Below are 284,730 nucleotides of genomic sequence, written 5' to 3'. Positions count from 1 at the left end.
TTAGTAACGACCGGTAAAGTGTAAAGTAATGATACTGCGGTGCCAAACGGCTAATACTCGCGCCCGGTAATCTTGCTCTGAGACATCTTGCTTTAAGGAGTTCATTTTCTGTACATCCATCAGTTTGTTATGAAGCAGCTTTATCGATGAGTACACAACGCGTTACATTATTTGAAATTTCTTGCTCATACTAGGATGATGTGCCTCAGAAAACATGAATGTAGAATCCTTACTTTTGATTTTGATGAAAATTGTTGAAAGTATGGACTTTTTTACGACTTGAAATATGGACTCTAGTGACTTGCTAAAAAAAGAGACTGTTTAGTGACTTACACGAAAAAAAGTGCCAAATCACTAATACGTGACTCGCTGCTAGGCCTGAAGTGACTGTTATGCCAAATGACCTTATGCCAAATGGCGTTATTCCAAATGATTTCATACCAAATGACCCAGACCGTTTGGAAAACGGCCGTTCGTTCGGACAGTTTCGTCTGAATGCCTATTCGTGCTAAACGACCATTTCGGTCAAACATCATCTTCAGCCAAATGACATTTTCGGTAAATTGACTTTCGGCAAGATGGGTTTCGGTTTAATGGTTTGTTCGGCAAAATAATTTTCGGCCAAATGGGCCAAACAACCCTTACAAATACATGAGAACTAAGATACGCCAAAAACAAAATTTCGCTGGTAATCACTAGCCTCATCAAATCGGGAAATATTTTCGTCGGTTCTTGATCCCTATATGTTATAAATCGGGCGAGATTTTTGCCGTGGACAAGATTTCCGAGGTGTGCGGCTACCTTAGTGCGTATAGCAAGATCTATTTAATAGAAAGAAACATATTGTGAGTCTCTCTTATTTTTAAGAAATCAGCATAAGAAGTTAATGAAGTTTTTTTTTTTTGTTCAGGATGAACCACTGCGTCCATTTCATTGAACTTCTGTAGTATACCCGTGTTATTTGTTTACATGTCTTTCTGCTCCATATCTATTGAGAAGAAATGAAGTAGTCATTTTTATTCAGATATTTTCTCGCTTAATGTAAGGCCTCTTTAGATTAAGGTACCGCTATTTATACCCTTCGAGAAACGGCTTATACCAACTCTCAAAGGCGCGCCCTCAATCAGTTTCGGCTCAACAATAAGTGGGATAATACTGATTTTGACCATGCATCGGTACTGCAGTTCAAACATATTTTTGCGTATTCTTATGAGTTCCGGATTCGTTTTTGTACAGAGATCTGATTTCATTGCGTTTGGCATTTCTGAATCTCACCTTTACACAGAGCACTAATCAGTCAGAGGGTTCAGCAGATCCACCAAATTCGTATTCGCTTCTTTCCTAATTAATAAGCTTTGAGATTCATGTCATCGGCTTTAAAACCAGCCTAATATTGAGTTACGTTTTTATAATTTACTCCATTGACTCCATCCAAAAGTGGCAAAAGGTGGGTCATCTAAAAGCAGATTATAGTCGTTACATACTCTTCCGACCATCACTCATAAGTATTAACAAGAATAGTAAGAACTAGAGCACAGTGTGGTAGATCTTTCTCCGTAATGCACCACGAAAAAAGGTGTCTACCCAGCATTACAGGCTCCGTTAACTGCCTGGCTAATTGTTTCACCCCCCAGGCCATTCATCCCCTCGGCACGGGTCGCCTGACACCTTGGGATTCGGGGTTAGGGACGTCATATAGTCAGTTTCAGTCTTTAACCGAGCCTGGCGATATGACTGGATTTACATACCCGTTACGCACTACTTCAGAGTATCCATATCTCAGCGTAACGGGACTATATGTGAAGTTAATTTGCTTAGATTCATGTGACACGTCGCAACGTTCTTTAATTTGATGAAGCGATATAGGAAATTTGATTTAACATACAGAGAAGAATCTATATTTGCTAATCAACTTGTTTCAGATTAAATACAGTAATTAACAAAATTTACTGAATTTAGCAGATTTAGGCAAAGTACTTGACTCAAAAGAAAACCGGACGAAGCAATTGACCTTTCTCGTCATAAATTGTATCTCGTTTTATTGTCTCAGTCGCTTCTTTGGCTTCTTTAAGGTCAACTTTTCCAAAGAACCCATGATTTTTGTAGCCTCTAACTTTTTTAAAATCAAAAAAGTGCTGTTATTTTAAAGATTGGCCCGATTTTGAACGATCATCGGGTGAATTTTTCAGGCCGGCTCACGCGTGCAGCACTTTTTCAGTTTTTGTTTTTAATTTTAAAAATAGTTAGAGGCTTCAAAAAATATGGGTTATTTGGCAAAGTTGACCTTAAATAAGCCAAAGAATCAATTACCTGAACTGTGGTATATTGAGAATGGTCAACACAAGTGTTAGAAAATTCGTACAAAAATACAGGAAAATGCATTTTGAAAATTTCTAAAATTGCAAATAATGGTGACTCTTTTATCGAAACCATGTGAGAGTTTGTAGTAATTTATTGACAGTATCGTTTGGTGCATATTATCCTCAAAATGTAAGTAATTGTAAATTACATTCTTTTGAATTAAAATAATGATAATAAACGATATAATAACTGTTACACAACGCTTATCTAAAGACTTGCTAACTTATGTGTACCGTAATAGATTATGTAAATTTGTCTTCTGAATCTAATCATTGCCACACTAATACGTGTTAAGTTGAAATAAAATGCAGTGACTGTACCTAAGGCATAGTGTTACATTATTGAATTACTTTGCAACAAATACAGAACCACAAAATCAGATAGATGTTCGCGCAATATTGACACACAACTTATATCTACCAAGAAAAAGTCTGTTAAATGTAAAAAGTTGTAATAAAACAGTTGTAAATAACAATCCAAACGCGTCTAGCCTCTATCGACCCGAATTTTGGCCGATTCCTTAACGTTGAAATTCGGCACGCGATCCTTCTTGCCCAGAATTTTAGTCGTCGGTTCCACGTAGTTGACGTTGCTAATGATGTTGGCCACGCGGCGTTCGATGATTCCGAGAAACAGCTTTGCGTTGTTAAGCGTCACCTTGCTCTCGTTATTCAGCAAGTTCAGGATAGGTGCTTCGTCGCAGTGGAGTAGTCTTAAACATTTGGAATTTTGATAAATAGCTTATTATGGATTGAATTATCGAAAATACTCACTTGTAAATTCTTTCCGCAGTTCGTAGCAGCTCGTCTAGCTTCACATCCCAGACTTGCTTGATCTCAAAGGCGGCATCGGCCTCTTCCTTACTGGTGACCTCAGCTAAGCGCAGAGCATCTATATTATCATCCTGAGAGTGCTCCTTTGACTCATTGATAGCAATTTGTTCAGCTGTTTCATAAATGATATGTTAGCGATTTGTAAACTATTATTGCTCGAACTGAACAACATCAGACTCATACTCACTGATTTTATCCTGCAGCAGTTGCACACTTTCCGTCAACGTTTCCACTTCGTGGCTTAACTCGTTCACGTAGTTGAACAGCGCAAAGTTTTCCTCCTCCTTCTTAATGAACTTAGCCACCAAACGGTCGATATCGTCCTCCCCGGAAAACGTCATGATTCGTGACATTATCTGCTCATATTCAGCATATTGCTTTTCCAAGTTCTCCAGCATTTTCTGCTTCTTCAGCGCTTCTCTTTCCTCCAGCTCTGCGTTCGATCGTCGCTGTCCTTTGATGCTGAGGAACTCCTGTAGCTTTGCATCATGATCCAACTTCCTCTGCAGTTCTCTCATCTCCTGTATGTGTGTTACTTTCTCACTTTGACCCTTGTCCTTCAATATTTGCAACTTAGTGCACAGCTCCTCTCGCGTGTCGTACGCCGAAGTTGCCTGATCAATTAGGTCCATCATGTAGCGTTTTCCTTCGTTCAGTTTCGCCACCAGTTTCTCCCACATGATATTGAACGTTGCTCTCTCCGTCAGCATGTGGTCGATCGTCTGCCGCAGTTGCGAATTTTCTGCCATTGCCACTCCTGCCTTTTTGTTCACCACATCCAACCTATTCTCAAGCTTCCTTACGGATCGTTGCGCTCTCGCAATCGTTTCATTGTACCTAATATCTGTCACCTCATTCTTCCTTATCTCCGCAATTTCGCGATGTATCTTCCTGATGTGACTCTCCAGCTCCCGCAGCCCTTCTTTCTTCGCTTTCAGATTATGGTTGGCCTTCTCCTGTCTCTCGTACGTTAGGTCCAGCTCCGATTCCATCTCGGTTTCCCGCTTCGAGTGAACGCCATGCTCCTCGCAGTCCAACTGCAGCTGCAGTTGCTGTTTCTCCTTCTCCAGGGTTCGCATGTTCGCTCGAAACTTGCGCATAGATTTGTTCTTCGAGTCCAGAAACGTGATTCGTTCGATCTCCAAAGTGCGGAGCAGTTTGTGCAACCGTTGGGTTTCCGCTTCGGCGAGCTGCTCCATCTCGTACTGCTCGGCCGCTCCCATCTCGGAGGACATCTTCGGCTGGCTGGACATGGCGGCTGAAAGGTTCGGAATCAAGTAAGTTATTATAAACGGTAAGATGTTTGAATATTATTTAATATTGTTATTAATCAACGACTGTGGTTATTGTTGGTTCATGAATGTGTGGCCCTAAATGGCCGGTACGAAGTTATGACGGCGACTCCCCGTGGATGCATGTGCACGCCGCTATTATAACTATGCCTTCAATGGCATTTTACTCAAACCCCATATTTCCCTTCTTTTCTCTTCTAGCATAGGATGCAATGCTTGTTTTCTCCTGAGTTATTTGAATGAGACGGAAGTGAACATCGGTGCAATTGAGCAACCGGTTAACTCCATTGAAAACTGCACACCAAATAAACTTGACTCAACATCATGGTTTTAATACCAGAACAATGAATTAGAGTGTGGGTTCCCAAACTGTGGGCCGCGAAAGCTAAAACGTGATTCATACTTTCGATGGGTGATTAGAGAACAACAAATTTACGAAGCCTTATTTTGTTTGTCAAATACAATGACAATTTCTTCCAAAAAACATTCCAAATCTTACCCAAATGCAATCCAAAACTAAGCGGTGTTGAACTTCATTACTAATAAGATTTAAAAACAACCTAATAAAGATAAGAAAACTCATGCAAATCCAAATTCAATCCAAATCAAATCCAATGCTAATTCAATCCAAATCAAATCCAATGCTAATCCAATCCAAATATAATTTAAATCCAAACTCGATCCAAATCCAATCCAAATCCAATCCGAATCCAATCCGAATCCAATCCGAACCAACTGAACCAACCAAACCAATCCAATTCCAATCCAAACCAACCAAACCAATCCAAACCAATCCAAACCAATCCAAACCAATCCAAACCAATCCAAATCAAACCAAACCAATCCAAATCCAATCCAAACCAATCCAAACCAATCCAAACCAATCCAAATCCAATCCAAACCAATCCAAACCAATCCAAACCAATCCAAACCAATCCAAACCAATCCAAACCAATCCAAACCAACCAAACCAATCCAAACCAATCCAAACCAATCCAACCAATCCAAACCAATCCAAACCAATCCAAACCAATCCAAACCAATCCAAACCAATCCAAACCAACCAAACCAATCCAAACCAATCCAAACCAATCCAAACCAACCAAATCCAATCCAAACCAATCCAAACCAATCCAAACCAATCCAAACCAATCCAAACCAATCCAAACCAATCCAAACCAATCCAAACCAACCAAACCAATCCAAACCAATCCAAACCAATCCAAACCAATCCAAACCAACCAAACCAATCCAAACCAATCCAAACCAATCCAAACCAACCAAACCAATCCAAACCAATCCAAACCAATCCAAACCAATCCAAACCAACCAAACCAATCCAAATCCAATCCAAACCAACCAAACCAATCCAAACCAATCCAAACCAATCCAAACCAATCCAAACCAATCCAAACCAATCCAAATCCAATCCAATCCAAACCAATCCAAACCAATCCAAACCAATCCAAACCAATCCAAACCAACCAAACCAATCCAAACCAATCCAAACCAATCCAAACCAATCCAAACCAATCCAAACCAACCAAATCCAATCCAAACCAATCCAAACCAATCCAAACCAATCCAAACCAATCCAAACCAATCCAAACCAATCCAAACCAATCCAAACCAATCCAAACCAATCCAAACCAATCCAAACCAATCCAAACCAATCCAAATCCAATCCAAATCCAATCCAAACCAATCCAAACCAATCCAAACCAATCCAAACCAACCAAACCAACCAAACCAACCAAACCAATCCAAACCAATCCAAACCAATCCAAACCAATCCAAACCAACCAAACCAATCCAAACCAATCCAAACCAACCAAACCAATCCAAACCAATCCAAACCAATCCAAACCAATCCAAACCAACCAAACCAATCCAAACCAATCCAAACCAATCCAAACCAATCCAAACCAATCCAAACCAATCCAACCAATCCAAACCAACCAACCAATCCAAACCAATCCAAACCAATCCAAACCAATCCAAACCAATCCAAACCAATCCAAACCAATCCAAACCAATCCAAACCAATCCAAACCAACCAAACCAACCAAACCAATCCAAACCAATCCAAACCAATCCAAACCAACCAAACCAATCCAAACCAATCCAAACCAATCCAAACCAATCCAAACCAATCCAAACCAATCCAAACCAATCCAAACCAACCAAACCAATCCAAACCAATCCAAACCAATCCAAACCAACCAAACCAACCAAACCAATCCAAACCAATCCAAACCAATCCAAACCAATCCAAACCAATCCAAACCAATCCAAACCAATCCAAACCAACCAAACCAATCCAAACCAATCCAAACCAATCCAAACCAATCCAAACCAATCCAAACCAATCCAAACCAATCCAAACCAATCCAAACCAATCCAAACCAACCAAACCAATCCAAACCAATCCAAACCAATCCAAACCAATCCAAACCAATCCAACCAATCCAAACCAATCCAAACCAATCCAAACCAATCCAAACCAATCCAAACCAATCCCAACCAATCCAAACCAATCCAAACCAATCCAAACCAACCAAACCAATCCAAACCAATCCAAACCAATCCAAACCAATCCAAATCCAATCCCAAACCAATCCAAACCAATCCAAACCAATCCAAACCAATCCAAACCAATCCAAACCAATCCAAACCAATCCAAACCAATCCCAAACCAATCCAAATCCAATCCAAACCAATCCAAACCAATCCAAACCAATCCAAACCAATCCAAACCAATCCAAACCAATCCAAACCAATCCAAACCAATCCAAACCAATCCAAACCAATCCAAACCAATCCAAACCAATCCAAACCAACCAACCAAACCAATCCAAACCAATCCAAACCAATCCAAACCAATCCAAACCAACCAAACCAATCCAAACCAATCCAAACCAATCCAAACCAATCCAAACCAATCCAAACCAATCCAAACCAATCCAAACCAATCCAAACCAATCCAAACCAATCCAAACCAATCCAAACCAATCCAAACCAACCAAACCAATCCAAACCAATCCAACCAATCCAAACCAATCCAAACCAATCCAAACCAATCCAAACCAATCCAAACCAATCCAAACCAATCCAAACCAACCAAACCAATCCAAATCCAATCCAAACCAATCCAAACCAATCCAAACCAATCCAAACCAATCCAAACCAATCCAAACCAATCCAAACCAATCCAAACCAATCCAAACCAACCAAACCAATCCAAACCAATCCAAACCAATCCAAACCAATCCAAACCAATCCAAACCAATCCAAACCAATCCAAACCAATCCAAACCAATCCAAACCAATCCAAACCAATCCAAACCAATCCAAACCAATCCAAACCAACCAAACCAATCCAAACCAATCCAAACCAATCCAAACCAATCCAACCAACCAATCCAAACCAATCCAAACCAATCCAAATCCAAATCCAACCAACCAAACCAATCCAAACCAACCAAACCAATCCAAATCCAACCAATCCAACCAAACCAATCCAAACCAATCCAAACCAATCCAAACCAATCCAAACCAATCCAAACCAACCAAACCAATCCAAACCAACCAAACCAATCCAAACCAATCCAAACCAATCCAAACCAATCCAAACCAATCCAAACCAATCCAAACCAATCCAAACCAATCCAAACCAATCCAAACCAATCCAAACCAACCAAACCAATCCAAACCAATCCAAATCCAATCCAAACCAATCCAAACCAATCCAAACCAATCCAAACCAATCCAAACCAATCCAAACCAACCAAACCAATCCAAACCAATCCAAACCAATCCAAACCAATCCAAACCAATCCAAACCAATCCAAACCAATCCAAACCAATCCAAACCAATCCAAACCAATCCAAACCAATCCAAACCAATCCAAACCAATCCAAACCAATCCAAACCAACCAAACCAACCAAACCAATCCAAACCAATCCAAACCAATCCAAACCAATCCAAACCAATCCAAACCAATCCAAACCAATCCAAACCAATCCAAACCAATCCAAACCAATCCAAACCAACCAAACCAATCCAAACCAATCCAAACCAATCCAAACCAATCCAAACCAATCCAAACCAATCCAAACCAATCCAAACCAACCAAACCAATCCAAACCAATCCAAATCCAATCCAAACCAATCCAAACCAATCCAAACCAATCCAAACCAATCCAAACCAATCCAAACCAATCCAAACCAATCCAAACCAATCCAAACCAATCCAAACCAATCCAAACCAATCCAAACCAATCCAAACCAATCCAAACCAATCCAAACCAATCCAAACCAATCCAAACCAATCCAAACCAATCCAAACCAATCCAAATCCAATCCAAACCAATCCAAACCAATCCAAACCAATCCAAATCCAAACCAATCCAAACCAATCCAAACCAACCAAACCAATCCAAACCAATCCAAACCAATCCAAACCAATCCAAACCAATCCAAACCAATCCAAACCAACCAAACCAATCCAAACCAATCCAAACCAATCCAAACCAATCCAACCAACCAATCCAAATCCAATCCAAACCAATCCAAACCAATCCCAAACCAATCCAAACCAATCCAAACCAATCCAAACCAATCCAAATCCAATCCAAACCAATCCAAACCAATCCAAACCAATCCAAACCAATCCAAACCAATCCAAACCAATCCAAACCAATCCAAACCAATCCAAACCAATCCAAACCAATCCAAACCAACCAAACCAATCCAAACCAATCCAAACCAATCCAAACCAATCCAAACCAATCCAAACCAATCCAAACCAATCCAAACCAATCCAAACCAATCCAAACCAATCCAAACCAATCCAAACCAATCCAAACCAATCCAAACCAATCCAAACCAACCAAACCAATCCAAACCAATCCAAACCAATCCAAACCAATCCAAACCAACCAAACCAATCCAAACCAACCAATCCAAACCAATCCAAACCAATCCAAACCAATCCAAACCAATCCAAACCAATCCAAACCAATCCAAACCAATCCAACCAACCAACCAACCCAATCCAAACCAATCCAAATCCAATCCAAACCAATCCAACCAATCCAAACCAATCCAAATCCAATCCAATTCCAACCCAATCCAACCAAACCAATCCAAATCCAATCCAAACCAATCCAAATCCAACCAAACCAATCCAAACCAATCCAAACCAACCAAACCAATCCAAACCAATCCAAACCAATCCAAACCAATCCAAACCAACCAAACCAATCCAAACCAATCCAAATCCAATCCAAACCAATCCAAACCAATCCAAACCAATCCAAACCAATCCAAACCAACCAAACCAATCCAAACCAATCCAAACCAATCCAAACCAATCCAAACCAACCAAACCAATCCAAACCAACCAAACCAATCCAAACCAATCCAAACCAATCCAAACCAATCCAAACCAATCCAAACCAATCCAAACCAATCCAAACCAACCAAACCAATCCAAACCAATCCAAACCAACCAAACCAATCCAAACCAATCCAAACCAATCCAAACCAATCCAAACCAACCAAACCAATCCAAACCAATCCAAACCAATCCAAACCAATCCAAACCAATCCAAACCAATCCAAACCAACCAAACCAATCCAAACCAATCCAAACCAATCCAAACCAATCCAAACCAATCCAAATCCAATCCAAACCAACCAAACCAATCCAAACCAATCCAAACCAATCCAAATCCAATCCAAACCAATCCAAACCAATCCAAACCAATCCCAAACCAATCCAAACCAATCCAAACCAATCCAAACCAATCCAAATCCAATCCAAACCAATCCAAACCAACCAAACCAATCCAAACCAATCCAAACCAATCCAAACCAATCCAAACCAATCCCAAACCAATCCAAACCAATCCAAACCAATCCAAACCAATCCAAACCAATCCAAACCAATCCAAACCAATCCAAACCAACCAAACCAATCCAAACCAATCCAAACCAACCAAACCAATCCAAACCAACCAAACCAATCCAAACCAATCCAACCAATCCAAACCAATCCAAACCAATCCAAACCAATCCAAACCAATCCAAACCAACCAAACCAATCCAAACCAATCCAAACCAATCCAACCAATCCAAACCAATCCAACCAATCCAAACCAACCAAACCAATCCAAACCAATCCAAACCAATCCAAACCAATCCAAACCAATCCAAACCAATCCAAACCAATCCAAACCAATCCAAACCAATCCAAACCAATCCAAACCAATCCAAACCAATCCAAACCAATCCAAATCCAATCCAAACCAATCCAAACCAACCAAACCAATCCAAATCCAATCCAAACCAATCCAAACCAATCCAAATCCAATCCAAACCAATCCCAAACCAATCCAAACCAATCCAAACCAATCCAAACCAATCCAAACCAATCCAAACCAACCAAACCAAACCAATCCAAACCAACCAAACCAATCCAAACCAATCCAAACCAATCCAAACCAACCAAACCAATCCAACCAACCAAACCAATCCAAACCAATCCAAACCAATCCAACCAATCCAAACCAATCCAAACCAATCCAAACCAATCCAAACCAATCCAAACCAATCCAAACCAATCCAAACCAACCAAACCAATCCAAACCAATCCAAACCAATCCAAACCAACCAAACCAATCCAAACCAATCCAAACCAATCCAAACCAATCCAAACCAATCCAAATCCAATCCAAACCAATCCAACCAATCCAAACCAATCCAAACCAATCCAAACCAATCCAAACCAATCCAAACCAACCAAACCAATCCAAACCAACCAAACCAATCCAAACCAATCCAAACCAATCCAAACCAATCCAAACCAATCCAAATCCAATCCAAATCCAATCCAAATCCAATCCAAATCCAAATCCAATCCAAATCCAATCCAAATCCAATCCAAATCCAATCCAAATCCAATCCAAATCCAATACAAATCCAATACAAATCCAATACAAATCCAATCCAAATCCAATCCAAATCCAATCCAAATCCATCCAGCATTAAATATTTATCCGTTTCTCTCAGATTTCGTTATATAATAGCTCGACTGGTAGTCTCATGTACGTTGCCAAGTGGCTTCATGTAATCTAAATGTGTTCTAATCAAAATCAATGCTCGCAGGATGAAGTTTTCTAGATCGTAAACCATTTTTCCAATGCATGCTTGTACGAAACACTATAATGAATTATTAGTAATGGCTGGTTTCCAACCGCCGCTGAATGCTAGTATTTATTCAGAACATCAACCAATCGATTGTATGATCTGCCATTGAGTATATTGCATATGTTCAATGATTTGATTTGATTTTATTGAATAATAATTTTGAATTTTTTTCCCCGCAAAATTTGCCCAAAGTTCGGTTTATCCTAATGATTATTGAGATCGAGCTCGACGCAACAATTGGTGATGCGGTGAGACGCCCCCAAGACGATCACTGCTCTTTACCACAGCATATGGTTTTATGCGTCCCATGCTGGATCTATTGAGGTGCCAAAGACAATTGAAATTATTTACTTTTCTAATTGTTTGCGGCATGGTCTTACTGCCAAAGAGATCTCTATTATTTACCTGTGTGAAATTAACTTCGCGAGGCTACAATCCGAGTCGACTTGTCGTTTTATAGTGCAGGTTAATTGGTTCCAAGGGTAGCACCACCAGCTCTGATGGGAGATTTCACTTGCACTTTTCTTTGGAATGAACTACATACAACATTCAACGAAAAATTCAGTGCTCTGCAGAAAGGGGAGAACAAAATATATTGAACGCGAGCACACTTTGATTCGAATAATAATTACTTTGGTAATGGCAGCAAATCAATGGCGACGCGATGGGTCGAACAAATTATTCCTCGAAAAACGATGCAGCCCAGGTGTTGTTTTCCGAAGTTGTTCAAGGTGTCGATTGATCAATAACTTTAACGGTCGCAAGGAGCACAGTAGGCTTCTGGGTTAGGCGCCTGTGCGGACGATTGGTTGCCAATAGTGATGCCATATTTGGCTGTTTATCGATTGCGATTATTACCTATCATTTGTTTCAGATGATATGGAACGATAACAACGAAAATGATTATCCTGAAAGTTGTGTAAAAAATGAAAAAGTTGTGTAAATTGTTTTAATCCTAGAAAATAATGTCTGACAACTGTAGATATTGGATATTGTATAAAAGGCAAGCCAATATCTTTAAAATTTGGCATATCTACCTATATAGTCATGGAGCTGCATACGAGAGCTGGAGAGCTGCGTAGATGGCTTCAAAGCTGGCGCAGTATCACCTCAGCAATCAGCATGCTTCTGTTGGAAGCCTTCTTGACACTCTCGTGTTTTGTCCGAATTTTATCCACTGTTGATGCTTTTACAAAATCAGGTGGAAACGAATCTACCCTTCTTTTCTTCCACACAAAATTCATTTTGTCATTATATTTTTCTTTTGCTTCATTTTGTTCGGCACAGTCCCATCCGTCTGGCAGTGGCTTCCATTCAGTGGCATGCTCATATTAGTCACGCTTGAAACATTGCTCAACATTTATTTGGGAGCAAGAAATGATCGTGTTGATTCAACCTGAAGGTCGTAGATGCAGGTTTTCCAAACAGTGATATTTGTTTTATTAATTGCTTCAGAAATCTACACGCCATGACTGTGCCGAGAGGACAACCTGAGATAAATATAGCGTCCGATCGTTAAATCTAGCACGGAACGCAGAAACCAAAACGATGCCACATTACTTTAATGGGTTTGTAAATTGATGACTGTGCAGTGCGAGCAGGACAAAGCTAATTGAGGTGGCCCTAATGAGGGTTTCCACTGGATAATTTTCAGTTTCCTATAGCAGAAGTGTTGATCTCATGGTACAACATCCTACATATATGCATACTTCCTTACTCAGATACCAAGAGTTACCGAAGTCCATATGGCACAGAAGTTCATTCAACTCATGATTTGGGATAAATTTGATGAGTGTTCATAAACTTAATTTGTTAATTACTTGTACAAATTCTAATACAAAAATAAAACAATATATCACCTCGCCATAGGCGTTACAAGAGTCTCTGTCTGGCCCCAGCTGGTGGGATGTATTTTTCCGAGACGTTGTAAGGCACTGCGGGCATGGGTTGCAATAGAAATCGTTTAACAAAGTTTATAGATCATTTATGTCTCCTTAATAAAGACAAAAAAAAAAAATTATCTTGGAACTAACATTACGAAATTCGCGAAAATTACAACTGATTTCCAATGATGCGGTCTTCTCCATATAACTAAATGTAGACAAATGTGTAATCTAAGATTGTAGTATCCTTTTCGTATTGTATATATAATTAGAATTCGATATGAATGTATTTCTGAAAATTTTCAAGCATTTCCATGATTACTTAATGCATAAAGTTTTTGAATTCAGCTTGAAAATTTTTGAAACTCTTCAGATGTGAAACTTCGTCATAATCAATGCATTTCCAAAATGTAAGGGAATCCTGAGAATAACATTCGAAAATGTTTTGAGATATTTAAGAAGCGATGAACAAAAAAAATATGATTCTTTAAAAAATATTGGAATAACATGGGCTTTCTGTTGTTGCTCACATTAGGAAGCGGTTCAAAATCCGCTGTTATAAAATGTTATAAAATAAAATTGCCTAGATTTTGAAAATTATGGTTTTCTGAATAGGCAATAGACCTCTCTGCAAAAATCAAAGAGACTATCAGACTCGTGAAGCAAAAAGATTTGTGGACTTTGTGAGGATTATGAAAATATTTCTTTACTGCAATCTTCATTGTGAGTGAGATTTCAGATTTTTACGAACACTTTAAGGCGCTGCAAAAGTGCCTGGACGAAGGCAATTTTCCAGAAATGTGGAAGATCCAGAAGCTGGTGTTGCTGCCTAAGCCAGGAAAGTCACCCGGCAATCCGGCCGCGTACAGGCCTATATGCCTATTAGACACGCTCGGGAAGCTCCTTGAGAGAATCATCCTCAATAGGCTGACGAAATGTACAGAGGGAGAACGCGGGTTGTCGAATATGCAGTTCGGATTCCGTAGAGCAGTATCGACGGTGGATGCAATTCGAACAGTGCTCGAGAGTGCTGAGAAGGCGTCCAAGCAGAAGAGACGAGGAGATCGATACTGCGCAGTGGTCACGATAGACGTGAAGAACGCGTTCAACAGCGCCAGCTTTGAAGCCATCGCGACGGCGCTGCACAGAATGTGGGTCCCCAACTATCTGTGCAATATCCTGAAAAGTTATTTTCAGGGTAGAGTTCTGACGTACGATACGAACGAAGGACATAAATCGATGCGCGTTACAGCGGGTGTTCCCCAGGGCTCAATACTTGGTCCAACTCTTTGGAACGGGATGTACGACGGAGTGTTGACTTTGCAGCTACCCAGGAAAGTGAAAATCGTGGGTTTTGCGGACGACGTGTCACTAGCGGTGATGGGCGAGACTCTAGAAGGAAGACATCGAGTGTTATCGGCGAAGAGACACCAGAAACGTAAGGAAGGAGGTGAGAATCCCTTCGATGGAAAGATGGCAACAAAAGTGGGACAGTACGGAGAAAGGGAGGTGTGGATGAACAGAAAGCATGGTGAAGTGAACTTTCACCTGACGCAGTTTCTGTCGGGTCACGGATGCTTCCGGAAGTACTTACATCGGTTTGGACATACTAATTCACCGTTATGTCCAGAGTGTGAGAATGTCGAAGAGACTCCAGAACACGTGGTATTCGATTGCCCATGGTTTACGGAAGTACGTAGAGGAATGCCTGCCCTAAGGGCGGACAACATCGCAGAGCGAATGTGTCACGAAGAAGGCACGTGGAATGTGGTCAGAAGAGTCGTGCGTGACGCAAATACTGTCAGAACTGCAGCGTAGATGGAGAAGTGACCAGCGAATAAGCGTAGTCTCGGGGGGAAATCCAGTGTGAGTCCAGTGAGCAGTAAACACGGCCTCGGGTCGTCGGGGCGCCAGCGAACCGGAAGTCTTCTGCCAACCGGAATTGTTGGACCGACCTCGGCACTCGAATTGCCAACCTGCTGAAGGAAGAAGAAGGAAGTGCTTCGGGTATGTAGGGCACCGCCAGTGGGGACGTCATTCACCACCGGAACTGTCGGACCACCTCTGCAACCCGAAGACGGAGACGGCGCAATGCGCGAAAGCGTCCCCTTCGATAGTCGCCGGTAGTCGAGGCACCATCAGTGCGGAAGTTTCCTTCACCGGAACTGGTGGACCACCCTCGACGCCGGGGAAGTCAGGAGGATTCGAGTGAGGAAGTTTGCGGCACGACCGCCGAGGGATCCCCCAAGTAGTCGCAGCATCCCGTGGTCCAGCGCAAGGAGGATAAGGGACCAGGTTTATCCGGGAGGCACATTTTTAGCAGGTCGGGAGGAGCCCATCCCTGTTCGCCTTCGAGTATAGTGTGGATGCTCGAGGTGTCTGTCGCGCAGATTTTTGATGGCCTTTAACCCTTGTAAAAAAACACACACACACACACGGGCAGTAGGGACTTTGTCCAAGGCCTTGACGACCCCTCCCCATGGCCACTGCGAGTTAGGGGGCGTATCTAGGATGTGGTGGGGTTTGACAGTGGGCTGTGTTGATCCTCTATAAAAAGCTGCATGTGTCTGCAAGCAGGCCCTATCAAAGCGACCGTGCGCCGCTCAAAGCACACAAGCCCAAGAGGAGTGCCAACCGGCACATCAGGATTCACACCAGTAAGATCCTGATTATGGTATACTGGTCACGGCAAACGACATTGGACGATTCTCGGTTATGGATATGACTAGGCGTATATGGGCTGACAGTCGAGCTATTCTGTTTCCTGAGTAAAAAAGAGTGACATCTTTTTGAAATGGCAAGCAGGCTAATGGTTCGTCTACCTCCGTCCCGATAAACAACCTGGCAGGCCTCCGGTAACGCTCAAAACCTGTCACCTATACCGGTGGGTAGTATGTTCAGATGCACCATTCCTGATTTGCGCCTATCCGGCTCTGAACACGGTGTTTATTAAGCACCAGAGTCAACCCTTGCATGGACCTCACTGTTTACAAAGGCACCCATGGGATCACAAAAGGCGACTATATCTACAACAGGTAGAGATAACGGCCCGGAGGGGGGACCCTTTTAACATGGAAACGAATACAAAAAACAACGAAGGAGCAGGCGGAGCGAATGTTTTCGCAAAAAGTGGGAAGTTGCAGCGATCTCCAGTGATGTCGCAGGCAGCAGTAGCGAGTACCAGTAGTACGGCCAAGACTGCTGAGAACCAGGCAGGCCAATAGGAGCTAGGATCCGGAAATAGGGTGTCCACCCAAAAATCGGAAAGTGGTGCTATTCAGGAGGAGCTGCAACTTGAGAGGACCAACCTGATGGAGGTGCGGAAGCGAGTCAACGAGCTTTATGACTTCGTGAAGGACAAGCACAATGTTCACACGAAGATCAATCTTCTAGTGACGAGCATCAATTCCGCCGTAAAAGCAGCCGAACACGAACAGATCGCGCTAAAACAGAGAGAGCCAAAGCAGCTGAAAAGGTGCTAAAAGAAGGGGCGGATCATACAGCAGTTGAGACACAGCAGGCACCTAAAAGTCCCCGAATCACTCGCACGGAAAAGCGAGGAAGGGATTCGCCTGGAGAGCTGGAGTCACCAAAAAGCAACGGAACGTGCAAGACTTTGCCAGCGTGCTGAAGCAACGCGTCAAGGAAAGTGAATGGCAGACCGTGGAAAGCCAGCGGGAGAAGAGAAAGTAAGCAGAAGGAGAATGTGGAAAAGAGGAAGGAACAGAAGAAAAAAGAAAAGCGTCGTTCTCCTCGGGAGAGAGTGAAAGTTGATACTCCAGGGCACCGACATCCAATTTTTCGCTATGGATTTTGTTCGTTCTGTTCGTTCTTTTTTGGGGGATAAATTTAGCCCCCAGTGTCAAATTACCCCAATACGATTTATTTTGCAATAGTATGTGCGCGAATTTTGAATGTTTTCGTTTTTACAGGAGAATATGATGCAAAACGCCCATACCACTCAATAATGCAACATGATAAAATCATGATTTAATAGAGAAAAAAAGAAACAAACTATAAATTAAAATGATTTATACTCGATTCCTTGCTTTAAACTTAAGAATGTTCAACTTATCTGCTCATTTCTTCCGAATGCTACTTGCACAAGGTACTGTCTATGCCTTTGTTCGTTTTATATCATGTTCACCCTCATAATTGTTTATGTAGCATTCGCAGTGCACTCGTATTTGTGACTTAGAAAAGATGTGACAAACATGGCGTAGCTTGTCATCCCCGTGTGATACCCTAATCGTAGAAGCGAACGATAAAACGCCATACGCATCGATCCTAAAGAAGGTGAGAGAGGACCTGGAGCTAATAGACTTGGGTGAAAAAGTGGTGAGAACTAGGCGTACCCAGAAGGGGGAGTTGCTGTTCGAGCTGAAGAAGGATCCCACGATCAAGAGTTCGGCCTTCTGGGATAGTGTTGGGAAATGTACATTAAAACACTCTGATTATGCGAAAAATTACATTTTATCCAGTCAAATATCATGCACCTAACAGGCCGAAACAGTTTTCCGACATCATGACATTTTTTTGCCGATGAGGCAAACTTTTTGTTTGCTGCTACGTTAGAGTCGTACCGGCGTGCGGTCAACATTTGCAAGAGATTTTTTTGTTTCGGATCGTACGCAGCGCAAATAGCACAGAATCGAGTTTAATTACATGTGGCGCAAAGCCTAGAAGATGTGCTATCCGTAGGCACTTATTTATCCCTCTTACCTCTAAAATGAGCAAGGAGTAATGAAATGAATATTTCCCACCAAAAACGGATATACGTTGTGAAATTATTGTACCAAAACATTAATTGTGGGGAGAGAAAAAAAAAAAAAACATGAGCTGACTATCGTCTGCTTGGCGTGGCTGCTGCGGCTGCCGTGGTTTTGTTTTTCTGTTATTGCATGGAAGAAAGAATGGTAAAAAGAAATGTCAACCATTCCCGTCCCCCGGGAGCTCATTGCCAATTCATTGGGCAATGACGGTAACGTAAGAGCTCTAACCCAGGAGGCAGTGGTCGAGTGCAGAGACCTGGATGAGATCACGACGGAAGATTAACTGAGGGATGCACTGGCCTCACAATGCAAGCTGGGGAAGTGCAAATGACAATTCGACTGAGAAGAGCGTACGGTGGCACACAAGTAGCAGCGATACGACTACCAGCAGAGGCTGCCAACAAAATGGTGGAGGCGGGCAAGGTGAAAGTAGGATGGTCGGTGTGCCCGTTGAGATTCGCTCGACGAGTCACCAAATAGATGGAGCGATGCTTCAAATGCATGGCGTTTGGCCACCAGGCGTGAAACTGCAGTGGCCCAGACAGATCCGGTCTATGTAGAAAATGTGGCGAAGAAGGACACGTTGCTAGGGACTGCACGAAGCAACCAAGATGCCTGCTCTGCAAACCGGAGGATGGAAACGACCATATGACGGGTGGCTTCAAATGCCCTGCCTTCAAGAAGGCGATGGTGGGCCGGGATTAATGGAGATCATCCAGTTGAATCTCAATCATTGCAACACCGCACAGCAGCTTTTGTGGCCGTCGACAACAGAAGCAATGTGCGACGTGACAATTATTGCTGAGCCGTACCGGATTCCTTTTGACAACGGCAACTGGGTGGCGGATGCTACGGGGATTGCAGCTATCCAAGTGATGGGCAGATTCCCCTTGGATAGGGTGGTAGACAGTTCAAGCTAGAGTTTCGTAATCGCCAAAATTAACGGGATCTTTGTGTGTAGCTGCTACGCACCCCCAAGGTGGACTTTGGAGCAGTATAACCGGATGCTGGACTCACTCACGGAGAAGCTGATCGGCCGAAAACCGGTGATCATCGGAGGCGATTTCAATGCTTGGGCAGTGGATTGGGGACTGACTAACGCCAGAGGTTACAGTTTGCTGGAGGCGGAGTTAGGAGGAGTTAGTACATTTCGCAGAGATGGCAGGGAGTCCATCATCGATGTCACGTTCTGCAGTCCGTCGATAGCGTGGAACATGAACTGGAGAGTTTGTGAAGACTATACCCATAGCGATCATCAGGCGATCCGATATATAACACGAACGCTGACGGTACGACGGAAGACGAAGGACTTCGATAAGGATCTTTTTATCGAAGCACTTCGAGCGGACAGCGACGCTACAAGCCTTGACGCAGCCCATGACGGAAACGCTAGCGAGGGCTTGCGATGCGACGATGCCGAGGAAATTGGAGCCAACGAATAGCCGGCGGCCAAGTTACTGGTGGAACAAAAATCTTGCTAACCTTCGCGCTGCCTGCCTCAGAGCTAGGAAACACTTTCAGAGGGCACGGTCTGAAATGGTCAGAGAGGAGCGAAAGATAGTTTTCCGTGAAGCTAGAGCGGGCGAAACGGGCGATCCAAATCAGCAAGTCCAACTGCTTCAAGGAGTTGTGCCGGGAAGCTGACGCTGATCCTTGGGGTATTGAGTTGTGACAAAGAAGATCAGGGGTCCAGCGACGCCAGCCGAAATGTATCCGGACAAGCTGAAGATCATGGAATTCAAATGTGGCTCTAAAATCCGCGATTTTGGCGTTTCCGGACCTGTTCAGGATGGTGCTGCAGAAGTGTTTAGTAGATGGTAATTTTCCGGACACGTGGAAGATCCAGAAACTGGTGCTGCTGCCGAATGGCCCATATGTCTGCTGGATACACTGGGGAAGCTTCTGGAAAGGGTTATCCTTAATCGGCTTACAAAGTTCACGGAGGGTGAGACTGGCTGGAAAAACAGGACAGTCATTGAAAATGCAGAGAGGGCGTCCAAGAAGATGAGAAGTGGCAATCGGTTCTGCGCGGTAGTGACGATTGACGTCAAAAACGCGTTCAATAGTGCCAGCTGGGAGGCCATCGCCGCAGCGCTGCATGGAATGCGAATCCCCGACTTCCTGTGTAAGATCCTTAGGAGCTACTTCCTGAACCGGATTCTGGTTTACGACACGAACTCGGGGCAGAAATGGATTAGGGTTACGCCGGGCGTTCCACAAGGGTCCATACTAGGCCCAACGTTATGGAATGTGATGTACAACGGGGTGCTGATGCTGAAGTTGCCCAAAGGTGTAAAGATTTATGGATTCGTGGATGATGTCGTCCTAACGATAATCGGTGAGTCACTGGAGGTGGTGGAAATGCTGGTGGCGGAAGCGACTGACGCAGTAGAAACCTGGATGAATGGAGTCAAGCTGCAGCTGGCTCATCACAAGGGCATCGGAGGGCACGACATCCCGTCGGTGCGGACTCTGAGACATCTAGGTGTGATGATTGATGACCGGTTGAACTTCAACACCCACGTGGACTATTCTTGTGAAAAGGCGGCTAAAATGATCAGTGCGTTAGCAAGGATCATGCCGAACGTCGGCGGTCCGAAAGGCAGCAGTAGGCGTCTTCTTGCGACAGTATCATCCTCGATACTATGGTACGGAGTTCCAGCCTGGGGAGCTGCGCTCAAGGCGAAACGTAATCGGAGGAAGCTGAATAGCGTGTTTCGTTTAATGGTCATTCGAGTCGCGAGTGCGTACCGAACTATTTCGTTGGAGGCAGTTTGCGTTATCGCAGGGATGATTCCAGTCTGCATAACCCTAGCAGAGGATATCGAGTCCAGAGCACGTGCTCCGTGCCCGAGGTTTGCGGAGGCACGTAGAAGAATGCCTGCCATAAGGGCGGACAACATCGCAGAGAGAATGTGTCGCGATGAAGGTACGTGGAATGCGGTAACCAGAGTCGTGACGCAAATACTGTCAGAGCTACAGCGTCGATGGAGAAGGGACCAGCAAGTAAGCGTCAACCTGCTGAAGAAAGCAGAAGGAAGTGCTTCGGGTATATAGAACACCACCAGTGCGGACATCATCCACCACCGGAACTGTCGGACCACCTCTGCAAACCGGAGACGAAGTCGGCGCAATGCGCAAAAGCGTCCCCTGCGATAGCCGCCGGTAGTCGGGGCACCATCAGTGCGGAAGTTTCCTTCACCGGAACTGGTGGACCACCCTCGACGCCGGGGGAAGTCAGGAGGATTCGAGTGAGGAAGTTTGTGGCACGACTGCCGACGGATGTAGACAACGTAGCAGTGGATCTCAGCAAGCCAGTCAGCAAACTAGCCTAAGCTAGGGGCCGGAATTTTAGAAGAAGTGCATGAGCACAGCAACACCCCCCCCCCCCCCCCCAGGTAGTCACAGCATCCCGTGGTCCCGGGGAGATCGAGGAGAGGAGGATAAGGGACCCGGTTTATCCGAGAGGCACATTTTTAGCAGGTCGGGAGGAGCCCATCCCTGTTCGCCTTCGAGCATAGTGTGGGTGCTCAGGAGTCTGTCGCGCAGGTTTTTGATGGCCTTCAACTCTTGTAAAAAGAAAAACATACACACATACACAGATACACAGAGCACAAACAGCAGCAGGGGCAGCAGGGACTTTGTCCAAGGGCTTGACGACCCCTCCCCATGGCCACTGCGAGTTAGACCGGGACCATCGTCCCTAACCCCTAATCCCAAGGCGTCAAGCGACCCGTGCCGAGGGGATGCATGGCCAGGGGGTGAAATAATAAGCTAGGCCTTTAACGGAGCCTGTGGGGTACCTGGGCACCCTCCACAGTAATTGTCCCTTACCGCGTTATGCTGGGCTCTGGCGTGGTGGACCTCTTTTCCCGAGCAACTCGTGGGACCAAAATGGAAAACCAAGTCAATTCTTCAATTAGTGGTAGTAGTGTAGGCGACAACCCTTTCGCAAGAGGTGGGTTGTTCAGGTCTCCGCCTAGGAGGCCAGAGGCAATAGTCGGCAGCTCAGTGCGCAGCGCCAGCGTGGGTCACTCAACCTTCCTCTCGGCTATAAAAACGCCGGAAGGGGTTATTGACGGCCCATGGCTTGTGAGGGCGATGAACCGCAAACGCGATGGGCTTTTGGCCTTCGAGGTGGCGACGAAACAGCTGGACGGCATCATCGACTTTGCGTCATCGAAGCATAATATCAGTAAGGGCCTCAAGAGGAGCTTGCTGAAACTTCGAAAGTCGATGTTGGACGCCAAGCTGGAGAGGGTGGTCGGGACGGCCAAGTGTAAACCCGTGAGATCCGTGGAGTCGAGGTCTACCCAGACTGAGGCCCAAGGATTCGTGGACTCGGGCAAGGTCGAATCGACCCAGCTAACATTTTGATATGTATAACTTTTGATATAAGTTGTCATATACAAGCAAGCAAACTTGTATGTAATGCACTGAACCGCTATATACCTACTAAAGTGGAGGCCATATACGCATTAAACAACGGCTTTCTTGAGTTTTCGTAAGCATTATTACGATCTAGTAAACACAAAAAAAAATTGTAAACAATCATGCCTCGAACATTTGACCTTTGGATCTAAAGGCTAATGCTCTACCGATATGCTAAACAGCAACTGTTGAAAAGCAGCAACTTTTTGACAATCATAATCTAGATGAAATTCTAATGTTGACTACGATATTACAGTATACGATGTCTATTACATTTATACGATTCAAGTACTATATTGTTGTACGTAAAAATTGTAGCTTGAGTCTTATATGGAAACTGTTTGTAATTGTTCCGATTATGTTCATACATAAAACGATTACGCAGCATTCCAAACGATTCTGACCACATATAAACGATGATGAAATGTCAACATCGACCTTTCGCCGTGTTTACCACTAGTAGTGAGTTATTTTCATTTGTTTAAAGTTTAGTTTTTTTTTCAATGTTTGGTAGTGGTTCGGAGCACAAATCGGCAGGATTTATAGAACGGAATTAGATAACAGCATCAATGCAATGGAAATAAATCACATAGGTTAGATTGAAGTAAGTAGAAATGAAATTTATTTTAGCGCTGAAATACAGTGGGCTTTGGTTAACGCGCAGAAGTAAAAACTATTAACGTACAACGCGCATCCGTATACGATTTTTATGACACGCATCAGGATATACGATATTTGCGATTCAATAGGATGAACCGGATATAAAAATTTTAAGATTTTTTTTAACACATTCGTAAATATTTCATATGCAGGTATTACATACGATACTAATCATTTTTGGGCTTTTTTTATAAGTAATAATTTACGAGTGCGATAAAAAATTGCAATAAATGCGATCAAATATATACTTTCATATACGATCTGTGGTTGACTGGGTGATGCTGATTAGCAACTGCCGAGAGATCCAGCGGATCCAGATTACCGTAGGAGGGCACAACATACCGTCCATGCGGGCTTTGAGGCATCTAGGAGTGATGATCGACGACCGGTTGAATTTCAACTCCCATGTGGACTATTCCTGCGAAAAGGCGGCAAAAATGGTCAGTGCGCTAGCAAGGATCGTGCCGAACGTGGGTGGTCATAAAAGCAGCAGTAGACGTCTTCTGGCAGCAGTATCATCCTCGATACTGAGGTACGGAGCTCCAGCCTGGGGAGCTGAGCTCAATGGGAAACGTAACCGCAGAAAGTTGAACAGCGTGTTTCGCCTAATGGTCGTTCGAGTCACGAGTGCGTACCGAACCATTCAGTCGGAGACAGTTTGCGTTATCGCAGGGATGATTCCAATCTGAATAACCCTAGCAGAGGATATCGAGTGTTACCAACGGAGAGATACCAGAAATGTGAGGAAGGCAGTGAGACTGGGCTCTATGGTGAAGTGGCAGCAGGAGTGGGACAATGCGGATAATGGAGGGTGGACCTACCGGCTCATCCCCAATTTGTCGTCGTGGGTGAATAGGGAGCATGGAGAGGTGAACTTTTTCCTCACACAGTTACTGTCAGGACATGGATTTTTCCGCCACTATCTGCATCGGTGTGGCTATGCGTCATCGCCATTCTGCCCGGCGTGTATCAACATAAAGGAGACTCCAAAACACGTGGTATTCGATTGCCCAAGGTTTGCGGAAGTACGTTGAGGAATGCCTGCCTTACGGGCGGACAACATCGCAGAGCGAATGAAGTGTCGCGATGAAGGTACGTGGAATGCAGTAAGCGGAGTCGTGGCGCAAATACTGTCAGAGCTGCAACGTCGATGGAGAAGGGACCAGCAAATAAGCGTCGGTTTGGAGGGAAATCCAGCACAGTGAGCAGTGTTGGGTCTCGAGTCGTCGGGGCGCCAGCGAACCGGAAGTCTTTTGCCAACCGGAATCGTCGGATCGACCTCGGCACTCGAGCCGCCAACCTGCTGAAGAAAGCAGAAGGAAGTGCTTCGGGTATGTAGGACACCGCCAGTGCGGACGTCATCCACCACCGGAACTGTCGGACCACCTCTGCAACCCGAAAACGAAGTCGGCGCAATGCGCGAAAGCGTCCCCTGCGATAGCCGCCGGTAGTCGGGGCACCATCAGCACCATCGGAGCACCATCACCTTCGAGTTGTATGTCGCGCAGATTTTTGATGGCCTTTAACCCAAGGTTGTAAAAAATACACACACACACGCTGAATCGATTGTTATATATCACCACAGACAACGTCTGTTTGTCTGTGATATCACTATGGATCATTTTCAGAGTAAATGATAGCCTTTCGGTACAACTTTGTTCTGGGAGACTGGCAAAAAATGATGTATCGAATCAACACTTAGTGTGTTGGCTAATTACGAGAAAGGTATTCACTTCAAGGTGAATTAAATTGGATTTTCGACTTCTCTTTTTGGTAAAAACAGTAAATGCGATAGTTTTGTTCAATAGTTTTATTCAATTTTGTAGGTGTTTCGGCTCCTCGATTGTTACACCAATAATGGTTAAGGAGCTGGAAAATTCCGAGTGCATCCGAGTAAATAACAAAAAGAAAACGAAACGTCATAAACATTTACATTCATAGCCTTCTAATTTCTGACAAATTGGTGAGCCGAACGCGAGCTTTTTAATTGTATACACGCTGGTCAAACGCACTGCTATGGTCTACGGCAGCACTTCGCATTCGGCCTTCTGCCAATATGCCGGCAACGGATCACAACACACTTGTCCGCATTTAGTAAGTGCCGTAGAAGTGCTACTATCGGTAAAAGCCACTAACGTTCGAACTGGTGGTAACCGGCGAACGCACTGCAGCTTGCCAACTCGGTAACGTTCTTTGCAGTCAGTCAGTGTGTTAAACAGTTGGCAACATGCAACGAGCGCCATGCGCGGCGCGAGAATAGATTAATGTACTTTTGGAGTTGCATTCGCTAATTGTTGCAATGGTAATTTTATTTAACCATGTCTAAACTGTAGACAGTTGGAGGTTTTCATTGAGGCACAGCTGATCAGCGGTTCTCTCTACAATGTTGAAGACATCAAAATGTTGAGCGTAAAGGTTAATGGGGTTTAAAGGTCAATCCATTTAAACTAAGAAAACTTGAAACATTATTTTTAAACTGCACAATTCAATTTATATTGTTGTGAAAAATGATTTCACATAACATTTGTGAAATTACCTTAAAACACTAATTATTTCTTGGTCATGTTAACAAGATGTATAATATTTGTATTTCGAATAACACATTAAACGAAATATTAGTCTTGTTACTTGAATTTTTTCATGTTGACGCAAATGTATGCCAATATTTTCAGTATTTCATAGTTTAAAACAGAAAAACAGCAAAAAAACAAAAAAGGGGATAAAATGTTCTTGAATATGAAGTATTTTTGGATTTTAATATCACTTACGTCTAACCTCTTTTTTTTATTATCCCTCATTTGGGATTCGAATTTCTTATCCAATTTTCGTTTCTCACTTGCCGTACTAAATGCTATTTCGCTAATGGAATTCTATACACTGCATAGAATGTGTGTTCTGGACCTTCACTGTTAATTCAATAATTGTGTTAACAAGCTCAGACTTACTCTCCATCTATTCCATCATACGATCTACCATATCATATAGCATATAGCTCGCGAACTGAATCATCTAATAATGCATGGTGTCAAACAACAAGTTCGATTGAGTATTTAATACTTTCTTACCATTTACATGACTATTATGAGGTATTTCTGTTTCCCAATGCCAACCAACGATCCCCGTATTTCGCTGACTTCAATGAGTGTTTTTTTTTGCACGCACCCAATGTTGCGCTCTTCAGCAAGATGATATAATCAGCGCAACCGAATAATGGGTGCAAACACAAACAACAATAATTAGTGGAAACAAACGATTACCGAGCCAGGCAGGCTACCGGTCAGCCACCAAACATCACGCGTTTGCCTACAATAAGTGGAAACCTCAAAGATAAGCGTTATCGAATCGGATGTAATGATGGCATTGACTCCTTGTCGCACTCGGAAAACGCGATCCAGTTAGGACATGACGCGCATACAAGCATCGGGAAATCATGCGTCAGGTGTGTTGTGATTATTCGTGTCATGTTTGAGCTTTGCAACTTCTAACCTTAACTAAGTCCTCAGTATTGAAATATTTGAACAACTCAACGAAGGCCGAATACGGTGTAACAAAGCCTGTAAACATAGACTCTAGCGGTTGATCATTTGATCCACAGGAAAATGCGAAGTTTTTCGTAGTAACTAACGCTTTGCGCACGCAAAGGTTTGCTCGTTACATGTCTATAAAACACGAACAGCCTTCCGGTTCAAAATAGGTTTAAACCATATGTCACCTAAATTTCTCTTTCATCACTGAGCGTTGCGAACCGTCGAGGAGAAGACCTCCCAAGCGTCTCTCAAGTACCGTACCCCATAACTGTCCTATTAAATGTCATTACGCACATGAACCGTTTCACACGCGGCGGTACGTTGCGCGTTGCGGTGGCTATGATGACACACTGACTGACTTGCTCTTTTACACGAAGGTGACACATCAGGGGATGGCACTGCATCAGGCCCACAAAACGTGCCTATTGGCCGAAACATGGTATCATGGGAAGATATATTACTTTTTGGAAACAACATGTAAAATAGTAATTAAACCACGGCATTGCGGTGGTTATGCAAATATGATACACTTTGCTATGTGCAATATTTACACTGTTTTTCAAATAAAAATTTTAAAGCCCTCTTAAAATGATTTTTTTATGGTCATTATTGCTCGTGTTTATATAGGGGGAATCAGCACCAACCAGAATAAACCAAAATTTATTCCTTCCAATTCTTTGTCTATTATGTAAGCTATGTATGTAGACGAGGAATGAGAAAGAATATATTTAGGTTGTAAAGCCCTTTTCAAATGTTGATGTCGAAATACGTATATGTAAATAATACGATGTAAATAATATAACTCATCTTAAATATGTCGATTATGTAAACAACCAAAATCACTTCCTCTGCTTTCCGAGTTAATTTTTTTATGAACATATTTTAACCTTCGATTTTAGAGATCTCCCAGCATACGATCTTCTTCGGTGCACCAAGTGTTAATAACAAGCCGCATGCGCCGCAGCCACCACCCACTATCGCTGTCTTTATCGCGTTGAATTTCATTAGCCCATCAAGCCACCTACCCGTCATTCAAACTATGATCATAGTCGCCTAGCAATGAGTCGCGTGGCTTGCTACGATAAGGGAACAATGCGGTGAAAATGGGCTTTCAAAGGCACCGCACCGACGTGCAAAATTTCCCACTGGTGGCACACGTTTGGCATCCGTCACCTTTCCATGTATTTATTTTTACATGAAGAGGGAAAATCGAGCTCGGATCTGGCACGGCAACATGTTTTTTCATTCGATCTGCACAGAATCTGTCCAATTCCCATCGCGCTTTCGCGAACGCGGACGTGCATTGTTTTTGTTTGTGCCTATTGTTTTGTTAGTTAGCTCAGTCATTGGCTTGTATGCAAGGACTATAAACGAAGTGATAATTGGAGAAACAATACTTCGTGAGCCCCAATTAAAAACATTAACTGATTAGTTTGCACCTTAGAAAGATGGGAAATCTAACGCATTTCCTACCACAACTTCTTCTGCTTTGTTGATACATATTACCTGCCCCACTGGGACATTGTCGCCTTACAACTGAGTGTTTATCATGCACTATTAGCGTTCATTATAGCAGGCCCAATTACCATTTCTGCTTTCGTATTTATTTTAGTTTTTAACTGGGCCAAACAGCTCATTCATTTCATTTATTTAGTCTACATCTTAACAGATAACACTGAATCAACAATTTGACGCTACAATACATGGTTCGAGGCCGCATCTCTCCATCCTCGAATACGCCCCACGCTCGTTTTGCACCTGGTCCGCCCATCTCGCTCGCTGTGCTCCACGCCGTCTCGTACCTGCCGGATTGGAAGCGAACACATGTCCTGCCCATCGTACCCTTCCGGCTTTAACTACCTTCTGGATACTGGGTTCGCTGTAAAGCTCGAGCTCGAGCATTCTTCGCCGCAACACACACCGTCTTCTTGCACACCGCCAAAGATGGTCCTAAGCATCCGTCTCTCGAATACTCCGAGAGCTAGCAAGTCCTCCTCGAGCATTGTCCATGTTCCATGTCCGTAGAGGACAACAGGTCTTATTAGCGTCTTGTACGTGACACATTTGGTGCGGTGGCGAATCTTTTTCGACCGCAGTTTCTTCTGGAGCCCGTAGTAGGCCTGACTTCCACACATGATGCGCCTTCGTATTTCACGACTAACGTTGTTGTCAGCCGTTAGCAAGGATCCGAGGTAGACGAATTCCTCGACCACCTCGAAGGTATCCCCGTCTATCGTAACACTGCTTCCCAGGCGGGCCCTGTCGCGCTCGGTTCCGCCCACAAGCATGTACTTTGTCTTTGACGCATTCACCACCAGTCCAACTTTTGTTGCTTCACGTTTCAGGCGGGTGTACAGTTCTGCCACCTTTGCAAATGTAGAGATGTCGTAAAATCCCGATTAATCGAATAGTTACTAATCGATTACTCTTGATTCTTGTCGATTATTGAATCGATTTATCATTGTATAGTAATCGATTCAAAATTAATCGATTATCACAACGATGAATCTATTAATCGAAATAATCAATTAATTTTCGACATCCTTATGATGTCGTAAAATTCTGATTAATCGATTAGTAACTAATCGATTACTCACGATTCATCTCGATTATTGAATCGATTAATCGTTGGGTAATAATCGATTCAAAATTAATCGATTATCACAACGATGAATCGATTAATCGAAGTAATCGATTAATTTGCGACATCTCTATGCAAATGTTCGACCGACAATGTCCATGTCATCCGCGAAACAAATAATTTGACTGGATCTAATGAAAATCGTACCCCGGCTGTTACACCCGGCTCTCCGCATGACACCTTCTAGCGCAATGTTGAACAACAGGCACGAAAGTCCATCACCTTGTCTTAGTCCCCGGCGCGATTCGAACGAACTGGAGTGTTCGCCCGAAATCTTCACACAGTTTTGCACACCATCCACCGTTGCGTTGCTTTGATCAGTCTGGTAAGCTTCCCAGGGAAGCTGTTCTCGTCCATAATTTTCCATAGCTCTACGCGGTCTATACTGTCGTATGCCGCCTTGAAATCAACGAACAGATGGTGCGTTGGGACCTGGTATTCACGGCATTTTTGAAGGATTTGCCGTACAGTAAAAATATGGTCCGTTGTCAAGCGGCCGTCAACGAAGCCGACTTGATAACTTCCCACGAACTCTTTCACTAATGGTGACAGACGACGGAAGATGATCTGGGATATCACTTTGTAGGCGGCATTAAGGATGGTGATCGCTCGAAAGTTCTCACACTCCAGTTTCCCAGATTCTGACTATCAATTTGTGCAGGCAAGTGGCTAGCTTTTCCGGGCCCATCTTGATGAGCTCTGCTCCGATACCATCCTTACCAGCTGCTTTATTGGTCTTTAGCTGTTGGATGGCATCCTTGACTTCCCTCAAGGTGGGGTCCGCTGAACTGACGTAGTCAGTCATCTCCTCCGCTGCCTTGACTTTCACTGCCTGTACTCTCAGCGCCATTCAAATGTTCCTCGTAGTGCAGCGGGTACCTTGCTGCAGCGCGACCGCCCGCGCTGCGTCCTTCTCCTCCAGAATGTGTCTGCACTCTTCGTCGAACAAATCGTTCCGTCGACTTCGTCCCATATACCCGACGTTGTTCTCCGCTCCGCGTGAATGGCTGCTTTGATTGTATTCCAGCAGTCCTCAAGACGGACCCCATAGAGCTCACCTTCTTTCGGCAACGCTGCCTCGAAATGCTGCGCGTATGCGGTGGCGACATCAGGTTGCTTCATTCGCTCTAGGTCGTACCGTGGCGGTCGTCGGTACCGAACATTGTTGATGACGGATAGCGAATGGCCATATTCTTGGAGGCAGCGAAATCAATTAGTCGTAGGCCGTTTTCGTTTGTCAGCCGGTGAGCGCTGAACTTTTCAATAGTCGGTCTAAACTCCTCCTCTTGGCTGTCGTACTCACGTTCCAGCCTCTCGTAGAATGCGTCCTTATCATCATGAGTGCTTCAGGAGTGTGTGCTATGGACGTTGATTATGCTTAAGTTGAAGAACCGGCCTTTGATCCTCAACCCACCCACCCGATCACGCGCCTTTGCATATCACCCATCACTATGAAAGCTGTTCCCAGCTCGTGTGTGTTGCCGCAGCTCTGGTAGATGGTATGATTACCTCTGAACGTTCGCACCATTTATCACTTCCAAAAAACCTCCTGCAGCGCAGTGCTGAATCCACGGTCCTTGACCACACCGGCGAGTATGCGTGTGCTCCAGATGAAGTTGAGAGATTTGCAGTTCCACGAACCGAATTTCCAATCGCTAGTCCCTTTTCGTCGCAATGGTCTTCGCCGATATGATGGTTCCGGTCGGTACTCTCTTGTTGATTGTTCGTACTGTACTGTACTGTTCTGTACTCTAATACGTAATTCTCCGTTGATTTTGCGGCCGTGTCTCTGATACAACCTTCTTGGGGTAGAATTACGTATACTGCCGTGAATCGCATATTTGTCTGTTAAAGTGCAATTTAAACATTGACTGGCGAAAATAAATTATTGAATAGTTAAATGCAATAAATCAATTGTTTACAATAGTTGTATAAAATTTTAGAGAGTTTACTGATCGATTCATACCAAAATCTCCGGAATCCGTTGAAAAACGGCTAAGTTATTGGCTCGTACTTCCTGACCTCTTTCCGTGACGGTTCCATATTTGAAGCTTTGGAATGATATCTTACCGAAAGACGTAATTCTACGTCAAAAAAGCCCTGGTTATGTACGAAAGCGCTGGCAACAAATGAACGAAAGGCGCAGCAAGCAAGCCGATGCTAATGATACGGCTTCCAAAGGGGTGGGGCCTCGGACTCAATGCAAACGTATTTTGACTAGCCGAAGTCTGGTTTTCTCGAAAAATCGGCAGGACAATTGCATCGCAGCGCCAATCAGAAAACCCCGGCGGTGGAAAGGCTGCGGAGTAGTCCACAGCGGTGATGGTTGCTACGGGTGGTGGCAGCGACGATAATTGCTACGAGCGGCGGCATCAAGGCTCAGAGAAAAATCATCAAGAGCATCTCATCGAAGGCGTCGAGCATTATAAACAGCCTCGTAGACGACATCTTCGTGCGTGTCGAGCTGGCCAAGCCCGCCGTCTCGGAGGGTTGCAAAGTTGTCACCAAGTAAGTCAGCTCCGAGGACGTAGCTCTACTTAAAACGGCCCTTTTCAGGGCCATAGTCTTACTCAAAGAGAAGAGGCATTTTCGTACTGCGCACGCCGGAAATCAAAATTTTGAAATGAATTTCCACTACTGATGCCACTGTCAGCCAATTTATGACTTGCCGCTGGAACACGATAGACGTCATCCATTTCAATACATTGTTTTGCAACGTCTCCCTGCGAGAAGCGCATGGGCTGCAACCGTCAAAGCATTTTGCCAGTCATCAAGTGATTGATTTTCATTTTTTGCAAATTTTTGTCTCGGCTCAACCTTCTCTCGTGTAGAATGATGATTTTGTTTCCAATGACGCGCCTTTTCAATAATAAACAGCAAGAATACCGAAATCAGAATCTTGGGAAAATCTCATTTGACTGCTAATGCAACTCAATGATGTGACTTCCCGCACTTTTACTGCTACCTATTCAAACGTTCAACCGTCGCCAAGCGGTTATGATTTGCACTTTGAAGGAAACGTTTTGGCTCTACCTTCTCTTGGTAGATTTGACAAGAATCGATTTTGATTCACAATGCGCTTTCTAATCATTCATAGCAAACAAACAATAGTCCGTACCTTGCGTAAAAATTTCACTTTTCTGCTAAGTAGCCACTGTTAAGAAAGCATTTTCAGTGGCGCCACTGGCATTCGGGGACCGCAATCAACGCCATTTTTGCAATCAACACTTTCTTCTCATGAAAAGTTGGTCCTAAAAAGAACCGATTTTCTTTACATAATGCGCCACTAACAGTAACTAAACGATAGTCCGAAGATTGTTGCTTTTGGCGATGACCTCTCAATGTTCCACTTTCTGCTGAGACTGCTGCTACGGGCGTCATCGTTGTGCCCGCTCTCCGAGAAAATTTAGTTGAACTGAGGATTGGAGTCGAGCCCGTAGGTTGCACGAATTTGATGTCTGTGCTTGCGATGCACATACGCGATTGGTTGGTTTTCCGATTTTTCAGTGTCTAGTAAAATTCAATTTTTCAATAGTTTAGCACATTGAATGCATTTTTTTTTCGATAGTTGAGCAAAATCTTAAAGAATTCGTCGAACGATTAACACCAAAATCTTTAAAATCGGTTCAAAGACGGCTGAAATATTAGCCCATACTTCCTGACCACTTTTCGTGACGGTCTCAGATTTGAAACTGTAGAATGACCCCCCTATGTTCCGGAAAGACGTAATCCTACGTCAAAAGTTTTCAGTTCAAAATTTTAAATTCTGTGTTGAAAAGTAAAGCAACTTTGCAAACATTTTGTATGGGATTTTTTCTACACGGCCGTGTAAAAAAATCCGTGTAAAAACAGAATCGGGTGTAGTGGATCGAAAAAAGCTCGTTGCTATGAGAAACGCCGTCAAACCAAATCGAATGTCCCCCCTTATTTTTTTTGTGTTTGTTAATGCCTAAAAATCAATTAAGAGCAATAAAACAATATGAAAATTTCCATAGAGAAACATAAAAAAGCAATAATACAGAGCATTTTTTCCATAGATGATCGCTTCTTGAAAAACTGCTTTTCAAATTTTTTTGCTTTTTATTGATCATTTTGTGGAAAGTTTTCAATTTTGCATGGAAAAAAAATATATTGTGGACTTCCTGGTCAACAAGGAAGATAACAAGACGTCTTTTGTTATTTTAATCTCCTTTATTGCGAGAGTTAGAATTATCCTACGAATACAGAGGATCAGTTGAGTGTCATAATCTTCAAAAAAAATACTCAGATTTAGTCTTTCTCGTCACTCTTCGTTTACAATATGGACCGCTTATCCGTGGAATTATTTGAATTTGTCGCTATCAATCAATGCATATATATAAATTATAACTAGATAATTTAGGTTAATTGTTTCAACTTACAATTAGGTTTTACTAAGATTGTTTACAATCCGCTCGACAATTGATTCCGTAGAATACTGCCCTATTGTATTATCTATACGTAGCTAGACAAAATTTAAATTCAATTATATGTACTCCAATTAATTCCAAGCTGTATAATTTACCTCTAGCGACGGTAATAACGAATTTAAATAATATTTGTAGGTATACATATAATTAGAAAATATCAAATTTCATAATTCTCTCTTAACTTTTCAAAAGGTCCTAAGTAACATTTTTTTTCATGATTTAATTTGAATACTGCAATCAAAACCTTTCATATTGGTCTGTTGATTGCACTATTCAAATTAATTCATGAAAAAAATGTTACTGAGGTCCTTTTGAAAAGTTAAGCGAGAATTATGAAATTTGATATTGTTGTAAACGGCATCTTATATAATCACCTGAAATAATAAATAGAATTACTTTGAATTGTTAACAAAACCTGCAAAAACAAATTGTAACTTACCTTGTTCACCTATAAACCTTACCTCCAAAGTCATGCTAGACAAACACACACATGAAGACACGAATTACACAATCTGAGTTGAATACAAACCATCGAACAGTAAAGTAAGCGCTCGTTCTTTAACGCGGTCCGAAAACTACTTCTAATCGTCGGGAATCCACCGTAAAGTCGTCGGTCGTAGTCGCTGCCGCACTGCAAGTATCCTGTTCAGAACAGAGACCAATTCGGCGAAATTCTAGCAAATTTACTCCCGTAACATTGGTGCCGAAACCCGGGAGGAGGTTGCAGTCTGTTGGGCTAACCTCAACACCACGTGTGGAGAAAGCTATCACGTCGTCTACATCGTTTTCGATACCCCAGCGGTACGAAACTGGTCCTATCGTCGGTTGCAGCAGCACCATCAATTTATTGCCGCCTATCTGCATCAGAGAGTCGATATCGCATCGTCGCCGGTTAGTGCTAAACACGTGCTCCCGTCGATTCATCGTCATCGTCGTCAACAAGTGCACACTAGAATCATATCGTCGTCGTCATCATCACTGAACGGACAATAGCAACGGACAGTATCCAGTCGTCGCCGTTGTTGCAGTCTTACCTGTCGGTCGCAAAAAATCATCATCGTCATCTGCTATTTGTGCCTTCTCGTCGAATCATCATCATCGCCCGCAAGTGCAATAGGGTAAGCGCACTCATAGTGGAGCACTGTCATCATCATCGTCGTAACGTCGTCATCCATCGGAGCAGTAGCAGTTGTTTGGATCGTATTTCTTCGTCTGGCGCCGTAGAACGGAAGGTACTCAGACCCTAAGGAGAAGTTGGGGTAAGGTTGTAGCAGGTAGCAGCAAACACAGGTACTTGACTTCTTTTTTCGGTGAAGGGTTTGGCCAAAATGACGCCCCCAAAGAAGGCGACTAAGCAAACAAAATTGAAAATTCTGTATCGTCGGCGGACAAATATTTTGGGTTCCGCAAATTTAATAAAATCGTTTGCTGACACGTTCGATGCCACAAAAAATGATGCGTTGTGGCAAGAATTTGAGGAAACACAAGATGAAATTGAGATTCTTGAAGATGCGGAAGAAGAGTTTTTGCAAGAAAGGGAAGAATTTCAAACCCTTTACTTTGAATTGAAGGCTTCGTTACAGGGTAAACTTCCCGTACAAGCACCCGTACCTCCGCCACCCCCTCCTGCTCAACCATTATTGGCTTCCGTCCCCATTACGTCGAGCGTTCGTTTGCCTGAAATAAAATTGAAGGAGTTCTCTGGGAATCTCGATGATTGGGTGTCATTCCGCGATTTTCGTCTCGCTAATTCATTCGAGCGTACAACTAACGGCTGTACAAAAAATGCATTATTTACGAGCTGCACTTTCTGGCGAAGCAGCTCGCCTCATATCATCGTTCGAGATTTGCCAACAATTATCTCGTAGCGTGGAACTTGTTGAAAGATCGCTCCGAAAATTTAAATTGCTGGTGAAGCGGCACATGTCTGCACTACTTACGATTCTTACTCTGAGAAAAGAGTTTACACAGGGACTTGTAGATCCTGCTGATGAGTTCCATCGTCACGTACAGTTGCTGGATAAACTCGAAGGTGCTGAGAATCATTGGAATTCCTTTCCAGTCGATAAATTGAGCCAATGTCTTGATGCTGTTACACTCCGTGAGTGGGAGACACTTGTTTCCGATGAAGAAGACTACCAGAAGTACAAAGACCTGCTCGAGTTTATCCACAGAAGATCGCGGATAATCCAAACGCTTAAGCTCTCCCAATCGGCAAATACCCAATCCGAGATAAGGCAAACCAAATCACGTTCCGTCGTCTCACATGTTGTTTCTGACAATGTGCCCAAGTGTGCTAGCTGCAAGCAGGCACATTTCCTGTTCCAGTGTGAACAGTTTCGAATGCTCTCTCCCCAACAAAGGTTTGAAGTCACGAAGAAGCACGGGCTGTGTATTAATTGCTTGAAAGGGACGCATCAAGCAAAGAATTGCTCCAGTGGTTCCTGCAAGAGTTGCCGCAAGAAGCATCACTCGATGTTACATTTGCCACCTCTCTCGTCGGCTTCTGGTTCACAACCAGTGGCAACTACAAGGCAGCTAGTAGCTGCGAACAAACCCGCTGAAGCAAACACTTTGGCGCCTCGTCAATTGTCGCATTTCGTTCCGAATCATATCGAAAGCTCTCCGTCGGAAAGGCCCGCGGTCGCCTCACCAGCTGTCACGTCGTCGTTTCGTTCGCAGTTGTCGCGCGGTCATCCTTTTCTAAATTCGTCGTTTACGTCGGTTGATTTCGTTTCTCCATCCACCTCTTGTCAAAGTGCAGAAGTGAACACCCAATTCTGGCAGTCAACGGTTATTCTGTCAACAGCAGTGATAAAGGTGAAAGATGCAGACAACCAGTACGTTCACGCCAGAGCCCTGTTAGACAGCGGTTCACAGCCAAGTTTTATTTCCGAAGCATTATGCCAAAAGCTTCGTTTGAAGCGGACCAAGTTGAATTCGCCAGTTAGTGGCATCGGACAATCCGTCGTCAACGTCCGCTACGCTGTGAAACTATCGATCACTTCCCGTTTTGAATCCTTCAACGCTGGACTGCCTTGTGCTGCCGAAGCTTACCGTCTCGCTGCCGGGACACCACATTGACATCTCTCGCTGGAGGATCCCAAGGCATCTCCCACTCGCTGATCCACAATTCAACATCAGTCAAGGTGTGGATATCATTATTGGAGCTGCTCTGTTCTTCGATCTTCTCCAACACGAGCAGATATTTATCACTCCTGGTTATCCTAAGCTACAAAAAACGATTCTGGGATATATCGTCTGTGGAAAACTAGAACAGCCAATGAATGAAACCACAAAAACGCAGACTTGCCACATTGTTGTCGAAGACAGACTCGATACGCAGCTTCAGCGGTTTTGGGAGATTGAAAATTTTGATGATGGTAAGGCTTTAACTCCAGATGAACAACTTTGCGAAGATCACTTCCAAAATACCATCGCTCGTGATGAGACGGGCCGATACGTGGTACGACTTCCGCTCAAGGAAGAAAAGGTGTCGATGCTTGGAGATTCGTATACCTCGGCGCTCCGGAGATTCCAACACATGGAGAAAAGATTTGTCGCAGATGAAGATCTCCGTCGCAGTTATACAGAGTTCCTGGAGGAGTATGAGAGGTTGGGTCACATGGAGCCGGTTTCCGTCGCGCCGCGTAGCTCACAGTTTTTCTTACCCCACCATGCCATCCAGCGCCCAGACAGTACTACCACCAAAACACGGGTGGTATTCGACGGTTCCTGTCGTGGAGCAGCCTCGCTATCGCTGAATGAAGCACTCTACGTCGGACCAACGGTTCAGCCAACCCTCTTTTCTATCGTCGTTAATTTCCGTCTGCCACGATTTGTCATAACAGCTGATGCAGAAAAAATGTTCCGGCAGATATGGATCCACCCCGATGGCAATTTCAGCAAATTCTCTGGCGTGGAAAGCAATCGGAACCTATCCGTACTTTCCAATTGAAAACTGTCACGTATGGTCTTGCAAGTTCGCCATTCCATGCTGCACGCGTGTTAAAACAACTGGCCATCGACGAAGTATTGCACTTTCCACTGGCGGTACCAGCGATACTGATAGATACCTAAGTAGACGACGTCGTCTTCGGACATGACGACCACGATACAATGGTCGAGACTTGCAAGCAGCTGACGAAAATTATGAAGTCCGCCGGTTTTCTACTTCGACGTTCCCGAAGAGTTATGGGAGACTTCCGCAGAATTAGAGATCGATCGTTCGCAGGCAGTTAAAACCTTAGGGTTGTTGTGGTTCCCCCAGCGGGACGTATTCAAATTCAAAGCTCCTGCTCTCCCAGAACTGGATGTCGTGACTAAACGGATTGTGGTTTCCGAGATGTCTCAACTTTTCGATCCACTCTTGTTCCTGTGACCAGTGGTAGTGAATGCCAAGATTCACGTTCAATCTCTCTGGGCTGCTGACCTTTCGCAAAAGGGACAGCAATGTGGTGGAAAAAGTAACGTATTGACATTACAGAGCTTCAATGGTTGGAAGTTCCCCGAAGAGTTCTTTGGAACACCAATAACAACTACTCGATTCATTGTTTCTGTGACGCCTCGCAGAAGGGATACGGATGATGCGTCTACATCGTATCAACGAACGAGCTAGGTCGGCTCCATTCACATCTACTCACGTCAAAATCTCGCGTTGCACCGCTCCGTGGACAGTCGATTCCACGCTTGGAGCTCTGTGCAGCTCTCCTCGGAAGTCAACTGGTTCACAATCTTTTGACTAATACTAACTTGACCGCTTCAGTTACGTTTTGGACAGACTCAACAGTCGCACTTCACTGGATCAAATCCAGATCGAATACCTGGAAAGTTTTTGTATCAAATCGGGTTGCGGAGATCCAACGCCTGACGAACGGTTCCAAATGGATGCATGTACCGACCGATCTGAACTCTGCCGACCGCATCTCCCGAGGAATGCTTGCAAGCCAGCTCCTTAACGACAAGCTGTGGTGGCATGGTCCAGAATTTCTCACCTCCCCCGTCGAGCAGTGGCCAAAGCGCGTGATTTCGGATCCTTCCAAATCGGATCTGGAGGAAGAGATGCGCTCACTGGTATCCGTCCATACAATGCAAAAAACACTACGATCTTCAACGAATTTCCCGAATTAGCCAAGCTAACACGATTCGTCGCTTATACCTTCAGATTTCGAAACAACTGCAAGCTTCCAAAAAATCTACGTGTCCTGTCATCTCTGTCGCATGTAGAAATTGACTATGCACTGAAGTCGATGATACGGCTTGCTCAACGCCTAGAATTTCCAACGGAAGTTCGTCTGTACAGCCGAAGCAACTTGGAGAATGCTGTCAGAATCGCACCGAAATCACTACTCAAGAATTTGAATATTTTCATGGACGAATTCGGACTTCTTCGGATTGACGGGCGTTTGAAGAACTTAAATGCATCGTTCGACACTCGTCATCCGATTTTACTGCCATCAAACCACAAACTGAGCTGCTTGATAGGTAGGTCCATACATCTATAAACACTTCACGGTGGACCTTCGCTGCTACTCGCCACAGTTCGTCAACGATTTTGGCTACTCCGGGGTTGACTCTTGGCTCGTAGGGTTGTTCGCCAGTGCGTCACCTGTTTCCGATGGAATCCTACACTAGCAAATCAGATCATGGCACCTCTTCCATCAGTTCGCCTCAAGCCAGCCCGAGCCTTTACATACTCTGGGATGGATTACTGTGGGCCGTTTCTCGTACGTCCGCTGATTGGGAAAGGTTCGTCGGTAAAAGTTTACGTATCGTTGTTCGTTTGTTTGGTGGTGAAGGCCGTACACCTCGAGGTCGTGCCGGACTTGTCGACCGCCGCGTGCATCAACGCCGTCAAACGTTTCATCGCGTATCGCGGCCGTGTCCTCGAATTGCATTGCGACAACGCGACCACATTCGTCGGAGCGGATCGCGAGCTGCGCAAGCTACGAAAGGAGTTTCAACAACAATTCAAGTCCAAAGAATGGGGCGAGTACTGCACAGGGAATGGCATCACGTTTCGCTTCATCCCTGCCCGCTCTCCACACTTCGGAGGCATCTGGGAAAGCGGAGTGAAATCCTTTAAGTACCATTTTCGTCGCATCATGGGACAGAAGGCCTTCTCCATGGACCAACTCCTTTCTGTCGTAGCCCAGATTCAGTCCGTCCTGAACTCTCGTCCCCTCGTTTCCATGTCCGACTCCCCTGATGACCTGTCCGCTCTGACTCCAGGGCATTTCTTGATTGGGGAGCCTCCTGTCTCCATTGCTGAGCCGGACCTACTTAACCTGTCCCCTAATCGCGTCACCCGTTTGCAGGACATGCAACGCTCCGTTCAGGACCTGTGGCGCTGCTGGTCACGAGACTACGTTAGCCAACTACAACAGCGCAGCAAATGGAGGCGCCCATCCGTAGACATTCTTAAGGGTCAATTAGTACTGCTGAAGCTCGACAACTACCCGCCTCTACAATGGCCCCTCGGGCGCATCATCGAAACTTTCACCGGTTCGGACGGACGAGTCCGAGTTGTTGTGGTTAGGACAGCTTCTGGCCAATACAAGAGGGCAATCACGGAGGTCGCTATTCTCCCGATCGAGTCGGGAGATGAACCAGTGGACACATCGACGTCAACATCAACTAAAGACGTGGTAATAAGTTGAAACGGACGGTTTCAACGGCGGGCGGCATGTTGTGAACGGCATCTTATATAATCACCTGAAATAATAAATTGAATTACTTTGAATTGTTAACAAATACCTGCAAAAACAAATTGTAACTTACCTTGTTCACCTATATACCTTACCTCCAAAGTCATGCTAGACACACACACACACATGAAGACACGAATTACACAATCTGAGTTGAATACAAACCATCGAACAGTAAAGTAAGCGCTCGTTCTTTAACGCGGTCCGAAAACTACTTCTAATCGTCGGGAATCCACCGTAAAGTCGTCGGTCGTAGTCGCTGCCGCACTGCAAGTGTCCTGTTCAGAACAGAGACCAATTCGGCGAAATTCTAGCAAATTTACTCCCGTAACAGATATTTTCTAATTATATGTATACCTACAAATATTATTTAAATAATTTAAATAATTCACTGCTTTTCACATGTGTTTAATTTGTTTTCTTTTTACCCGTCTTCCCCCTAACGTAACTGTCATCTCTTTCGCCTGTCTTTATGACATACACGATCATAGTGGTAATCGCCTTGGTGAGAAGCGCCGACCAAGGAGTCGTGACATATATATTTTCTGGATTTTTTTTAAATTGTTCATAGCTAATATTGATTTATTTACCGAAATTTTGTGTTTTTTTTTATAAAAGGAAAGTTCTGATTTAGTTATGTAAAATTCTTCGATTATAATTGTAATTTTTGCTTCTAAAAATGTCAATTTATTTTTGTGGAAAATTCTTAATTGTTTATGGAAGTTTAGGAAATATGGTATTCATTAATTGCTTATATCGGGACCGCTTTGCGATTTGGGCGTAACTTATTTTGTAAACAAACATTGTTTCATGGATTCAGCAGAATGCAAGCGATTTTCCCCAAAACTAGTTCCCCTATCTGAGAGAGGAAAGCCTACTCTGTCGAATACATACCGTGGCTTTCTCGGGAAATGCCTCCTGAAGTAGGAATTCGCCTTCCAATGTTTGTTTACAAAATAAGTTACGCCCAAATCGCAAAGCGGTCCCGAATATGATCTATTTATTGGCAATTTCCTGATTTGTTATGTAAAATTTCTAATTCTTTATGGAAATTATGTCGACATAGGTAAATGAGTCCTAAACAAAATATGACCAGAACACATCGAGATAGAGAAATTTCTAGATATGGAGGATATGTATTTCCCTAGCAGCACACATGTCCCACATAGGTTACTGCAGCTTTTATGTTACCAGATTTAGTCACAACCAAGTTGCTGCAACCATTTTTGTCAGACTTGTGTTGCTCGGGTTGTGTTGAACTGTCCGAGAAAATCATAGACATATGGGGAGAGTTGTTGAGCAGCAGGGACTATGTCCAATGACTTGGCGATTCCTCCCCAGGCCAACTGTACTGCTTTTAAAAACAACCATTACGAACAACATACATAGAAGATAATACGACTAGATACAATCGGCAACGACCTAGGCGACGAATAAAGGATCACGATTGGAAGCTTGGGCACGGCAATCGCGGTCTCATCTCGCGGTCCTTAGCCTCTTACCCAGCAACTCCTATCCCTACCTCCCCGCGGTGCTGGCCGGGATACGAGCAACCTAAGGGAAGATCGGGTAACCAACCCCGGTGGGAACTATGGTCGTATGCTGACAGGGAAAGGGGGATTTGCTCCTATCCGGAGGTGCAAATCTTACTGAGCGTCTGTTTTCCATGTTAGGAGCGGCTCGCAACAGCATCTGTTCTCCATGTTAGGGGCGGCTGATCATCGTTCGAGTGCCAGCGAGGGACTCTAAGTGAAACTGTGCACCATGGTCCACCGGGAATAAGGAGGAATGGTCCTCCGGAAATATAGGGGGTTTGGGGTCAGGCCCTGCAAGCCAGCCTTTATAAAAACATACACAACGAATAATCAACAAGAGAGTACGGACCGGAACCATCGGCGAAGACCACTGCAACGAAAAGGGACTAGCGATTGGAAACTCGGTTCGTGGAACTGCAAATCTCTCAACTTCATCGGGAGCACACGCACACTCGCCGATGTGCTTAAGGACCGTGGATTCGGCATCGTAGCGCTGCAGGAGGTTTGTTGGAAGGGATCAATGATGCGAACGTTTAGAGGTAATCATACCATCTACCAGAGCTGCGGCAACACACATGAGCTGGAAACAGCTTTCATAGTGATGGGCGATATGCAAAGGCGCGTTATCGGGTGGTGGCCGATCAATGAAAGAATGTGCAGGTTGAGGATCAAAGGCCGGTTCTTCAACTTCAGCATAATCAACGACCATAGCCCACACTCCGGAAGCACTGATGATGATAAGGACGCATTCTACGCGCAACTGGAACGTGAGTACGACAGCTGCCCAAGCCACGACGTCAAAATCATCATAGGAGATTTGAACGCTCAGGTTGGCCAAGAGGAGGAGTTTAGACCGACTATTGGAAAGTTCAGCGCTCACCGGCTGACGAACGGAAACGGCCTACGACTAATTGATTTCGCCGCCTCCAAGAATACGGCCATTCGCAGCACCTACTTCCAACACAGCCTCCCGTATCGGTACACCTGGAGATTGTGGACAGAATCACAAATCGACCACGTTCTGATTGATGGACGGCACTTCTCCGACATTATCGACGTCAGGACACATCGTGGCGCTAACATCGACTCTGACCACTATCTGGTGATGGATAAACTGCGCCCAAAACTATCCGTCATCAACAATGTTCGGTATCGACGACCGCCGCGGTACGACCTAGAGCGACTGAAGCAACCTGATGTCGCCACTGCATACGCGCGACATCTCGAGGCAGCGTTGCCGGAAGAGGGTGAGCTCGATGGAGCCCCTCTTGAGGACTGCTGGAATACAGTCAAAGCAGTCATTAACGACGCAGCGGAGAACAACGTCGGGTATATGGGTCGAAGTCGACGGAACGATTGGTTCGACGAAGAGTGCAGACAAATTCTGGAGGAGAAGGACGCAGCGCGGGCGGTCGCGCTGCAGCAAGGTACCCGGCAGAACGTGGAACGTTATAGACGGAAGCGGAGACAGCAGACCCGCCTTTTTCAGGAGAAGAAACGCCGCCTGGAAGAAGCGGAGTGCGAGGAGATGGAACAGCTGAGCCGTTCTCAAGATACACGCAATTTCTATCAGAAGCTCAACGCATCCCGCAAAGGCTTCGTGCCGCGAGCCAAAATGTGCCGGGATAAGGATGGGAGCATCTTGACGGACGAACGTGTGGTGATCGAAAGGTGGAAGCAGCACTACGAGGAACATCTGAATCGCGCTGAGAGTACAGGCAGTGAAAGTCAAGGCAGCGGAGGAGATGACTACGTCAGTTCAGCGGATGATGGAAGCCAACCAGACCCACCTTGAGGGAAGTCAAGGATACCATTCAACAGCTAAAGACCAGTAAATCAGCTGGTAAGGATGATATCGGAGGTGAGCTCATTAAGATGGGCCCGGAAAAGCTGGCAACTTGCCTGCACAAACTGATAGTCAGAATCTGGGAAACCGAACAGCTACCGGAGGAGTGGAAGGAAGGGGTTATATGCCCCAACTACAAGAAAGGCGACAAACTGGAGTGTGAGAACTTTCGAGCGATCACCATCCTTAATGCCGCCTACAAAGTGATATCCCAGATCACCTTCCGTCGTCTGTCACCATTAGTGAACGAGTTCGTGGGAAGTTATCAAGCCGGCTTCGTTGACGGCCGCTCGACAACGGACCAGATCTTCACTGTACGGCAAATCCTTCAAAAATGCCGTGAATACCAGGTCCCAACGCACCATCTGTTCGTTGATTTCAAGGCGGCATACGACAGTATAGACCGCGTTGAGCTATGGAAAATTATGGACGAGAACAGCTTCCCTGGGAAGCTTACCAGACTGATCAAAGCAACGGTTGATGGTGTGCAAAACTGTGTGAAGATTTCGGGCGAACACTCCAGTTCGTTCGAATCGCACCGGGGACTAAGACTAGGTGATGGACTTTCGTGCCTGTTGTTCAACATTGCGCTAGAAGGTGTCATGCGGAGAGCCGGGTGTAACAGCCGGGGTACGATTTTCAACAGATCCAGTCAATTTATTTGCTTCGCGGATGACATGGACATTGTCGGCCGAACATTTGCAAAGGTGGCAGAACTGTACACCCGCCTGAAACGTGAAGCAACAAAAGGTGGACTGGTGGTGAATGCGTCAAAGACAAAGTACATGCTTGTGGGCGGAACCGAGCGCGACAGGGCCCGCCTGGGAAGCAGTGTTACGATAGACGGGGATACCTTCGAGGTGGTCGAGGAATGTGTCTACCTAGGATCCTTGCTAACGGCTGACAACAACGTTAGTCGTGAAATACGAAGGCGCATCATCTGTGGAAGTCGGGCCTACTACGGGTTCCAGAAGAAACTGCGGTCGAAAAAGATTCGCCACCGCACCAAATGTGTCATGTACAAGACGCTTATAAGACCGGTTGTCCTCTACGGACATGAAACAGTGACAATGCTCGAGGAGGACTTGCAAGCACTCGGAGTATTCGAGAGACGGGTGCTTAGGACCATCTTTGGCGGTGTGCAAGAAGACGGTGTGTGGCGGCGAAGAATGAACCATGAGCTCGCCCAACTCTACGGCGAACCCAGTATCCAGAAGGTAGCTAAAGCCGGAAGGGTACGATGGGCAGGACATGTTGCAAGAATGTCGGACAGCAACCCTGCAAAGATGGTGTTCGCTTCCGATCCGGCAGGTACGAGACGACGTGGAGCGCAGCGAGCGAGATGGGCAGACCAGGTGCAGAACGACTTGGCGAGCATGGGGCGTATTCGAGGATGGAGAGATGCGGCCTCGAACCGTGCATTGTGGCGTCAAATTGTTGATTCAGTGTTATCTGTTTAGATGTTAACTAAATAAATGAAATGAGCTTAAGGTGTCGGTTTTACCCACTTTTCCCCTAAAACCACTCTAGTGTGCATTACTTTTCATTTGAAAAAAAAAATCCAATAACACGAAACCGGAATGAACTGCTAAATGAATAAATCAACATAGAGAAGGATAATAAATTCGTGTTCCGTGTATACATATCGCAAGTAAAATGTGTATTCTATGTACAAAAACATACACAAATCATTTATCTTCTCATTGAACGTGAACTGTCGAATAGATTTTGACAGGTAAATGAACATGTCAGACTCGTAATTTCACCCTTACTAATAAGTACTAATATTATCAGTTGGCGAAGGCCTTTATGCAACACAAATTACACTTGTAATTTTTTGACTTGTAATTTGTAGATAATATTATTAGTCTGGTTAAGTTACATGGCGCAGAAATGCAATAAACCTTTGATTGAACTAGATAACAGGACTTCAAAGGATCCAGAAGCAAGCCATTCAGTCCATATCTCGTTCCTCCAAACGGAATAGTTGGGAAACAGTTTTTTGCATTATACCCATAACTATTTCCAATGATAAACTTTGTTGCAGTAACTCGGAAATTATAGGGGAACGGTTCGCCACTCTCATAGCTCCTATTTTCATCCCATCATAAAACAAAGCAATGGGAAGGAATTTGGTTTGTTTATTATTTTTGTGATTTTTTTTCAGCAGTGAGCACGCATGTTGACAAAAAGAAGCGACGAATTTGGCGCCGTATTTCTTTGTTTAGCGATGAGATGGATTTCCCCTATGATCTGATCGTAGATACGTATATCTTAGAAACTCATCAATAGCAAACCAAGTGAATATAAGCTATTAAGCGCAAATACTGTTGAAGCGTTTGAATTATTGTCATTATACAGTTCTATTTGGCTAACTTAGGAGCTAAGGTTTCTCAGTGTATCGTTATTAAATGAGTTGGAAATAGTCGAGAAATGGTATGCAATGCATGCCATGATCATCACCAACAGGTTCACAGGCGCACATATTTTTTTTAACATATTGACCTACAGTAAGCAAGTAATTGTTGTCTCGGCCAGCAAGTTTCCACCATCGTAAGTCGATGAACGAAATAGAAAGCGCGCGCATACCACCCACTGGGGGCGTGAGAGATCAAAAGTTCAATAGTTCAGCGCGTAGCCGTTGCGATGTGAATCGTTATTTTCCACCTCGATTTAAGCAAAAGTGTTTCCGAAAAAAAAAGAACCGCCAACGATGATGACGATGACTCACCAGAGTTGTTCGCCATTCGGCAGACGGACAGACGCAACAAAGTGAGATCGCTTTGTTTTACTGTCGATGAGCCGTCGTCACCCCCACGATCGACGGGCATAGGCCGCTCAAAGACCGCGCACGCAGATGGTCGGTCACTCGGGGGAAGAAAAGAGAGTTGGATCAGCCAACGGAGACGAACCCCGTTTGCTGTTTAGATTTAATGAATTTCAGTAAAATATAGCTGAGTCGAAAGAGGAAGCTCCACGCCAACAGCACGTTTCACGGTCAGTGATTTTGAAAGGTTTTGGGCTGCACGCCTGTTTGGTTCGAAGGCTCGGGGAGAGTGAAGTAATGCGCTAAAAGGAAGTGTGCATTCTATCAGACAATATCTAAAGCCTTTTCTACCACGCAAATCTTCTATGAAACGTTAGAATAAATATTTTCTAGTGGTGATAAATGGTTCCTTAATATAGTATTTCCTTTTTCCTTACAAAATATCAACAGATACGAATATTTTGAGTTTCACTGTAATATCACCTTGTACATTACCGACGTAGTTTATATCATCGTCTCACTAGTAGTAGAAGTTTACTCAAATTTTCCTTCGGGTAAGGTGTAAGACGCCAGAAAAAAAGAAAAGGCACTGTTTTCGTTGCGTAGCAGAACTAAAGGAAGGGCTTCCAAACGATTCAAGCGTAATACGTAGGGGCGGGTTGTCGGTGAATTATTGTAAATTTGAAGCAATATAACATTTGCCAAATTGTTGTGAATCAGTGCGCGGTAAACGGGTAGTTAGCTAAACAATGAAAGTGTTTCGTGAGGAAAGCCACTTATTTGTTTATTAAAATGATGAAAAATTCAAAACTGAATTATTTCACACGCTGCCTTGCCTTTCTCGTACGTTAAGAGTACGTGAAGTCTATATTTTCCATGCTTACAAATGTCTACCATTGTCTCATCTTTTTCGCAAATTTGCAAGAGTGTAAATTGCCGTTCTAAGCGATTTGAAAGCTGTCCAACACACTTCTTTCTATATTAACACAGTCGTGATATATCCGTAGGAAAACTTACCCACCTGTTTGTTCATTTTGTTTATATGACATGGCATAACAAAATAATTAGCACGGCATGCCTTGATAATGCCGTAATCTGATCAGCCAGACAATCTATTCTCACCTTTTCAGCAGATAAATCTGAATGAACTCTCATAAATTTCCAAGAATTTAAACACCAGATCAAGATGTGCTCGTAGCACACTTTTTTCTGTCGTTATGCAAAAAATGTCCGATTACCATAGCGCCTCGGATAAACAAAGCCCAATATTTTGCTAGTCAACTGTCATAACGATAGCACTTCAACCGTGATCGCTTGAGCGGTAAATCATAAATTAATGCTTCACGTTTACAACATCTTCCTTTTCGCTGATGGAGTAGCGGGTGGCATTCGCCCGGCGGCGTCGACATCATTGAGCATGAGAAAAGCGCAGCGTGTGCGCGGGAAAAGCGTGAATCATCTGCCTGGTTGTTTACGGAGAAACGATGAGCGCTCTGTCTGCTGCATCGCAACTAATGTAAGGCCATTAAGATTTAATACGGCCATGAATAATAGAGACTTAGACGATGGCTGAGACGATGAACATATCCATGTGCGGTTGTAAACTCATCGTTTCAAATAAGTAATCAGTAGTATTCAGTAGAAAAATTCAGTGTTGTGCTGAATCATTATCAGACGATAATGATTGCAATTTTCATGTGAAAACTTTTCAAATTTTGTACTCAAACGGAAATAAACACAGAATTTTCATTCAAACATTAATCTTCACTAATATCAGCTAATTGTCAACAGTCCCGTTATATCTTCTGTTTGGCTTTATGGTTTCATGGTAGTAAGGAAAAAGAGTTCAAAATGTAACAGTAAATGCTTGAAATCAAGATACGATTTTCGAACGATTCTTAATCGCTGGCCAGTATTTAACACTAATTTAAAAGCAAGATCGCAGGTGAGTTTTGATCATACTCGATTTTTTGAAAATTTGGTTTTTCCCATCCCTGGAAAAAATACTTCTTAGCATTAGCATTGAGCAATTCGCACAAATTCGTAGGTGGTACAAGCCTGGACTATTGTATGAGAGTAGCATCACTTTCATCCGTTACCACAGATATTGATTTGGGACTAATCACTATCTCTTAGATGGAAGCAATGCACTCTCCAATAGTGCAGATTTGTCCTGGCCACGTCCTTGCGAATGCTGGGGAAGGGGAAGGATGGTTAGTCGGGCACCTACTTACGAAAGATGCAGAGAACTCTACGACCTCTCATAGGTGCCACGGGAGGTTTTGGAATTGTTAGTGTGGAAGGTTATAACAGTAGGAATCGTGTTGGTAGAACGTGAAACACAGAAAGAACTATGATAGAAATACAAAGTAGGAGAGGGACGAGCCTGGAATTGAACCCACGACCTCCTGCTTATAAGGCAGAAGCGGTAGCCACTAGACCACCGAGCTCGTCTATCCCTGGAAAAAATACTTCTTAGCTAATATCAGAATTGAGGACAATCACATACTAAAGCTAAAATTTAATTCGCGTGATCACAAACGATCTTTTTCTTGATATTTTCTGTTAGCATTCTTTGAATAGAAGAAAAACCTGCTGGTTCTAAAAAGCTATTATTTTATTCCATTCCAGAAAACAATATTTTATAATAGGAGGTATCACAAACTTTTGTATGTTAGCAGTGCTATTGGGAATTACTTACTTTACTTATGGATCCTATACACCTCCGGTGGTGCAAAGGGCCAACTTGAAAGATCTCTATCCTGAGCGTTGCCCGGCTATCGCTTTAACCTGTTGCCAGGTTAGTTTTCGGTCGTCTTCTTTTATTTATTTATTGAGGCTTCGCCGCCATGAGCCTCTGGGTCTGCCTCTGCTGCGATGTCCCGCTGGGTTCCAGTCTAATGCTTGTTTACAGATTTCGTTTCCGCCCCTACGTAGAGTCTGACTGACCCAGCCTCACTTCCGATCCCGAATTTCTGTTGCTATCGGCCTATGGTGACAACGACGATGGAGCTCAGTGTTTGAGATCCAGTTGTGAGGCCACCAGGCCCAGGCTATTGGGGATTAGCACGCGATATGTTAATCAACCTTATCATAAAAAACTTTTTTAAACGAAAAAAAAAAAAAAACATCGAAAACGACCCAAGCAACAAAAAGTTCTGATAAGAGGGGATGTTTTGGTTGAGCCAGCTCGCATATGTAAGCTAAAGCTAAGCTAAAGCCAGCTAAGCTAAAAAACTAAGCTAAGAAAGCTAAACTGAAAACTAAGCTAAAGCTAAAGCTAAAAGCTGGGGCCAACTAAGCTAAAAGCTAAGCTAACATTAAGCTAAAGCTAGTGAACTAAATAAAGCTAAAGCTAAAGCTAAAGCTAAAGTGAACTGGGCTGGGAACAGGCTAGGGGTGGGAATATAAAGGCTAGGAACTAAGGCTGGGAGTGAGGACTGGGGAGGCTGAGGGCTGGTGGGGCTAAGCTGAACAGGGTGGGTGGAACAGGTGAGCTGAGGTGAGATGGTAAGCTCTGAGGCTGTGGAACAGGTGAGGGCTCAGGCTGAGGAACATGGGGGCTGGTGAGGGCTGAGCTGGCTGAGACAGGGGTGGGAGGTGAAGGAACTCAGACAGTGGGGTGCAGGGCGGGTCAGGGGTGAGGAACTGGAATTTCAGGGAACAGGGGAACAGGAACAGGGGAGACAGGAGAGTGGAGACAGGTGAGGCTGGGGCTGGGAGCTGGTGGGTGCAGGGAGCTGGGGAACAGGTTGAACACGGGCTGGGGTGGAACAGGAACAGGTGGTGGTTGGAGTGAACAGGGGTGGGGCTGGAGACAGACAGGAGACTGGAACAGGAGACTGGTGGGAACAGGTGGTGGTGGAACAGTTTGAACAGACAGGGCTTTGGGGAACAGATTTGGAACAGGGCTGGAACTGGAACAGGCACTGGAACAGGTGGAACAGAACAGGTGGGAACTGAAGGGCTGGAATTTCAGATGGGAACAGGGCTGGTGCTGGAGGCTGAGTGGTGGAACAGGGCTGAGGCAGGCTGGGAGGCTGGGGAACAGGGGCTGAGGTGAATTTGAGGCACAGAGGCTGAGGGCTGAGCTGGGTGGGGCTGGGGAGCTGAGTGCACTGAGGTGAACAGGTGGGGTGGGGGCTGGGCTGGGGAACAGGTGCAGAGCTGGGCTGGAGCTGAGGCTGGGGCTGGGGCTGAGTGGGGCTGTTCAGGGAATTTCAGGAACAGGGGCTGGGGAGACTGGTGAGGCTGGAAGGCTGGGAGTGGGGCTGAGCTGAGGGAACAGAGGCTGGGAGCTGGGCAGGTGGGAGCTGGAGGTGGGAGTGAGCTGGGAACTGAGGGTGGAACAGGGAACTGAGATTCTGGGGAGCTGAAGGAGGCTGGAGCTGGAGACAGTGACAGGGGCTGGATGGTGGGAGGAACAGAGTTTTGGGAATTTTCAGGGTGGGTGAGGTGGGAACAGGGCGGGTTGGGGTGGGGCTGAGGTGGGAACAGGGGTGAATTTCAGGTGGGAGGTGGGAACAGGAGTGGGGCTACCAGGGGTGGGAACAGGAACAGAGTGACAGGTGGGAACAGGGCAGGTGGGGTGGGGCTGGAGAACAGGGCTGGGGTGGGGGGCTGGTGGGTGGGGAACAGGGGAGCTGGGAACAGGAACAGTGGAGTGCAGGGTGGAGTGGGGCTGAGACAGGGGTGCAGAACTGGGCTGAACAGGAACCTGAGGTGAGGCTGAGAGCTGGAACTGGGCTGGGTGAGGCTGAGGCCTGGGCTGGGCACAGGTGAGGCAGGGCTGAACAGGCTGGGAGCTGAGGCTGGGGTGGGAGGCTGGGGTCAGGAGGCTGGCGTGGAGTGGGAGTGGGAGGCTGGGAGCTGGAGGTGGGAGACTGGGGCTGAACTGGTGGGAACAGGGAGTTTGAGCCTGGGAACAGGGGTGCAGAACCAGCTGGGCTTGGGAACAGGTGGTGGGGAACTGGGTGGGGCTGAGGAACAGGGCTGGGAGGCTGGGAGCCTCAGAACAGGGGCTGGGAGTGGGGCTGGAACAGGAACAGACAGGAACTGAGACAGGAGTGGGCTGGAGACAGTGACAGGGAGCTGAGGTGGGTGGAACAGAACTGGGGTGGTGGGGTGTGGGAACAGGAACTGGTGGGAATTTCAGGGCGTGGGGACAGTGGGAAGGCTGGAGAACAGGCTGGGAACAGGAACTGGGCTGGTGGAGTGGAGTTTGAACAGGTGGAACTGGGGGTGGGAACAGGGACAGGAACAGGGCTGGAACAGGTGGAGTGGGAGCTGGGGATGGGGTGGGCTGGAGTGAACAGGTGGGCAGGGCTGGAACAGAACAGGGGCTGAACAGGGGTGGAACAGACAGTGGAACTGGGGCTGGAGGGCAGACAGGTGAACAGCCAACTGAACAAGGGGTGGGGTGGGGCTAGACAGAGCTGACTTCAGCTAAAAAGCTAAGCTAAAGCAAAACTTAAACTTTAAAACTTACTGAAACAAAGCTAAAGCTAAAAGCTAAAGCACTGCTTAAGCTGAAACTAAAAAGCTGAAACAAGCTAGCTTCTTCAAAGCAAAAACTTCCTTCTTAAAGCTAGAAATGGCCTTCAGCCCACCCTTCACTTATCGTATCGCAGCTTAAAAGCTAAACTAAAAGCTTCAAGCTGAAACTAACTAAGCTAAGCTAAACTATTTAAAACTAAGCTAAAAGCTACAACTAAACTAGCTAAGCTAAAGCTAAGCTTAAAACTAAGCTAAAAGCTAAGCTAAACTAAAGCTAAGCTGGCTAAGCTAAAGCTAGCTATTCGTAAAACTAGCTAGTAAAAAGCTAGCTAAAGCTAAAGCTAAACAAAACTAAGCTAAAAGCTAAAGCTAATGGCTTCATTAAAATATGGCTGGTAAGCTAAAGCTAAGCTAAAGCTAAGCTAAAGCATATGAATCGCATATCTGTTCCATCTTTGTTGGGTTTCCTATTCATATAGGACAAATGTGCGATTCACGGCAGTACATTAGTTATTTCATAAATTATAATCATGCAACCATTTATCCAAATTGTCGGAGCTCAATAGAACGAAATATATTCAATAACCCTTTGCAATATTTTCAAGTTTCCATGGAAAACATTTTCATCGCATATGGTCGCAACAGGCGAACATCATTGCAGCAAATATCTAAGAAGCATTAATCCGGTCATGAAAAGCCACAGCAGAAAATGGTAGGTTTGGCCAGATGTGTGCGAATGATAAATGAACTAGTGCTGAGTGCACGTTATTGAACAATCAACCAATAAATTAAGACGCATTGAATTGCACTGCTGCTGGTCGGACATTTGCGCGCGAGATGTGCAAGGGAACGTTTTGGACCGCATTAAGCTGTATGTAAGCTACCGTGCAATTCACTTTTAGGAACAAACAGAGGAAATCGTGATCGCTGTACCAAATTCCGCTGACACCGCCGTGGCCCATGGGTATCTTTTGCGGACGAGAGCCCTCAGTTTCCTAACTCGGTGGATCATGATTGAAATTTTGTTGGTTTTCCTTTGGATACCGCCGCGAGGCGCACGCCGTTTTCGTTTCATTGGCTAATGATAATCGAGTAGTTTAGATATGCGGTTACGAAATCGCGCGGAAAACATCAGTTTTAGCTGGGCAATAGGTGCAATATGATCGATTGAGGGCTCTGGTATGCTGCGCACACAGTAAAGTCAATTTGTAGAGGGGAGTACATTGTCTTTGGAGACGATGGCGATGGCCATTCATTGAAGGCATCACAATTCGCTGCTGGGACAATATGGCGGCGCTACGATTGATTGAAATGACAACTGCGAGGCACGATCTGTGATTTCATAACAGCTAATTATATGTAAGTGCGTTAAGACCTACATAGTGACAAGTTTTTTTATATGTAGGGGAGGTGGTATATATGGTTGTGGGCACCCCTATGTACATATCTTTTGACAGATAAGAGACGCTATCATTCTGACAACCGTCATTTGTTTACTATAATAGCATGATGTTTTGTGCTCAATATCAAACCGGAAGGGCATCTCTGCTTTGAACTAGAAACAAATAAATTTTGTTATACAAGAAAAACAGCACGAAAGTTTATTTTTGCCATTTTTAAAGTGTTATAAATTGAAGTGATTTAATTCAAAAAGTGAGTTCTAATGCGTATTTACACAGTAAATTTAATCTATTTTGAGGCCCAATGTCGATTGCCATCAAAATTTTAGCGCGAAATTTTTTTTCTTCACATTCCAAAAAGGCTGCGAAATTCGGTTGTGGGCACCCTTATTGGTTCGGTTATGGGCACCCTCATTTTATTGATAAATCATTCAATACCGTTTTAGTTGTCCCTCGACTTATTTTTAATAACGTTTTTATGCTGTTTTTATAATTATTTTGACATAGTTGTACGAAATAATGAGTATATTTAATATTTTTGTTCTTTGGGCATGTCTAGTTATTATACACACACTTTTTGAAACAAAGTATTGACCGATTTGCTTGCAACAAGTTGCATTCGAATGGGGAATGCTTTCCCATTGTTGTCTATTGAAAATTGGTCAGATCGGACTTTTGGATCAAAAGTTATGGCCAAAATATTATTTTTTTGTAATGAACGGGAAAGACACTATTGCCACTAGGGTGATTAATCGGGATTTTTTAGACCTTTCTCATGTGATTTTTTCAACATCCTCCTTAATGCACCGAGGGAGGCATCATCTCTGCTAGAAGAAGTGATTTGAGTTTTTTAGTGTCTCCTGGCTTTTAGAATGAATAAACTATTCCTTGTATTCAAATCTGGGTGGATTTTATTCATGCTTCTTTATTTTTAGCTAAGTTTTCAAGGGTGCCCACAACCGAACCACAAAATGAAAATGTCCAAAAATGTAAAATTTTCTAAATTGTCAATATTTTTTTTCCAAATCGATGAAATCATACTAATTTCTTTGCTAGTAGTAAGGTTATACGTTTAGCTTTCCATTTCTATGCAAATGTCGGCATAAGATCAACCAGGGCCAAAGTTATGGACCAATCAAAAAAGAGTGCCCACAACCGAACCTCCTCCCCTACATTGTAAAAAATACCCTTCCGGAATTGAGTTCAACCAATTTTCTGAAAATTATTTTAATCTATAGGTATATAAAAAAAGCCTGATTAATCCACCTAGCGGTGTTGGTGCCTTTCTCGTGCAAAAACATAAGAGTGAGTGTTTTTTAGCGTGTTTTGCGCATAGAAAATAGTATTTTGGTTATAACTTCCGATCCCATAGTCCAATCTGGTTAATTTTCAATAGCAAACAATGGGACAGGATCAGAGCTGAATTAATCACCTTCACGAAGCAACTTCGGACCGAATATTGACAAACGTCGCATGACTATTCAAAACATAGAATGACTTACTCAGTTTTCTTCTTCACATATTCATTCATTTGATTGGTACTGAAAATGGTCACTGTGTTTAAAGAAAACATAATTGGCCTTGATTATGTTGACTTTTGGCACTAAAATTATCCCTCAGCTTAACGTCGGGGTCAGATTTATGTGAGTAATTGTTGAAATCATCATTTAGGTGTTTAGTTTTACAGTAATATATTAGTTTACTAAATCCAAATAAATACTCACTGACTTATATTCGATCGGAAATTATCAATATTCAGCCGAATATGAATATGTACGAAATGAGGGTGATAAAGAAGGCCGATGGGCTTCACCAAAAATATTCGATTATTTAAAGCTCTGGACAGGATTCTCAGTAAACCCCCCCCCTCCCCCAATTTTGAAAAATAATTCCAAATAAGTCAATATTAATTTCATTTACATATTTCCGTCTTCTTCTTATTGGCATTACATCCCCCACTGCGACATTTCCGACTCGCTGCTTAGTGTTCATTCAGTATTTCAAAACATTTTTGAATGTTGTAAACAATGTTCCCATACATTTTGGAAAAGCATGAATACTTATATTGATTATGACAAAATTTCATGCAATTGACCTTCCCCGTCTAAATTTTTATTTGCTCTATCCATTCTTTATTTTATTTAAGGTCAAATTCCCCACAGAATCCATAATTTTTTACGCCTACAAATATTTTTTAAATTTGAAACAAAAAATCAAAAAAGTGCTGTTTTTCAAAATTGGCCTAACATTTGCTCGATTTTGAATGAACATCGGGTGAATTTTTCCATTTTTTGCGCCACTTTTTCGGCTTTTGTTTTGGATTTTTGAAATAGTTAGAAGCTTAAAAAAATATGTGTTCCTTGGGAAAGTCAACCTTAAATAAACCAAAGAAGCGATTGAGACAATAAAACGAGTTGCAATTTTTGACGGGAAAGGTCAATTGATTTTAAGAAATACACTCATATACAACTTTAACTATAGATAATGCGAAAACGATTCTTCAATCTTAGATTTTAAATTTATTTACATTTATGAGAAGGCAAGTTGACACAGAAACAGCGTTTTAAAGAAATCACAGCATCATTGGAAATTAGTTGTATTTTTCGCGAATTTTGAAACGTTAGTTCTAGGACGAATAAGCGATAAACCTAGTCAAAAAATTTATATTGCACCATTGCAACCCATGCGCGCAGTGCTCTTAATCGCCCCCCTAGATCGATCTAGCCCCCTAGGCCTATGTCTATTGCCACTGTTCTCTTCAAGATTAAATGGACCAAAAGTTTATAGAAATTTGTTTGCAATTTGCAAAGACAATTAACTGATTGATAATAAGTTTTGTTATCTGGTTATCAGAAATTTGATAATTGAATCTGTTACCATTTTGATTGAGTTATGCAAAATTGAATAAAACAAAATTAATTATGGGCAGCTGGGACTATGTCCAAAGACTTGACGATCCATCCCCAGGTCACCTGAGAGTTGTGGGGCCTGCCTAGGATGTGGTGGAATTTGACAGTGGGCCCTGTTAAATTCCTATTAAAAGCTGCATGTATCCGCAAGTAGGCCCCACCAAAGCGACCGTGTGCCGCTCAAAGCGCACAAGCCCAAGTCCTGGTGTCAGGTGGGACACAAGACAGACCTGAACAGACCTGAAACAAAACAGACGACAGGTTTGCGCAGGCCCAATAAGCCGCCTAATAATTACGAGCAATATAAGAGATAATACGACTCGATACAATCGGTAACGACCTAGGTGATGAATAAAGTATCACGATTGGAAGCTTGAAACATGAAACTGCAAGTCGCTAGGCTTCGCAGGTTGCGACAGGATAATCTACGATGAATTACATCCCCGCAACTTCGACGTCGTGGCGCTGCAGGAGATTTGCTGGACAGGACAGAAAGTGTGGAGAAGCGGGCATCGAGCGGCTACCTTCTACCAAAGCTGTGGCACCACCAACGAGCTGGGAACTAGCTTCATAGCGCTGGGTAAGATGTGCCAACGGCGACATGAACGCACAGGTAGGAATGATAACGGCCGTATGCACACCGTATCGAATGATAACGGCCAACGGTGCATAAACATCGCAGCCTCCCGCGGAATGGTAGTAAGAAGCACCTTCTTTCCCCGCAAAAATATCAATAAGGCCACATGGAGATCACCTAACCAAGAAACGGAAAACCAAATCGACCACGTTCTAATCGACGGTAAATTCTTCTCCGACATCACGACCATCCGCACTTACCGCAGTGCGAATATTGAATCCAACCACTACCTCGTTGCAGTATGCCTGCGCTCAAAACTCTCGACGGTGTACAACACGCGTCGAAGTCGGAAGCCGCGATTTAACATTGGGCGGCTACAAGACGGTAGACTAGCCCAAGACTACGCGCAGCAGCTGGAAGTGGCACTCCCAACGGAAGAGTAGCTAGGCGCAGCGTCTCTTGAAGATGGCTGGAGAGAGAGCTGAATAACAACAAAGCCCCTGGGGTTGATCAACTACCAGGAGAGCTATTTAAGCACGGTGGTGCCCACACATCATCTATTCATCGACTTCAAAGCCGCATATGATACAATCGATCGGGACCAGCTATGGCAGCAAATGCACGAACACGGATTTCCGGATAAACTGACACGGTTGATCAAAGCGACGATGGATCGGGTGATGTGCGTAGTTCGAGTTTCAGGGGCATTCTCGAGTCCCTTCGAAACGCGCAGAGGGTTACGACGACATAGATATTATGACACGTAACTTTGAGATAATGGAGGAAGGCTACATCAGACTGAAGAGGGAAGCTAAGCGGATCGGACTAGTCATCAACACGTCGAAGACGAAGTACATGATAGTATAGCGCGCAAATGCGTAGTTCTCTATGGACACCAAACCTGGACGTTGCTCGTGGAGGACCAAGCGCACTTGGAGTTTTCGAAAGGAAAGTGCTGCGTACCATCTATGGTAAGGTGCAGATTGCGGACGGTACGTGGACGAGGCGAATGAACCACGACTTGCATGAGCTGCTGGGAGAACCATCATTCGTTCACACCGCGAAAATCGGACGACTGCGGTGGAAAAAGCCAGAATGTCGGACAGTAACCCGATTGAAATCGTTCGTTACAACGATCCGACGGGCATAAGAAGCTGTGGTGCGCAGGCAAGGTGGATCAATCAGGTGGAAGATGACTTGCGGACCCTCCGTAGACTGCGTGGTTGGCGACGTGTAGCCATGGACCGAGCCGAATGGAGAAGATTCTTATATACTGCACAGGCCACTTCGGCCTTAGTCTGAATAAAAAATAAATAATATAACGAAAATGATAATATAATTTTGTTTCTTGGATATCTAAATTATATTTATTTAAGTTATCAGTGATATCATTTTAATAACACATTTCTTTTGGAAAACAGGAATGCATGAATATCAACCATCGGATCGCATCGGTATTCGTTGCACAAGTTTTGACATTTGACGCAAGTTGTTCACCTAGCAGTGTGCAATTTGTCAAAAACATGTTTTGCGTTTTGGCGTTTTGCGAGCGAGCTCCCGAGAGACGTAAAAACTGTAATAAAGGATCATTACGTGGACGACCTTCTTTTCAGCGTGAAAACGGAAGAAGAAGCGCTGGAGCTGATTCAGCAGATTCGATTCATACACAAGCTGGATTCAAATTCAAAAGACCTCGCTACGATCTTCAAGGACTTGGCCCTTTGACAAAAACCTCAACACCGATTCGGATCTAGCAACCGAGAAGGAATGCCTTTACATTCCGACTATCAACTAAACACAGTCGAGAACTGCTTTCAGGGTGTCAAATGGTCAGGGTTCAGCCAAAACGCACCAAGCGGCTTTTCTACTGACTTGTGATATTTTGTTCGTACAAGGACAACGGAAATCGTTTCATATCAATTCAAGCGTACATTTGCAATAGGATATCCTCATTTATTGGATTGAGGGATATCCGATACGATTTGCGATCAATTAAATCTGCTAAACGCAAGTTTGGTCAGAAAAATGGGAAATTTTTTGTTGGCGCTTGGTGCGTTTTGGCTGAACCCCGACCAAATTCCCACTAGAAGAGAAATCTTGAGAACCCTAATGACTGTTTTTGATCCTTTGGGATTTATTTACAACTTTATGATGTTCTTGGAAGTTTTTTTTACAATATATATGGCACTCAGCGGGATCAACCAATTGGCTTTGCACAGTTTGACAAATACCGTCTCTGGCTGAAGGAGCTTCCAAAGGTTGCAGCTGTGCTTGTGCATATTCCGAGATGCTATCAACATCTGACATCGGATATTACCACCAATAATATTCAACTATGTAGGGGAAACTGGACACACATGATCCCCACTTTTTGTTTAGGATATTTCTCGATGTAACATGCACAGATTTGCACGCTTCGTGATGGACTTGATAAAGAATTTATTTAGCTATTCAAAAACGTCATTGGAAGCAATTATTTGTTCATGAAAGTTACCAAAAAATCGTTTTTGCCGAAAGATAGAAAATTTGGCATTTTCAAAACTTGCGGGAGACTTGATCCCCATATAGGGGGAAATTGATCCCTTTATAAGCTGAACATGTTTAGGTTCTTCCAAGTCTAATGAAAGGTCGAATTGATCTAGCCTCAAATCCTAACAATTCTACATAGTCTGTCGTAATGGCAGTCGTGCGAAAATTAAATATTGTTGGTATTAAGCAAGGCAAGTATTTTGGTTCTCGAATAGAGTAATAGTGACAGGAATGTCTGCTATAGCAACAAAATTGGCATGGTGATGATGATTTATCTGCAAACCATTCACTCCACTAAAAGACAGTGGTCATATCACGATGTTCCCAAGAGGATCTCGCATAAATGATTGATCGATACATAAATATATCTTTGTAATTTTAGAATCTAATTTTTCTATTAAATCTCTGAAAATTCTCCACACTGCACGTGCCATGGCCAATGGCTAATATCCCTGAGTACCGTCAACTGGGGGGAAGATGATCATTGAGGTGAAGATGATCATTTGATGTGTCAGTCAAAAGTGCCAAATTTTTTTATGAAACGGTAGTCAACAATATTCTCCGTTCAAGTAATTAAAAATCCGCTAGTTAAAAATCCGAGTTTTTCGATTATAATCATGAAAATGTATTTTTTGGAAGAAAGAGAGAGATAGTCATAAATGGTGCTATTTTCGTTTCAAATATTGACTTCGTAGACTTCTTTACGTAGTAAATTCAACATTCATACAAATAACCTAGTATATTTTGACTACTAGGTCATAATGATTTTAGTAGAGCTGTCTTGATCAACTTCACCCCAAACCAGATTACTCAAAAAATGTGTGATAATTTAATTTATATTAATAAATGCGAACGCATTTCAGAAAACTAAAGTTGTTGATTATCGCAACGTATAGCAGTACATGTTTTGAAAATATTTGTTTCGATTTAAAATGTAAACACACATTGTTATTGCATGTTTTGTCTTAAAAATGATCATCTTCCCCCCAGTTGACGGTACCTGTTTTGGGACCAATGAAAAAAGACTATGATACATCAAGATCGCCAGACTACTATCAATACCACAACCGTGAGCCTATTATTAAAAAAATCTTTAAGAAGATTTACAAATAAATGGTGATTGTAAGCAAACTTCTCCTAGCTCAAACGGAAAAAAAATAATACCAGATCGAGCAATACTAATTTCAAGCCCTTTGATTTGTTTAGTATTTTCAAAGCTTTATTTATACTCTTTTTCATTGAAAATAATGTTAAAATGCATTTAATAAAACTAATCAAAACTAAGTATGTTCAACTACACTTTGTTCTGGTTAATGAAATATGGCTATTGAGAAATTCAAATTGCGCGTCTATCGTCTGATTGGCAAAATTAAAGAGAACTTAAATTTATTTATACTTTTTAACTAGAAAAGAATCTAATTTTAACTAGAAAAGAATATAACTGGTATAAAAATGTGATAGGTTTTCGAGAAGACAGGGGGGGATCATGTGTCCCCGGGGATCATGTGTGTCCAGTTTCCCCTACATACATCTATTCTGCGTCGAATCGTCCTCATCCAAAGGTTTCCAGCAAACATACGGAAAGCGCGAAATGGTCTTTTGGTCCTATGCAAGTAGTTGTTGAAAAAAGATGGGGTGTTTTACTTACTTGGTGTTGGTTAACAGTGCGAGCAATCCAAATAGAGATAGTACTTACTCTTAATTCTAGATCCTGCATAATGGCCTTAAGAAATTTCATATTGATGCTAGGAATCTATAGCGATAGAGGCACACATCTTGTAGGAGCCTGCAGGGAACTGAAAGATGCGATTAAAGGCATCGATCAAGGAAAACTAGGAGAAACGTTTGTTGCCAGCTATGTTAGATGGTCGTTCTATCCTCCTTATTCATCTCATATGGGCCGATACTGAAAGAGGCTGATTCAATCGGTGAAGAAAGTACTAGGGCAAATGAAACTTCTTCGTAATCGAACAGATGAAGTGCTGCGATCAACGTTGATTGAAATGGAAAACATCATAAACTCTAGACCACTCACTTATCTTCCTATTGATCATGAGTCGGCACTGGCGGAGACAGAGGTAGGGCACCACACGATGCAATCACACCATTGTTCTCAACGGCTATCATTCTTGAACCAAGCGGTGCCCCATCAAATAACAATAGCTGGCTCCACCAGGTTGAGTCGGAGCCTGCCCTAACACCGAACCATTTTTTAGTCGGATCATCTAGCGGAGCTAAACCGTTAATTCCCTTCAACGACTATCCAACAACGCACACAAACAGCTGGAGAACTTCCGATAAATACTATCTGTCGACGGACGAAATGGCACCAACCCCTAAAACCGATATGAGTAGGGGACATCGTGGTTACTGCGGACAGCGATCTTCCACGGAATAGTTGGCCCAAGAATCGTGTCATTGGTGTGAATGAGAGCGGTGGACAAGTGCGTAATGCAACCGTCCAAACAGCGGCTCGATTGTACCAAAGGCCGGCAGTGAAGCTGGCTGTTTTAGATTTGGGGAGTAAGCAAGACCAAGGGCCTATCGTACTGGGGGTGAATGTTACTTCTCTCGGCAATAGCCTCTCTAGTTATATCGACACATAAAACCCTAAAAAAGTGACAGGCACGTTTGACAGCTATGGTAAGAACGATACGCTATAAGAACTTGCAAATCATTATCAAAAGCTGTTCAGCGAGAATTTTATAGAAGTTTCTAGAAATTTGGTTATTTACTTAATTGTTACCTAAAAATAGTATAGAAAAGTGTGCTAAACTAGCATATGAATTTATGAAATGAACAGATTTGTATTACAGATACTAGCCAATTATTACATGTAGCTTAGGGCACGTGTTACAACAATGAGTTTATTAAATATGTATAACAGGTGAAATAATTGAATTGGAATTATGTTCTCGTAAATAATTCATAATCAATTTGATTAGATTTGGTCCACTGATCAATGAGTCCTGTAGCTTGTGAGACGGTACGATATATTTCGCAAATACTAAACGTAAGAAACCCTATTTTTTATGAAATCAGCCATCTAACTCATCTCATATTTTAGGGAAAATTTAACTCGCTCTTTATTTACATCGACGCAGAATAAACGAATTGTTAAATTTCCGGAATAACTAATAGTCGGTTACTAATAGTCGTAACAATGTCGCTGATAATCGAACTTGGATCACTGAATGCCAGCCTGTGCCTATAAGCCACACGACTAACTTGATCACTAGAAGAGAAAGTTTGATTGGACTACGCTTTCTTAGCTTTTGCTTTATTACATTTTGGTCACGCCGTATTTCGAAAACTTCTAAATAAAGATCAGCTGTTGGCGCAGTAAATATTTTTACTTGTCATAAGACGAGTTCGTACTAGTTTGTTCAGTTGTATGCTTTGGTCGGATGTAATTATTCTATTCTGTTCCGTGGTTGAGCCGCGTTTGCCAAACAGTTATGGGCCATATCTTGTGTGACAATTACAATAGATACACTATGCCCAGGGAATGTTCCAACCCGAAAACATCCTTTAGACCGGACCGAGAATCGACCTTGCCATATCCGGATTTTCAATCCTACGCCTTTGCTCGCAAGGCTACTGGAGACTTCCACACACAATTCACAATTTACAGACTGTCACGGTGAAGTTAAACTTGATGTTTCTCAGCGAGTCTATCCAAAAGTAGCGTCAATTTATTGTTATTGTTGGCTTTGATATATCGGAAATGTAAAAAGAAGATCAAATCTTCTCAGTCTTGCTTACACTGTAACTATGCTATGCATGGGTTACATGGATTTCCTCGAAGAAACTTCCCATTCTTTATCTTGCAATGTATTTAGACCAAGCAGCTGTAACTTACTAAGTGCCAATTACGCTGAACGAAAAAAAGAGGAAGCAAACCATCAATTTTCCCACTAACTCTTCTGAATTGCACGTTTCGACTTTCGGGAAGCTGCGCAACTACCTACATATGTACGTACTAACTACATATGAAAATCTTCATTGTGCTATCGAAATCGAAAGTGATTAACATAACCCACCCAGCGTCTATGAAATCCCGCCGCACACGCTTCACCAGAGAACGCAACCTGATGTCGGCAGTTGATGGATCGACAAGCGAAACGCGATTTTGCATCTTGGCGTTCGAAAACCGAAATTACGCGATCGACTGCCTCCTCTGCATCCCGACGTTCGTGTGCGCTTATCTACCGTAATCATTAAATCGATGAATGCGCAACATGGAGATATGCGCGCACACGAACGCAAAGCAAAGATCATCATCATCATCATCTGATGAGGAAATTGACGCTGTTTTGCGGCTCAGTTTGGTGTTTCACTTTCTGGGAAATTGTGATCGATGTTGCTCCACCTTCGCGGATGCGAGTGAAGTTTGTGGGCCTAATCTCTCGATATCCATCGGTCTGTTGCATCTTCCTGCGGACTACGAGTTTCTCAACAACTGCAATATCCACATCGCCGCCAACAACAGCCCCTGGTGCGAGTTTTGTTTGAATGCATACGTGACGCACTTGGCGTGCATAATTTGCATACTTGGTGAGTGCGTTGCAATGCAATCCAGTCAGTGGTATGAACTAAACAGACATGTACGAATATTTTTCGATGAACTGCAGTATATGTAAGTGCTATGTTATTTGTTGATTTTTTTTGCTTCTATGCTGATTCGGCTACAAGATATTAGTTAACTGAATTCATTAATTAGAAAATTTCTAGAAAAACAGAAAATTCATATTAATTAAAAAATTGGGTAAACGTAATGGAAAAACACTTACTAAATTTCCATGAGCATTGAAGTTGCTATACCACTCCTTTATAGAACATTAATCTGCTAAGGGAACGTGACTTGACAAAAATTTCAATTCGTATTTGTCGGTGGCACTTGTTATTCTATCGAGAATTTATGGTCAACGGTTTCCCAGCTCGTTGGTGGTGCCACAGCTTTGGTAGGAGGTAGCCGCTCGATGCCCGCTTTACCACACTTTCTGTCCTGTCCAGCAGATTTCCTGCAGCGCTACGACATCGAAGTCGCGGGGATGTAATTCTTGGTAGATTATCCTGTCTCAAGCTGCGAAGCCTAGCGACTTGCAGTTCCATGTTCCAAGCTTCCAATCGTGATCCTTTATTCGTCGCCTAGGTCGTTGCCGATTGTATCGAGACGTATTATCTTCTATGTCGTTCGTAATGGTTGTTTTTAAAAGCGGCTTATTGGGCCTGCGCAAACCTCCTGTCTCGTCGGAGAGCCGTCGTGTCAGGTTTGTTCAGCGTCCCACCTAACACCAGGACTTGGGCTTGTACGCTTTGAACGGCACACGGTCGCTTTGGCGGAGCCTACTTGCAGATACATGCAGCTTTTTATAAAGGTTTAGAAGAGCCCACTGTCAAACCCCACCACATCCTAGGCAGGCACCACAACTCGCAGATGGCCTGGGGAGGGATCGTCAAGCCCTTGGACATAGTCCCAGCTGCCCACAGTTGATACTATAAAGATGGAAATTTTGGTCAACCATATACTCTTGAAAGTTCTAAACTATCTTTTTTTTGATCACGGAATCAACACGTGTATCAATGTGTATCAACAGTTTCCGTTTTTCAATACAACTTTCAAAGCACAATAGATATTATTATTTATCTCATACTATTTAAACAACATTTTATATCGGATACAATTAAAATTCTTAACAAAAATGTTTTCAATTTTCAATTGAATTGAAGAACAATTTCTTCTGATTTCCTCCGTTATGATCTGGTTAATGTGGTAGACAAATTTATTCAAACTTTAGAACAGTCTGGAGGACCTAGAACAAATGGTTAGGCTATATCTGAGCTGCAAATCATACGCATGGGCCTTACGGACTTTTATTGACATGACTTGTCGATTTCAGATAGCTATCGAGTTCAGTTGACATGGTACACCATTTGATCCAAACTCCAGAACACATTGCAAACATCTGGTTTGGGTATGTCAGTGTTGCAAATCATACGCGTGGACACTACGGACTTGTACGGACATTTCTAGTCGATTTCAGATAGCTATCGAGTGCAGTTGGTAGACCATTTGATCCAAACTCCAGAACAGTTTGGAGAACCGAGAGCATCCGGTTTAGGCAAAACTTAGTGAAGTATCGTTCATATGGCCTCTACGAATTGGCATGGACATGACGGGTTTCCATTGGCACGGGTTTTCGTAGTTTTCTTCGGCAAAATTTGCACATCATCTTTCATCAGTTATAGAAGTCGTTTTGGAGTCGCTAGAGATGTCCAGAAAAAACATATTGTTCACACATAGTATAGTCAATGGTAGAATAGTGTTATGAAACATTTTTGGAATCTGTAGGTGTTGTTCACACTGAGATATGTCATGTAAAGTAAATTTTACTATATTTTAGAAAAAGCATCCTTACTCACGCTCCCCTCTAGGGAAAAAATGAGCATCTCTAGAAACATAACTCACCAGTATGGTTAAACTAGATGAGATGGAAAGACGGCTGAGAGCCAGCTGTTTAAAAATTTAGTTCCCATGATTTTCTGATCACGGTATTCGTGTTAAGCAATTCCACAGTTATTAACTGCGAGGTTTCTAAGCCAAGTTACCATTTTTGCATTCGTATATCATGAGGCAAACACGATGATACTTGTGTGCCCAGGGGAGTCGAGACAATTTCCAATCCGAAAACTGCCTAGACCGGCACCGGGAATCGAACCCCGCCACCCTCAGCATGGTCTTGCTTTGTAGCCGCGCGTCTTACCGCACAGCTTGATCGCTAACTCTCCCATACCCTCCCCTTTTTAAATGACTTATCCATATCCACTAAAATCGCTTCCTTAGGACAGGAAATATTTGATACAAATTTGATTTAAATCGGTCATGAGGCTCTCCCTTTCCAAAGAGCATCCCTCCTTAAGATAAAGAATTTGTGTTCCAAATTTGGTTGAAATCGGCCAAGGGGTTCATAATTTACACTGAGTTGATCGATAACTAAGCAATACCCTCCCCACAACCTCCCCTTTTCCAAAGAGCATCCTTAACCCCCTATCGTCTCCTCTGTAAGATAGGCCAGATCAGACTATGGGCTCAGAAGTTATGGCCAAAATACATTTTTATATCAATAATGGGCAAGTAAAAATTTCTCACTCATTTTTTTGGAATTTTTTTTTGTTTCCTATTGAAAATCGGCCATATTGGACTATGGGCTCAAAAGCCTTAGGGCCAAAATACTATTTTTATAACATACGAGAAAGGCTCCATCACCGTTAGGAGGATTAATCTGTTTTTGTCTTTCTCGTATACAAAGTATTCGTAAAGGCTATATGTTCGCTCCAAAAAGGAACTTTTTATAGGAGTCTCGGAGACCCATAGTGTTATATACCGATCGACTTAGCTCGACGAATTGAGGTGATGTCTTTGTGTTTTTTTTTTTCTTCCTAGACAATGGAGGGGGAATCCGCTCAACAGGCATCCTGGGTTGACCAGGAAGTGCTGGGTTAGGGGCCACCTCCAATGAGGGAGGCTGGACTGCATCCCCGACCAGCTAAACCGTTTCCATTGCCGCCAAGTCCATCGTCCCTTCGGTACAACCAGAAAGTAATGCTTCAAAGGGGGGCCAGTGCATGACGCACCCTCGAGGTTAGCTGCGTGTCCTTGCAGCATCGAACATCGTGACTCGCTTTTTTAGAAGAACACCATGGTATCGTGCCAGCGCATTGCCGGCTTTCCAGGTGGCCTTACTTCGCCCTATGTCCTCGGAAGGTGGGCAGGGTCGAATTCGCGCCTGCTTCCCTCTGCACGACTGGTATCAAGAATGATAATGCCGCGTGCACCCCAAATTGACCTTTCTGCGATAGGGCCTATTCGCCAGCACACAGAGGGACTTGCCGACGCGAGGCCTACGCCTGCCCCAGCCTTGACGAGGACCCTTTCCGTCCTCGGGCTCGGAACCCGCTTGGTTGACCGACGCCGCGAAAGCGACGATACCATGTTGTTCTTCGCGCGGCCACTTGTTCGATAAAAGGATCGAGTTCGACCACAGAGCATGACCACCGGTATGACCCATGAAGCCGACTCCGATCCCTTGACCACCTCTTATTTGCGCCTGAACTAGCCATCCTTGAGTCCACGCGCCACCTTCTGTGTAGCTCCGAGACGATTTGGGCGATAGCCGATAAAACGGCGTTCCAGCCAACTTCGTCTTTACACATCCTCCGAACTAGGTTGTCCGGGTAGTGTCCAGACCACATGTGGCAAGCATGTGGTCACGCATTGCGCGAAAACGTGAGCACACGAACAACACGTGTTCCGCCGGTTCCTCTAAGCCTGCGGAGACCAAACACTCGGGCGAAGCCGAGCAAGCCGGATGCTTTACCTGCACTGTGATTTTGCAGCACGCTTAAACGCCGGGCACAGCGAGCCCCCATGGGGTGCCTGCTGTTCACAGCTTTGCTGGAACAAATCAAACCATTGGGAAGGTTCGTGCAGCATTGTGCCTTATGTCCCTCCACTCCGCAGCGTCGGCAGAGATTGCTTCTGTCAGGGCCTTTGCAGTCCCATTGCTTGTGCCCCGGTTCCAGGCACTTGAAGCAAACTTCAGGTTGCTCGTATATGCGCACAGGGCATACCGACCATCCCACCTTGACGCTCCCTAACTTGACTACCTTGAGGCGTCCGCTGCAGATAGCCGAACCAATGCTACCTGCGTCCCTGCCGGACCTTTCCGTAGCCGAACGGCTGCGGTGGGCGTCTCCACTTCACACTGTCGCCGCAGTGCCGTGACGAGCTCTTCGACTTCAGTGATCTCGTCCAGGTCTTTAACCCTTAGATTCACCTCCGTCGTGAGTGCCCTCACCTTGACCGTCTCGCCTAGGACCTCCTCCGCCAACTTCTTGTAGGCGGCGCCCCTTTGCGAGACGCCCCGCTTCAGCTCGAGTATCATCTCGCCCATCCGGGTACGTCTTATTCGACGTACGTCGGCGCCGAGTTCACCGAGCTTGACGTCACTCCTCATCGCCTTCAAAACATCCGAGTACTTAGCCTCGTCCGCCGTGATGACTAGGGCATCGCCCCTGGAGCGATTGGCGCCTACCCTAGACTTCTTGCTACCCTCATTCGCCTGGGCCTTCTTCTCGGCCCTTGACGTCTTCGGTTTCCTCTTGTTCTTGACCAGGGTCCAGGAGGCGTCATTCCCCTCTATTTCCCTGGTCTGGTGCGGCTGAGAACTTTCAGCCTGCCGTAACCCCTTACCACCGTCTTGCCTGAGTGGACGGACCTTTCCAGGTCCTCCCTCACCCGGATTTGGAGGTACCTGGCCGAGGTTCAGCTTACCAGCCCCACTACTCTTGCTCGGGTAGTAACCCTCCGCGTTTTGGAGCGGAGGGAGATCATCCCCTGGAAACTGTCTCCCCCGTTTTTGTGTCTGCTCCGTTGGAGCAGTCACCCCCGACGTGCCCGCGAATACTTGAGCCTCAGTCTGGGTAGACTTTGGCACCACCGTCTTAGCTGGCACGCCTTCGGTCGACTCGACCTTGCCCGAGTCCGCGAATCCTTGGGCCTCAGTCTGGGTAGACCTCGACTCCACCGATTTCACGGGTTTATACTTGGCCGTCCCGACCGCCCTCTCCAGCTTGGCGTCCAGCATCGACTTTCGAAGTTTCTGCAAGCTCCTCTTGAGGTCCTTGCTGATATTATGCTTCGATGACGCAAAGTCGATGATGGCGTCCAGCTGTTCCGTCGCCACCTCGAAGGCCGAAAGCCCATCGCGTTTGCGGTTCATCGCCTTCACAAGCCATGGGCCGTCAATAACCCCTTCCGGCGTTTTTATATCCGAGAGGAAGGTTGAGTGACCCACGCTGGCGCTGCGCACTGAGCTGCCGACTATTGCCTCTGGCCTCCTAAGCGGAGACCTGAACAACCCACCTCTTGCGAAGGGGGTTGTCGCCTACACTACTACCACTAATTGAAGAATTGACTTGGTTTTCCATTTTGGTCCCACGAGTTGCTCGGGAAAAGAGGTCCACCACGCCAGAGCCCAGCATAACGCGGTAAGGGACAATTACTGTGGAGGGTGCCCAGGTACCCCACAGGCTCCGTTAAAGGCCTAGCTTATTATTTCACCCCCTGGCCATGCATCCCCTCGGCACGGGTCGCTTGACGCCTTGGGATTAGGGGTTAGGGACGATGGTCCCGGTCTAACTCGCAGTGGCCATGGGAGGGGTCGTCAAGCCCTTGGACAAAGTCCCTGCTGCCCCCCTGCTGTCTCTGTGTGTGTGTGTGTGTAGGTGTGTGCGCAAAATAATCTCAATCATTTTTCAGGCACTTATCCTTAACCGATTTGCTCGCCACACGTTGCATTCGACGCGGAATCCCATTGTTTCGTATTGAAAATTGGTAGAATCGGACTATGGGATTCGGAGTTATGACCAAAATAAATTTTCAAAATCTCACTCATTTTAGGCACTTACCCTCAGCCGATTTGCTCGCAACAAGTTGCATTTGACGGAGAATCTTGTCCCATTGTTTCTTATTGAATATTGGCCGGACTATGGGCTCAGAGTTATGGCCAAAATTTTTTTCATACCAAAAGTGCGCAAAAATAACTCACTCGAAAAAAAACGAGAGAGGCACCATCACCGCTAGGTAGATTAATCTGGGTTTTTTTTATTTATATTGGATTTACTTTTGGAGCCCTCTCCCATATTAAAAGGTTAAATGCAGAAAAAGAAACTCGATATGCAGGAAAACGTGCGAAAAATGGTGTTCACGATTTAAATAATGATTGTTTACAGCACAGCCAACAGCCCCTGTGGGAATCATACCGTCCTAAGTAGGCTTTGAAACAGTTAACGAGAAATGCAAGAATCACATACGAATTGCGATTTGTTTCACTCTGTCGCTGTTGTTCCATGGCTGTCTCGGTGCAGGAAAACTCTGTATTATTGCTGTCAGGGTTGAATTTAAGGATTTTTTGGGATCGGAAACTTTATAATATTTATTGTTATTGTTCGAAAAATACTTTAACATTTGCCGCTTGCTAATGAATTCACATATGAATGGTTTCGGTAACAATGCTATTAAGAAATTCCACTTAAATAACGACGCTAATTCACAGGGGCAATATTTTATTTTATATGGTGAGCAAAGAAGTTGAGTTTACTAAAGTCACAAATGGAAGTTTAATCGGTCTCGAAATCTTTAGAACTTTGTCTAAAGTCTAAAGAACAACTTTTTTGATAGCTTATTTATGGTTAATGGCAGTTTTGGGCACTCAAGTCACAACTGCGGCCCTGTACCTGCACTAAATACATAGGCTGCAGTGATGAACGTACGAGGAAATTAAGTCACACCGTTGTTCGTTGGACGGATTACTTTATTTCATAAATGGAACATTAAATTCGCACTGAGTCACCGTCGTTGAGCAGCTGTCACAAGTCAAAGCTGAGGCCACGCGCCTACCGAAAAGGAGGTCGGAAAACTTAAGTCTTTTCGCAGTGCCTCTGATTGCTATGCTGGTGCACTCTGCACACGGTGAATATGTTGTTTGCCGCTGATGATGGCGCGAGGGTTAAAGATTAACAAACCAGAAACGAGTGGGACCTCACGTGAAGATGGTATCGCGATCGTGCCGTGTGATATGGCGTATGGATGGATGCGATGATGCAACAAGAGGTGCAACGTTCGGGTTCGAAGACGCCTCTAATCATCTCCACGTATCGATGCCGGCAATATTCAACGTCACGTCAATAATGAAGATGCTACTGGTTTCTGTTTTTCGCTCAGCTCATTTAGGACGTGATATCAACAATAAGAGTGGTGCTCCATCAAGAGATGTCTGTGTTCTTCAGAGTGTTTTTGTGCTTTCTTGGCAGATTGTAATCATATACAGCACTTAGCGTTATTCGATACGATGCTTTGCTCACCAGCATAACTGAATCTTTTTTTTTTTTACGCTTTATTTGGGGGATTTTATCTTTCTCTGATCATCTGATTGTTTTTGAGGTCATAATCGCAGAATATAAGCTACGCTCAAATGGATACGCTTGCGAGTCCACTTACCACTAGATTTTAATCCACAATGCTTTTGAATTGTGCATTGCACAGATGACAGGAAGATATTCGGGTTGAGATAATAAAACTTAAATCGATTGTGGCATAAGGAAGATCATCGATGCGATCTGGTACTTGAGATCTTTGTTAACCAACCGAGTCTTTTAAGGTTTGAATCCATAACTGCAACAAATTTTTACATTTGCGGAGAACAAGATCCAGTGAGCTCAAGGAACTTAAACACCTGTACCTAACTCAATGCACACAATGCATATGCATTTGGTTTCATGTCGGATTATTCGCAATGTTTAATTCCTTTTCACATGAATCAGCATCCTATATGTTAAACTGTAAAACACGAATCCAAAGGCGTGCGTGATGCCATTCCTACGTCGTTTTAACTTAAGTCGAGGCAGCACAAGCGCGCTTGTACGTCTACCTTATCTAGTGATTGTTAATTAGATAAAACACGCCCAAAACCACCTATCAAAAAACGCATTTTAAATGGTGCATTGTTTGCCTTGCCGCGTCCGCATTGCCCATTTGTCGAATATCCGTTAGCATTTTTGTTGCTTGGTCGGCACCTGAAATTGCTTTGAATAGTCATGATAGTAAAAAGATCACAGATTCGCAAAATTTATTCAAAATTTCTAGTTTTAACATTCCTTAGAACCTGCTTCTAAACAACAAGCGGTTCTTGGTTTGTTTCATTCAAGAAACGTTGAATGCTAGGCTCACGGTGGGTTCTTGCACAAATGTCTACGGTTCACCTTGAGATCGATAGGCAACCAATCAGTCGGGCACTTGGAACGGATACTAATGGTGCCTGCGGTTTTCGCCGACGCGTTTCACTTCGATCTATATTTATTTATTTGCGGTTCCCTCCCACTTTTCGTGGATATTCGTTCACCGGCACACAGACTGGAGCCAAAGTGGACACTGGAAAATGTTGTTTTGCTTTGAAATAGAAGCTATCTGTGTTGAGGCAGATCTACAGCGAGACTTGACCATAGGAGCATTTGAGCTTTGCCATTAAAATGCTAATTTGCACGTCTACAATGTCGAAGAGTTGCAGTTTCGAAATATTGACAGCAAAAGCCACACGGTGGATCAGCATTTCACAGCGCGGATCCTGATCCGCTCATTGCAAACTCACTTTGTTTTACCCACCAACTGATGCAACCGGGCAATTATTTTCGTACAGTTGGGGGAGATGTTCATTGTGCGAACCAATTTTCCAACCTTGAACAAAATTTTCAGCTCAAACATTACTCTAACAATGCCTAATCATGGCAGCTCTACAAATGCTTCAAATTTATTTTTTGATGTCTTATTTGCATGTACCGCTTGAGCTTTGCATACGACCTTAGGGTAAATCTTTGGTAATTGCAGCCATCTGTTAGCTGAATAGAACGGTACCTAAGGCCTGGCTGTGACGATAGTTGTTACGAAAAACAATGACTTGTGAAAACTGAATGCAATTGTTACTGCTCTATAGCAGCTTATCAAAGTTAATAAATAACGAAATTTTTAACATGATCGTCTGCAAGTGGGATGACATATTGCACATGAAATAATTAATATTGAGCGTCTTAGGGGAACAACCAGCAACAGGAACAACCAACTTAAAACATTACTTGGAACCACAAAAGACCCCGTGGACGCCTTGGGAAAATCTGGAGTTTATAAAATATCATGCCCTCACTGTGACAAAATCTACATAGAACAGATAAAACGAACATTAGACACGAGGTTCAAAGAACATTTGACAGAAGTCACAAAGGCAACCAAAGACATAGAAAAAGGTTTACATTATCATTTCATCAAAAGTATCAGAACATATATTTATCGAAGATCACCATTTAACTAAAGACAACATATCAATTCTCAGACACATCCAAAATCCTTGGAAACTTGACGTAGCAGAAAGCTTAGAAATTTACAAACAAAAACAATTAAACTTACTAAACAAAGATCAAGGAAACGGATTCACCTGGCTCTTTAAATTACTACCCACAACACGACGACGAACCGATCCAAGTGACATGCCCTAATTGTACCCACGTAATTCATACCTTTTGTACCTGTACTCCATATTTAAAGTTAGAAATCAATGTTTTTCTTCAGTCGATAACAAAACACTGAAGAAGTTTTCAAGTAGAAAGACGCGCAGCTACAAAGCAAGACCATGCTGAGGGTGGCTGGGTTCGATTCCTGGTGCCGGTCTAGGCAATTTTCGGATTGGAAATTATCTCGACTTCCCTGGGCATACAAGTTTCATCGTGTTAGCCTCATGATATACGAATGCAGAAATGGTAAGCTGCGAGGCGGCTTTGTCCCCAGTGTGGGGATGTAATGGCCAATAAGAAGAAGAATAATCTGATGATACATTAGTGATTATAGTCGAAGTAAATAGAAGTTTGAAATTTTTTAATATTGCACATATTTTCGGCATAGGATACTAACCATTTTCCACCAATAGAAAAAGTCGACTCTTGAGAAATTTATGAAGAGGTCATAGGGTTAAGGCAGGCATTTTCGTTTTTTCGTCATAGTCTTGAAAAACAATAAAAGAATCACTTTTTGGCCAAACTCATCCGCACCAAATCGTAAGACCAAGATCATTTAGAAATGGGGCAGTTTCAAATGCGTGTATTCTTAGTTTGATAGAAAAACTTTCTTTGAATGTAACAAAAAATATATTATTTTATTTGCATCATGCATCGTTGTTTAAAAAAAAACTTTCACAGTTTCTTGTTGATGCCGCTTGTCAGTCGGCGCACACCTTCTCCAGTCATTATTTTGGCTAGCTGGTTTAACCAATTCTGCATACGGGCAATGCACTATTGTCTAGGATACAGATTTACGCGAAAAGATGCATTTTACGCCAAAACTATATTTTTTAGAAAAAAATGTTGTTCTACAAAATCGAGTTATATCAATTTACTTGAAAAAACAAGATTTCAGTAAAATTGATAAAACTTGAGATACAAAAATAACATTTTTCAATTTTTTTTTCCATTTTATTTTCATTTATTTAGTCTACATCTAAACAGATAACACTGAATCAACAATTTGACGCCACAATACACGGTTCGAGTCCGCATCTCTCCATCCTCGAATATGCCCCTCGCAGCGCTCCACGCCGTCTCGTACCTGCCGGATCAGAAGCGAGCACTATCTTTGCAGGGTTGCTGTCCGGCATTCTTGCAACATGTCCTGCCCATAATACCCTTCCGGCTTTAGCTACCCTCGGGATACTGGGTTCGCCGTAGAGCTGGGCGAGCTCGTTGTTCATTCTTCGCCACACACCGTCTTCTTGCACACCGCCAAAGATGGTCCTAAGCACCCGTGTCTCGAATACTCCGAGTGCTTGCAAGTCCTCCTCGAGCATTGTCCATGTTCCATGTCCATAGAGGACAACCGGTCTTATTAGCGTCTTGTACATGACACATTTGGTGCGGTGGCGAATCTTTTTTGACCGTAGTTTCTTCTGGAGCCCGTAGTAGGCCCGACTTCCACAGATGATGCGCCTTCATATTGCACGACTAACTTCCCATCTATCGTAACACTGCTTCCCAGGCGGGCCCTGTCGCGCTCGGTGTCGCCCACAAGCATGTACTTTGTCTTTGACGCTTTCACCACCAGTCCAACTTTTGTTGCTTCACGATTCAGGCGGGTGTACAGTTCTGCCACCTTTGCAAATGTTCGGCCGACAATGTCCATGTCATCCGCGAAGAAATAAATTGACTGGATCTGTTGAAAATCGTACCCCGGCTGTTACACCCGGCTCTCCGCATGACACCTTCTAGCGCAATGTGGAACAACAGGCACGAAAGTCCATCACCTTGTCTTAGTCCCCGGCGCGATTCGAACGAACCGGAGTGTTTGTCCGAGATCTTCATACAGTTTTGCACACCATCCACCGTTACTTTGATCAGTCTGGTAAGCTGGCCGGGATACGAGCAACCTTAGCAACCAAAACTGCGAATCTCTCAACTTCATCGGGAGCACACGCATCCTCGCCGATGTGCTCAAGGACCGTGGATTCGGCATCGTAGCGTTGCAGAAGGGTTGCTGGAAGGGATCAATGGTACGAACGTTCAGAGGTAATCATACCATCTACCAGAGCTGCGGCAACACAAACGAGCTGGGAACAGCTTTCATAGTGATGGGCGAAATGTAAAGGCGCGTGATCGGGTGGTGGCCGATCAATGAAAGAATGTGCAGGTTGAGGATCAAAGGCCAGTTCAACTTCAGCATAATCAACGTCCATAGTTCATAGGAAGCACTGATGATGATAAGGACGCATTCTACGCGCAGCTGGAACATGAGTACGACGGCTGCCCAAGCCACGACGTCAAAATGATCATAGGAGATTTGAACGTTCAGGTTGGCCAAGAGGAGGAGCTTAGACCGACTATTGGGAAGTTCAGCGCTGACCGGCTGACGAACGAAAACGGCCTAAGACTAAGGGGCCATCCAGAAACCACGTGGTCATATTTTTTAGATTTTCAACCCCCCCTCCCCCCATGTGGTTTATCGTGGTCATCGCACCGTAGCTCTGGTTTATCGCACCGTAGCTCTGGAGGTATTGGAAATTCTTAAGATATATTAACCTCAGCGAAGCATCTGAACTGAACTGAAGATTTTTCTAAGGGCATACAAGTTTTATTCAGAATCTCAAAACTCTCTTCATTATGCCAAGATTCTACTAATTAGAACCGTTACACAATGTCCTTTATATTCCTTTGCCTGATTATACAGTTTTGGCTTAAAATGCAAGTTTCCATTTTAAATCTACAGTCTTTAATATATTTGTTTTTTTTTTGGTATTCTAGAATTTATTGTTATATTTTGGTATTTAACCCTCTCAGGACGATTTTTTTACATGGATTTAACGTACATATTTAGGGTTTCCCACTCGATCTTGCCAAAACTAGTATAGAAAGAACTAAAAAGTCGTACTTTTGTCGGGTGTCATAGGCCAAACTGCTCTGAAGTACATATCCTCGAAAGTATCAAAAATCATGTCAATAAACAAAGGCATGATATTACGGAGCTTTAAAACGACCCGACCAACCAAGTCCTGAACGATGTATTCGTGCATCGCCAAGCATCCAAGCAGGTCCATTGAGCCCATGCGATTTCATTTCAAGCTCTATCTGGAATAAGGACGAATGTCGCAAGAGAGGATTCTCTTCGTCGACTTCCCCTCTTTTAAATAAAAGTAACAAGCAGCAGATTTCTATGTGGTTTAACACTTCAGAACAATAGAACACAATCCGAACTTGCATTCCGAGGTGATAAACTAAAAAGAAATCCTCTGCTTGTCACTTTTATTAAAAAGAGGGGAAGTCAACGAAGAGTACTCTCTCTTGTGACATTCGCCCTTTTACCAGATAGAGCTTGATTTATTACTTTCACAAGCTACAATAGACCTTCTATGAGTCGATATTCTAAGATACGATATCGACTGAAATGAAAACTCAGCCTTTTCCATAACACCTCATTTTCCATAACAATTTAGAAATTTCCAATAAAGAAATCATGGTATTATAAAAAAATATTAAATTTTCTACAAATAATGCAAAATTTCCATTAACAATTAAGAATTTTCCACAAAACAAAAATAAATTAACACTTTTAGAACCATAAATTGCAAACATAAAAGAAGAATTTTCCAGAGTCTATTATATAGAGTTGCGCAAAGAGGATCTTCTTACACTTATTTTGAATGATCTGTTTGCAACTTTCATTTTTGTTCAACCCTTAAAGTGACTTTACGGGAGTGTTTATTTCTAAAGCTTTTTAATTCGATAACCAAGTCACCCACAGTGGTTTCTTATTGCTACTTTATTGGGGGGTGTATTGAAGTTTTTTGAAGCTGTTTCTAGAACAAATCACATTTCAATTCATGCATTTTAATTCGCCATAATAATCATTAGGCGATAACAATACTTCCGCCTTACCAACAAGCATTTGTTTACTTTGCTCGATAGGTAGACGGTTTGACAGTTCAATAAGTAGATTTGGCTTCACTCTTTGCGTAACTCTATATATAATAGACTCTGGAATTTTCCATAAAGAAATCTAAATATTGCACGGAAAAAATACAAACATTCCATAAATAAATCAATATTAGAAATAAATAATTACAAAATTTTCAACAAAATAAATATTTTTTTTAACCAAAAATAAAACCTTTCCACGAAAAAATCAATAAAGAGCAGTGAAAAAAAGGAAATTTTCCATTAAAGAATACATATAAAAAAGCAACAAAATTGAGCATTTTTCCATAGATTACCCCTTCTTTAAAAGCGTTTGAAGTTCATGGAAAATTTTATCAATTTGATTGCTTTTCTTTCTTATTTCCTTATATTTTATTGCTCTTTATTGATGTGAAAGAAACCCAGCATTGTCCAGGTGTTGCAAATCTCACAATGAACTATTTGCAGCACCGCACTCTAGATCAATTTCCGTGCGTTTGTTTTGTTTTCCACAACAGCTGACCCAAAATTGTATTTTAATGACTTTTTACATTTCCCCGTTAAGGTCACTCCTGATGGAATCCAAGTTCCAAAGTGCTCGCGTTTTCGGGGGCACATCACTCGATTCAGAGGCGGCGCACAACTGTCATTTTTGTTTATTTAGCTTTGCTGCGTCGCAGCATGCGTGAAATAATAAAAATGACAGTTGTGCGTTGCTTCCGTATCGAGTAGTGTGCCCCCGAAAACGCTAGCACTTTTAATCTTGGATTCCGCCAGGAGTGACCTTAAATTCACCAAGTTTTTGTATATACAAACCTTGCGGATCCCAAAACGAATCGATTTGGGAAAAATCTTGCAAATCTGTCAACCCGTTCGCGAGTTAAATCGTCAGGAAGGAAATCTCAACTCATTTTTATTATATAAAGAAGATTATGTGGAGAAAAAAATATTTATTTTGTGAAAATTTTTGTAAGTGTTTATTGCTAATATTAATATATTCATGAAAATTATGTATTTTTTCCGTAGAACATTTTGATTTCTTTATGGAAAATTCTTATTTCACAATTGCAATTTTTGCTTTTACAAGTGCTAATTCATTCATTTCATTTATTTAGTTTACATCTAAACAGATAACACTGAATCAACAATTTGACGCCACAATACACTGTTCGAGGCCGCATCTCTCCATTCTCGCACAGAAAGAAATAATGAAAACTAATCAGCGCGTAAAAAATACAGATGCGGAAAATTACAGTATTCTGAGCATACATGAATCTTTTCCATCAATTTCACCCTGAATGTATGCAATTTGTATAGCATTATACCACTTAATTGAATGAATAGTGGCATACTGCAATATAAATTGCACAAATCCAAGCAAAAATATCGTTTAAAATTACGCTATTTTTGGCATTACTTTTATGTGCATTACTTTCGTGTAAATTTCAACAACTTTTTCTATCTGTGCGGATACGCCCCACGCTCGCCAAGTCGTTTTGCACCTGGTCTGCCCATCTCGTTCGCTGCGCTCCACGCCGTCTCGTCTCGTACCTGCCGGATCGGAAGCGAACACCATCTTTGCAGGGTTGCTGTCCGGCATTCTTGCAACATGTCCTGCCCATCGTACCCTTCCGGCTTTAGCTACCTTCTGGATACTGGGTTCGCCGTAGAGTTGGGCGAGCTCATGGTTCATTCTTCGCCGCCACACACCGTCTTCTTGCACACCGCCAAAGATGGTCCTAAGCACCCGTCTCTCGAATACGAATACGAGTGCTTGAAAGTCCTCCTCGTGCATTGTCCATGTTTCATGTCCGTAGAGGACTACCGGTCTTATTAACGTCTTGTACATGACACATTTGGTGCGGTGGCGAATCTTTTTGACGTAGGACTACGTCTGTGTTTTCTATATTGGGGTACACTTTACGATTGCGAAAATCGGGGACCATCACCAAAATATGATAGACTTTAAACTTTAATATCTAAGCCGTTTCTCGATGGATTTTCAATTTGTTTGGACCATTCGATCAAGGATGAGTCAACGCTTCTTTGTATTTATATGATGATACTGAATTTTAACTATTTATTATCGAAAAATGATAAAAAAAAAATTAGAAATAGGTCAACCAACCAATCACGTACATGCATCACTAGCACAGATATCAAAAATCATGGGTTTGGATCTAATCCTCAGTTTGAACAAGATTTTACGCAGAACAGACGCATCAAAACGATCGTAGCGGAGCGGATACAGCATCACGGAGGCGCTAATAACATTTTCAAAGAAAATCCATCGCATTGGTGGTGGTGCTCGACGTGTTGCTGCAGATCATTCAACCTCAACGAACCAGAATTTCATATGAAGAAAAGGTTTACCATAAAAATAGCACTGTGGCGATCCCGCACCGCCAGTGCGATGCTGAAAATTTATTACAAATTGTGGTGTCAGTTAGTTAGAAAGGAACATTGGGAAAAGAAAATTGGATCTTCTCAGGACCAACATTTTACGAAAAGAAAGAGTTAATTGTGAAAATGGACTATTTCGGTGGCATTTGGCGTGGTAGTTTGGTTGCTGTTAGTGATTCCATTCATTGAAATTCACTGCATCATCTCCCTCCGACGCGCTATCAAATTCGCTATTTACGATTGAGTTTTGCACTTTGAAGAAAGTTTATTTCGGATAGTCGGATCAACTTTCTTTTGTATAAAATCAATGAAGACGCCACCTCAGTGGAAACTATCTACAGCAACCACCCATCGGTGAACGTCGCTCGGACAGACAGATGCCGAAAGCTAATGTTTTGCAATATGAAGAAACTTCGGGTCAAATTTCCGAGTAGCACACTTGTCACATATCAGTCACTGTGACTCATATGCGACCAAATTCAGTCACATTGGAGTTGCTGCAACCAAATCTATCTGAACTGTGTTACTAGGGTCTGTAGTCGTTCCTCGCAACAATACGCATCTAAGATAAACATCTCATAACCAAATTCAGAATCGAGAAAATTTTATAGGATTCTTGGAATTTGCCATTCTTCGAAAGGTCCGTTGTCTGCGGAATCTCGATCGAAATGGCTCGCGCGCGCCAAAAAGCAGCTTTCTTAAATCTAATGAAGTGATTCCATTAGCCCCGCCCCTTCATTAATCGTTATGAGTGCACATTATATTTACACCCATATCAGATCACAAAGGGGCGGGGCTAACGAGCTTAATTTATTAAATACAAGAAAGCTGCTTTCCGACGCGCGCGAGCCATTTTGATCGGGATTCCACAGAGAGCGGTTCGACATTCGATGCAGCGGAGCGGACACAGCAGCACGAAGGAGTGGGTGGCAATGCTGAAAATTTATTTCTACTTTTGGAGGCTTAGCGAAAAATCATCAAGTGGCGGTCGAACAGTTGCAAACCTTGCGTAGACAAGCGATTGGATGCAGTTAGTTATTGGATAGAAGGCGCATTGGGAACAGAAAATTGGTTCCTTCTTTTGAATAGAATCAATGAAGACGCCACCTCAGTGGAAACTATCTACAGCAGCCACCCATCGGTGAACGTTGCTCGGACAGACAGATGCCAAGAGATAATGTTTGGTAATATGAAGAAACTTTGTCTTGACTCAAATTTCTGTTGCTACTCTTCGCAACAATACGCATCTTAGATAACCAACAGCTCATAACCAAATTCAGAATCTTGCGAGAAAATTTCATAAGATCCTTAGAATTTGTCATTCTCTAAAAGGTCCGTTGTCTGCTGCGGAATCCCGATCAAAATGGCTCGCGTGCGTCATAAAGCAGCTTTCTTATATCTAATGAAGTAATTCTATTAGCCCCGCCCCTTCATTAATCGTTATGAGTGCACATTTTATTTACACCCATATCAGATCACAAAGGGGTGGGGCTAACGGGCTTAATTTATTAAATACAAGAAAGCTGCTATACGGCGCGCGCGAGCCATTTTGATCGGGATTCCACAAAGAGCGGTTCGACATTCGATGCGGCGGAGCGGACACAGCAGCATGAAGGCGGTCGGCGGTCGGACAATTTCAACGCAAGGTGCTGTCAAGCGTTTGGATGCAGTTAGTTATTGGAAAGACGCATTGGGAAAATAAAATTGGTTCTTCTCAGGACCAGCATTTTATGGAAAGAAAGAATTTGTTGTGAAAATGGATTGTTTCGGCGGCATCGGGTTTGCGTGGTAGCTTGGTTGCTGTTAGTGATTCCACCCGTTCAAATTAATTGCATCATCTCCCTCCACCGCGCTATCAAATTTGCTTTTTTACGATTGAGTTTTGCACTTTAAAGGAAGTTCATATCGGATTGTCAGATCAACCTTCTTTTGTATGCATAAAGACCTTTTAAAGCCTCATAAAGTCAAAATAAAGGAGAAATAAGCAGAATCAGAAATGGTGTGAAACCAGACGCAAATATATTTATATGCAGCGTTTGGTTTTCGCCCGCGATGTAAGCGTTCGTGGCAAAGTAAAGATTCTGATGTTCCCGACTGAAAGCCAGTCGAGTGGCTTCAGCGGCCAATGAGTCATAATTCCTCGGTTAGAGACTCAAAGTCCATCCAACTGAGAACAACTATTCGACGTTTTGATTCGGTTGGCCTCCGAGCAGTTTGCTCAATGTTAATAAAACGACACAAATTATTATGGCAAATACTATCAATTTCGAATAGCTACGTAGTCCTACGTCACCTTTGCGTACAACCCGATTGGGCTGCACCTTTGAGTTTTTGACCGTCGTTTCTTCTGGAGCCCGTAGTAGGCCCGACTTCCACAGATGATGCGCCTTCGTATTTCACGACTAACTTTGTTGTCAGCCGTTAGCAAGGATCCGAGTTAGACGAATTTCTCGACTACCTCGAAGGTATCCCCGTCTATCGTAACACTGCTTCCCAGGCGGGCCCTGTCGCGCTCGGTTCCGCCCACAAGCATGTACTTTGTCTTTGACGCATTCACCACCAGTCCAACTTTTGTTGCTTCACGTTTCAGGCGGGTGTACAGTTCTGCCACCTTTGCAAATGTTCGGCCGACAATGTCCATGTCATCCGCGAAGCAAATAAATTGACTGGATCTGTTGAAAATCGTACCCCGGCTGTTACACCCGGTTCTCCGCATGACACCTTCTAGCGCAATGTTGAACAACAGGCACGAAAGTCCATCACCTTGTCTTAGTCCCCGGCGCGATTCGAACGAACTGGAGTGTTCGCCCGAAATCTTCACACAGTTTTGCACCACCGTTGCTTTGATCAGTCTGGTAAGCTTCCCAGGGAAGCTGTTCTCGTCCATAATTTTCCATAGCTCTATGCGGTCTATACTGTCGTATGCCGCCTTGAAATCAATGAACAGATGGTGCGTTGGGACCTGGTATTCACGGCATTTTTGAAGGATTTGCCGTACAGTAAAGATCTGGTCCGTTGACGAGCGGCCGTCAACGAAGCCGGCTTGATAACTTCCCACGAACTCATTCACTAATGGTGACAGACGACGGAAGATGATCTGGGATATCACTTTGTAGGCGGCATTAAGGATGGTGATCGCTCGAAGGTTCTCACACTCCAGTTTGTCGCCTTTCTTGTAGATGGGGCGTTTAACCCCTTCCTTCCACTCCTCCGGTAGCTGTTCGGTTTCCCAGATTCTGACTATCAGTTTGTGCAGGCAAGTGGCCAGCTTTTCCGGGGCCATCTTGATGAGCTCAGCTCCGATACCATCCTTACCAGCTGCTTAATTGGTCTTTAGCTGTTGAATGGCATCCTTAACTTCCCTCAACGTGGGGGCTGGTTAACTTCCATCGTCCGCTGAACTGACGTAGTCATCTCCTCCGCTGCTTTGACTTTCACCGCCTGTACTCTAAGTGCCATTCAGATGTTCCTCTCCTCGTCCGTCAAGATGCTCCCATCCTTATCCCGGCACAAGTTCTAATATATTATTGTTGAAATTTTTTACGGAATTTACGCTGGAGACGTTTTGTTTTTTTTTCATTAACAATTTGTAGCAAAATTTTTCAGAGAGAATTGTTCAAATATCATTCGGAATGCCAGCACTTTATCAAGATTGTATGAAGTAATGTCAAAGTTTTTACAGGAAATTTCTTTACTGGATTTTTCCTGAATGTCCACAAGAAATTCTTTTGAAGTTTTTTTTCTTGGATTATTGTAAAAATATGAACATTTTTCAAAATTATAGCTGCAGTCCGCTAATGCAAAAGTGTCGGCGGCGTGATGCCAAAAACCATCTGCGGCGGTGGCGTGGCGTGGCGGATTTTTATAAAATATTTTCCCATTTTTCCTTTTTGTGGAAATTGAGTCTGAATCGTAACCTGTTTTTTCGTTTATTTATTTATGGAAATAGGCTAAGGCTGAAATGTTCAAATAACGCAGATATGCATCGGCGTTGCGACCGACTCTGCGTTACCGGTTATTTTCGATGCACACCTACGCCTTTTCAACGCTGATTTGAAAAGACGCTACGTGGGCATCGGTCCTAAGATGCGCTTTGCTTTTAATGATTTGTATTTTAAAACCACTATTGTTATTCACCAAAAGCTTTTCGTATAAAAAAGACCACGTGGGTCGAGAGCAACAACCTCCCCCCCTCCCCCTATGTGGCTTATCGTGGTCATATTCATTTTCGGCTCTGCACCGTCAATTATCTGAAAGAATATGGGTGAGTGAGTATTTATTTGAATAGCACAAATTATTAAATAATCGATAAACTGAACACATGTTTGAAGATTTAAATAAATACCGTAATCCGGGGGAACATTGATCACCTGGTTAAAATATTTTTTCCTGTTATCACAATTACTGATTGTGAGTAAGGTATCTTAATCTTGACTAAATTTGCTGCTGAATAATATAAACTTCGGATGAATTTGCATTTATTTTTCGCCAAAATTTGAACAATAAAATTAACATTAATTTTTGAATGCATAGCATGCTGCCAAAATAGTACTCAAAACAAGTATAATAATAAAAAAATTAAGCTCGTACCTATAGTTATATGATAAGCAATCTCATTTTCTTGGTTAATCCGTAGTTTTTTTTCCGAAATTTTGTTATTTATTTTTGAAAAACCAGATAATTCCACTAGCGGTGATGATGGTTTTCTCGAAGCAATCGATGCACATTTTCAAAATAAGTTTGAAATTATCAAATGATCAAGAACAACAGTCTTATACGTTCTATAAGTACCAGTAAAAATCTATGATTTCACTTACGGGGGAAATATTTACAAAACAATTAAAAAAAATGGTCAATGTTCCCCCGGATTACGGTACACGCATAGATCTAATCCCTAAATTTAATTGAAGCAGAGGAGCGCGTGTAATCCAAATTTAAGCCGAAAAACTATCAGAATTCTCACACATTTTTCAGTCAAAATCCTTAATAGAAAATGAGAAAATCGGAATTTTCCAGACTGCACCACACAATTACATAAAAATGCTGATGGGTGTGAAACTACTACCGATATGAACAAAATAAGAAATAAATTTTCAATATATTACGAATCGATGCTACAATCTAGTGAATCGTTGTTGGAGATTTTCCATCATTGAATTACACATCGAAAGATCTATGTAATAAGAAAAACAGAACTTAACAAAGCCAAGCATCCAAAAGAAGTCACCAGGATGTGATGGATTATCCTATAAGTGTTATTTGAAATACATACTTTGAAATTCTTAAAGTTGATCTTCTTAATTTGTTCAATACATACTTTATAAACAGAGTTGTTGCACCATCAATTTTTTAAGAAAAAAGTCTAAACATTCATTACGAAATTCAACATACCGTCTGTTGGTGATTTCAGACCGATATAGTTATTAAATATTGATTACAAACTATTCGCTAAAATTTTGTCAAATCGTATTCAATCCGTATTGCCGCATTTAGTGGGACCATGAAATAATTTATTTTAGTAATTTAAATTCGGGCCCTCCTTAGACGTGCGGTAAGACGCGCGGCTACAAAACAAGACCATGTTGAGGGTGGCTGGGTTCGATTCCCGGTGCCGGTCTAGGCAATTTTCGGATTGGAAATTTTCTCGACTTCCCTGGGCATAAAAGTATCTTCGTGTTAGCCTCAGGATATACGAATGCAAAAATGGTAACTTGGCTTAGAAACCTCGCGGTTAATAACTGTGGAAGTGCCTAATGAACACTAAGCTACGAGGCGGCTCGGTCCCAGTGTAGGGATGTAATGCCAATGAAAAAGAAGAAAAAAATTGATCATGTAATTTTATTATATGATTTTGTGATATTATCAATTTAATGCAATAAAGGGAAAAAATATTTGTTTTGTGCTTCTACGGACAGTTGCTATCGGCTTGCAACGCTGCTCTTCAGTTACCGTCAATTGATGTTGATTTGATCACCATCAACAGTTACCTCCCCCGCGTACCTTTCTACACTTGGCTCGGACTATTTCTCACTGCTGCCAATCAACAACACGCGGGCGAATGCTAAAACCGCGCGGAACTCGTTCGCTAGTTTGTTGTTTTATTGTAGGGCCTATTCCGCCAACACACAGTCCGGCACCAGCACAAACGACTTCGCGTTTGTTCGCGGATTGGTTCGCAGTTGCTGCTGTTTTTAACCGTGCCGTGTGTCATGCCAGTAGTGGTAGTCGTGGAAACGACAACCGCCGACGACGGCCGAGACGGCGAGCCTTCGTATGTTGTCAATCCAGGTGTGCTTTTTACACCTTGTGGCCACGGTCTTCGGCAGCGCACATTTAGTGCGGTTTTGGTTGCTGTGGTGTACGGAGAGTGTGGTTAGGGATAGTTTTTTTTTTCTCTATTCGGTGTCCGTTGTGTGAACGTTCGCGAAAGTTCTGCTATTCCGAACCGCGGGTTGTTTTTATTACTGTGAGTGTTTTTAGTGCATCGCGTGCTAGCCTTTGAGGCGCGTGGCCTACCGCTTGTGGGGTTCTTTGTTGTCCTGTAACTGTTTCATACCTTGGTTGCTAAGAGTCGTGATATGGTGGTTTTTAAGATTCTAAGAATTTCTTGAAAATTATCCACGTGAGTGACCTTAGCACCCAAGGCTCATGTAGTCAAAATTTGTGTGTTGAAAAAACTCATCAACTCTCATCGCTTGGAGAAAATCGAACAGTGTGGCGCGTTATGGATTTTGTCGCTCTCATTTTTCGGTCTGCTCGTTCGCTGTGTCGCCGTGCGTGATCGATTTCACCTAGTTTCGAGCACGGAGTGATGACCTCGGTGCGCCTACTGCGGGCGAGGACCGCTTTTTGACCACAAACAGAAACGAATCAGTCGAAGAAAACTTGATGCAATATTTTATGACCGATTGAGTGGATTAAGAGGAAAATCCTATCGAGGGTGTATCAGCGGCGTACCTAGTGACTAAGCAACGCAAAAGAAGTGATGATTGTGGAAAAGGAAAACAAAAACAACACCACTAACAACTAGTGGGAAATCGATCGATGGAACGTAAATTGAATCCAAGGAAGAAAATTTGATCGATAGAGCTTGTAGGTCGTTTGCTCATAAACTTAGGTATGTGATTCAGAAGATTGAAAATTTGTAAGCTTGAAGAAAAAAAACACATGGAATCGCATTTGCGTATTTTCCTATAGCTGCAGCTGAAGCTTTGTTGGATAAGTTTAAATTGAAAACTGTGAAGCAATAAATAAATGTGCTGCAGCTAGAAAGAGGAATGTGAGTGCTTGTGAAGCCCCGTGTTCAATGTGTTTTCATCATCCATACCTCCACCTGCCGACATGGATTCGTGCTAATGTTATTTGTTTGTTATTTGTTACAAAGGAGCTCTGCTGCGCCAGCCGTACAAATATAACAAGACTGGCTAATTTAGGTTTTATTTTCATTATATGTTTATTGACGCTCCTCCCCACGCGGTCAAATGGATGGTGGCATGAAGCAGCGGAGCATTGCTGCCAATAATTATCAGTTCAAGCTAATGAAGCGTAGCACAAGTCGAACGTGATGCCACCGTGCGGGCAAAAATGATAACAATCAGTCAGCAGTTATGCAAACAGTGTCAATATAGGTGACTAGTTAATGACCGTTGCAAAATTGTAATCTCTTGAAGCGGAATGGTGGTGGAGTTAGAGTGGACCTAAAACTTCGGACAAGATGCAAAGGGATGCGGATTGTTGTGACTAAACGACTAAAGGATTGACATGAAGGACTGTATGAAGCTGATTTCGGTTTGACATGTCATGTTTTGCGTGTTGTGCTTGTATCGCAGTGTGAATCACAGATGCGATAATTTAAATGGTTTATCATCCATTTTCAACACTGTTAAAGATTCAAATACAATGACATATATAATCGCAACGATTTCACTGAGAGGCAGAGATATATCCATCTGAGCAATGATTTTGTGAGTATTTTTCTTAGTTTATCCCATCGGGACTGGGAATAATGCAGACATAATACGGACTGCAGCGTGGAGGTGCATCTGTCTGAATGAGCTTCCAAATTGGAAGTTTCAATTAATTCCATGGCTTAATTTTAACTTTATAGATTTCGACCTTAACAGTATGGTCCGACCTCACGTACTTGAGTCGATTCAATGCAAAACACTGAAAATAACCTACTACTAGGCAAGAATGTTATCGATTATGTAGTAATTTTGCGTTCAATATTTTAGTAGTTTGTCAAAAGCCTTCTAGTGCGAAGGTTTTTCTACAACTCTGCCTAATGGTTTGTTGTTGAAATTCCACTAGGGGAAAATCCATGAAGTACATCACGCAAAAAAAAATCTTCGCACTAGAAATCCGCCATACAACACATGTTGAAATTCAGCTTCTGGAATGAGTTATTGACAAACTACTAAATGGTCGAAGGCAATTTACTAAATGATCTATAACATTCATGCTACTAGGCTAATTGAAATAAAATTAACTCGTCCTTTAGACAGGGTGAGACATTCCACGAAAAAGCCCTAAAAGAATTGTCTTCTTGTTGGAGATACATAGCTAAAATCAAAGCCAAGAATACAGTACTTATTATTTCTATTTAGTATGTTTGAATTATTGTTTGATTTACTAAACTATCGTCTAACTTTTAACATATCTATCTAAGATGAAAACAACTGCATAATGCAACGCGTTGAGTATCTACAACCATGTACACACAAACTGACAACCCTCCAGAACGGTGAGCTGAGTTGATTTACGAGATAACATTTTTATCTACATCAATATCAGGCATACATATCGATTTAATAGGTTTTCAAAAACTTCAATCAATTTATCTGGTGGATTTGTTGTTAGGATTGGGAAAGAAATATTAGTCCGACACTCTTTACTACATTCCAACAAACAATTTAAGCTGTATAAGCTAGTTTTTTTTAGCCAAATAAGGCTATTTTTTGGCTGTAAAAGCACTTCTCCCCCCATTAGCACAATCCAGTCCGATTTGCAGCATCTCATATGTGACTTAATTCAGTTGCATATGGGTTACAGAAACTTTTGTGCAACGTGTGTGCTGTTCAGGCCAATGTTTGTATGGGTAAAATATGAGGGATCCCCTGCTTTCCCTAATTTCTCGGGTTTTCTCTATTTGCATTGTTTTTTTTGTGTGTAAAATTAATCAACTATTTCTATCTGTGTACTCTGAAAGCCTAATCTTTAGTAATTTGCCTTTGTGAACGACTAAATTATTTTTTCAACACTGAATCATGTTCGAGCACAGAAATAAAAACCGTTGAAACACAAACATCAATTCAATCCGTGCACTCAACGCGATTCGCTACTTCACTAGCCAAACGATAGCACGATTAATCGCGCACCAAATACATTGACTGCGACTGGAAACAATTTTTTTTACTCTCCGCGATCTTACTGAAAAACTTGCCATATAACGCGATAACACGATCAAACACGTTTTTACTATTTCTCGGGTAATCAAAGCAGAAGTTGCTCAGAACTTTTCTTTTTTTTCTCGCGATCCTCCGAAACAAGCTGACAAAAACTTCAGAACTACACAAAACTACGATAGGGGAAATGTTCCGATCTCCAGCTCACTGTACATATATCCATCTCATCGCTAAACAAAGAAATACGGCACCAAATTCATCGCTTCTTTTTGTCAACATGCGTGCAGTGTTGCCACATATAAAGATTTATCTTATTCATAAAGATTTTTTAATATTTTTTGATAAAGATATCTTTATATAAAGATTAAAGATTTTTTTGAAGAAATAAGATTTTTCAAGATTTTTGTGCATTTTGGCCGATACTTTAATCCGATATCATGACCGATAAGGCAGTTTTCACTCAGTAAAATCCGTCAGCTACCAGATGGCTATCGCTTGACTCAGTAGTCAAACGGAATGTTGATCGTTTTTCAAAGCTTATCATGTACTTTACGTTCTATTCGAACTGTGACAATTATTAAACTGCCCAGCGCCACCGTCGTCACCTCTACAATCCCATACCTGGTAGAAGTCATGAACAGAATAAAAAAAACATGATATAGACTTGATTGATATAAGAGATAAAAGAACAGGCAACAATATCAAAAATTTGCACCGAAATATCATTTAAATATCAAGATATGCTATGGATAAGAACAAACTAATGGCACCTGATACTGATTTCTTATTATAAATAGCATAAATTGATCTCTTCATGATATTTTCATGCAAATATTGATATTGTCCGTTTGATCTTTTATCTCTTATATCAATCATGTTCATATCTCATTTTACTATCTTATCAACATTTGATATTATTCAGCTATTTTCTTCTACTCGGGATGACCTACTGCTTGTTAATACAGTCAATCGTATTTTCCAATCGGAAAGCCCTGAGTATACGAACATGTACAGTGAAATTAAATCGCTTTATCTGATTATCCTTTCCTTACTTACAAAACTTTGAACAACATCTTCACGAGAAAATGAAGACCTACGTAGGGCTAGCGGCAGATAATCTGGCAGGACCTCTTGATTAACCGCTGAAGGTAACTTTCTATTCTCTCGCATGTAATTTCTATGTGGAGCTGGTGAAGCAAACAATCAAACTCTTGAATGATTCCGTTCTTAAGACAGCTTGACTCATCGATCCAAAGAATTTGGAGAACATTACTAGTCTCAGTTCGATCCTGAAGAAGATCCCAAACTTTTGCGGGAGCTCAGGGGTGCAAATCTTTGCAAAACTAATCAGATCGAAGAGCAAGCCGATACGACGAAAAGTTGCGAGACATCGCTGGGCGGTAAACGGCGAGAAGGAAAGCTGGTATTTCCATTATTAAGAAAGTTCATCAACATTTCTATCTCATCCCTCATTCGGCAGCAGCTGTCAAAAGGCTGTTTTGGCCGAATAACTTTATTAAAACTTTGGTTAGTAACCGACTGAATATATATACGGTATACCAGCACGATTAATGCTATTTTGCGTTAAAAAATGTTATGTTAAAAAGAAAGGAGTTGCCAAGATGGCTTTAACGTTGCAATTCAATTCAAAATGCAAAAAGTCAAAATATTCACACTACAGACCTGAAAGGTTTATAACTTTTGATCACCTTGATTTGCAATAAATGGGATGATACAAAAATACCTCGAAACTCGTTTCAAAATATACTCTCATTACAAATATCTACCTGCTTCTAAAAAACCCAACAGATTTAAAAACATTTGTATATTTTTGAAAAAGTGAACATTTCAGCTATTAAGCACCTGTTCAAGTTTAAGCCTGGAGCACGAAGACAAGTTCGCCAATCAACTCGTCGAATTTGACGGGCGAAATGACGAACGATGTTATGCGCTTCAGCCTTAAGTACATAAAGATTTTTTTCAAGATTTTTTGCTCACAAATAAAGGTGAAAAAGATTTTTACGCCTGAAAATGAAGGTGAGGTTCGAAAAATAAGTGGCAACACTGCATGCGTGCTCACTGCTGAAAAAAATCACAAAATTTATAAACAAACCAAATTCCTTTCCATTACTTTGTTTTTAATGGGATTGAAATAGGAGCTATGAGATGAAGTGGCAAACCGTTCCTCTATATCGAATGATGAATACTCCAGTTTCGTCCAAAATAATGTTTGACGAATGCACACGAAATACGCTGGTTGAGATTTTAATACATGAGTCAAAGGTCTCTGCCTGTTGGGCCGTGGTTCAAACGAACAGCAATCATACGGCAAAATATATGATATCTGCACAGATAGAAAAAGTTGTTGAAATTTACACGAAAGGAATGCACATAAAGGGAATGCCAAAAGAGCGTAAACTAAACGATATTAACACCTGAATGTATGCAATTTGTATTGCATTATGTCACTTTTTATACGATTAAGTGTCATAATCCTACGTGAATTGTACACATTTAGGGCGAACTTGTTGGAAGATCCATGTACGCCCAGCATAGTGTAATTTTTCACGTCTTTTTTTACGCGATGATTTCTTTTCATTATTTGTTTCTGTGTAAGCTTAAATACACATCTTCAAATGGCTGTCAGTTGAACCGACTGAATAAAAAAAAAGAATTCGTTAGTTAGGTCGGGGTGTAGCCCAACTAGCGAATTATGACTGTGAAAATATAAAAGTATTAATAAGATTGCACAAATTCGTATGAGTTTAAAATGAAGCGTCCTGCGTCATGCCAGTCAACTGTCGAAAACTTAAAATTGGTATAAAGCTCAGTTCTATATTCTACAGATTTGGACCACGAATGAATCACGAGCTTCAAATATTTTGCAATTGATTTGGTGTATGAATGCGTCATTTTATCTACGGATCAATCCACTTTGCAATTACGGCGCCTTTCTTGGCAGTAGCATAAATATTTCATTTAATTAGTAATTTGTAACTAAAATATCTTTTGACATAGCACTTAGTATTAAAAATGTGTTCTGCCTGGATTCCAACTTAGGCTTGTCTAGACTCAGTCTCGAGACTCTTTTTTTTTTTTTTTTTTTTTTTTTTTTTTTTTTTTTACAAGGGAGAATGCATTTACACACTAACCCAGTACCCGTGCATTGTAGTTGCCAAACTACCCCACGGAAGGGTACTGGGGGGTCGGACCCGACCCCCCCGGTAAAACCGACTAAACCCCCTTGGGCTCCACCATCGTTTCCCCCAGGAACTACCTCGCAGTACTACTTCTGGGGGGACGGCAGTACTAAGCGTACTCACTCATTATCGCTCACACAGGCACTCGTCCCACGCGAGACTGACTTGGGTGCTCGCACCCCATTCACTCCATTTGAGTCTTACTTGGATGCTCTCCCGGACGCTCCGCTGCCATGCCTCGAGGTGTCAATAGCGGTAACTGCCTGGGCCTACAGATATTGCGCTACGACACTCTGCCTCAGCACGAGCAGATCAATCACACCACTGCCGAAGCAGACCATACGCTACCCTGCCGAAGCAGGGACACTCCCCATGCACCACATGTGCACAACTGTAGGTGTGTGGGTACAACCCACTGCTACCCTGCCGCCGAAGCAGCTTCTCCAAAGACCATTCGCTCCATGTGACCCTTTTTCGGGTGCTCACTCTAACACTCCACTGCAATGCCTCGAGGTGTCGATGGGATACCTCGACTCCTGCCTCAGCATGTGCAGTCCATACTCAGACTTCTGCTGCGCTTTGAGGTGACAATAGCGGCGGAGACACGCTATGACACTCCTGCCTCAGCACAACCAGATCACTCACTCCCTGCCGAAGCAGCTCACGCGCTACCCTACCGAAGTAGGTACACTCCACAACTTATTCTAACACTCCACTGCCATGCCTCGAGGTGTCGATAGCGGTATGTGGGGACTAATCAACGATACTACGCTACGACACTCTTACCTTAGCATGTGCAGTCCATACTCAGACTTCTGCTGCGCTTCGAGGTGGCCATAGCGGCGGCGACTCGCTATGACACTCCTGCCTCAGCACAAACAGATCACTCACTCCCTGCCGAAGCAGCTCACGCACTACCCTACCGAAGTAGGGACACTCCACATGCCAGTTGGCACCAGTCGCTTTGATAGAGTCCGCTTACGGGCACTTGTGGTTTTTTGGGAGGGATTTTAGCAGAGCCCACTGCTAAATCCCACCACGCCCTAGGCAGTTCTCCCTGACTCGCAGACAGCTGGGGAGGGGTCGTCAAGCCCTTGGACATCATGCTGTTCCTGCTGTCCCTGCTGCCCCCAGTCTCGAGTCTCGAGACTCTTGCAACATTGCATCTGTGCACTGGCCACTAAAACAAATGTAGATAAGTATGGTAGGATCTTTCTGACGCTAATCAGTTCGTGATGCATAAGATTCTCTGTCGAGCGTTACCGGATTATTGTGAGTGGCCCATTTAAACGCGTGATGAATTTTTGTCATTTGCTGGCTGAATGTGTACTTTTTACAGTGGTGAATTTCATATTCGTGGCGCTCTGGATGATGTGAGTTCGGATGTTTACTCCTCTCCCTCTTCCGGAATATGAGATCGATTTCAAAAAAGGAAGAAAATGAAAACAAAAACCACACCTTCACCCTTAGAGGTACATAGGGCCAACGGAAAAGATCTCCATCCTGGGTGGATGCTCGCTTCAGCCTTGACCTGAGCCCAGGTTAGATTCCTGTCGACCTCCTTTATTGCTACGTCGCCGCGAGCCGCTAGGTCTGCCTCTGCTGCGATGTCCTGCCAGATTCCAGATTTGCAGATTTCGTCTCCACTCTTTTGTAATGTGTGGCCGGGATTTCGTGCGTTGACTAATCTGATTGAATCCTAGCCTTCTTGAACCGAGCTTTTGTGTCGATCTTGGTTCCACCGTCCGATGCTAACTGGCTGCCAGGATATTGAAAGTTTTCGACCTTCTCCACTGCTTTCCAGACTACCGTAAATTTAAAAGGGTTGAAATCCAACGATTTGGTCTTGTTGACCAAATGACAATGGTCCACACATGTTCTTCATGAGCGGAATCTTGCCTGGTGCCATCGAAGAGTCCTGTCCATTTTCTTGTGTATCCGATTTAATATCCGATAAATTTGCACAGGACTTTGAGAACATTGCTCAGTAACCTGATGTCCCACCAATTGTCGCACACAATCAAATCCCCTTTATTTTGAACCCTTACTACGGCTGCATCTAGTTGGCCCTAAAAGTCGTGGTTTCCCAGATATTACAGAATAGTTGCAACATTTGCGCAGATAGCATGGGCTCTGCTTTAAGCATCCCTGCTAAAATGCGATCGACCACGGGAGCCTTGTTGGCTGTCATGCTTAAGATGGTTGCTTCAACCTCCTGCAATGATGGTGCTTCGTAGTGGACGTGGGTAATGCGTCACACCATTGGTAACTCATGCCGAGATGTTGATGGTTGGTCGGGCGTCGAAAAAGTGTTCGAACCAACGTTTCAGCTGATCATTTGGGTCGGTGTGTAACTGACCTATCGCATCTTTTACCGTCATTCTCGGATTCATCCTTGCTCCTCTAAGGCGTCGTGAAATATCATAGAGGAGACGAATATCGCCAGTTGTTGCAGCTTTTTCCCCTTCGTCGGCCAGGCAGTCCACCAACTCTCTCTTGTCCCTTTTGTAGCAGCGTTTAAATTCCTTCTCTAGAGCCGACTACAGTTGACGGAACTTGTATATGGCTGCTCTGGTTCTTGTTCGCTCTACACAGATAAAAATTGTGATTTAATAGTATTTTCATGCACATATTTGGAGCATGCAAATAAACGTATCATTCAATCGATCTCCCTATTCTTTGAAACCGAAATAAATTTAAACGGTGCTTGCTTGAAAAATTCAATCAAATTTAATTGAATATCGCATGATAAATTGTTTGATGGGATAAGCTGCAATTTTACACGTCGTTGAATTTTCAAAACTAATTGCTGTGTATCGCGGCCTTTGCTTGTCTCCGCACCTCAATTTTCCGCCAGGTTGCTTCTGTAATCTACTCCTTTCGGTGAGTGCGCAGCCTACTCAGGTTGTTCTCGCTTGTTTCGATAAAGACATACTTGATGACCATCCACTGCTCTTCTACGCTGCCACCTTCCGAAATATGCGCTGCCCGAGTTATCTCTTCACAGCTGGATCTTCTTGTCGGCTTGTATTGAATCTCCATCCGAGTTTCTCCTCCCGCCGCTGAATCCTATCAATGCGTAATCGGATTTCGCCAATTAGAAGCTGATGGTCAGCGCTGTGTTTATTCCGGACGTAGACCTCGAAGTAGACCCGACAAACTTCGTTTCGCCTGAAATTGATTTGTTTTCTGATTAGTTCTCGAGTTATCGAGAAATTGTTGATTCATTTGCATGGAAGCATCCCTTTCCAGAAGAGGGAGGAGTTTCGATTCACTTCAAAAATATATCTTCTCTTCCAAAACCTCCACATGCCAGATTTGATTATATTTTCTTCATTAATTCTCGAGTTATGAAGAAATTGGTATTTCATTTGTATGGGAGCGCCCCTTTCCAAAGGGGGGATGGGTCTCGAACCATTTTAAGAACCTTTCTTGGCCCCAAAAACCTCTGCATGAAAAATTTCGATCAGCTCAAATCAGAAGAATGTCTCGTTGAAATATAATTTTTGAACGGAGAAGTGTCGTGTGATAGAAAACCATTTGGCCGAAAGCCAAATGTTTCGTCAAACATGACATTTGACCGAACAAATCATTGCCGCCCAAGCTCATCTAAGCTAAAGTTATTTCTCCGAAAATGTCATTTGGTCGAAAGGTACATACGGTCGAAAATGTCGTTAGGCCGAACAGTTCCTTTGGCTAAAAAATCCGAATAGCTCAATTGGCCGAAATGGTCCAAATGGCTCTTTCTGCAAAACGACCTAACGGCATTTTCAGCTAAATGATGTGTTCGGCAAAACAACATTTTCAACCAAACGGCAGTTCCAGCCTAAAAGGTTGCTAGGGCAAACAACTTTGTTGGCCAAATTACGAGCTCGGCCGAATATCACTTTGGGCTGTATGTCGCTTTTGGCCAAATTACATTTTCGGTCAAACCATTTTCGACTCAACAATTGTTTCAGACAAACGTTCAATTCTACAAAATGTAATTCGGCTTACCGTGTTATTAGGCCAAGTGGCATTCGAACAAATGGCTTTTCGCCAAATGACTTTAGACCAAACGACAGGAAGGGTAATTTGGCCGAAAGGTGTTTTACCGAATAAATCATTAGACCCATCTGGCCGAAAATGTCATTTAGCCGAAATGGATATAATAATATCGTTCGGTCATTCGGCCGAAAAAGTCATTTGGCCAAATAGGTCATTTGACCGAAGATACCGAAAAGGTCATTTGGCCTAAATGCCCGTCCGGCTGAAGGGTCATTTGAGCATTCTTTCAAACGACCATAACGACGACTGAAAGGTCATTTGGCCTTTTTGTCGAAAGACCATTACGACCGAACAGCATTTTCGGCCTGTCGACCATTTCGGCCAAACAACCTGTTAGAGACAACGGCTTTTCTGGCCGATTGTCGCTTTGGCCAAATGAAATTTTTGGTCAAACCGTTCGTCATTTCTAACCTTGTCGCTCGAAATGTCTTTCCGTCGAATGATTTTGAGCCAAACGACTTTTTCCTATTTTTTAGTAATTTTCCGAAGAATTTTCGATGAATTTCCTATGAGCAAAACAAAGAATTTCCCGTCGAAATCCAAAGAAATTCGTTCACAATTCCGAAAAATAAAACCACTTTTGGGTAAAATTTTAAAATTGAATGTTTGAATGTTTTTCTTCGTGGAAATTTCGAAGAGTTTTCCATACACGCAGAAGAATCGTGTACGATTGAAATTACTGTTTCGTTTATTTCATCAAACAACAAGGACATTGTTGTTTCAATCTTCTAATTTGTTATTTCAACACTGATTAACTGCTTTATTCAAACGAACTTTATTGTTGTTTCAATCCTGAAACAATAATAATATCGTTCTTATTTTAAGGTGAGCCAGCCTAGGACTGAAAGCCTCTTCAATAAAGACAAAAAAAATCCTTCTTATGACATCCATTTTATAATACGATAAAATGGTATAAACTGATTAACATAAATCATTCTGTCAACACGACGTAAGCATGAAGCAGAGATAAGGTGGATGACTGTTACTCGCCATGTAGCTAGTTCGATTCTGTTGAAGTCACTTTTTACTTTTTTGTTGATGTCATCATATTGTCGATAAAGTAATTCCGCAGAAATTTCGTAAGTAAAAACAACCATGAATATTGTTGTTCTGATGTATTATTTGCAGGGTTCGTACTTTTCGTTTCGGTGAGACGAAAAAAAAGCAATTTTTGGGCCGAAGGAGAATCTTTTTTTTTGCAGTCCGTGGCGAGAAACATCTTTTACTCGCTGCTGCACCCGAAAAACAAATCTGACAATTATTGTATACAATCTTGGCATGTACAATTCTGCGAGCTTTTTATACAGATATTGTATTAAAACAATACAAATCTGTAAGAAGGTGTATATTTTAAATTATTATACAGTTTCTTACGCAGAACTGTATTAAATTCTGCCATCCGCTGGTTGGGTGTGTTTTCTCTAGAGCAGGCCCAAAAAATAAACGAAAATCGTGCCTACTTGATGAAATTCTTTTTTCGTTTCATCATTCTTAGGTCCTTTTTGGAAAAATTTTCACTGTGCGTTTATAAAAAAAAAATTGAGGCCACAACGGTTTTCGAACCCAGAACAGCAGCGAAATGGTCCTGGGTTGCGCTCACTCTAGCCATACCTCCACGTTGACTGCTTGTTGGTATAGGTTATTTGTTTCATAAAGGCAAGCATAAAGGCTACTCTTGTGGCACGAAAAAGATAAAAGAAGTGAGAAACCGAGCAAATCAACTTTTCGCGGCTCTGACAGTTAGGGACAAATAGCTATCTCTCATCAGGCCTTTTTTCATTCGCGCAAAATGCTCGTGAGACTTAGTGAGCATTACGATCCCTGATTTTTTGACAGTAATAGCTGGAAAGCATGGTTAAAACAAATATATAAATACGAGAGTTGAATCAACACAGTCTAGTTGATTAAACTCTCGTATTCAAGAAATTAACCAGTGAACCATCGCGTATGGCTGATTCAACCCTATTTGTGGTTGTATCTAAAGTCCTATAAGAAGAGTACCGCCATATGCCACGTTTGACAGGTCTCCTGTTCGTTTGAAACGCGCATTTGTATGGAACTGATAGATGATTTTGTTCCAATTCTGACAATTGACAACGCTGTTATTATAGTCACTGTAGTTGTATTACCAATGTAAATTGTTATTGTTGTAGAATTTGGTTGATTCTTACACTTTTTTCTGCCTGAAAAATATGCAAATTCTATTATATTTCCTATGGAACTTCGGAGTAGTTTTCTAAGGAAACTCTGGAGAATTTTTAGTGAAAAATCCGAGGCATCTTTTGAAAATTACAGAAATTCTTCCGTGGAAACTTCTTAAAGTTTCGCACGCATATTGCGCAGAATTTCCTGTGTATATTTTGAAAATTATTAAACAGAAAATCCGAAAAAAAAACTTTTCGTGGACTTTCTGAACATTCTTCTGTGGAAATTTGTATCAATTGTACTTACGGATCCCAAGACTAATCGATTAGGGACATAATTTTGAAAATCGGTTAACCCATTCGTGAGTTAAATAGTCATTAAGGGAACCTACACTAATTTTCAATAAATTCTCTCGCGTTTTCAAGGACACACCACTAAATACGGAGGCAGCGAACAACTTTTGGTTTCTTATATTTCAGCTTTGCTGCGTCGCAGCATGCGTGGAATAATAAAAATGACAGTTGTGCTATGCTTTTATATTGAGTGGTGTGAAAACGCGAGTGAATTTTGTATTGCATTCTGTGATGTTCGTCCTTAAAAAGATTAGCAATATAGCAATTTATTGAAATAGGCTAAAGTGTTTGACATTGTCAGTTTGATATAGGAAAACTTATGAGTGACTTAATCTAAATGTTTTGATCAAAAAAGACCTCAATAACAATTTATCGAGGCCTTCTTTGATCAAACATGTAAATATTTCCTACCTCTTGAATGTCAAAAAGGCGCTCATATTAAGATTAAGAAATATGAGTGATGTAAAGCCTAAATATCTATCTCTATCTAAGATTATCAAAATTTTGATATCTCAGACCAACATGCTTTGGACTAGACAATAGCTTCTGTTTCAAAGACAATGGAAATTTAATTTCGCTTAGAATTTCCCTTACCTCTTCTTCTTTTTCTTATTGGCATTACATCCCCCACTGGGAAACTGCCGTCTCACAGCTTAGTGTTCCACCTAGCCTAGCGGTAAGATGGGTGGCTATGAATCAAGACCATGCTGAGGGTGGCTAGGTTCGATTCCCGGTGTCGGTCTAGGTTTAAAATAGCGTGACAGCGGCTCACTGTGTATGCCTGTACATACCATGAAGATCTGACAAGAAGACGCCGAGTGAGGATGGATTGGTGCTCACCGATTGACACGCTGAGGGGTAAATCTATAAACACACACTGAAGATTACTTACTCAAACACCACATTCCCCTTCTCACAATAAAAAAGGGGAAAATCACTAGCACAAGCTGCAATGCTTGATTTTCCTGCTTGTTCGAAAAAAACGAGGATTAGCAATGATAAACCAGATCCATTACTTTAACTAAACTTGCCTCATTAAATTTTGAACTTATTTTTTTACAGTTCATTCAAAGTTAATTTACTGGTTAATAATTACTATGTCTGAAACACGATTTTTGCATATGCACAACATGTGACAGATTTAGCCCGAAAAATGTAATGGAGGGTAACCACTTCCTTCGGTGGGGTTTGAACCCATGAAACCAGTACGCTAGACAGGTGCTTTCCCTACTAAGCGGCTAAGGACCTCCTTAGTGCTCCGCAGCTTAGCGGGTACTGATGAAACCGAATTCCCAGCACCAGGCACATAGCCCGAAGTAGCAAATTCATAAAATTTGCAAAAAACTACTCCTTTTTATAATAGTTAGAGTAAGAGAGTAAAATCACCATCGATGGTCACCAAGAAATTTGTTAATCCAGGGACAAGTTGACGTACGGATTCCCGTAACACGGTAGATCACTTTGACGTAGTGTGTTACGGTGTAAGATCTGCCAAACAGAGCCCTTGCTTAATTCATTTTTCCAGCTAGGGCAATAAGTTGTGGTAATTAAGGATTCATCGTATTTAGTCTCCGCTACCAACAGCAGTTTCAGAAATAAAACATAATTAATGATACCTTGCAGACAGTTGGAAGACTCGAATTCCTCTTGTTTGAGGATAAACTGTATACAGCGGAAGCAACTTTTTAAGCAATTAGCTAAAAAAACCTCTGTACCCGGTCCTAGGCTGAACTGACTGCTGGAAAAATCGAGTAAGGGGTTTAAATACGTACTAACTCTTCATGAACTGGTGAACAATGGTAGTGCGAGGAATACAAGGAAGTTCTTATTACTGAACAAATTGTCTAGTTTGAAATGGTCTTGTAGACGGAGATAAATTCCGGGTTTACAAGTAAGCGTTTTACTGGTGATATTCTAGAAACAATACAAGGATGTGGCTAGGGCTCCGATGCATGGCCAAAAACAGTATTACTGTTCTGTTTTCTCAAGAAAGGATTGAAATAGCGGGACCTTGTCTTGGTGTTCTTGAGAAAACAAAACAACAATTGAATCGAAACCGATACTGCATTGCTTCTCAGTAGTAATGGAGTAATTCGACATGCACTTAAACACTGAGGATGCGGGTAACGCTACAATAGATCTAATAACTGGTCGCAATGGCACACCCGAACAGGAAAAAAATGCGTTCGGATATTTTTGAACATCTGATTTTATCCAGATATTTTGGAATATTGATATTTACTAAATTGTTTGTAAGAGCAAAACCAGTTTAGTAATAAATCGTTAATCCTAAGCAGATATTTTGGGTCTTCGTTATGCTCGTGAACATCAAGAAAAAATACTAATTCTGATATTTAAGCTCAGATATTTTCTGCTTTTTGTAGGATTCTATGCTCTGTAATTCTGGGCTCATTAGATAAAATCTTGTGTAAATTTATTATAAGAAATTGTTTTTTTGTCTAGTTCGAAGGCAATATACTGGGATTGCCCCATGGAATAAGAAAACTTCTTTCTCAAGCTCAATCTAATGAGCACTGTTATCGTTTTACCGAAGTTGAGAGCACAACTCATTAGAGATAAATCTTTTTTAAGTGGACATTCTAGAGATTTTTATCTTTTACATGCTGTGTATCACATAACACACTATGAAGCAACTCATTTTATCTTGAAGCACCAGAAAGCTGGGAGCTCAATACTTTGTGATACAAATAGAAACACCCCATGGAAAATAAAATATTTTTCAAAGAAAATAAGGAAATTGTCAATAAATAAATTAAATTCTATTCCGTAGCCATTTTTTATAGCTTTATTAAAAAGTTTTTTGGCCCGAGGCTGGTTCATCTCTAAACAAAATCTAAAATTATTTTAGATAAAAATTGCTTTTTATTATATTGCTAATGGGTTTTTTTCGATGCAATTTTTATTTTATTTTAGCCGCTCTGGATTTATTTATGAAAAATTTGGAAAATATTTTGGTTTAATTGTAATTTTGACATTGAATAAAACTTATTTTATGTTTATTTTTAATTTGTTTAGGAAAAATTTCTATTTCTTCGTGGCAATTTAATTTTCCTGCCATATTCTTTGCCTTATTCAGTCTCCATCCATCGAAGAATGCTTCTTCCGCCTTCAGCCACTTATTAAAGATGGTCTCTCTTTACTCTCCCACCGTTTATTCGCGCAATGGCCAAGATAAGGTCACTGCTTTAATGACTAAACGATAGAGTGTATGGAAATTATAATTTCCTCCCAAGTGCCTATTTTGTTTCTTTTACTTGGTCATGCTCGAATGCCAACGATAGGCTCTCATAACGGAACACTTCATCGGAGGAACACAACGTTTGTCTATACTAAATGATCTAATCGTTTACCATCTCGTACTCGGATGTTCTTTGTTTCGGGTGCCAATGCCATTCATTAGTAGTAATATGAAATTACTGCATTTGGGCTAACAGGTACGAGGTATACCTACATTGAACGACCGGTGATGAATCATCACCTTTTGAACGATGTCCATCGTATGGCTGTTCACCACGCTATTAGGATGCTGATCTTCCGCGATTCATGACCACCGCCTTCTTCCGCAAAAGTTTACCTCCTTGTCGTCGTCACGAATAAAACCATATAGAGAAGCATCAATTTGTTCGTCGTAAATTTCACAATCTCAATGTCGTTGAGGGTTTGTACGAACATTTCGAAAGATATTGATCGCAAATTTAATGAAGTATAATAAAATTCCCAACATCCATATGTAAGTAAACAAACACAAATGCAAATTCGAAATAAATGATCATAGCCTTGAGATCGCGTGATGACTAAGTTTCACTAACCTGTTCGCTATTTTTAAAATTATTTAACGTTATTTAAACCGAATTATTTAAAATTACAACTCACCCTAGCGGAAGTATTAAATGTCTGCGATTGCGATTGTAATCGAAAGCGCTTCGATACGTGATTTTTCGGTTTTCTCTGCATTATCGCAATTAAATCGAATCATCTTCATCACAATCGAGTCCAAAAAGAAACACACGTGAACCATATGCGTCTTATGCAATTTATGTATTCAGTGCAGTACAATGCAACGCGTACGCTACAAATCGGGCAATACCCACTGTAACGGTTTCCTGCAGCGCCGTCCATTTGACTGTGACGCGTGTTTGTGTGGCTCGGCGCGGCACTGCGATGTACTTCCTCGATGTTAGATCATAAATGCGCGCACTCCGATGCACGCCGTGTGACGTCGGTGCTGCTGGTCAGCTTTCTCGAACTCAGATCGCCAATCCACCCAAACGTGTCCCACCAGCAGATGAGTTGTTCAATCAAGAGACTCTTTCAAGTATGGAGTAGCATAGGTCGTGCAAGCATGTTCTTTGTTCGTTGGAGGTCTCGGGCTTGGGGTTGTCGTCACCGTCATTCGGCCGTGTGGTGAGTCACTCTGCTGGTCTCGCGTGTTCTTGAGATTCGCGAGATCATGACACAAGCACGAAGACCCTGCAAATACAAACTGAGCGCAGAAACAGGATTCCTGTCGATTCGCCACGCTGTTGCAAAGTATGCTCGATCTTCAGTCTTTACGGTCCAACAAGCAGCTGGGCTGAATAAGCGTATGTAAATAGAAGCGTGTAATAGTTTTTTTTTCGAGGAGACACACCGAGGTTGATGACATGCTCTCAAGTTCAGACTCCGAGGCTATAGATCGAAAATGGTAGTAAAAATGATCGTTCCACTTCGGTTGAAATAATTTTCGCAATCTAATTTGTGCGATGTGCTTCTGTTGGGCGTTCCCTGAGCAGAACGAAGAGCGGCGGCACAATATTATGACCAGTAGTTTTGTATGACTAATATTGAACTATTCAAGTTGTGTATTTTCCTGAATTAATTTAAGTTCATGCAAGAGATATACAACTTCCATTGTACGTGCTTTATAGAACTTTCGGTGGGGAATCACGTCCCATGGATAACAAGTCTGATGGCTGATAAAAAATGTTTTTAATTCAAAGTACAACATATCGATAAGATGCGATATTTATTTTGGAGCGTTATTAGTGAAATGACTACGAAAAAGCCACTAAATCATCTTTTAATAACGTGCTTATTTTACAAGGGGCACCCCCATTGCTTAATAATCAACGTCTAAACTAATATCCGAAGTGTTCAATAATTTCGCTTCTCCCACAGACAAATCATATATGGTTGATATGCAGATTTGGACAACAACGGAGATGGTGTCTCACATTTTTGATAGCTTTCTGATAATCGCATCCAGTTTATACAGATGGCTTGATTTGGAACACGGCGTCTATCCCATCTGATTTAAAGTATAAGGACCTTTTTGCTAGACAAAACCAACTAATCATTTCTAGTAATGAAGATTTTCTCCGATATTTATGCACAACTTGTAAGGTCAGATTGCCTTCTCTACTAATGCGATCATTAAATAATCTTAGTTCGTTGAAAAGTAGCAAAATGTAGACATAGCTATCCAACTCAACGTTAACCAATTTCAATTGCCGCCGAAGCATTACGTCGAAAACCTACATCGACGTTAATTCAATCTTATTCAGTTGCACTGGCAGGCCGGCAATAGTGGTGGGCAGGCTTCGGATTTCTTACTCATATAAATAAAAACCAAGAACTGATTCGAACCCTGGTGTTGGGTCGTGGTTAATCGACCACTAACATGTTTTCCCGGATGATTTTATTTTAACTTCGAACATTTCAGCCTTTCAAAAGTAATTAATTGGTTATATTCTCTTGAAGAAGCAAAACTAAATTCTGTCAAGTATTCCTGTCGCCGCAAACATGGAGCATTCATGAGCATTGAGTGCTTTGCAATGAATGCCTTGGGTAAGGGTCGTTTGGCCGAAACTCGCTGGACCGAATGCCAATTGGCCGAATGACACGTTCGACCGAAAGTCGTCTAGCCGACTTCTATTGCGTCGAATTGGACGTTTGTCTGACTTGGTGATTTTGGCAAAAAGAGATGTTTCTCCGAGATGATTGATTGATTGGCCGAACAGGTCATTTGGCCGGAAAAGTTGTATGGCCGAATAAGTCATTGGACTAAAAATGCAATTTTACCAAAGTGGGATTTTTTATATAGAGTCATTTAGCTGAAACTGTCATTCGGCTGAACAGATCATACGACCATTGTCGTTTGGTCAAACTTTAGAAAATGTCTTCTGGCCGAACAGATCATACGACCATAAATGTCGTTTGTTCAAACTACAGGCCGGACTCGATTATACGGAGTTTTGAAAAAAAAAATCACTCCGGATAATCGAGCCATTTTTTGTTGTCGCTGAAAATTTAACTTTTGCTCAAATAATCTGTATTCTTGCTATATATAATCTAATAAAATATCACGTTGATCCGTTTATGGGTTCTGACTACCGTTAGAGGTCAGCGCCGATCCGAAAATCGTCGGCGGCGGCGTTTGGCTTGGCGATTTATTTCAGGGGTCTGCGAAGCGGCCATGTTTTTGATGCCAGCATCAAAATCATCGATCAATTTAACACGAAGGCGTAATCATAGTCATCGAAAACCTCCCATTGAAAATATGTTTCAAACATCGTGATATTTTGGCGAAGTAGAGTGGTTGGTGCCGATCGAAGTATGAAAATTTATTAAAGGCATCAATATTCTTGTTCAAACACACCTCGCATTCATACTTTCGAACAAGTTTTCGAAAAAATGGTGAAAAATATTTACGTCCATTTGGAGAAAATCAGTTCGGAATAATGGTTTGTTTACAAAATAGAATTGTCAGTGGGAAACCCAATTTCAATCGAACAATGGGAAACTCAAAGATGTTGGCTATTGTCAAACTTAGTGGGTAGGAATGGTGGTGTCAGATACCTGATTTATTTATTACGTTCGTAACGTGAAGTTTTTTTTCCGGGATATTTTTAAGACATTAACGGGAGAATCTTTTTATTTCGTCTAATGAACTGTCCCAGGAGATTCTTACCAAGTTTTTCGAATTTTCAACAGGAAAAATTCAACAGAAATACTCTAAATTTTCACTAGAATTTCTTCGAAATTTTCACGGGAAATTGTTTAGGAGTTTGCCCATGCCACCGGGCATGCACGCTTCGATTTTTTTTTCTCGTCTAGAATTTTCCGCAGTTTCCACTAAACAGAATTTCCTTGTGATTTTTTTTAAGTTTCACAAAAACTGTGTCCAACGGAATTCCAACTGGATTTTTTCGGAATTTTTTATGTTGTCCATTAGTAATTCTTCGGAAATTCTACGGACAAATTTTCAAAAGACGAAGGGTCGTTTGGTTGAAAATCATTCGGTAGAAAGTCATTTGACCGAATATCACTTGGCCGAATAATACGTTCATCCGAAAGCTATCTAGCCGAATTCCAATTGTTCGAGACGGTCATTATGTGGAAAACAGTTTGACGGTACGACTAAACTAGTCATTTGGCTGAAAAAGCCATATGCTCTAACAGGTCGTTTGGTCGAATAGGCCTTGTCGTCGAAAATTCCATTTGACCGAAACGGTAGTTTAGCAGGAAGGGCAATTTGGCCGAAAATGTTATTCGGCTGATCGGATTATATGGCGAAAAACGTCGACCCGTTCGGCCAAACGCCATTTTTGAACAAATGAGCTGTCGGAGTAAACGTCTTTTTCGGCCAAATTATCAGTTCGGCCGTATGATCTTCACCCGTACGTCGCTTTCACCTCATGTCACCTCGTCCGACCAAGCAGCATTTTCGGTCAAACGATTTATTTTTGGCAGCTTCATTTCGGTAAAATGGCCCATTTATGCCAAACGACCATCTAGGTCTTTTTGGCTAAATGACCTATTCGATTAGACGACTTTTCAGCCAAATGACTTGTTCGGCCGAACGACATTATCGGCCATATGTCTATTTTGGCCAAATGCCAGTCAAGTTTCTGATTAATGACATATTCGGCCAAACAAAAAAGGGCCCTTCCACGTCAAAACATTTGATTTCAACGTGAAATTCAGGGAAATTTTTGGAATTTGCACCTGGTTGGCTTCGTGCGTGGCTGTATAAACCAGTGGCGTCTAAGCGTATTTGCAAGCCATAGAGTGTGAGTTTGAAATGATTTGGGCTGTATAAATATCAAAATTTTCATTTTTCGTGTCAGTGCACAGGGAAAAAGTGAGGCTACGTGACGCCACTGCTAAGTGTTAAGTATTCAGTCTGAATAAATTCTACAAGAAGATATTGCAAATTTTTAAGGAAACTTACTTAGAATTTCAACGGTAGTATTTTCGGGATATCGAAAGAAATTCTTCAGAATTTCCAATGAAAGTTCTTAGTTTTACGAAAAGCTTTTTCGATTTTTCAACGAAAAATTGTATGGAATTTTCAAGAAAAATAGCTTTTTTTAAGAGAAATCCTCTGGAATTGCAATAAACTGTCGGCAGCGATGGCGCACACCTCTAACCACCGTGGTGTCCTCCGGGAAATCTGGAGGATCCCAAAAAATAAAAACTTGTAAATTTTATCGTTAAGCACCAAGATTTGTCAGAGGCACTTGATGTTGTAGCTTATACATCGCATAGCACCTTTTGACATTCTAACATCGAAATTTATTTCATTTGATTTATTCAAACTAAGGCCTCTGCAATACATAAAATTCATCTACATTCAGCTCGCTCTGTAGTTGCACGTCGCCATCTTTGTAGTCCACAGAGGGACCTCAAATCGATCCACTTTGCTCTTTGCGCATCTCCAGGTGGGTGTCATCCATATCTCGCACAATGGGCTTGTTTTGCAGCCAACATTGCGCGACTGGTCCCCACTGATATTTCCGGATCCCAATCGGAATCAAATCAGATGTTGGTAAACAACACAAATACTAGCATAAATTTTATTTTGAGATGTTGGCTACAGAGACATGGCATCGTGCCAGGTGGCTGCGCACCTCGCCTTCTTGTCCCCTGCGGTTCCTTATCAGGAACCATTTTCACCGGGTTATTGCCCGACATTCTGAGCATGACATTGTGTATGGATCACCTTGGCCACCGAGTGATTCTTATGAAAATGAAAATATTCATTTCATTATTAGGTAAGATCCATTAATTACGTACTGCAAAAATGGCCATTTTCAATCTCCTCTCCCCCCTATGTCATACTTTTTGTATGAGGTATCTAAAAAATTGTATGGATTGTCACACTTCAGGAAATTACCCCTCCCCCTGTAAGCGTTACGTAATTTACGGATGTTCCCTAAGCACAAGGATTATTCAGCGCCATTTGTTGTTACTATGAATATAGAACTGGTGTTTTAATCCATACATGGACTACCGTTGGTGAAATTTTTTTTTCATATAAATATTTAGGCTGTACACAAATTAAGTAACGCTGGAAAAAGAGGAAGGGGGTCAGGCCGTGCGCTACGATTCATACAAACCAATTAAACCTTCCATATTAAAAGCATTATGAGGGGGAGAATGGAGGGCCAAAATCTTCAAATTTAGCGTTACGTTATTTGTGAATGAATCCATTCCGGATATTCCGAAGGAGCATTTGGTGGTATGAATCACAATGTCAATGATGCTGTACTCAGAATGTACATACGAATGCTTAAAAAATATCGATGCTTTGAATTGAAATTCATAAAATGGCCAATTATGAATGTTCTTGATTTCCGTTCCCTTAGGGTTCTTTCACAAAATCCGTAACGCTGAATTTGATAATTTTGATACCCCACCCTCCCTCTCGTAACTTATGGAAGGTTTTTTTTTGTACGGATCGTAACGCTTGGTCTGACTTCCTTATTTCCCCTAAAGCGTTACGTAATTTGCAGTGGCGTTTCCCTAATCTCAATCTACCTGTGCATAGGACTTAAATTCAATAAATTTTTGTGCGGAAATGTATAGAATAACTGGATTTTGATAAGTTTAAACGACTCTGATAATTTTATTTTCCATTTAGGCTGTAGAAATATCAAAATTTTCATTTTTCGTATGAGTGCATAGGTAAAAAGTGAGGTTAAGCGACGCCACTGGTAATTTGTGAATGTTAATATTCAGCTATGCTGAGGAATCACTCAACATGATAAAGCACTGGACTATCACTTGTCTTTTACCTGCTAGAAGAATCTGCACTGTCCACGAGGATGCTGATGCACCCTTGAAGCTTGATCGTATACTGACGTTTTTTGACGAAGCAGTATGATGACGCCGATACCATCAATCTGCCATCATCGTCATTATGTATCATTCGCGAAGGATAGGACGGCAAAAAAGTAAAAGCCTTGTATGCACCTCACATCCCCCTTCCATTTAAAAAAAAAACCTCCATGTATCGAAGATAATTTAAAAACCCATATTCTTGCAGCCTTTAAAATTTGGAAAATCGTCAAATATCTTTATATGATGATAATCGATACACTTTTTAAATACTTTGATTGTTATTGAGTCATCAGACTTGTTTGAAGACACTTTTTGCATTCCGTTTGGAGTCAAAACTCTGCCCTATAATGCATACCACTTACTTGGGCCTAGCAGTAGCATGATATGCTTTTCAGCTCAGCCAACATCTTCAGCAATGCTCTCGCTCAAGTTTACCCAAAATCTTGTGTCCTTTAACACCTGTACAACCTAACAATAATCTAATCCACTATTCAATAAATAAGAAAAATACAAAATATGATGAGCATACCATGAAAACAATCCATACAATTTACTTTTTTCGAATTTGTGTAATGAACATTGATCATTTTGCTCTGAAACTTTTAGCTGTGAAATTCCAGACAGTTAATTTTTTTTTAGTTTTATCTGGACATGTAGTAGAAACTTCAGAAAAAAAACAACGCGTCCGTTCGATTCCATCCATCGTGTGAATAACTGAATTTCCATGGCCATTCATTTAAATTAATCGAAATATTTCATCTGAAACACATTTGGTGGATAACAACTTCTCATAATAAAACACGACACTCAAATCATGTTTTGTTAAGTTGCAGTAATCATGTTGCATTAAAGCTTCACAGAAAACTATGCTTTTCCCGATTCAACTAGTCAATTACCGCAGATGTCATTTCATACTTTTTATGTGAATTTCGTATGATATTTTACGATAACCCCATAAAATTGTCAAATATCAGTTTTTTTTGTTTAGTTTTTCGGAGATTTTTAGGCTCTCTGTAGAACAATGACAGCAACGGAAGAATTTTACGGTACACAAAGTGGAATATTTGTGAAAAATCCGTAATGATTAAATGGTCATTATGGTAAGATATGTTTGCTATGACTGATTGAATTTATATTACATGATTTTTCTCGATGCCCTATACACCGTATGTCTTGTTAGTCATCGATTGAATATGCGTATGCTACCAATCCATTGTACCCTCTTCTTATTTTTAATAATTTTGATAATCGCGGGTTGCTTCGTTTATCGGATCTGATTGATAATCCAAATATTTCAACTAGATCAAATCTTTGTCACATATCTTTAAATTAAATGAATTGTTACTTCCACTAGCATAAAAGATCTGTCGCATTTTTCATGGAACCGTCCGATTATCTGGTCATAGGAAATAATTTTATACGTAAATATAAATATGATAGATTGGTGAAAAATGTTGCTTCGACTTGCTTGAAGTTTTGTCAGCAAAATTCTGTCAATTCATTTCAATGTCAATATATTCTGTATCTTATTATCCACGACGATTGTGTCGACAAAAAACAATTGCTCAACTGTTTTGATAAGTGTTACAGAATATGAACATTATGTCCAGACATGATTAACGTTCAAAGCGCTCATATTAGTGAATATCTCCGATTTTATTAGCACTTCATCGATGAGCACGAGGAGCCAAGTTTAGTTTCCTAGAGTTTCTTAGTTCTAATGGACCGATGAATAATCAAAAACCGCCGCTATGAAATAAACAGATAGCGCCACTGTAGGTATGTTCTGTCAAAAGCACACGAATAGAAATTTGCATATACAGTGCCGCCGTTGATTTGAAGCGGTGAGTGCTAAATGAGTTACCTTGATTGATCCATTCTCATGTGATCCCATTTCAGGACTTCATTGCTCTTCATTTATGTAAGCAGTCGTTTTTCACATGCTGGCCTTACGCAATTACTAATGTGTTGTTGTGTGACTGAAAACTCTAAGTGTAAATTCCAAATCAATCAACATTACTTTTTGTATTGCTCTAGTATTTTCCATTCTAAATTTAATAATTATATTCAATAAATCACATCACATCAAACCGAATCCAAAATTAAATATCCACTAATTCGAGATCATATCCTGCACAGATAAAAATATATTGTGATATTAAATGCACATTTTTGGAGCAAGCAAATAAACGAAACATTCAATTGATCTCACTGTTCTTCAAGTACTAAACAATCACGGAATAGCGATTATAAATTGTTCGGTTATCCTGCTCATATTCTTGCACAACTTTTTTTTTTTCTTTGAGTTTGTCTGTCGACTGGCTGTTTTAACTGACGTTTTAACCATACTGGCTGTATCCGTTTGGTTCCAATAAACATACTTTCATGTATGGCAAAAAACCTTTCATTATTACATTCGAACGAGCTCTCATAAGAAGCCGTGCAAATATGTACGTCATGTTTATGTTTTTCATCATCCACTAGTACACTTGCATTTGGTCGTCTTCCTCACCTTCTATCCATTCTCATTGATTTGATTTCTTGTTCTCCTGCAGTTTTTATTACATGCTGTTTGACTTTGACATTATTTGAAGTATATTTAAAAATTCTCCCAGGCCATTCCGAATAGCCAGCATCTTTCAACCTGACCCGATCTCTTAGGGAAGATCCATTAATTACGAAACGCAGAAATTGGCCATTTTCAGTCTCGTTTCTCACTTTTCACTTCTCATTTCTCACTCCTAATTTCTCACTTCTCTCTGCTAAAACTCCAATAATACTCTTTTCTTACACCTCATTTTTCATCTCTCTTTTCTCACTTCCCACTTTTATAATGAAAAGAGAGCGGTGTTGAACTTAACCTGTAGATTAAAAAACACTTAAATAAAGTTCAAAATGAAAATAAAAAATTAAAAGAGAGAAATGAGAAATGAGGAATGACAAGTGGAACAATGAGCAGTGAGAAGTGATATATTTCACTTCTCACTTATCACTCTTCATTTCACACTTTTTAATTTTCTTCTCAATTCTCAATTTTTATGACATGTTCAGACATATGACCTCGTTGGCTTTGTGACATTTTCAGCCGTATGGTCCTTTAAACTAAATGTCTGCCAAACGATCATTTCCGGCCAAATGATGGAATAGTTCATTTGAAAAGTGAGAAATTAGGAATGAGAAAAGTGACGTCTCACTTCTCACTCTTCAATTTTTTCTTCTCATTGTAAACAGTGAGAAGCGTGAAGTGAGTAGTGAGACGTCTTACTACTCACTTTGCGGTTCTCTCTTTTGAGAGCGAGAAGCGAGGCGAGAATGAGGAGTGAGAAGAGAGACGTCTCACTACTCACTCCCCATTTCTCATTTCTCACTGTGAAAAGTGAGTAGTTCGAAGGGGGTAGTGCGACGTCTCACTGCTCATTTCGCGCTTCTCACTTTTTACAGAGAGAAGAGAAAAATGAAGTGTGAGAAGTGAGACGTCTCTCTTCTCATTCCTAATTTCTCACTTTTCAAATGAACTATTCGGCTAAATGACCCATTCGGCTAAATGACCTATTCGACCAAATGACCCTTTCGGCCAAACGATCCTTTCGGTCAAATGACCGTTTCGGCTGATTGATCCTTTCATCCAAATGACCCTTTCGGCTAAATGACCCTTTAGGCCTAATGACCCGTTCGGCCAAACAACCCTTTCGGCCAAACGACCCTTCCCCTTTGAAAAGCTTTCAGGATTGAGGTTTAAAAATTCATGAAATCTAATCGCGTAATAAGCGATCCCATTGAAAGACTTTTGGTCAAATGGTCCTTCCGCATACGGGTTGCTTTCTGGATCTTGAAGACTGGTGAAGTTAACTCGGTTCCTATTGAGTAGTAGCTATTGATGACTTCCGTGTACTTTTTTCAAAGTAGGCCTTCTTCATCCATTCGATTGTTAATGGTATGGTGTTCAAATGTAAGATGCCACTGACTATTATTGCAAAAAAGATTCAAAAAATTTACTTGGTTTCTTGAGTAGCTCTCGTAGAACTCGATCACGAAATTTTGATTAAATTACTAGCCTTAACCATAGTTAAGGCAAGCGGAAACAATTGATCAACTGTTGCGACGCTGGTAACACTATTTGAGTTGTGGATCGTTGATTTTGGACTAATTTGACGGCTATTCTATCTGAACAAACCGTTTGACCTGCTTCAGTACTGCCCCCTTTATTGTGATACAGTCATGAACTATCTTGAATGCGACTGGTAGAGCTTCCACGAATTACTTGAAGATGCCACTCATTCTTGATTTGGCTGCAGTTGGTCTCAGCCTGTGTAAGACTTCTCCACGCACAGAATATCGGTTTCATTTTTCCAACTGGTAGCCAATTTTGTAATTTGACGCATCCTATTTGTTCAGCTGGTACCGTAGCATAGTGGAAGACCACCCGTCTAGCATACTGGGAGGTGTGGGTTCGATTCTCACTGGTAGGCAGTGGATATTTTTTGTTGCATATTTCATAAATATTATTCTTTTCAACAACATGTTTTTAGTCGTCAGTGTCGTTGCCCACAAATTAAAAGAGAGACAAAAGTTGACAGCCTAAAATCGTTAACTTATTTTGGGCAAAAATACTATTTGTCATTCTCTATAAGAAAAGGGGCGCTCAATAAAGGTTTCAATTCAATGCTGATTCATACATTTAGAAAAATGTCTGACTTCTTTAAAATTATCCCAAGGTAATTCCAGTATGCACATTTCACAACCCCAATTGGCGGCATAACGTGTGCATAACTGAACCAATCGAGACATACTTGCCCAATTAAATAATCAAGTACTCTCCCATCTTTTCAAAATAATATTTGTTTTGGATTGGCTTGGCAGTCTCATTATCAACTCGGTAAAGAAGGTTACCTACTTCGAATTGCGAAGAACTCCATATGAACAAAGCGAAGCAATCAACGACGCTTGACATTCCGTTCACTTGCTGCAGAGCCGTAGGTGCCATGTCTTATAAACACTCTAGTCTGGCTCTTGCCACAAGTTGGTGGTGAGTCAAATCCGCAAACAATCCTAAACATTTGCGGCTTTTGACGGTTACCGAAATTCAGAGAAATTGGAGGTTAATCCTCTTTGTGTTCGAAAATTACTCCACTGCTGCGTGGAACAATCGAAAATGAAATAAACGAAAAAAATAAACACAAAATAACACCAATCAAACGCTCAAGGTTCATCGATTTAATTAGTTCGGTATACGGCTTTGAGTTCGATCGGAATGCTTTGGAAAGCAATATCCACCTGAAAAACGATGCCGTGCCTAATAAGTAAGCACATTGGCTACAAAGTTTGGTCGAGCATGGCGAACAAAATATTGGCATGTGCGTGGACATCGCAGCAACCCTTATATACAGTGAAGCGGCTCTCAGCTTCCTGGCCTACTACCGTGGTTGACGCATGGAATGGCCGAGTTTACGTCGCCGTCGTTAGAGAACTTGATATTTTTGACGAATTACAATTTCCTATGTGCCTCTCAATCATCTTCCCCTCGGAGAACGTCTCCCATGACGAAAGCTTGATCACACTGAAAACGGAAATGGCTCCCTCGAGCAGCGTCGGTGACTCGCACTCGATGATCGCCGGGTGATGGTTGAATGTTATGCATTTGATTGTTTGGCGCCTCCCAGTGGAAATTGTATCCAATCTTTCCTGGAGATGTTGTTTGTAAAATTACCTTATGAACAAAATCAAAATTTCACCTTTGTTGCCGTCATCGTAGTTTAGTGCACTTGTTAATGAGGGTAAATGATATGATATTTAGGCTTTCGAGGAAATTGTAAGAGTTTTCGAACTATTTCGACAATACCTTTTAAAATGTATCAAAGTTAGGTACTCCATTTTTCGATACATGAAATTTAATGCAGAGCAATAAGCTGAAGGAAACCATTAAACATATCACACATCCTCAATTCCACTGAGTAGCATTGCCGAGCTCTATTTATTGTTATTGCAATAATTGTTATACTGAAAAACACTCGTTCGCTCACCTCGGTTCTTGTTATCGTTTGGATAATATTGTCCGTTTTTTCCCCCCTGAGCTTCTGAGATGCACCAGCCGGCGCAGCAGCAGCAGCGTGGCAACATAAAGATCACTCTCACCTTCGAGCATCGTGTCGTGTTCACCGTGCGCATCATCGCGGTGTGAATCTGCCTGCCCCTGGCCGCAGCCCCAAAGTATTGTCTTGCCGGAACCAACGCAAATAATTATTCGCATTTTAAATGGGCCCCCGGTAACTTTCGCTGAAACTGTTTTGTTATAGCAGTCGGTGCAATTTCCCTCCATCATCTTTGTCGACGTACAGTAGGCTATGGATTCACGGCACATGGACGCTATAACAAAGCAACCGGGCGAGATTACGTCGTCTGATGGTGGCGATGATGACGATGCAGTAAGGGGGGTAAATAGTTATGGTGGAATAAATTTTAGCAAAACTTATGATTCCACTTAGTTTTCAAATAATTTTCATTCCTCCGGAACAGAAACGAAAATTTGAAACTGAGTTTGATTTAAAGACGGAAACATAGTTTCACGCTTCGCTCGTCAGGATTTCTGTCAAGCTTTTAAAATGGGTCCGTTGTTTTTAAATCCCAATTACAAAACCGGAAATTCGCAGGGCTTAAAAGGTTCATTTGTAAAACATTTTGCCAACTCTAGGCATTTCCAATTGTCTCAGTCGGCAACATTATAGGTATATTAGCAAGTGTAAATGTGAAGACGTGGAAGTGAGGACGTGACTCATCAAGTCGAACGTTCGCCCGCACCTGCCGTGTCGACGTTGTTGTCGCTGATAATGATAACAATAAATTTCGTTTTAGTCCCCAGTTTTATTTATCTTATCATCTCAGATAAGAAGGAGAAACGTATCCGCCGATGGACGTGTAAGCATGGCTATTCTGATTGTGTTGCTTTGAGTTGGCACTTTGGTCCGCCGTTTGAGATAATGGCGACAACTTGGTGAAAGAATTTTCGTTGCATTTGGCCATTTAGTCCGCTTTTAATGTTGACTGATTGATCATTGATACCATACCAATTTAATGTTATGGAACAGTAATTGAAGAGAGAAGCACTGCCAGGTTTTTACTTTCTGATTCATATTCCACGCAAATCAAATTGGTTTCCATTTTTTGCAATGATATGGAAATGCTAACATGTATTATCTTTCAAACCTTACATTTTCATTGATAGAATTAAAGGCAATAGTGTAGATTTGATAGTACCGTATGGATATGGCAGACATTGAGATTTTTTTTACAGTCATCGCGTTTGTGTTTTTCTATCCATTGCTTACAGTAATGAAATTTAATTCGATGAATTCAACAAAGAAGCACACCTAGAAATAATGGAATGATGCAAATCCAATCATTTGCAAAATTCTTGAGCCATGATTAAGGGTTGACTGGCGCTTGATTTAAATCGTGGATGAGATTAGAAAATGTAAGTTTTTCCCAAGACTACGCCGAATGGAGCTTCCTTCTCCTTTGGACTCGATCTTGGGCCAATCGCTTCTAGTCGCCTTGAACATTGAGCGCCCTCAGGTCCTCTTCAACTGCAAAAATCCATCGTGTACGCGGCCTTCCACGAAGCCTGCGCCCTCTTCCGGGTTCTCTACTAAATATTATCTTCACTTGACGTTCTTCCGGCATACGAATAACGTGACCAGCCCACCGTAGTCTGCCGTGTTGTATAAGCTTAATAATATCCAGCCCTTTATACACCTGGTACAATTCGTGATTCATGCGACGCCGCCAGATACCGTTCTCCTGTTTACCGCCGAGTATTGTCCGCAGCACCTTACGCTCAAACACTCCGAAAGCTCTCCGATCAGCCTCCTTTAACGTCCATGTCTCATGGCCGTATAAAGCCATCGGAAGAATCAGAGTAGTATACAGCGCGAGTTTTGTTTTCGTTTGCAGACTACGGGACTTAAGCTGGTTACGAAGTCCGTAATAAGCCCTATTTGCAGCTGCAATACGCCTTTTCACCTCGCGGGTAACATCATTATTGCACGTCACTAATGTTCAAAGATACACAAATTCTTCTACCACTTCAAATTTTTCACCATCCAGCACCAATTCGCTACCACCACCACTAATGAACCCACGTTGATTGCCAGCGACCATGTACTTCGTTTTGCTGGTATTGATCGTGAATCCAATCCTTGCTGTCTCCCTCTTAAAAGGCACAAAAGCCTCTTCCACGGCACGGCGATCAATTCCGATAATATCGATATCGTCCGCAAATCCCAGGAGCATATGCGATCTTGTGATAATGGTACCGCTTCTTTGCACACCAGCTCTCCTAATCGCTCCCTCGAGCGCTATATTGAACTGTAGATTCGAGAGTGCATCACCTTGCTTTAATCCATTCAAGATAACAAATGACGTCGATATTTCATCCGCAACCCTTACACTTGATTTCGATCCGTCCAACGTTATACGAATCAGCCGTATCAATTTCGCCGGAAAACCATGTTCAAGCATAATTTGCCATAATTCATTCCGTTTCACTGAATCGTACGCCGCCTTGAAATCAATAAACAGATTATGTGTCTGCAAGTTGTACTCCCGGAATTTATCAAGGATTTGTCTCAGGGTAAACATTTGATCATCCGTCGTTGATCGGCCCTCACGAAAACCTGCTTGGTATTCGCCGATGAAGGACTCTTCAAGCGGTCTCAATCTGTTGAACAGAATACGGGACATAATTTTGTACGCCGAATTAAGGAGGGTTATTCCTCGGTAATTGGCACACTCCAGTCTGTGCCCTTTCTTAAAGAGAGGGCAAATGAGGCCGTCCAACCAGCTAGCAGGCATTTCCTCGTCTACCCATATTTTCGACATAATATGGTGCAGAACTTTATATAGCTGCTCACTGCCATGTTTGAGAAGTTCAGCCGGGAGCTGGTTCTTCCCCGCAGCCTTATTGTTTTTCAGCTCTTTAACAGCTTTTTTAACCTCATCTAGTGTAGGCGACTCCACTTCCACAGCTTGTCCATCGTCGCTAATATTTATTCTGTTCACCGATGCACTGTCACTTCCTCTATTCTACAAAGTCTCGAAGTGTTGCTTCCACCTGGCAGCCACTTCGGATTTATCTGTCAGCAAATTCCCTTGTTGGTCGTTGCACATGACGGGAGATGTCGCTGTCTTTCTCCGCACGCCAGTGACATACTCATAAAACCTTCGCATATCGTTCTGCTCCATTTTTTCCTGCACCTCACTAATAACTTGTTCTTCGTACTCTTTTTTCTTCCTGCGGTGGTTTCGTTTTTCGGCTGCTCTTGCTTCCTTGTACCGATCTCTATTCGATCGGTTACCCGACACCAACATTCGGCTTCTATTAACGTTCTTCTCGCCTGTCACTCTCTGACACTCCACATCGAACCAACCCGTCCTGGGTCGCCTCTGTGCAGTGCCTACCACTTCTCGTGCTGTTGTGCTTACCGCTCCATGGATCGACTCCCATAGATCGTTGATGTTGTCGCTAACGTTGATTGCACTTATCCGTTCGTCGAGCTTCTGGCGGTACTCAGCCGATACTCCTTCCGCCGACAATCGCTGGATATTGTAACGCATCGTTCGCTGTGATCTTTCGTTCGATACAGTTGACAACCGTGATCGAATTTTACTGACAACGAGGTAGTGATCAGAGTCAATGTTCGGACCTCTGAATGTCCGCACATCGATAACATCCGAGAACATGGTCTATCTGGTTGCAAGTTTCATATATAGAATATAAAAATAAATGCAATATAAAAATCATACAAAATCTTTTGCTATACCGTTAACTGGAAACCAAGAGAAAGATCGTGTTGAACTCGTTGTGGGTTAATAATTCTTTTGTCGCCGTTATGAAAATCGAATTTCTGTTGGGAAATCGTAATCATTTTCATATTGTAGCGTTTGGTGGCGCAATGAGAGCGCCAGTCAATAAATGGCCGATAATAGATAGTAATGGCAGAAGAGTCCTTGCATGGGGTAGGGAAAGGATGGGTTGAAATGAGGTTCGGATTAGGAATCGACTTGACATTAATGCATAATCAGAATATCCATTTCTTCGAATTTTCTGTTCAGTATACTACGAATTTACACTTCGAAACATCCGCGAAAATTTTGAGGAGCTCTTTTCGGTATTTGACCGGATTTTTTTTTATTTCTTTGGATTTCTACGGAAAATTCTTTGTATTGTCCATAACAAATTATTCAGCAATTCGACAGGAAACAAATTAAGAAAGGGGAAGCATCGTTTGGCCGAAAACCATTCGGCGGGAAGTCATTTGGCCGAATAACACGTTATGGCGAAAGTCATCTAGCCGAAATGGACGTTTTGGCGGAACAGTTATTATATACAAAAATGGGATGGCTGAAAATTTCATTTTGCCAAAGCGTCTGACCTGCCGTTTGGCTGAAATGGCCAAGGTTTCATTCGGGGTAATACGGCTGAAATGTCATTTTCTCAACGGTCAAAAATTCCGATGGTTTATCTATGTGAAATTTTTGGACAAAGGACTATTTCGGTAAACGGCATTTTCGGTCAAACTACCTGTTTGGCCAAATGACTTTTCGACCAATTCGGCTGAACGACATTTTCGGCCGTATGACGATTTCGACTAAACGATATTTTCGACCAAATGGAATATGCGGGCAAACACCATTCGGATTTGTGTCGGCCCTTCGCCTTCGTTTAGGCAAAAGTCTTTCGGCGAAGCTCCATTTGATTGCATGCCACTTGGCCGAATAGCACTGAATGTTATCTAGCCGAATTCTGTTTGGAAGAATTGTACCTTTTCCGAAACGATTATTAGGTGGAAAATGGTGTGGTCGAGCTTAGCAGCACAGATCTGGCTGATTTGGTTGCAGCAACTGCTATGTGACTCGATTTGGTCGTATATAAGTCACAGTAACTCTTGTGATAAGTGTGCTGCTCGGGGAAATTGTCATTTGGCCGAAAGCGACATACAGCCAAAAGGGACATTCAGCCGAACTTAAAATTTGGCAGAAAAAGTTGTTTGTCATAACAGGTCATTTGGCTGACAGCATGGCCGTGGCCAAAATGGTGATATGGACGAAAATGTCGTTTGACCGAATAGATTGTTTGGCCGAAAATACCATTTGGTAGAAATGATCTTTTGGCAGAAAAAGCTATATGGCCCGAAAGTGTCCTTTCTGCCAAACAGTAAATTCATTTTTGGTCAAATGACCTATTCAGCCAGACGACACTTTCGGCGAAATTTTTATTCCGCTTAAAAGATCCTTTCTGCCAAACAACCATTTCGACCAAATGTTTTTTTTTTCAGCCAAAGGAATTGTTCGGCCGAACGGCATTTTCGGCCGTATGTAGGGATAAAGGTTCGGTTGTGGGCACCGTTTTGAATTTTTCCATAACTTTGGTTCTAGTTGGTATTATGTCTACATTTTTATTCCAATGGAAAGCTAGACGTACAACCTTACTGCTAGAGAAGAGATTGGTTTGATTTCATCGATTTGAAAAATTTTGTTGTTAACTTCGCAAAATAGGAATTTTTGGACATTTCAGTTTTGTGGTTCGGTTAACATTTAAAAATGTAAAAGCTTATTGCGTACCGTCGTGCGGGGCTTCTTTTGATTCCGGGGGCTACTTTGGATTTTTGATTTTTTGAAAAAAATAAACGGAAAAAATACCAAATTTGAAACAGAAAGTTGCCATCCAACTATCAACAAGACACCCGATTGGTAATAATGACAATTTTATAGTAATTTTCGTTATAATTCTTGTTTTAAAATGTCCAAAGTAGCCCCTGATTTTTCAAAAGAAGCCCCGCACGACGGTATTCAGTGTTTTTAAATCTTTTATTTGTGCAGAATGAAACTCAAATAATTGTGTTTGTTCTTCATAGTCAGAAGGTATGCGTTCGTTAAATCACTTTGTTCGCCTAACTCATTGTTTCGTCAATGTTTTTAAGCTGTTTCTATACTATCGAACTCGATGTAAGAGATGTCATATAAAAGTGAAAACTTTATTAGTTTATTTTATTATCAATACTTTGCGAAAAAACTACTTGTTAGAACAGTTTAAAGTTATAAGCATCTTTTATAACTTTAAACTGTTCTAACAGGTAATTTCGCTTCTAAATTATGGTTCTAAACTGTAGTTTAAATGAGGTATAAATCAGCTGTAGGATTTACTTTTCGGTGGCAAAGTGAAGCTTCATTACGACTATTCCCTATCCATTAGTAGAAAAATGAAAATTTATCAATGACGAAGCCGTTATAAAATTGATGGTATACCTACAATCATTATAATGTGTGGTATTTTTATTATGGCTCTTCGAAGTGAGACAAAACCACGTTCCTAGTTTCGAAAAAAAAATCAATAAAATACTGAAAGTAACGTTGAGAACGCAATATCAATAATATCTCAAAGCCTATGAACATAAGAATCTTAAATAAGCAATTCAGGTGTTTTGAAAATTTTGAGCTTAATTATAAGAATACCCATTTTTTTCCTATTTCAAATATAAAAACTGAACTATAATCGCTACCAAAAAGCAGTATGCCGATGATAAAACAAAATCATTCTCCAAATTGAAAACAATCAGAGCGTCAAATATATGCAACGGTGCGCATTTAGTTACCGCCTTTGCCAAGCATCCCGCCAGACCCCGACTACAACAGCTTGGCACGCGTTTTGCGCTTGTACGCAATCGTTTACATTAGCGCCTCAACCATTTATCAAACAACGCAAACTTTCGCCCACTCTGCGATTCGCTTTCCGACTGACTATAATCAACCAAACTTCGACGCACCACCACAAAACAGTGCGATTTGGTGTTTACCTCATCTGTGCTCCTAAAGGCAAAAATCACCACCCTTACGGTTAATCAAAGCGCTTCAATGTAGTTACTACCGACGATTGATCTTTTACTTTGTATTGCCAGCGCTGCACAGTGACTAGCAGTTGAGAAAAACTTTGTAAATGTTATAGAATTTCTGTTGATCCTAGACCAAGTATCAATGAAGGTTTCGCATTCATATAAATATTTTAGTTGTTCACCAAGGACCAAATTCAGTACACTATAATTTGATTAACTTCTACACATTTCCAAACATCATCTGGGTTTTCTTGATACTTGTATTGACGAAACACGTTTTTGTACTAGAAAACATCAGAAAACGATAATCAACACATATTGTGTTTCTTTCATTTTCTTACTCTTCATATAAACAATAAATAATTTGTATGGGAAAATCCTACAAGCGGGAGGGGGGTCCGAAAAATCCAGAAAAATTCTTACGTTGTTATTGAACGACCCCTAACCTATCACAATACCAATCATTCAAATAATTGTCACTTAATTTTCACTATGAAAAGTCATGTAGACCTTAAAAATTTAAACTTTTATTGACCTTACTGGTATCATATAGACATTACTGATATATCATATTGCATTAAAAAGAAATGTTTATAAGTGAAAGCCATACTAATATACCCATACCATACAATATCAATATACTTTTCTACTGATTTTTACTTCAATAGAATGTCTAAAAAATATATGTGTGGGGTACTCAGACCAAGATGTATGTTTGTCATCAATCACTAATGAAGTAAGATGGTGAAGTGTCATGAAACCAATTTTTAATCATGTTTTGGGAATGGAATAATATTCATTCTCCAATTTTTGACCCGTCCGATAAATAGTGGACGGGATTAGGAGAGATGCGGTCAATATGCGCCCCCTAAGCTAATCTCTTAATTAAATGGTGATTTCATCCGAAATAATGTAATTTCGAAGTGTTCATCAATAATCTAGCATATCAGTCATTATATGGTCCAACCATTTTCAAGAAAAACCAACAATATTATATGAAAACGATTTTATTCCAAAATACTGCATTTTCATTTAAAATGGACGACGCTGGGCAATATGCGCCACCCAAAAATGATAATCAAAATATTCCAATATTTTTCACTGAAATAGTCACACTATTTTGCAAAAGATAAGTGTCAGTCTTATACTTTAGGGTAGTCAATATTTTAGATTATTAAAATAGAGGAGAAAATATTTTTTATATGTGAAGAGAAAGCATTGTTGACGTAAACTCCGAAATTGCATCGGAAAGAGTCAAAAAAACATTTTATTTTTAAAAATTTAAACACAGAGTTTTCGACAAAGTTTTTTTGCGTAACGGCTTACAAATGTTTTTTGGCTTTAGCTGCTCACGATTTTGAGACATAATTTGGGGTAATAACCAAGAAAACGTGGTGGCGCATTTTACCCAACCGGCGCATTTCATACGTATCTCCCCTACACATGGTCGATGGATTCGGGTCAGGTTCGGGTTTGGAAAATTAGTGCAATGTCGGGTTCGGGTCGGGTACGGGTTTGTGAGATGAAAAAATGTCGGGTCCGGGTCGGTTACGGGTTTGAGAAATAAAATACCGAGTATTTATTTATTCGTGTCTGGTCATTTTGAGGCTATTCCGTTATGAGGACCTACTTCGACTTGCGGTTCTCAACCTGGGGTACATGTACCCCTGAGGGTACCTTCGCTGGCCCCAGGGGGTACCTCGGACAAAAATCCGTAATGGTGGACGTATTACAATTCCAATCAAAACTCATTTATAAAGTTTTGATACTTATGTATTTTTTCATTTCATAACTTTGTCTTAAACTGCGGGACAAAAGATCAAAAGGACAAAACTTCGAATTAACAATTTAAAAAGAAACTCTTCAATGCAATCTACCTGATCGAAACAAAATGATATGCTTCTGAACTGAAATCTAGAGTCTAAAGGTTTGAAAGCCTCCGTTTGAAAGGCATGAAGGCTTTATTTTTTTTTCGAATAACTCGGTTGCAACGTTGCATGATGATTAGAAGCATCCTTCTACGTTTCTCGGAAGCCTTCTTCCAAGTAGCTCGGAAGCAATCACAAATAAAAATATCTCGGGTAATTATTCGAAAGGACGTATGAGTTTTTGTAAACAAAGATTCAAACGTCGATTTGTCCAATCTGATAGCACTCTCCCGCAAACCAACGCTACCAACAGGTAGCCGAAGGCTTCCCCTACCTGTCTGTGGTGATGGTTTGCGTGAGAGTGCTATCAGATTGAAAAATCGACGTTTGAATCTTTGTTAACAAAATCACATACGTCCTTTTGAATAAGTACCCGAAATATGTTGTGGTATTTAATGTATTTCCATTTTACCCATCTGCATGCTGGAACTACTATTCCCCTTGATCACAGTTGAAACCGCTTGCATTTTAGTTAAAAATTGACCGAGAACGAGCTGTTTTAAGTTGTCAAGATTCGTCCCGGCAGTTTGAGGGTAAAACTACAAAACAAATTAGGCTTCCGACACCTCAATTTTCTCAGAATCTCATGAGTAATCTAGAAAACGCCTTAGTTTTTTGGTAGGGTAAAACTGGCAGTGTAGTGGCCAGGTTCCGGAAACCCGGCATTTCCGGTAAAAAATTTCCAACCTAAAAGTACAAAACCTATTAGGTTTCCGACGCCTCAAACTTCTCAGAATGTCATGAGTAATTTAGAAAATGCCTTAGTTTCTTGATAGGGTAAAACTGGCCATGCGATGGCCACGGAGCAGTTTCCGGAAACCCGGAATTTCTAGTTCAAAAGGCCAGCATAGGTCGGAATATATCGGTCTTCCGACATTGCAATCCTCTCAGAATCTCATTAGTAATCCAGATAACGCCATAGTTTTTTAGTAGGGTAAAACTGGGCATGTGATGATCACGGAACATTTTCCGGGAGCCCCGAATTCACGGTACAAAATGCCAATATAGAACTATAAAACAGATCCAAACCCTTATCTTACCTTACACCTTACTTCTCCGGTACTAAAGACCAACGTAGAAATACAAAATATCTTCAAACATTTTTATGTTCGGATGTACCACTTTGACCAGCTATTAGATCTATCGCAGCATTCCCCGTATTCTTAATGTATAAGTGCATCTCCAGTTGCTCCAATACTATTGATAAGCAATGCAGTATCGTTTTCGATATAGTTCTTGTTATTCACCCATATTCTTGTTTACGTACGAACGCGCTTTCGAACGAAAGTTGAAGTGCATTCTCATTTACGCCAGCAAAATCCAATGGAGAAACGGTTCGAAATTTTTAACTAAAACTTAACTAAATTCTTTCTGTAATTCTTAACTAAAACAACTTATAGACCTTTGCTTGAAAAATGGATTTAGCTAGGGCTCGGTTTTGTAGATCTTACTCCGTAAGACACTACACAAAAGTGATCTTGTCAACGTTACAGGAAAAAGCCTACAAAGAACTACAAAATAAATCAGTCTGTCGACCCCTGAAAGGGCCACGGGACAGGTTCCAGAGATCCAGGATTTCCAGTGAAAAAGACCTACAAAGAACATCTTTATAAATCAGTCTTCCGACACCTTGAACTTCTGAGAATTTAACGAGTTTTCCAGAAAACGCCAAATTGCTCTTTTACTGACAATTTTATAGCCACAGAACAAGATCCAGCCACAGAACAAAACCCATTTCGAAAGCCTAACGTGGCCTTTTGTACCGGATATTTCGGGCTCCCGAAACCTATCATGAAACTATGGCGTTTTCAAAATTAGTCATGAGATTCTGAGAAGTTTAAAGTGCCGGAAGACCGCTTAATTTCGTGGTTCTATGATGGCTTTTTGTACTGCTTGTTACGGGCTTCTGGAATCTATTCCGTTGTCATCACTTGGCCAGTTTTACTCTACCAAGGAACTAAGACGTTTTCTGGTTTTCTTAAGATATTCTGAGAAGTTTGAGGTGTCGGAAGACTTATTTGTATTGTAGTTTTATGTTGGTATTTTTTACCGATGATTCCGGGTTTCCGAAACATTTTCCATGGTCATCCCATGGCCAGTTCTACCCTAACAAAAAACTATGTTTAAAACTTTGGCATTTTCTTAGTTACTCATGAGATTTTGAGAAGCTTGAGGTATCGGAAGACTGATTTGTTTTGTAGTTCAACGTTTGCCTTTTGTACCGGGAATTTCGGGTCGCCGGAACCAATACCCTACTAAGAAACTAAAACGTTTTCTAGATTACTCATGAGAATCTGAGAAATTTGAGGTGTCGGAAGCCTGATTTGTTTTGTATTGGTTTTTTTTACCGGAAATCCCGGGTTTCTGGAACCTGTTCCATGGCCATCAAATGGCCAGTTTTACCCTACCATGAAACTATGGCGTTTTGTAAGTTACTTGTGCGATTCAGAGAAGTTTGAGGTGTTGGAAGACCGATATATTCCGTGATACTATGTTGGCCTTTTATACCGGATATTTCGGGTTTCCGGAACCTGTTCGGTGATCATCCGGCGGGCAATTTATACCTATTTGGCTATTGTTGTCGACCATTCTCATTGACCATTAATTACTTATATTAAAACATTCGTTATGATGATAATTTCAAAATACTAAACATTAGCTCTAAAAATGACACTTCCAAACTCCACCTCTAAAAGGGAGAGTCATCCTGACCATTTTACCCATCTACTTTCTGGAACTACTATTCCCATTGACCACAGTTGCAACCGCTTGCATTTTAGAAGAAAATTGACCCAGAACGAGCTGTTTGAAATTGTCAAGATTCGTTCCGGCAGTTTGATGGTAAAAAGTAACCTTGAGAAAAAATATGTTACCTAATTGTCAATTCATTCATCTAATCCAAGCACCAGCATTTTTAGCGTTATTGATTCATTGAGGGCCCTCCTTAGCGGTGCGGCAAGATGCACGGCAATAGAGCAAGACAATGCTGAGGGTGGCTGGGCTCGATTCCCGGTGCCGGTCTAGACAATTTTCGGATTGGAAATTGTCTCGACTTCCCTGAGCATAAAAGTATCATCTGTTTTATGTCGGCCTTTTGTACCGGAAATTTCGGGTTTCCGGGACCTGTGACGTGGTCATCGCATGGCCAGTTTTACCCTACTGAAAAACTATGGGGTTTTCTAAGTTACTTATGAGATTCTGAGAAGTTTGAGGTGTTGGAAGCCTAATTTGTTTTGTAGTTTTATGTTGGCCATTTTTTACCGGAATTTTCTGGTTTCCGGAACCTGTTCCGTGGCCATTGCATGGCCAGTTTTACCCTACCAAGAACTAAGGCGTTTTCGAAATTACTCATGAGATTCTGAGAAGCTTGAGGTGTCGGAAGCCTAATTTGTTTTGTAGTTTTATGTTGGCCCTTTTTTCCCGGAAATTTCGGGTTTTCGGAACCTGTTCCGTGGTCATTGCATGGCCAGTTTTACCCTACCAAGAAACTAAGGCATTTTCTAAATTACTCATGAGATTCTGAGAAGTTTGAGGTATTGGAAGCCCAATTTGTTATGTAGTTTTATCTTGGCCTTTTGTACCGGAAATTCCGGGTTTCCGGAACTTGTTCCGTGGCCATTGCATGGCCACCTCTTCCCTACTGAAAAACTATGACGTTTTCCAAGTTACTTAGTAGATTCTGAGAAGTTTGAGGTGTCGGAAGCCTAATTTGTTTTGTAGTTTTATGTTGGCCATTTTTTACCGGAAATTGCGGGTTTCCGGAACCTGTTCCATGGCCATCAAATGGTCAGTTTTATCCTACCAAGAAACTATTGCGTTTTCTAAGTTACCTATGAGATTCTGAGAAGTTTGAGGTGTCGGAAGACCGATATGTTCGGTGATTCTAAGCTGGCCTTTTATACCGGATATTCCGGGTTTCCGGAACCTACTCGAAGGTCATCCGGAGGTCAATTTATGTCTGTTTGACCATTGTTGTCAACCATTCACATTTATCATTAATTACTTATACTAAAACACCTGTCACGACGTTAAAAATTTCAAAATACTAAACATTTGCTAAAAAAATGGCTTATGCCACACTTCAAAACTCCCCCCTCTAAAAGAGGGAGGGTCATCTTGAGCATGTTACCCCTCTACATGCTGGAACTACTATTCCCCTTGATCACAGTTGAAACCGCTTGCAATTTAGATAAAAATTGACCAAGAACGAGCTGTTTTAAGTTGTCAAGATTCGTCCCGGCAGTTTGAGGGTTAATTTGAGAGGAATCGAAAAATTTGTTTAAACTAAGAATGTTGTCTCTGTTGGCTATAGGAAGGGAACCCCCTCACAAAGAACAACAAATACTAGAGCTCCCTCTCTACACCACGGCAGGCTACTGACTGATACTTCTGCCAGCAGCTGCAGTTCTCTTTATTCAACAATAGGTATATACATAATACAATAATCCATAACAAACTTCCTTAATCTATACCAAAGAGCAACTACAACTAACCAGCGCCCGCTTCTTAGCCATATTCGATCTACAGCGAAGCGTCGCACACTACCTGATATTTCAACAGTCTCTTGGGTGGGGGTTATGTTCACCTCCCCCCCCCCTCCTCATGGCTGCGCCACTGCATCATACCTTAAGCTTATTTGAAAGTGAAATGACAAATTTGCAGACATAATTCTTAGTGGAAAAAAATCTTCCAACCAGATTAGTTCACCAAAAATTGATTTTCGACTAAATGTCGGTTCAACATAATTGTCATAGCGATATCCGAAACATTAATGATGTTTCGAAACCTCGATGGACTATGCTCGACTTTTATTGAGGCATACATTGCTTATCTCATCGAAAAATAGACTACCGTGCAAATTTGTCGCAGTACCAAATCAAATGCTCACACGTCCAATTGTATAGAAATTAGTGAAAGCACAATCCAAAACGTCATACTTGCACCTTTTGGGGGGCAGCCCTTACTTTGCACCGTTCAATGTGCAAAAACGATCCATAAAAAAATGAAAAACGATCCGATAAATCGAAACGATAAATCCATAAAATAGTTCGGGAGATTCCATGAAAAATAATTTTATGATCAATAAATCTTTGAAAAATGATCCATAAAAGCTATATTTTGAACCATAAAATTTCAAATTTGCGCAATTTTTATCCTGATGATGATCCATAATTTCAGTAATATGATCCATAATTTTGGTCATATGATCCATAATTTTGTTTATATGATCCATAATGCTTGGAAAGAAGGCCAATGAAACTATATTAATTGATCCACACATTTTATAAAATCTATGGATCATTTGCCAAAATTTATGGATCATATCACCAAAACTATGGATCATTTGAACCAAGCTATGGATCAGATGGCCAGAGTTATGGATCATATGACTAAAATTATGGATCATATTACTGAAATTATGGATCATCATTACGATAAAAAAAATGCGCAAATTTGAAGTTTTATGGATCAAAATATAGTTTTTTATTGATCATTTTCCAAAGATTTATTGATCATTTGTCATACGTTCATGGTAAAATAGCAGGAATTGTATTGTTTTTCTTGACTATGTTAATGGAACATATTTTCCCATTAATTGCTAAATTTTAGTTTAGTTATGGATCGAAAAAATATTCTTTTTGGGATCTCCTGAACTATTCTATGGATTTATGGTAGCGTTTTATGGAACATTCAGAAGTTATTTATGGATCGATTTTCGTTTTTTAAGGATCCGTCTTCATTGTTTATATGCAAAAGTATGTTTTGCCCTTTTGGGGAATATATTTTGGTGGGACAATATTTTTAGCACGGTAGTCGAACACGGCGCAACATTTGCTATACCTACTAGCTTTGAAATGGCAGCAAAATAAAATTTTCATAAAGAATTAAAAAATTTCGATGAAAATATAGGAAATTGACAATAAAGAAATCAGTATATAAGTAACAAATAAGTATGAAATTTCCCTAAATAATTAAAAATTTCCAAAAATAATTAAGAATTTTCCACAAAATTAAATAAATTAGAACTTTTAACAGCAAACGTGCAACTTTAAAAGAACAAATCAAAATATGTATTCAATAAAAAAAATACAAAATTTCCATAAATAAATCATTATTAGCAAAGAACATTTACAAAATTTTACACAAAATATTTTTTTTCACAAAAAAATAAAAACATCCAAAATCAATAAAGTGGAATATAATAATAAGAAAATTTAAATAAATGCAGAAAAGCAAAATAATTGAACATTAAACAATAAAGGGGTCATCTATGGAAAAAATGCTTTATTGCCTAAAATGTTTTATTGCTTTTTTATGTTTCTTTATTGATTTTTTTTTATTTATTTTTACCAGGGTTCGTACTTTTCGTTTCGATGAAAATTTTCGAGTCGCAATTTTAAATTTTTCATTTTTTTTTTCAAGCAGTTTTCGGGTCGGATGAGCTTTGTAGTGAAAACCATCTTACTCCTATTTTTACTACTTTTACTTTTACTACCTACTTGTACTTTTTTCTAACCGTGTAGAAGATAAGTGAAAATCTTGCCTACTTGATGAATTTCTTTTTTCGTTTCATCACTTTTACAATTACAATTTTACGGTAAAAGCAATAACAGAAATTTTATGACCGCAACAGGATTCGAACATAGAACACCAACAAAAATGGCAATGGGATGCGATCACTATAGCCACACCACCACATCGATTGCATGTAGGGAAGAGGTTGTTTGTTCCATAAGGGCCACTCTTTTTGCGATTGCTGATGGCACGAAAAGGAAGAAAGGAGTGAAAAAAACGAACAAATGCATTATTTAGGGAATTTTATTGGCAATTACTCATTTATTTATTAGAGTTTTTATGTTAGTCCTTTGAAACATGCATTTGCTCTGAGTTGCTTAGCTGCTATAATTACTGTTATAATTATTATTGTTTTAAGCTCGAATTTGGCTTGAGTATCTACCACTATACTGTGCACCATGGCATTGGTTTTGGTTTATGGTAGGCCGGTGGCTGTGTTACTTACGATCGTAATTCAAACTTACTCGTGTACACCAGCGAGCCGAAAAACGCATTCCACGGCAATGCTTGAAGCGCATAAAATAAATAGTAACCCAGTGTAGGTACGATCCAATCTGCATCCATCAGCTTCGGAGCGAAGATAAAGGCTTTTTGCACACAATGTTATGTTGGTGGATGAAAATAAAATTACAAGTGCTTCAGTTATGTAGGAAAAGTAATGCGATGAGAAAACGGGAAAATGCACTCGCATCTGCAGACCATTTCAAGTAGACGAGTAACTTTTATCTCCCGCGAGAAAAATTTTGATCTTGATGTTCTTCTACTTTGTTTGGTTAATGAATAAAGAAATGCGGTAATGATGAAAGGCGGCAGGAAAATGCAATACTTATTTTGTTCATATTTGATACATCAATGGACGGCAGGTGGAGCTCCGGATTTAAAATTATTTTCCAACAGAAAAACGCAGGAAGAAAGCGTGGGACGCAAGCTCACTCACAGTAACAATAAGCCATTGAGTTATAAGTTATGCTCACATATTACATATTTGTATTTTTAGATGGTTACGATTTTAATGATTCCAAATGTGATTTGTATTTCATTTTCAGTTTCGGAATTCGCAATTATTAAATCATCAGCTTTAAGCTCGGAAGAGTAGAAATCCGCAGTAGGTGTCGTGTTGATTGAATAAAAAGATGCGATCCAGTATTTATGATCAGTGATAACGCGTAATGCGTCGTGGTGAAATGCTTGGCAAGCCGAAAAATGAGAGCGTGAAGATACACGTGGCGGATTAATTGAACCGCGAACCATCACAAACCACCCACACGAATCGGATGTCATGTGACTAACACTGTACCGTGCTCATCAAAACAGCATTATTCATTTAACCTTCGTCTCACCTCTTTGCCATAACGTCATAGTGAAACTGTGGGCTCCCAATTCGAATTTCCACGAAACCCCCTAACAACAACTAAACTGTGTGCGTGCTCGTGCGCACGGCCGTGCTCCGGCCCTGACAAAATTGGTTTCTCACTGTTGTTCCGACCCCCGTGCGCCATCCTGAATGGATAAGCACAGCAGGTCCAAACCGACGCTAGAGGACTACATCATCGACATGGAGACGCGGCCGCCCGACAGCGGTCAGATCTCCGACAAGGACGTCTGGGCCCAGCTGCACCAGAAGGAGGCCGACCTGCTGCTGGCGGCCGAACTGGGCAAGGCGCTCCTCGAGAAGAATGAGGAACTGAAGAAGCAGCAGGAAAAGCTGATCGACGACTACTCGGTGAAGCTGGAGGTGAGTGAATCTTTAATTTCTTCTTTTCAACTCGCATTGTATACAACACTGGTTCAATGACGTTTATGCAAAATATATCACAAAATAGTTAATTTGGTGTGAATCATACCACCACAGTTGTAACGAAACGCGTGGTTTAACAGATGTGAATCCTGAGAGCATTCTTTTTTTTTTTCCTCGTTTGTCGGGTGAAGATCACTGCGTCCAGATTTTAGGACTATTGTGATATACCCTTTTACTGTGAAATACGCAAGTTATCTCAGTAACATGTTTGTCACTGAGATACCTTGGTATCGACTGAACTCAAGACCATCTATTATTGATGAATAGAGATCCTGAGTTACAGTATGTGACTCCCCATTCTGGCGAGACTAGCTTTATGAAGCCAACCACGTCCTTGGGGATAAGATCCATATGTCAGCAGGCCCTGAAAGGGCTTGCTGAGAACTTTGAACCTACGTTGGGTGAGTGCACTGCAATAGCAGAGGATGTGTTCTGATGTTTCTCTCTCCTCGTCACAGAAGCGGCAATTTGAGGTTTGGATTGCTCCGATCTTTTGTAGATGGTATCTGCAGGGGCAGTGTCCAGTTATTAGACCGGTGTAGATGTTGAGATCCCTTTTGTTGAGACCTAATAGTTGTTGGGTTTTCTTGGGGTTAATCGTTACGAGCCTTTTGGATTGGCTCGTATGGGGAAGTGCATTCCAGTTTGATGTGATTTGACTGACCATATATTTGTTCAGTTCCATTTTACAGAGCAGTCTGAGATCCCGCAGAAGGGCTCAGGGCCAATGAACCTTTCATTAGATCCATTCCTGGCTAGCTCATCAGCAATCTCGTTTCCCTCTAGACCCGTATGTCCTGGGATCCAATATAGGTAGACTCGATTGCGTATGGATAAGTTTTTCAAAGCCAGAATGCATTCCCACACTAGCTTTGAGTTACAAGTGTAGTTATTAAGCGACGACCAAGAAAATACATATTTTTGCAAATCTATACTTTCTCCTCAGGCATAATAACACGCATTCTAATATTGCATATATTTCCGCCTGAAATACTGTGGGCCACTGTCCTAAGTGGACAGAAATTTTTGTTGTAGGGCCATAGATTCCGGATCCTGTCAGATTATTCATTTTCGAACCATCTGTGAAGAAATTTATAGAGCCTGTTGGAACGCTGGGTCCACCTCCTTCCCACTCCTGGCGGGAAGGAATGAACACATCGTAAGGTAAGTCATAATTGACTACCGTTTCCATCCAGTCACTACAAATTCCTATTGCGGGATTTATGGCAAATTCATTTAATATGCTGAGGTGACCCGTAAGGTCTCCCGACAGCAGTGTTTTTGTTCTCTTTAACCTTAGAGCACTTTTTTCCGCTTCCAGCTTTATGAATTGATCTAACCGGGGCAGGTGAAGCATTGCGTCTAGGGCCAAAGTGGGTGTACTACGAACTGCACCAGTGATGGCTATGCAAGCGGTGCGTTGGATTTTGTTGAGCTTAGCCCTTGCAGCAGCCTCATTAGTTTTAGGCCACCAGACAAGGGAAGCGTAAGTTGTCCTGGGACGGACAATGGTTTTATATATCCACATGATCATACTTGGGTTTAGGGCCCATCTTTTACCAAGGGTTTTGAACAAACCCAAAGTGTATTGAGACCTTTCTGCACAACTGATTGGAGATGAGAGTTCCAATTAAGCTTTGCGTCGAGTATGACACCTAGATATTTTACTTCACTTGAATAAACTAATTGTGTTTGATTCAAGAAAAGGGTTTCAGTTGTACCTTTCTCCGTTTGGTGAAAGGGATAATGGAAGTTTTTGTAGGATTTATGCCTAGTTGATACTTTTGACACCAGGAAAAAGTGTGATTTAGAGCAGATTGCATTCTTTCCACGATAACACTTTCGAATTTGCCTCGTACAATAATGACAACGTCATCAGCATATCCAACCACTTCGAAGCCTCTTCTCTCTAAGCTGTCTAGAAGCTCATCCACCACCAGTGACCACAACAAAGGAGAAAGCACTCCGCCTTGCGGACACCCCCTTGTTGCTTTAACAGTGATGTATGAACCGCTAAGCTCAGAGGAGATTTTCCGATTAGCTAGCATAGCATGTACCCAGGTAACAATGCATGGGTCGAATTTTCTCCTCAACATTGCTGACCCTATAGACGAATAAGAAGCGTTATCGAATGCGCCCTCAATATCAAGAAATGCTACAAGAGCAATTTCTTTTGCATTAAGTGTTTTTTCGATTTTTGAACTACCGTATGTAGTGCCGAGATCGTAGATTTTCCACTTTGATAAGCGAATTGGTTTTTTGACAAAGGCATTGCTTTCATAAATTTGTGATTTATGTACTCGCATAGTACCTTTTCCATAATTTTGAGCATTACAGAGGATAAACTTATCGGCCTGAATGCTTTGGGGTTGGTTTTATCTCTCTTGACTGCCTTCGGAATGAAGACAGCCCGGATTTGACGCCAATCGTTAGGTATGTGCCCCAAAATCAGACTCGCCTTAAAAATCTCAACCAAGGGTGGAACCAGTGTTTTCTCCTCTTTTTGGATCAACGCTGGAAATATTCCATCCATGCCAGGAGACTTAAATGGCTCGAAAGATCTCACAGCCCTCTCAACCCTGGCCCGAGTGAAAGCTTCCTTTGCAACCTTTATTGCGTCTTTTTTAGACCCAGAAACCCATGATTGGATCTCTTGTGGATCTGAGACAGCAATTCCAGTGCCTTGGTCGCCGATGCTCGACTCAGGGATTGAATCAGGAAGTGGATCTTTAACAATTCGCTCAGTGTATCGCTAGGCTCTACAGTGAGCGAACCATCCGTCTTTCGGAGGCTACCCACACCATTGGAGTGGTCTTTTGAAAGAGTTTTTGGAGTCTGGCCACTACGGGTGTATTCTCTATGCTTTCACACATTAGAATCCACGATTTCCGTTTGGCTGACCTTATTTCTTTGTTGTAGTTCGTCAGGGCCTTTCTGTATAGGCTCCAATCGCCGGTTCGCTTAGCACGATTGAACTCCCTACGCGCAGTTTTCCTAAGCTTCTCAAGAGTTTTATTCCACCATGGAACGTCTCTACTCGAACTAGTTGATTTAGTTGGACAGCTCTCTTGGTAGGCGTTAAGGATTTTGTTTTTAATGGATTTGGACGCATCTTCCAATTGTGTTATGGACTTGATGTGACTTTCTATGATGTACTCTTCGGATCGTAGGATAGCTGAGTAGGATTCCCAATCAGTTTTCTTAGGATCTTTAAACGTTTTTTCCATCGTTAGACCCCTTCCCATTCGAAGATGATGTGTTTATGGTCTGACATTGATATTTCTTCAGAAACATGCCAGTTTTTATTTTATCAGAGATAGACCGACTACATAGAGTCAAGTCCAAAACTTCCTGACGAATGGAGTTTTCAAACGTGGGCTTGTCACCAACATTACAAATGTCAATGTTCTTGGAAGAGAGAAACTGTAACAGGTACTCACCTCTGGTGTTTATATTGGTACTTCGCCATACGGTGTGATGTGCATTTGCGTCGCACCCTATGACGAAGGGGATGTTGTGTCGGTGGCTGTAGGCTACGAGCGCAGCTATTTTTGGAGGAGGGATTTCGTCCACGTCACCTGGGAAGTATGCCGAGACCACCAAGATCTCTCTACTCCCTCTGGCGGAAGGTACCTCCATCCTGACCGCTACGATGTCCCTTTATGAATTCTGAATTTGGAAAGTATTTACAGTTGTTATGTAATAAAATAGCCGCTCTAGGAGAAAGCTGGCTGTCATCATATACCAACTTACATGAGTGTTGTGGAATACCTTGTATTCTGGATTTATTGACCCATGGCTCTTGAATGAGGGCCACGGTTAAATTCTCTTTGGTGAACCTCCGACAGAGCACACCCGTGGCGCTTTCAGCATGGTGGAGGTTCACTTGCAGAACTTTAGTCGCCATTTCCGGGGTTCCCGCTTTTTCCGGACGACGACTGTCCGGCTTTGATGTTGCGGATCATCAGGATGTCGTTTGGTATTACAGTCTGGGTTTTCTCTCTTCCCTGTAGCAACCTGGCCCGCCAGTTTCGCCTCTGTGGTCAAACTGTCGCTTTTTGCACCCCCTTCCTGAGAGCATAGTTGATCGTTGAAAGTTAAACCACTTCATATTGACCTACATTTCCGTTCATTTGCGCCTTAACACCTTTCTCAAAACCGGATTGATCACAGCTAAAGTGATGACGTTTCGCGACACTCGTTGATGGCTGGCGAGGAAACAAGCATAGCATTCCAATAACCCTGCAAAACATAATCGAAACCGGAACGGAAACCGGATTACCGAAAATGCAAGATGCAAGTCTTGTGCATTTTCATTTTGTATTTTTTAGCGTTTGTTTCTCATACTGAAAGCTGCAGAGAGAATTTAATTTTTCTTTTGGCAATTATGACGTGCATATCATGGAATAATTTTGTCAAGTAAGAAAACCAATCAAATTAGGTTAACAATGTTTGAAACTCCCTGTCTTTATTGATGCTACTTCGACATCAATACACGGTAAGGCAGCTGACTGGGTAGCGAATTTGCTTTGTCTCAAGGTGGCAACTGTGGCAGCCCGCCAGGCACTGCACCGACTATAACCAGCCTCTACATTTGACCAAAGACGACGGAAAAGGGCGGACTGCCATGGTGCTCTATTGCCACAAAGAGCATGGGCATAGAAAAAAGGTCGGCTTTAAACTGGTTTTGTGTGTCTAGTTCCTCTGCGAAATAAACCAGCTAGAAAAAATCGAAAGGAAATCACTCAATTTGTTCGCGATTTTCCACGTATCGATACCGAGAGTGAAACATATTCCCATACAAGTGAAAGGGTTTATTGGGTTAATTTACTCGTTTGGTCGTCGGTGGAATGTGAACCTGATTCTTTAAAGTCGGCAGTGCCCTTTCTTTGCTGTAGTAGATGTGGTGGGGCCGTAGTCGATCTGAAACAAAAGTAAAGCAAAGCTCCATTATTTAGCTCGATCCAGCCCATCGTATAATGGGATTTGCTAATCGGATGCCTTCGAAGTCGGCGTGCTTTGTCAGCTAATTACGGATTAGGTCGAACGAGAAACCCAATTGACGCCGCGTGCCGGCTCTGTCAGGTGTTGTCGAACTGTGTGTGGCGTCCGCATCGCACACCGTAGCTCAACCTCTAGGACCAGATTGTGTTACCACGGCACTTTAATCAAGTCCACCTGTGCACTATGGGCTGTTTTAATGGGGCGGGCGGAGTCGAAAATATATTCCCACAGGGTGTCAGTCAAAGATAGTTGGAAAGAAAATAAAATCTCGATATCGAGAAAGTGAATGAATGATTTTTATGTTTTAATTACAGTCTATGACAATTTTACTTCGCTTGGATAGAAAAAGTACTTCCGAAAGTATTAAAGCATAGTCTGGCCAGAAATTCACAATTCAAATTCCAGTCATTGTTACTTTTTAGCTTTTCAAAAAATATAAGCTTTTGTAGCAACATTCAGAGTAGGAAGATCAATAAGTGCGCAATAGTGTTCAATGAGAGTATGGTGTTGTCGAGCTTTGTGCGTGATCGAACGGTCACTTTGCACGGTGGGATGTAGAGACCAAATGGTCACTGTATAGTGTATACTCTAATATACTCCAATGAAGCAAAGTTTTGAGGCAGTAATACCATTTTACTTACGAGTATTGCATCTGGTCATACCAAATCATACCTTGAGTTTTCTCGTTAACCACACATTTTTTTTACTGTAAATAAAAATAAGCATAACTCATGAAATATGTGAAAAACTGATCTGAAAACTAAAGGGATATAGGCAGGGATTGCAGAAATCGCTCTCAATAGATAACGAACTGTAAATTGCCTTATGATTCATGGTGTTTAAGCACTGCAAATAACTGCTGTAGAATCACCCGACTTAGACATTAGATTGCAGATAGAACACGTCTTACCTCACGAAAGCGCACAGCTAAAATGGCGATGATGCTTGGACTGCCGTAACTACATCCGCTTTTACCTTTGTCAGGATAAGCGTCAGTAGTGCCAATGTTTGCAGCCATGTTACCCCCATTGCATGACAGTGATACCAACACTGCCGCCTGCAATCTATGACATATGTTAAGGCCAGTATGTACCTCACATGAATAACCATGATTAAAACAAAACTATCGCACTTGTATCGCACAAGTTGGATAAAAACTGATTCGGATAGGCTGTCCCCATCGTTTGATAAAACATCGTTTGATGGGGGCAGCAGGGACTATGTCCAAGGGCTTGACGATCCCTCCCCAGGCCATCTGCGAGTTGTGGCGCCTGCCTAGGATGTGGTGGGGTTTGACAGTGGGCCCTGTTAAACCTCTATAAAAAGCTGCATGTATCCGCAAGTAGGCTCCGCCAAAGCGACCGTGTGCCGCTCAAAGCGCACAAGCCCAAGTCCTGGTGTTAGGTGGGACGCTAAACAGCCCTGACACGACGGCCCTCCGACGAGACAGGAGGTTTGCGCAGGCCCAATAAGCCGCCTTTAAAACAACTATTACGAACGACATAGAAGATAATACGCCTCGATACAATCGGCAACGACCTGGGCGACGAATAAAGGATCACGATTGGAAGCTTGGAACATGGAACTGCAAGTCGCTAGGCTTCGCAGGTTGCGATAGGATAATCTACGATGAATTACATCCCCGCAACTTCGATGTCGTAGCGCTGCAGGAAATCTGCTGGACAGGTCAGAAAGTGTGGAAAAGCGGGCATCGAGCGGCTACCTTCTACCAAAGCTGTGGCACCACCAACGAGCTGGGAACCGGCTTCATAGTGCTGGGAAAGATGCGCCAACGCGTGATTGGGTGGCAGCCAATCAACGCAAGGATGTGCAAGCTGAGGATAAAAGGCCGTTTCTTCAACTATAGCATCATCAACGTGCACTGCCCACACGAAGGGAGATCCGACGACGAGAAAGAAGCGTTCTATGCGCAGCTGGAGCAGACATACGATGGATGCCCACTGCGGGACGTCAAAATCGTCATCGGTGACATGAACGCTCAGGTAGGAAGGGGGGAAATGTATAGACCGGTCATCGGACCGGATAGTCTGCATACCGTATCGAACGACAACGGCCAACGATGCATAAACTTTGCAGCCTCCCGCGGAATGTTAGTCCGAAGCACTTTTTTCCCTGCAAGAATATCCACAAGGCCACATGGAAATCACCTAATCAAATAACGGAAAACCAAGTCGACAACGTTTTAATCGACGGCAAATTCTTCTCCGACATCACGAACGTCCGCACTTACCACAGTGCGAATATTGAATCCGACCACTACCTCGTTGCAGTATGCCTGCGCTCAAAACTCTCGACGGTGATCAACACGCGTCGGAGTCGTCCGACATTGGGCGGCTACAAGACGGTAAACTAGCCCAAGAATACGCGCAGCAGCTGGAAGTGGCACTCCCAACGGAAGAGCAGCTAGGCGCAGCATCTCTTGAAGATGGCTGGAGAGATATTCGATCCGCCATTGGAAGCACCGCAACCGCTGCACTAGGCACGGTGGCTCCGGATCAGAGAAACGACTGGTATGACGGCGAATGTGAGCAGTTAGTTGAGGAGAAGAATGCAGCATGGGCGAGATTGCTGCAACACCGCACGAGGGCGAACGAGGCACGATACAAACGGGCGCGGAACAGACAAAACTCGATTTTCCGGAGGAAAAGCGCCAGCAGGAAGATCGAGACCGTGAAGAGACGGAGGAACTGTACCGCGCTAATAACGCACGAAAGTTCTATGAGAAGTTGAACCGTTCACGTAAGGGCCACGTGCCACAGCCCGATATGTGTAAGGACATAAACGGGAACCTTCTTACGAACGAGCGTGAGGTGATCCAAAGGTGGCGGCAGCACTACGAAGAGCACCTGAATGGCGATATGGCAGACAACGGTGGCGGTATGGTAATGAACCTAGGAGCACGCGCTCAGGACATGCGACTTCCGGCTCCGAATCTCCAGGAAATCCAGGAGGAGATCGGCCGGCTGAAAAACAACAAAGCCCCTGGAGTTGACCAACTACCAGGAGAGCTGTTTAAACACGGTGGTGAAGCACTAGCTAGAGCGCTGCACTGGGTGATTACGAAGGTTTGGGAGGTTGAGGTTTTGCCGCAGGAGTGGATGGAAGGTGTCGTGTGTCCCATCTACAAAAAGGGCGATAAGCTGGATTGTAACAACTACCGCGCAATCACATTGCTGAACGCCGCCTACAAGGTACTCTCCCAAATTTTATGCCGCCGACTATCACCAATTGCAAGAGAGTTCGTGGGGCAGTACCAGGCGGGATTTATGGATGAACGCTCTACCACAGACCAGGTGTTCGCCATACGTCAGGTATTGCAGAAATGCCGCGAATACAACGTGCCCACACATCATCTATTTATCGACTTCAAAGCCGCATATGATACAATCGATCAGGACCAGCTATGGCAGCTAATGCACGAAAACGGATTTCCGGATAAACTGATACGGTTGATCAAGGCGACGATGGATCGGGTGATGTGCGTAATTCGTAGAGGGTTACGGCAAGGTGATGGTCTTTCGTGTCTGCTATTCAACATCGCTTTGGAGGGAGTAATACGAAGGGCAGGGATTGACACGAGTGGTACGATTTTCACGAAGTCCGTCCAGTTATTTGGTTTCGCCGACGACATTGATATCATGGCACGTAACTTTGAGAGGATGGAGGAAGCCTACATCAGACTGAAAAGCGAAGCTAAACGGATTGGACTAGTCATCAACACGTCGAAGACGAAGTACATGATAGGAAGAGGCTCAAGAGAGGTCAATGTGAGCCACCCACCACGAGTTTCTATCGGTGGTGACGAAATCGAGGTGGTTGAAGAATTCGTGTACTTGGGCTCACTGGTGACCGCCGATAACGATACCAGCAGAGAAATTCGGAGACGCATAGTGGCTGGAAATCGTACGTACTTTGGACTCCGCAAGACGCTCCGATCGAATAGAGTTCGCCGTCGTACCAAACTGACTATCTACAAAACGCTTATAAGACCGGTAGTTCTCTACGGACACGAGACCTGGACGATGCTCGTGGAGGACCAACGCGCACTGGGAGTTTTCGAAAGGAAAGTGTTGCGTACCATCTATGGTGGGTTGCAGATGGCGGACGGTACGTGGAGGAGGCGAATGAACCACGAGTTGCATCAGCTGTTGGGAGAACCATCCATCGTTCACACCGCGAAAATCGGAAGACTGCGGTGGGCCGGGCACGTAGCCAGAATGTCGGACAGTAATCCGGTGAAAATGGTTCTCGACAACGATCCGACGGGAACAAGAAGGCGAGGTGCACAGCGGGCAAGGTGGATCGATCAGGTGGAGGACGACTTGCGGACCCTCCGCAGATTGCGTGGTTGGCGAAGTGCAGCCATGAACCGAATTGAATGGAGAAGTCTTTTATGTGCAGCACAGGCCACTCCGGCCTTAGTCTGATGATAAATAAAAATCGTTTGATAAAACGCTTTGTTCTCGCTCATTTCATGTTGGGGACCATATTTTTTTCGCACAGTTGTGTAAAACAAGTTGAAATGCGTCATCAGAACCGGTGCTCCCCGCAATTGGGGCTTATTAAAAAAAAATTATCATGGGTTGAAGTCCCCCGAATCAGTTCATTATCGTAGCAGCTACCGAAAAACGTCTTTCACGGTACGCTACCTACCGAGTGTGTATACATACATGATATGTGAGAGATTTTCTCATTTTCCTTTGGTTTCAAACCCTGGATATAGGCAATCCAAATAGGCTTTCGAGCTTCTAGAAAAGAGGCTTTCGAGCCTCTAGAAAGGAGGCTTCCGAATCTCTAGAAAGGTGGCTTCCGAGCTTCCGAGCCTCTTAAAGGAGGCTTCCGAAACTCTTGAAAGGAGGCTTCCGAGCCTTTTGAAAGGAGGCTTCCGAGCAGTGACGGGAAATGTCATTTCGATGTCATGAGACTAATTTGCTAATAACTTTTTTCACAAGTCATTTATAATTTATAATTATAAATAGCATGTAGCCCTCAAAGGACCCGAAAACTTTTTCTAACAGGTAATTTCTCCAAACATGATATTGGCGACGTGAGAGCCGAATTAGTGTTCAATGTCATTAATGTCATGACATTCCGAGACATTTTTTGAATCTCGCTTTGATGGCTCACACTTTGAATTTAGAACAATAATCTGTTCAACCAAGTTCTAGGATTCTTTAAGAAATCCATGTCAATAAAAAAATCCGAACTGTAAATGACTTTTGGAAAAAGTTATTAGAAAATTAGTAATAGCAATGCCATGACATTTTTTGACATTTCCCATCACTGCTTCCGAGCCTCTTGAAAGGAGGCTTCCGAGCCTTTTGAAAGGAGGCTTCCGAGCCTCTTGAAAGGAGGCTTCCAAGCCTGCTGAAAGGAGGCTTCCGAGCCTCTTGAAAGGAGGCTCCCGAGCCTCTTGAAAGGAGGCTTCCGAGCCTCTTGAAAGGAGGCTTCCGAGCCTCTTGAAAGGAGGCTTCCGAGCCTCTTGAAAGGAGGCTTCCGAGCCTCTTGAAAGGAGGCTTCCGAGCCTCTTGAAAAGAGGCTTCTGAGCCTCTTGAAAGGAGGCTTCTGAGCCTCTTGAAGGAGGCTTCCAGCCTCTTGAAAGGAGGCTTCTGAGCCTCTTGAAAGGAGGCTTGAGCCTCTTGAAAGGAGGCTTCTGAGCCTCTTGAAAGGAGGCTTCTGAGCCTCTTGAAAGGAGGCTTCCTGAGCCTCTTGAAGGAGACTTCCGAGCCTCTTGAAAGGAGGCTTCTGAGCCTCTTGAAAGGAGGCTTCTGAGCCTCTTGAAAGGAGGCTTCTGAGCCTCTTGAAAGGAGGCTTCTGAGCCTCTTGAAAGGAGGCTTCCAGGCCTCTTGAAAGGAGGCTTCCAGGCCTCTTGAAAGGAGGTTTCCAGAGCCTCTTGAAAGGACGCTTCCGAGCCTCCTGAATGAAGTCTGCCGAATCTTTTGAAAGGATGCTTCCAATCCTCTTGAAAGGAGGCTTCCGAGCCTTTGAAAGGAGGCTTCTGAGCCTCTTGAAAGGAGGCTTCCGAGGCCTCTTGAAAGGAGGCTTCCTTGGAAAGAGGGCTTCCGAGCCTCTTGAAAGGAGGCTTCCGAGCCTCTTGAAAGGAGGCTTCCGAGCCTCTTGAAAGGAGGCTTCCGAGCCTCTTGAAAGGTCGCTTCCGAGCCTCTTGAATGTAGGCTTCCGATTATTTTGAAAGGATGCTTCCAAGCCTCTTGAAAGGAGGCTTCTGAGCCTTTTGAAAGGAGGCTTCCGAGCCTCTTGAAAGGAGGCTTCCGAGCCTCTTGAAAGTAGGCTTCCGAGCCTCTTGAAAGGAGGCTTCCGAGCCTCTTGAAAGGAGGCTTCCGAGCCTCTTGAAAGGAGGCTTCCGAGCCTCTTGAAAGGAGGCTTCCGAGCCTCTTGAAAGGAGGCTTCCGAGCCTCTTGAAAGGACGCTTCCGAGCCTCTTGAATGTAGTCTTCCGATTCTTTTGAAAGGATGCTTCCAAGCCTCTTGAAAGGAGGCTTCTGAGCCTTTTGAAAGGAGGCTTCCGAGCCTCTTGAAAGGAGGCTTCCGAGCCTCTTGAAAGGAGGCTTCCGAGCCTCTTGAAAGGAGGCTTCCGAGCCTCTTGAAAGGAGGCTTCCGAGCCTCTTGAAAGGAGGCTTCCGAGCCTCTTGAAAGGAGGCTTCCGAGCCTCTTGAAAGGTCGCTTCCGAGCCTCTTGAAAGTAGTCTTCGGATTCTTTTGAAAGGATGCTTCCAAGCCTCTTGAAAGGAGGCTTCCGAGCCTTTTGAAAGGAGGCTTCCGAGCCTCTTGAAAGGAGGCTTCCGAGCCTCTTGAAAGTAGGCTTCCGAGCCTCTTGAAAGGAGGCTTCCGAGCCTCTTGAAAGGAGGCTTCCGAGCCTCTTGAAAGGAGGCTTCCGAGCCTCTTGAAAGGAGGCTTCCGAGCCTCTTGAATGTAGTCTTCCGAGGCTCTTGAAAGGAGGCTTCCGAGCCTCTTGAAAGGAGGCTTCCGAGCCTCTTGAAAGGAGGCTTCCGAGCCTCTTGAAAGGAGGCTTCCGAGCCTCTTGAAAGGAGGCTTCCGAGCCTCTTGAAAGGAGGCTTCCGAGCCTCTTGAAAGGAGGCTTCCGAGCCTCTGGAAAGGAGGCTTCCGAGCCTCTTGAAAGGAGGCTTCCGAGCCTCTTGAAAGGAGGCTTCCGAGCCTCTTGAAAGGAGGCTTCCGAACATTTTGATAGCAGGATTCTGAGCCGCTTGAAAGGAGGCTTTCGAGTGTTCATTTATTTTGTTTACATCTAAACAGATTAAACTGAATCAACAATTTGACGCCACAATACATGGTTCGCGGCCGCAAATCTCCATCCTCGAATGCGCCCCACGATCGCCAAGTCGTTTTGCACCTGATCTGCCCACTTCGCTCGCTGCGCTCCACGCCATCTTGTACCTGCCGGATCGGTAGCGAGCACCATCTTTGCAGAGTTACTGTCCGGCATGCCCTGCCCATCGTAACCTTCCAGCTTTAGCTACCTTCTGGATACTGGGTTCGCCGTAGAGCTGGGCGAGCTCGTGGTTCATTCTTCGCCGCCACACACCTCCAACGATGGTCCTAAGCACCCGTCTCTCGAATACTCCGAGTGCTTACAAGTCCTCCTCCTTATCAGCGTCATGTACATGACACATTTGGTGCGGTGGTGAATCTTTTATGACCGCAGCATCTTCTGGAGCCCGTAGTAGGCCCGACTTCCACAGATGATGCGCCTTCGTATTTCACGACTAACATTGTTATCAGCCGTTATCAAGGATCCAAGGTAGACGAATTCCTCCACCACCTCGAAGGTATCCCCGTCTATCGTAACACTGCTTCCCAGGCGGGCCCTGTCGCGCTTGGTTCCACCCACAAGCATGTACTTTGTCTTCGATACCTTCACCACCAGTCCATTTTTTGTTGCTTCACGTTTCAGGCGGGTGTATAGTTCTGCCGCCTTTGCAAATGTTCGGCCGACAATGTCCATGTCATCCGCGAAACAAATAAATTGACTGGAACTGTTGAAAATCGTACACCGGCTGTTACACCCAGCTCTCCGCATGACACCTTCTAGCGCAATGATGAACAACAGGCACGAAAGTCCATCACCTTGTCTTAGCCCCCGGCGCGATTCTAACGAACTGGAGTGTTCACCCGAAATCTTCAAACAGTTTTGCACACCATCCACCGTTGCTTTGATTAGTCTGGTAAGCTTCCTAGGCAAGCTGTTCTCGTCCATAATTTTCCATAGCTCTACGCGGTCAATATTGTCGTATGCCGCCTTGAAATCAATGAACAGTTGGGACCTGGTATTCACGGCATTTTTGATGGATTTTCCGTACAGTAAAGATCTGGTCCGTTGTCGAGCGGCCGTCAACGAAGCCGGCTTGATAACTTCCCACGAACTCATTCACTAATGGTGACAGATGGCTGAAGATGATCTGGGATATCACTTTGAAGGCGGCATTAAGGATTATGATCGCTCGAAAGTTCTCACACTCCAGCTTGTCGCCTTTCTTGTAGAAGGGGCATATAACCCCAGGCGAATTTCGCGCCTACTCGACCAGCGCAGCGGTTGGCAGCACCATCTCAGAACTGAATGAAACTTGGTGGGCATAAAGATGTGGTATTTCTAAGCCGCCCTGCATACTTAGTTTTTCAAAAATTGTCAAGAGTAATATTTGATGAGGGCCTAAGTTTTTTGGAAAAATATCCAAAAAAATAAAAACCGATTTCTACACTGAAAAAAATTTGTTTAAAAAATTAAAATCAATATTACAAAAAAATCTCATCTCAGAAATCGATGAAATTTTTTCTGCAGATAGGTATTTCAATTATCTAACTTTTCTGGGAATAATGTTCCTGTGACATATTTAAGGAAAAAAAGTTTTTCTAACAAAAACTTTTTCCATGACCATATTGAGTGAAAATTTATCAGCGTGTTTTATGTATACAGCGCCAAATATAGGTTCAGCAGCCTATCATCAACCAACGACACATTTTGGACGTAGAAAAATTTGTTTAGAAAGCAATTTAGCATATTCTAACATTAATGTGGACCAACATTTGAAAAGGGCGTATATTTTCCTATATTTCTTATATCAATGTTACACACAAATGACCAGATTTACAAAATTGTGATGTTTGATGGACTTTTGTAATTTGTCTGAACTGTAAAATCTGGAACATGAAAGAGCGTTTCGTTCACCGAGAAAATAAATCAATGAATGTGAAGATTCAAATTGGTCTAGCAAAAAAAAATTGGAGTTCGATTTTTTTTATCAGATAAACATTTTGATTCCAAACGATGAAGCTAGGTAGATAATTTCATTAGTGGGATTTCGGGTAAACGCACATTTAAAGAATAATAACCTTTCCGCATTTCTTTATTTTTCTTCAATTTTATTTGTTACTACATTTAATTCTTATTTCTATTCGAATACTCATTAATTTGTAAATTCATTCGAACAATTTGAAGACTTTTGGGTCTTCATCTCAGTTGGAATATTTTTAGCCAGGATTTTATTATGAGCGATTGGTATAAAAGAATGAAACTTTTGTGTGCCAGTTATAGTTTTTACTTTTTTGAAAAGTTCATCAAACTCTTCTGCCATTGTTGAGTATTGCTCATTCGAGATATAACAGAAATGTAATTTAGTGATATTTTTGTCTGATTGTGTAACTGTTGATTCGTACAGCTCCCGAGGAGTCTTAATAGTATTTCCATAATCTTTAACAAGACTTGCTCGTTTTGCCATTTGTTTGAGAGTGCACCAATAGTTTCGCAAGGTCCTTTTCCGTGCGATGTTGCAAAAAAGTGCAATTCTGCTTCTAAGCCATGTTTTGAATTGAAATTACACAGACTTGCAAAGTTCTTTTTATTTTCAAAATGTGCTACAGCTCCACTAGACACAAAAAGAATTTTTGTAAAATCGATCGACTGTTTTAAAAAGTCAATTAATTTTGAAATGAGTAAGTGAACAGCTTTTGTGTCATGGGTCATTACTTCAAGTAAACTTCGAATGGATGTATTGTTGCCTGGGAATTATTCCAACCCTGAGCAGCATTTTGGATAATGAATGAATAATTTTCAGAGAAATCCTTTTTATTTTTCAAAAAAGTGTATTGCTGTTTGCAAATAATGTGATGAATTATAAGTTTATCATTTTTTTTTCAAAAAAATACGATACAAATTCATCTACCAGCTTTATAACGGTTTTTAAAATACACCGATCAGTGGTCAGTTTTTGCTGAAAAACAACATCTTCTTTTCCACTATTACAATTGAATATCACTTCAGTTTCGTTTCGGCAACATTGCCCGTTTTCAAAGCAATTATTTGTTTTTTTTTGTTAACTCAATTGTTTTTAAGTTACTTCGATACAAAAAGTCAAAGAAAATATAAACCCTTTTCAAATGTTGGTCCACAAATATGTTAGATTATGCTCAACTGCTTCCTAAACAAATTGTTATACATCCAAAATGTGTCTTTGGTTGATGATAGGCTGCTGAACCTATATTTGGCGCTGTAGGCACAAAACACGCTGATAAATGTTCACTCAATATGGACATGGAACAAGTTTTTGTTAGAAAAACTTTTTTTCCTTAAATATGTCACAGAAACATTATTCCCAGAAAAGTTAGATAATTGAAATACCTATTCCATCGATTTCTGAGATGAGGTTTTTTTTTGTAATTTCGATTTTAATTTCTAAAACAATTTTTTTCAGTGTAGAAATCAGTTTTCATTTTTTTGGATTTTTTTGGATATTTGGATATTTGGATATTTTGTGGATATTTTTCAGGGAATTTCACGACAGTCCGCCATACAACACTTTTTTGTAGGTCTTGTCATTTTAGAGTTACATCAATTTTTAAAAAATCAATGAAAAAAAATTAGGCCCTCATCAAATATTACTCTTGACAATTTTTGAAAAACTAAGTATGCAGAGTGGCTTAGAAATACCATATCTTTATGCCCACCAAGTTTCATTCGATTCTGAGATGGTGCTGCCAGCCCCATAGAAGGGTTGGCGCGAAATTCGTCCCCATCCTTCCACTCCTCCAGTAGCTGTTCAGTTTCCCAGATTCTGACTATCAGTTTGTGCAGGCAAGTGGCTACCCAGTCAACATTTGGTACCTATAACTCTTGATATAGGTTATTATATAAGAACCAACTTAATCTATACTGCACATCTTGAAGTAAGATGGATTTTTGTCCAACATAAACTACAGAATTTATATCTTTACAACTGCTTAAAACGTCTACAAGCCATTTGGACTGATATAGGATATTGCAAGGAATATAAGTCATTACGAGTTTTTATTTACACAATTACGATTGATTTTCACTACGGTAAAAATTATCGTATACGATGCATTCAATACAACATTTTTCGACAATAATCTGACATAGTTTGATATGCAATACGATTTAGATTTTTGATGGACGCAAATGCGACTTTATTTGCTGTTTGTTATACGATATGTGTGGTTTACTGGGTAGCTTTTCCACGCCCATCTTGATGAGCTCAGCTTTGATACCATCCTTACCAGCTGCTTTATTTGTCTATAGCTGTTGGTTGGCACCCTTAACTTCCCTGGGGCTGGTTGGCTTCCGTTCTGAACTGACGTACCGTCGTGCGGGGCTTCTTTTGACTCCGGGGGCTACTTTGGGTTTTTGATTTTTTGAAAAAAATAAACGGATAAAATACCAAATTTGAAACAGAAAGTTGCCATCCAACTATCAACAAGACACCCAATTGGTGATAATGACAATTTTATAGTAATTTTTGTTATAATTCTTGTTTTAAAATGTAGCCCCTGATTTGTCAAAAGAAGCCCTGCACGACGGTAGTCATCTCCTCCGTTGCCTTGACGTTCAGTACCTGTACTCTCAGCGCCATTCAAATGTTCCTCATAGTGCTGCTTCCACCTTTCGATCACCACACGTTCGTCCGCCAAGATGCTCCTATGCTTATCCCTGCACATTTCGGCTCGCGGCACGAAGCCTTTGCGGGATGCGTTGAGCTTCTGATAGAACTAGCGTGTTTCTTGAGAATGGTACAGCTGTTCCATCTCCTCGCACTCCGCTGCTTCCAGGCAGCGTTTCTTCTCCTGAAAATGACGGGTTTGCTGACTCCGCTTCCGTCTATAACGTTTCACGTTCTGCCAGGTATCTTGCTGCAGCGCGACCGCCCGCACTGCGTCCTTCTCCTTCAAAATCTGTCTGCATTCTTCATCGAACCAATTGTTCCATCGACTTCGTTCCACATACTCGACGTTGTTCTCCGCTGCGTCGTTAATGGCTGCTTTCACTGTATTCCAGCAGTCCTCAAGAGGGGCCCCATTTAGCTCACCCTCTTCCGGCAACGATGCTTCGAGATGCTGCGCGTATGCAGTGGCGACATCAAGTTGCTTCAGTCGCTCTAGGTCGTACCGCGGCGGTCGTCGGTACAGAATATTGATGATGACGAATAGTTTTGGACGCAGTTTGACCATCACCAGGTAGTGGTCAAAGTCAAAGTGGTACGCGAAGTACCAATGGTATGCTTTACCCAGCATTTTCCGTGGCAAATGACCACCATCCATTGCTTCTAAAGAATAATTAACGAATTATGTTAGATTTGTGGCTGTCGGAACTAGAAATAAATTTCTCTATGTTTTAGGAAAACATTCCGATTGCTAGCGACTTGTCAAAAATCTAAAATAATGGGGCTGTGAGTTCTAGTGCTAGTTTTAATGAACACTGGAGGTATTCCATCGGGTCTGGAGCCCTGCATCCAAATGTTTCAAGGCATCGCAAATGTTAGGCATATTTATGTGATTGACGCCAACGTCACTTACACATTTCCTCTTAATTATTATATGTTTTAATGAGAAGTTAATCGATTGAAATTTAGTGTTCACACAACTAAAAAAAATTGGGCGCCCGATGTAGGTTTCGCCGAGGGAACCGAGAGACCACGCTACGGCTCATAACTAAAACTTTTTTTTTATTATCTTTATTAAGGAGACTTTCAGTCCTAGGCTGGCTCGTCTCCGAATAAAAACTAAACTTGTTCACGCTTTTGGGGGATTCGAGAAGCGTGAAACTAGGGGAAAATAAGAGTTCGGCAAAAGCCTTTTTCACGGGACGTACTTTATGGATTTACATCAAGGCTGTTTAAGTACTCCCAGGTTCTGCTCTTTTGATATCTTTGATTGTCAAATTGGTTCATAAAGCCTCCAATCATGCGAGATAATTTATTTGCTGACAATATCCTGAATAATATTCAAGTGTCCTTCACCCATCGATTTTTGGCCATCTAATTCCCCATTGTGTTACGTGCTACTAACTACTGGTGAGTAAGTATTCCACATGCCCTCCCATAAGTCTTTGTTGGGTGGGAACCTACCTTCACTTTTGAGAATTTAGAACGTAGTCTCTACACGTTCGTCAAGTTCACACAGGAAATCGAAACGATACATTCTCCCAGAAGCTAAACAAAATGTCATCCATTGGTGATTAATGGTCCTTGAGGTGACATTTGCACTTACAGTTAGCGCTTGGACTTGAGTTGCTTCCAGTAGTGTGGATCACAATTCGGGCGAGTTCGCAGTCTACCGTGTCGTTGCGGTCATTTCGGCCATCCAACCAAGCAGCGCGCGCAGCCGAATGTGATCACACTTGAGCAATGAGTCATCGCCTTCGCACCGAAGTAAGCTCCGGTTTGCGCACGGTAAGGATGATATCATGGTTGACTTGAACCTGCTTGAACGGGTTTTCATTTCGGTACGGTTAGTCACGCTTGCCTCTCCTCGGCACGATTCGGCACCGGAGGACTGAGCAATCTGACATCAGCTGCTTGGCGATTGCGATGAAAGCGATTGCAATGTTTGGCGATGCTTGCGGACGAGAATCATCAATCATCAATGGTAGACATAGACACAGGCGGGCATTCAATTCGGTAGTTAACTAGCCAATCGCAACACACTGAAAATGATAACATTTTGAGCAAGTTTAACGCTGAGCGGCCTTGCAACTATGCAGCAAGATTGCTTCGAAATGCTCGTAATTTACTGCGCTAGTTTTGCGTGTACTATCTATAATTACCCTCCTGATTGGCACGTTACTCCATCATACAACAATGATGGTGTCACGCCGAGCACACACGCTAGCCCCAAGAGGATTACCGTACAAACGTGAATTATTTAGCTAATGACTCAATGCCATACGGTCAAACGCCATCATACGAACAGGCAAACCATTCCTGACTATGGCGGCGTTGTCACCAGCGAATATCACACCACCAGTTGGACCGAAGCGGCACAAAACACCCACACGGAATTCAAATTCCACCGCAAGCAAAAATAGAGTTGCTTCGAATTGGAACCCGAAGGGAGGTCACGTACCGAGCCATGAAAATATCGATTGAGCGACTATAAAAGAGAAGTCGAATAAAAAAATACAACTTACAATAAACGATGGACTAGCGGCGATGCTGGTGTTCGTGTTGCAGCAACTAACTAGTGAAGGATTTAGCTCGCCAGGTTTTGTCGAATATGACTAGCACTCACTGCTACTATACACTAGTTGTGGTTGTCGTCATCGTCGTCGGGAACGGGCGAAATGTTCGAATGATATCGAGGTATTTAGCCATGAACTGTTTTGTCGCGCTGACTCTGTCTGGTTCAGCTGCTGGATTAGTAGGTGTTCGGTTTCACGATGTAAATGGTTTGACTATGGAGCTCAGTTATGGAAAGAACGTTGACTTCTGGTTTTGTGGGAGGTGTGCAGATTGGATCTGTTGCTTGTCCACCGCTGCTGATCTGAACCAAGGATTTTGTATTCTTTATTGAAGTCAGGCTTAATTGACTTGATGCTGGACTGACAGTTTGTACAAACGCTGATTAAGAGCTTGTTCCAAAGTTGTTGTTTATCCATTGGAATTAAAGCAAACAAACAACATTGTACAATTGTACATACATGTCTTAAAGGTCGGACGAAACAATTTATTATGATTTGCATTTTCTTCTAAGTAGTGAAATTGTTTCTGTAATTTTAAACAAAGAAGGCTAGCTAATTTTTCTCCGCCATTCTTCATTGTTGAACTAACTGTCGAACTGGCTGTGAAGACTAGACTAGAGACCTATTTGATAAAGTGAGATGGAGAATGAAACACATTTACATTCGAATTTTTGTTTAATTTCATTATAAAATGTATCCTTGAATTCTATTTTCTCCTAAGGAAACGTTTCACTTGACTAGTTTCCTCGGGTTCAAATTTCAGTCAGTTGCTCAACCAACCGTGAACAGATCTATCTAGGTATGTACCCATTGTTTAGACTTTTATTCATATTCCAATCAACCTACTCGGCATCGGCACCTTTTCCCAACATTCCGTCTTAAATGAAAACCTGATGAAGTGAGAAGTGCACTCGGCATCAAACAATCATCTGTTTCGTAACCGATTGTTCAGTATTGATGTGTTCCTCCTAACTTGACAATGCCATCACTTCAACACTGCCTACAACTGAAGTTGATGCTGAACCGTTCCGTAGCCATTGACGACCGGATCATGTTTCCGTTCAAAAGCGATACTTGTGCAGTAGTAGATGGGCAAAAAACGGAAGTTGCCTACATACTGCGATAAGTGTGTGACCACCGCATCAAAACATAGCAAACGGTTGTCGGATTTGATGATTGAACATGCTTTCTTTCTGTGGCAGTGCTACCACAACCGGCAGATAGTGCTCACCCACCGCAGCCGTCGTCGCATTGCCTTATGTCGTTTTCGGTTTTAAACCTGGGTCAGGTCCGACCCCGACTCTGAATAACCGAACGAAAAACGAATCGGTATCGAGTCAGTATGATGGTATTAGTGAGAACTCAATCCCTATCATCTGTTTTGTTTTCAATTCGCACTTTTATCAGCTGGCAGAAACAGACATATTTTATCTATTGAATTTTGTTATTAGTGTTATTTTTTTTTTCTTGTTTTATGAATTATGGGGGAAATCAGACGTTTCAATGACTAAAATGACTATTAATCCATCAATTAATTAATGTGATTAGGAGCTTGTGATGAATGACGACGGCAATGTGGATTGTCGAGAAAGAATTTATGCCAATCCGTGTTTCCCGATAAACTATTAAGCTGATTCTATATGGCTTTTTGGGTAACAGTGATTGTGTTACAATAGATTTGAATTATCAATTATGTCATTCAAATGGAACAGAACAATAAAATATGGAAACACTTTATAAAAAATCCAATACAAAATTTAATGAGATTTGGGGTCTTTTATTTTAAAACAAAGAATCAAATCGTACAAGAGTTGAACAGCATTTTTTTGCTATTTGCATTCTTTCTGCTATTTTTCCCTCAATAGGGGGGACCCTTTGGGATAAATTGCGATTTCGTCAGAACTGCAAAACCAAATACACAGGATTTTGTTTTAACACGATTTTTTTTAGCTCGTATTTTTGATCGTGTGACTTCAATTTGCCACCAAACTCTTCGCAACATGTTTCAAAAAATCCAGAATAAATCAAAGAAAAATCACATGATAATTAATATACGTTAAACATTTAGGATGAGTGGGAAATTGAGAAAATGTAAATCGTGTAAAAACAGAATCCAGTGTATACAAAAGAGGCAAATAATTTTTCACTACAAAATCTAAACAGGAGATTCAACATAATAAATATCAATGGGATAAATATGTCTTTGTCGTTTTCTTACCGAATTACAATTAAAAACCTTTCTTCCACTCAAAAATTATGCACAATTCGTATGAAAACTGTTCCTAAATAAACATTTGATTTTATTTATAAATAATCATTTATAAATAATTAACAATAAATTTGTTGATGGCAATATAGTTGCTAAACTCTTATAAATGATTAATGCCAAAGTTAATACATTAGGTGTATATTCTTCAAATTCATAACTTTGAACAAATTAAGCACAGAATTCCAATCATGAATAAAATAATGGTATGAACATTTTGGGTTATAAATAACTTCATAGCGGCAGATACTCTGGTACGCTATTTTCCCAGTGATAGAGCAATTATACCTAAAGTATATGTACGAATACACATCGTAATAGTGAATAAATAGCAGCTACCTTCTCGTCACTGCATTTTATAAATCACATTTTCAACAAAATGTTCAACCCCCATTTTGTTTATCATGGAACTACCATCTGAGGTAATCAGCGAAAAATATGTCGATATCTGAACCCGATTCACCATCAGAGAAGCTTGAAGACAGCATACAATTAAAATAATCCATTTTTACGTGGAAGACAGCAACAAAATTGATAGATTTAACAAGTGAAACAAATAAAATCAAATACCTATCCGTGTCCTTTACGTTTTCATTTTCCTTTAGCGTAAACATAAACACCGCAGTTTGACAGTTTGTGTCCGAATGTATTGGTGAACCTAGGTTGGATCTCGATAAATCGGCAGAGCGAACCTCATTCATTTTGGGTCGGATCTGGTGCGGATCGCGATCCAACCTGAACGAATAACCGAACGTTTTGACAGCTGTTAGAGCGGATCCGGTGCAGAACTAGGTTCGACCCAGCAATAACCGAAAACGACATAAGTCGGCAGCAACAGCAAACGTTTTCCCGCTTTCGGTGACGACCGAGAGCGCAGCAGCAGCAAAGTAAAGACCACATTTCGTTGGCGAGGCGCCGTCGACGCCTGAAGTAATGTCGTTTTCGGTTTTAAACCTGGGTCAGGTCCGACCTCGACTCTGCATAACCGAACGAAAAACGAATCGGGATCGAGTCAGTATGAAGGTGTTAGTGAGAACTCAAGCCCTATCATCTGTTTTGTTTTCATTTCGCACTTTTATCAGCTGGCAGAAATATAAATATTTTATCAGATTTTATACATATTTCATCTTTTTAATTTTGTTATTAGTGTTATTATGTTTCTTATTATATAAATTAAATGGGGAAGTCAGATTTTTCTTTTGTTAATTGTTTATTTTAAAAATGACAATTAATCCATCATTAATTTTATGTGATTATAAGCTTGTGATGAATGGCGATGGCAATGTGGATTGCCGTGAAGGATTTTTGGCGCTCTGGAACATTTCCGGTGATTATGCCAATCCGTGTTTCCCGATAAACTTTTATACTGGTTCTATGTGGCGTTCTGGGTAACAGTGATCGTGTTACATTTGAATTATCAATTATGCCATTCAAATGGAAAAGAACGAGAAAATTTGGAAACACTTTCTAAAAAATCCAAAAGAAAATTTATTGAGATTTGGGGCCTTTTATTTTAAAACAAAGAATTAAATCGCAAAAGAGTTGACTAGCATTTTCGTATATTCCTCCCAAGAGGGGGCCCTTTGGGATAAATCATGATTTCATAAAACTGTGAAAACCAAATATATAAGAAAGGCAAATAATTTTTCTCTACATAATTTTCCACTACATGACAGGAGATTCAACATAATAAATATCAACGGAGTACAATATGTCTTTGTCGATTTTTTAACGAATTACAACTAAAAATCCTTCTTCCACTCTAAAATTATGCTCAATTTGTATAAAACTGTTCCTAAATTTACATTTCAATTTATTTTCTGGCCAAGTATCATCTGGAGTGTTACTAGGTAGCAAATAAGAGGGTATAGGCAAGGTGAATAATTAATAAAACTATTGTAAATAATCAGAAAAACGTATCATTTGTTGATGGCAATATAGTAATCATTGCCTTATAAAGGGTTAATATCAGGGTTAATACATTATGTTTATTAGGGTGGTTCAAAAAATCGATTTTGCTCCACAGTGCTCATCTGATTCTTTACCATGTTCTGAGTGACCTCTGAAAATTTGAGCTCATTTGGATTAAAACTGATTCAGCACAAGCCGTTTCAAGTTTGCATGCAAATTAGTATGGGGAAATTTATTTTTTCATTATACTGTTAATGACGCTTCCCCATCAAGCGCATGTTAAAAGAAAACCTACATAGCTAAAAGGAATACTCAACAGCTTTCACTCAGTGAAAACCGCATCTCAATTAATCGTTCCAATAATTAGTAATCGAATTTAATCTATACCGTGGTTTTCTGGAGCTAATTGCATAATTCATCAACAGGCAACATTGCTGCTCGTGGCGCGAAAGATAGCACACACAAATTCAGGCTACTATGTTGCACTGCACATTTCAGTGATGCCCTCAAAGAAGTTTAACCTTCTGTCTGTGCTCAGAAAAACTTACGTTGTCTGTGCTCTGGGGTCAAATTGACCCCAAATTGAAATTGCTATAACTTTTTTATTGTTTGGCCGATTTTGGATTTTTGGGGCTGTTTCGAAAGATAATTTAATCATCTTTCAGGTCGTTACCAAAGATTGACCATTGGTGGGCGGGTACATTGCGGGGAGGGGTTTTAGTGAACAAAGGTACAAAAACAGTGATTTTTCATGAGAATATTAGTTATATCCGAAAATCCTACCCATTTTGAACTGCATCTTTTTAAAAAAGGTTATGCAGGAAGGTGTGTGCTGTGGGATGAGGCGTTGATAAGTTTAGAACTTGGCCGCCAGGTGGTGGTATGTTTGAATTCATTATTTTAGACTACTCAACTAATTCCGATATATAGAATTCTCCTCAGTGTAATAATTATCGCACAAGTTTAAAATTTGTTAAAATGGCGTCTTGATCAAAGGTCGTCTAGTGGGAATGGACTGTCTTGTGACGGAAGTAATAATTGGGAATTTTACAAATTGGCGGAAAATTGGCTGATCTTTGGTTACGCATGTAGACCCAAAGGCCTTAATTCCGGGGTTTTCTTGGATGACCTAAAACATATTCTGTGAACACATTCTATTATTTGCAGCATCGCTGGAAGAGGTTGAATACAAAGAAAACTTTTGATGAACTCTACCACAACATTCATGTTTGTCAAAACTGCTACAAAAATACATCAGATCTCACATGGAACAATATACTCAAATATAGCAGCTCACCAGCGCCGCATCTTGGAAGAAGTGCTCATTATATTAAGCACCACTTTGTAGTCCTGGACATGCTGAACAATGTTGCCGAATACAACTTGGGTGTAGGTATGAGGGATCTCAAGCTAAAGCAATATTTCAAACATGCAAGAATATTGTAAGTACACTAGCGCCGCCTAGTTGTAAATTTCCTAACTATTTATTCCGTCACATGACAGACCATTCCTACCAGACGAACTTGTTAAAGACGTCATCTTTACAAATCTCAAATTTGTGCGATAAGAATATTTACAATGAGGAAAATTCCATATATCGGAATTACGTGAATAGTCTAAAATAATGAATTCAAATATACCACCACCTAGCGATCAAGCTCTAAATGAATCAATGCCTCATGTCAAAGCACATGCCTTCCTGTATAACCTTTTTGAAAAGGTGCAGTTCAAAATGGGTAGGATATTCTGATATAAGTAAAATAAGCATGAAAAATCACTGTTATTGTACCCTTTTTCACGAAAACACCTCCCCGCTATGTACCCGCCCACCTATAGTCAATCTTTGGTAACGACCTGAAAGATGATTAAATTATCTTTCGAAACAGCCCCAAAAATCCAAAATTGGTCAAACATTAAGAAAGTTATAGCAATTTCAATTTGGGGTCAATTTGACCCCAGAGCACAGACAACGTAAGTTTTTTGAAAAAAGTACACTGTAGCGCATATTTTCAAGATTTTTCAAGCGAATTTGCACCTAGGAGACAGATCTCGACAAGTTTTATCAAACTACCAAAAATTAGGAGAATCGGTTGAAAACTAAAAAAATGGCAGCCACTCAAAGTGGCCTGGGGTCATATTGACCCCAGAGCACAGACAAAAGGTTAATGATCATGACTAAAGATTCGCAACCTGTCTTAAAATCGATTACTAATTATTGGGACGATTAATCAACATGCGGTTTTCGTTGGGTGAAAACTGTTGAGTATCAATTTTAGCTATGTAGGTTTTCTTTTAACATGCGCTTAATGGGGAAACGTCATTAACAGTATAATGAAAAAATAAATTTCCCCATACTAATTTGCATGCAAACTTGAAACGGCTTGTGCTGAATCAGTTTTAATCCAAATGAGCTCAAATTTTCAGAGGTCACTCAGAACATGGTAAAGAATCAGATGAGCACTGTGGAGCAAAATCGATTTTTTGAACCACCCTAATGTTTATATTCTTCCAATTGGTAAACTTAAACAAATTATTTACAGAACTGCAATAACGAAAAAAATAATGGTATGAACATTTTGGTATAAATAATACTCCGATACTCCGGCACGCTATTTTCCCATTGAGAGAGTAATTATAAAGCATATCATCGAATACACAACGTAATAGTGAATAAATAGCAGCTACAGCTACCTTCTCGTCACTTCATTTATCAATCACATTTTCAACAACATTTTTAACCCTCATTTTGTTCATAACGGAGCAACCGTCTGAAGTAATCAGCAAAAAAAATATGTCGGCATCTGAATCCATTTCACCATCAAAGAAACTTGAAGACAACACACAATTAAAATAATCGTTTTTTACGTGGAATACAGCAACAAAATTGATAAATTCAACAAATGAAACAAAAACGATTAAAAGTCAAATACCCATCCGCACCCTCCCATGTTTTCATTTTCCTTTAGCGTAAACATAAACACCTGTTTGACAGTTTGTATTCGAATGTATTGGTGAACCTAGGTTCGATCGCGATAAATCGGCAGAGCGAACCTCATTCGTTTTGGGTCGGATCTGGTGCGGATCGCGATCCAACCTGAACGAATAACCGAACGTTTTGACAGCTGTTAGAGCGGATCCGGTGCAGAACTAGGTTCGACCTAGCAATAACCGAAAACGACATTAGTGACATACCTACCTGGTTCCATTTTTTGTGGCTGGTTCGCCCGTCCGAATCACGCGCATAACGTGAGGTTGAAGATTATTTTATCAAATTTAGAAATGTAATCAAATTAGACGACTATTGTCAGGTTCGTTGATGGCGTTGCCCGCTTCATTCGCATGTTTGGTAAAACGTTTCACGTGGTACCAGAGAGGGGGCAACGATGGAACGTGCTTTTTGCACAAAAAATAAAACCGTTGATGTTGATGCATGGCTTGGCAAAACTAATTCCGGTTCAGGGTGAATGCGCTGGGGAAAGCTTTGTTCAGGAACTATTTTCAGATAACCTCTCGTAGTTTCCGAATAGCGCAAAAGCTATTTGCTTTTAGAAATATTTCGACATTTCAACTGGGGCTAAACATAATAAGAACACAAACTGGGACTAACCATTTTAAGTACATATGAGCGGTCATCACCAGTGACTCAACATTATTGCAACTAGAGGAATGGAAGGTGGTTTTAAAAACTTTTGAGAAAGTAGAAGAGCGCAGAATTGTAATAATTGTTATTTGAATTTGGGGATGTAATGTCAATAAGAAGAAGAAGAAGAAGAAGTATTGGAATTTTAATTCTATCATTCTAATTGCATCTAAAAATAAGGAAAATTAATGTTGGCTTTGTGTACCACAATTTAGGTCACAAATGAATGAAAAATATGCACGACTTTCCCAATGTTTATTGTAATTTTATAGCAAAAGTCTCAGCTGTAATACGAAACTTTAAAAAAAATTAAGCGAACTAAGATGATTGAACGTATTGACCTAAAGTGTGACACTTTAATCAGCTTAGTACACTTTCGATCGAAAGCGCACTTGAACGTAAGCAAGAATATGTTATAACCTTTGGCGTAAATAAGGGGGGGCTTAGCCCTTTCTAGAAAAAAAATTAGGTCCCCCTAGGATTTGAAAAGTTACTTAGCAGTTATATTTATATTTTTAACATAATTATACAATTTAAAAAAAAACACCTAAATAAAGAATTTAAAAAAAATAATTATACAATCTTCTTCTTCTTCTTATTGGCATTACATTCTCACACACTGGGACAGAGCCGCCTCACAGCTTAGTGTTCATTAAGCACTTCCACAGTTATTAACTGCGAGGTTTCTAAGCCAAGTTACCATTTTTGCATTCGTATATCATGAGGCTAATACGATGATACTTTTATGCCCAGGGAAGTCGAGACAATTTACAATCCGAAAATTGCCTAGACCGGCACCGGGAATCGAACCCAGCCACCCTCAGCATGGTCTTGCTTTGTAGCCGCGCATCTTACCGCACGGCTAAGGAGGGCCCCAATAATTATACAATGAATTACTGAAAAAGTTTGAAGACAAAAGAATTATCCGCCATATTCACCCTTTCATAATGAAATAGGTCTCCAGTAGCCTTGTGAACAAAGGCGTAGGATTGCCAAACCGGAGATGGCGAGTTCGATTCTCGGTCTAGTCTAGGATGTTTTCGAAGCTTTCTCGACACCCTGTATCCATTGTACTTGCCACACAAGATACATACTCATGCAATGGCGGGCATAGAAAGCTTTCAATTAATGACTGAGGAAATGCTAATAGAATACTAAGAGGAAATAGCAGGCCAAGTTCTAGTTGGAATGTAGAGCCACAGAAGAAGAAGAAGAATAAGAAGAAGTAGGAAGACAAATGCGCTTGTTTCTCATTTCTGAGAAAGATTCCTGTGTGTCAGTGAAATTGCACTTGGTTTTAATTATGAAAAAAATGATGTGAAAGCATCAAAGTAAGCTTGATATGAACAACAACGGTGAGCCACCAAAATATCAATCAAAGTAATCGTGGTACTTCATCAGCAGTCATAGACATGTGGTCATCCATCGCGTACTGGAGTGACAGTTTTCCAGCAGACTTCCGCTTGATTAGCAGCACGATAATCTGCACAGTTCCCATCAGCATCCGAGAAGGATTCTCATCAGAATCCGAGAGGAATTCCTAACAGAATCCGACAAGAGTTCTCATTGGAATCTCTGAAGAATTCCTTTCAGAATCATCGAAGTATTCCAACTTCTGGTTTCGTTAGGGAATCTGTGAGATATAATACATAATACATCGTTGGTTTGCTTCGGAATTCCTCCGGAGTCGTTCGAAGACTTGCTTCGGAATTCCTTGACGATTTGTTTCAGAATACTTCGACGATTTGCTTCGGAATCCCTCGACGATCAGAATCCCTTTGAAGATTTGCTTCGGAATCATTCGAAAATTCGCTTCGAAATGTATCAACGGTTTGCTTCAGATTCCTTGAAGATTAACTTTGGACTCCCTTGACGATTAACTTTGGACTCCATTGACGATTCACTTCGGAACCCGTTGACGAATTGATTAGAAATCCTTCGACAATTTGCTTCGAAATCCTTCGATGAGATGCTTCGGAATTCCTCAACGATTTCCTTCATCATCCCTGGATGGATCCTTTCGGAATCGTTGGAGGATTCTTTTCGAAATCCCTGGAGGATTAATTCGAAGCCCCTTCCGACGATTTGGTTCGGGATCCCTCGACATGCTTTGGAATCCTTTTGCGATTTGCTTCTACATCTCTGGAACATTGCCTACGAAATCCCTGAAACATGCCTGTCGGAATTCCTGGAGGATTCCATTCGGAATCTCTAGAAGATTCTCTTTGGAACCCCTGAAACCAGAATCCCTGGAACATTCCTGTTCAAATTTCTGAAATATTCCCGTCGGAATTCCTGGAGGATAGAGGATCCCTAGAAGATTCTCATTGGAATCCCTGGAACATTCCCGTCGGAATCCCTGCAATATTCCAGATGGAATTTTTAAAGTGTACCTATCGAAAATGTGTGTCGACATTCCGGGAGGATTTGGAATCCCTGGAACATTCCCCTCGGACTCTCTAGAATATTCCTGTAAGAATCTCTGGTGTATTGCCTTTAGAATACCTGGAGGTTCTTTTCCGTATGCTTGAAGGATTGCCGTCGAATTCTCTGAAGATTTTCGTTGGAATCACTAAAGCATTCTCATCGGAATCCTTGGAGGAATGTTGCATTTTTTTTTTCATTTGAGATGGATAGAACATTTATGAAATATGCAAAAATATCCACTGCCTACCGGTGGGAACCTGACAGCGATCCGTCACATAATGTCCTTTAACCTACTACACTTAGACGCAATAGCCATACGCTATCAATTTGAGTCGTTGTAACATCGGCTGGAATACAAACACACTTCGATACTGTGGGCAACAACAGAAAGCACTTGCTTAAGAAAAAAGAATATATCTAGACCAACATTTGAAAATGGCGTAATAGCCAAAATTTATTCTTTCTGATTCTTCTTCTGTGGACAAACAATCAGAAGGAATAAATTTTGGATGTTACGCCCTTTTCAAATGTTGGTCTAGAAATATGGATGAGTGTGATTGATCCGCAATTCCCTTAGGTGGCTGGACCGTATTTATCACTAAGATAACTAAGATAACTTAATGAGGTGGTAAAATGTTCGAGATTTTTCGAAAGGAAGCTTAAAATAGAGAAAATAGATTAAGGGGCTATAGCCCTATTGGCGCTTCGGTCGTTCGTGTGTGAACCTTGATGAATTAAAACATAATCATTAAAACATAATTCAATTTCGACAGGAATTCCTAAAGCAATTTCCAAAGAAATTCTGAAGAAATTCGTGAAAGGAATTCCCAAAAAGATTTTTTTTTTCAAGATTTTCGTGAAACAATTTCGGTAGGAATTTCTGAAAGGTTTTCCGAAAAAAAAATTCCATACAAAGAAGAATAGAAGAATTTCCGAGGGAACTTCTGAAAGAATTTTCGAAGAAGGGTATTTCCAAAAATAATTTGGACTTTTCAAAGAATTCCTATAGAAGTTTCCAAATGATTTCTCCTAAAACAGTTTCCGTCCAAGTAACACCAAAAACATCATTTTTAGCGATGATCTAAGAATCATGTTGAATGTCGGGAAAAGAAAATACAAAACATGTTATGTTCGAAGAGAGCTATGAAGAGGTTTTTGCTAAACACAGAGCAGTTTGATCATTGAAGATGTTTTGCAATACAATCTTGCGACTTGCTGATACACGCCAAAAAAAGCCTTCATGAATTCGTGAACTAACGAGTTCACGGTGTATTTTTTCGTGAACAACAATCACGGATACGGGAATACAGTCACGTTTTCCGGAACGTTCTGGAAAACGTGACTGGTGTTCCCGAATCCGTGATTGTTGTTCACGAAAAAATACACCGTGAACTCGTTAGTTCACGAATTCAAGAACGCTTTTTTTTGCGTGTAACATGTTGATTTTTGACATTTGATGGGTCATTCAAGATGTTTTTTCTACAATCCCCCAACATAAAACATGTCCACAGGATGATATTACAAACATGGTCATCTTCTTCTTTCTTATTGGCATTACGTCCCCACACTGGGACAGAGCCGCCTCGCAGCTTAGTGTTCATTAAGCACTTCCACAGTTATTAACTGCGAGGTTTCTAAGCCAGGTTACCATTTTTGCATTCGTATATCATGAGGCTAGCACGATGATACTTTTATGCCCAGGGAAGTCGAGACAATTTTCAATCCGAAAATTGCCTAGACCGGCACCGGGAATCGAACCCAGCCACCCTCAGCATGGTCTTGCTTTGTAGCCGCGCAATTTTCCGCATGGCTAAGGAGGGCCCCATAAACATGGTCATAACATGTCCATTTTTTTGACATTTGTTTAGTTAGAAAATATATCCTAAAGATAGTTAAAACACGTTTATTGAACGTAATTTCAGCATCTCTTAGGATCAAAGGAACGAACAGTTTTGATCGACTTTGTTGATTATCAAGAACTCGCCGTATTGTTATTTTACACATTCAAAAATTTGTTTACCGATAAATTACTATATTATATGATTGTGGCATAGCTTTTCTTTCTTCAATCAATGGGGCATGAATTTAGGAGAAGTGAAATGAAAAGTTCGCCAATGAATATAACAAGTCGCATATTAAGCGAAATAAATTTAAATTTTGTATTCAGTTTGTGTCTTTTTATAAATTTTATCAAAATGGTATTCATCATTTCATGCATGCATTTCTTCATTCAATTTTGTATATGGTTTATATCATTGCAAATGTAGGTCAACATTTTTGTTTTTTTATTCAATTTGACAGAATCATTTTGAGACATGGTTATTAAAAACTTCCTTAGTACCCAACTTTGTTCTTGTGAATGTTTAATCATTAACTTGATTGCGACTAGATTAGATACTAAAAAAATTTATATTTTATATTGCACAGATTCCGCCTTACTAGACTTCTGCGCGAAAATTATTTGCGTGAATATTTTCTTCGTGTCACTCACACAAATGAATTAACACTGATAAGAAAATTATTTTGAGCTTTTTAGTGGAATGTTTTCACCTGTCATAAGACGAGTTTATACACTGACAAAAATCCAACCATATCCATTATGTGTGACACACATAAATTTTGACTAGCATTTCCCACATAAGGTCTATGTGAATTCGCATAGAATATATGTGGAAACAGTGGAAACACACATAACCCTCATTAACTAATAACCTTTATGTGGATTCTCCCGTAGCGGGTGGTTATCAACGCACACATAAAATTTATTTGTAAATTTCTTTAGATTTTTGCCAATGAAAATGTGTGGATTTTTATTAGTGTACAATCCCATTGAATTCCACCACTTTATTGTATCTTGACAGATACGTATTTCGACCTCAAATGTTAAGTGGTGGAATTCAATGGGATTGTATAAACTCGTCTTATGACAGGGAATTAACACTGTTTGCTGTCTTTCGAGCAAACAAAAACATGTGTGTCCGATAAATAACAACAACAAAAAGACAATTACAAAGATAGTTTGAATGTATTGGTGTGCACGCTACAAATTCGAAGCAAAACGAAGTTCCTCGGATTTGTTAAAGAGTGTTTTGAAAATTCTCAAAATTATCTGAACTTTATTTTCTTGCCCGCTCCGAATATAGTTTTTGGGCAAAAACCGGGGGGGAGGGAGACATAATTGTTTTTCAATATTTGTATCCGCCTAAATATTTCTTTACAAATTTAAAGAAGGAATTTTAAGAAACTTTCGAGTGTTCCATTTTTTGGATTTTTTTCAGTACCTGCAACACCTATGAACATTGTTTTAAGAATATCTTTGGATTTTTTTTAAAGAATTTTTAGAATAAATTTTAAGGTTTCTGCTTGTACTTTCTCAACTTAGGATATTCTTGGAAATTTCTTCGAAATTTTTGTCAGGAATTCCTTCAGAACTTCCTCCAGGAATTCTTTCGAATATTGTTTTGGGTGTTTCTTCGGTCATTCTTCACAGAAATCCCTTTTGAAATTCCTTCGGAATTTTCTTTAGGCATTCTTTTGAAAATCTCTTCACAAAATCCTTTAGAAATTCTTTTATGTATCCTTCGTATATTTCATTTGGAAATTATGTTGAGAATTCTTAAGGAATGTCTTACAAAATTCCTTTAAAATTTCCGTTAGAAACTAGGGTTTCTCATCCCATTCCCGGCCTAACATGCGCACGACTGCATTATTTAATTGATATTTATGACTAGGGGCAACTTTTCTGAATTTTGTGGGCCGTGTAATATTGCGATGGGGTTCACCACTGCTTCAAAAATAGTTATTCTTGCTAAACACCGCTTGAAAAAGCTTTTATTTGATTTAAATTAACATGGTACAGCACTCATTTCAGTCATAGGCGATTGCTTATCCGGCATACCCCAAATCTCCTCGGCATACGCAATATTTTACTCAATCTCTCAACATCTTACTCTCATTCTCTCTCTCGGGACGGTACACGCTTAAAATCAATAACACAGAGATGTGTTTGCATCACACAAAACGGACCTAATGCGGAACATCCCCTAGATGAGCGACAGTTACACAGCCACAAAAATGCCTCGTACGGTCGTGATAACGGTCCTTTTCAACATGTAAACGTTTGTACAGATTCCTTGTTTCATGAGGAACCAAATACTGTTGAAAATATTGAAATCCAAGCTTCAATAAAACCACACGAGCTATTTTTGTGACTGTGTAACTATCGCTCATCTAGGGGATGTTCCGCATTAGGTCCGTTTTGTGTGATGCAAACACATCTCTATGTTATTGATTTTAAGCGTGTAGAAAATGCGACGTAAACAAAAAAATGCACGTTCCACGACAACAAGATGCCAGATGGTATTATTCATAATCATTTTTATTTGGTTGAGAGGATATATTAACTCATCCAAATTTCTTCCAAACACTTAAAAACAATATCTTTTCCACCTTTTGAAATCGAGAGAATTATAAATAACATGATAGCGTCAACGTATTAGACAGTTTTCCTATTAACGATGAAGGATCATTTTCATACTAAAATAAGACTTATAGCCTTTTGGCAGCACTGTACAGCTAGAAGTTCTTGGGCCGAGGTGATTTTTTATTCGGTTTGAGGATACATTTTTAAATGTATTCCAATATGTTTATATAAAATCTAGTGATACGAACAATTACAAAAGATTGAAGTGCGTGAGTTTAGCATTATTGTGTGGTGATAAACAGCCTGAAGCAATGGTTGTATCGAGCACTGTGACGATTTTCAGGTAGGTGTTTATTTGATGATACCGTTTTGTAAAAGTGAAAAGAATCACTCCGGCTCAGTGGTGTTGCAACGAAGAGCAAAAGTTTGAAATCTACATTTTTATTTTCTATAATTGGATCGATTAGGAGTAAAATAAATGGTTGAAAAATATTGAGTATTGTGCGAGATGAATAGGAGACTTTTTTAAAATGATCAATCATAAACCTACGGCTACTAAACAGTATAAATCATTAGCTTTCTGTGCAGTGAGCCGGGAATGGGGTCCATAGGCCCAAGTAGTGATTTACCCTACTCCGAAGGTTCCTTTAGGATTTCCTATTTCCGGAATAATTCTTAGAGGAATTTTGAAATTAATTTTTCAGGAGAAATTTACAAAGGCCTTTCGGGAGGATTTACGATAGAATCCATGGAGAAGTATTCAAATGAACTACAGGGGGTATTTATAAATTATTCCTGGAGGAGTTCTCGAAAGAGTATATGGAGGATTTACTGAAGAAATTTTAAAAGACATTCCTGGAGAATTTCCTAAGAACAACCTGAATAGATTTTGGACAATAATTTCTAAGCGAATTATTGAAGGAATTTCCTAAAGAATTATTAAAAGAATCCACGAAAGAATTTGCAATGGAATTTCCAAAATTACCAAATGGAATTTTTAAATCTAAAGAATTCCTTCAGGACCATCTGAAAGAATTCTTTCGGGAACTCTGCCAGGATTTTTTCCGGGAATTCTGCCGAAAATCCTGACAGTAGTAAAACAAAACCCTGTTTTAAATCTGAAATTAAGACTAACAAAAAAAAAAAACAAAAATATCGGGATTGCACTCGATCCACCATCATACTTCTTCGGATCTTTTCGAGAATTCTTTGGAAATTTACTGCAGAAGTTGCTTCGGAATTTCTTCAGTAATCATCCATTTGATGGTTCATGAATTTATTCAAAACATCGTCGGAAAGCCACACCACAAGTGGTGGAGCTCGTAAGAACTCGTCTTATGACAAGTTAAGACATTCCACTTAAAGCTCAAAATAATTTTCACCTCAAGGTATTCCTTAAAAAGTCCTACATTGCTTCGGAAATTCTTTTAAAAATTTCATCGGAAATTGCGATTTTTTTTACAAGAAATTGCTTTAGCATTTTTTTCGGGATTTATTTTTCTTTATTCTTCCAGTATTCCTAATGAAATCCCTTCGAAAACTGTAGGAAGAAATTCTTAGAATTCTTACGAAAGAAATTTCTAAATAAAACGCCGAAGGTATCCCTTAAATAATTTCTGTAGGTATACCTGAGAGATACCCGAAGGATTTTCCTTAGGCATTTCCGAAAAAAGAATCCAAGGAATTTCGAAAGAATTTCTGTAGAAATTACGAATACTGTAAAGGAATTCCTGAAGAAATTTTCGAAATTTTCTAAGAAAGGCTTCTTTGAACTTTCGAAGGAATGTCTTAATTTATTTCTATATTTATCTCCAAAGTAATTTCCAGAGGATTTTATGGAGAAATCCGTAGAGTTAATTCAGAAAGAAATTCTTGGACAAATTTGAGATTCTTCATATGTACACACACTTTGAAGAACAATATGGAATACTGCTAACAGTTTTCGAACTTTTCGAACAGTTTTCGAACTGGAAGTGCCCCAGGATGTTGACTTTTATCAAAAACTATTGATCTGTATCGAAAAAATCAAAAGATTCGGTGAAAATTTGTACGAAAACGGTTTTTTTGTTGTTGTTTTCTCGGTATTGTTTAAAAAGCCATAAATTGGACGCTAAAGAGTAACTTTTCAAGCCACAAACTTTACCGGATAATGCCGGACTGACTTTGGGAGATTCTACACTTCTTCTAGAACTCTCGCCACGCTCCGTTTCAACCGATCAGGATTAGACCGACCGTTGGCGATAGCACTACCGAATCAAGCCAATAACGGAACCATAATAGTCATTTGGCATAACGGACATTTGGCATAATTGGTAACAGCTACAAAGGTAAGGGTCATTTGGCATAACGGACATACGGCATAACTTTTTTATGTTCATAATATTAGCTACTAGACTAACTGATGCTGAACAAACCGGAATGGTGAATATAACACAGCTTGATAATAATATTAAAAAACATAATCCTTTCGAAGACAGCATGCATTAGCCGAGTATAAAGCAATGATAAATGTTATCTCTCCAAGGGAAATAAAGCAACTATCGGGATGTATTTGCCCGTGTTTATGCAACGATGGTGATTCCTTCCATGGTGGATGCAATCTCTTTTTTAAAAGTAGGCGCTTGCTCGGATAAAGGTAATAGTGAATGTGGTCTTTTCATAAAAATGGCGTTTGCACGGCCCTAGGCAATAGTGACTCTTCTTTACAAGTAGGCGCTCGCCCGGATTAAGTGAAAATGGTGCATAAGATCCCTTCTTTAAAACCCTCTCTTTCAAAACTAGGGACTTGCTCCGATTAAGGCAATGGTGGATATGCTCTTTTGTTCAAAAAAGACGTTGGCCCGGCATAAGGTGATGGTGGATATGACCCCTTTTTTAAAAGAAGAAACTCGCCGGGATAAAAAAGTGTTGGAAGTCATCACTTATTTAGAAGTAGGTGCATTCCCCGATTAAGGCAATGGTGAATGTGATTCCTTCTCTAAAAGTATAGGCACTTGCTCGAATTACGGCAATTGTGGATGTGATTTTATTAAATGAAGCCATGTGCTCGGCATAAGGCGATGGTGGATGTGACTCTTTCTTTAAAAGTAGGTGCTCAACAGGATTAGGGCAATGGTGGATGTGATCCCTTCATTAAAACTAGACGCTTGCTCGGATTGAGGCAATGGGAAATAGATGTGATTCGTCTTTTGAATGTAGGCGTTTTCCTGGAATAAGGTGATGAATTTAATCCCGGGCGTTGGATCGGGGCAATGCAATGGTGGGTGTGATTCCTTCATCGAAAGTAGGTGTCTGCCTGGATGTAGACAATTTTAGATTTCATCCATTCTTCAAAAGTAGGTGTTTGCCCGGAATCAAGCTACGGAAATCATTTTTTTTTATGTGGGCATTTTTCTGGACTAAGTCAATAACGGATGTGATCCCTTACTCGAAAGTAGATCCCCAGAGCCAAATGTACAGTCATAGTATTGGTGAAACATAGTAACCTGCGATTCCATACATGCTTAGTAACGTAATTTGTTTGAATAAATTTTCACTTCTTATCTAACACTCAAGCAAAACAGACGTTCTTTTATTAACCTGCGATTACAAAAGGTTATGGGCCCAGGATTGGCCATAGTTTGAGCAGAACTTTGAACATGAACCGTGAATTATCTACTGGTAGCGGCGACGTTGGTGGAGACGGTGAAGTAGGAATTCCAGGATCAGTAGCTGCTAGAGGCACTCGGATCAGTGGAATTGGCTTACCTGTTATTGAAAGGCTCCGCGGTCGTGAGAATTATACTACCTGGGCGTTTGCCATGAAAATGACATTAATTCGTGAAGGTTCGTGGGGAGCTGTGATGCCAGAAGCAAATGAAAATGTAGATAGAGAAGTTAGCATGCGAGCGTTGGCAACTATATGCTTAAGCTTGGAAACTACAAACTACAGCTTAGTTTTGGATGCAAAACTGCCAAAGAAGCTTGGGAGAAGTTGCAAAATGCTTTTCAAGATAATGGCTTAACGCGTAAAATTGGTTTGCTGAGGAAGTTGACATCGATACGATTGGAGGATTGTCGAAGTGTGGAAGCTTACGTGGATGAGCTCATGTCGACGGCGCATAAGTTAGCAGGCATCGGATTTCAGGTTGACGATTCTTGGTTGGCGGCGTTGTTATTAATGGGACTTCCTGATCATTACGAGCCTATGATAATGGGTTTGGAAGCCTCTGGTACGGCCCTGACATCAGACGCAGTGAAAGCCAAAATTCTTCAAGATGTCAAAATTCAGGCTACTCCGAAAAGCGGCGAAAGCGATGGAGCACTTTATTCGCATCAAAAATCAAGACGTAGAAGTAACAATGGGCCAACGAAGAAAGATAGTTCGTGTTATAATTGCAAGAAGCAAGGCCATTATGCAGCAAAATGTCCGATGAAACAGCAGCAACACCCGAAGACAAGCAAGGCACTATGCGGAGTATTTGCAATGGGTGATGTTGATGAACGAGAATGGTACTTTGACTCAGGAGCCACCTGTCATATGTCCCGATGTGCCGAAGGTTTTGTGAAACAGCAGCAAATGTCACATCCCGTTGGAACTGCCAACAATGGTTGTATGATGTCCGTAGCAAAGGGTGTGATGAACCTACAACTAGAAGAAGGTCCAATCGAAGTTAAAAACGTACTGCAGATTCCAGAACTGGCAACGAACCTTCTTTCTGTCAGCAAGATATGTGAAAAGGGTTTATCTGTAGTCTTCTCTGCTGACCAATGCGAGGTACGTGAAAACAACGGCAACGTTATTGCTTCTGGAACGCAAATTGGTGGTCTGTATAGATTGAACCGGAAAGCTGAACATTCGATGTTAACATTTAGCTCCGAAGTTTGGCATAAACGCATGGGGCATCTGAACTATCAAAGTCTAAGAAAACTTGCAACGATAGTGGATGGAATCGAGTTGAAGAATGATGTTGTTCCAGAATGTATCGCATGCATTGAAGGCAAGCATTCGCGCAATCCGTTTCCATCAAGTTCATCAAGAGCCGATGCTGCATTGGATTTAGTTCATTCAGATCTGGTTGGCCCAATAGAAGTCCCGTCATTAGGTGGCAGTCGTTTTGTGATGACATTTATAGATGATGCAACAAGGAAGGTGTTTCTGTATTTTTTGGAGAAGAAGAGCCAAGCCTTTGAAGCATACACAAAGTTCAAGTCAATGGCAGAGCGCCAAACTGAACGAAAATTGAAGATATTAAGAACGGACAATGGTACTGAATATGTGAACAAACTTTTCAAGAGCAGTTTAGAGAAGGACGGAGTTCGTCATCAAAGAACTTGTCCATACACTCCAGAGCAGAATGGAGTAGCAGAGGATGAATCGGACCCTCGTGGAGAAAGCCCGAAGCATGCTCAACGATGCAAAATTACCAAAGAAGTTTTGGGCAGAGGCAGTTTCGACGGCAGCATATTTGATAAACCGAAGTCCTACGAGATCATTAGATGCAATAACACCAGAAGAAGCATGGTCCGGAAGAAAGCCAGATTTACGTCATCTCAAGATGTTCGGATCAACAGCACAGGTGCATATTCCAAGGCAGAAAGGGAGAAAGTTGGACATGAAGTCACATAAAGCTATTCTGATCGGATATGCGGAAGACGTCAAAGGCTACAGATTGTATAATCCCACCAATCAAGAAGTTTTTATTAGCAGAGACGTTATTGTGGTTAATGAAGGCAAACCTCAAAACTTCAACTTGCAAATAGACAACTGTCCAGCTGTTCAATTTATGGAACTATACACAATCGAAGAACCAAAAGAACGCGATGCAGGTGATGCTGGAATTCCGGTCGAGATAGAAGATCCAATCCATGCATCAGAAAGCGATGAGAGCGATTTCGAATCCCTAGATGAAGACGATGATCTTGCGCTCCCTTCGCAATTTAACAGGCCAGTTGAACAGCAACATGGGCTGAGGCGCAGCGATAGGGAGCGCAGAACTCCAGGCAAGTATCAAGATTACGTCAGTTTTAATTCGTTTACTGGCACTGTTGTTTCCCACAGTGTTCCCCGATGTCAAATGATGTTATCGGAATGTTATCTGACGACCCACAATCTTACGATGATGCGCTGCGTCGACCAGATCGTGATCGATGGATTACTGCAATGAATGAAGAGATGCAAGCTCTCATGGATAATCGCATCGTGGGATTTGACGAATCTACCCCATAATAGGAAACCGATTCGTAACAAATGGGTGTTCAAGACGAAGCGTGCGGCAGATGGAACTATCGAACGATACAAAGCACGCCTGGTGGTGAAGGGATGTTCTCAACGACCGGGAATTGATTATGATGAAGTTTATGCGCCGGTTGTACGTTATGCTACCATCCGATATTTATTGGCCGTGGCAGTGAAATACAATTTGGATATTGACCAAATGGACGCAGTCACAGCTTTTCTACAAGGTAAATTGGAAGATGAAGAAATATATATGGACCAACCAGAAGGGTTCGCCAAGGATGGAACACGTGTTTGTCGGTTACGAAGAGCACTTTACGGACTAAAGCAGTCGAGTAGAGTCTGGAATAATCAACTGGATGCTGCATTGAAAGATTTTGGTCTGTCCCGTTCGAAGGTTGACCCTTGCCTTTACTATCGTCGAAATGGTGATAAGATGCTTTTGTTACCATATATGTGGACGACTTTCTGATTTTTACGAATGACAACAAACAGAAGAGGAAGTTGAAGCAGTTCCTGCATAGTCGCTTCATGATGAAAGATTTAGGTGAGGCGAATGTTTGTCTTGGATTGCGGATAGAACGTGATCGGAAAAAGGGTACACTATCTATTGATCAAGAACAATATGTAAAGAAGTATTTTACGTCGGTCCAAAAGGGAAAACTGTAATCCAGTCCTAACTCCAACAGAAGCTAGTATCAAGCTAAACCAGTCAATGTGTCCTAGCACGCCAGAAGAAATAAATGAAATGAAGCAAATTCCATACCAAGAAGCTGTTGGTTGTTTAACGTATTTAGCTCAAGCAACGAGATTGGATATCAGTTACGCTGTAAATCAAGTCAGTCAATTTTGCAACAACCCTGGACGTGAACATTGGAATGCAGTGAAGCGAATCATAAGATATCTGCGTGGAACTAGCGGACACAAAATAACCTACAGTCAGGATCGTGAAACTGTACTAACGGGCTACACAGATGCGGATTGGGGAGGAGATCCTGACTCGAGAAAATCAACTTCTGGATATGTGTTTACGTTTATGGGAGGAGCAGTATCTTGGAATGTGAAACGTCAAACAACAGTGGCTCTTTCGTCGTGTGAAGCTGAATACTTCGCACTTTCCCGAACTGTTCAAGAGGCATTTTGGTGGAGGCATTTTCAGTCGCAAATATTTGAAGAAAACATAATCCCTATTCGTTGCGATAATCAATCCGCCATATGTGTTGCGAAAAAACCAAGGGTATAAGCCAAGAACAAAACATCTGGATATTCGCTATCATTTTGTGAAGGATGCATTAATCCAAGGAGCAATTGAAGTAAGTTACATCAATACCAATGAACAGCCAGCAGATGGATTAACAAAAGCGTTGATGAAACAAAAGCTTCGAGCATTCAAACAATTTGTAGGAATCGAAGATTAGGGAGGAGTATTGGTGAAACATAGTAACCTGCGATTCCATACATGCTTAGTAACGTAATTTGTTTGAATAAATTTTCACTTCTTATCTAACACTCAAGCAAAACAGACGTTCTTTTATTAACCTGCGATTACAAAACATAGGGTGGCACTTCTCTATCGGTGTGAAAGCTAATCATGTCCTGCTCTCTGCACTGCAGACGCTGAAATACTGCGAAAATCTACACATTAAGTTAAGTTTCATAATCATGAATCGCACTTAATTTACTCGAGTTTCTTGTCAACACTCATAGTCATAACACAACCAACACTCAGAATCCATTTTAGAAGAATTTAATTTTCATCCGCCAAAAGTCACCAAATCTCCTGTACCTACCAGAACTAGATTACCCCGGTAACCCAAATCCGCTTCCGTTAACCGCTATTAGATGTGAATCATAAAAATCACAATTGCGCTCACATCGTCTAGACGGTTAACAACACCTACCATTCCCATTATCATGGCCTGGGCTCTGCTTAGTCTAGCGCGTGGAAACTGGAAAACTCGGTTTTTTATTTTCGCATTCCCCGATTGTTTTACCCAGCCGATTATCCACCTATTGTGTTCAGCAGAACGCATCGTTCTCGACCCGTTCGTGATTTTCTTTACACATGTTCCCACTATTAGCCAGAACGATTAGGTTTCGATAATTGGGTTCCCGTGTAGAAACTTTACACTCACACTCACCAGTTGTGTTTACAAAGCGTTGCTAGCCGTTTACACCTGAGATTTTTTTCAATCTTCCATAGGCAAAAAAATCATAATCAACCGACCATCATTATGATTAGTTATGCTTATCAAATGTGGGGCATTTTGTAGCAACATTGAACCAATTACGAAGTGCCCGTGTGTTATGAAATGAAGAGCGCAAAAGGAAATTATATAGCAATAAAAAAGAATTCACTCAATGTTAATACAATTACCTACACAGCCGCCAAAGTCATCTGATCGAGATATTAAATACGAATGCAACGAGAGAGGATGTTGCCCATAAGTGGTGTTGTCCCAAGTAGTGTTGCCATTTGTGAAAATTAAACAGAATGTGTTTTATTTTGCAAAGGTGATCATATCTAACAAAAAAATTGCCGAGGTCTTGTCACCTCTAACTCACCTTTTCCGTATTTTAAACTATTTATTGTAAGAGCCAAACTTTATATCAGATTCTACATCAGATATGTATGTTATATTGTAGGGGAAGATGATCCAAAACGCTCCTATTCAAACCAAATCATTTCAACGTGCAGACACAAAATTTGCAAGACTAGCTGCAAATCACGATAATCTCCTACTAATATCTCGGTTGTCTAACTTCCTAAAGCATTTCAAATATTTAAAAATGGGCCAAGGGCAAAAAGGAGTAGTTAGTGTCGAGCAATGGTTGTTCGAACGGAGCCGCGGACTTTTTACCTGCTTATTAATTTCCTCGAATTTTTTTCGATAATTGTTGCGATCGCTCTGCGTGCTAGACGGAACGAACTGCACTTTTACTAGCAAAAATCGAGATGTGGAACAAAAATTTGTTGAAAGGACTATCAGAGTAATCGAGAACATATTTTCAGTATTAGGCATCATTTGCTTCGAGTCGAGTCGATATCAAGTCTTAGAGCTTTAACTCATGGAGGGCCCACAGTAGCTTGTTTAAGTATCGCATCGCTCGTCAAACTCCGAGTATTTCCAGTCCGGGAATTCTCGAACGCCGACCACCCTTAAATCGACGTCGCGATGAAGTCTTGTCCTCTGGTTAGGGGAACTAAAGCGAGTGTTTGCTCTGTTTCAGCCCATTTATGAACCCGTCGAGCAGTTATGGTTCTACTGAAAGGGGACTTCCTAGCGTGGAATACAAGTCCATCGAAAAACTGGCAAAGGAATGAGTTCAGTTTTGTTAAGATTATTCCGCTAGTGAAGGGTGCCGATGTCATCCGAATAAGCTGCGTTTCGTTCAAGGACGGAATGGTTTTTAGAGTAACAGAACAGGAACTAAGCTTAGACACCTGGCCGACAGGAATGCCTTTCCGAGAGATTTAGTACGTAACCATGCAGTCTGTCGTCATCTCTCCTGTCCCGGATTACTGACTCCCACAGTTGATTGAGCGCCACTGCAAAACCGTACGATGCCAAATCACCTTTATTGAAGTCTCCGCAATACCCAAATGCAGCGTAGAAAGCTTGTTGGAATTCCCTGATCGCCCCAACCCTGAGATTGGTGGTGTAAAATAGGGCTTCCACCTTACTAGCACAAGCAAGAATTCTTCTGATCATAGTTCTTTGCTGACAGTTTTTCCCCTACCCAGGTTTTTCAAAATACGATAACATATAGATCTACTGGAACATGTAACGAACATCATACGAGTTTTAAAACTTCTTATTCATGACGCACCATAGAATGCTTCATGGGAGAGCCCAGTCCCTTTTTTCAGTCAAGTTCTGTGTCGTTCATCGATCATAGCTGATAATGTGGAACCATTTTTTTTTGACCTAGTGTTTTTTTTTTCAAACTCAGACCCAAATGGCACAAATTGATACTCAGGTACGGCTCAAAATGTGGCAACACTGAGCTATGCTCTCGTTCGAAGACGATGACGAGTGGCCGATTTGAATTAATCGTTTCTTAAGTGCATTATGAGGTTACGTGTAATTAACGCGTCGTTGCCGGAGGAAAATGTGAAGCAGGCATGAAAGAAAATGATAAATTACATGGCGATGTTATAATCGTTTTGTGGATACATTTGTTGCGATTGTTTCTGTATCGATGGGACGCACCTGCAAAACGTGAATTATTTTGATATGGATGCGTGAGTAGCTTAATTGAGTCAAGTGGGCGTGCGGCTCTAACAGAGACTTCCTTGAATATACAATCAAGTAGGAGACTAGGTTTGGTCCAATCTGTTTGTTAAACGTGGCGATTTGAATTGTCAATAGAATGTGGACGGTAAATTAAACCAAGCTCAGTGTTGCTAACATGTTTTTTCTATCACTGGATCCAATCAAAAATCTAATATCTATTGCAAAAAATATTTATCAAAGGAAATCATTAATTCAATTCTCATAGGTAAACCTCAGCAAATCTTTATTTCTTTATATCATTTTTCATTATATTCTAACCTCAAATTCAATTGAATTTATAAGGTCAAATGAAAAACCATAAAAAAAAATTAAAGCTTGTTTGTCAGTAGAATGTCCAAAAGACGAGATTGTAATCTTCCTTTTAATTTCAATAATTCAATTGAACATTGCCTGATACATGTTGACCCACATATAAAACAAGTTATGAGAACGATATGAAGGCTATTTGATGCAAATTAGGTACTTAAAATTTTTAATTCATCATTCAAATAACGTAATTTGGTCTTTGTTTGCATATTGAGTTTTAAGTAGATAAATGCGTTCATTTAAAAGTAGTTTTCATTTTCTATGAATTCGTAACATTGAAAATTTGTAGATGTTTATTATGTGTACTGCATCCTGTAGCTCGTTCGGTAACCGTCAACTGCAACAACCCTCAAGAGCCGGTCAAGCCTGACATTATTCGACTCGGTGCAGCAGCAACAGTTTTACACCTTTTACGCCGAGACTACGACCGCATAGAGCGAGAAAATAACCTCTTGGCAGCCTACTACGTTCTTAATGATTTCCCTTGAGGCTGCCTCGCCAGAATTTCGCTAATAACGACCATTTGAGCCGTTATGAAATCCGCCATTTGCGCATTACCGCACCGTTACCGCGCGCGTCACGTTGCTCGTCAGGCAGTTCTGTATGCAACGGTTGATTATTAGCATTTGATATGCTGCCGGTTTGTTGCTGCATTGTCGAGGTCTGGTATTTAAAGCGGTTCGTCAATTCTATTGTTTACCATCGGCTAATGTACGAATATCAAACGATTCATCTGCAAGCCGCAGGATACAGTCAGTCAGCGAAACGGTCTTGCGCTTAAATGGCTATTTTTCTTGATTTTCACCGTGCGGATTGTGGATGAATGACAAATGGTTGGGCGTGGGGGAGGGCGATGGCCTTTACGAAGCCAAGGAGGAAAATTTACCGCCCCAAACGATAAGGAACGGGTGGACGGCTGTGTGTTTGACTAGTCGAACGGTGGTCGTGCTCTAAACGAAAACACGTCGCACCCCACTATCTGTTGAGAGCTGATTAGTGCCGCCATGTAAATGGATGATTATATCTCGGGTGGTATCCGCAAGTATTCAGCACTTGTCCAAACAGCAACATCACGACATGGTGGAGGACTCGTGTGCATGCTTTTTCCTATGATTGATAGCGAAAAATGGAACTACGTACAACATGCATATTGGCTCTTAAATTGTTACCATTACAGTGGCTGTTTAATTCCATAGACAAAACCATTATGGAGAAATAAACGGGTGGTTTGCTAACGAAGAAAGTTTTGAATTGCAAAATACCGAATAGCAAGTGGGTATTAAATATTTGACAGCGTTTTTCCGACACCGCTGCGCTATTCATTAGTTTGAATAAATGGACGTAAAATAATAGGCTACATAATCTATTAATTAATGTTTTAATGAAGTATTATCTTTTATTTAATTTTTAACAAAACTATGTTGGATTCGACGCTATTTTGAGTAGGTGCAACTAGAATGTCATTGTCTGAAAACTCTGGGAAAAAAATCAGAGCCTGAATAAGACACTATTATCATTCGAATAAATATCTTAGTAGAACTAAACCTTGGTCACAACCTTTGGTTAAAAGTAGGATAGAACAAAGAAGTATGTTGAAAGTTATCGTTAATTCGGCTTTAATCCCGTTCTCGGATAGTACTCATGGGTATTTTGGGCTCATTACAGCCCTTCTTGTTGATTGACGACCTAAAGTTAGATTTGTTACAACGTGTTAAAAAAAAAAAAAAAGAACTTTGAAACTCTTCTGGGAAGAATAAGCTATTGAAAATTAATATCTGTGAAGGCGAGTGGTTTATGTGCCGAAATTAACTTTCAACGCAAGATAAAAAATCATTTAGCGTTTTTTAGTGGAATGTGCACTTATCATAAATCAAATTTGGTGGAACTAACTCGTCTTATTCAAATACAAGCATGGGTATTGTGTGGGAAGATCTTTCGTGCTGAACTCGTATTTTCGCATAGGTTAAAGGCCTTCATCTGAGTAATCTAGTGCAAAATGGTTTTTTTCAACAATTGCGGCCGTCCATCTGAAAGGCCTTGACAATTAATCTATCAATCCATTTTATTATTTGTGCCCCTCTGGAAGCATTTAAGGTCCAGTTCCTTTGTTGGGCAACAACAAAAATTTTAAGATTCCCATATATGGGAATATGGCTCTTGAAGCGAACATTTTTGACGTAGGGCTATGTCTGTCTTTTATATATTGGGGTAGACTTTGCGATTGCGAAAATCGGAGACCGTCACGAAAATGTGATAGACTTTGAACCTTAATATCTCAGCCGTTTCTCGATGGATTTCCAATATTATTGAACCATTCCATCAACTATTTGATAATGGAAATTATCAAACAGTTTAGAAATAGTAAAACAACCAATCCCGTTCATGCATCGCAAGCACAGACATCAAAATCAAGCAACTTGCGGGTTTAGATCTAATCTTCAGTGCGAACAAGATTTCTCGCAGAGCAGACGCAGCAGAGCGGATACAGCAGCACGAAGAGGCTAGTAGCATTTTCATAGAAAAAAACATCGCATTGATGGCAGTTGTCGGCATCGTGCTGGTCGTCATTCAACTTCTACGAACCAATATTTTTGGAGAAAGGATCTGTTGTGATCCCGCGCGATGCAGTGATGATGCTGAAGAGTTATTCCAAATGGTGGCGTCTTGGCAAAAAGACAACAACAGCACGCAAGGTTCCGACAAGCGTTTAGTTCAAGTTGGTTATTGGAAAACTACACTGGAGAAAGAATGTTGGTTCTTTTCAGGACCAGCATATTCTGGACAGAAAAAGTTGAATGTAAAAATGGACTGTTTCGGTGATTGCCGTGGTAGCTTAGTTTCTGTTAGTGATTTTATCCATTCGAACAAATTTACAGCCAAATTCAGATTCTTGCAAGAAAATTTCACATGATGTTTTGAATTTCCAGTCTCTCCTATGCTTCAAGACCGTTCTCTGCAGAATCCCGATCGAAATGGCTTGTGTGCATCGGAAAGCAGCTTTCTTGTATCTAATGAAGTAAGCTCATTAATCCCGACCCTTTGTTAATCGTTATGAGTGCACATCATATTTACACCCATATCAGATCACAAAGGGGCGGGGCTAACGAGCTTACTTTATTGAATACAAAAAAGTTGCTTTCCGGCTCGCGCGAACCATTCTGATCGGCATTCTGCAGAGTGCGGTCGAACAAGATTTCACGCAGAGCGGATGCAACAGTACGAAGACGCTGGTAACAGTTTCAACTGAAAATCATCGCATCGGTGTTGGCATCCGTAGCGATCCCGCGCGGTCTTAGCGAAAAGTTATCGAGTGGTCGTCGGACAATAACAGCACGAAGTGAAATTCCAACGCAAGGTTCCGCCAAGCGTTTGGTTGCAGTTAGTTATTGGAAAAGCGCATCGGTGAAAGACAATTGGTTCTTCTTAGGATCAGTTTTTTCTGAAGAGAAAGGGTGGATTGCATAAATGGACTGTTTCGGTGGCATCGGCGTGGTAGCTTGTTTGCTGTTAATGATTCCATCCATTTGAGAGAAAAAAAAAATTGCGTCATCTCCTTCCAACAAGTGCTTGTGATTCTGCTACCGAAGGATAACTTTCTGTCATCGCCAAACTATCAATTTTGTACTTTGATAAAAATTCATCTTGGATTAACCTACATTTGAATAAAATGCTACCTGGAAAAAATCGATTTCATTTCCAATAACTAACAGAAACAAATCCAAAGAATCTTCACAGAAAATTTCACTTTCCGTCCAATACAGACAAATCGATAAAAACGCTATCTTCGCGGAAAATTTCGTTTTGCTGCTTTAGTGTTTAAAATGGCGCATAATTGAAAGTAAAGAATCTTTCCAGAATCGTCATTGTCGTTTGAACGGATAAATTCAAAAAAATAAAACCGAATAGTCTGTTTGTCTGGGCGAAGATTTTTCCCAATGGATAAGCAACTGTTGGAAGGCTACCAATATACAGCCCCAGAAATACTACAGCTCCAAGAAAAATCAGCTTTAATTGGACACTGCATCACTCATCAACACCGCTTCAGCATCAACAACCCCACAAACGTCAATAAATCCCACAAGAAGCAAGCTTTGTAAGTGTTAGAGATGTGTCATATACCTATCGACTACTTAAATAATTTTAAACAAAATATATATTTGGGTTTGGATTCGCGCCTCTTCCGATGCTGCTGATTTTTTCTTTATTTCGGATATTTTTGAGAATGGTGTCTTCTAGGATTGGAATGTCCTCCACTGAAAGCTGACGATGTGGCCGACGGGCGATTAGTCGTGTTAATTCCAATGTAGATACAAAGTCCACTACTATTCAGTTTCTTGATTCAGTTGACCTCCGAGCAGTTTGCTCAATGTTGATAAAGAGACATAAATTATGATGACAAACACCATTCATTTCGTATTGGTACGTGGTCCTACGTCAACTTTGCGTACAACCCGATTGGGCTGCACCTTTGACGTTTGACTGAGCCGGTCATTTGGCCGAAAAGCTGTTAGGCCGAATAGGTTATTTGGTCAAAAAAGCCGTTTTTTTTTCGAAATTGTCGTTCGGCCAAATGTCCGAGCAACACATATGTTATGAATCAGTTCCAGATACTCTTATACGATCAAACTTGGCCATATATGAGTTACTGCAACAAAATCAACGTGAATTGTGCTGCTAGGGTGACCATTTGGGCGGAAATGACATTTGGCCGAATAGATAACATGGCCGAAGATGTCATTTGGCTAAAAAGACCATTTTGGTAAAAAAGTCGTTTGGTTGAATAATTTCATTTCTCATTTATCATTTCTTATTTTTCATATTTTTCTTCTGTGTGAAATAAAAAGTGAAAAGCTAATTTATTAGGAGCTTAATTGTGTATTTTTGGATTTATTGATCGAATTGTATCAGCCGAAACCTATATAAAAGTTCACTTAATCATCATACAATGTTCTGTGAAATTGTTCTGTAGCATACCAACTGCCGTTTTTGCAATTCTGAGGTCAATCGAGCAATCAGAACCAATTTCCAGATCGAATGAGTGACGGAGGTGTATTTTCCTAAATATTTTGGATGAAATCCTCATACAAACTTAAAATCAAATGCGCCAGCTCGATTGAGCTGAAATTTTCAGAGATTGATTTTCTCCCCCAAAGACACAATCCTGGGGGGTGCCCCGTGGTTTTGACAACTTTTTGTTTCCTGGGCCAGTCTACTCTGGATCGTCCTATAAAGCAAGATCATAATCGAGATGGCTGGGTTCAATTCCCGGTCCGGTCTATGAAATCTTCGGGTTGGAAATTTTCTCGTCGGTTGTATGACATTTTCCAGAAAGTTATTTGCCAGAAGGCTTTTTGCCAGAATGGACCATTCCCCAGAAAGCCAGTCGCCAGAATGCACCATTCCCCAGAATAGGTCATCTCCTATTTGCCAGTTTTTGCCCAAATTTTGGCGTAACTGTGAACAGCGTCAAAAGGGGGAAGGGGGTTCGTTTATCTACTCATCTTGCTTCCTTATACGAACCTCTATTCAACCGGGTGCCCGAAACCAACATCCGGTTTCTGGCAACTCGTCTGTCAATCTTTAACACTCCACATCGAACCAACATGTTCTCTGGTCTGGTTCTCTCTGGTCGCCTCAGTACAGTGCTTGCCGTTTATCGTTCTGTTACGCTCATCGCTCCATGTCGACTTCCATAGGTCGTTGATGTTGTCGCTAACGTTTATTGTACTTATCCTTTTTTTCGATCTTCTGCAGATATTTCCACCGCTGACAATCGAAGGATATTGTAACGCATCGTTCAATGTGATCTTTGATTCGATACAGTTGACAACTGTGCTCGAATTTTACTGACAACGAGTGATCGAAATTAAACCTTTCCGATTTAGCACACATTCTGCTTTTTATATATTTTATGAATTACAAGACTTATAATGTTGAACTGTGTTATGTTGGACGGATGAAAATCAAGTGTACATAAGGATTAGTGTGCATGAAATTTCGACATCATTTGTTACCTTAGAAAGATTGAAACAGGATGATGCACTCTGGAATTAACTGTTAAATATAGCGTTCGAGGGCGCTATTAGGAGAGCTGGTTGGCAAAGTTGCGGTATCGTTATCACAAGAACGCATATGCTCCTAGGCTTTACGGACGATATCGATATTACGGGGAAGGGTCGTTTGGTCGAATACCGTTTGGCCGAATGCCATTTGGCCGAAAGCTACTTGGCCGAAAGTTGTTTGTTCGAATATACTATTTGACCGACAGACCAGGCCGGAAGTCATTTAGCCGAAAGGGTCATATAGCCGAAAAGGTCATTTGGCCGAAAAGGTCATTCGGCAGAACAGGTCATTTCGCCGAAAAGGTTATGTGGCCGAAAAGGTCATTTGGCCGAACAGGTCATTTGGCCGAATATGTCATTTGACGTCTCACGTCTCACTTCTCACTGTGAAAAGTAAGAAATAAGAAGTTAGAAGTGATAAGTGAGAAGAGATGCGTCTCCTTTTCTCTTTGCTCTTCTTACTTTACGCAGTGAGCAGTGACAAGTGCGAAACAGGGGGTGATAAGTGGGAAGTGAGACGTTTAACTTCTCATCTCATACTTCTCACTGTTAAAAATGAGTTGTGCGAAGTTAGTAATGATACGTTCAACTGCTCACTATTTACAGTAATCATGACCATGTATATTGTATACACACTAATCGCATACCTGCGCAGGTTTTCTTCTTCATCGCGATGGCGGCGAACCGGTTCGTGGCGATGGTGGCGAATGAAGAATCTACCAGCTGCAGCATGGCGCGCAGCTGATGAGCCCGTGCAGTTATGGCTGAACTGAAGTTGCGAATTATCTGCGGTTATCTCTGCATCGACGGATGTCGAGTTGGTTTTCTGAGCAGGACAAAGCCACAGCAAGTTTATTACACCCAACCTAATACGTTTAGGCAGAATTCCTGGATCAATTGAATAGTGAGAAGGAAATAAATAAAAGGAAATAAAGCTAAGACCCCATAATGGAATTGTTGAATGATTTCGGAGTTTCCAGTTTCCAGTTAAAAATTCTGTGAGAAGAAGGATTAGAAGTTTTAAAAAAAATCGCTGGACATTCTTCCGGGAGATTTTTGGAGAATCTTGGGTAAAACTCTTTTGGAAAAATCCTTTATTTGATTTTATTTCTAAACTAAAAGCTCCTACAAAATTTACTTTATTCTTGAACTCGTGGTAAGTTTTCAACTTCCGTGATAGATCGGGGAAAAAATATGTTTAGCGCGAGAAAAAATAAAGTAACTAAATGTAGCAATAAAGGTAGGTACTTTCGGAAGTACTTTTGGAATAGCTTTCTGGAGAATTATTTGGGCTACATATCTGTTACGAATTTGGTTTTTCATCATGAAGAAGAGCTTGGAATATTGCAACTGTACCAACGTTTCGATACTGCCGCGGCCGAGTGAATATCTGATCTGTCATGGGCTGTGTATTCGCAAGTATGTCCTGCAGGAACATGTGGCTCTAGAGATACATAATCAAACTACCAAAGATTCGTATCCTAATCGTCTCTTTTGTCACTTTTGTTCTGTATATCGAGCTCAAATTAAAATAAAGAGTGGCATCAATGCACTCAGAAATCGATAGCTTTGATCAAGCTTTAATCCATTCAAATAATTCATACTTTTATTTTTAAGCTCCAATTTCCACATCAATACCAGCTACTACCACCACAATCCCGCACACCTCTACTCAATTTCTACTTTTTATTGTATTCTTAATACTCTTAATTCATCTTTATTGACTAAATTTTGCAATTTTTTTTATTCATATTCGGAACACTCCCTATTAAGAGATTATTTTGACTATTTTCTATTTTTTACTATTGACTAAAATTCGTTTGTCAGTCAGGTTCAGGATTCCAGTCAAAATGGTTTATTCAAAATGGCAACACCGAAAGTCCTTACTTCATTATTCAACCAATGATATTATTTAAAATTGTTCAACTAATGCCATGGTATCGATTTTCATTTGACATTGAACTTTGTAGGTAGGAGCCAACTAACGCATTCACCATGTCAGCTGTTCTGAGACTGAGCGTGCAAGAATTCGACATGAGCTCATCAGTTTCATATTCATTAGATTAGTGCATTACTCCTTGCTTCCTTCATCGATTACCTACTGCGTGCCTACCTTGTCTTATCTAACAACAACCAGCTGTTACTTCACATCATTTTATTAAATTGCCCTCAATGGTGTGGTGCATGGCTACCATGATTCATCCATCGTCTAGTAGGTAGTTTATTTAACCTGTCACACAGCAATGCCGCAGCAAACCATTCCACACCGTGCCTCCGCTGACATTCCCATCCTATAGTAAGCTCTCGGAAACGCACTCCCCGACTGTCAGGTTCACGGACAGACACTGACTGGCTGCGGCGAAAGCTTGTTTTTCTAGGAATTTTATTTTGTTTTTGGCCAATCCCTCACCCACTGCCTGCCTACCACGCTTACTGTTGCCGCCGCCCACTGGGCGGGCGATTCCCCGCGGAGTGTAAACTTCACTGTTTTGCGCCGTGGTTATCAGCGCTCCCCGGAACTACGATGAAGGTCATACGTATATACTGCGGAATTTTAGCTTCCAGTTTGATCGAAACATAAACCGGGTGTATTCTGCCTACTTGCTGCATAATTCATCAGAGTGATACAAATTTTGACTTTGTTGTTGCCCTTTCGTCTTTGCTTAAACGATGAGATTTGTTATTTTAATTGTTATTTTTTGTGTTATTAACGCCATTTCAAGTTTCAAGGACCGGCTTGAATTCAAAATGTTGAAATCAAAAGTCGTATCGTTTCGATAATTCCCATAGTGTTGAATTCTAATAATCCTTAAAACGCTTATCAAAAACATGTACTGACCAGAAAAGTCGAGAAATTTCGATTCGAAATTGTCTACTAAAGGACTGAAATCAAATTCAGTCATTTTGAGTATTACCAAAATAATTCTCATAGTTCAAAATTGATAAGCATCTTTTTCAGCTATGACCTTTATTCGAACACCCTAACAAGTACCAAGTCACGCCAGAGGGATTTTAACGGCATGCAACAATTCCACTCATCGGCTTAATGGTCAATGGACGAACGGTTCAGTCCAGTTTGTTGATTGGACGAGTCGCTCATCAACGCCGCCGTTGACGCCACCACCGACCGTGCTAATGATGTCCCCATGTGCCTGGCAACGAACGGGACGACGAATCAATTATTCACTCCACCACCATCCTATGAAGTTTGCTGATGGAGACACGACAAGCCGGATGAATATGAAGTTATTGATTTCCACTGGATAGATAAGTCCGGGTTCTTAGCTGTTCCTCGCCTACGGTATCTGAAGAATGAAAGTCGTTTCATCCCACTTAAATGTATGTGACCACTAAATTGGTGGAATATTACGATTTGAACAGAATGTGACAAAACCAAATACCTATTGTAACGTATCTTGGAACATTTTATGATGAAATTTGTTGGTACCAAAATGAACAATCTGAGTGTTTCTGTTTCTTTGAGGTTTCATCAAGTATTCGGTTCGTCCATAATTGGTGATTCAAACCACGCAGCTTTTCCATAAAAATGGGATTTATCGCTATTCTCGGCGCTGCTGATGCCATTATTCGGATGCATGAGGCACATTTATTACTTTTCCACTAAATCGCGATAATTTTAGCCACTCGACCCGTCCCGAATAAGCACGCAAGACATTCTTGTTGACTGATTTTGTGTGGCGTAGCATTTTAGATTTTCCTAGCGATCGATAGATCTTCCCCGTTTGGAAACGACGCGGTTAACATTTCGATTTATTGTTTGACGCACATACACATGATATTTTTCGGTCTGATAATGTAATATAAATGAAATGCAAAATCACCAGTCAGAATTTAACAACGATTAGCGTGACGAAAGTTGAATGAACTATTTCCCATTCAAAAGGCATTATAAGGTAAAAGAAAATAAGTAGTCATTAATTCAATTTTCCAGTAAAATAGACCATTGTAATGAAACGTTTTAGGATTCGTGACTCCAACCGGTTGAGCTATTTGATTTTATAGCAAAAACCAGTTTCGGTGTTCGACGAATTCAAATAATGGCTCAGCGTCCGTATCAATTGATATAATCGAATATGCGTGATTCTTTATCAGAATATTTGTTGTCCATTCGCGTAGATCGTTGTGGGTATTTAGTCGTTTTAGATTTACTACGTGCTGAACTAAGTTTAGACAGAATATTTATTCATGAGATAAAGTACAGAAACGTGTTCTCTACAACGCATTTAGAATCTAAAAATATAGAATACATTTTTATTCTAGAAAGTAACCTCTAACCAAAAGGAGCCAAACTAACACGTTGAACGTGAATAGTATAGTAAAAAAATGCTCAAGAAATATGGTAGGTAAGGTTATATGAGTCACATACCTCCGAGTTTATATTGGCTAACCGGATCCTGTTACGAATTGATAGTCCTCGCTGTTTCGGTCGAATGAAGTGCAATCCTCCTATGCATGCAGAAGCCACCGGGTGCATTGGGGTTCAACGAGCTCCACTCCTTTTAGAGATTTATCTTCCTTCGATGAGATAGTGTCATGTCATATTACCATAAGAGGGAAAAGCCTCAGCATAGGCTCTATTTACATACTACCGATTGCATCTATACGACGCAGAGATCTTAATGGAAGCTGCTCTTCTATGCCTGAGCCATGATTCTAAGAGACTTCAGCTCACACGGTAAGGCATGGGAGAGACTTCGATTTTTGTATGTGAAGAATTGCTCAAGGTAACTAAATGCGGACAGTTACTGGAACATGGTGGAAAATTTGCCATTAACCGGGATAACCCACCCGGGATAAGTATCTGATATTTTAGGGGAAGGGCCGTTTGACCGAAACCAATCCCGCCGAATGCCACTTGACCGAAAGCCACTAGCCCGAAAGTTGTTTGGCCGAACAGACCATTAGGCCGAAAGTCATTTGGCCGAATAGATCACGAACATTATTTTAAGCTTTTAGTGGAATGTATTTACTTGTCATAAGACGAGTTTGTATAATTCCATTTAACTCCAACTTAAGTTGAGTCAAGTACGAGACACTGAAGACGACCTTACTGTTGAGGTCAAAGGTACAATCAAGTAGTGGAATTAAATAGAATTTTACAAACTCGTCTTATGACAAGCGAAAAGAGCATTTGGCCGAACAGATCATTTGGCCGAACAGGTCATTTAGCCAAATAGGTCATTCCACATCTCACTTCTCAATCATCATCTCTCACTTCCAGAGCATTAGTAATTAATCATAGATTTAACATGATTAATGAATAATGGGTTATTTAATCATTATTCATTAATCATAATCATACAAAAAAACATGATTTAATCATTAATCACTAATCGTTAATCATAGAATTTCACATTTAATCATTAATCACTAATCATATTCATAACTGTTTTGAGTTTATTCATTTTTCATCAATTTTAATCATTGCATAGATCGCTTTAATTCATTAATCTTTAATCATAATCATAAAATTTGTATACCTTTTAATAACCCAATTTGGTAGAAAGGTTACTTGCTTATTGACCACTTTGCAAATCATTCAATATAATTATTCATAATCTTTAATCATTAATCATATCGATAGTTAATCATTAATCATACACATATTGTGTCAACATTTAATCACGATCCGTAATCGTTATTCATACTCCAAACGTTTTATTCATTAATCATAATCGTTAATCATTGTCTAAAATTAATTTAATCGTTAATCATAATCATTGATCATTGTCCAACATTAATAAAACATTAATCATAATTTTTAATCATAGAGTTGAATGATTTAATCATAACAAATTTATTCATTCATTGGAAGCTTTATTCATTAACGCTCCGCACTTCTCACTGTGAAGAGAGACGTCTCTCTTCTTACTCCGCTATTCCCACTCCCATTCCGCTATTCACAGTGAGATGTTATAAGTGAGACGTGAGAAAATATAAAGTTTTACGGTGACCAAAACCCCACCAAACGAAGTGAGAAATTATTATTGAAAAGGGAGAAGTGGTCGTTAGATGACCTATTTAGCCAAATAACATATTCGACCGAATGGCTTGTTCGGCCAAATGACCTATTCGGCCAAATGACTTTCGGCCAGATGGGTTTCGGTCTAAAGGTTTGATCGGCCTAGTAGCATTTAGCTAAATGGCTTTGGCCAAATAAGTTTGGGCCAAACGACCCTTCCCCGATACTTTATTACATAACAATTCTGTAATTTATCGAATACGATAGGTTTTGTTTACAACCCACCGCAAAAACTCACATATTGAGGCTCGGTCGTATTCAATATTATTGTCTTCGCATCACGTTAGCTGTATGCACTCGACTCATACAATGAGCTTAAAAGTGCTTGCAGGACTACATCCTTTATTATATCGTTTCGCAGAATTGTCGGTTAAGTTATGTGGGGTTTGAGTAAGTTACCTTCAGCGTGTGTTTATAGATTCACACCTCAGCATGTCAATTGGTAAACAGTAAGCCATGACTCGGCCGCTTCTTGTCAGATCTTGATGGTGTGCACACGCATCCACGGAGAGCCGCTGTCTTCCTATTTCGCTCCGGCCACAGTCTCCCCATACTTTGTGCGATTTCCCGGGCAGAAGCTATGAACTGAATAACAAAACATTATATGGACTTGATTGATATAGGAGATAATAGAATGAGACCGCATCGTGCTTACGTGCTGTGTGGTTCTTTTCTATCTTTGCGGAAGGAAGTTTTCAATACTACCCGAAGCTAATTTGATTTCAACAGTGCTTCTCAGCGCTATTTGTACTTACTGATCCCGTTACGATCTTTGCTTGGACCCGTGCCTTCATTTTACATTGTACCCGTTCGCGGAAGTAAAATTCCGACAAGCGGTGGTAATCCTGCAGGGACACCGTTCTGGGAAAAACCTCTTAGAAGGTCACGTCTCCACGCTCAGCAATGAGCATTAATAAAAACAAGAGAAAGAGGGAGTCTCTGAATTCTCCACTTCCTTCTAAGAAACAAGGTTTTAAAACCGTCCTGCCAAAGCGCGGAAAAAATAGAAGGAAGCTGGAGACTGCAGATGTTCCTTCTAACTCTAACATTGGAAATAATTCTTCTCCTGTCGAACTGAGCAATCAGTTCGATTTGATTCATGACGAAATTAAGCAAATCGAATCTACCTTTAGCCTGTAATTATTACTTTGCTAACCCGCGGCTATTTCTCTCAGGCGCTATGTTTTCTTCAGATTACTTACGCTTACCTTTACCTAGAAACCACCTGAAGTTAAGACAGCCAAATGAAGGGAAACCAGGTATATCTTTGCATAGAATAAGTGACACGAACACATGAGAGTAGGCTTTACATTATTTATTTTTTATAAAATTAGGTTTGGGTTAGTCGAGGAAGGAAGGAAGAAGCATCGATGTGGCCGTACCAAAGCACCTTAACTCAACTGAGCAGAAGAGGATCGTCATACTTGCGTCGTTGTTGCTGAACAAGGCAGTCACCACGAGTGGCCTTCGATGGAGTGCTTCAAGAAGAGCGGGCAAAAACGCAGGTTCGGTGTTTCCTTCTCGGTTCACAGGAGGCCCTCCACGGCCAGTTGGAATGGTTTCGAGTATCTCGGTGAACTGTTTCGGTCTTTTCGGTATCCATGACGCGGCTCGATGGGATTCGGTGGATTACTTCGGGCATGCAGGTAGCGTCGTTGGTTTGGTGATACTTTTTTGGCGAACGAGTGGCTTCAGAACGTCGAGGATGGCAGGCAGCTTAGCTGGTCCGATGGTCACATACCATCTCACGGGTGACTGGATCGTTTGATTCGTAGCAGAGAAAACCCTAAGTGGTTCTGGGCGCCAACCGTTGCTAAACGGCCACTTCACATGGAGTGTTTTTTGCCACGAAATCGATGACTGGTGGTCTACCACGTGTTACGAGAGCGGATTGGGCTTGTCCAGGAAGTTCCACCTAGTTGCTCCTACGGTCGACATTCGGAGGATGAATCCAGCCAGTCTTCTTCTTATTCGACGTCTCTCGGGCTCACAGACGGGGCGGTAACGCATCGGATATTGAACTCTAGCAAGCGGGACGAAACCGTGGACCTAACTAGAGCCCTCACCTCCAAGACTGTGGTTGCCGCTTACCGTTGCGTGTGGCTCGACGATAACGAAAACTCGTCTTCTCTTCTTTCCAAATTTTTCATAATTGGTGACATCAATGCCAAACACCGTTCATGGAATAATGCCCAAAGCAATTCCAATGGTAAAATTTTATTTGAAGATTATTCTGCGGGATATTATACTATTCAATATCCCAATGGACCAACTTGTTTTTCTTCCAGTCGAAATCCTTCTACAATTGATTTAGTTTTAACGGATTCAAGTCAGCTGTGTGGCCAATTGGTAACTCATGCTGACTTTGACTCTGATCACCTTCCTGTGACATTTGAAATCTCACAGGAAGCCATTAACAATCCAATCAGCTCTACTTTTAATTATCATAGAGCTGATTGGGATTTATATAAAACGTATATCGATAGGAATTTTGAAGTTGATATTCCTCTCGATACCAAAAGTGATATTGATAATGCTCTCGTATCTTTGACAAATTTAATTGCCGAAGCCAGAGGCATTGCAATTCCTAAATGTGAAATTAAATTCAACTCCATTATTATTGACGACGATCTTCAGCTACTGATCCGTCTTAAAAATGTGAGGCGAAGGCAATACCAAATAACTCGCGATCCCGCGTTGAAAGAAAAGATATTTTAGTTACTAGATAAAGATTGTCGCTTCGGTTCCCTTTGTTCTGCTGTCCGAAACATGTGTGGTACATACCTGTCAAATCGTATGGATTTTCCTACTTTGACATTTAGCTCCCCTATCCTCGCCAGCAAAAGATGTTCCGGACAGCGACGACAGCGACAATCTTTATCTAGTAACTAAAATATCTTTTGTTGAAAGTTATTTGGCGAGATTTGCAAAATGAAATTAAAAAACGTTTCGCTATTCTGAGAAATACCAACTTTGAGAATAATGTCTCGAATTTGGATCCCAGTTCGAAACCCTTTTGAATTAAAGAAAATTCTTATAAACCTCATAAGCAAACAATTTATCAAATGGTGAAAAGCCTCAAAAACTTGCACAGCAGTTCGAGAGTGCCCATAATTTTAGTCTAGGTCTCACAAGTCCAATTGAGGATCAGGTTTCGCGGAGCTTCGAAGACATTCTCAATCAAGAGAATGTTTTCGACCCTTCGTTGGGAACTAATTTGGATGAAGTGAGATCTGTTACTAGAAAATTAAAAAATATGAAAGCCCCGGGTGATGATGGTATTTTCTACATACTTATCAAAAAACTTCCTGGAAGCTCTTTATCCTTTTTAGTTCCTTTATTTCACAAATGTTTTCAGTTGGCATACTTTCCAGATAAATGGAAAAACGCCAAAGTTGTTCCAATTTTGAAGCAGGACAAAAATCCAGCTGAGGCTTCAAGTTATCGCCCAATCAGTTTGCTTTCTTCAAAAAGCAAACTGTTTAAAAATATTATTTTAAATAGAATGATTATTATTTATTTATTCAGACTAAGGTCGAAGTGGCCTGTGCGGTATATAAGAGTCTTCTTCATTCGGCTCGGTCCATGGCTACTCGTCGCCAACCACGCAGTCTACGGAGGGTCCCAAAGTCATCTTCCACCTGATCGATGCACCTTGCCTCCTTGTGCCCCTCGGATCGTTTTCGAGAACCATTTCCACCGGGTTACTGTCCGACATTCTGGCTACGTGCCCGGCCCACCGTAGTCGTCCGAATTTCGCGATGTGAACGATGGATGGTTCTCCCAGCAGCTCATGCAACGTTCGTGGTTCATTCGCCTCCTCCACGTACTGTCCGCCATCTGCACCCCACCATAGATGGAACGCAGCACTTTCCTTTCGAAAACTCCAAGTGCGCGTTGGTCCTCCACGAGTCCAGGTCTCGTGTCCGTAGAGGACTATCGGTCTAATGAGCGTTTTGTAGATTGTCAGTTTGGTACGGCGGCAAACTCTATTCGATCGGAGCGTCTTGCGGAGTCCAAAGTACGTACGATTTTCAGCCACTATGCGTCTCCGAATTTCTCTGCTGGTATCATTTTCGGCAGTCACCAATGAGCCCAAGTACACAAATTCTTCTACCCCCTCGGTTTCATCACCATCGATGCAAACTCGCAGTGGGTGGCTCACATTGTCTCCTCCTGAACCTCTTCCTATCATGTACTTCGTCTTCGACGTGTTGATGACTAGTCCGATCCGCTTGGCTTCCCTCTTAAGTCTGATGTAGGCTTCCTCCATCTTCTCAAAGTTACGTGCCGTAATATCTATGTCGCGGGCGAAGCCAAATAGCTGGACGGACTTATTGAAAATTGTACCACTCGTGTTAATCCCTGCTCTTCGTATTACCCCTTCCAAAGCGATGTTGAATAGCAGACACGAAAGGCCGTCACCTTGCCGTAACCCTCTACGCGTTTCGAAGGGACTCGAGAGTGCCCCTGAAACTCGAACTACGCACATCACCCGATCCATCGTCGCTTTGATCAACCGTTTCAGTTTATCCGGAAATCCGTGTTCGTGCATTAACTGCCATAGCTGGTCTCGATCGATTGCGTTGCGGTCTCCCAGGTCCATCACCATACCGCCATCTTCGTCTGCCACATCGCCATTCAGGTGTTCTTCGTAGTGCTGCCGCCACCTTAGGATCACCTCACGCTCGTTCGTAAGAAGGTTCCCGTTTATGTCCTTACACATATCAGGCTGTGGCACGTGGCCCTTACGTGAACGGTTCAACTTCTCATAGAACTTTCGTGTGTTATTAGCGCGGTACAGTTGCTCCGTCTCATCACGGTCTCGATCTTCCTGCTGGCGCTTTTTCCTCCGGAAAATCGAGTTTTGTCTGTTCCGCGCCTGTTTATATCGTGCCTCGTTCGCCCTCGTACGGTGTTGCAGCAATCTCGCCCATGCTGCATTCTTCTCTTCTACTAACTGCTCACATTCGCCGTCATACCAGTCGTTCCTCTGATCCGGAGCTACCGTGCCTAGTGCAGCGGTTGCGGTGCTTCCAATGGCGGATCGAATATCTCTCCAGCCATCTTCAAGAGATGCTGCGCCTTGCTGCTCTTCCGTTGGGAGTGCCACTTCCAGCTGCTGCGCGTAGTCTTGGGCTAGTCTACCGTCTTGTAGCCGCCCAATGTTAAGCCGCGGCGGACGACTCCGACACGTGTTGATCACCGTCGAGAGTTTTGAGCGCAGACATACTGCGACGAGGTAGTGTTCAGATTCAATATTCGCACTGCGGTAAGTTCGTACGTTCGTGATGTCGTAGAAGAATTCACCGTCGATTAGGGCAAGTGGTCGATTTGGTTTTCCGTTACTTGATTAGGTGATTTCCATGTGGCCTTGTGGATATTCTTCCGGGGAAGAAAGTGATTCGGACTACCATTCCGCGGGAGGCTGCAAAGTTTATGCATCGTTGGCCGTTGTCGTTCGATACGGTATGCAGACTATCCGGTCCGATGACCGGTCTATACATTTTCTCCCTCCCTACCTGAGCGTTCATGTCACCGATGACGATTTTGACGTCCCGCAGTTGGCATCCATCGTATGTCTGCTCCAGCTGCGCATAGAACGCTTCTTTCTCGTCGTCGGATCTCCCTTCGTGTGGGCAGTGCACGTTGATAATGCTATAGTTGAAGAAACGGCCTTTTATCCTCAGCTTGCACATCCTTGCGTTGATTGGCTGCCACCCAATCACGCGTTGGCGCATCTTTCCCAGCACTATGAAGCCGGTTCCCAGCTCGTTGGTGGTGCCACAGCTTTGGTAGAAGGTAGCCGCTCGATGCCCGCTTTTCCACACTTTCTGTCCTGTCCAGCAGATTTCCTGCAGCGCTACGACATCGAAGTTGCGGGGATGTAATTCATCGTAGATTATCCTATCGCAACCTGCGAAGCCTAGCGACTTGCAGTTCCATGTTCCAAGCTTCCAATCGTGATTCTTTATTCGTCGCCTAGGTCGTTGCCGATTGTATCGAGTCGTATTATCTTCTATGTCGTTCGTAATAGTTGTTTTTAAAGGCGGCTTATTGGGCCTGCGCAAACCTCCTGTCTCGTTGGAGGGCCGTCGTGTCAGGGCTGTTTAGCGTTCCACCTAACACCTGTAACCGTTCGGTTCCAAATGTATCTTGCTGGCTCTACCGCAAGTCCAAATTCATGTCCCACCCTAATGAAATAAACTAACAGCATCATGACTCTCATTCTTTCCTTTCGTGACAACACTCATTTGCAGTGGTGTGAATGCTCTGTCAAAACAATAGCATGTCAGAATGATGTCAAGTGCGACACATATGTAGAGTACGCCAGTGAGGCGCACGGATGTACATGTGAGGTAAGGAGGAAAATGTTCAATGTAAAATCAATTTATATTATGATTTTTGCATTCCGTTCTTACAAATTAAAATCTTATAAATACTCGGCCATGGCTAAGAAAGCTTTTTTCTGTCTCAACCAGCGGACGAAATAGTAGTGCGCGTCGTGATTAGCGAAATTAATTAAAAATACGGTTAGTGTTCCTTAAAAGCTATTAGTACGGGCAGTAGTACGTAGAAGCAATATTCGTAAAGAATTAGAAGATATAGTACGGTTGGTGTCCTTTGCAAAACAGTTGTATTGTATAATTTAGAAAATATCTTTATTATAGTCTATTTTGCCCATAATGTGCCCGATGTAAATGAAAACGGGTCGAAAAGATTAAGTGCTGTGATAAGAGAAAGGTAAAATGCCAAGATTTATTGATATTGTGGAAGATGGTGTATAAGATGGCGTCACAGTAGGGTGCTAATCCATGTGGTTAGGTCCATAAAGGGCCTTTCTCTTTGTTTTCTTTTCTTCGGCACAAGCTCCGGCTAGCCGCTGGACCGACAAAGCTTCGCTAGATGCGCACGTCTATCCGCAAAGTCATGGATGAGCAGAAAAGGAAGACATTCGAGAGACCCCCCCCCCCCCCCACTTCGGGCAGCATACGTCGGAGAACGGTGAGTCAGCCATCTTGGAAGGCCTTTCTATGCGGGAAGCCGCCTGTCTCCGTGTCGAGTCGGGAAGCATCGATAACTGCCCCGAACTTCCGACGAAAGTATCACCAGGCCACTACGAACCACCCACCGACGCCACCGGAATCAACAGCTACGCCATCTGTCAACTGCCACCTACAAGCCAAAACCACTACGGATCCGGATCCCAACCAACAATATACGCAAGTACCCTATGTGACGTCAGACGGTAGGAGAAGAGGTGTCCAAAATGGACAATTTGTTAATAAATAGTTTGTAATTAGAACTTAGTGGTGCCGTCTACTTTTATTAGAGCGCAGCCCTGAATTATTTAGTTTGCACTTCTTATTGTTTTTCGTTGTCCGTGTTCAAAAGGGAACATTCAAGCCTCGTCTTCCTCTGGTGAATATAAAATTGCTTTCTTACGGCTTTTGAGCACCCTTGTTGTAAGGCTTTATTTGTATGTCCGTCGTTCTCGTGCAAACTCCTCAAGCAAGTGTTGTTTTATCATTGTGTTCCCCGTGCCAATGAGCCTCACCAAGGAACTGAATGAGATTGGAAAGATGCTGCTCAAACGACCCTGTGATTCCTTCCCATCCGGTGAGCCGGCTGGTTTCACACCAGGACTTGGGCTTGTAAACTTTGAGCGGCACACGGTCGCTTTGGTGGAGCCTACTTGCGGATACATGCAGCTTTTTATAGAGGTTTAACAGAGCCCACTGTCAAACCCCACCACATCCTAGGCAGGCGCCACAACTCGCAGATGGCCTGGGGAGGGATCGTCAAGCCCTTGGACATAGTCCCTGCTGCCCCCAAATTGGTCTACACTGTGAGTCATAAAATAATCATATAACTGGGTGCTCCGGATCTTCAAAAAGAAGTTTTGTTAATAATGCTAGGCTAAACATTAAGTATAGACATTCACCCTAATTCTTGTTTACGTTCGAACGCGCTTTCTAACGAAAACTGATGCGCATTCTCGTTTACGCTAGCAAAATCAAGTGGGAAAACGGTTCGAACGAACTTCATTTCGTCCGTAAACCAGAAAATGGTGATTATAAATGCTCTCAGATTCTCTGTAAGAAATTGTGACTTTGTAAGAAATCCAATTTCAGGATTCAAAGGAGTTTCTGAATATTATAAAAGGCTGTCCATATACCACGTGGACAGTTTAGGGGGGAGGAGGTGTATGGCAAATATCCACGATCCACACAATTTTTGTAAAATTTATCTGAGCGGATGTCCACGCTGAGAGAGGCGGGTATCTAAAACTGACCAAAACCAGAGTCTATTATATATAGAGTTGCGCAAAGAGTGAAGCCAAATCTACCTATTGAACTGTCAAACCGTCTACCTATCGAGCAAAGTAAACAAATGCTTTTTGGTGAGGCGGAAGTATTGTTATCGCCTAATGATTATTATGGCGAATTAAAACGCATGAATATGAATGTATAAAATTTGATCTAGAAACAGCTTCAAAAAACATCAATACATTCCCCAATAAAGTAGCAACAAGAAACTCACGTGTTTGCACTCTGTGGGTGACTATGTTATCGAATTAAAAAGCTTTGGAAGTGAACGCTCCCGTGAAGTCACTTGGTGGTTTGAACAAAAGTGAAAGTTGGCAACAGAATAACAAGAGCATCATTCAGAATAAGTGTAAGAAGATCCTCTTTGCGTAACTCTATATAATAGACTCTGACCAAAACCTGTCCACGTTGTATATGGACAGCCCCATAAGGCGATACAAATTTTTAAATAGATATTGCAAACACAACTAGTGAATATTTGTACTTCCCGAGCAGGAGAAATTGGCTCAATAATACTTAATTCTGTTTTTGATACCATACACTGTTATGAACTAGCCCTGCGTAACAGGTAAAATATCAAAGGAATAATACCAAAAAATAATATGCACAATACTTAAGCCATAACAAACTCAGTTATTAAATTAAATTTGAATACCGAATGCATAACCACTTATTATTCGTTTGGTTTTGAAATACCTAAGCATGGTATATGCCTCAAGTATTCTACATATACGTTTTTGGTATTATTTTTTGGTGGTAAAATAAATCTTATGCAGTGGTAAAAACTAACATTCTCAAATCTCATCCACGATTCAATACAAATCCATACGTAAACATAAAATACGCTTCGATTGGGTATTGACATTTTTTGGAGCGAAATCATTTTTCGGCGAATGAGCGAAACGATGCGATCCTGCGTGAAAAACTCATGCGCGATGCTCTCTATGCAGAATCGCAAGCGAGTCAACTCGCTCATGAGGCTTCGGTGAGTGAGATTTGAGCATAATTTATCGATTAACAACCCTGATCATGAACATACAGTCATACAGTCAAGTCACCATTTCTGGGCACCTTCATTAAGATACCTTGCATCCAGTCGACCGGGAAAGTTGCGGTGTTCCAGATATTACGAAATAAACGATACAGTAGTTGAGCGGATGTCATGCGGTCAGCTTTGGTGATCAGTTCTGGTGATCAGAAAAACTCAAATCTTCAAAACTTATGTCCATGATTTGCAAATAAAAATAATCCGGACTCATCAAGCAAAGAATCGTGCGCTATTAGACTCCTTCGTTTGCATCATGACATGATGTTTAAATGTCTTCATTATTTATTGGAAGTGAGTTTTGAACATTGAACAATTATTCAATTCACTAACAAATTCAAACCAATTTAACTTCAAGCTCTAGTAATTGCATCGTTCATTATAAAATTCATAAATGCATTGCAAATTCCTAGCAACCGTTCACTGCAGGCATTCATATTTTTCTTCCAGGCTATTATCAGACAACAGAGATTCACCATCAATCGATATAATTTATTGGATGTTCTGAAAGATCCTTCTATTTTTATTATTCCGTTCTAAAACGTTGGAGGAAGATCATTCTCACGATTCAACCTGCAAAATTGTTAGAACAATTAAGCGAATCCGTCATTCACCACCGTAAGAACAATCACTTTTCGCCTTGACGAGTCAGACTCTCAGTCAGCGTTTTGAGCTGCAAATTATTTATGGCAAATCAAAGTACCTACAGCCATCAAATATAACAATCCACGATCTCTGCTAGAATTAGCCATGGTCAATTTGAATTGTGCATGAAAAAAAATTCTGAGAAACTGAGCGGTATCGTTTCCGAAAGGTGTACGATTTACGGTACAATGGAATTCTGCTAACATTTTCCTAGTACCTACATTTGGACCCATTCTTCCTCACATCAGCGAAGGAATGCGACACGACGTGCGCGACGATGTTTCGAATCGCGATGATGATCCAACCGAAAGTAGATCTGTCAAGCCATTTACTCAAAATCGCCGACAATTTTCCTCGCTACGTTTGTGACTGGATGGTTCACGCTCTGATGACGGACGGCGCGGCTGCAGCGTGTGATGTAGCGACGTAGGTCGGCATGCGGATTCGTTGCATACCGAACCGCAGCACTACTGGGACCGATATGGTGGAACTCGAGGCTGGAAAATTATGAAACAAAAGCTTCCCGCGTGCGCGGCCGGTGGAGGATGAAAAGCGATTTCGACATGATACCATCAGAATGGAACGCTACACGATCATATGGGGAGCTTACGAGCAGAATCTGGTCGAAATCTAGAGAGGTACAAAGTTTGGTTTTGTAGGGATGATATCTATTTGGGCTTCCCCTAAACTCAGCCACATTCCAACCGAATGTAAAAAGAGCATACAAACAGTACTGTAACAAGGAGACGAATTTATCAAAACAATAAAAAATTGCACTCGTTTAATCTTCACACTTAAATTTTTTCACCGATCTCGGCTGAGCAAATCTCGGTTTAAGTTCGTTTGCTGAAATATCGGCTAAATAGACGCATGATTACGGCGGCTCCTTTGTGTGCCGCAGTAAACAAACTACTTTATCAGCTGATATATCAGCAGAAAGTCTCGAACCGAGCGCTCGGTTGTGCGGATCTCGGCAAAAGAATGAAAAAAAGCCGAGCTGAACTGAGTGTGTTGCATTTAAGCCTGACAACATAACTGGGAGGATTATTTTGAGAACTGTATTAGGTGTAGGTAGCATTGCCCATTCGAAGATGGTGAATTCGATTCTCGGTCAATGCTTGGATGCCAAAAGAAGAAGTAGATTTGAGGCAAACATTATTCTTTGGTAGACTGGTTTTTTTTTCTACTATGCGACGAAGGATCTCCGCTGTTTTTCCAATACTCACCTTGCGTCATCCCGAAATCTCGTCTGTGCTATGAAATTTTGAGCTGTCACGGTGCGAGTCCATGAAAATTGCAAATGTAAAACAACCTGAAAATATTTAATTAGCTAAATTAAGATAAAACTAACTTAAATATAAATAAAGATTTCATATTAATTGTCGGTCACTGTGTCTCACAATACCACCCGAACCGCGTACCTGGTCGCAGTAACCAGTGCGCGGAGAACAATCGTGACAGATTAATCTTGGCGGTGGGTGTCTAGATGGCGCGCGGTGATGTTTTAAGTTTTATCGAGATCAGATGGAACAAAGATGAGGAAATTAGGGCCCGCTTTGCGGTGCGGAAAACGCGAACGGGTACTGCTCGGTCGCGCGCCGCCACATCGCCATCGCTGGAAGATTGATCTTCTTCCGCTGCCATTGGAGATCAAGGCTGGTCGGATGATCGGCGGAGCTTTCTAAATGTAGATCACTTTGTCGTTTGCTGCCAGAGTGATTTTTAGGGGTCTCAACAGGCTGTAAATCCAATTAGTTATTGGTGGCCATTCTGTGACCCCTTACCAATAATGTTTGAACCGAACTCGAACCGTTAAACGCATTGCTATGGTGTGAGGCGGTAATCTTGATCGCGTTTACTCATGTGGAACAGAACCAACGCTACTCTTATGCTGAAATCATTTAAACAATTCAACCTGTGAGGCATCAAGAATCATGCAAAGGTGTGAAGCCTCCTACTGCGTGCCACAATCGCTTTATAATAAAAAACTATGTAGAACACGTTTCGATTAAGTGGAAAGATATGTAGTCCGTGGGCTTATCTTTTAGCGAGCAATCTTTCAAGGTACGGTGAGGAAGCATTATAAAGGAATTTTTGGCGATTGTTATATTTACATGATAACGGAAGGTTAAACTACTCTGCTCATGATGATAGGTAATATTTGTTATATTAATGGAACTGCAGCTTCTGACTGGATGCATTTGCGAATTCGGAGAAATATTAACAGTTTCTAGGGATTCGATAATTGACTGGATGTTTTCGAAAACTGAAACTGAAGACTGATCATGTCGTGAGTAAATATCGTATAACCTTACCTCTGTTAGATATACACCGGAAACATCCCTTTTCCCTGGGGCCCTCCTTAGCATAAAAGTATCATCGTGTTAGCCTCATGATATACACCCAACCGGCGGTTGTTAGATTTTCAAACAATTCTGTATAAGAATCTAACAAAACCTGTATAAGAACTGGGCATATGCGAAATGGGTATTTGAATTTGTAGCCTACTAGACCATCTTTGGACAATAACAAACACATCGGAAACAAGATATGACATTTGGTTTGTTGTCGTTTTTCATAGCAACGAGCTTTTTCCGATCTAGTACCCATTTCAATTTTCCTTCCATTCCTCGATCTCTCCTTATCTCGATGGTCCCTTCAATATCGAGATGTGGAGAGACGACTGTACTTACATCCGCAAAATGCCCGTTCGCCTTTGACAGTGGGACTTATCCTCGCAGCAAAGTGTTCAAGGGGCACAAGGTGAAGGAACTAAACTTCGTGAGTCCTTCAGGAAGCAGATGAGTACTGCATCGCAACCTCATCGTACGCAAGCGCGTCCTGTATCCTAACCGAGATCCCGAATAGGTTCCTGAGGGTGTCGAATTTGGGACAGCAACATATAAAATGTTCAACGCTGTTTTCATTGTCGCATAGATTACTATAAAACCGTGTGTTACCCGTCCGAAGCCTAGAGATCTGTTGTTTTTGGGAAGTTTGGTCATTCCAAGAACCGCTAGAGCCCTTAATCTTCTCGGAGAAGACCGTTCTTCTGGTATTCATCTTGTCTGAGTTGTCGCCTCCTCTGAAACGGGTGGCGATGATTCTGTCGACGTTGGCGGGAGGCATCAGCCTACTTCTTGCTCCGTACCAGTGGAACTGCGTCACTGGGGGATAACATGGCAGATACCCGTTAGGACCCGATGCCAAAAAGGACGTAGCTGTTGAAAACAGGTGACAGGATGCTGATGAGATTTCTATAAGTGGAGAAGGTTAGCTCGAGGCCATAGAGCAGATGGCTATTAATTGTGGCTTGGCCTTCAACTTGGTGGATCTGTTCTTGTATCGACGAGCAGGCCCAAGTAACAATCGCAATGCTTCGAAAATTTATGCTAGTTTTATAGAGGTTTTATTACGGCATGTAGAAATGCTTAAAGTTTTATTTTGGTTTTATACAGTTGTCATTTAATCAGATCCGCAAGAGTACTTGAGAACTACGTTTTGAATTCCAATATAAAACCACAGCTCTTTAGGTTTTATAATGTTCCTCCTCAGACCAAATGTCAAATGTCAAATGGATCTGACATAAAGTCAGCAGTTAAGTTATATGTTGGTTTTGATCAAGAGTTATAAAAGCTGCCAAGCTTCGTAGAGTCCTGTATAAAACCCACATATAACCTTTAATCCTGAAGAAGACCTGCATAGGAATACGAAGCTTTAAACTACTACTATGGATAGAAACCAAATTTCAAATTTAGCACAAATTGTTTGACCCACGGATGTCTTCTCATTTTCAAATAAAAAATAAAACTTTAGCAGTTTTTTCTATGTCGTGAATTATGTAGGGGACCTGTTCCGATCTCCATCTCACTCACTGAAGATACATTCATCTTATCGGGGAGCAAAGAAATACGGCACCAATTTCGTAGCTTTTTTGTCAACATACGTACTCCTGTTGAAAAAAATCAAATACCTTTCCATTGCTCTGCTTTTAATGGGATGAACATCGGAGCCATGCGATGAAATTCAGGAGCAGTTCCCTTGTATATTTAAGTCGTCGAAAAAACTGTTCAAACAGCATTTGACGATGAGGGGTATTTTTTTTTCTTCCTAAACAATGGAGGGGGAATCTGCTCAACAGACATCCTAGGTTGACCAGGAAGTGCGGGGTTATGGACTACCGAGGGAGGCAGGACTACATCCCCGACCCGCTAAACCGTTTCCATTGCCGCCAAGCCCATAGTCCCTTCGGTACAACCAGAAAGTAATGCTTCAAAGGGGGGCCAGTGCACAACGCACCCTCGAGGTTAGCTGCGTGTCCTTGCAGCACCGAAAATCGTAACTCGCTTTTTTAGAAGAACACCATGGTATCGTGCCAGCGCGTTGCCGGCTTTCCAGGTGGCCTTACACCGCCCTATGTCCTCGGAAGGTGGGAAGGGTCGACTTCGCGCCTGCTTCCCTCTGCACGACTGGTATCAAGAATGATGATGCCGCGTGCACCCCAAATTGACCTTTCTGCGATAGGGCCTATTCGCCAGCACACAGAGGGACTTGCCGACGTGAGGCCTACGCCTGCCCCAGCCTTGACGAGGACCTCTTTCCGTCCTCGGGCTCGCAACCCGCCCGGTTGACCGAAGCCGCGAAAGCGACGATACCATGTTGTTCTTCGCGCGGCCACTTGTTCGATAAAAGGATCGAGTTCGACCACAGAGCATGACCACCGGTATGACCCATGAAGCCATGAAGCCATGAAGCCGACTCCGATCCCTTGGACCACCTCTTATTTGCACCTGAACTAGCCATCCTTGAGTCCACACGCCACCTTCTGTGTAGCTCCGAGACGATTTGGGCGATAGCCGATAAAACGGCGTTCCAGCCAACTTCATCTTTACACATCCTCCGAACTAGGTTGTCCGGGGTAGTGTCCAGACCACATGTGGCAAGCATGTGGTCACGCATTGCGCGAAAACGTGAGCACACGAACAACACGTGTTCCGCCGTTTCCTCTAAACTTGCGCACACCAAACACTCGGGCGAGGCCGAGCAAGCCAGCTGCGTTACTTGCACTTTGATTTTGCAGCACGCTTAAACGCCGGGCACATCGAACCCCCCATGGGGTGCTTGCTGTTCACAGCTTTGCTGGAACAAATCAAACAATTGGGAGGGTTCGTGCAGCATTGTGCCTTATGTCCCTCCAATCCGCAGCGTCGGCAGAGAGTGCTTCTGTCAGGGCCTTTGCAGTCCCATTGCTTGTTCCCCTATTCCAGGCACTTGAAGCAAACTTCGGGTTGCTCGTATATGCGCACAGGGCATACCGACCATCCCACCTTGACGTTCCCTAACTTGACTACCTTGGAGGCGTCCGCTGCAGATAGCCGAACCAATGCTACCTGCGTCCCTGCCGGACCTTTCCGTAGCCGAACGGCTGCGGTGGGCGTCTCCACTTCACACTGTCGCCGCAGTGCCGTGACGAGCTCTTCGACTTCAGTTATCTCGTCCTGGTCTTTAACCCTTAGATTCACCTCCGTCGTGAGTGCCCTCACCTTGACCGTCTCGCCTAGGACCTCCTCCGCCAACTTCTTGTAGGCGGCGCCCTTTTGCGAGACGCCCCGCTTCAGCTCGAGTATCATCTCGCCCATCCGGGTACACCTTATTCGACGTACGTCGGCGCCGAGTTCGCCGAGCTTGACGTCACTCCTCATCGCCTTCAAAACATCCGAGTACTTAGCCTCGTCCGCCGTGATGACTAGGGCATCGCCCCTGGAGCGATTGGCGCCTACCCTAGACTTCTTGCTACCCTCATTCGCCTGGGCCTTCTTTTCGGCCCTTGACGTCTTCGGTTTCCTCTTGTTCTTGACCAGGGTCCAGGAGGCGTCATCCCCCTCTATTTCCCTGGTCTGGCGCGGCTGAGAACTTTCAGCCTGCTGTAACCCCTTACCACCGTCTTTCCCGAGTGGACTGACCTTTCCAGGTCCTTCCTCCCCCGGTTTTGGAGGTACTTGACCGGGGTTCAGCTTCCCAGTCCCACTACCCTTGTTCGGGGTAGTAACCCTCCGCGTTTTGGAGCGGCCCCCAGGAAGCTCATCCCCTGGAGACTGTGTCCCCCGTTTTTGTGTCTGCTCCGTTGGAACAGTCACCCCCGACGTACCCGCAAATACTTGAGCCTCAGTCTGGGTAGACTTTGGCACCACCGTCTTCGCAGGCACGCCTTCGGTCGATTCGACCTTGCCCGAGTCCGCGAATCCTTGGGCCTCAGTCTGGGTAGACCTCGACTCCACCGATTTCACGGGTTTACACTTGGCCGTCCCGACCGCCCTCTCCAGCTTGGCGTCCAGCATCGACTTTCGAAGTTTCTGCAAGCTCCTCTTGAGGTCCTTGCTGATATTATGCTTCGATGACGCAAAGTCGATGATGGCGTCCAGCTGTTCCGTCGCCACCTCGAAGGCCGAAAGCCCATCGCGTTTGCGGTTCATCGCCTCCACAAGCCATGGGCCGTCAATAACCCCTACTGGCGTTTTTCTAGCCGAGAGGAAGGTTGAGTGACCCACGCTGGCGCTGCGCACTGAGCTGCCTACTATTGCCTCTGGCCTCCTAGGCGGAGACCTGAACAACCCACCTCTTGCGAAGGGGTTGGCGCCTACACTACTATCACTAATTGAAGAATTGACTTGGTTTTCCATTTTGGTCCCACGAGTTGCTCGGGAAAAGAGGTCCACCTCGTCAGAGCCCAGGTACCCCACAGGCTCCGTTAAAGGCCTAGCTTATTATTTCACCCCCCTGGCCATGCATCCCCTCAGCACGGGTCGATTGACGCCTTGGGATTAGGGGTTAGGGACGATGGTCCCGGTCTAACTCGCAGTGGCCATGGGGAGGGGTCGTCAAGCCCTTGGACAAAGTCCCTGCTGCCCCCTATGAGGGGGCTGCCCCCGATGAGGGGTATGAAAATATGTATTTAATCCATACATGTAACAGTAAAACACTTTTATGGTACAAAATATACCATTTACCAATTGTCACTGTATGGTATTTAATTGAAATACACAGGATTTTATTTTTACACGATGTTTTTTCGCTCATGTTTCTTATCGTGTGACTTCAATTTACCACCAATCTCTTTGCAACATGTTTCAAAAAATCCAGGATAAATCAAAGAAAAATCACATGATAATTGATATGCGTTAAACATTTAGGATGAGTGGAAAATTGAGGAAATATAAATCGTGTAAAAACAGAATCCAGTGTACTTACTTTTAATAGTACTTAACAGAACGCAAAGGTCACGGTGCGTGTATTCTGCTGAATAGACTTCAAATCGTTTTATCGCTTATTAACTGAAACACATTGAGTGATGCGTTGAATTGGTTTGAAACACGGTTTTAATCTTTGTTTTTTTTTTGTCTTTATTAGCGAGACTTTCATCCCTGGGCTTTAATCTTTGTGTTTTCCAAAGAGAATCGAATAAATGAAAATTCTTGGTCGGTTAGATCAAAATGGGGTGGTCTGTATTAAGGGTCGAACGTTAAGGGTCGTTCCACGAGTTTCCAAACAAATGGAGAGATGCTTCAAATGCATGTGCTTCGGTCACTAGGCGTGAAATTGCACTGACCCGGACCTATCTACGCTGTGCTCGAAATGCGGCGAAGAATAGCGCATTGCAAAGGACTGTAGTACGAAGCAAACGAGGCGCATGCTTTGTAAAGCAGAAGATGGGAATGATCACATGACGGGTGGCATAAAATGTCCTGCTTATAAGAAGGCGATAACAGGACATAACCAATGGAGCTTACCAAAATCAATCTCAATCATTGCGACACTGCACAACAACTGTTGGGGCAGTCGACAACGGAAACTAAGTGTGATGTTGCAATTTTTGCAGAGCCGTATCGAGTCTCTCCCGATAACGGCAACTGGATGGCAAATAAAGAAGGGATGGCTGCGATACATGTTATGAGCAGATACCCTATCCAAGAAGTTGTTGATTTTTCATGCGAAGGTTTCGTGATTGACGGTGTTTTCGTATGCAGCTGGTGGTGGTCTTTAGAGTAATTCGACCAGATGATAGATGTGCTTACCGACAAGCTGATTGGTCGAAGGCCATTGGTCATTGCAGAAGATTTTAATGCATGGGCCATGGAATGGAGGAGTAGACCAACTAACGCAAGAGGTTATAGTATGCTGGAAGCTCTAGCAAAACTGGATGTTAAGTTGTGCAACGTAGGCAACATTTTGCAATTCGTCGCTGATGGGGAATGTGAACTGGAGGGTCAGTGAAAATCATTCCATTGCATACGGCAATACATAGGTCGCAAGCCTGCGAGCGTATGTGGAAGATAAAAGCCCTCGATAAAGACCGCTTAGTGGAGGCACTTCATGCTGAAAATAATGCCCCAGATATGGATGCCGGTCAGCTAACGGATTCATTAGTAAGAACATGTGACGCTTCAATGCAGAGAAAGTTGGTACCACGAAACGGGCTTCGTGGTGGAACGAACAACTCGACAATCTCCGCGCTGTTTGTCTCAGAGCCAGAAGACGTGTTAAGAGAGCACGTATCGAAGCTATCAGGGAGGAGCACAAGATTCTACTCCTAGAGGCCCGGGTTGCTTTCAAAAAGGAAATGAGGTTGAGCTAGTCGAACTGCTACAAGCAGTTGTGCCGTGAAGCTGATGCCAATCCGTAGGGCAATGTTTATCGCATCGTTATGGCAAAAATGAGTGGTCCTATGACGCCACTAGAAATGTGTCCAGACAAGCTGAGAATGACTGTAGAGGACCTTTTTCAGAAGTATAATCCGACAGTGTAGCCGTCCACGCCGTATGCTGATGCTAACTCTACTGGTGACAGGGTTATGTCCAATGAAGAGCTCCCTGCAATAGCGAAAGTTCTAAAAGTGAAAAAAGCTCCTGGTCCGGACGGAATACCTAAAATGGTCGTGAGAACAGCGATCCTGCCGTTATCGAACAAGTTCAGAATGGTACTGCAGAAATGTTTAGATTATGGTCGCTTCCCGGACATATGGAAGATACAAAAGTTAGTGCTGTTGCCAAAGTCAGGAAAACCGCCTGGAGATCGAACATCATACAAGCCTATACTGCCTGTAACCGCATATTTCTCCCATCTTTGCTGGATTTCCTATTCATATGGGACAAATATGCGGTTACAGGCAGTATATGCGTCTAAACAGAAGAGACGAGGGAATCGGTATTCCGCTGTGGTGACAATTGATGTAGAAAATGTGTTTAATAGTTCCAGTTGGGGAGCTATAGTCGCAGCACTACATAGCATGCATGCTCCTGGCTACTTGATCAGGACTTTGCAGAATTATTTTAAAAATCGAATTTTGCTCTACGAAACAAATGTTGGGCAGAAGTCTTATATATACTTGGACGAACGCTCTGGAACGCAATGTATAATGGAGTACTGACGTTGAAGCTGCCCAAAGGGGTCACGACTGTTGGCTTCGCGGATGACATCATCATAACAATCAGTGGCGAGACACTGGCGGAGGTGGAAATGCTGACGGCAGAGACTATTGACATTCTTGAAAACTGGATGAACGATGTCAGATTGAAGTTGGCTCATCATTAAATCGGAGATAGTAATAGTTATATTAACTGCAAGGCTGTTCAGCAGTTGCAGATTGTAGTCGGAGTCATATGATATAGTAATTGATGAGGAAAAATGCAACGGGTGTAAGTGTGACGAAAAATTTGTTTTGAAAAATTTGAATAAAGTTCTTCAATTTTTTTGCCTTTCTCGTATACAAAGTATACGTAAAGGCTATATGTTCGCTTCAATTTTTGACGTAGGACTTACGTCTTTCTTTACTAAACTGGGTGTCATTTAGATTTTTGGAAATCGAGAGCGTTACGCTGGAAGGGAAGATTTCGAACGTTGCTAGCGCCTTTATCTTTCGATGGATTTTGAAGATTTATATATCAATCGACTCGGATACTCTCCACCATTTTGCCTATTTCATTGAAACTTAAGATTATTAACGATAAACTATTGAAAATTTCAATTCTTGTCAAAGGCAGTAAAAATTTCATATGTAACCAATCTCGTGCATTCCTAACACGGACATCAGAATGCGGTATGTTACGGGCCTTCGGGTCTACCGGAAGATTTTTTTTGTGTATAAAAGAAGCAGTGCCTGCCGTGTGCGAGTCATTACATTTTGTGACAGCAGCGCGTACTGACGTGCTTTTTGCTCGCGAATTTTTCGTTTCGTTCGTTCTCTGTGTTTACCTACACAGCATGCAGTCGCCTGCGATAGAACTGCCGGTGGGTCTGCGAATATGCATGACAGAAATGGGCGCATTGTTTTTTGTCATTCTGTGTTATTAGTTTTATTTCTAGAAGTTTCGAATAAACAAATTGCTAATAATTCTACACAGCATGGAAGTTGTCGTTTCCAATATTAATACCTATAATCAAACTCCATCGATCAAAAAGTTGGAAGTTAAATGTAAATACGTTACATTCATACAAGTCCTACGTCTACTCGCGGTTATGTTAAAAACATTACCCATTGCTTTTTTAATTTTTTTCGTTCTATGCAAGTTGTGTGAAAGCTCAAAAAAAAATTTAATTTATGTAAATTTTCACATTTTTGCCTTTCTCGTACAACTAAGTTGTACCGAAAGGCTATCATTTCACTCCAAATTCGAACTTTTGATAGAAGTCCCGGAGACCCATAGTGTTATATACCATTCGACTCAGCTCGATGAGCTGAACAAATGTCTGTCTGTCCGTGTGTGCGTATGTGTGTGTGTATGTGTGTGTGTATGTGTGTGCACAAAATGCCATAAAAAACATTAGCCAATTTTTCACATAGTAACTCTTAACCGATTTTCTTGCAACAAGTTGCATCCGACAGAGACTAAAACGCTGTTGATCACTATTGAATTTCATAATAATTGCTAATTGCAAAAAATAGATAATATTAAAATAGTGATGAGACATAATCACATAGAACAATAATGTGTTATAAAAAATGCCTTACATCTATGAATATTTCTAAAGTTTATCCGTGTTTTGCTCCCATTAAGAGTTTCATCGCATTATGAAGATGCTCGTGTTGCACGCATTTAGGCGTGAGTATGCTCTTCGTTCAGTTTCACAGTACTATCAAGTTTCACCTAACTATCAAATCAAAGTCAAAATTCGAACATAGGAGGCAGCGCCATTTGTCGTCTACTAGTATAAATTTTTCATCATAACATTAGACGGTGTAACTGTTTTGCCTTTCTTGTACATCATCGAGGTGTAAGCGTAAAGGCTACATTTATTACCTTTTTGCGCGAGAAAGGCACCATCACCGCTAGGTGGATTAATCTGGGTTTTTGCAAAAAAAACGTACAACTATAGGGCACTGCACGGAAACATATCTTGCTCTTTCGTTCCTCATAAATTTTGACGTTTACTGGCCTTGTTGTTTTCAAAAAATTTTGCAGCAAGAAAGAGACAAAGCAGTCCGTGCAGTGCCCTATATTGCCGCAACGATCTAAAACCAAAGCATTTTTGCTGTAATCAGCTAAATTTGACCAAAATGTCACTTGCACCCCTCTGCTTCTAACTCCATCAATTCTCAACCAATTTTATCGCAATAAGTTTGATTCGAAGGGGGGACAAATCCTAGTTGATCACTATTGAATATAATCACGATCGGTCTGTGCGCTCAAAAGTTATGAGGAAAATGGTGGTAGGTTGATTCCCTATACAGCGTTTGCAAGAGCCATAATGTAGGCAATTCTTTAAGATAAGCATTATCACCGCTAGGTGGATCGATCTGGTTATTTCATTTGTAACAACAAAAGAAATCTATTTCTTACTGAGAAACTATTGACAATAGCTGCTCCAATTTTAACAATTTGATCAACTGCTGGCATTCCATTATTCCAATGTTGCAGAGTGGTTATCGGGAACTGATCGGACAATATTAGCACCTTTTGGCGAAGTGACCCAATTAGATGCTCTACATGAATTCATAATGCCGATAGGTCCTTCAAGTCGCAAGCATCTACTGGCTAGAGATGCTAGTTAGCTTTTTTGAATGCTGGCACACTCAAGACAGCACTTTTTGGACCAACAAGTCCTCGATTAACATCTATTGCCCATCACAAAGACTCTTTCCTCAATATGGTCTAGAATTCTAGACATTTCTTTTTTTTTTGTTGTCAGAAATTTTTCCCCCAAACGCTTCAGATATAAAGGCATGACTACCAACCGGAGTAATACCAGCCAATAATTCTGCTGTTTTGTGGTGTTTATAAAAGCTATACGTTATCGTTCGCCATTATTTCTTCACTTTTAGGGAACTCAATGGGAGTTCCTCAAAAAATAATAGTAACGTGTTCACCACACTTGATCTAGAAGGCCGAATGGTAAATACAATTGTGTGGAAAGTTCTGTTAGCTGGGTTCTGTGCTGTGATGCAAATTATAAATAAGTCCAAGTGTATAGAATGGCACATTCAGTCGAATCTCTCTTTACACCTAGGCGAATCTGCTCGATCTCACTCGGGTTCTATTTTCGATCTGTCAATCATTTAGTTGATTACAACGTCGCACTCTAGATCGATTTCAGTTCGAGCTTAATGGCTTTCTCCAGAACCCATGAAACCGTTGCATTTTGACAATTTTCCTACTCCGTACGTCAAAAAAGACCGAAAATGTCGAGAAAGCTTTTTCCATTTGTTTTTCAATTTCAAATTAAACAATGTTCCTTTCGAATTTTGAGTCGGAAAAAAAACTGACGCGTTCAGGATGATTAACTTCATCGTTCTCTGACAGAAAATCAAATATCGATTCTTCATTTTAGGACCCAATTGTTTGACTCTCAGTATGTACGAACACAGCTGATCCCAAGACCAATCGATTGGTGGGAAAATATTGCAAATCGTTCAGCTTGTTTGTGAGTTATAGGTATTGCTAGAATTTTGTAGAACAACGACTTTTAAGAGAAACAGTGTTTTTTTTATTTTAAAAATAACTTTAACATGATCAAACCTAAACTGGCATTGTTCACAAGACTTTTAGAGCACACCAAAAACTTCCATTTAGAGCTAGGTTCTTGTGATGCTTTTCGGCAATTATATCTCTTGTTATTTTTTTTTTTAAACTTGACAATAGTCCAAAAACACTAAATCGACTTGAGCCACATCTAAATTTCATCAAAATTTGCTGAAATTTTGACTGAAGGCTTATTTTAGCAAAAGAATTTTGATTTTGGGCTGATCGGTTAAATTTTTCATACTTTTTGAAAAGATGAAGAGGTTTACAAACACATCACTTCAATGGTCGAGCCTAGTTGGTTGGTATATAACACTATGGGTGTCAGAGACTTCTTTCAAAAGTTCGGTTTTGAAGTGATCCCAAAGCCTTTACGTATATTAAGTATACAAGAAAGGCAAAACGCCTACGTACTAGAGATAATTACGACTAAAGTTTAAGCGTTTTTCAATTCATATTCTTATCAACATTTACGTAACTCTAAGCTTCATTATAAAGAATTTGTCTTCAAAGACTTTATTGATCGGTCCAATGTGTTCAAATATTTATTCAGCTTGTATTTCTTTATCAATGCCCACCCAATTTGATTGTTATGAGCTTATTCGCATCAGTCTGCTTCTGATGATCGTCATACAGGATAGGTCATTTGAATTTTTCCATCCATCCATTTATTTATGCCTGCCAATATTACGGCGCACGCAAACCTCGCCTCGTCATCGACATCATAGTCTTGTTGGATACCTATTTTCTAGTCTAGGCGTGCCACGCAACCATCGCTCACCATGGCAGGCACTTTGTGTCACCGCGAATCGTCCACTCACTTGATATAATCGATTCCTGCGTGGGTGTACTACTTTTGGCGAAATTGGCTGTTGAGGGTGTATAGACGGTGTATAGACGAGATGCTCTGTTAACTGATGTCATACATATGACCACCGCCCGGGCAAAGCGCTGAGTAATAACAACAATTTAATACCATCAGTGTATGGCGTGAATCCACATCAACTTTCTAGTGCACTCGTTGATCGTATCTGCGATATGTTAAATAAGAATTATAAATTTATTTCGTTACGACTCAAATAAATATTCTTGTTCTAAATTCAATTTACTTTCCGACTTTTCCTAAAAGTTTTTTTTTTTCAAAGATAAACCACGGGTTAAAAATGTAAATAGTTTATGCACTAGTAAAAGTTGATGTTAATAATATCTTACCAAACGAGGGTCGCCCCAATTTATTTAATCCTTAAGATATTTTTCATCAATTGCGCTACGTTTTTTCGTTAATGAGAAACCAGTTTGACCAATCAAACCGCTCCTTTTATGTGAGACTGAAGCAATTCGCCATGCAATTTATTACTTAATGAAATAAATAAAAAGACTAAAGAAATAAATGGAACCACACAACCACACCCCTCAATTGGTTACTAGGCAAAGTAGACCGGCGTAAATACGAATTGCTGAGCGCGTAGGCAAAAGATGAAATATAGGTAATGAAGTGTAATGAGGCCAGAGTCATTGAACCAACTTTGGAGACAAACCTTTGATTGATTTCAATTTTATACAACATGTTTTAAAACTTGCCATTTTTTTTTCATTTCCAGAAATTGGAACAAGAGAAATACATTCTGAAACGACAGCTGGAGAGCACCTCGAGCGAAAACGATGCCGTCATCCTGGAACTGCAAACCGACATCAAGCTGTTCAGGCAGAAGCTCGAACTGCAGGAACAGCTCATGCGCCAAATGGAACGTGAGAAAAATCTACTCATCGAAGAGCTCACCGCCCAGAACACTCGCCTGTCCAACGAGCTGAAGAAAGCCAACGTCACCGAACTGCAGCTATCGACCCAGCTGCAGGAAATCAAAGAACAATGCAACCGGCGAACGCTCAGCATACAGGACCACGTGAGCAGTCTCGAAAGTCTGAAGCACGAACTGCGGATGATACTGGAGAAGAAAAACGACCTGGAGAACCGGTTGCACATGACGGCGAGCGAGAAGGAAAACCTCTCGGTAGCGCTGAACGAAGCCTCCGAGCGGATACACATCCTGGAGCGGAGCACCAAGGAGCAGGACACCAAGTACCAAATGACGGTGCAGACGCTGGACCGGCTAGAGCGCGAAAATGGAACGCTGAGCGAGCGGCTTGAGTCGTTCGATAGCCAGCGGTCGCATACCAGCGATCAGAACCACTCGTCGCTGCTGCAGGAGATGAACGGCGAGGATGATTCGATGATGGTGGACGGCACCGGTGGCAGCAACGACGAAGCGACGATCCTGCTGTACAAGGAGGCACAGTCGGTGTACAAACAGCTGAAGACGCTCTGTCAAACGCTGCGGAGTACGCACCACGACGATGATTCGGGTGAGTGGGGAATGTACGACATTTTGCAATCATTGGATCTGGGTCGGATAGTTTGACGTAACTTGTTCGTAATTAGTTCGAACAAAATCAACTGCCTTTTTTCCGGGAATTGATCAGCCGACAAGGACATTAATCACAATATTTGTAAACTCTTTTCAATGACAATGAGACACGTACTTTTACCTTTGCTTCGCTCGATTCTGGGGCTTGCTGCAGACCTCGTAAGGAATTCTCGATTAGCTGGTATCAGAAATCGACACATATGTTGTTAGCGAACTGGTAACTTATTTCTTTAGCAAAAGAATAGTATGATATTGTAGGGTTAAATAATTGTAAAGTTAACCCTTTCCCGCCCACGAGTATTTTCAAAGAATTCAATAGGAAAGAATCATTTTTGATGAAAATGCTAGAACAAGTTATTTGGGATAGCTAAAATAATTGAAAAACGAAAAAGAAAGTTTTTGATTGTAAAACAATAGTTAATGGATTGTTATCAATAAATAGTTTAACTATTTGGTCTCAAAATTGATTATATTTGCAGTCTAGTGGAACCATGTGCCAAATATTGCTATTTGTTGTAGAAACAATTCGATGAAGATTGTAAGGTGCAAAAATTTACGGTGCTCTACAGACCATGTCCAAGAGAGGGTTAACAATCAACGATCAAACTGAGGTTGCTGCTGGTTAGAATGTTTGTCGATTCGAGAGAGAAAGAAAATTACTAGTGATCATGCGTTGCCAATAATTCCCATCATTCGATCGCCAGAGCAAAGATAGTGATGATGTTGATCACAGTTATCTATCCGCTTAGGCTGTGAACCATTCCACCGATTCGTTTAACTTTTAGTTAAAATTTGACACTTCGATGGTTATTTTCCCATCGTGGTTAAAATTTTACTTCGAAGCCGACCCATTTGAGTTTTGACAGATTGATAGTTATTCGGAACGAAATGGATTTGGCGCCAATTTTCTCGCGAACAAAGTTTAACTATTGAACTGTAAAATCTAACCATGCTCCCTAGCAGGGTTATTTTAAACCACGGCGAAATAACCATCGAACTGTCAAATTTAAACTAAAAGTTAAGGCTCTATAAACCGTAATCAATTTGATGATGAAGATGATTTTGTTCTCATACGCACTAATACTAATGCAATTTTAGCTAAAATTCAATATTTCACTGTTATTCACCAACTTACCTCTGTCAACGTATATTCATGATATTTTCATATGAATTTTTCACTCACCAAGCTAATTAATTATTAATTAATTGACTGGAAAGCGCTTAAAACTGCTTTTTTCCTAGACAAATTTTCGTATACTAATTGTACACACCTCCGAACGATCGAAATACACCCATACACTTATTTTGAACATGCACTCAGTTTTTCACTTGTTCTTTTCTCGCCGTTTTCTTGATTTTATCACAACTAAACATAATTCACTACCCAACTTTCACTTTTGTCTTTGATGTTGAACACCAATTTCTACACTTCATTTCGAAAAACCAACGAAAACTGCTCCAAAAAATTTGAAGTGAGAGACAAATTTGACGGCCGTATTGTGAATGTTGCAAATTTCGGAACACCCAAATTCACTACCGCATTATGTGAAATAGTGCGCTCAAAATCACGGCAAAGCAACATAGAAATATCAAAACAAAACATCGAATATGCTAGTCGACACGCAACCAACTTTATGTATATACAAGAAAAGAATCATCATTTCATCGTTGCCAGATTTATTTAATCAAATAATTATTGCGGTTTGTCGAATTAATCAAATCAACCAGAAAAAAAAGAAAAGATTATGCAAGCTTTGTTGGCAGGGTGGAGAATGGTTGACATTTAATTTTACCGTACCATTCATCCTACCATGCAAAAAATCCAAAAAAAAAAAACAAAACCGCGGCAGCCGCAGCAGCAGCCACGACCAAGCAGACGACAGCACATACTTTTACTATTTTCTATTCCCCCCACAATCAATGTTTTCGTAGAATAATTTCTCAACGTATAATCGGTTTTGGTGGCAAATATACATTTCATTATTCCTTACTAATGTTACAGATTTGAACTAATAAATCAGTATATGTGGCTTGCACTCTTTCAAGGCTGTGTGCCACAGCCTAATTCAACTCGATTCTGTTCTATTTGCACTGCGCACAAGAAAATGTGGATGGATGACACGAGACTCACGTAGCAGCAAACAAACAGTCTACGATTGAAGAATAAAAAAGACATAATTTCGTCTTACATTAATTTGGGAAACTCAGTGCACGAAATTTTACCGGATAAAATGTAAATATTCGGAGAATCAAAGTGTTTTCCTGTACTTTCCCCAACACTGTATGTTGAAAGCCACTAGGCTTTTAAAATATTTTAATTAATTTTAAAATAAGTTTCCATATAAGAAATATTTCATAAATGCTCAAGAATAAACATTTTGTTGCATCTGGCAACATTATGTAGCAGCTGACAAGCTTTTACCACCCCATTTCCACCCACCTCAAATTTTCGTCACTTTTTCGTATTAGTTTTCTTTTTTTTTTTAACTAATTTTATTTGCTAATTATCTAATACATGCATTCATCTCTTAGACTAGGTGTTCCGTGTTCTTAACACTATCATCCTTATTTGCTATGTCATATTTTTAGTTATTATTGATACATTTCAAATGCCTCTGGCAGTTAGAATTTTTCCTCAGGTTGAATTGAACCATGTAGGAATTACGTACTAGTTTTCAACTTAAACTAAACTTAACCTATTTTATACTAAGGGTACAAGGAGTTAATCGTTGCAAAAAAAAATTGCAACGATTTTTGTCTAAAATTGGAAATTATTTTGTTGGACATTTGTTGAAATGTCTCAATATTAGAATTTCTATGAAGTTCATTGGTACTATACCACGGAGGAATCATTTTCAAAATTTTATTTTGAATTCTCTGAAGCGCCTTCTTTCTGGTATTGCAGCAACTAGTCCATATTGGCACAGCATACAACATGGCAGGTCTAAAAATTTGTTTGTAAATCAAAAGTTTGTTCTTAAGACAAAGTTTTGATTTTCTGTTTATAAGTGGATATAGACGCTTAATATATTTGTTACATTTGGCTTGAAGGCCTTCAATGTTAAAAGTTAATTTTTGATCTAGCAGAAGTCCTAAATATTTAGCTTCGCTAGACCAATTAATTGGAACCCCATTCATTTTCGTATTAGTTGCCTCACCAATACTAACAAGCAATAACGTCATTAATTTTCAAAACAGAGTTATGGAATCTTGAGCCTTAAACGAATCGGTGGAATGGTTCACAGCCTTAGTAAACAAAGAACCAAGTTTGTCTCGGAGACACAAATGTTCACAGCTCTTTTTGTAACAACACCTTCGCAACGAATCTATGATGCCTGGCTTTTGCTCCTTCCTGTAACGCAGACTTAACGCCCAGATGCGAAGATTTTCCTAATAGCCCATTGCGAACAGGGCGATTAATTATATTGACATCCATTTTATCCTGCACTAGGCGTTTTCTCGATGTCCAGGAAGATTTGTAGTCTAGCTTCAATGAGAATAGGCATAGTATCTATTTTCATTGGTCTGGCTTCCCGAATCAACTACACGCAAGGAACAGGAAACTTCACATCGACAGAAAAATTCATTGCTTTCCGAATGCGGTTGATAGGGTTGATATGACCTACCTCTTGACTCACCTGCAGTGGCGCCGGGAGTAGGTGGGACAAGTAGGACATTGCCTACGCATGAATCTTCTTTTGTGGGACAGTCCAAGCATTGTTCTACCCATGATTATGGTATAAAAACGTATGAGGTTATTGGCTGGCAAGAATCTGTGTGTTATCAAAAGATGATTTCAAAGTTAATCAAAGTCTTTAAATTAATCACAAAGGTTTCTGCGATCCCAAAGCATTATACTACTGATTCCTCTTTAGGACTTTAGGCACTTTTTAATCTCGAAAGCCCTCAAGATGTCTAAAGCAAGGATGTTTTCTATCATTTAGTAATTTGAGTTCGACTGTTTAGTAGATTGTCAATAACTCATTCCAGAGGCTAAATTCTCACTCTGCTAAAAAAAAATCATGGTATGAATTTTACTAATAATGGAATTAAAGTACTAGTTCCATCAGTTCTAGAAAAATGTTTGCGTTAGAAGTCCACTAAATATTTTGGAATTCAGCCTCTGGAATGAGTTATTGACAAACTACTAGATAATCGAACCCAGATTACTAAATGTTGGAAAATATCCTCGGTATAAAAGTTTTCCAGAGGTATATAAAAGTTGTTGAAACCACCAAATACAATTAATTACAAATTTTAAAAGTTATGACAAATAAAATACGTTTTAACGGATTATCAGAAGCCACAAAAAAAAAGTTTTCTCCAAACCTCTAAGGAGTTTTTTTTTTAATCTGAGGACCCAAAAGCATCTCAAAGCCCGCTTGAGATCCGGTCCGTAAGGAATCCCGAGCTCCCAAAAAGATTCTCTGACAATCATACGATTTCTTGGAAGTTCGCTTTGAATCGCTAGATCCATAACCATTTCTGAACGTTAATAAAAAATCATAGCCGTTTGCAATAATTGATTGAAACCCTTGAACATACAATCTAACAAATTTCTGTGATCCATGACCGATAATCGTAAGAATTCAGAGAAGTATGTCATCATCGTCGGAGGAAGGCTACTATCTTCGCACAAGCTGGACCGAAACAATGCTCTACGGTTTTAGCATGGCTACTTTTGTACTCCAACATATGGCGATGAAATACACATGAAGTGTCATTTATGTAACTAGCCTACCTTGTTTTCTATATACCGTGTATTGTACGATGGCTGCTGTGACCTGTCATGTTATACTGAGGACACATCTGTGGTACTTGTACCATGGTACAAGAGGACATGAAAATTATTCCAAGACTATCTTTGATAAAGACAATAAATGGTATGGTACTCATTTCAAGATTCTTGTACCACGGTACTTATACCACCAGTGTGTCATTAGTATTAGGCGATGATCCTCTAGAGCGTCTAGAGCTCTATAGTTTTCAGTATTGGGCGATGCACAGAAGAGTAACTAGAACAAATTCGTGGACAAAACCCAAAATTTTTTTTTCAACATTTATACATTCTTATATTTTTTTTAGATACTTAAAAACATTCTGCATACTATGGCTTTTTCAGAAATGACTCAAAATTTTGTAAAAAAATATAATTAGGGCTCAAAAATGAGGTATTGAATTGTATTTTATCTACTTTATTTGTGGAGTATTTGGAAAATCTGATTTTTACACACCATAAATGTTATCAACAAGCTATTATTAGTACACAATGAGTAGATTATAGTTGTATATCTCCCTTTTGTTCATGTTTATGGTCAAATTATAAATTTTATGTTTCAGGTGATGACCACTTGAAAATCACTATTTTTTTCTATTTTTTATGTTTTTCTTCAGAGGAAAAGTTAATCTATACGGCAAGATCCGGCAAAGATAAATCACTTGGGTGTAACTTCAAGATATGGACTAAACATTCCACGTGAAAACTCGTCCGCAAACGTCCGCAAATTAGATTCTGAGCTATTTGAATAAAATGCTATTTTTCATAATTTTAAAACAAAATTTTAACATTTGTTCATAAATTACCACATATAACGAATCCAGAAAAAAAAAGTAAAAAGCATGCTATTTAGCATGCATTTTGTCAAGACACAAATGGAATAATGGGTCTCTCATGAGTTGCGTTGATATCTTTTTGAAAACCTTATATTGAAATTGCTTATCTATAAACTCTTCATTGTAGAGAAATCTGTTACTACCTAGATTTAGGATGAACCCGTTTCCATTGAAGTGATCATAATTTATGAACAGTGCCTTATTATGATAGTTTCGTCATGGCTAGCTATGATATCTTGTGGGCTTCGACTCGGACGTGGTAATCGTTGTTGTTTCAAGCCATGGTATATAGAATACAGGTGATTTAAATTTTAAACTACAGGCTTCACCTTTTCAGACCCTAATTTTTAAGGTTAAGGTTTAAGTTAAGGAGAAAAGAGTGTTCAAGCAAAAAACAGTGTTTACTTTTGTGCATGCGAATTTATACAACCATTTTTCTTTTGGGATCTTGGGCATGAGTTAAAATAAGTTAGATGTTTTTTTTCCTTTGTAAATGTTAGAAAATCCATTTAAGGATAGAGCTTTAGCTACGGGCTTCTTGCTACTTTGTGGAAAATAGCCATTTTAGAATCGTTCGCGTAGCGAAAGCAAGAGGTTTTACATAAAACGCGAGGTTTTATTTGAAAACATATGTATTTTGAAATTTTTACCTGGTTTTACACTGTTAGGTGGATAGATTTATCCAAAAAAAATGCATTTTCCTACATAATTGGCAATTATCACTCCGTCCTAGGAATACCATGCCCAAATAACCGCAAAAAATAGTTTTGGCCAAGAATTGGCTTATTTACTCCTATGTGCGATGTTCCTCCAGTTTCCCCGAACGATTGAGGTCCACGGGACAAATTCTCGCACGTGGAGCCAGCGTGATCGTAGGTTTCTACGAAGTAGTCTTTACCCGGCTATTGAATATTTAGTTTTATTTATTTAGCTTAGGGTAACGGGAGGTAATGTTAGGCCTGGATGCAACGTTGGCTCATCGCGAAAATTAGTCTATTATTTAACAATAATACATCGTTTTCTAGAGCGATATTTATAAATGCTTTTTTGAAAAAGTAATAAACCTGCGTGACACTTTGACTCGCTTTGTTGACAACCACTTAAGTAGGCAGTGCAAAAAATGTATTTTTGCCCAATAAAGTAGTTTTTGGAATGAATTTACGTATTTTTGCACATTAGATGCATGGACAACTATCACACTGTTTTATCATTAATAATAAATTCACTATTTTCATTAGTATAGTGACACAATTACCCAAAACTTTTTTGAACAATATTAGAACATTAGTTGCCAAAATACGGCTGACGATTTTCATAGAAGCAGCATATTATAATGGCCTACCTTACGACTTACAAATGATTGACAGTGAATAATGCACCAACCTTTCATGGGATGAAAAAGCATCCAATACCAGAGCTGAGATTAAGAAAATTGGCCGAACATGAAGTTCATTTCTCACGAAACTTTTGAATGATTAAATAATAGATTATGCACAGTTATTCCCAACAAACAATTTAAGCTGAATAAGCTAGTTTGTTAACTGAAGAATCCTATTTTTGGCTGTATAAGCATTTTATTCGTCTTCAATGTTTGTTGGGTTGTTCCTTTTGTCTACTTGGCATAATAACCAAAAGTAAGGAGATTTAAACGCTCAGGTTGGTCAAGGGGAGGTACACCTGGAGATCGCCACTGCAGACAGAATTACAAATCGACCACGTTCTGATTGATGGACGGCACTTCTCCGACATTATCGGCTTCAGGCCGTATCGTAGCACTATCATCGATTCTGGCCACTATCTGGTGATGATATTTAACTGCGCCCAAAACTATCCGCCATCAACAATGTTCGGCACCGACGACCGCCGCTGTATGACCTAGAGCGACTGAAGCTACCTGATGTCGCCACTGCATACGCGCAGCATCTCGAGGCAGCGTTGCCGAAAGAGGGTGAGCTCAATGGAGCCCCTCTTGAGGACTGCTGGAATACAGTAAAGGCAGCCATTGACGACGCAGCGGAGAACAACGTCGAGTATGCGGGACGAAGTCGACGACGGAACGATTGGTTCGACGAAGAGTGCAGACAGGTTCTGGAGGAGGAGGATGCAGCCCGGGCTGTCGCGCTACAGCAAGGTACCCGGCAGAACGGAAGCGGAGTCAGCAGACCCGCCTTTTTCAGGAGAAGAAACGCCACCTGGAAGAAGCGGAGTGCGAGGAGATGGAACAGCTGTGCCGTTCTCAAGAAACACGCAATTTCTATCAGAAGCTCAACGCATCCCGCAAAGACTTCGTGCAGCGTGCCGAAATGTGCCGGGATAAGGATAGGAGCATCTTGACGAACGTGTGACAATCGAAAGGCGAAAGCAGCACTACGAGGAACATTTAAATGACGCTGAGAGTACAGGCAGTTAAAGTCAAGGCAGCGGAGGAGATGACTACGTCAGTTCAGCGAACGATGGGAGTCAACCAGCCAGGGAATAAATATTCGAGAAACGCCTAACAATATACCGAAGACCACATTATCAAGAAGACTGGCAACACAGTCTGAAATCGAGCGACACTGTTAGCAGCGCTATCGGTGAGCCGAGGTGGTACTATGTTTGTTTGTGTGAGTGAATTGTCACTGTGAGCATTTACACGTTACACGTTCAATCAAAATATAATAAAACCACATTTAAATCATGCCTTGAAAAACCTCGCAAGAAATACACTGAGATTGAACGTATTTCAATTTTATGAGATCAATATAGCTTTAAGCCGAATGGTATTCAGGATTTGCTCTTGAGTTGATGACCAAAGCGCCGCACTCTATATCAATTTCCGTATGGACCTTTTCACTTCTCTACTGAGAACTGATTTTATGATTTGATTTGAAACAATTTGCCTTCCGGATGTTTATAAGTAGGGACACGGGGAAATTTAGTAGGGACACGGCAGGTATTTCCGTCCATCGTCATAGGGGCTAAAACCAACGAAAGCAACGTAAATTTGCTAGAACTTCACTATAGCAGAACGTTTCTCCTGAGCTTACGATTTGGTACGTATGAGTTTTACTAAAAAGCGTCTTTTTTATTGGTTTTCGAGACTATGACGAACAGACGAAAATACCTGCCGTGTCCCTACTAAATTTGAAATATGCCATTTCCAACATTTGACGTTTTCTCTGTATGTTTACATCTGCTTTCATCATTTACCGACTGAGTTTTCCCAAATTAATCGTATGTCTCGCTCGATTTCAATTATCTATCATATATAAGACACGATTCCGGTGAAATCCATATCTTAAAGCATCTATTTTGCCCAACAGCATTGAATTGATATGGAAATGCTAATATCATCTTCCAAACTTGGACGTACATGTTCATGATAGCATTAGAGGCGAAAGTATAGAATTGATAGTTCCGTTAGGATACGGCAGGCATGAAGAATGTTTTTATAGAAGTCGATTTGAAAGCGAGCGGAGGGCAATATTTGTGATGGCACATATCGCACGACCTTCCTTCTGCCAAGCTCCCGTATGAAGGGGGAGGGAAGAATATCAGTGTGGAAGCTGATATATCTCCACTGGCTCTCCACTGAATTGTTAAATAGCATTGTTTATACATCTTACTTGTTCGCCATTTTGATTAAAACATGGTTTAATTTCAAAACATTGAATGTTTAAGTAGCGGATGTTTATTATTATAAATATAATCATGAAAAAACAATTTTAAAATACATTAATCGTGTTTATAATAGGAAATTATATGGAAAAAAATTCGCTGTACGCTCAATTTTGTCACATCTGAAACTAGCTGACTCACCGGTACGGGAATCTAAGGGTCGTTGATGGACATTCGTACCACATGCATACTCAAACCAACATAAACTATCTCGAGCAGGAGTAGACTTAAAATTGAACTCGACTGATGGAGGTTTTCCGTACTTAGGGAAGGCAAGCATAGCATTACTGGAAGTCATAGAATCGGTTTTAAAACAAGGATCCCCGAAGGACGAGGCTTGACGGTTCCGTTACGAACCCGGTATGACTATAGATAGTGGAATATATAGATGAGCGAAGATAAATCCTCTGTCTCCAAACGAACTGTCAAACGTGTCTCCAAACGAGCATGACGTCACGATTTCAATGGAAACGTTAAGGGCTGTGACGTCATATGCGCGTGTGCACGGGCAAAAAAATCGACTCAGCCATGCTTTCGCTCATCTATAGATTCTACTATCTATAGGTATGACGAAACACGAAAATTCGGCAAATAACCATATGACTCAGGGCTGGTCTTTCTAAAAATAGGCTACACCTGAAGCTGTTAAAATTTAACTATTTATTAGTGACGTCACACAGTGGTACATACCCATGCTGGTTCGACGGGATAGATCCGGATCTTAGTGGTTGTAGCTTCAGGAATCGTTTTTTGGTTTCGGGTACTGATTTGTGGACGGTGGGATCACCATCTAGCGTTGCTCACAGGATTACAACCGAAGATTGGCTGCAAGATTGCAGCACCGAGTGGATGTCGGATGGCAGACTGGATTTGGCTGCCGGATTGCAGACCGGAGAAGACGACGGAGTATCGGAGTAGGTGACACGACGAATATTGGGATTCGTTGCTCGTGCATGCTGTAGGTTTGACGGAAGACGGATGCCAGCGGCCGTGGAACTGTCCGCTACAGTTGAGGTGGTGGCGGAACGAATATCGGCTCCGATCGGCAATTTTGCAAGATGGCCGCCCGTCATTTCGTTCACTCGATACCCGGGTACCCAATCCTCCTGGCGGCCTATCGGCGACCTTGCCGGTCATCAGTGCTGCGAAATACTCGGAGAAGAACAAGAAGAAAAAGGCCCTTTGTTCGGGCCTGGACACCACCAATAAATACCCTGCGACGTCACTGTAGCTATCATGTCACTATTACCTTTTTCTTTAGATTTCTGGCTAATTGGATGTTTTTGTTCTTCGTTTGTGCGGTAATTATTTTAGCATAGGATACTATAATTTAGGTTCACATTAGTTTTAGGTTAACACTTAAGGGTCTAACAATACTAACCACATTAACACTTTGAACTCACAAACATATCTTGTTAATTCTACTAACTACTTTCTTTTACTAAGTACTTATAGCAGATTTGAAATGATTCCTAAAAGTTTAGAATAGAAACAACACTTCGACATTAAGATATTTGCCACGAGGTTTTTTTAACAACTTTATAACCTCTAATAAATGAACTCTATACACGCGCGCACTACAATTTCGTTCGAGGATCACACAGAAAAGAGAACGATTCTGCCGGGACTCCTTCTTTTATATACAAAATGATTAATCTTTTTTTTTTGTTGCATAATAATTTAAAAATTATGCTTTGCATGCCCACCCTGTTGTATCGTCTCTCTCTATGCGTGAGTTTGACAGCAACAAGGCTGAGTTCTCCTTTGCCCGAACTCAAACTACTAGATTTTTGTTTTCTGTAAATTTGGTGTGACGTGGAAATGAAATTCTCACTCGTTGTCATTACCATGCACAATGAGTGAGAAACGTCTTATTGTTTTTGTGTCGGTTCTCAGGGTCGTAATCAGGGAGGGAAATTGAATGGGGACTTATGGTGGAGCCAACAAGCTGTTCATTGGAACCGAACGGTTACACATCTAATAGGCGTTTTTATAGATTATTTTCAAATAAATGAATTTTAAAGGAAAAAAATTCAACCATTTTATGTACGCATACATTGAAGGAAGGGATGAATATTGAAATGCATTAAAAACAACCGAGCCAACAATTAAATTTCCTTTGGAATTTTCGAATATATTCATCTAATCCATGCTGTACGCTCAATTTTGAGAGCGACTGTAAAATACTCAAATACACGGCGTTATTCGTTGAAATTGACATTTTAAAGTCTGACTGAATTCGCTCTATAGTAGACTCCATAATAGGAATTTGCTTCCCTATAGTCGACACTTCATTTGATTTTTATGTTCCGTTTCGGGACGTTCTTCTTCCCTATTATGGACCCCCCAAAATATAATGGGCACTCTCGTGCTCATTTTTCATAGAATTGTAAAAAATCATTTAATTTTACTTTCCATAGCATTTCCAATGCATGTAATCAAATCATAGGACTGTAAAGTAAGTTCTCCCGATAGAAATTCATAGCAAAATGTTTACATTGTGCTGCACGGTGCCCCCAGACGCGAATATTATCGCACTTTCATGAGCCTCCGTGGTTTTCTCATCTTTCATCGGTGAAATTTTGGATACGCCCTATTTCAAAATTGTATGGTTTTTCCCATATACATACATGTTTGCTGCTAAATAGAAATAAATATATAGTGCTTTTCTTTTCAATAGTAATTTTGTAAATCAAGTATTGTTAAAATGCCAGTAGCAATACGAAATCTTCCAAATAGATGAATGTTCTTCCACATTCGGGTAATGTGTCCAGCCCACGTAGGTCTGTCATACATACATTAATATTGGTCGAACTACACATTTAATGGAACAACAGTACAGAACACGTAAGTTTTCGCTCTTAAATGAGCGTTTAAGTTTAAGAATGATTGAATGATTGAATGCGAATGATTGAAAAATGAGTCTTCTGCCAGATTTTTGTAGCCAGTAATTTGTTTCTATTATAATCATACAATTATGTATACATATCTGTGCTCAGGCTTTGACAATTGTTGATGCATTAGGAAAGCGAATATTTTATGCTTGTATTAATTTATTATGTTTACATGTGACACTTTTCTTTATATACCTATTATCCAATAAAATTCGTAGAATTCATCTTGATAACGCAATAGTGATTTGGCTTTTGCAAACATCTTTTATAAGGATTTGCTTTTTAAACACAGAACACAAACCAAGTTGCGGCGCTTTCCGTGATCGATCTTCATGACTATTGTGCACATATGGCGTGATACTCTAAGGTGGCGTGAACCTGACAAACCTGCCACAAACTATGTTTGCTGGAAAGCTGCTCACGGGCCACATCGATTGTTCAGCACTACTATCGCAGTCAAATCTGTACGCACCTGAAAGACCTCTTCGCCAACGCCTATTTTTGTATCTAGAACCACAGACTAGCAACTATGCACTATACGAGCCAATTCGATCTATCAGTCGGCACTTCAACGAATTCTTCGACATGTTTGACTTTGACTTATCAGTTGACGTGTTTCGTCATAGGTTACTAAACTTTTTCCGTACCGCTGGCCGCAACCAATTGTTTATTATATTCATTTAGACATTTGTTGTCAGTTTGATAATTTTAATAAATAAACAAATATCACTTACTCAATATTATAACGTGTCTTGACATATGGGTTTATTACCATGAAAACATTGGAGTGTCTAATCTGGAGAGTAAACTGTGCAATTAAGAGCGAAAACTTACGCGTCCCGCACCGTTGGTCCTTCAGATTTATAGTTTGACCAATCTCAATGTATGGCAGACCTACGTGGGCTGGACACATTATCCGAATGTCGAAGAACATTCATCTATTTGTAAGATTTCGTATTGCTACTGGCATTTTAACAATACTTGATTGAATTACTATTGAAAAGAAAAGAACTATATATTTATTTCTATTTTGCAGCAAACATGTATGTATATGGGAAAAACCAATGAATTTTAAAATAGGGCATATTCAAAATTACACCGATGAAAGATTTTAAAACACCCCGTATCATTTTCCTGGTGCACTAAGCTTTCTTTTCGTGAGAAAACCACGGAGGTTCATGAAAGTGCGATAATATTAGCCTCTGGGGGCACGGTGTGCTGTAATAATGCAAAAATGGCTGGAGGGTCCACTATTGGTTGGGGGTCCACTATTAGGCACTTTACCCTAGTTATCCGGCAGTCGTTGTCGTCGTGAGCATACCGAGCATACCGTATAACCTCAACCTCATCCAGCGTTAGTGGTTTCGCAACATGACCATCGTCAACTTCTGCTTTTTAGTAAACTTGCGTTGTCACCGTTCAACAAATCCTCGAAGTGCACATGGTGGGTACTGTGTGGATTTCTTATATCCTCATATTGTTTGAATCCATGGTCTCATGCGCTTCAGCGCTACCACACTTTTTTCATGCTGCTTTTTCTCTTTGGGGTTGGATTCGTCGCTCTTCTGCCCTTGCTACATTGTACCGTTATATATTGCAACGGGTACAAGACATTAGCACCCAACTCCCGGCAGCACTTTTCTCGCTGGAACTCCTCATCAAACCAACCATTTCCTTGGTGTCAACACTTCCTGCGCAGTAGTAACAGCTTCATGGATATTCTCCCATAATCTGTTGACGTCGCCATATCCGTTGGCATCGTCTCGTCCAGCTCCTAACGGTACTGTTCAGCAACCCCTTTCATTGTCAAGTGCTGTATATTGAAACGCATCGTTCTGTTATTTGTGAATTCGTGACACTGCAAATTCGTGCCCGAATTATCGCAGCTACAGGTTAGTGATCCGAGTTAATGTTCGGGCCTCCGAAGGACCTGTGGTACCAGGTCTGTTTACGTGCGAAATAGGTATTGCCGATTGTCGTCTTTCTGTGGGTTTTCCATACCAATGATAGGGCGAAAGAAGCTTGAGCTTCAACCAGGGTTGTTTACCCAATCTTCTCTTGTGAATTGATTAATAATGGGATAATAAAGAACAGGGTGAATTAATTTAGAATGCTTATTCATATTTCCAGAAATTGATAACACCGCTCTCACCTCAATTTTTCACAGGTCTTCACTCGGACATGTCCTTCTCATCCTTGGACAATACATCATCGTCTTCGCCCCAATCGGTTGATGCAGGTTTGGGTCCATCGGCGGGCCCTTCGCCACACACGAGTGGTCCCGTGGGAATCAACGGTCGGGAGCCAGAGAAGTTTCACCGAGGAATGCTGTCGTCTGCGGCAGATGAACTGGTTCATATCATCATGAACATGGACGCCATGCAGTTCAAGACCATGTTCGAGCAGACTCGCTCGATGCTAATCGATCAGGAGGAAGATATGAAAAAGAAGTCCGATCGGATCATGCAGCTGGAGAGCAAGGTAAACATATTTGAACCGTTCAAAACATATGGATGACGCATAATTTTTATTTAATCTTTTTCACAGCTGTCTGTGCAGGACATTGAACTGCAGAGTGCAATCGAGGAGCGCAACCAAGCTCGAAACGATGCGTCGGACTCGACCATGGCACAGGATGAAACGGTGGTTCAAGCTCGTAAAGATCGGGACGCTGCAATCGAACGGAGAACCAAGGCCGAGGTTGAACTGGCGAAGAACCGGGTAGAGCTTATGCAGGCCAACAGCCAACTGCTGGAGGCCATCCAGCAGAAGGTGGAACTGCTGCAGCAGCTCGAACAGTGGCAGATCGACATGCACGAGCTGATCGAAGAGCAGATGAAGAATAAGCTTAACAATGAAACAAGTACAAAACCGCAAACGCCTCAGCGTTCATCGTCACAGCAGACCGGCGCTTCCGGGTCTGCCGGTTCGTCGGCCAGCAACCGCAAGAGCCGCCTACTAGATCTGTTCTATCATCGATGAGGAGAAGCCCGAACTGTACGAACTAAGCGAAAAACAATTGATCAGTCCTCAAATAAGAGAAGCTACTCGGTGGCAGGCCATACGGCTAAGCTGAGGAAGCGGCTCACATTGCATTTATATTCAAAATCTAACCTATTGTAACTGTCTTGGGTCGCTTCCACTGTTTTGAATATCAAACGTTTTAACAGCTCTCCGTTTCCGAGGTACCGTCGGTAGCTTCAGGGCCTGAATGGGGACCATGTGATAGTGAACTGATCAACGTTTCTACTGACTATTGATTTTTTTATAAGTGGTCTACCAAAAATCAAATCTGGGACCTTGAGACAACAGTATTTTTGTATGGAGAACTATAGTGAAAATCGTTTTTTAACAGTCAGAACTTTTCAAAATAACCGAAAGCAAATTAAAGAACATATCTTTTATATTCTGCATCGCAGTTTACTTACATAATAATAACAATTGGCAACGCACAGACCTTTATTAAACCTTAACGAAGCGAAAACGATTTAATAATTTAAAGAACGTGTAATTTATGTAGCTAAAGTTAACATTTTACAGCCCGGTGTAACCAAAAATTTGTAACGTGAGAATTGGATTATTGAAGCGTACTTACTGTAATGATAATTTAAATAACGAATAACATCAAAACTAACATAAACCATTGTGTGTACCATCTGTGTATGAGTGTATTGTTCCTTTTTTTCTCGCTCTAATCGGCATAAACGATGCGATGTTCTCTCTTGTTCTGACTGCAGGACGATCCTGCCAGGAAGTGATCTACAGGGACAGCGTTAGAACGAGAGGGTTGTGATACTTATTTGCAAACTCAAACACCCTGAAACGGATGGGCACCTTTGTACTATTATATAATAGCGCTCTATTAATTAATCTGATACCGCACTAGAGAAGATTACTCGAAAAGATGAGCTGAGTGATAAAACGAATGCCTTTTATCGAAACAACAGAATCAAAATTTTGATGCGTAAAAACATGAAAATGGTATAAATGAACAAGATATGCATGAGTTATGTAAATATATGATTAAATCTGTTGGAAAATTTCTTATTGATGAAACATGCAGTAATTAATACTTTGTTCACGTACCATTTGATCGAATCACGATAGTGATCTAATTATCATTAGTTCAATTAAAATCTGAAAAGATCGGCCACTGAAGTTGGATTTTTCATCCGTTTTATGCCTTAAGCCTAACTTCGAAAGTAGAATGCTGTAGGCGCAGCTTTGGATAATAATTCTACTTCCCTAGTTGATTTTTTCTGATATTAATTGAGTTGAGTATATTATGATTGCAGTTGATAATGATGTACGAAATCAATTGAAAGGAACCCGAAGATAACTCCAGTTTCGTGATTGCAAGCATAGTAGCACCTGTTGCTTTTCGGACCACCCTATTAAACAAAATTCTCAAAGCAGTGCTTTACTGTTGTAAATTGAAAAGTAAAGCACTGCTTTGAGAATGTGGTTTGATAGGATGGACCGAAAACCAACAGCAACAATAAATAGGATTCGAGTGCTAATCTATACAATGCTGAAGCTGATAGCTGACTCTGTCAAGTAATCTTATTTGTAACTGTTGTAACTGAAAACGCAAAAATGATAGAAATAAAGTAATAAAGATGAGATTAAGTTCAACGTGGTTGTTTTTATCTGAAGGAAAGTTCTATATCTAAGAAATTCGTAAGACATTAAGATAAGCATTTGGCAGCCAAATTTAGACCAATATGCAGCTTTTCCTACACACTCAGTTTTTTATTCTGCAGCTCGGCAAAATCCGCACAGCCGTCTGCCCAGTAAAATAAAAACTGGTATCCCGGCAAAAATGACGTTTGATAGCTGATTTTCGGCAAATTATTTGCTAATTTACAGCAACTTTGACAGAAATTTCGGCAAAAAACATGTTTGCTGGGGCACGGCTGTGCGAAACTCGGTAAAAGTACAGTGACTATAATAACAGTGTAGGACTCTAGGTAAAAGTATAAAATTTTACCGGTAAAAAAAATTAAGTGTTTGAATACTAGTATTTGCAAACTTTGCTAAAGAGGGTTCGTTGCTGAAACGTCTACAAAAAATCAGAAGGGTTAAATACAATATACGACCGCCCGACGTAAACTACGTAAAACAGATAATTCTTTTGGTTAAAGCCTAGAGTGATTGAAATTTTGACTTTTGCGCTCCCCTATGCTTGAACGCCACGCCGTTGCGCGAGGAGTGCAACATCATCCGCCAATTCGAAGTCATTTAGGTGCTCCATGGTTATAGGCTGCCATACCAGCCCGCGGTTTGGTTCACGGTCAATCGCATCTACCAGAGTCTCGTCGATTACGATGAGGAACAGTTAGAATACATCCGGTGATAGAATACATCCTTGCCTCACACCGGCTACGACCCGGATAGGGCCGGACAGGACCCCATTGTGCAGCACTCTACACGAAAAGGCTTCGTACTGTGCTTCGATGAGGCCGATGATTTTCTCAGGAACCCCCTTGCGTCTCAGGGCGCCCCACATATTCTCATGATTGAGACGGTCGAAAGCTTTTTCGTAGTCAATGAATACCAAGTAAAGGGAATCTTGGAATTCGTTGACCTCCAGAATGATGCGGACCGTGACAATATGGTCCACACAGGATCTTCCGGCACGGAATCCGGCTTGCTACCGCCGGAGAGTCGCATCGATCTTTTCCTGAATCCGGGCTAGGATAATTTTGCACAGAACTTTGAGAACGGTACACAGCAACATAATGCCTCGCCAGTTATCGTCAGGTCACCCTTTTTGGGCACCTTCACTAAGATACCTTTCATCCAGTCGACCGGGAAAGTTGCGATATTACGAAATAAACGATGCAGTAGTTGAGCGGATGTCATGGGGTCAGCTTTGAGCATCTCGGCTGATATGCGGTCGACCCCTGGGGCTTTATTCGATTTCATACTTTGGATGGCTGTTTGAATCTCTAGCAGTGATGGAGCTTCGGTATTGACGCGTGTTATACGTCGGATCCTAGGCAGATCATGCCGAGGTGTTGATGGCCTGGCTGGCACTTGAAAAAGTTGTGCGAAGTGCTCGAACCAGCGTTTCAGCTGGTCATTTGGGTCGGTCAATAACTGATCATTCGCGTCTTTCACAGACATCGTTGCATTCATCTTCGCCCCGCTTAAGCGTCGTGAGATATCGTAGAGGAGGCGAATGTCCCCGGTGCAGCGGCTCTCTTCTTTTGTCGGCCAGAGAGTCTGCCCAAGCTCGCTTGTCCCGTCGACATGAGCGTTTTACTTCCTTCTCAAAAGCCGCGTATCGTTGACGGGCTAAGACTTTGGCTCCTCTGGTTTTCGATCGCTCTATCGCGGCTTTGGCTTCTCTTCGCTCCTCTATCTTCCTCCAGGTCTCATCGGTGATCCATTGTTTTCTCTGGGTGCGTAGTTTGCCCAGATTGTTCTTGCTGGAGGCGATGAAGGCATTGGTCTTCCATGCTGCCACCTTCCGGAATATCTGCAGCACGCGTCTCCAGTTCTTCAACGAAGGACCGTTTCACCGTGACATCTTCTAGTCGGCGTGTGTTGAACCGTGGTCCAACTCTCTCCTCCTGTCGACGAATCCGCGCAATGCGCAGGCGTATTTCGCCGATGAGGAGATGATGATCAGACGCGATATCGGCACTACGTTTATTCCGTACATCAAGAAGGCTCCGTTTCCATTTTCGGCTGATGCAGATGTGGTCGATTTGATTTTCTGTAAAGCCGTCACGGAGACCCACGTGACCTTGTGAACCGGTCGATGAGGGAAGAGCGATCCCCGATCACCATGTCGTTATTACCACAAAATTCTGCGAACAGCTCTCCGTTTTCGCTCATTTCTTCGAGACCATGGCGTCCCATAATGCGCTCATGGTTCGAGTTGTCGGATCCGATCTTCGCATTGATGTCGCCCAAACAGATCTTGATATCACCCTTCAGAATTCTATCTAAGACGGCATTGAGTTGACTGTAGAAGTTCTCTTTGTCTTGCAGATCGGCAGCATCGGTTGGCGCTTAACATTGGATTATAGTAAGGTTTCTGACCCGTGTTCAAAATCTGGCAACGATTATCCTTTCACTTAGAGGTTCCCACTTCATAAGCGTAGAGTGTGCCTGAGCGCTTAGTAGGAATTTAAGCCAACTCCGCGATGCCGGGGATCGTGTTCACCTCGTAAACCAGAGTATAGCAGAACTTGTCCCGACGGCGTTTGTGTTCTCCAAAGTTTGGCCAACGAACTTCGCTCAGTCCCAGGATCTCAAGCTTCATGCGGCGTGCCTCATTGGCAAGTTGTGCCAATTTACCCTGCTGGGCTAGGGTTAACTTTTGCATCCCCAACCTCTTTTGTGCATCAAAATTTTGGTGATGTTTTTGCTCTAATTCATTCAATTTTTGACCGATTTGTTTGAAATTTTCAGGCATGAACCAGAAATTATCATAGATTCAGAGGATCGATCGATTGGACATGTCGGTCCACCGGTTCCGGATTTATACGGAATCCCAGTGGGGTCTGTCGGGTGGCCATTTAGGACATTTTTGGCTTTTATGTTTGTTATTCGTACCAATATCATCCCAAGCAACCAGAAGTTCGGATAAGAAGGGCTATTTTGGCTTAATCAGCTCTCATTTTAAGTAATTTTTTGTATGTAACGGAACTTTAAGTGAACTTTAAAGTTCCGTTAAGGATGCTTGGAACTTGATGTGAACCATAGTGAACCAATTAGTTCGGTTAAGAGTAAATTTAAGTAAAATCTGAACTTCTGGTTGCTTGGGATCTTTTTATACCCGTATAATGCAGAAAACTTATTTGCGATGCTTCTGAACAAATTTGGATGCATGATGGCCACACTGGAACCGGTTCCGGGGCTCTAACTGGGGACATATATCAGAATACTTCGAAATGTATCATGCCTCATGATACATTTCGAAGTATTCTGATATATGTCCCCAGTTAGAGTCGGTATTTTTTGGCGAAAGATATCTTGAAACTAATTTTAGATTTCTACTATTAATTTTGATCCTTTCGATCCAGTTGAGCCAAACATCCCGGAACACCTGGAACCAATTCCGGGGACCCTGTGGAAGACTTAAATCCGGTTTTTGAAAAAAACATAGCATGCGACATATCAAACTTCATGATTCACCATGAAAAAAATGTAGGATAACATTTTTTAGATCTTGATTCTTCTTCTGGCCACTTACGGAAAAATCCGGAAATCGAAGAAAGCGGTTTTGAAGTTTGTTTCATAAGTTGAAGTTCGTTACCAAAGCTGTTAGTTGTACACACATTTCGACTTTTCAAAACCAGATCAAGAATATAATTTTGCCTCTAATATAAATTCAAATATAAACCAGCCTCTAATATAATTTTGAATCTAATTAGTCATGTCTCAGGCACCCGGAACCGGTTCCGGGATAGACCTGTGCGCCGATTGCAATTTAATTGGCGGCGGCGTGATGAATAATTTTGAGTAAGCGGTGGCGGCGTGCCGACGTCCCACCATTAGTGATCGGAGGAAGCGGTGCGGAATTTACTGCATCATTTCGTTCGGAAGTTCCTTCAAGAATTCCACCCGAAGTTCTTTTAGGAAGTTCTTTCAGAAATTCTTCCGAAAGTTCTTTCAGGAATATCTTCGGAAGTTCCTTCAGAAATATCTCCTGGAGGTCCTTCAGGAATTTTTGCGGAAGATCCTTCAGCAATTCCTCTGCAAGTTCCTTCAGCATTTCCTCCAGAAGTTCCTTCAGCAACTACTGCGGAAGTTCCTCCGGAAAATCCGTCAGTAATTCCTCTGGAATCTCCTTCAGGAATTCCTCCAGAAGTTTCTCCAGGAATTCGTCCAGAAGTTCCTTCATGAACTCCTTCGGAACTTCCTTCAAGAATACCTCCAAAAATTCCTCCAACAATTGCTTCAAAATACCTTCAACAACTCCTCCGAAACCTTCAGTATTTCTTTCGAAAGTTTTCAGGAATACTTCCGACAGTTCCATCTAAATACCACCGAAAATTCCTGCAGGAATTCATCCGAAAATTCCACCAGCAGTTCCTACAGCTACTAACCCGGAAGTTCCTACTGCAATTCTTCGGAGAGTTCCTTCAACAATTCCTCCGTAAGTTCATTCAAGAATATCTCCGGAAGTTCCTTAAAGAATACCTCCGGACGTTCCTTCAAGAATACTTCCGGAATTTCCTTCAAGAATTCCTCCGGAAGTTCCTTCAGGAATTCCTCCAGATGTTCTATCAGGAATTCTTCGGGAACTTCCTTCAGAAATTCCTCTAGAAGCTAATTTAGGAACTCCTCCGGATTTTCCCTCAGGAATTCCTCTGAAAGTTCCTTCAGAAAATCATCCGAAAGTTCATGCAGCAAGTCCTCCGGAAGTTCCTTAAGCAATTTTTACGGAAGTTCCTACAGCAGTTACTCCGGTAGTTCCTCCAGAAGTTTCTTCAGGGATTCCTGAAGAAACTTCAGGAGCAATTTCTTGAAGGAATTTCCGGAAGATTTCCTGAAGGAACTGCCGAAAGAACTCCTGAAGGAGCTTCCGGAGAAATTCTGGAAAGAACCTCCGGGAAAATTCTTGAAGGAACTTCCGAAGTAATTGCTGAAGGAACTTCAGGAGGAATTGCTCGGGGATTTTCCGGAGAAATTCCTGAAGGAACTTCTGGAGGTATTCCTGAAAGAACTTCTGGAGGAATTCCTGAAGGAACTTCTGGGAGAGTTCCAGAAGGATCTTCCGAAGGAAATCTTGAAGAATATTCCGAAAGAATTCTTGAAAGAAGTTTCAAAAGAATTCCTGTAGAAACTTTCTAATGAATTCCTGAAGAAACTTCCTAAGGAATTCCTCAATAAACTTCCTAAGGAATTCCTTGAGGAACTTTTAAAGGAACTTCCAGAGGAATTGCTGAAGGAACTTCCAAAGTAATTCTTGATGTAACTTCCGAAGAAATTTCTGAAGTAACTTCCAGAGACATTTTTTAACCTTTGCATTCCCAACCTCTTTTGTGCATCACAATTTTGGTGATGTTTTGCTCTAATTCATTCAGTTTTTGACCGATTTGTTTGAAATTTTTAGACATGAACCAGAAATTATTATAGTTTCAAAGGATCGATTGATTGGACATGTCGGTCCACCAGTTCCGGATTTATACGGAATTCCAGTGGGGTCTGTCGGGTGGCCATTTAGGACATTTTTGACTTTTATGTTTGTTATTCGTACCCTTATCATCTTTTTATACCCGTATAATGAAGAAAACTTATTTGCGATGCTTCTGAACAAATTTGGATGCATGATGGCCACACTGGAACCGGTTCCGGGGCTCTAACTGGGGACATATATTAGAATACTTCGAAATGTATCATGAGGCATATCAATCATCGGTATTTTTTGGCGAAAGATATCTTGAAACTAATTTTAGATTTCTACTATTAATTTTGATCCTTTCGATCCAGTTGAGCCAAACATCCCGGAACACCTGGAACCAATTCCGGGGACCCTGTGGAAGACTTAAATCCGGTTTTTGAAAAAAACATAGCATGCGACATATCAAACTTCATGATTCACCATGAAAAAAATGTAGGATAACATTTTTTAGATCTTGATTCTACTTCTGGCCACTTCCGGAAAAATCCGGAAATTGAAGAAAGCGGATTTGAAGTTTGTTCCATAAGTTGAAGTTCGTTACCAAAGCTGTTAGTTGTACACACATTTCGACTTTTCAAAACCAGATCAAGCAAAAAACAATCATAGGTTTGCCTCTAATATAATTTTGAATCTAATTGGTCATGTTTCAGGCACCCGGAACCGGTTCCGGGATAGACCTGTGCGCCGATTGCAATTTAATTGGCGGCGGCGTGATGAATAATTTTGAGTAAGCGGTGGCGGCGTGCCGACGTTCCACCATTAGTGATCGGAGGAAGCGGTGCGGAATTTACTGCATCATTTCGTTCGGAAGTTCCTTCAAGAATTCCACCCGAAGTTCTTTTAGGAAGTTCTTTCAGAAATTCCTCCAAAAGTTCTTTCAGGAATATCTTCGGAAGTTCCTTCAGAAATATCTCCTGAAGGTCCTTCAGGAATTTTTCCGGAAGATCCTTCAGCAATTCCTCTGCTAGTTCCTTCAGCATTTCGTCCAGAAGTTCCTTCAGCAACTACTGCGCAAGTTCCTCCGGAAAATCCGTCAGTAATTCCTCTGGAATCTCCTTCAGGAATTCCTCCAGAAGTTTCTCCAGGAATTCGTCCAGAAGTTCCTTCATGAACTTCTTCGGAACTTCCTTCAGGAATACCTCCAAAAATTCCTCCAACAATTGCTTCAAAAATATCTTCAACAACTCCTCCGAAAGTTCCTTCAGTATTTCTTTCGAAAGTTTTCAGGAATACTTCCGACAGTTCCATCTAAATACCACCGAAAATTCCTCCAGGAATTCATCCGAAAATTCCACCAGCATTTCCTTCAGCTACTTACCCGGAAGTTCCTACTGCAATTTTCCGGAGAGTTCCTTCAACAATTCCTCCGTAAGTTCATTCAAGAATATCTCCGGAAGTTCCTTCAAGAATACCTCCGGACGTTCCTTCAAGAATACTTCCGGAATTTCCTTCAGGAATTCCTCCGAAAGTCCCTTCAGGAATTCCTCCAGATGTTCTATCAGGAATTCTTCGGAACTTCCTTCAGAAATTCCTCTAGAAGCTAATTTAGGAACTCCTCCGGATTTTCCCTCAGGAATTCCTCTGAAAGTTCCTTCAAGAATTTCTCCCGGACGTTACTTCAGAAATTTCTCTAAAAGTTCCTTCAGAAAATCATCCGAAAGTTCATTCAGTAAATCCTCCGGAAGTTTCTTAAGCAACTTTTACGGAAGTTCCTACAGCAGTTACTCCGGAAGTTTCTTCAGGGATTCCTGAACAAGCTTCAGGAGCAATTTCTTGAAGGAATTTCCAGAGGAATTCCTGAAGGAACTGGCAGAAAAACTCCTGAAGGAACTTCCCGAGAAATTCTGAAAAGAACCTCCGAGAAAATCTTGAAGTAACTTCCGAAGAAATTGCCGAAGGAACTTCAGGAGGAATTGCTCGGGGATTTTCCGAACGAATTCCTGAAGAAACTTCTGGAGGTATTCCTGAATGAGCTTCCGGAGGAATTCCTGAATTTCAGAAGGATCTTCTGAAGAAAATCTTGAAGGATATTCCGAAAGAATTCTTGAAAGAAGTTCCGAAAGAATTCCTGAAGAAACTTTCTAAGGAATTCCTGAAGAAACTTCCTAAGGAATTCCTGAATAAACTTTCTAAGGAATTCCTTGAGGAACTCTTATAGGATCTTCCAGAGGAATTGCTGAAGGAACTTCCAAAGGAATTCTTGAAGGAACTTCCAAGAAATTTCTGAAGTAACTTCCAGATAAATTTTTTTAAGAACATGCGGGGGAATTCCTGCAAGATCTTTTGGAGGAATTGCTGAAGGAACTTTCGGAGGAATTCCTGGAGGAACTTCCGGAGAAACTCCTGGAGAAACTGCCGGAGGCATTCCTGGGGGAACTTCCGGAGGAATTCCTGGAGAAACTGCCGGAGGCATTCCTGGAGGAACTTCCGGAGGAATTCCTGGAGGAACTTCCGGAGGAATTCTTGGAGGAACTTCCGGAGGAATTCCTGGAGGAACTTCCGGAGGAATTCCTGGAGGAACTTCCGGAGGAATTCCTGGAGGAACTTCCGGAGGAATTCCTGGAGGAACTTCCGGAGGAATTCCTGGAGGAACTTCCGGAGGAATTCCTGGAGGAACTTCCGGAGGAATTCCTGGAGGAACTTCCGGAGGAATTCCTGGAGGAACTTCCGGAGGAATTCCTGGAGGAACTCCCGGAGGAATTCCTGGAGGAACTTCCGGAGGAATTCCTGGAGGAAATTCCGGAAGAATTCCTGGAGGAAATTCCGGAGGAATTCCTGGAGGAACTTCTGGAGGAATTCCTGGAGGAACTTCCGGAGGAATTCCTGGAGGAACTTCCGGAGGAATTCCTGGAGGAACTTCCGGAGGAATTCCTGGAGGAACTTTCGGAGGATTTCCTGGAGGAACTTCCGGAGGAATTCCTGGAGGAACTTCCGGAGGAATTCCTGGAGGAACTGCCGGAGGAATTCCTGGAGGAACTTCCGGAGGAATTCCTGGAGGAACTTCCGGAGGAATTTCTGGAGGAACTTCCGGAGGAATTCCTGGAGGAACTTCCGGAGGAATTCCTGGAGGAACTTCCGGAGGAATTCCTGGAGGAACTTCCGGAGGAATTCCTGGAGGAACTTCCGAAGGAATTCTTGAGGGAACTTCCGAAGGAATTCGTGGGGGAACTTCCAGAGGAATTCCCGGAGGTATTTCCGGAGGAATTCCCGGAGGAACTTCCGGAGGAACTTCCGGATGAATTCCCGGAGGAACTTCCGGATGAGTTCCTGGAGGAACCTCCGAAGGAATTCCTGGAGGAACCTCCGAAGAAATTCCTAGAGGAACCTTCGAAGGAATTCCTGGAGGAACCTCCGAAGGAATTCCTGGAGGAACTTCCTTCCGCAATTCTTCCGGAAGTTACTCCAGGAATTCCTCCGGAAGTTATTTTAAGAATTTCTTCGGAAGTTTCTTCAAGAATTCCTCTGGAAGTTCCTTCAGAAATTCCTCCGGAAGTTCCTCCAGGAAATCCTCCAAAAGCTCTTGCAGGAATTCCTCCGGATGTTCTTTAAAAAATGTCTCTGGAAGTTACTTCAGAAATTTCTTCGGAAGTTACATCAAGAATTACTTTGGAAGTTCCTTCAGCAATTCCTCTGGAAGTTCCTTTAAAAGTTCCTCAAGGAATTCCTTAGGAAGTTTATTGAGGAATTCCTTAGGAAGTTTCTTCAGGAATTCATTAGAAAGTTTCTACAGGAATTCTTTTGAAACTTCTTTCAAGAATTCTTTCGGAATATTCTTCAAGATTTCCTTCGGAAGATCCTTCTGGAACACCCCAGAAGTTCCTTCAGGAATTCCTCCGGAAGTTCTTTCAGGAATACCTCAAGCAGTTCCTTCAGGAATTCCTCCGGAAATTCCCCGAGCAATTCCTCCTGAAATTTCTTCGGCAATTTCTTCGGAAGCTCCTTCAAGATTTTTTTCCGGAGGTTCTTTCCAGAATTTCTCCGGAAGTTCCTTCCTTCCTTTCTTCAGGAATTCCACTGGAGATTCCTTCAAGAAACTGCTCCTGAAGTTTCTTCAGGAATCCTTGAAGAAACTTCCGGAGGAACTACCGGAGTAACTGCTGTAGGAACTTCCGTAAAATTTGCTTAAGGAACTTCCGGAGGATTTGCTGAATGAACTTTCGGATGATTTTCTGAAGGAACTTTTAGAGGAAGTCCTGAGGGAAAATCCGGAGGAGTTCCTAAATTAGCTTCTAGAGGAATTTCTGAAGGAAGTTCCCGAAGAATTCCTGATAGAACACCTGGAGGAATTCCTGAAGGAACTTCCGGAGGAATTCTTGAAGGAAATTCCGGAAGTATTCTTGAAGGAACGTCCGGAGGTATTCTTGAAGGAACTTCCGGAGATATTCTTGAATGAACTTACGGAGGAATTGTTGAAGGAACTCTCCGAAGAATTGCAGTAGGAACTTCCGGGTTAGTAGCTGTAGGAACTGCTGGTGGAATTTTCGGATGAATTCCTGGAGGAATTTTCGGTGGTATTTAGATGGAACTGTCGGAAGTATTCCTGAAAACTTTCGAAAGAAATACTGAAGGTTTCGGAGGAGTTGTTGAAGGTATTTTTAAAGCAATTGTTGGAGGAATTTTTGGAGGTATTCTTGAAGGAAGTTCCGAAGGAGTTCATGAAGGAACTTCTGGACGAATTCCTGGAGAAACTTCTGGAGGAATTCCTGAAGGAGATTCCAGAGGAATTACTGACGGATTTTCCGGAGGAACTTCCGCAGTAGTTGCTGAAGGAACTTCTGGAGGAAATGCTGAAGGAACTTGCAGAGGAATTGCTGAAGGATCTTCCGCAAAAATTCCTGAAGGACCTCCAGGAGATATTTCTGAAGGAACTTCCGAAGATATTCCTGAAAGAACTTTCGGAAGAATTTCTGAGAGAACTTCCTAAAAGAACTTCGGGTGGAATTCTTGAAGGAACTTCCGAACGAAATGATGCAGTAAATTCCGCACCGCTTCCTCCGATCACTAATGGTGAGACGTTGGCACGCCGCCACCGCTTACTCAAAATTATTCATCACGCCGCCGCCAATTAAATTGCAATCGGCGCACAGGTCTATCCCGGAACCGGTTCCGGGTGCCTGAGACATGACTAATTAGATTCAAAATTATTTTAGAGGCTGGTTTATATTTGAATTTATATTAGAGGCAAAATTATATTCTTGATCTGGTTTTGAAAAGTCGAAATGTGTGTACAACTAACAGCTTTGGTAACGAACTTCAACTTATGAAACAAACTTCAAAACCGCTTTCTTCGATTTCCGGATTTTTCCGTAAGTGGCCAGAAGAAGAATCAAGATCTAAAAATGTTATCCTACATTTTTCATGGTGAATCATGAAGTTTGATATGTCGCATGCTATGTTTTTTCAAAACCGGATTTAAGTCTTCCACAGGGTCCCCGGAATTGGTTCCAGATGTTCCGGGATGTTTGGCTCAACTGGATCGAAAGGATCAAAATTAATAGTAGAAATCTAAAATTAGTTTCAAGATATCTTTCGCCAAAAATACGATTTAACTGGGACATATATCAGAATACTTCGAAATGTATCATGAGGCATGATACATTTCGAAGTATTCTGATATATGTCCCCAGTTAGAGCCCCGGAACCGGTTCCAGTGTGGCCATCATGCATCCAAATTTGTTCAGAAGCATCGCAAATAAGTTTTCTGCATTATACGGGTATAAAAAGATGATATTGGTACTATTCGTACAAACATAAAAGCCAAAAATGTCCTAAATGGCCACCCGACAGACCCCACTGGGATTCCGTATAAATCCGGAACCGGTGGACCGACATGTCCAATCGATCGATCCTCTGAATCTATGATAATTTCTGGTTCATGCCTGAAAATTTCAAACAAATCGGTCAAAAATTGAATGAATTAGAGCAAAAACATCACCAAAATTTTGATGCACAAAAGAGGTTGGGGATGCAAAGGTTAAAACGTTACATGTTCCTATGCGTGTCCATTGTTTCGCGCTAAGAGTCGTCGCCGTAAAATCAGTCCGTATTCTTTCATTATCGGATACTCGAACAAATTGATGTTTCGGGAGCAGTAGGTTGTTGGCCCAAGGTTCCCTATCCATCGGGATGGGGCTGCCATCTTAGATATAGCTTCCGGGAAATAGCATTTCATACTCAGCCAGAACAGACGCTGTTGGAGCCGCACCTCCTTGGTAAACAGACCTGTGAAATCCGTATTGAGCACGAACTGTCGCCCAGCACACAACCTGCTCGCCCGGCAGTTCAAACACCAAAGAGGACGACTCTTTATCGTTCAAAGCAACGCCTGCTTTGATACGCGTAGATCAGGGATGTATCGAGGAATGCATAAATACTATGCATTACATATGTACGACGGGGTTATAAAGCACCCTCTCACAAAACCCTCGATCAACTGGGGCAAAATTGTTTAAAGTCCCACCCAACACCAGGACTAGGCTAGTGCGCTTTGAGCGGCACACGGTCGCTTTGATGGGGCCTGCTTGGGGACACATGCAGCTTTTTATAGTAGTTCAACAGAGCCCACTGTCGAACCCCACCACATCCTTGGCAGACCCCACAGGACGCACCCTCTCACTCTAGCTGTTGTCAGAAGGACAACAGTGCCCAGGCTACACTACCAGCTAAGTACGCAACCCTTAGCTGGCGTTCAATTGTCATCGGAAGACCCGTGGAAGCGTGAGTATTGGAACTTGTTAGGACCAGAGCTATGTTAGGCGCCCCTTCCCGGATGTCGACTCACCATTTCGTAGCCCTAAATCTCAATCTCATGGATCAGTCTAATGTTGCGTGTGTCCTCACCTCTAATGGCTGCATGCTGTTATGTCAAAATGTTTCTAAAGGGAAACGGATCTCGGCGCGCAGCTAATGAAACTGGACCGTAGGACCATACCAGGAAGTGGAACTGTCAAAGTCGTTTTGCTGATGGCTGTTTATTTACATCGTCATTCAAAGAGTCAGCGAAAAAACTTTCCACAGGAACTTGGCTCAACGTTCAACAACGACACGGAAGTTAAATTATTTTTTGCAATCATAGGTTTATTTTGTAATCTACAACATTCGTTTGTGCCAGGGTGGGTCACCGTAGTATAAAATTCCAATTCCTCAGGGAAGAGATCAGCGATTGCAAAATGGTAAGTCCTCCGTTAGAAATGTTCACTTCGCAGCAGGAACAGTTACCTATTTTGGTTTCTGTTCATGTCTTTGTTGTCTCGTTTTTCTTTATGGTTTCTTATGGTGTTTAAATTTGTATTCGCAAAATTCTACGACTTGAAAAATTTAATTTTTCCTTTATTTAGTAACACGTCACCCTGTTGTATATTACTTTGAGTCAGTCAGGTCATGCGGAATTTCTGAACAATGATACATTTGATTCATGAATATGCTTTTACCAGTTCCAGTTCAATGGATTCAACATGATGTTCCCGGACCATTCCCGTCCGTTCAACACCACCTATAAGTGCTATTCGGTTTCGATGCTGCCGGGGAACGAGCGCCAGGACGTCGAGAATGGAGGAAAAAGTGAGTGATGGATGATTCAAGGTTCAACAAAATTGTTGATTAAACTTTCTAATTTTCTTCTAGTCATCATGCCACCGTCGGCTTTAGACCAGCTGACCAGACTGAACGTCGAGTACCCAATGCTGTTCAAATTGACCAACAACAAAATCAATCGTAGTACACACGCCGGAGTACTGGAATTTGTGGCGGACGAAGGGAAGATCTACATTCCTTATTGGGTAAGACCGAGTGGCGTACCGTAAGGAAACCTCACGTATGGTAGGCAAAATGGGAAATATTTTCATATTCTGTATGCTGTCGTCATCCCTGGCTGAAAAGCCTTACACTGGACCGGTCATCAATTGAATCATCACGGTTTCCCAACTTTTAGAAGCTCGGCCGGGATTCCGCACCGTTCATGGCTGTAAATTGTTCTCCACCTGATTAATCCACCTCGTCTTGTATCCGTCGAATCGTTATCAAAAACCAGTTTCATCGGGTTACTGTTCGAGATTCTGGCTACGTGCGGGTCCACCACAGTCTTCCGATTTTCGCGGTGTGAACGATGGCTGGTTTACCCATCGGCTGATGCAACTCGTGGTTCATTCAGCTTCTCCACGTACCGTCCGCCATCTGGCACCCCAGCACTTTCCGTTAGATACCTCCAATCACAGACAATCATACATAACACATAGAGCCTTTACTCGTCAAATTCATATACAGTCAAATACTAACATCTGTAGTTTGCATTAATTTAGGCAAACTACGAACCAGATGGCGGTATTGAGCAAACGTCAAACTGGAACAAAACCGATCTGCGTACCATGGGTGATTGATTGGCCGACTAATGAATGACTATTCCAACGGACTTCGTGAGAATCGTACCACTCGTGTCAATCCTTGCCCTTATTATTCCCTCGAACGGTTTAACTTCTCATAGAACTTCCGTGTGTTATTAGCGCGGTAAAGTTACTCCGTCTTTTCACGGTCCCGATCTTCCTGCTGGGGCTATTTCCTTCGGAAAATCGAGTTTTGTCTGTTCCGTGCCCGTTTATATCGTGCCTCGTTCGCCCTCGTGCGGTGTTGCAGCAGTCTCGCCCATGCAGCATTCTTCTCTTCCACTAACTGCTCACATTCGCCTTCATACCAGTCGTTACTCTGATTCGGGGACACCGTGTCAAGTGTAGCGTATGCGGTGCTACCAATAATGGCGAATCGAATTCCTCTCCAGCCATCTTCAAGAGAAACTGCGCTTAGCTGCTCTTCCGTTGGGAGTGCCACACTTATTATTGTCGGTTAGTACAAAAAGACATAAGCCAACAAAAACTAAGAAGAGTAGAGGAAGAAACTCATTTGCTAAATTTTCACACAGTAATCCTTAATCGATCTTTAGTGAATTTCATAATGATCAGCCATTACTAGGTAAATAAAATTATGTTTTATTTATTATAATGTATCTTCAATCAGGGTTCGTACTTTTCGTTTCGGTGAGATGAAACAAGCGATTTTCGGGGAATCGTTTTTTGAAGTCTGTGGCGAGATACACCTCTCACTCGCTACTTTTTTCTCCAGCGCTAGCCTGAAAGATAAACGAAATTTGTGGCTTGATTCAAAGACATGTACAACTCATTCGAAATCTCCCAAAATTAGCTCAATCAATCCAGTTTAGCAAAATCATGAAGCTTTTTTTTTTTTTGTGTCTTTATTAAAGAGACTTTCAGCCCGAGGCAATCATGAAGCTTGATATGTTGCAAGCAAGGTTCTATAAATGACCAAAAATTACCATTTTCCCCGGAAGGTGTCAGAACATGTCCCACTGAGTTATCCAAAACTTAGTATACGAATCAATCTTGTTTTGCAGAACCATGAAGTTTGAGATGTCAAAAGCAAGATTTTTTTAATGATCAACAATGGTCATTTCCCCAGGAGCATCAAATTCTTCCAAAATGTCAATGATCTTTTTTTTTGCAAAATCGTGAAGCTTTAGCTGACGCAAGCGAGGCCCAATCACCGGAGCTCCATTGATCTCGTTGTGCAATATCATATCTAAAGTTTGTGATATCACAAGCGAAGCTTCGTAAATGATCAAAACTTGCAATATCCCCGAGGATAGGCACTGTTCCGGAAGTTTTCGGAAAATGTCCAACTTGTCTATAAACCCTCAGACTAGTCGAGTCAAGTACGAGACACTGAAGACGACCACACAGACACAGTTGTGGTCGAAAAACGTATCTGCAAAGATATCAAAAATAATTGGTGGTATTAAATGGAGAGTACTTAACTCGTCTTAGACGGTTGTCCTCAGAATTAGCTTTTTTGATCTTGCTTTGTAAAATCATGAAGTTTGAGATGTCGCAAGCGAGGTTTCATAAATGGTCATTTTCTTCGGGGGCACCATCCCCGAAGATTCCGGAACATGTCTTTTTTTATATAGAGGGATGTAGGCAAATCTGCAAACAGACACCGGAAATTATCTCCGCCACCCGCTTCGACACTCTTACCTCGACATGTGCAAACCTTTCATTGACTTCCATGCGCTCAGCCTGTTTTTGCTCTAACTAACCAATCACAAGTTAATCATGCTTGTCGACTGCTGCTCTGCCGTGAATCGCATATTTGTCCCATATGAATAGGAAAGCCAGCAAAGATGGGACAGATATGCGATTCACGGCAGTGCTCGGCGCGTAAGATTTTCTGCAAGCTGCAGGTGTGGTTGCAGTCGAAACTGCGTTCCACTCCTCCACCGCTTGGCACATCCTGTGAATAAGGGTATTCGGGGTTGTGTCCCGACGGCAAACGTCTAGCATAGCTCTTCTTTCGAAACGAGGACATACGAGCAGTATGTGCTCTGCAGTTTCATCAACACCTGGGCAGTCAGGGCAGACGGGGCTCTCCGCGTGCCCAAATCTGTGGAGGAACTGCGGAAAGCAGCCATGACCTGACAGGAATTGTGTCAGAAGGAAGTGAACTTCCCCATGGGGTCTCTCCACCCAGCACGATATGTTAGGTATCAGCTGCCTACCTTTAGAAGAGTTATCCCACTCGCGCTGCTATATGGTAAACGAAGTCACCCTGATGCGTTCGCGGGCTCCTCTGGTACCACGTCCAACCCGACTGGCATCATGCTCGCAATCACGCAGGCTGCATCATGTGATATCGTGCGGTAGGCAGATAGCACTCTGAGACACATCAAGCCTACGTCTACTGGCACACACCTTGGAACTGTTGGACATCATCCTCGATAATGCCGCAACAGCAGTCGAAGCCCTCTTGCACGCATAGTCGACATGGCTGGCGAAGGTCAGCTTGCCGTCTATTACGACCCCAAGGAGCTTCAAACTCCGCTTTCAATCATATCATTGCATGTTGAGCCGACTTGCGATTGTTGACGATAACCACCTTCGTCTTATGTTGAACGAGCTCCAGGCCTCTAGCGCTCATCCAATCCGCCACCGTGCTGATCGCGTGTTGAAGCATTCAGTAATTTTGTATATAGTTTGTAAATAGATTTTGTAAATAAATTAGATTGTAAGTATACAAATCTTTCAATCGCCAATAAACTTAGATATAACGTTCCCTTGACATAGGCAAGCGAGCATTAATCAAGCAGCCAAGCTTTCCAAGGTCGAGGCCATTTGTTTCCTGGATAAGGTGGGAAAGGGATAGCAGCGCGACTATCTGGTCAAGTTATCAATCGTGCCGATAAAGCCACGATTGTACACAAAGGGGTCGAGAAATGACGTACTTCCGGTTGTGTCCGAGTTCCACCTTCCTTAATCTGAGGATTCACAGACTCGATCATTTGGTCCGTGATTCTCCAAGGAGTTGGAAGTACGCGTTTGTTGTTAGTGTTTCGTGTGTTACAAGTAGGATAATTTAAAGTGGCGTTAAATATAGTTAATTAATAAATTATTTGTTCGTTCTCTAGTTGCTGTAGGCAAATCAAGTGTGCGTGTTATTCGTGTGCGGTTGTAGTAATTAAAGTGATACAATCAGGTAAAAATGTGCTCTAGATGTGCGAAACGGTGCACACTGAGGCAGCCCTGGTTCAAACATGGAAAAACCTCTCAGTCATTGAAATGATGAAATTGACCATAGGTATCTTCAGCGAAGTTTCAATATACATCAAAGCCGACATTTTGGTCAATATTCATCTTTTTTGCGATAATCGCATAAATGTTCCAAACGCCAAATTGGCCAAACAGGGTTTTTAAAGTACGATTTCTTCAGAGGAGTTGCTTATCACCTAATTTCGATGAACCTTGCTTAAAAATTCAAATTTCCAGAGCCTACTGTGATGATTTATTTGCTTATTTCCAAAATAAAGACAAAAAAATGAAATTTGATCAGTAATTGTACTTTTTCAACACTTTTTATTTGATATTATTCAAAATCATAGATATTGATGAAATACACGATTTGTGGCGTTGATCCAGGTAGAAACAATGATTTTTGGCGATTAATCGTGCAAAAAAGGCAAATTTATGGTATTTTTCACATATGCCGATTATGCGATGGGGCAGAGACGGGCAGCTGTTTTAATCGGCAATGGACAGATAATTTGGATATTCGATATTTTTTTCTAAATTAATTTTACTGAATGTCAGTACTGATGCTATAATAAAATAACTCCTAATGATTTTCGATAGTGGGCCCTCCTTAGCCGTGCGGTAAGACGCGCGGCTACAAAGCAAGACCATGCTGAGGGTGGCTGGGTTCGATTCCCGGTGCCGGTCTAGGCAATTTTCGGATTGGAAATTGCCTCGACTTCCCTGGGCATAAAAGTATCATCGTGTTAGCCTCATGATATACGAATGCAAAATGGTAACCTGGCTTAGAAACCTCGCAGTTAATAACTGTGGAAGTGCTTAATGAACACTAAGCTGCGAGGCGGCTCTGTCCCAGTGTGGGGATGTAATGCCAATAAGAAGAAGAGGAGGGTAAATAATTAAACAACATGGTACAATGAATTAAATTAAAACTCGCATCGCACTTGTTAAAAAAAATTATAAGAACTAATGAAATATTGTTATTGCCCCTTTGGAAGATATTATTTTATTTAAAAATATTTGTATACACCCAGACGACAATGGATAAAGATTAGATTTGTAAATATTGTATGGATTACTTTTTGTTCATGAGCTTTTTATATTAAACAATACCAGTATTTTCATATTTACTTTTAGTAAATAATGTGATATTTGCAAAAGTGTCCTATGTATCTGCGTGTTTTCTTATATTTTATAAAGAAGTGTAACAGTAAAATATGAAAAATACAAACAAAAGGAAAAACGCAGATATATTACACTTTTTGCAAATATCACAATGCACAAAATATTACATATGTACTGGTATTCAATTGTGTAGTATGAAAAACTGAATAAAATGTCTATATCATAATAAAACAACTAACTCTTTTCTAATTTCTTCTAAGTCGATACGAATATGCCTTACAAACTTTATCTTCCAGAGGGGCAATAATAATATTTCATCAGTTCTTAAATATATGTTCAACAAATGTGATGCGAATTTTAATTTAATTCGTCGTACCATGTTGTTCAATTATTTACCCTCCTAGCTAATCAAAATCATTAGGAGGTAGGGTTTCTTATCCCATTCCCGGCCTAACATGCATACGACTGCATTACTTAATTGATATTTATGACAGGAAGCATTTTTTCCTTAATTTCGTGGGCCGTGCAATACTGCAATGGGGTTAACTTCTGCGTAGAAATAGCTTTTCTGGGTAAACATCGTTTGAAAAGGCTTTTATTTGATTTTAATTAACGAGGTCCAGCACTAATTTCAGTCATAGCGATTTCAAATCCGGCCCACTTCCAAACTAGTTCCCGGCCTAAGCAAAATTTCGCTCAATCTCTCAGCATCTTACTCTCATTCTCTCTCGGGACGGTAGAAAATGCGACGTAAACAAAAATATGCACGTTCAACGTCGACATGATGCCAGATGTGATTATTTATAATAATTTTTATTTGGTTGAAAAGGTATATTCGCTCATTCAAATTACTTCCAAAATCCTGGCCTTTTGGCAGCACGGTGCGGCTAGAAGTTCTTATGCCGAGGTGAATTTTTGTTCGGTTTGAGGATACATTTTTAAATGTATTCTAATATGTTTATATTAGTTCTAGTGAAACGAACAACTAGAAAAGATGAAAGTGCGTGAGTTTAGAATTATTGTGTGGTGATTAACAGCTTCAACCAATGATTGTATCGAGTACTGTGACGATTTCCAGGTAGGTGTTTATATGAAAATACTGTTTTGTAAAAGTGGAAAGATTCACTCCGGCTCAGTGGTGCAGCAACGGAGAGCGAATGTTCGAAATCTACATTTTTGTTTTCTGTAATTGGACCAATTAGGAGTGAAATAAATGGTTTGTGTGCAATATTGAGTATTGTGCGAAATAAATGGGAGACTTTTTTTAAATTATCAATCATAAGCCTACGGCTTCCAAAAAGTATAAATCTTTAGTTTTCTGTGCAGTAAGCCGGGAATCGGGTCCATAGGCCCAAGTAGTGATTTACCCTATTTTTTTATAGCATCAGTATTGACAATCAGTAAAATTAATTTAGAAATAAATCATCGAATTTCATGTCTTTGAGAAAATGTTTGTTTAAAAGGGAATGAATTTTTCTGTCCATTGCTGATTAAAACAGCTGCCCGTCTCTGCAACTTCGCAGAATCGGCATATGTGAAAAATACCATAAATTTGCCTTTTTTGCACGTTTAATCGCCAAAAATCATTTTTTCTAACTGGATCAACGCCACAAATCGTGTATTTTACCAATATCTATGATTTTGAATAATATCCAATGGTAAAAGTGTTGAAAAAGTACAATTACTGATCAAATTTCATTTTTTTGTCTTTCTTTTGAAAATAAGCAAATAAATCATCACAGTAGGCTCTGGAAATTTGAAATTTTTAGCAAGGTTCATCGAAATTAAGTGATAAGCAACTCCTCTGAAGAAATCACACTTTAAAAACGCTGTTTGGCCAATTTGGCGTTTGGGACATTTATGCGATTATCGCTAAAAAAGATGAATATTGACCAAAAGGTCGGCATTGATGTATATTGAAACTTCGCTGAAGATACCTATGGTCAATTTCATCATTTCAATTACTGAGAGGTTTATTCCATGTTTGAACCAGGGCTGCCCCAGTGTGCGGTGCTTGTGCTCATTATGTGTTGTTCTGCCAGATTGGCTTTATATTTCACCCGCAGCGAATTCCGCGCAGGGGAGCATCGACCCCGCCCAACGGTCATCGACAGTAAGCCCAAACAAACCGGTGAGACATCAAACCCTTTTTGACGTAAACTACGTCTAAGGGGAAGACTGGGATACAGGGTGTAAAATGAAAATTTCAAAATTGGGGACCGTCACGAAATCATGTAAGATTTGTAACATTAATAGGTCCTTTGTCTTTCAATGGATTTAGAGGATTTATATATTAATCGATTCGCAAACTCTACACCAATTTTCCAGTAGTATTGAAACTTTTGAGTATCAACGCTAAACTATTGAAAAATCTAATTCTTTCATGCATCATGCATCCCCTATGCAGCGCGTTCCAATCCTTGGTAATTGCCTACTTTTAGGGTATTATCAATTTTTTTTTAAATTCTTCATTTAGGTGTTTTTTTAATTCTAGATTAAGTTCAACACCGGGGTATTATCAATTGTTGAACTGAGGTGTATGAATGGGGTGACCCAGCTGCTAGACAGTGGAGTCCCTACTCCCTCACAGAGTGGGAGATGCTATTAAAGCTGGGTAGTAATGTCAGTAAGATAGTTCCTTCTCTTTTATATAGAGCGGAATAATGGGTTCAGTGTACTATTTGGTTCAACGTAGTTTACGTCGAGCGGTCGTGTCTTGTATACAACCCCAACATTTGTTTGATTGGAGTGCGGCGTCCGAGGAGGGCGCCGCGGAGGAAACGTTTTTTGTGCCATTCTTAGACTGAAGAGCCATCTAATGTGCTGCTAGAAGCCAAACCATATTTCGCGAGTCGCAAAACCCACCGACTATCGCTTGTGTCCGCCATCATGGACCCGTAAAAATGCGTGCGTGAGCCCGTTTTTACCACCGCCGAAAATTATCGTCGAGTAGCAGGAGCGCAGGCTAGTTAGCAGCTACGCTGCGCAGAAAAATGACGTCACTGTAAACATAAAGCACATAGCACACAGTCCGAATATAGAGAGAGCTAGGGAAGAGAAACCGCACACACGCTAGGGAGTGAGAAGTTATGAACGAACACAAACACTAAAACATGTGCCCCTGTTAGTATTAAGACATTAAAATGTTTCAATGTGTCTCCCTAGCCAATTAGTTAATTGATTGTGTTTAACGTCACAACTCGATATTGTTTGTTAGTTTCGTGTCCCGTCCTCTTTGGGAGTTTGACTGTGGTGTGTTATGTTGCTTCCCACTCATTGATGGTTGTTGGTGAGAGGAGAGAGTCCGCCGATGATGAGAGCGGCACTCAAGCTTAGAGTGTATTAGGTTCTGGTGGGCTCTCACCGATTCTTTGAGTATGTGATGTGACTGTAAAGTATGGATGGAAGATAGGGTGGACCCAATTTGGCACGTTTCGTTGTTGCTGGCTCCCAACGGCCCAGCGGCTTCCCGGCCTTCGGCAACAACACCAATTTCTGCCTTTTCCATCTTTGGTCTTGCCCATCACTATCCTGTAGGCGTCACCCCATGGATTCGCGTTGGCTTTTTCGCATAGGTTGTCGAAACACGCTCTCTTGCTGCTCTTGTTGGCCTTTTTAAAGGCCAGTTTCGCAGCTCAAAACACTTCACGGCGGTCCGCTCTTTCATACGTCTGTTCGGCCACATTGAGAGTTGACGTAAAGTCAATGTCAACTTCTCTCTCCGAACAGTTAAGATAGCTGTGTGGTGTCGGCAGCCAGTTATCTGGCTAAGAATAACGCTACGGATTGCCTGTTCCGGTGGTAGAAGTCCACCATACAGGTGACCCCAAATTATTGGTGTGATGCGGCTTTATGCTTACCGTGCCTACGAATGAATGGTTAGGAGGGTCTAAAAACAACCTAACCGCTAACGGAGCCTGTGAAGCACCAGGGCACCCTTCACAGTATCTAGCCCTTACTGCGCTAACCGGAGCTATGGCGTAGTTGACTTTTTGCTTCTCCGAAATAATCGGCTACTCTTATTCAATCTCAACTTGAGGTTAAATAAGGGTGGGATTATGAACATGTTTTTATTTAGTTTTTCAACAAATTGTCACCTATATGGATTCGCTTTATGCGTTATACACATTGTACTCTGTGTTTCGTCTTTGACTTTCTTGATAAGATACCAATTTGGTTTCATCGTTGCTGTTCATATTAATGCTGAAGTTGTGGAGTGCATTATCTTAATTTGCAATGGCTTCAGTTAAGATAGCTCAAATCAATCTTCAGCATAAAAGAACAGCAACGATTAATCTTTGTAGACTTATGCAAAATGGCAAATCCCAAGTGGCTTTGGTGCAGGAACCCTATTTTCGCAAGGGTAGCTTCTACCTAGGTAACCTAGTGAACCCGGTTTTTGCTGCTTTCAGTAAAGAAATGGCAAACTCTCGATCAATGCCGCGTGCATGTGTGCTTGTTAACAATGGTATTGTTGCTACACTTATCTCTGAACTAACAACCAGAGATGTATGTGCTGTCACAATTGATGCAACTGACAGTGATGCTAATGCTCATCACATCATCTGGGGTAGCTCGGATATCAATCTGAGAGGCTCCAGCTTGATGGAATACTTAAGTAGTACCGAACTTAGTTTATGGTATCTAATAGAGCAGAAGTGTTAGACATAACCCTTTGCTCCAATAGAATCAGTCACGAGTTGACGAATTGGCATGTGTCAGATGAGGAATCGATATCTGACCATCGCTACATCTACTTTGTTCATTTGAATGTTACTTCGCAGACCTTGAGTTTTAGAAATCCTCGTTCTACAAGCTGGGATCTTTACACAGAGTTGCTCTCTACCAAATTTCATGGATATCTACCTTCTATAGAAACTCCTACCGACTTGGATGATGCAGTTGATACTACAACGTTGCACATCGTGGAAGCTTTCGAAGAAGCTTGCCCTTTACGTTCTGTAAAAACCTCAAGAGGAACCCCTTGGTGGAATTCCGATTTGGCTAAGCTAAGGAAGCAGTGCAGGAGTTGGAACAGACGCCATTCAGCAGCGACGGATTTTTTCAAGTTGGCTCGCAAAGCTTACAAGAATTCTCTACGATCTGCTGAACGATCTGGCTGGAAAAACCTTTGTGCAAATGTTTCCAATTTGAGTGAAGCCAGTCGATTGAATAAAATTCTTGCGAGATCCAAGGATTTCCAAGTTGGCGAAATTCGCAAGCCAAATGGCGACTACACTTCTTCTGATGAAGAATCGTTAGAGCACTTATTTGATACGCACTTCCCTGGATGTGTCGATATAACATCTTCGGATGATCCTGATGTCTTTTCATGTAGCTATGGGTCTTGGGCACAAGCACGTAGAATCATAACTACTGAATCGATTCAATGGGCACTTAACAGTTTTGCTCCCTAGATGGGGAGGATGGGCTTTATCCCGTTCTACTTCAGAGAGGTTTTGAGCATATCAAACATGTTTTGAAAAAGCTATTAGTATGTAGTTTTGCTACTGGGTATATTCCCATATTCTGGCGGGATGTCACTGTAAAGTTTATCCCAAAAGGAGGACGTGCTTCGTATGAAGAAGCAAAGAGTTTTAGACCCATCAGTCTGACCTCATTTCTTCTGAAATGCTTAGAACGTATTATCGATCATCACATTCGTGATGACTTGTTTGGCAAACATGCCTCTTCATGTTAATCAACATGCTTACCAATCTGGAAAGTCCACCGCGACTCTTCTACACAAGGTTGTGTACGATATCGTGAAAGCATTCGCTTCTTTTCACGGAAAAACGTAATCGGACTGGTATTCGTGTGATCTCACACACGTTAGTTGTTTTCCTTATAAGACATTTTCAACACAATTCGCCTCCCGGGATGAGTGGACATCTGGCTCTTTGGAGAGAAGTATGTCGAACAGCATTGTTTTTTTTACACTGACGGCTTCCTCCTCGAAGGTAGAGCAGGTGCAGGCGTCTATTCGCGTGAGCTGAGATTGGAACAGTCACACTCATTGGGTACACACTGCACTGTCTTTCAAGCGGAAATATTTGCCATCATGTGTGGAGTGCAATCTTCACTGCAGTAACGCATTATGGGCAAATAGCCAAGCAGCTATTAAAGCTCTCGCCTCGGCCAACTCAAGGTCGAAGTTAAAAATCGCATGTCGGATTCAAATTGAGGAACTGAATTCAGATAATACTTTTCACCTTTTATGAGTACCTGGCCATTCTTCCATAGCTGGCAACGGATTGGCTGATGAGTAAGCTCGTAACGGAGCACCTCGTGACTTTATTGGTCCTGAGCCAGCTATTCCAATATCCAATTGTTGGGTGAAGCTGTTAATCAACTCTTGGGCTGTCACTCAGCACAAATGGCATTGTAGTAGTCTGGATTCATGTCATCAAACAAAATTGTACATCGAGGAGCCATCTCCGGTAGTAGCAAGCTATTTAGCTAATCTGTCTAAACAGAATTGCAGTGTCTTAGTCAAGGCCTTGACAGGTCACTGCCGACTGAACTATCACATAGCAAATATTCAACGCGTTGAATCATCTGTTTGTGATAGTTGTGAATCCGATTATGGAACTCCTTATCATCTAATATGTAACTGCCCAGTCTATGCACAATTGCGCTTCCAAATATTTGGTAAACACTTACTTTGGAAATTGACTTCAGAAACCTGAACCTTCAGAGTATTTTGTTGTTCATAACCCGTTGTGGTAAGGAGCTATAAGCTCTTGTACGCTTATGCGCTGTATGCCCTCTTCAAGGGCCCTTTTCCAAACATTCCCTTTGTTCTCCCATCTACATTCATCCACATTTCTTTTTTGTTCACTTCCTTGTCCGTCAGGTGTGTGATAAAAAGGCTGTGACGGCGATGGCACAAATCTCCCAAATTGAAGTGAACGTGCCCCTGGAGCCGACGTTCTGATACCTGATACCGCTCTTTCATACTCGGTGCGGGAACGTTGCATCCTTCGTCTAGCCTTGAGGCAGGTTGATCGAAAGGCCGCAATCTCGGGACTCCACCAGTATACCGGGCGTCTGCCATTTCTCGGCAGGGCTTTCCTCGGCATGGTGGCGTCGCACGCGCGTGATAGGACAGCTACCAACGCATCGTGCTAAGACAGACCTTCAGTGTTGGCTTCCAGTCCCAGGGCCGCGGTAAAAACTTCGCAGTCGAAGTGATTGGTTCTCCACCCACGGATCTGACAGGAATGCCCGGACCTCGGATTTTGCACGCCATAGTTGATCTTTAAGCGAATTGCTAGAGGTCTTCTGGACCTATGTACCGCACTGGTCTCTGATGGCAGAGACGACGTCGTCCGCGTTCGTGACCTCGTCCAGTTGCTTGCACTGGAGGGTCACTTCCGCCCCCAACGATCTCACCTCGGCGTCGTCACCCAAGACCTCTTGGACTAGCCCCACTAGCCTGCGCTCCGCGTTTCACACCCAAGATCATTTCATTGGTCTTGGTGCGTCTGACGATTCGCACGTCCTGACCCAGCGCCGAAAGCTTTCCGGCTGCCCGGTACCTAGAATGTCACATTTGTTGTTTTGTTTTGCTTGCTCTCACAGGGTGTCTACTCATCTGTAAAAACAAAATTCCCTGATATTTCCAAGTTTTTTTCCAGGTGTTTTACATAAATTTCCAGGCAATAACAAACGTGCCATATATAGATTTTAGCAGCAAAATGATCAATTAAAAAAAAAAGAAAAATTTGCGAAAAATATTATTTTAAAGAATATTTTGGTGGCTTCACAAAACAATGTTGTAAATTACTTAAAAAGTTCCTCCAGGGATTCCTTCGTAATTTCACCCAGAAATTGATTCAACCATTCAATCAAAATTCCTTCAAGAATCACATAGGATATTCCTACAGGTATTTCTTTGAAAATTTCTCCATCGGAAAATCCTTCAGAGTTTAAGAATAGCTTCAGAACCTCCTCCAGGATTTAATTTGAAAATTTCTTTGCTAAAACTTTAGAAAACATCTCAAGGAATTGTTTCGAAAATTCCTTTAGAGATGCATTTGACGATTTCTTTATTCTTTAGGATTTTTTTTTAAATTCCTTTAGGTGTTTGTTCGAAAATGTGTTGTGAAAATCCCTCGGAAATACCTTTATAAAATACTTTGCAGATTTCTTCAGATATTCTTCTAATTTTTTTTAGGAATTTCTTTGGAAACTTGGTCAAGAATTTTACCGGAAATCTCTTTGAATTTTATTTCAGCTGTTTTTTTGTAAAGAAGCTTAAGAAAACTTCTTAAAAAAATGTTCCGGAAATATGTTTGGGAATTTCTTCAGGAAATCCTTCAGAACATCGATCAGGTGGAAGATGACTTGCGGACCCTCCGTAGACTGCGTGGTTGGCGACGTGTAGCCATGGACCGAGCCGAATGGAGAAGACTCTTATATACCGCACAGGCCACTTCGGCCTTAGCCTGAATAAATAATAAATAATAATAATCCTTCAGAACTTCTTACGAAAATTTCTTCAGAAAATGTGTTGATGCAAAAATATGAGATTGCTGGGTCCATGACGTTAGGCATAATACCTTCTTTATGTCGTGGGCTGTTTTTAGGGCATTTTATGCTTAACATCCTTCATGCCTCACGTACTCATGCCTAACGTCCTTATACCTGTTCGTGTGACCAACATCTAGTTTGCTTGGATCTAGCAGCCAAGGTACCGGTACTATAAGTGTCAAACGGCCTAGTTATAGCCTATTCAGATTACGCCATTTATGATCATAAATAACAACCTGATGCCATCCCCATTCCATTCCCCATACATTCAATTTTCTTTCTCCGCTTTAAGAAGGAAGTAAAATTGGCAACCAGCAATCACGTGTTTCAAGGTGAGTGTTTGTGCATCCGCTCGGTATTTCACTACCACAGTTATAAAAAGAGACAAACGACACACAGCCGATGGTGGTTCGATCGGAAACCTCTTCCCATTGTCCATTTGTTTCCTTAACACGGTATTTATTACGATAAATAATCTAATACTAATCTGCATAGGCTATTAAGCTTATTGAAGCATATTTTGGCAGAATAATTTCAATGATTACAGTGCCACTAGCGTTCTATTAACTGCTTTACTGTAAAAACCATCGGAAATACTTCAAATTTTTTTTTTTAAATTCCTTGGGATTTTTTAGGAACTCATTCAGAAGTATCGTAAGGAAAACTTTAGAAAACACCTGAAGGAGTTTTTCCGGATATTTTGCTTTTAAGAATTCTTTGGAAATACTTCGAGAATACCTTGAAAAACTCCTTTGAAAAATCATTTCGGGAATCCTTCGGCTATTCTTTCAAGAATTCCTTTAGCAAAAATCCTTCACAAATCACTCTACACTTTTTTTTGAAAATCCCTTCAGGTTCCCTTTCGGGAATTTCTTAAAGAATCCATACGAAAAATCGTCCGGAAATTCATTTTGAAATTCCTCCGGGAATTCTTTTCGATTTTTATCTTGGAAATTCCTCCAGAAAAAAATTAGAAAATAAATTTAGAAAATTGCTAATCGTTCTTATGGACATGCATGCTAATCGTTCAATATGGGCAGCAGGGACTATGTCCAAGGGCTTGACGATCCCTCCCCAGGCCATCTGCGAGTTGTGGGGCTTGCCTAGGATGTGGTGGGGTTTGACAGTGGGCCCTGTTAAACCTCTATAAAAAGCTGCATGTATCCGCAAGTAGGCTCCACCAAAGCGACCGTGTGCCGCTCAAAGCGCACAAGCCCAAGTCCTGGTGTTAGGTGGGACGCTAAACAGCCCTGACACGACGGCCCTCCGACGAGACAGGAGGTTTGCGCAGGCCCAATAAGCCGCCTAGAAAACCAATCATTACGAACAATATAAGAGATAATGCGACTCGATATAATCGGCAAAGACCTAGGCGACGAATACAGGATCACGATTGGAAGCTTGGAACATGGAATTGCAAGTCGCTAGGTTTCGCAGGTTGCGACAGGATGATCTACGATGAATTACATCCCCGCAACTTCGACGTCGTGGCGCTGCAGGAGATTTGCTGGACAGGACAGAAAGTGTGGAAAGCGGGCATCGAGCGGCTACCTTCTACCAAAGCTGTGGCACCACCAACGAGCTGGGAACCGGCTTCATAGTGCTGGGTAAGATGCGCCAACGCGTGATTGGGTGGCAGCCAATCAACGCAAGGATGTGCAAGCTGAGGATTAAAGGCCGTTTCTTCAACTATAGCATCATCAACGTGCACTGCCCACACGAAGGGAGACCCGACGACGAGAAAGAAGCGTTTTACGCACAGCTGGAGCAGACATACGATGGATGCCCACTGCGGGACGTTAAAATCGTCATCGGTGACATGAACGCACAGGTAGGAAGGGAGGAAATGTATAGACCGGTCATCGGACCGGATAGTCTACACACCGTATCGAATGACAACGGCCAACGATGCATAAACTTCGCAGCCTCCCGCGGAATGGTAGTCCGAAGCACCTTCTTTCCCCGCAAAAATATCCACAAGGCCACATGGAGATCACCTAACCAAGAAACGGAAAACCAAATCGACCACGTTCTAGTCGACGGTAAATTCTTCTCCGACATCACGAACGTCCGCACTTACCGCAGTGCGAATATTGAATCCGACCACTACCTCGTTGCAGTATGCCTGCGCTCAAAACTCTCGACGGTGTACAACACGCGTCGAAGTCGGACGCCGCGGCTTAACATTGGGCGGCCACAAGACGGTAGACTAGCCCAAGAATACGCGCAGCAGCTGGAAGTGGCACTTCCAACGGAAGAGCAGCTAGGCGCAGCATCTCTTGAAGATGGCTGGAGAGATATTCGATCCGCCATTGGTAGCACCGCAACCGCTGCACTTGGCACGGTGCCCCGGATCAGAGAAACGACTGGTATGACGGCGAATGTGAGCAGTTAGTGGAAGAGAAGAATGCAGCATGGGCGAGATTGCTGCAACACCGCACGAGGGCGAACGAGGCACGATATAAACAGGCGCGGAACAGACAAAACTCGATTTTCCGGAGGAAAAAGCGCCAGCAGGAAGATCGAGACCGTGAAGAAACGGAGCAACTGTACCGCGCTAATAACACACGAAAGTTCTATGAGAAGTTAAACCGTTCACGTAAGGGCCACGTGCCACAGCCCGATATGTGTAAGGACATAAACGGGAACCTTCTTACGAACGAGCGTGAGGTGATCCAAAGGTGGCGGCAGCACTACGAAGAACACCTGAATGGCGATGTGGCAGACGAAGATGGCGGTATGGTGATGGACCTGGGAGAACGCACGCAGGACATAATTCGACCGGCTCCGGATCTCCAGGAAATCCAGGAGGAGATTGGCCGGCTCAAGAACAACAAAGCCCCTGGGGTTGACCAACTACCAGGAGAGCTATTTAAACACGGCGGTGAGGCACTGGCTAGAGCGCTGCACTGGGTCATTACTAAGATTTGGGAGGAGGAAGTTTTGCCGCAGGAGTGGATGGAAGGTGTCGTGTATCCCATCTACAAAAGGGCGATAAGCTGGATTGTAGCAACTACCGCGCAATCACATTGCTGAACGTCGCCTACAAGGTACTCTCCCAAAATTTATGCCGTCGACTAGCACCAACTGCAAGGGAGTTCGTGGGGCAGTACCAGGCGGGTTTTATGGGCGAACGCTCCACCTCGGACCAGGTGTTTGCCATTCGCCAAGTACTGCAGAAATGCCGCGAATACAACGTGCCCACACATCATCTATTCATCGACTTCAAACCGGCATATGATACAATCGATCGAGACCAGCTATGGCAGCTAATGCACGAACACGGCTTTCCGGATAAACTGACACGGTTGATCAAAGCAACGATGGATCGGGTGATGTGCGTAGTTCGAGTTTCAGGGGCATTCTCGAGTCCCTTCGAAACCCGCAGAGGATTACGGCAAGGTGATGGTCTTTCGTGTTTGCTATTCAACATCGCTTTGGAAGGGGTAATACGAAGAGCAGGGATTAACACGAGTGGTACAATTTTCAATAAGTCCGTCCAGCTATTTGGTTTCGCCGACGACATAGATATTATGGCACGTAACTTTACAGAGAAGATGGAGGAAGCCTACATCAGACTGAAGAGGGAAGCTAAGCGGATCGGACTAGTCATCAACACGTCGAAGACGAAGTACATGATAGGCAGAGGTTCAAGAGAAGACAATGTGAGCCACCCACCGCGAGTTTGCATCGGTGGTGACGAAATCGAGGTGGTAGAAGAATTTGTGTACTTGGGCTCACTGGTGACTGCCGAAAATGACACCAGCAGAGAAATTCGGAGACGCATAGTGGCTGGAAATCGTACGTACTTTGGACTCCGCAAGACGCTCCGATCGAATAGAGTTCGCCGCCGTACCAAACTGACAATCTACAAAACGCTCATTAGACCGGTAGTCCTCTACGGACACGAGACCTGGACGATGCTCGTGGAGGACCAACGCGCACTTGGAGTTTTCGAAAGGAAAGTGCTGCGTACCATCTATGGTGGGGTGCAGATGGCGGACGGTACGTGGAGGAGGCGAATGAACCACGAATTGCATCAGCTGTTGGGAGAACCATCCATCGTTCACACCGCGAAAATCGGACGACTGCGATGGGCCGGGCACGTAGCCAGAATGTCGGACAGTAACCCGGTGAAAATGGTTCTCGACAACGATCCGACGGGCACAAGAAGGCGAGGTGCGCAGCGGGCAAGGTGGATCGATCAGGTGGAAGATGACTTGCGGACCCTCCGTAGACAGCGTGGTTGGCGACGTGTAGCCATGGACCGAGCCGAATGGAGAAGACTCTTATATACCGCACAGGCCACTTCGGCCTTAGTCTGAATAAATAATAATAAATAATCTTATGGACACTCTTTTAGTGATTTCTTTGAATAATTCCTTGGAAAACTTATCCCGAAATTTCTTCGGAAGTTCCTTCAGGAATTGCTTTGAAAAATCCTAAATTAATTTTTAATATATTCCTAAAGAATTAAAGCATTTACAAATCCAACCCTAATTGATTTCCCGAATAAATTTCTAGATTTCACCAAGAATAGATTCTCCAGGAAATTCTCCAGGAATTCTTTAGAAGATGGCAAAACGTTTTTTTGCGGAAAAACGATCCATTAACGTTCACTACATTTCCAATAGATTTGATTGGTATATTTATTCAAATATTTTGAAGGATTTTTTCATCTTTTGACAGAATTTCACTCATGATCACCGGGTTTTGAAATTTCCCTGATTATGTCAGGAATTCCCTGATAATTCCAGGTATTTTCCAGGTGGGGAGAAATTCCCTGATAATTCCAGGTTTTCCAGGTTTTTCCAGGTAGTAGACACCCTGTCTCAAGTATGAAACTCTGACTACTGTGATGAAAATTCTAGAATTCCAGAAGCAATTCCTGCAGAGATCTAAGATTTTATTCTGAACATTAGAATTTCTGGATCAATTTAAAGGAATTTTCGGAGGATTTTCCTAGAAGGAATCACTAAAGTAGTGTCCATGGGAAAGTTAAAAGAAATCTTCAATACAAAACTCTTGGAAGAGTTTTCAAATGAATTCATAAAATCATTTCCGACGAAATTGCTGAAGGAATTTCGAAAGGTACTCGTAAAGAAATTTACAAAGGAATCCCCAAATAATTTTGTCATTAGAAGTTCTGAAGGACTTCCCGAAAAAAATTTACAAACAAATTTCCGGAACAATTCCATAAAAAGTTTTTAAAAGTTTCTCCAAAGAATAATTACCGAATTAAAATCCGAAGAAATTCCTAAAAAAAAACCCAAAAGAATTCTTAAATAAATTTAAAAAATCCTAAGGGCTCGAAGATTTTTAAAAGAATATTTGAAGAAATCTCCCAAGTATTTTACGAAGGTATTTCCGAAAGATTTTCTCCCGAAAGAGATCAAAGGAGCTCCTAAAGGATTTTTTGAATATGATCCTGACGAATTTCCGAAGGAATTCCTGAGAGAAATCCCAAAGCAATTTTAAGAAATTATTGACTGAATTGCTTGAAGCAATTTCTGAGGCTTCCAATATATTTTTTGAAAGCGTTTTTCGCAATATTTTAAATCAATAATTTCTATGCAAAAATCTATAAATGGCACGTTTGCTTTACCTGAAAATTAATGTAAAGCCCCTGAAAAAAAATCTGGAAAAATCAGGGAATTTTGTTTTAACAAATGAGTAGACACCCTGTTACAGAAAGAAGTTACATAAGAAACTGGTTGAATTATTATTAAATTTCAATTATTTATATTTGCAGATGATGCACAATCTGCTCCTGGATGAAGGCGACATAGTTCAGATCGAGAGCGTGTCTCTCCCGGTGGCCGTCTATTCCAAGTTTCAGCCGCAGAGTGTCGAATTCCTGGACATCACCAACCCAAAAGCAGTGCTAGAGAATTGTCTGCGGAATTTTGCCTGCCTTACGACCGGTGACCTCATCGCAATCAAATACAACAACTACACGTACGAGCTGTCGGTACTGGAGACGAAACCCGGCCCCGCGGTCACCATCATCGAGTGCGACATGAATGTGGAATTCGCCCCGCCCGTGGGATACACCGAGCCGCAGAAGAAGGCCAAAGAGGAGGAACCGATGACGGTGGATCCGGCGGAGTTGATGCCCGAACCGGCCGGCTTTGTGGCGTTCAAGGGTTCCGGGTCACGACTTGACGGCAAGAAGAAAAAGGAAGGTTCCGTGTCGGAGTCGGCACCGGTCCAGAGGGCAAACTATGTTCGCGGTATCCCGGACTATGACCACCCGTTCGGATTGTTACGATTTGATAGGACCGTCCGGAAGGAGGAATCGAACGATAACAAACCAGAAGAGGACCCGTTCGAGGCGTTCAAGGGCACCGGTTTCAGTTTGAAAAAGAGTCGGAAATGAGTTCCGGTGGGCGGTGGTGCGAGCTGGAGAGTGTTTTCTTACTTTTGATGTAATGAACTTAATCTACTACACGAAATAAAATCGCAGATTTGGCAAGTGTGATATCGAAACCCTTTCATGTTTTTTTTTTTCAATACAGTTTGGAATGTTAAACATGTTTTGCCCCCTAATCTTGTTCTTAGAATACTCATTAATTTGACACAATCGAGTGTAAGCCCGTTCGTTATTTCTCGGCCCATTTTATGAGCATTTTGAGATTGTATAACTATGTTCTTGTTTTGAATTACGTCGTCTCGCGTCTTTCCAAATTTCAAGGAGTTTTCTCTGAAAGAAGCAGCCACTATTTAATTTAAATTCTATATTTGTTCCTAAATTTGGCTCATATTAGACTGGATTGAACCTCCATCATAAACGGACAAAATACATAATACTTGAATATGGACTTGGTTGAAAAGTGCTTTAGATATAAATCACCAACATGCGTAGCATTAGGTTTTAGACTGAACTTTGTGGTATTGCGAGATCGAAAAGGGATTCCGAAATATCCTAAAAAGAAACTGGGACGATACAATGGATATGATGACTCACCCTTTTCAAGTCGTAGAATAACTTACCTTCCATAACGAAAATAAATTCCAACAGAAAACGAATTACACAATTGCCATTATTTGATCAATAGTAAATGCATTCCCACACGTACCAGAGCGCTCTTAGAACCGCTTCAAAAACTCCTCCGAGCAGATACGGGCCCGCGCATTGACCGCCAGTTTCATCTCGCTGATCTCCTTGTCGATTTCCTCCATGAAGTGGATCACAAAGTCCACCAGTTTGTGTTTGTACATCTGCTCGGTGTGAAAGTTGGTGATCAGGAAGCTGATGTCGTATCCCTCGATCGGTTTCCGCCGCAAAATAATGAAGTTCTCCGCCCGCATCATCATGAACCGGGTGAACTTGTGGCAGAGGATCTTCTCGATCTCGTCCGCCTGCTTGACGGCGATGCTAATCCGAACGGAGTTGACGCTGGTTTCGATCAGTACCCGTTCCTTTTCGTTTCGCGAAATGACCACCGGCGTCAGGAGCAGCTCTTTGCTGGAACGGACCTCCACCTCAGGTTTGTTGTGCCGTTCGACGACCTGGGAGGAAAAGTTGGTCAAGCACATCGCCGCAGTCAGGGTGTGTCGGACTGCCGTCAGATAAGGTTTGAGCGTTGCGGCCATTCTGTTGAGCTAAATTGGTTTATCAAGTGCGGACCGAACTTTGTGGTGTAATCGGATATCAATCAGAATATTTACCTGATGAAAATGTTTTAAATTTGCACAAAAATACGGAAACACTCCCACTGATAGTAAATTCTTTTCGTTTTTATTATCTTTTTCGGATCAACGACAGCTCATTCATGTTGACAGTTTGGTGATAGGAACGCGAACGAAAGTGGAACGGGCTTGCTGCATGCTTGCCCTTTAGGAACTTCCGTCACCCCAGTAAACGAAATGTGAAGTGTTAGGCATTTGTTAAGGCTTCGTCAGACGTTGTACACGGTTAGATGAATTTACCCATTAATGGGTAAAGTGATCTAACCGTGTAAAATTGGACGGGCCTAAGAGCATATTGTCGGCGTAGCACCAACTTAGAATTCGGAAATCGGGACTTCCGAACCGAACTTTCTTCCGAAGTTTTATCTGTCAAACTAATTGATGCGTTGTTTAGCGCATCTTTAGGCGAATCCAGCGCACTACTTCCGAAGTTGGGAAAGTTGCCTGTATCTGGAGAAAAATCCAACTTCGGTATAAAAGGCGGTATAACTTTGTTCCGGATAGACAATACACGCAAAAACAAAATATTGCAGTCGAAACTACACGTAAAAAAATAACTTTATATGTTATAGGGCACTGCACGGACTGCTTTGTCTCTTCCTCGCAGTAAAGAAATTAGAAAACAACAAGACCAGTAAACGTCAAAATTAATGAGGAACGAAAGAGAAAGAGATGTTTCTGTGCAGTGCCCTATGGCAGGCTATTGTTTAGCCCATCGCCAAATCGTAGCCAGCATGTCCCGGGTACAATTTTTTTTTCATACTACCCCGTAGAAAATTTGACAGCTGGAATCGACCGATTTCGTCGGGTAAAATCGGCCGATTGTTGCAACCTACGCTTATGAGATTTTAACACAGGCGTGGGTCAATTAATCACCCTATTTAATAGGCGAATTTGAGTAAAGCTCATCGATCATTTCGACATCTGGTGGTCGTCACAAGAACTACGAAAAAGTGTCGTTCACTGAGGAAAATGGACATACGATTTTCAATAAAACGCCTTATGGAAATTTGCCACAAGGAATCGGTATGAATTTCAATATGTTGCCTTATGAATGATGATTTTCATTTAAAAAAAAGTGAAGTGCGGCAGACTGGATTCGAACCATGGACGTCGGGGTCGGGAGGCCGGTATGTAGACCACACGCCCATCGACGCTTGAGTATTCGAAGAGGTAACTGCGTATAAGAAGCACTGTTGGTGGAATAATCAGTCGAATATTCATAAGGCGCCAGTTATGAATTTCGATAGTCCAGTTCGCTGAGTGTTGGTCAAAAAAGTGCATTGGTAGCATACGGAGGGAGTACGATTTTCGCGTTTTCTGGTTAATCCAACCATTTATGAAAGCTGAAATAGGCCTTTTCATGTGACACTGCCGAGACTGCACTTGTTTACAACCGCTGAACAGGCCTGCAAGTCCGAAGCTGTCACTTTCATAGAAGAACTGTCAATTGACGATAAAATCAGCTGTTTTTAAACGTCTCGTGAAAAGGCCCATAGTCGCAAATTGGAAGAAAATATTGTTTTCTTTGGGATGAGCTTCCATCCGGTGGGCGCTTGCATATGATTTTTCCGATTAAATAGCAGATCTCTTGCAGTGCCTCCACCGCACTAACTTGGTTATGAATTCCCGGATTTTTAATTCGGGGCTTATTTGGGTGGGATTCGTCTTCAACAGCTGCTTAAAGACTGTAAGAAGCCATTGCCAGTGGAAAATATGTGAAAATATACCAAAAAGTGAAGTAAATTGGATGGATAAAATTTGAGTTTGAATGTAAATAATCGCTTCTGACGACTTTTCTCCTAAACTCTCGCAGCGCACTCTACCACTGGATCCTTCTCGAATTCGCCTATATCATTCCGACGAAATAGCTTGTTTAATAGTGGAATTTCGTGCACACCAATTTAAACAAACGATGAATCACCCGATTTGATATAATATAATATAAAATTATTTTTTTTACGTGTACCATTACGAGGGTTATTTTAAGAATATGCACCGACGACTTTCAGCAGATAACAAACCCGTTTGATTTTACCATGCGCGCAGTAAAAATCAACTGTGGCCCATGCGGAGTGTTGTCACATGAACTTAAACAGTGTTGAATTTCTCTGAAACCGTGGTAAAATTTACTGAAATTTCATGGTAGTTTTAAAAACAGAGCGTAGTCTACAAAATAGTAGTTTTTACCACGGATTTTTTTTTCTGTGGGGTCTCCTAATTCTCGTGTATACATGGATGAGACCTGAGAGAGAAAAGACAACTAGCTTTGACTGCGGTGTCAACGATGTCTCACCGAGAACTAGTCAAAGCAAAACAGGAGTTTCGATGGGGAAGTATTGTGAAGGGGTAAAATTTTCACATGATAACAATTTTCAAATGACCTTTCCCGTCAACAATTTTCATTACAATTAATTGCATATTATTCGGCAACTCGGCCGTACGAAAATCATTTTTTTGTTAAATATCTTGGCTGTGCATATGCACAGCACATGTTTCGAAATGGACAAATTGATATGAAATTTGCGAAAAAGAATCCACGTGTCTTGGAGGGACTCGAACCCTCAACCTCCTACTCTCTAGATAGGCGTGATAACCCCTACACAACAAGACCACTTAAAGGTCACGTGAAGATTGGACAAATCAAGCATCCGAAAGATATTCAATTTGCAAAAAAGAACTAACCGCATTAGAAATTGGTACTCGGATTCCCATGGCTTTTCCGCAAACGTGATTATTCAGTGTAGTGTAGGAGTTATCACGCCTATCTAGAGAGTAGAATGTAGAGGGTTCGAGTCTCTCCAAGACACGTGGATTCTTTTTCGCAAATTTCATATCAATCTGTCCATTTCGAAACATGTGCTGTGCATATGCACAGCCAAGATATTTAGATTTCCATGTATTTTATATTTTATATTTTAGGAATGAAATAAAAACAGAATCGGATAAGCAGTCGCACCACCTCGGAGCTATAATAAAAAGCTTCGTTCTCGCTCATTTTGCATTGGGGACCCTATTTTTTCGCACTTCTATGTAAAACAAGTTTTAATGCATCATCAGAACCGGTGCCCCCCGGTATTGAAGCTTTTTTGAGGGGTTTTATCTCGGTATATGGCACGGCAAATGCTGGGTAAAGCGTACAATTGGTACTTCGCGTACCTGAAGGAATAAAATAGACCCCATCTTGCGGTCCTTAGCCTCTTACCCAGCAACTCCTATCCCTACCTCCCCGTGGTGCTGGCCGAGATACGAGCAACCTTAGGGAAGATCGGGTAACCAACCCCGGTGGGAACTATGGTCGTATGCTGACAGGGAAGGGGGGATTCGCTCCTCTCCGGAGGTGCAAATCTTACTGAGCGTCTGTTCTCCATGTCAGGATCGGCTCACAACAGCGTCTGTTCTCCATGTTAGGGGCGGCTGATCATCGTCCGAGTGCCAGCGAGGGACTCTAAGTGAAACTGTGCACCATGATCCACCGGGAATAAGGAGGAATGGTCCTCCGGAAATTTAGGAGGGTTTGGTGTCAGGCCCTGCAAGCCAGCCTTTAAAAAAACATACGCAACGAATAATCAATAAGAGAGTACGGACCGGAACCATCGGCGAAGACCACTCCGACGAAAAGGGACTGGCGATTGGAAACTCGGTTCGTGGAACTGCAAATCTCTCTACTTCATCGGGAGCACACGCATACTCGCCGATGTGCTCAAGGACCGTGGATTCGGCATCATAGCGCTGCAGGAGGTTTGTTGGAAGGGATCAATGGTGCGAACGTTTAGAGGTAATCACCATCTACCAGAGCTGCGGCAACACACACGAGCTGGGAACAGCTTTCATAGTGATGGGCGATATGCAAAGGCGCGTGATCGGCGATATGCAAAGGCGATCAATGAAAGAATGTGCAGGTTGAGGATCAAAGGCCGGTTCTTCAACTTCAGCATAATCAGCGTCCATAGCTCACACTCCGGAAGCACTGATGATGATAAGGACGCATTCTACGCGCAGCTGGAACGTGAGTACGACAGCTGCCCAAGCCACGACGTCAAAATCATCATAGGAGATTTGAACGCTCATGTTAGCCAAGAGGAGGAGTTTAGACCGACTATTGGGAAGTTCAGCGCTCACCGGCTGACGAACGAAAACGGCCTACGACTAATTGATTTCGCCGCCTCCAAGAATATGGCCATTCGCAGCACCTACGCTTCCAACACAGCCTCCCGTATCGGTACACCTGGAGATCACCACTGCAGACAGAATCACAAATCGACCACGTTCTGATTGATGGACGGCAATTCTCCGACATTATCGACGTCAGGACATGTCGTGGCGCTAACATCGACTCTGACCACTATCTGGTGATGGTTAAACTGCGCCCAAAACTATCCGTCATCAACAATGTTCGGTACCGACGACCGCCGCGGTACGACCTAGAGCGACTGAAGCAACCTGATGTCGCCACTGCATACGCGCAGCATCTCGAGGCAGCGTTGCCGGAAGAGGGTGAGCTCGATGGGGCCCCTCTTGAGGACTGCTGGAATACAGTCAAAGCAGCCATTAACGACGCAGCGGAGAACAACGTCGGTTCGACGAAGAGTGCAGACAGATTCTGGAGGAGAAGGACGCAGCGCGGGCGGTCGCGCTGCAGCAAGGTACCCGGCAGAACGTGGAACGTTATAGACGGAAGCGGAGACAGCAAACCCGCCTTTTTCAGGAGAAGACACGCCGCCTGGAAGAAGCGGAGTGCGAGGAGATGGAACAGCTGTGCCGTTCTCAAGATACACGCAAGTTCTATCAGAAGCTCAACGCATCCCGCAAAGGCTTCGTCTCGCGAGTCGAAATGTGCCGGGATAAGGATGGGAGCATCTTGACGGACGAACGTGTGGTGATCAAAAGGTGGAAGCAGCACTACGAGGAACATTTGAATGGCGCTGAGAGTACAGGCAGTGAAAGTCAAGGCAGCGGAGGAGATGGCTACGTCATTTCAGCGGACGATGGAAGCCAACCAGTCCCCACCTTGAGGGAAGTTAAGGATGCCATTCAACAGCTAAAGACCAATAAAGCAGCTGGTAAGGATGATATCGGAGCTGAGCTCATCAAGATGGGCTCGGAAAAGCTGCCACTTGCCTGCCCAAACTGATAGTCAGAATCTGGGAAGCCGAACAGCTACCGGAGGAGTGGAAGGAAGGGGTTATATGCCCCATCTACAAGAAAGGCGACAAACTGGAGTGTGAGAACTTTCGAGCGATCACCATCCTTAATGCCGCCTACAAAGTGATATCCCAGATCATATTCCGTCGTCTGTCACCATTAGTGAATGAGTTCGTGGGAAGTTATCAAGCCGGCTTCGTTGACGGCCGCTCGACAACGGACCAGATCTTTACTGTACGGCAAATTCTTCAAAATGCCGTGAATACCAGGTCCCAACGCACCATCTGTTCATTGATTTCAAGGCGGCATACGACAGTATAGACCGCGTAGAGCTATGGAAAATTATGGACGAGAACAGCTTCCCTGGGAAGCTTACCAGACTGATCAAAGCAACGGTGGATGGTGTGCAAAACTGTATGAAGATTTCGGGCGAACACTCCAGTTCGTTCGAATCGCGCCGGGGACTAAGACAAGGTGATGGACTTTCGTGCCTGTTGTTCAACATTGCGCTAGAAGGTGTCATGCGGAGAGCCGGGTGTAACAGCCGGGGTACGACTTTCAACAGATCCAGTCAATTTATTTGTTTCGCGGATGACATGGACATTGTCGGCCGAACATTGTTGCAGAACTGTACACCCGCCTGAAACGTGAAGCAGCAAAAGTTGGTCTGGTGGTGAATGCGTCAAAGACAAAGTACATGCTTGTGGGCGGAACCGAGCGCGACAGGGCCCGCCTGCGAAGCAGTGTTACGATAGACGGGGATACCTTCGAGGTGGTCGAGGAATTCGTATACCTCGGATCCTTGCTAACGGCTGACAACAACGTTAGTCGTGAAATACGAAGACGCATCATCTGTGGAAGTCGGGCCTACTACGGGCTCCAGAAGAAACTGCGGTCGAAAAAGATTCTCCACCGCACCAAATGTGTCATGTACAAGACGCTTATAAGACCGGTTGTCCTCTACGGATATGAAACATGGACAATGCTCGAGGAGCACTTGCAAGCACTCGGAGTATTCGAGAAACGGGTGCTTAGGACCATTTTTGGCGGTGTGCAAGAAGACGGTGTGTGGCGGCGAAGTATGAACCATGAACTCGCCCAACTCTTTGGCGAACCCAGTATCCAGAAGGTAGCTAAAGCCGGAAGGGTACGATGGGCAGGACATGTTGCAAGAATGCCGGACAGCAACCCTGCAAAGATGGTGTTCGCTTCCGATCCGGCAGGTACGAGACGGCGTGGAGCGCAGCGAGCGAGATGGGCAGACCAGGTGCAAAACGACTTGGCGAGCGTGGGGCGTATCCGAGGATGGAGAGATGCGGCCTCGAACCGTGCATTGTGGCGTCAAATTGTTTATTCAGTGTTATCTGTTTAGATGTTAACTTAATAAATGAATGAAGGTTCTGCCGCTGGAGTGAATGGACGGTGTCGTGTGTCCCAACTACAAAAGGGCGATTAGCTGGATTGTAGCAACTACTGCGCAATCTCATTGCTGAACGCCGCCTACAAGGTACTCTCCGAAATTTTATGCCGCCGACTAACACCAATTGCAAGAGAGTTCGTGGGGTAGTACCAAGCAGGATTTATGGGTGAACACTCTACTACAGATCAGGTGTTTGCCGTACGTAAGGTATTGTAGAAATGCCGCGAATACAACGTACCCACACATCATCTATTTCTCGACTTCAAAGCCGCATATTAGTATTTTTTTTTTCCAAGGTGTAATGCATTATGCACTGACCCAGCACACGCGTAGTAGTTGCTAAGCTACCGCATGGCAGTGCACTGGAGTGTAGGACTCTCACCCACTAAACCCTTCTTGGGCTCCAACCCTAAGTAAGACTCGCATGGTACGCATGGTCGGTAGTGTTAGAATGACTGAAGTCTAGTGAGGCCTGGCAGGAGTGTCAGGGACAGATACCTCTGCGGCACCTCAGAATTAGGGACACGAAGTCTCGCTATGCCTGGTAGGAGTGTCAGGGCACCTCTGCGGCACCTCAGAAATTGAAGATATGTAAGGTAAGTGGTGCCACTCCGTTGTTGGATGGGAAACCACCACACTGACGGAGGACTACCAGGGCTTCGAAATATCAATAGGGGGCACTACCTGCAAAGTACCTTTCCGAGACCTATTGGCAGCATAAAAGCCCGGGTAGGTGAGTGTTAGGCACGCGTGACATGCCAGGTGTTCCACGCCCAAATGATGCACAGAGTGGATACAAATGGGAGCTGGGGGTATTACAACCCCACTGTGTGAGTGACTGAATGTCTGGAGAGTGGTGCACAAATGGTGCAAGTGATAGAGACTGAATGTATGAGCGAGCATGCAAGTTAGACTCGCATGGTACGTATGGTCCGAGTGACTGCTTAGGCAGTAGTGTGATCCGGCTGCCAGGGACGGATTAAATGCAGTCTCGCTAGGCCTGGCAGGAGTGTCGGGGGGCAGCACCTGCAGCACCTCAGAAGTAGGGGACACGAAAGTCTCGCTATGACTGGCAGTGTCGGGGGTCGGGAGTGTTGTCGGGAGTGTCGGGGGTTGATGCTTCTGCGGCACCTCAGAAATAGGAGACATGAAAGGGTCTGCCTCGTAGCTGAGGTAGGAGCGGCATAGGAGCCACCAACCTAGGGTCGCCTCCGGCTTGGTAGACAAGTGGTGCCACCCTGTTGCAGGACGGGGTGAACACCATACTGAATGAGGACTGTCTGTGTTGTGAGATGGCAGCATGGGGTACCCCCTGCAGGTTATCCGTAGTTTCTCTTGCTGTAACTCGAGCAACATAGGCAGGAGAGTGTTGGGGCACATGTGGTGCCAGTGTGTATTGTACAAATGTGTTGCATGTACGTCATGTAGGGGGCGCAATGTACAATAGTCATCCCCCGAAGTATTGATTAATTGCGGGCCGGGGGAATGACTGGAGAGGAAGGAGTTACCAAGCAGCACACGCAACATCTTTGAAATAGGTGTTTGTTCCAAATAAATGGTATTGAAGACATTGGCAATACATCGAGTTACATTAAAGCCACTTCCCAGTTTCAGAAAAACACAAAGTTTCATTTCCGTTTAAGTGGCATCGCAATATTCTACCCATCTGACTTCTTGGGTGGTTTAAAATTCGATGTGTTTCATATCAGAAAAAAACAGATAAGTTGCAGAATTAATAACACTTCGGTTCATTGCTGTTACGACAATGTTTCTGATATGTTGCAAAACACTTTGAGCTCAGCTGAGCAGTATTTTATTTTTGACAGTCCCCTGCATGTTCCGTATAAGGTACAATGAAGTTACAAATGACTTTGTTGTTTATGTAGTGCACTTGTAGCAGAATCTCCAAATATAATTGATGGTGTGATGGTTATAGTAAAAGGTTACAAATCTCAAGGTCCATGATTTGATTCCCGGTTGGTTTTTGTGTTTTTATTTTCATTGTAGCCGCAAGATGTAGCAAATAGGCTCCACCCCTTGCACTTTTTGTGTCACAAAGGAGGTCAAAATACGACGCGGTGTGCATAAGTCAGACCTTTAGTAAGTCACACCACAGTTGTTGTTACTCAGTGAGAAACAAGGGGTGTTGCTTGGGTTGGTTTTAGTGGGTCGGAAGTGGTGATCCCCTCCCCACACTCCCTGGGTTCGCCTCCGCAAGGGTCTGGTTGCAGATTTCCACTACCTTCGTTAGAAAAAAAAAACTATTTGAGACTTACTTGGATACTCACTCTCACACTCCACTGCCGTGTCTTGACCACGCGCTAACCTACCAGTAGGCACTCCCCGTGCCTGACTGTGGGTGTGTGGATTCAACCCACTACTACCCTGCCGCCGAAGCAGCTTCTCCAATCAACCAACCAATCAACGATACGACGCTACGACACTTCTCTGGCATGCACAGTCCATACTCAAACTTCTGCCGTGCTTCGAGGTGACAATAGTGGTGACGCACTATAACACTCCTGCCTCAACACAAGCAGATCACTCGCTCTCTGCTGAACCAGCACTCCCCATGCCAATTGGCACTCACTGGGCTCCTGTGCGCTTTGAGCGGCACATGGTCGCATTAATAGAGCCTGCTTGCGGACACATGCAGCTTTTTGTAGAAGCTTAACAGAGCCCACTGTCGAACCCCACCACATCCTAGGTAGGCCCCCCAACTCGCAGACGCCGTGGGGAGGGGTCATAACGCCCTTGGACATAGTCCCTGCTGCCGCAAATGATACAATCGATCGGGACCAGCTATGGCAGCTAATGCACGAAAACGGATTTCCGGATAAACAGATAAGGGGTCGTTCAAAAATGATGGCACATGCTGAAGGGGGAGGGGTCTACGATTTTGTGACAGTACATGAGTTACGGACGTAAATGCAACCAGAGTCAAATTGCTGGAACGGCAACTGTTAGCGTCCAACTCTAAGCTAGCCACATTGGACCGGACGTAACCGGAGACCAACACCTTGCACATTCCGCACCGGTGTTATTGGAGCCGCGACCGACGCCCATGATTGATGGTTCTTGCCAGTATCAGCATAAAGTATTCCCCAGCTAGGTTCCATAATAATTAGTTAACAATAAAATTCATTCGTATTTCTTCACTCGAGCGGACAGGTCGATTGTTTAGTTTTTTTTAAAAACGTATCTCGAACGACAAAAAACATAAGTGGCGCAGTCGGTAGGATCCGGTAGTTTTCGGTTGTGATAAGTGTAAAGTGAAATCGCCCGCCAACTGGAAGAACGTGGGAATAACGTCACCGACAGGAGGCATCTTCGACGGATTATTGAAGATTCGAGACGATATCCAGCACTCATCAAGCGAAAGCCTGCGGATCAACTTAATCAACCTATCCCCCTCGCGACGGTTCATCGCGGAAAACTAACTGTAAGTAAACGAATCTATCAACAACATTATCGATTAATAGTGATAATAAGTGAAACAGTGAAAGTGAATTAACAATAAATCCCTAAAATCGTTAGATAAAATATTTGTAGAATATTAAGTGAATGATTACAAGGAGAATGTCTGAGGAAATTACACAACAAATTGAGGCTCTTACAGCCCAAATTGAGCAACAGAGACTACAAATTGAAGCTCTATCATCCCGTCCCCGTTCAAATTATGAAAGTGAAGTAGAGTCTAGAGTAAGATTGCCTTCAATCCTACTTCCTCATTTAACCCATCTAGAGTGCCAGATGCAATCAAACTAATTGTCCCATATAAAGGAGATAAAAATCACTAGCCACCTGGATCGCGTCCGTCGAAGAAAAACTCGATCACGCAAAGCAATTATGTCCATCAGCAGCAGATGTCACTATGGTGTTACCTCTTTGGACAAGTATTATTAGGGACAAGATAACAGAGGAGGCCAGTGAAGCTCTTGAAGCGCGACACCCCTTGCGATTGGAATATTATCAAAAAAGTACTTATCGAGTACTTTGGTGATAAACGAGATCTTTCTAGTCTTGTAACCCAGATTTGCTATTTAAAACAAAGCAACAAGAATATAACGACCTTTTATAACGAATGCCGTGAATTATTATCGGATATTGTTGCAAAGCTAGCCTTAGATCCTGACTTGAACAGAAATATTCAAACCCTTTCTCGCAGTTATGAAGACATGATCCTCAATTCATTTATTGATGGCCTCGTCGAGCCATATTCCACACTCGTTAGAACTACATGCCCTACTACTCTTCTGTTGGGCTTATCAACGTGCGCTTGATCAATTTAACGCTGCTCAGCGCAAGAGAGAAAATTTCCAAAACATCAGTTTCTTCCGAATAACACTAACAGAGCCCCGCCTCAGCAAAGTGGAATTTTCAATAGATACCAAAATAATTTTAGGGCTCAACCAAATTACAACCCGAATTATCGCCCATACTATCAAAATAATTTCAAACCTCAAAATCAGAACCAGCATAACGGTCAATTGCAGAACGCAATTAAATTCGAACCCCAATCTTCCTCAAACTTCCAGACAGAACAACCCACCCCAAGGCAACATGAGAATTAATTGTCACGAAGATCAACATGAGTCCGACCAAACTTTCCCATATTGCACTAATTCCGATCAGTACACAGATGAGCCATATGAAGATCCTGTTGAATATCATGACGACTCAAATTTTCAACCAAGCCTAGATGCGGAAACCAAAACGTAAATAATTTTCTTCCCTACATCGTTGTGCAAGTACGAACGAAGCAGCTAAAATTCCTCATTGACACAGGTGCCAACAGGAATTATATTGATCCAGCCAAAGTTTTGCCAAATGAAATTTTGAGTGTAAACCTACATGTGTGAACAATATTAATGGTTCATATGAAATTAATCAAAAAGTAAGGTTGACCATTTTCCAAAATAAACCTGCATTAGATTTCAATTATTCAAATTCCACTCCTTTTTCGATGGCCTTATAGGATATGAGTCCCTTAAGAGTCTCAGGTAGAAATATTGACTTCCACTAATATATTAAAATTTCCGGAATATTCCATTCAAATGTTACGAAAATATCCTGACTCTTTTCGATATCTCTCAATGCTCACGAAGAAGCTCCCGTAGTTTTGAATACAAAAGTTAGTCATGGAGATTTTACATCGAATACCTCTTCCCTAACACAAGATGTGATGATTGTACCAGGTCTGTATAGGGCTGACCATAATAAAGCCCACATTTTATTGAAAAACTGTTGCAATTTCACCGTGAAATGCAACCCAAACTGTTTAATTCCTCTGAATTGAATAATTTTGAAGAACGTAAATTGAACACAACGTCTAAAAATGAATGCCGCTTCGATCCCGCTCCAATTAACCCGAAATTGAAATCAACTTCGTATCGATCATCTTAATGGAGAAGAAAGGGATAAACTTCTAAAACTTATTTCTAAATATCAGGACGTTTTCTTCATTAAAGGCAATGACTTGACCTTCACTAACGCAATCAAGCACAAAATTGAAACCAGGGATGAAATCCCCTACCCATGCAAAGAGCTATCGGTACCCTATTGCCATAAGCAAGAGGTACAAGATCAAATAAACGAAATGTTAGCTCAAGGCATTATACGGCCTAGCACATCCCCTTGGTGCTCACCAATTTGGGTTGTCCCAAAAAGGCGGATGCCTCAGGCAAACAAAATGGCGTTTAGTTGTCGATTATCGTAAACTAAACGATAAGACAATAGACGACAGATACCCGCTACCAAATATCACTGAGATTTTGGACAAACTTGGTAGGTGTCAGTACTTCACGACGCTGGACCTCACCTCAGGTTTCCATCAGGTAGAAGTTCATCCTGATGATGTGTCAAAACGGCGTTTAGCGTTGAACATGGATTATACGAATACCTTCGCATGCCGTTTGGGTTAAAGAACGCGCCTGCAACATTTCAGCGCGTCATGGATAATGTTTTACGAAATTTATTAGGCAAATGTTGTCTTGTGTACATGGACGACATAATTGTCTTTTCAACTTCTCTGCAAGAGCACATTGAAAACTTAAATAAAGTTTTCCTAGCTCTCAAGAATGTTAACTTGAAAATTCAACTCGATAAGAGTGAATTCCTAAAGAAAGAAGTAGCATTTCTTGGTCACATTGTCACCGACCAAGGTGTGAAACCAAATCCTGATAAAATCAATGCCATTCCTTAATGGCCTATTCCAAAAAATCAAACCGAACTAAAAGGGTTTTTAGGAATTCTTGGCTACTACAGGCGGTTTGTCCCTGATTTCGCCAAAATCACGAAACCATTAACCGCCCAACTACGCAAAGGAGAATCCGTAGAGCACACGCCTTTGTTTATGAAAACCTTTGAAACCTGCAAAGTCTACTGACTCATAGTAACATTTGCAGTATCCCGACTTCGATAAGCCATTCGTTTTAACTACGGATGCGAGCAATTTCGCCCTAGGGCGGTGCTATCGCAGGGACCTATCGGAGCGGATAGACCCATAGCTTACGCCTCGAGAACATTGACCAAGTCCGAAGAGAATTATTCGGCCATTGAAAAGGAATTGTTGGCCATTGTATGGGCAACTCGATACTTCCGCCTGTATCTCTTTGGTAAGAAGTTCACACTCTATACTGACCACCAACCTTTAACATATGCCCTAAATTTAAAAACCCCAAACACAAAACTCGTAAAATGGAGACTTCAGTTATCCGAATACGATTTTGAAATAAAACATCGGCCAGGGAGACAAAATGTCGTGGCAGATGCTTTGTCTAGAATACCTGAAATAAATGTAAACGAAGAATCATCCGATTCAAGTTCAATTCATTCGGCAGATACTGACGTGTCAGAATTCATCGAATGCACCGAACGTCCCATTAACTTCTTTCGCAATCAGATTATTTTGAAAATCGGCACTGAAGATTCTGAAACCTATGAGGAAATCTTTCCGAGAGTTCATAGACGAATCATTACCAAACTAAATTTTGGAGTTCCATTAATGATTCGAATCTTCCGGGAATGCATGGACCCATCAAAACAAAATTGCATACTTTTGCCCCGAAAGCTTGATTCCAACTATCCAAATTGTCTATAAAAATTACTTTAGTAGACATAAAATCTTCAAGATCAAGATATCGCAGAAAATGTTAACAGATGTAACTAATATTCAAGAGCAAGATTCGCTCATAGAACAAACCCATGAAACCTCACATCGAGGCATCAAAGAAAATTACGCCGAAATGATTAGACGTTATTATTTCCCTAACCTTAAGACTAAGATTAGGAAATTTATTATCTTATGCCAAATTTGCAATAAGGCCAAGTACGAGAGGAAACCGTATAAGATAAAACATGGCGAAACTCCCATCCCTAAAAACCATTGGATATCATCCATATCGATGTTTTCATTTCGCAACCCTACTTATTTTGTCGGTAGTCGACAAATTAACTAGATTTGGAAGCCTCATCCCCATAAAATCTAGAGCTATTCCGGATATCAGAAAAGCTATACTGAAATACTTTGCCTTGTATGGAACTCCTCAGCTAATAGTTTCAGATAACGAACCGGCTATAAAGTCCATTGAACTATGAGGCATACTCGCAGATTTGAACGTCCAACAATATTTTACTCCCGTTGATCGTAGTGAAACCAATGGCATCGTAGAACGCTTCCATTCTACAATAGCCGAAATATTTAAATGTAATAAACATAGGTACCCGAATGTCACTGTCAAAGAAATGTTCCTTATTTCCTGTACTCTTTACAACAATAGCATACATTCAGCTACCAACATGAAACCACGAGAGATATTCTACGGGATAAAAGACGACGAAGAAAGGCCATTGGATCGCGAGAGAATGTTAGAAGCTCGGAATAAAATCTATGACGAAGCTGTGCACCAAATCTCACAAATCCAACGTAACCAAAATGCTCAAAGAAACCAAATTCGGGAAAACCCCCCACCTCTGGATGTAGGTCAACTGGCGTTCACCAAACGACACGGAGTAAAAAACAAGAGACAGGATAACTTCACCCCCGTCGTAGTCGCCGAGGACGGGCAACAGACGTTCCTTGATGAAAATCAAAGGAAGTTACATAAAGAAGCCCTTCGTCGAATCAGAGAATAGGAATACTTCAAGTGAAAGGCTAACTATATACAATACTGTAAGAATATTCCTTTACGCAGAACGTACTGCTTGGACATATCCCAGCACTTGCTCAACTTTTCCAAGCTTAATTACAAATCGCAATAACTCCTAAACCAGATAGTCGACCTGCTAGCACTAATCCAATTAAACCCTATCACTATACAAATTCCATTCTAAATAATCCATCTTTGCTTTAAGCTATCGTCTTCTTCTTCTTCTTCTTCTTATTGGCATTACATCCCCACACTGGGACAGAGCCGCCTCGCAGCTTAGTGTTCATTAAGCACTTCCACAGTTATTAACTGCGAGGTTTCTAAGCCAGGTTACCATTTTTGCATTCGTATATCATGAGGCTAACACGATGATACTTTTATGCCCAGGGAAGTCGAGACAATTTCCAATCCGAAAATTGCCTAGACCGACACCGGGAATCGAACCCAGCCACCCTCAGCATGGTCTTGCTTTGTAGCCGCGCGTCTTACCGCACGTACTAAACCAGAATAAATTTAGTTATTTTTCACTAATAAAAGTTTTTCTAATTTTAGGACAACAATATGAAGGCTACCACGCTCATCATTTTCGCCGTGATCATCTCTTCATCTACAGCAAGATCCTCCCCTAGCATCCAAATAACCGATCTCCAACGAAATCCTGGTTTATTAACACTAGACATTGGGAAAACCTTTGTAAAAATTGGGAAGCATCAAATTTACCACACAATTGACTTGAAACGATACGAACCAATTCTTGCAAAGCTCGAAATTATCCTTCAAGGAATCAAAAGTTTTGAAAATTATACAGATATAACCAAAATGCTTGAGTCAAAATTTAGCAATACTCAAACTCTGTTTCACAACCTAATGCCAAGACATAGAAACAGACGAGGATTGTTCAATTTTCTCAGTTCTACTCTAAAACAAATTACAGGCAATCTGGACGATAATGATCTAATAAAATTTCGGAGAATATCAGAAAGTTAGAGTCCAATAACGAAATTTTGATAAACGAAAATAACGAACAAGTCCAAATCAATAGCCAACTTCAAGATAGGATGAATAGAATTATCAGACAGTTAGAAAAGGACCATGATCAAATCAAACGAAGTCTAATAGATTCACGAACTAGTTCAGGTGTAGCGAAAAATTTGATAATTCTACAAGACATTCTAAAACCAATATTTTAATTGATAATGTAAATGATCACTTTAGAACCATTTTTGAAATAGTACAGCTAGCCAAATTAAGAGTTATTTCCAAAGATATTTTGACTCCTGATGAATTAAAAATTATAATACAACAATTTGAAACCCAAAAGCTTAACGTAGAAACCGTAGATCAAATGTACGAATTCCTTGAAATAAGCAGCTTCCATAATGAAACTAAGATTATTTTGTAATTGAAATTCCCTCGCTCGAAACTCTTGCCTATAAAACTCTCTTACTAGAACCTTTGATAATTAAAGATAGGACGCTGAAGGTACCGGCAACCATAGCAATCATCAACGATTTCAATCTCTACTTCATCAACAAACCCTGCCAGGAAATAGGACGCAACCACATCTGTAGCTTGGAAAACCTTCAAAACTCGACAAACGATGGCTGTTTCTCAATGCTTCTCAACGGAAAACCAGCAAACTGCTCATTTAAGGAAGTAAGCCAAGTATCGGTGGTAAAACCATTAACCCCAAATCATTTGGTCGTCAAGCAAATCAAAAACCAAGAGATCATTACTTCTTGTGGAATACATAACAGAACTCTAACTGGCACATTTTTAATAGAATACCATAACTGTACTATCTATATCGATGGGTTGGAATTCACCAACAAAGAATGGTATAAAACAGGTCAGTTATCAATCGTTCCACTGGACGGTTTGGACATCCAAATTAAAGACCTAGAGCCTGAGATGAGTTTCGAAAAATCCACATCAACAATAGACATCATCTGGATTCTCTAAGAAAACCATGAATTCTGTCGTACTAACGTCAATGTCTTTATCAGGCGTCAGCCTGCTTGCCATTATAATCGCCATTTTATTTTATATGAGCAGAAAAATTTTCCATGAGAAGCAACGTGCCAAACCTACCGGAAACGAGGACGTTTCGGACTTCAAGGAGGGGCCAGTTACGGACGTAAATGCAACCAGAGTCAAATTGTTGGAACGGCAACTGTTAGCGTCCAACTCTAAGCTAGCCACATTGGACCGGACGTAACCGGAGACCAACACCTTGCACATTCCGCACCGGTGTTATTGGAGCCGCGACCGACACCCATGATTGATGGTTCTTGCCAGTATCAGCATAAAGTATTCCCCAGCTAGGTTCCATAATAATTAGTTAACAATAAAATTCATTCGTATTTCTTCACTCGAGCGGACAGGTCGATTGTTTAGTTTTTTTAAAAACGTATCTCGAACGACAAAAAACATAAGTCATGTAATAGGTATACAAAAAAGCGTGACAGAGGGGGGTCTAGAAATCCCGAAAAGAAGTGAACGTCTAATTTGAATCGCCCCTAAGGTTGATCAAGGCGACGATGGATCGGGTGATGTGCGTAGTTCGAGTTTCAGGAGCATTCTCGAGTCCCTTCGAAACACGCAGAGGGTTACGGCAACGTGATGGTCTTTCGTGTCTGCTATTCAACATCGCTCTGGAAGGAGTAATACCAAGGGATTGACACGAGTGAAGTGGTAAGATTTTCACGAAGTCCGTCAAGTTATTTGGTTTCGTTGACGACACTGATATTATGGCACGCAACTTTGAGAAGATGGAGGAAGCTTACATCAGACTGAAAAGTGAAGCTAAACGGATTGGACTAGTCATCAACACAAGTACATGATAGGAAGAGGCTCAAGAGAGGAAAACCTAAGCCACTCACTACGATGTTGTAATGGTGATAACGAAATTGACGTAAGTACTTTGGACTCCGCAAAACGCTCCGATCGAATAGAGTTCGTACCAAACTGACTATCTACAAAACGCTTATTAGACCGGTAGTTCTCTATGGACACGAGACCTGGACGATGCTCGTGGAGGACCAACGGAAAGGAAAAGCAAGCGCTGCGTACCATCTATGGTGGGGTGCAGATGGTGGACGGTACGTGGAGGAGGCGAATGAACCACGAGTTGCATCAGTTGTTGGGAGAACCATCCATCGTTCACACCGCGAAAATCGGAAGACTGCGGTGGGCCGGGCACGTAGCCAGAATGTCGGACAGTAATCCTTTGGTTCTCGACAACGATTCGACGGGAACAAGAAGGCGAGGTGATAAAAAAATGATCTGCGGTGATTGAATAGTTCACATTTACGAGGTGCACCGGCCCAGGGCCGAAAACCTCACAAATAAAGATAATAATAATAATAGTTCACATTTCGTGATGGTTCCAATGTTTAGAATGAACCAAACATCATTCAATTAAACAGTGACCACGTTAGATCGCTACTA

The 284,730-nt window shown here is 41.9% G+C and overlaps 7 protein-coding genes across 14 annotated transcripts; 4 read left to right on the top strand and 3 right to left on the bottom strand.

The window, feature by feature from the left end:
• Positions 1-1,814: 1,814 nt before the first annotated feature.
• On the bottom strand, positions 1,815-12,431 carry LOC134219784 (coiled-coil domain-containing protein 63-like). Of its 2 annotated transcripts, XM_062698649.1 has the most exons (5): positions 12,333-12,431; positions 12,106-12,269; positions 3,382-4,452; positions 3,135-3,306; positions 1,815-3,073 (listed from the first exon to the last, which is right to left on the bottom strand). In XM_062698649.1, the coding sequence occupies exons 3-5, from the start codon at positions 4,445-4,447 to the stop codon at positions 2,848-2,850; spliced, it is 1,464 nt and encodes a 487-aa protein (XP_062554633.1). In that variant the 5' UTR covers positions 4,448-4,452; positions 12,106-12,269; positions 12,333-12,431; the 3' UTR covers positions 1,815-2,847. The 2 variants fall into 2 exon arrangements, with proteins under 2 accessions (XP_062554633.1, XP_062554634.1); XM_062698650.1 differs by having other exon boundaries at positions 12,106-12,412.
• A 24,914-nt stretch (positions 12,432-37,345) lies between these two features.
• LOC134221615 (uncharacterized) lies at positions 37,346-38,020 on the top strand. Its single transcript, XM_062700804.1, has one exon. The coding sequence runs from the start codon at positions 37,346-37,348 to the stop codon at positions 38,018-38,020; it is 675 nt and encodes a 224-aa protein (XP_062556788.1).
• Positions 38,021-39,764: 1,744 nt separating this feature from the next.
• On the top strand, positions 39,765-40,721 carry LOC134221614 (uncharacterized). The gene has a single exon (XM_062700803.1). The coding sequence runs from the start codon at positions 39,765-39,767 to the stop codon at positions 40,719-40,721; it is 957 nt and encodes a 318-aa protein (XP_062556787.1).
• Positions 40,722-50,551: 9,830 nt separating this feature from the next.
• Positions 50,552-114,534, bottom strand: LOC134221613 (uncharacterized). The gene is made up of 3 exons (XM_062700802.1): positions 114,441-114,534; positions 51,457-52,242; positions 50,552-51,123 (listed from the first exon to the last, which is right to left on the bottom strand). The coding sequence occupies exons 1-3, from the start codon at positions 114,532-114,534 to the stop codon at positions 50,552-50,554; spliced, it is 1,452 nt and encodes a 483-aa protein (XP_062556786.1).
• LOC134219124 (bicaudal D-related protein homolog) lies at positions 86,615-231,429 on the top strand. Of its 6 annotated transcripts, none has more exons than XM_062697817.1 (5): positions 86,615-86,742; positions 132,300-132,673; positions 214,490-215,252; positions 229,649-229,962; positions 230,029-231,429. In XM_062697817.1, the coding sequence occupies exons 2-5, from the start codon at positions 132,443-132,445 to the stop codon at positions 230,461-230,463; spliced, it is 1,743 nt and encodes a 580-aa protein (XP_062553801.1). In that variant the 5' UTR covers positions 86,615-86,742; positions 132,300-132,442; the 3' UTR covers positions 230,464-231,429. The 6 variants fall into 6 exon arrangements, with proteins under 6 accessions (XP_062553801.1, XP_062553802.1, XP_062553804.1 ...); XM_062697818.1 differs by having other exon boundaries at positions 86,621-86,742; positions 132,253-132,673; XM_062697820.1 differs by having other exon boundaries at positions 86,622-86,742; positions 132,457-132,673.
• A 13,149-nt stretch (positions 231,430-244,578) lies between these two features.
• LOC134227053 (ubiquitin fusion degradation protein 1 homolog) lies at positions 244,579-265,362 on the top strand. The gene is made up of 4 exons (XM_062708263.1): positions 244,579-244,797; positions 245,059-245,185; positions 245,249-245,403; positions 264,626-265,362. The coding sequence occupies exons 1-4, from the start codon at positions 244,795-244,797 to the stop codon at positions 265,250-265,252; spliced, it is 912 nt and encodes a 303-aa protein (XP_062564247.1). The 5' UTR covers positions 244,579-244,794; the 3' UTR covers positions 265,253-265,362.
• A 233-nt stretch (positions 265,363-265,595) lies between these two features.
• Positions 265,596-266,694, bottom strand: LOC134226845 (actin-related protein 2/3 complex subunit 4). Of its 2 annotated transcripts, none has more exons than XM_062707880.1 (3): positions 266,545-266,694; positions 265,867-266,478; positions 265,596-265,809 (listed from the first exon to the last, which is right to left on the bottom strand). In XM_062707880.1, exon 2 carries the CDS (start codon positions 266,467-266,469, stop codon positions 265,963-265,965), a length of 507 nt encoding a protein of 168 aa, XP_062563864.1. In that variant the 5' UTR covers positions 266,470-266,478; positions 266,545-266,694; the 3' UTR covers positions 265,596-265,809; positions 265,867-265,962. The 2 variants fall into 2 exon arrangements, with proteins under 2 accessions (XP_062563864.1, XP_062563865.1); XM_062707881.1 differs by having other exon boundaries at positions 265,596-265,798.
• Between the last annotated feature and the right edge of the window lie 18,036 nt (positions 266,695-284,730).

This window comes from Armigeres subalbatus, chromosome 3 (genome assembly GCF_024139115.2).
Source record: "Armigeres subalbatus isolate Guangzhou_Male chromosome 3, GZ_Asu_2, whole genome shotgun sequence".
NCBI classification, from domain to species: domain Eukaryota; kingdom Metazoa; phylum Arthropoda; class Insecta; order Diptera; family Culicidae; genus Armigeres; species Armigeres subalbatus.
This window is presented reverse-complemented; position numbering and strand designations above follow the sequence as displayed.

Bases quoted from the DNA above. Each gene is read 5' to 3' on its own strand.
- LOC134219784 (XM_062698649.1), bottom strand. From the start codon at position 4,447: ATGTCCAGCCAGCCGAAGATGTCCTCCGAGATGGGAGCGGCCGAGCAG. The intron at 3,307-3,381 runs GTGAGTATGAGT...TTTATGAAACAG, and splicing joins ACTGCTGCAGGATAAAATCA to CTGAACAAATTGCTATCAAT. The intron at 3,074-3,134 runs GTGAGTATTTTC...CAAATGTTTAAG, and splicing joins ACTGCGGAAAGAATTTACAA to ACTACTCCACTGCGACGAAG.
- LOC134221615 (XM_062700804.1), top strand. From the start codon at position 37,346: ATGAATGAAACCACAAAAACGCAGACTTGCCACATTGTTGTCGAAGAC.
- LOC134221614 (XM_062700803.1), top strand. From the start codon at position 39,765: ATGGATTACTGTGGGCCGTTTCTCGTACGTCCGCTGATTGGGAAAGGT.
- LOC134221613 (XM_062700802.1), bottom strand. From the start codon at position 114,534: ATGGCACCTACGGCTCTGCAGCAAGTGAACGGAATGTCAAGCGTCGTT. The intron at 52,243-114,440 runs GTAACCTTCTTT...GTTCTGTTCCAG, and splicing joins TTCTTCGCAATTCGAAGTAG to CCCTGCCCACCTGTTCACTC. The intron at 51,124-51,456 runs GTAGCCCCACTC...TTCCCTGAACAG, and splicing joins TGTTCCTGTTCCCACCCCTG to CCCCACTCAGCCCCAGCCCC.
- LOC134219124 (XM_062697817.1), top strand. From the start codon at position 132,443: ATGGATAAGCACAGCAGGTCCAAACCGACGCTAGAGGACTACATCATC. The intron at 132,674-214,489 runs GTGAGTGAATCT...TTTCATTTCCAG, and splicing joins ACTACTCGGTGAAGCTGGAG to AAATTGGAACAAGAGAAATA. The intron at 215,253-229,648 runs GTGAGTGGGGAA...AATTTTTCACAG, and splicing joins GCACCACGACGATGATTCGG to GTCTTCACTCGGACATGTCC.
- LOC134227053 (XM_062708263.1), top strand. The intron at 245,186-245,248 runs GTGAGTGATGGA...ATTTTCTTCTAG, and splicing joins CGTCGAGAATGGAGGAAAAA to TCATCATGCCACCGTCGGCT. The intron at 245,404-264,625 runs GTAAGACCGAGT...TTATATTTGCAG, and splicing joins AGATCTACATTCCTTATTGG to ATGATGCACAATCTGCTCCT.
- LOC134226845 (XM_062707880.1), bottom strand. From the start codon at position 266,469: ATGGCCGCAACGCTCAAACCTTATCTGACGGCAGTCCGACACACCCTG.